This window comes from Hypanus sabinus, chromosome 3, assembly GCF_030144855.1.
Source record: "Hypanus sabinus isolate sHypSab1 chromosome 3, sHypSab1.hap1, whole genome shotgun sequence".
In the NCBI taxonomy this organism is placed as follows: domain Eukaryota; kingdom Metazoa; phylum Chordata; class Chondrichthyes; order Myliobatiformes; family Dasyatidae; genus Hypanus; species Hypanus sabinus.
Window position 1 is genome coordinate 116,136,194 of NC_082708.1, and position 247,099 is coordinate 116,383,292.

Here is a 247,099-nt window from a genome sequence, read left to right on the forward strand (position 1 = left end):
CCAGGCAGAGGCAACGAATGAGGGAATCCAGGCAGAGGCAGCGAGAGAGGTTCAGGCAGAGGCAGTGAGCGAGGGAATCCAGGCAGAGGTGGTGAGAGAGAGAATCCAGGCAGAGGCAACGAGAGAGGGAATCCAGGCAGAGGCAGTGAGAGAGGGATTCCAGGCAGAGGCAGCGAGAGAGGGAATCCATGCAGAGGCAGTGAGAGAGGTTCAGGTAGAGGCAGTGAGAGAGGTTTAGGCAGAGGCAGTGAGAGAGGGAATCCAGGCAGAGGCAACGAGAGAGGGGATCCAGGCAGAGGCTACGAGAGAGGGATTCCATGCAGAGGCAGCGAGAGAGGGAATCCAGGCAGAGGCAGTGAGAGAGGGAATCCAGGCAGAGGCAGTGAGAGAGGTTCAGGCAGAGGCAGTGAGAGAGGTTCAGGCAGAGGGAACCAGAGGGGGAATCCAGGCAGATGCAGTGAGTGATGTTCATGCAGAGGCAACGAGAGAGGGAATCCAGGCAGAGGCAATGAGAGAGCTTCCGGCAGAGGCAGCGAGAGAGCTTCAGGCAGAGGCAACGAGAGAGGGTCAGGCAGAGGCAACGAGAGAGGGAATCCAGGCAGAGACAGTCAGAGAGGGAATCCAGGCAGAGGCAGCGAGGGAGGGAATCCAGGCAGAGACAACGAGAGAGGGTATCCAGGCAAAGGCAATGAGAGAGGTTCAGGCAGAGGCAACGAGAGAGGAAATCCAGGCAGAGGCAGTGAGAGAGGTTCAGGCAGAGGCAACGAGAGAGGGAATCCAGGCACAGGCAATGAGAGAGGTTCAGGCAGAGGCAATGAGAGTGGGAATCCAGGCAGAGGCAGTGAGAGAGGTTCAGGCAGAGGCAACGAGAAAGGGAATCCAGGCAGAGGCAACGAGAGAAGGAATCCAGGCAGAGGCAGTGAGGGAGGTTCAGGCAGAGGCAGTGAGAGAACTTCAGGCAGAGGCAACGAGAGAGGGTCAGGCAGAGGCAACGAGAGAGGGAATCCAGGCAGAGACAGTCAGAGAGGGAATCCAGGCAGAGGCAGCGAGGGAGGGAATCCAGGCAGAAGCAATGAGAGAGGGTATCCAGGAAGACGCAACGAGAGTGGGAATCCAGGCAGAGGCAGCGAGAGAGGTTCAGGCACAGGCAGTGAGAGAGGGAATCCAGGCAGAGGCAGCGAGAGAGGAAATCCAGGCAGAGGCAATGAGAGAGGGAATCCAGGCAGAGGTAGTGAGAGAGGTTCATCCAGAGGCAGCGAGAGAGGGAATCCAGGCAGAGGCAATGAGAGAGGGAATCAAGGCAGAGGCAGTGATAGAGGTTCAGGCAGAGGCAGTGAGAGAGGGAATCCAGGCAGAGGCAATGAGAGAGGGAATCCAGGCAGAGGCATCGAGAGAGGGAATCCAGGCAGAGGCAGTGAGAGAGGTTCATGTAGAGGCAGTGAGAGAGGTTTAGGCAGAGGCAACGAGAGAGGGAATCCATGCAGAGGCAACGAGAGAGGGAATCAAGGCAGAGGCAGTGAGAGAGTTTCAGGCAGAGGCAACGAGAGAGGGAATCCAGGCAGAGGCAATGAGAGAGGGAATCCAGGCAGAGGCATCGAGAGAGGCAATCCAGGCAGAGGCAGTGAGAGAGGTTCATGTAGAGGCAGTGAGAGAGGTTTAGGCAGAGGCAACGAGAGAGGGAATCCATGCAGAGGCAACGAGAGAGAGAATCAAGGCAGAGGCAGTGAGAGAGTTTCAGGCAGAGGCAACGAGAGAGGGAATCCATGCAGAGGCAACGAGAGAGGGTATCCAGGCAGAAGCAGTGAGAGAGTTTCAGGCAGAGGCAGTGAGAGAGGGAAAACAGGCAGAGGCAGTGAGAGAGGGAATCCAGGCAGAGGCAACGAGAGAGGGAATCCAGGCAGAGGGAACGAGAGAGGTTCAGGCAGAGGCAACGAGAGAGGGAATCCATGCAGAGGCAACCAGAGGGGGAATCCAGGCAGAGGCAGTGAGAGAGGTTCAGGCAGAGGCAACCAGAGGGGGAATCCAGGCAGAGGCAGTGAGATAGGTTCAGGCAGAGGCAACGAGAGAGGGAATCCAGGCAGAGGCAATGAGAGAGCTTCCGGCAGAGGCAGCGAGAGAGCTTCAGGCAGAGGCAACGAGAGAGGGTCAGGCAGAGGCAACGAGAGACGGAATCCAGGCAGAGACAGTCAGAGAGGGAATCCAGGCAGAGGCAGCGAGGGAGGGAATCCAGGCAGAGACAACGAGAGAGGGTATCCAGGCAAAGTCAATGAGAGAGGTTCAGGCAGAGGCAACGAGAGAGGAAATCCAGGCAGAGGCAGTGAGAGAGGTTCAGGCAGAGGCAACGAGAGAGGGAATCCAGGCACAGGCAATGAGAGAGGTTCAGGCAGAGGCAATGAGAGTGGGAATCCAGGCAGAGGCAGTGAGAGAGGTTCAGGCAGAAGCAACGAGAAAGTGAATCCAGGCAGAGGCAACGAGAGAGGGAATCCAGGCAGAGGCAGTGAGGGAGGTTCAGGCAGAGGCAGTGAGAGAGCTTCAGGCAGAGGCAACGAGAGAGGGTCAGGCAGAGGCAACGAGAGAGGGAATCCAGGCAGAGACAGTCAGAGAGGGAATCCAGGCAGAGGCAGCGAGGGAGGGAATCCAGGCAGAGGCAATGAGAGAGAGAATCCAGGCAGAGGTAGTGAGAGAGGTTCATGCAGAGGCAGCGAGAGAGGGAATCCAGGCAGAGGCAGTGAGAGAGGGTATCCAGGAAGACGCAACGAGAGTGGGAATACAGGCAGAGGCAGCGAGAGAGGTTCAGGCACAGGCAGTGAGAGAGGGAATCCAGGCAGAGGCAACGAGAGAGGGGATCCAGGCAGAGGCTACGAGAGAGGGAATCCATGCAGAGGCAGCGAGAGAGGGAATCCAGGCAGAGGCAGTGAGAGAGGTTCAGGCAGAGGCAGTGAGAGAGGTTCAGGCAGAGGCAACCAGAGGGGGAATCCAGGCAGAGGCAGTGAGAGAGGTTCAGGCAGAGGCAACGAGAGAGGGAATCCAGGCAGAGGCAATGAGAGAGCTTCAGGCAGAGGCAGCGAGAGAGCTTCAGGCAGAGGCAACGAGAGAGGGTCAGGCAGAGGCAACGAGAGAGGGAATCCAGGCAGAGACAACGAGAGAGGGAATCCAGGCAAAGGCAATGAGAGAGATTCAGGCAGAGGCAGTCAGAGAGGGAATCCAGGCAGAGGCAATGAGAGAGGGAATCCAGGCAGAGGCAGCGAGAGAGGTTCAGGCACAGGCAGTGAGAGAGGGAATCCAGGCAGAGGCAGTGAGGGAGGTTAAGGCAGAGGCAACGAGACAGGGAATCCAGGCAGAGGCAGTGAGAGAGGTTCAGGCAGAGGCAACAAGAGAGGGAATCCAGGCAGAGACAGTGAGAGAAGGAATACAGGCAGAGGCAGTGAGAGAGGGATTCCAGGCAGATGCAACGAATGAGGGAATCCAGGCAGAGGCAGCGAGAGAGGTTCAGGCAGAGGCAGTGAGCGAGGGAATCCAGGCAGAGGTGGTGAGAGAGAGAATCCAGGCAGAGGCAACGAGAGAGGGAATCCAGGCAGAGGCAGTGAGAGAGGGATTCCAGGCAGAGGCAGCGAGAGAGGGAATCCATGCAGAGGCAGTGAGAGAGGTTCAGGTAGAGGCAGTGAGAGAGGTTTAGGCAGAGGCAGTGAGAGAGGGAATCCAGGCAGAGGCAACGAGAGAGGGGATCCAGGCAGAGGCTACGAGAGAGGGATTCCATGCAGAGGCAGCGAGAGAGGGAATCCAGGCAGAGGCAGTGAGAGAGGGAATCCAGGCAGAGGCAGTGAGAGAGGTTCAGGCAGAGGCAGTGAGAGAGGTTCAGGCAGAGGGAACCAGAGGGGGAATCCAGGCAGATGCAGTGAGTGATGTTCATGCAGAGGCAACGAGAGAGGGAATCCAGGCAGAGGCAATGAGAGAGCTTCCGGCAGAGGCAGCGAGAGAGCTTCAGGCAGAGGCAACGAGAGAGGGTCAGGCAGAGGCAACGAGAGAGGGAATCCAGGCAGAGACAGTCAGAGAGGGAATCCAGGCAGAGGCAGCGAGGGAGGGAATCCAGGCAGAGACAACGAGAGAGGGTATCCAGGCAAAGGCAATGAGAGAGGTTCAGGCAGAGGCAACGAGAGAGGAAATCCAGGCAGAGGCAGTGAGAGAGGTTCAGGCAGAGGCAACGAGAGAGGGAATCCAGGCACAGGCAATGAGAGAGGTTCAGGCAGAGGCAATGAGAGTGGGAATCCAGGCAGAGGCAGTGAGAGAGGTTCAGGCAGAGGCAACGAGAAAGGGAATCCAGGCAGAGGCAACGAGAGAAGGAATCCAGGCAGAGGCAGTGAGGGAGGTTCAGGCAGAGGCAGTGAGAGAACTTCAGGCAGAGGCAACGAGAGAGGGTCAGGCAGAGGCAACGAGAGAGGGAATCCAGGCAGAGACAGTCAGAGAGGGAATCCAGGCAGAGGCAGCGAGGGAGGGAATCCAGGCAGAGGCAATGAGAGAGGGTATCCAGGAAGACGCAACGAGAGTGGGAATCCAGTCAGAGGCAGCGAGAGAGGTTCAGGCACAGGCAGTGAGAGAGGGAATCCAGGCAGAGGCAGCGAGAGAGGAAATCCAGGCAGAGGCAATGAGAGAGGGAATCCAGGCAGAGGTAGTGAGAGAGGTTCATCCAGAGGCAGCGAGAGAGGGAATCCAGGCAGAGGCAATGAGAGAGGGAATCAAGGCAGAGGCAGTGATAGAGGTTCAGGCAGAGGCAGTGAGAGAGGGAATCCAGGCAGAGGCAATGAGAGAGGGAATCCAGGCAGAGGCATCGAGAGAGGGAATCCAGGCAGAGGCAGTGAGAGAGGTTCATGTAGAGGCAGTGAGAGAGGTTTAGGCAGAGGCAACGAGAGAGGGAATCCATGCAGAGGCAACGAGAGAGGGAATCAAGGCAGAGGCAGTGAGAGAGTTTCAGGCAGAGGCAACGAGAGAGGGAATCCAGGCAGAGGCAATGAGAGAGGGAATCCAGGCAGAGGCATCGAGAGAGGCAATCCAGGCAGAGGCAGTGAGAGAGGTTCATGTAGAGGCAGTGAGAGAGGTTTAGGCAGAGGCAACGAGAGAGGGAATCCATGCAGAGGCAACGAGAGAGAGAATCAAGGCAGAGGCAGTGAGAGAGTTTCAGGCAGAGGCAACGAGAGAGGGAATCCATGCAGAGGCAACGAGAGAGGGTATCCAGGCAGAAGCAGTGAGAGAGTTTCAGGCAGAGGCAGTGAGAGAGGGAAAACAGGCAGAGGCAGTGAGAGAGGGAATCCAGGCAGAGGCAACGAGAGAGGGAATCCAGGCAGAGGGAACGAGAGAGGTTCAGGCAGAGGCAACGAGAGAGGGAATCCATGCAGAGGCAACCAGAGGGGGAATCCAGGCAGAGGCAGTGAGAGAGGTTCAGGCAGAGGCAACCAGAGGGGGAATCCAGGCAGAGGCAGTGAGATAGGTTCAGGCAGAGGCAACGAGAGAGGGAATCCAGGCAAAGGCAATGAGAGAGGTTCAGGCAGAGGCAACGAGAGAGGGAATCCAGGCAAAGGCAACGAGAGAGGGTCAGGCAGAGGCAGCGAGGGAGGGAATCCAGGCAGAGGTAATGAGAGAGGGAATCCAGGCAGAGGCAGTGAGAGAGGTTCATGCAGAGGCAGCGAGAGAGGGAATCCAGGCAGTGAGAGAGGGTCAGGCAGAGGCAACAAGAGAGGGAATCCAGGCAGAGGCAGTGAGAGAGGGAATACAGGCAGAGGCAGTGAGAGAGGGAATCCAGGCAGAGGCAACGAATGAGGGAATCCAGGCAGAGGTAGTGAGAGAGGTTCATGCAGAGGCAGCGAGAGAGGGAATCCAGGCAGAGGCAGTGAGAGAGGGTATCCAGGAAGACGCAACGAGAGTGGGAATACAGGCAGAGGCAGCGAGAGAGGTTCAGGCACAGGCAGTGAGAGAGGGAATCCAGGCAGAGGCAACGAGAGAGGGGATCCAGGCAGAGGCTACGAGAGAGGGAATCCATGCAGAGGCAGCGAGAGAGGGAATCCAGGCAGAGGCAGTGAGAGAGGTTCAGGCAGAGGCAGTGAGAGAGGTTCAGGCAGAGGCAACCAGAGGGGGAATCCAGGCAGAGGCAGTGAGAGAGGTTCAGGCAGAGGCAACGAGAGAGGGAATCCAGGCAGAGGCAATGAGAGAGCTTCAGGCAGAGGCAGCGAGAGAGCTTCAGGCAGAGGCAACGAGAGAGGGTCAGGCAGAGGCAACGAGAGAGGGAATCCAGGCAGAGACAACGAGAGAGGGAATCCAGGCAAAGGCAATGAGAGAGATTCAGGCAGAGGCAGTCAGAGAGGGAATCCAGGCAGAGGCAATGAGAGAGGGAATCCAGGCAGAGGCAGCGAGAGAGGTTCAGGCACAGGCAGTGAGAGAGGGAATCCAGGCAGAGGCAGTGAGGGAGGTTAAGGCAGAGGCAACGAGACAGGGAATCCAGGCAGAGGCAGTGAGAGAGGTTCAGGCAGAGGCAACAAGAGAGGGAATCCAGGCAGAGACAGTGAGAGAAGGAATACAGGCAGAGGCAGTGAGAGAGGGATTCCAGGCAGATGCAACGAATGAGGGAATCCAGGCAGAGGCAGCGAGAGAGGTTCAGGCAGAGGCAGTGAGCGAGGGAATCCAGGCAGAGGTGGTGAGAGAGAGAATCCAGGCAGAGGCAACGAGAGAGGGAATCCAGGCAGAGGCAGTGAGAGAGGGATTCCAGGCAGAGGCAGCGAGAGAGGGAATCCATGCAGAGGCAGTGAGAGAGGTTCAGGTAGAGGCAGTGAGAGAGGTTTAGGCAGAGGCAGTGAGAGAGGGAATCCAGGCAGAGGCAACGAGAGAGGGGATCCAGGCAGAGGCTACGAGAGAGGGATTCCATGCAGAGGCAGCGAGAGAGGGAATCCAGGCAGAGGCAGTGAGAGAGGGAATCCAGGCAGAGGCAGTGAGAGAGGTTCAGGCAGAGGCAGTGAGAGAGGTTCAGGCAGAGGGAACCAGAGGGGGAATCCAGGCAGATGCAGTGAGTGATGTTCATGCAGAGGCAACGAGAGAGGGAATCCAGGCAGAGGCAATGAGAGAGCTTCCGGCAGAGGCAGCGAGAGAGCTTCAGGCAGAGGCAACGAGAGAGGGTCAGGCAGAGGCAACGAGAGAGGGAATCCAGGCAGAGACAGTCAGAGAGGGAATCCAGGCAGAGGCAGCGAGGGAGGGAATCCAGGCAGAGACAACGAGAGAGGGTATCCAGGCAAAGGCAATGAGAGAGGTTCAGGCAGAGGCAACGAGAGAGGAAATCCAGGCAGAGGCAGTGAGAGAGGTTCAGGCAGAGGCAACGAGAGAGGGAATCCAGGCACAGGCAATGAGAGAGGTTCAGGCAGAGGCAATGAGAGTGGGAATCCAGGCAGAGGCAGTGAGAGAGGTTCAGGCAGAGGCAACGAGAAAGGGAATCCAGGCAGAGGCAACGAGAGAAGGAATCCAGGCAGAGGCAGTGAGGGAGGTTCAGGCAGAGGCAGTGAGAGAACTTCAGGCAGAGGCAACGAGAGAGGGTCAGGCAGAGGCAACGAGAGAGGGAATCCAGGCAGAGACAGTCAGAGAGGGAATCCAGGCAGAGGCAGCGAGGGAGGGAATCCAGGCAGAGGCAATGAGAGAGGGTATCCAGGAAGACGCAACGAGAGTGGGAATCCAGTCAGAGGCAGCGAGAGAGGTTCAGGCACAGGCAGTGAGAGAGGGAATCCAGGCAGAGGCAGCGACAGAGGAAATCCAGGCAGAGGCAATGAGAGAGGGAATCCAGGCAGAGGTAGTGAGAGAGGTTCATCCAGAGGCAGCGAGAGAGGGAATCCAGGCAGAGGCAATGAGAGAGGGAATCAAGGCAGAGGCAGTGATAGAGGTTCAGGCAGAGGCAGTGAGAGAGGGAATCCAGGCAGAGGCAATGAGAGAGGGAATCCAGGCAGAGGCATCGAGAGAGGGAATCCAGGCAGAGGCAGTGAGAGAGGTTCATGTAGAGGCAGTGAGAGAGGTTTAGGCAGAGGCAACGAGAGAGGGAATCCATGCAGAGGCAACGAGAGAGGGAATCAAGGCAGAGGCAGTGAGAGAGTTTCAGGCAGAGGCAACGAGAGAGGGAATCCAGGCAGAGGCAATGAGAGAGGGAATCCAGGCAGAGGCATCGAGAGAGGCAATCCAGGCAGAGGCAGTGAGAGAGGTTCATGTAGAGGCAGTGAGAGAGGTTTAGGCAGAGGCAACGAGAGAGGGAATCCATGCAGAGGCAACGAGAGAGAGAATCAAGGCAGAGGCAGTGAGAGAGTTTCAGGCAGAGGCAACGAGAGAGGGAATCCATGCAGAGGCAACGAGAGAGGGTATCCAGGCAGAAGCAGTGAGAGAGTTTCAGGCAGAGGCAGTGAGAGAGGGAAAACAGGCAGAGGCAGTGAGAGAGGGAATCCAGTCAGAGGCAACGAGAGAGGGAATCCAGGCAGAGGGAACGAGAGAGGTTCAGGCAGAGGCAACGAGAGAGGGAATCCATGCAGAGGCAACCAGAGGGGGAATCCAGGCAGAGGCAGTGAGAGAGGTTCAGGCAGAGGCAACGAGAGAGGGAATCCAGGCAAAGGCAATGAGAGAGGTTCAGGCAGAGGCAACGAGAGAGGGAATCCAGGCAAAGGCAACGAGAGAGGGTCAGGCAGAGGCAGCGAGGGAGGGAATCCAGGCAGAGGTAATGAGAGAGGGAATCCAGGCAGAGGCAGTGAGAGAGGGTCAGGCAGAGGCAACAAGAGAGGGAATCCAGGCAGAGGCAGTGAGAGAGGGAATACAGGCAGAGGCAGTGAGAGAGGGAATCCAGGCAGAGGCAACGAATGAGGGAATCCATGCAGAGGCAGTGAGAGAGGGATTCCAGGAAGAGGCACACGCAGAGGCAGCGGGAGGTTCATGCAGAGGCACCGAGAGAGGGAATCCAGGCAGAGGCAGTGAGAGAGGGAATCCAGGAAGAGGCAACGAGAGTGGGAATCCAGGCCGAAGCAGCGAGAGAGGGAATCCAGGCGGAGGCAGCGAGAGAGGTTCAGGCAGAGGCAGTGTGAGAGGGAATCCAGGCCGCGGCAATGAAAGAGGGAATCCAGGCAGAGGCAGCGAGAGAGGGAATGCAGGCAGTGACAACGAGAGAGGGAATCCAGGCAGTGAGAGAGGTTCAGGCAGAGGCAACAAGAGAGGGAATCCAGGCAGAGGCAGTGAGAGAGGGAATACAGGCAGAGGCAGTGAGAGAGGGATTCCAGGCAGAGGCAACGAATGAGGGAATCCAGGCAGAGGCAGCGAGAGAGGTTCAGGCAGAGGCAGTGAGAGAGGGAATCCAGGCTGAGGCAATGAAAGAGGGAATCCAGGCAGAGGCAGTGAGAGAGGTTCAGGCAGAGGCAGTGAGCGAGGGAATCCAGGCAGAGGTGGTGAGAGAGAGAATCCAGGCAGAGGCAACGAGAGAGGGAATCCAGGCAGAGGCAGTGAGAGAGGGATTCCAGGCAGAGGCAGCGAGAGAGGGAATCCATGCAGAGGCAGTGAGAGAGGTTCAGGTAGAGGCAGTGAGAGAGGTTTAGACAGAGGCAACGAGAGAGGGAATCCAGGCAGAGGCAATGAGAGAGGGAATCCAGGCAGAGGCAATGAGAGAGGGAATCCAGGCAGAGGCAACGAGAGAGGGGATCCAGGCAGAGGCAACCAGAAGGGGAATCCAGGCAGAGGCAGTGAGAGAGGTTCAGGCAGAGGCAACGAGAGAGGGAATCCAGGCAGAGGCAATGAGAGTGCTTCAGGCAGAGGCAGCGAGAGAGCTTCAGGCAGAGGCAACGAGAGAGGGTCAGGCAGAGGCAACGAGAGAGGGAATCCAGGCCGAGACAACGAGAGAGGGAATCCAGGCAAAGGCAATGAGTGAGGTTCAGGCAGAGGCAGTCAGAGAGGGAATCCAGGCAGAGGCAATGAGAGAGGGAATCCAGGCAGAGGCAGCGAGAGAGGTTCAGGCACAGGCAGTGAGAGAGGTTCAGGCAGAGGCAACAAGAGAGGGAATCCAGGCAGAGGCAGTGAGAGAAGGAATACAGGCAGAGGCAGTGAGAGAGGGATTCCAGGCAGAGGCAGTGAGGGAGGTTAAGGCAGAGGCAACGAGACAGGGAATCCAGGCAGAGGCAGTGAGAGAGGTTCAGGCAGAGGCAGTGAGAGAGGTTCAGGCAGAGGCAACAAGAGAGGGAATCCAGGCAGAGGCAGTGAGAGAAGGAATACAGGCAGAGGCAGTGAGAAAGGGATTCCAGGCAGAGGCAACGAATGAGGGAATCCAGGCAGAGGCAGCGAGAGAGGTTCAGGCAGAGGCAGTGAGAGAGGGAATCCAGGCCGAGGCAATGAAAGAGGGAATCCAGGCAGAGGCAGTGAGAGAGGTTCAGGCAGAGGCAGTGAGCGAGGGAATCCAGGCAGAGGTGGTGAGAGAGAGAATCCAGGCAGAGGCAACGAGAGAGGGAATCCAGGCAGAGGCAGTGAGAGAGGGATTCCAGGCAGAGGCAGCGAGAGAGGGAATCCATGCAGAGGCAGTGAGAGAGGTTCAGGTAGAGGCAGTGAGAGAGGTTTAGGCAGAGGCAGTGAGAGAGGGAATCCAGGCAGAGGCAATGAGAGAGGGAATCCAGGCAGAGGCAACGAGAGAGGGGATCCAGGCAGAGGCTACGAGAGAGGGAATCCATGCAGAGGCAGCGAGAGAGGGAATCCAGGCAGAGGCAGTGAGAGAGGTTCAGGCAGAGGGAACCAGAGGGGGAATCCAGGCAGAGGCAGTGAGAGAGGTTCAGGCAGAGGCAACGAGAGAGGGAATCCAGGCAGAGGCAATGAGAGAGCTTCCGGCAGAGGCCGCGAGAGAGCTTCAGGCAGAGGCAACGAGAGAGGGTCAGGCAGAGGCAACGAGAGAGGGAATCCAGGCAGAGACAGTCAGAGAGGGAATCCAGGCAGAGGCAGCGAGGGAGGGAATCCAGGAAGAGACAACGAGAGAGGGAATCCAGGCAAAGGCAATGAGAGAGGTTCAGGCAGAGGCAATGAGAGAGGGAATCCAGGCAGAGGCAGCGAGAGAGGTTCATGCCGAGGCAGCGAGAGAGGGAATCCAGCAAGACGCAACGAGAGTGGGAATCCAGGCAGAGGCAGCGAGAGAGGTTCAGGCACAGGCAGTGAGAGAGGGAATCCAGGCAGAGGCAGTGAGGGAGGTTAAGGCAGAGGCAACGAGACAGGGAATCCAGGCAGAGGCAGTGAGAGAGGTTCAGGCAGAGGCAGTGAGAGAGGTTCAGGCAGAGGCAGTGAGAGAGTGGAATCCTGGCAGACGCAGTGAGAGAGGGAATCCAGGCAGAGGCAGTGAGAGAGGGAATCCAGGAAGACGCAACGAGAGAGGGTATCCAGGCAGAGGCAACTAGAGAGGGGATCCAGGCAGACGCTACAAGAGGGGATCCAGGCAGAGGCAGCGAGAGAGGGAATCCAGGCAGAGGCAATGAGAGAGGGAATCCAGGCAGAGGCATCGAGAGAGGGAATCCAGGCAGAGGCAGTGAGGGGTTCAGTTAGAGGCAGTGAGAGAGGGAAAATAGGCAGAGGCAGTGAGTGAGGGAATCCAATCAGAGGCAACAAATGAGGGAATCGAGGCAGAGGCAGCGAGAGAGGGAATCCAGGCAGAGGCAGCAAGAGAGGGAATCCAGGCAGTGACAACGAGAGAGGGAATCCAGGCAGTGAGAGAGGTTCAGGCAGAGGCAACAAGAGAGGGAATCCAGGCAGAGGCAGTGAGAGAGGGAATACAGGCAGAGGCAGTGTGAGAGGGAATCCAGGAAGAGGCAACGAGAGTGGGAATCCAGGCCGAGGCAACGAGAGTGGGAATCCAGGAAGAGGCAACGAGAGTGGGAATACAGGCAGAGGCAGTGAGAGAGGTTCAGGCAGAGGCAGTGAGAGAGGGAATCCAGGCCGAGGCAATGAAAGAGGGAATCCAGGCAGAGGCAGTGAGAGAGGTTCAGGCAGAGGCAGTGAGTGAGGGAATCCAGGCAGAGGTGGTGAGAGAGAGAATCCAGGCAGAGGCAACGAGGGAGGGAATCCAGGCAGAGGCAGTGAGAGAGGGATTCCAGGCAGAGGCAGCGAGAGAGGTTCAGGCACAGGCAGTGAGAGAGGGAATCCAGGCAGAGGCAGTGAGAGAGGTTCAGGCAGAGGCAACGAGAGAGGGTCAGGCAGAGGCAACGAGAGAGGGAATCCAGGCAGAGACAGTCAGAGAGGGAATCCAGGCAGAGGCAGCGAGGGAGGGAATCCAGGCAGAGGCAGTGAGAGAGGGAATCCAGGCAGAGGCAACGAATGAGGGAATCCATGCAGAGGCAGTGAGAGAGGGATTCCAGGAAGAGGCACACGCAGAGGCAGCGGGAGGTTCATGCAGAGGCACCGAGAGAGGGAATCCAGGCAGAGGCAGTGAGAGAGGGAATCCAGGAAGAGGCAACGAGAGTGGGAATCCAGGCCGAAGCAGCGAGAGAGGGAATCCAGGCAGAGGCAGTGAGAGAGGGAATCCAGGCAGAGGCAGCGAGAGAGGTTCAGGCACAGGCAGTGAGAGAGGGAATCCAGGCAGAGGCAGTGAGGGAGGTTAAGGCAGAGGCAACGAGACAGGGAATCCAGGCAGAGGCAGTGAGAGAGGTTCAGGCAGAGGCAGTGAGAGAGGTTCAGGCAGAGGGAACCAGAGGGGGAATCCAGGCAGATGCAGTGAGTGATGTTCATGCAGAGGCAACGAGAGAGGGAATCCAGGCAGAGGCAATGAGAGAGCTTCCGGCAGAGGCAGCGAGAGAGCTTCAGGCAGAGGCAACGAGAGAGGGTCAGGCAGAGGCAACGAGAGAGGGAATCCAGGCAGAGACAGTCAGAGAGGGAATCCAGGCAGAGGCAGCGAGGGAGGGAATCCAGGCAGAGACAACGAGAGAGGGTATCCAGGCAAAGGCAATGAGAGAGGTTCAGGCAGAGGCAACGAGAGAGGAAATCCAGGCAGAGGCAGTGAGAGAGGTTCAGGCAGAGGCAACGAGAGAGGGAATCCAGGCACAGGCAATGAGAGAGGTTCAGGCAGAGGCAATGAGAGTGGGAATCCAGGCAGAGGCAGTGAGAGAGGTTCAGGCAGAGGCAACGAGAAAGGGAATCCAGGCAGAGGCAACGAGAGAAGGAATCCAGGCAGAGGCAGTGAGGGAGGTTCAGGCAGAGGCAGTGAGAGAACTTCAGGCAGAGGCAACGAGAGAGGGTCAGGCAGAGGCAACGAGAGAGGGAATCCAGGCAGAGACAGTCAGAGAGGGAATCCAGGCAGAGGCAGCGAGGGAGGGAATCCAGGCAGAGGCAATGAGAGAGGGTATCCAGGAAGACGCAACGAGAGTGGGAATCCAGTCAGAGGCAGCGAGAGAGGTTCAGGCACAGGCAGTGAGAGAGGGAATCCAGGCAGAGGCAGCGAGAGAGGAAATCCAGGCAGAGGCAATGAGAGAGGGAATCCAGGCAGAGGTAGTGAGAGAGGTTCATCCAGAGGCAGCGAGAGAGGGAATCCAGGCAGAGGCAATGAGAGAGGGAATCAAGGCAGAGGCAGTGATAGAGGTTCAGGCAGAGGCAGTGAGAGAGGGAATCCAGGCAGAGGCAATGAGAGAGGGAATCCAGGCAGAGGCATCGAGAGAGGGAATCCAGGCAGAGGCAGTGAGAGAGGTTCATGTAGAGGCAGTGAGAGAGGTTTAGGCAGAGGCAACGAGAGAGGGAATCCATGCAGAGGCAACGAGAGAGGGAATCAAGGCAGAGGCAGTGAGAGAGTTTCAGGCAGAGGCAACGAGAGAGGGAATCCAGGCAGAGGCAATGAGAGAGGGAATCCAGGCAGAGGCATCGAGAGAGGCAATCCAGGCAGAGGCAGTGAGAGAGGTTCATGTAGAGGCAGTGAGAGAGGTTTAGGCAGAGGCAACGAGAGAGGGAATCCATGCAGAGGCAACGAGAGAGAGAATCAAGGCAGAGGCAGTGAGAGAGTTTCAGGCAGAGGCAACGAGAGAGGGAATCCATGCAGAGGCAACGAGAGAGGGTATCCAGGCAGAAGCAGTGAGAGAGTTTCAGGCAGAGGCAGTGAGAGAGGGAAAACAGGCAGAGGCAGTGAGAGAGGGAATCCAGGCAGAGGCAACGAGAGAGGGAATCCAGGCAGAGGGAACGAGAGAGGTTCAGGCAGAGGCAACGAGAGAGGGAATCCATGCAGAGGCAACCAGAGGGGGAATCCAGGCAGAGGCAGTGAGAGAGGTTCAGGCAGAGGCAACCAGAGGGGGAATCCAGGCAGAGGCAGTGAGATAGGTTCAGGCAGAGGCAACGAGAGAGGGAATCCAGGCAAAGGCAATGAGAGAGGTTCAGGCAGAGGCAACGAGAGAGGGAATCCAGGCAAAGGCAACGAGAGAGGGTCAGGCAGAGGCAGCGAGGGAGGGAATCCAGGCAGAGGTAATGAGAGAGGGAATCCAGGCAGAGGCAGTGAGAGAGGTTCATGCAGAGGCAGCGAGAGAGGGAATCCAGGCAGTGAGAGAGGGTCAGGCAGAGGCAACAAGAGAGGGAATCCAGGCAGAGGCAGTGAGAGAGGGAATACAGGCAGAGGCAGTGAGAGAGGGAATCCAGGCAGAGGCAACGAATGAGGGAATCCATGCAGAGGCAGTGAGAGAGGGATTCCAGGAAGAGGCACACGCAGAGGCAGCGGGATGTTCATGCAGAGGCACCGAGAGAGGGAATCCAGGCAGAGGCAGTGAGAGAGGGAATCCAGGAAGAGGCAACGAGAGTGGGAATCCAGGCCGAAGCAGCGAGAGAGGGAATCCAGGCGGAGGCAGCGAGAGAGGTTCAGGCAGAGGCAGTGTGAGAGGGAATCCAGGCCGCGGCAATGAAAGAGGGAATCCAGGCAGAGGCAGTGAGAGAGGGAATGCAGGCAGTGACAACGAGAGAGGGAATCCAGGCAGTGAGAGAGGTTCAGGCAGAGGCAACAAGAGAGGGAATCCAGGCAGAGGCAGTGAGAGAGGGAATACAGGCAGAGGCAGTGAGAGAGGGATTCCAGGCAGAGGCAACGAATGAGGGAATCCAGGCAGAGGCAGCGAGAGAGGTTCAGGCAGAGGCAGTGAGAGAGGGAATCCAGGCCGAGGCAATGAAAGAGGGAATCCAGGCAGAGGCAGTGAGAGAGGTTCAGGCAGAGGCAGTGAGCGAGGGAATCCAGGCAGAGGTGGTGAGAGAGAGAATCCAGGCAGAGGCAACGAGAGAGGGAATCCAGGCAGAGGCAGTGAGAGAGGGATTCCAGGCAGAGGCAGCGAGAGAGGGAATCCATGCAGAGGCAGTGAGAGAGGTTCAGGTAGAGGCAGTGAGAGAGGTTTAGACAGAGGCAACGAGAGAGGGAATCCAGGCAGAGGCAATGAGAGAGGGAATCCAGGCAGAGGCAATGAGAGAGGGAATCCAGGCAGAGGCAACGAGAGAGGGGATCCAGGCAGAGGCAACCAGAGGGGGAATCCAGGCAGAGGCAGTGAGAGAGGTTCAGGCAGAGGCAACGAGAGAGGGAATCCAGGCAGAGGCAATGAGAGTGCTTCAGGCAGAGGCAGCGAGAGAGCTTCAGGCAGAGGCAACGAGAGAGGGTCAGGCAGAGGCAACGAGAGAGGGAATCCAGGCGGAGACAACGAGAGAGGGAATCCAGGCAAAGGCAATGAGTGAGGTTCAGGCAGAGGCAGTCAGAGAGGGAATCCAGGCAGAGGCAATGAGAGAGGGAATCCAGGCAGAGGCAGCGAGAGAGGTTCAGGCACAGGCAGTGAGAGAGGTTCAGGCAGAGGCAACAAGAGAGGGAATCCAGGCAGAGGCAGTGAGAGAAGGAATACAGGCAGAGGCAGTGAGAGAGGGATTCCAGGCAGAGGCAGTGAGGGAGGTTAAGGCAGAGGCAACGAGACAGGGAATCCAGGCAGAGGCAGTGAGAGAGGTTCAGGCAGAGGCAGTGAGAGAGGTTCAGGCAGAGGCAACAAGAGAGGGAATCCAGGCAGAGGCAGTGAGAGAAGGAATACAGGCAGAGGCAGTGAGAAAGGGATTCCAGGCAGAGGCAACGAATGAGGGAATCCAGGCAGAGGCAGCGAGAGAGGTTCAGGCAGAGGCAGTGAGAGAGGGAATCCAGGCCGAGGCAATGAAAGAGGGAATCCAGGCAGAGGCAGTGAGAGAGGTTCAGGCAGAGGCAGTGAGCGAGGGAATCCAGGCAGAGGTGGTGAGAGAGAGAATCCAGGCAGAGGCAACGAGAGAGGGAATCCAGGCAGAGGCAGTGAGAGAGGGATTCCAGGCAGAGGCAGCGAGAGAGGGAATCCATGCAGAGGCAGTGAGAGAGGTTCAGGTAGAGGCAGTGAGAGAGGTTTAGGCAGAGGCAGTGAGAGAGGGAATCCAGGCAGAGGCAATGAGAGAGGGAATCCAGGCAGAGGCAACGAGAGAGGGGATCCAGGCAGAGGCTACGAGAGAGGGAATCCATGCAGAGGCAGCGAGAGAGGGAATCCAGGCAGAGGCAGTGAGAGAGGTTCAGGCAGAGGGAACCAGAGGGGGAATCCAGGCAGAGGCAGTGAGAGAGGTTCAGGCAGAGGCAACGAGAGAGGGAATCCAGGCAGAGGCAATGAGAGAGCTTCCGGCAGAGGCAGCGAGAGAGCTTCAGGCAGAGGCAACGAGAGAGGGTCAGGCAGAGGCAACGAGAGAGGGAATCCAGGCAGAGACAGTCAGAGAGGGAATCCAGGCAGAGGCAGCGAGGGAGGGAATCCAGGAAGAGACAACGAGAGAGGGAATCCAGGCAAAGGCAATGAGAGAGGTTCAGGCAGAGGCAATGAGAGAGGGAATCCAGGCAGAGGCAGCGAGAGAGGTTCATGCCGAGGCAGCGAGAGAGGGAATCCAGCAAGACGCAACGAGAGTGGGAATCCAGGCAGAGGCAGCGAGAGAGGTTCAGGCACAGGCAGTGAGAGAGGGAATCCAGGCAGAGGCAGTGAGGGAGGTTAAGGCAGAGGCAACGAGACAGGGAATCCAGGCAGAGGCAGTGAGAGAGGTTCAGGCAGAGGCAGTGAGAGAGGTTCAGGCAGAGGCAGTGAGAGAGTGGAATCCTGGCAGACGCAGTGAGAGAGGGAATCCAGGCAGAGGCAGTGAGAGAGGGAATCCAGGAAGACGCAACGAGAGAGGGTATCCAGGCAGAGGCAACTAGAGAGGGGATCCAGGCAGACGCTACAAGAGGGGATCCAGGCAGAGGCAGCGAGAGAGGGAATCCAGGCAGAGGCAATGAGAGAGGGAATCCAGGCAGAGGCATCGAGAGAGGGAATCCAGGCAGAGGCAGTGAGGGGTTCAGTTAGAGGCAGTGAGAGAGGGAAAATAGGCAGAGGCAGTGAGTGAGGGAATCCAATCAGAGGCAACAAATGAGGGAATCGAGGCAGAGGCAGCGAGAGAGGGAATCCAGGCAGAGGCAGCAAGAGAGGGAATCCAGGCAGTGACAACGAGAGAGGGAATCCAGGCAGTGAGAGAGGTTCAGGCAGAGGCAACAAGAGAGGGAATCCAGGCAGAGGCAGTGAGAGAGGGAATACAGGCAGAGGCAGTGTGAGAGGGAATCCAGGAAGAGGCAACGAGAGTGGGAATCCAGGCCGAGGCAACGAGAGTGGGAATCCAGGAAGAGGCAACGAGAGTGGGAATACAGGCAGAGGCAGTGAGAGAGGTTCAGGCAGAGGCAGTGAGAGAGGGAATCCAGGCCGAGGCAATGAAAGAGGGAATCCAGGCAGAGGCAGTGAGAGAGGTTCAGGCAGAGGCAGTGAGTGAGGGAATCCAGGCAGAGGTGGTGAGAGAGAGAATCCAGGCAGAGGCAACGAGGGAGGGAATCCAGGCAGAGGCAGTGAGAGAGGGATTCCAGGCAGAGGCAGCGAGAGAGGTTCAGGCACAGGCAGTGAGAGAGGGAATCCAGGCAGAGGCAGTGAGAGAGGGAATACAGGCAGAGGCAGTGAGAGAGGGATTCCAGGCAGAGGCAACGAATGAGGGAATCCAGGCAGAGGCAGCGAGAGAGGTTCAGGCAGAGGCAGTGAGAGAGGGAATCCAGGCAGAGGCAGTGAGAGAGGTTCAGGCAGAGGCAGTGAGTGAGGGAATCCAGGCAGAGGTGGTGAGAGAGAGAATCCAGGCAGAGGCAACGAGAGAGGGAATCCATGCAGAGGCAGTGAGAGAGGTTCAGGTAGAGGCAGTGAGAGAGGTTTAGGCAGAGGCAGCGAGACAGGAAATCAAGGCATAGGTAGTGAGAGAGGGGATCCAGGCAGAGGCAGTGAGAGAGGGAATCCAGGCAGAGGCAATGAGAGAGGGAATCAAGGCAGAGGCAGTGAGAGATGTTCAGGCCGAGGCATTGAGAGAGGGAATCCAGGCAGAGGCAATGAGAGAGGGAATCCAGGCAGAGGCATCGAGAGAGGGAATCCAGGCCGAGGCAGTGAGAGACGGAATACAGGCAGAGGCAGTGAGAGAGGGAATCCAGGCAGAGGCAACGAATGAGGGAATCCATGCAGAGGCAGTGAGAGAGGGATTCCAGGCAGAGGCAGCGAGAGAGGGAATCCATGCAGAGGCAGTCAGAGAGGGAATCCAGGCCGAGGCAGCGAGAGAGGGAATCCAGGCAGAGGCAGCGGGAGGTTCATGCAGAGGCACCGAGAGAGGGAATCCAGGCAGAGGCAGTCAGAGAGGGAATCCAGGCCGAGGCAGCGAGAGAGGGAATCCAGGCAGAGGCAGCGAGAGAGGTTCAGGCAGAGGCAGTGAGAGAGGGAATCCAGGCCGCGGCAATGAAAGAGGGAATCCAGGCAGAGGCAGCGAGAGAGGGAATCCAGGCAGTGACAACGAGAGAGGGAATCCAGGCAGTGAGAGAGGTTCAGGCAGAGGCAACAAGAGAGGGAATCCAGGCAGAGGCAGTGAGAGAGGGAATACAGGCAGAGGCAGTGAGAGAGGTTCAGGCAGAGGCAGTCAGAGAGGGAATCCAGGCCGATGCAATGAAAGAGGGAATCCAGGCAGAGGTAGTGAGAGAGGTTCAGGCAGAGGCAGTGAGAGAGGTTTAGGCAGAGGCAGTGAGAGAGGGACTCCAGGCAGAGGCAATGAGAGAGGGAATCCAGGCAGAGGCAACGAGAGAGGGAATCCAGGCAGAGGCAGTGAGAGAGGGATTCCAGGCAGAGGCAGCGAGAGAGGGAATCCATGCAGAGGCAGTGAGAGAGGTTCAGGTAGAGGCAGTGAGAGAGGTTTAGGCAGAGGCAGTGAGAGAGGGAATCCAGGCAGAGGCAATGAGAGAGGGAATCCAGGCAGAGGCAACGAGAGAGGGGATCCAGGCAGAGGCTACTAGAGAGGGAATCCATGCAGAGGCAGCGAGAGAGGGAATCCAGGCAGAGGCAGTGAGAGAGGTTCAGGCAGAGGCAGTGAGAGAGGTTCAGGCAGAGGCAACCAGAGGGGGAATCCAGGCAGAGGCAGTGAGAGAGGTTCAGGCAGCGGCAACGAGAGAGGGAATCCAGGCAGAGGCAATGAGAGAGCTTCAGGCAGAGGCAACGAGAGAGGGTCAGGCAGAGGCAACGAGAGAGGGAATCCAGGCAGAGACAATGAGAGAGGGAATCCAGGCAAAGGCAATGAGAGAGGTTCAGGCAGAGGCAGTCAGAGAGGGAATCCAGGCAGAGGCAATGAGAGAGGGAATCCAGGCAGAGGCAGCGAGAGAGGTTCAGGCACAGGCAGTGAGAGAGGGAATCCAGGCAGAGGCAGTGAGGGAGGTTAAGGCAGAGGCAACGAGACAGGGAATCCAGGCAGAGGCAGTGAGAGAGGTTCAGGCAGAGGCAGTGAGAGAGGTTCAGGCAGAGGCAGTGAGCGAGGGAATCCAGGCAGAGGTGGTGAGAGAGAGAATCCAGGCAGAGGCAACGAGAGAGGGAATCCAGGCAGAGGCAGTGAGAGAGGGATTCCAGGCAGAGGCAGCGAGAGAGGGAATCCATGCAGAGGCAGTGAGAGAGGTTCAGGTAGAGGCAGTGAGAGAGGTTTAGGCAGAGGCAACGAGAGAGGGAATCCAGGCAGAGGCAATGAGAGAGGGAATCCAGGCAGAGGCAATGAGAGAGGGAATCCAGGCAGAGGCAACGAGAGAGGGGATCCAGGCAGAGGCAACCAGAGGGGGAATCCAGGCAGAGGCAGTGAGAGAGGTTCAGGCAGAGGCAACGAGAGAGGGAATCCAGGCAGAGGCAATGAGAGTGCTTCAGGCAGAGGCAGCGAGAGAGCTTCAGGCAGAGGCAACGAGAGAGGGTCAGGCAGAGGCAACGAGAGAGGGAATCCAGGCCGAGACAACGAGAGAGGGAATCCAGGCAAAGGCAATGAGTGAGGTTCAGGCAGAGGCAGTCAGAGAGGGAATCCAGGCAGAGGCAATGAGAGAGGGAATCCAGGCAGAGGCAGCGAGAGAGGTTCAGGCACAGGCAGTGAGAGAGGTTCAGGCAGAGGCAACAAGAGAGGGAATCCAGGCAGAGGCAGTGAGAGAAGGAATACAGGCAGAGGCAGTGAGAGATGGATTCCAGGCAGAGGCAGTGAGGGAGGTCAGGCAGAGGCAACGAGAGAGGGAATCCAGGCCGAGACAACGAGAGAGGGAATCCAGGCAAAAGCAATGAGTGAGGTTCAGGTAGAGGCAGTGAGAGAGGTTTAGGCAGAGGCAACGAGAGAGGGAATCCAGGCAGAGGCAATGAGAGAGGGAATCCAGGCAGAGGCAATGAGAGAGGGAATCCAGGCAGAGGCAACGAGAGAGGGGATCCAGGCAGAGGCAACCAGAGGGGGAATCCAGGCAGAGGCAGTGAGAGAGGTTCAGGCAGAGGCAACGAGAGAGGGAATCCAGGCAGAGGCAATGAGAGTGCTTCAGGCAGAGGCAGCGAGAGAGCTTCAGGCAGAGGCAACGAGAGAGGGTCAGGCAGAGGCAACGAGAGAGGGAATCCAGGCCAAGACAACGAGAGAGGGAATCCAGGCAAAGGCAATGAGTGAGGTTCAGGCAGAGGCAGTCAGAGAGGGAATCCAGGCAGAGGCAATGAGAGAGGGAATCCAGGCAGAGGCAGCGAGAGAGGTTCAGGCACAGGCAGTGAGAGAGGTTCAGGCAGAGGCAACAAGAGAGGGAATCCAGGCAGAGGCAGTGAGAGAAGGAATACAGGCAGAGGCAGTGAGAGAGGGATTCCAGGCAGAGGCAGTGAGGGAGGTTAAGGCAGAGGCAACGAGACAGGGAATCCAGGCAGAGGCAGTGAGAGAGGTTCAGGCAGAGGCACTGAGAGAGGTTCAGGCAGAGGCAACAAGAGAGGGAATCCAGGCAGAGGCAGTGAGAGAAGGAATACAGGCAGAGGCAGTGAGAGAGGGATTCCAGGCAGACGCAACGAATGAGGGAATCCAGGCAGAGGCAGCGAGAGAGGTTCAGGCAGAGGCAGTGAGAGAGGGAATCCAGGCCGAGGCAATGAAAGAGGGAATCCAGGCAGAGGCAGTGAGAGAGGTTCAGGCAGAGGCAGTGAGCGAGGGAATCCAGGCAGAGGTGGTGAGAGAGAGAATCCAGGCAGAGGCAACGAGAGAGGGAATCCATGCAGAGGCAGTGAGAGAGGTTCAGGTAGAGGCAGTGAGAGAGGTTTAGACAGAGGCAACGAGAGAGGGAATCCAGGCAGAGGCAACGAGAGAGGGAATCCAGGCAGAGGCAGTGAGAGAGGGATTCCAGGCAGAGGCAGCGAGAGAGGGAATCCATGCAGAGGCAGTGAGAGAGGTTCAGGTAGAGGCAGTGAGAGAGGTTTAGGCAGAGGCAGTGAGAGAGGGAATCCAGGCAGAGGCAATGAGAGAGGGAATCCAGGCAGAGGCAACGAGAGAGGGGATCCAGGCAGAGGCTACGAGAGAGGGAATCCATGCAGAGGCAGAGAGAGAGGGAATCCAGGCAGAGGCAGTGAGAGAGGTTCAGGCAGAGGGATCCAGAGGGGGAATCCAGGCAGAGGCAGTGAGAGAGGTTCAGGCAGAGGCAACGAGAGAGGGAATCCAGGCAGAGGCAATGAGAGAGCTTCCGGCAGAGGCAGCGAGAGAGCTTCAGGCAGAGGCAACGAGAGAGGGTCAGGCAGAGGCAACGAGAGAGGGAATCCAGGCAGAGACAGTCAGAGAGGGAATCCAGGCAGAGGCAGCGAGGGAGGGAATCCAGGCAGAGACAACGAGAGAGGGAATCCAGGCAAAGGCAATGAGAGAGGTTCAGGCAGAGGCAATGAGAGAGGGAATCCAGGCAGAGGCAGCGAGAGAGGTTCATGCCGAGGCAGCGAGAGAGGGAATCCAGCAAGACGCAACGAGAGTGGGAATCCAGGCAGAGGCAGCGAGAGAGGTTCAGGCACAGGCAGTGAGAGAGGGAATCCAGGCAGAGGCAGTGAGGGAGGTTAAGGCAGAGGCAACGAGACAGGGAATCCAGGCAGAGGCAGTGAGAGAGGTTCAGGCAGAGGCAGTGAGAGAGTGGAATCCTGGCAGACGCAGTGAGAGAGGGAATCCAGGCAGAGGCAGTGAGAGAGGGAATCCAGGAAGACGCAACGAGAGAGGGTATCCAGGCAGAGGCAACTAGGGAGGGGATCCAGGCAGACGCTACAAGAGGGGATCCAGGCAGAGGCATCGAGAGAGGGAATCCAGGCAGAGGCAGTGAGGGGTTCAGTTAGAGGCAGTGAGAGAGGGAAAACAGGCAGAGGCAGTGAGTGAGGGAATCCAATCAGAGGCAACAAATGAGGGAATCGAGGCAGAGGCAGCGAGAGAGGGAATCCAGGCAGAGGCAGCAAGAGAGGGAATCCAGGCAGTGACAACGAGAGAGGGAATCCAGGCAGTGAGGGAGGTTCAGGCAGAGGCAACAAGAGAGGGAATCCAGGCAGAGGCAGTGAGAGAGGGAATACAGGCAGAGGCAGTGTGAGAGGGAATCCAGGAAGAGGCAACGAGAGTGGGAATCCAGGCCGAGGCAACGAGAGTGGGAATCCAGGAAGAGGCAACGAGAGTGGGAATACAGGCAGAGGCAGTGAGAGAGGTTCAGGCAGAGGCAGTGAGAGAGGGAATCCAGGCCGAGGCAATGAAAGAGGGAATCCAGGCAGAGGCAGTGAGAGAGGTTCAGGCAGAGGCAGTGAGTGAGGGAATCCAGGCAGAGGTGGTGAGAGAGAGAATCCAGGCAGAGGCAACGAGAGAGGGAATCCAGGCAGAGGCAGTGAGAGAGGGATTCCAGGCAGAGGTAGCGAGAGAGGTTCAGGCACAGGCAGTGAGAGAGGGAATCCAGGCAGAGGCAGTGAGAGAGGGAATACAGGCAGAGGCAGTGAGAGAGGGATTCCAGGCAGAGGCAACGAATGAGGGAATCCAGGCAGAGGCAGCGAGAGAGGTTCAGGCAGAGGCAGTGAGAGAGGGAATCCAGGCAGAGGCAGTGAGAGAGGTTCAGGCAGAGGCAGTGAGTGAGGGAATCCAGGCAGAGGTGGTGAGAGAGAGAATCCAGGCAGAGGCAACGAGAGAGGGAATCCATGCAGAGGCAGTGAGAGAGGTTCAGGTAGAGGCAGTGAGAGAGGTTTAGGCAGAGGCAGCGAGACAGGAAATCAAGGCATAGGCAGTGAGAGAGGGGATCCAGGCAGAGGCAGTGAGAGAGGGGATCCAAGCAGAGGCAGAGAGAGGGAATCCAGGCAGAGGCAATGAGAGAGGGAATCAAGGCAGAGGCAGTGAAAGAGGTTCAGGCAGAGGCATTGAGAGAGGGAATCCAGGCAGAGGCAATGAGAGAGGGAATCCAGGCAGAGGCATCGAGAGAGGGAATCCAGGCCGAGGCAGTGAGAGAGGGAATACAGGCAGAGGCAGTGAGAGAGGGAATCCAGGCAGAGGCAACGAATGAGGGAATCCATGCAGAGGCAGTGAGAGAGGGATTCCAGGAAGAGGCACACGCAGAGGCAGCGGGAGGTTCATGCAGAGGCACCGAGAGAGGGAATCCAGGCAGAGGCAGTGAGAGAGGGAATCCAGGAAGAGGCAACGAGAGTGGGAATCCAGGCCGAGGCAGCGAGAGAGGGAATCCAGGCAGAGGCAGCGAGAGAGGTTCAGGCAGAGGCAGTGAGAGAGGGAATCCAGGCCGCGGCAATGAAAGAGGGAATCCAGGCAGAGGCAGCGAGAGAGGGAATCCAGGCAGTGACAACGAGAGAGGGAATCCAGGCAGTGAGAGAGGTTCAGGCAGAGGCAACAAGAGAGGGAATCCAGGCAGAGGCAGTGAGAGAGGGAATACAGGCAGAGGCAGTGAGAGAGGTTCAGGCAGAGGCAGTCAAAGAGGGAATCCAGGCCGAGGCAATGAAAGAGGGAATCCAGGCAGAGGCAGTGAGAGAGGTTCAGGCAGAGGCAGTGAGCGAGGGAATCCAGGCAGAGGTGGTGAGAGAGAGAATCCAGGCAGAGGCAACGAGAGAGGGAATCCAGGCAGAGGCAGTGAGAGAGGGATTCCAGGCAGAGGCAGCGAGAAAGGGAATCCATGCAGAGGCAGTGAGAGAGGTTCAGGTAGAGGCAGTGAGAGAGGTTTAGGCAGAGGCAGTGAGAGAGGGAATCCAGGCAGAGGCAATGAGAGAGGGAATCCAGGCAGAGGCAACGAGAGAGGGGATCCAGGCAGAGGCTACTAGAGAGGGAATCCATGCAGAGGCAGCGAGAGAGGGAATCCAGGCAGAGGCAGTGAGAGAGGTTCAGGCAGAGGCAGTGAGAGAGGTTCAGGCAGAGGCAACCAGAGGGGGAATCCAGGCAGAGGCAGTGAGAGAGGTTCAGGCAGAGGCAACGAGAGAGGGAATCCAGGCAGAGGCAATGAGAGAGCTTCAGGCAGAGGCAACGAGAGAGGGTCAGGCAGAGGCAACGAGAGAGGGAATCCAGGCAGAGACAACGAGAGAGGGAATCCAGGCAAAGGCAATGAGAGAGGTTCAGGCAGAGGCAGTCAGAGAGGGAATCCAGGCAGAGGCAATGAGAGAGGGAATCCAGGCAGAGGCAGCGAGAGAGGTTCAGGCACAGGCAGTGAGAGAGGGAATCCAGGCAGAGGCAGTGAGGGAGGTTAAGGCAGAGGCAACGAGACAGGAAATCCAGGCAGAGGCAGTGAGAGAGGTTCAGGCAGAGGCAGTGAGAGAGGTTCAGGCAGAGGCAACTAGAGAGGGAATCCAGGCAGAGGCAGTGAGGGAGGTTAAGGCAGACGCTACGAGAGGGGATCCAGGCAGAGGCAGCGAGAGAGGGAATCCAGGCAGAGGCAGTGAGGGGTTCAGTTAGAGGCAGTGAGAGAGGGAAAACAGGCAGAGGCAGTGAGTGAGGGAATCCAATCAGAGGCAACAAATGAGGGAATCGAGGCAGAGGCAGCGAGAGAGGGAATCCAGACAGAGGCAGCGAGAGAGGGAATCCAGGCAGTGACAACGAGAGAGGGAATCCAGGCAGAGGCAGTGAGGGGTTCAGTTAGAGGCAGTGAGAGAGGGAAAACAGGCAGAGGCAGTGAGTGAGGGAATATAAATCAGAGGCAACAAATGAGGGAATCGAGGCAGAGGCAGCGAGAGAGGGAATCCAGGCAGAGGCAGCGAGAGAGGGAATCCAGGCAGTGACAACGAGAGTGGGAATCCAGGCAGTGAGAGAGGTTCAGGCAGAGGCAACAAGAGAGGGAATCCAGGCAGAGGCAACGAGAGAGGGAATCCAGGCAGAGGCAGTGAGGGAGGTTAAGGCAGAGGCAACGAGACAGGGAATCCAGGCAGAGGCAGCGAGGGAGGGAATCCAGGCAGAGACAACGAGAGAGGGAATCCAGGCAGAGGCAATGAGAGAGCTTCCGGCAGAGGCAGCGAGAGAGCTTCAGGCAGAGGCAACGAGAGAGGGTCAGGCAGAGGCAACGAGAGAGGGAATCCAGGCAGAGACAGTCAGAGAGGGAATCCAGGCAGAGGCAGCGAGGGAGGGAATCCAGGCAGAGACAACGATAGAGGGAATCCAGGCAAAGGCAATGAGAGAGGTTCAGGCAGAGGCAATGAGAGAGGGAATCCAGGCAGAGGCAGCGAGAGAGGTTCATGCAGAGGCAGCGAGAGAGGGAATCCAGCAAGACGCAACGAGAGTGGGAATCCAGGCAGAGGCAGCGAGAGAGGGAATCCAGGCAGAGGCAGTGAGAGAGGTTCAGGCAGAGGCAGTGAGAGAGGTTCAGGCAGAGGCAGTGAGAGAGGGAATCCAGGCCGAGGCAATGAAAGAGGGAATCCAGGCAGAGGCAGTGAGAGAGGTTCAGGCAGAGGCAGTGAGCGAGGGAATCCTGGCAGAGGCAGCGAGGGAGGTTAAGGCAGAGGCAACGAGACAGGGAATCCAGGCAGAGGCAGTGAGAGAGGTTCAGGCAGAGGCAGTGAGAGAGGTTCAGGCAGAGGCAACAAGAGAGGGAATACAGGCAGAGGCAGTGAGAGAGGGATTCCAGGCAGAGGCAACGAATGAGGGAATCCAGGCAGAGGCAGCGAGAGAGGTTCAGGCAGAGGCAGTGAGAGAGGGAATCCAGGCAGAGGTGGTGAGAGAGAGAATCCAGGCAGAGGCAACGAGAGAGGGAATCCAGGCCGAGGCAGTGAGAGAGGGATTCCAGGCAGAGGCAGCGAGAGAGGGAATCCATGCAGAGGCAGTGAGAGAGGTTCAGGTAGAGGCAGTGAGAGAGGTTTAGGCAGAGGCAGTGAGAGAGGGAATCCAGGCAGAGGCAATGAGAGAGGGAATCCAGGCAGAGGCAATGAGAGAGGGGATCCAGGCAGAGGCTACGAGAGAGGGAATCCATGTAGAGGCAGCGAGAGAGGGAATCCAGGCAGAGGCCGTGAGAGAGGTTCAGGCAGAGGGAACCAGAGGGGGAATCCAGGCAGAGGCAGTGAGAGAGGTTCAGGCAGAGGCAACAAGAGAGGGAATCCAGGCAGAGGCAATGAGAGAGCTTCCGGCAGAGGCAGCGAGAGAGCTTCAGGCAGAGGCAACGAGAGAGGGTCAGGCAGAGGCAACGAGAGAGGGAATCCAGGCAGAGACAGTCAGAGAGGGAATCCAGGCAGAGGCAGCGAGGGAGGGAATCCAGGCAGAGACAACGATAGAGGGAATCCAGGCAAAGGCAATGGGAGAGGTTCAGGCAGAGGCAATGAGAGAGGGAATCCAGGCAGAGGCAGCGAGAGAGGTTCAGGCACAGGCAGTGAGAGAGGGAATCCAGGCAGAGGCAGTGAGGGAGGTTAAGGCAGAGGCAACGAGACAGGGAATCCAGGCAGAGGCAGTGAGAGAGGTTCAGGCAGAGGCAGTAAGAGAGGTTCAGGCAGAGGCAACTAGAGAGGGAATCCAGGCAGAGGCAACGAGAGAGGGAATCCAGGCAGAGGCAGTGAGGGAGGTTAAGGCAGACGCTACGAGAGGGGATCCAGGCAGAGGCAGCGAGAGAGGGAATCCAGGCAGAGGCAGTGAGGGGTTCAGTTAGAGGCAGTGAGAGAGGGAATCCAGGCAGAGGCCGTGAGAGAGGTTCAGGCAGAGGGAACCAGAGGGGGAATCCAGGCAGAGGCAGTGAGAGAGGTTCAGGCAGAGGCAACAAGAGAGGGAATCCAGGCAGAGGCAATGAGAGAGCTTCCGGCAGAGGCAGCGAGAGAGCTTCAGGCAGAGGCAACGAGAGAGGGTCAGGCAGAGGCAACGAGAGAGGGAATCCAGGCAGAGACAGTCAGAGAGGGAATCCAGGCAGAGGCAGCGAGGGAGGGAATCCAGGCAGAGACAACGATAGAGGGAATCCAGGCAAAGGCAATGAGAGAGGTTCAGGCAGAGGCAATGAGAGAGGGAATCCAGGCAGAGGCAGCGAGAGAGGTTCAGGCACAGGCAGTGAGAGAGGGAATCCAGGCAGAGGCAGTGAGGGAGGTTAAGGCAGAGGCAACGAGACAGGGAATCCAGGCAGAGGCAGTGAGAGAGGTTCAGGCAGAGGCAGTGAGAGAGGTTCAGGCAGAGGCAACTAGAGAGGGAATCCAGGCAGAGGCAACGAGAGAGGGAATCCAGGCAGAGGCAGTGAGGGAGGTTAAGGCAGACGCTACGAGAGGGGATCCAGGCAGAGGCAGCGAGAGAGGGAATCCAGGCAGATGCAGTGAGGGGTTCAGTTAGAGGCAGTGAGAGAGGGAAAACAGGCAGAGGCAGTGAGTGAGGGAATCCAATCAGAGGCAACAAATGAGGGAATCGAGGCAGAGGCAGCGAGAGAGGGAATCCAGACAGAGGCAGCGAGAGAGGGAATCCAGGCAGTGACAACGAGAGAGGGAATCCAGGCAGAGGCATCGAGAGAGGGAATCCAGGCAGAGGCAGTGAGGGGTTCAGTTAGAGGCAGTGAGAGAGGGAAAACAGGCAGAGGCAGTGAGTGAGGGAATCCAATCAGAGGCAACAAATGAGGGAATCGAGGCAGAGGCAGCGAGAGAGGGAATCCAGGCAGAGGCAGCGAGAGAGGGAATCCAGGCAGTGACAACGAGAGAGGGAATCCAGGCAGTGAGAGAGGTTCAGGCAGAGGCAACAAGAGAGGGAATCCAGGCAGAGGCAACGAGAGAGGGAATCCAGGCAGAGGCAGTGAGGGAGGTTAAGGCAGAGGCAACGAGACAGGGAATCCAGGCAGAGACAGTGAGAGAGGTTCAGGCAGAGGCAGTGAGAGAGGGAATCCAGGCAGAGGCAGCGAGGGAGGGAATCCAGGCAGAGACAACGAGAGAGGGAATCCAGGCAGAGGCAATGAGAGAGCTTCCGGCAGAGGCAGCGAGAGAGCTTCAGGCAGAGGCAACGAGAGAGGGTCAGGCAGAGGCAACGAGAGAGGGAATCCAGGCAGAGACAGTCAGAGAGGGAATCCAGGCAGAGGCAGCGAGGGAGGGAATCCAGGCAGAGACAACGATAGAGGGAATCCAGCCAAAGGCAATGAGAGAGGTTCAGGCAGAGGCAATGAGAGAGGGAATCCAGGCAGAGGCAGCGAGAGAGGTTCATGCAGAGGCAGCGAGAGAGGGAATCCAGCAAGACGCAACGAGAGTGGGAATCCAGGCAGAGGCAGCGAGAGAGGGAATCCAGGCAGAGGCAGTGAGAGAGGTTCAGGCAGAGGCAGTGAGAGAGGTTCAGGCAGAGGCAGTGAGAGAGGGAATCCAGGCAGAGGCAGTGAGGGAGGTTAAGGCAGAGGCAACGAGACAGGGAATCCAGGCAGAGGCAGTGAGAGAGGTTCAGGCAGAGGCAGTGAGAGAGGTTCAGGCAGAGGCAGTGAGAGAGGGAATCCAGGCAGAGGCAGTGAGGGAGGTTAAGGCAGAGGCAACGAGACAGGGAATCCTGGCAGAGGCAGTGAGAGAGGTTCAGGCAGAGGCAGTGAGAGAGGTTCAGGCAGAGGCAGTGAGAGAGGTTCCGGCAGAGGCAGTGAGAGAGTGGAATCCTGGCAGACGCAGTGAGAGAGGGAATCCAGGCCGAGGCAGCGAGAGAGGGAATCCAGGCAGAGGCAGTGAGAGAGGGAATCCAGGGAGAGGCAGTGAGAGAGGGAATCCAGGCAGAGGCAACTAGAGAGGGGATCCAGGCAGACGCTACGAGAGGGGATCCAGGCAGAGGCAGCGAGAGAGGGAATCCAGGCAGAGGCAGTGAGGGGTTCAGTTAGAGGCAGTGAGAGAGGGAAAACAGGCAGAGGCAGTGAGTGAGGGAATCCAATCAGAGGCAACAAATGAGGGAATCGAGGCAGAGGCAGCGAGAGAGGGAATCCAGGCAGAGGCAGCGAGAGAGAGAATCCAGGCAGTGACAATGAGAGAGGGAATCCAGGCAGAGGCATCGAGAGAGGGAATCCAGGCAGAGGCAGTGAGGGGTTCAGTTAGAGGCAGTGAGAGAGGGAAAACAGGCAGAGGCAGTGAGTGAGGGAATCCAATCAAGGCAACAAATGAGGGAATCGAGGCAGAGGCAGCGAGAGAGGGAATCCAGGCAGTGACAACGACAGAGGGAATCCAGGCAGTGAGAGAGGTTCAGGCAGAGGCAACAAGAGAGGGAATCCAGGCAGAGGCAGTGAGGGAGGTTAAGGCAGATGCAACGAGACAGGGAATCCAGGCAGAGGCAGTGAGAGAGGTGCAGGCAGAGGCAGTGAGAGAGTGGAATCCTGGCAGACGCAGTGAGAGAGGGAATCCAGGCAGAGGCAGCGAGAGTGGGAATCCAGGCAGAGGCAGCGAGAGAGGTTCAGGCACAGGCAGTGAGAGAGGGAATCCAGGCAGAGGCAGTGAGAGAGGTTCAGGCAGAGGCAGTGAGAGAGGTTCAGGCAGAGGCAGTGAGGGAGGTTAAGGCAGAGGCAACGAGACAGGGAATCCAGGCAGAGGCAGTGAGAGAGGTTCAGGCAGAGGCAGTGAGAGAGGTTCAGGCAGAGGCAGTGAGAGAGTGGAATCCTGGCAGACGCAGTGAGAGAGGGAATCCAGGCAGAGGCAGCGAGAGAGGGAATCCAGGCAGAGGCATTGAGAGAGGGAATCCAGGGAGAGGCAGTGAGAGAGGGAATCCAGGAAGACGCAACGAGAGAGGGGATCCAGGCAGAGGCAACTAGAGAGGGGATCCAGGCAGACGCTACGAGAGGGGATCCAGGCAGAGGCAGCGAGAGAGGGAATCCAGGCAGAGGCAGTGAGGGGTTCAGTTAGAGGCAGTGAGAGAGGGAAAACAGGCAGAGGCAGTGAGTGAGGGAATCCAATCAGAGGCAACAAATGAGGGAATCGAGGCAGAGGCAGCGAGAGAGGGAATCCAGGCAGAGGCAGCGAGAGAGAGAATCCAGGCAGTGACAATGAGAGAGGGAATCCAGGCAGAGGCATCGAGAGAGGGAATCCAGGCAGAGGCAGTGAGGGGTTCAGTTAGAGGCAGTGAGAGAGGGAAAACAGGCAGAGGCAGTGAGTGAGGGAATCCAATCAGAGGCAACAAATGAGGGAATCGAGGCAGAGGCAGCGAGAGAGGGAATCCAGGCAGTGACAACGACAGAGGGAATCCAGGCAGTGAGAGAGGTTCAGGCAGAGGCAACAAGAGAGGGAATCCAGGCAGAGGCAGTGAGGGAGGTTAAGGCAGATGCAACGAGACAGGGAATCCAGGCAGAGGCAGTGAGAGAGGTTCAGGCAGAGGCAGTGAGAGAGTGGAATCCTGGCAGACGCAGTGAGAGAGGTTCAGGCACAGGCAGTGAGAGAGGGAATCCAGGCAGAGGCAGTGAGAGAGGTTCAGGCAGAGGCAGTGAGAGAGGTTCAGGCAGAGGCAGTGAGGGAGGTTAAGGCAGAGGCAACGAGACAGGGAATCCAGGCAGAGGCAGTGAGAGAGGTTCAGGCAGAGGCAGTGAGAGAGGTTCAGGCAGAGGCAGTGAGAGAGTGGAATCCTGGCAGACGCAGTGAGAGTGGGAATCCAGGCAGAGGCAGCGAGAGAGGGAATCCAGGCAGAGGCATTGAGAGAGGGAATCCAGGGAGAGGCAGTGAGAGAGGGAATCCAGGAAGACGCAACGAGAGAGGGGATCCAGGCAGAGGCAACTAGAGAGGGGATCCAGGCAGACGCTACGAGAGGGGATCCAGGCAGAGGCAGCGAGAGAGGGAATCCAGGCAGAGGCAATGAGAGAGGGAATCCAGGCAGAGGCATCGAGAGAGGGAATCCAGGCAGAGGCAGTGAGGGGTTCAGTTAGAGGCAGTGAGAGAGGGAAAACAGGCAGAGGCAGTGAGTGAGGGAATCCAATCAGAGGCAACAAATGAGGGAATCGAGGCAGAGGCAGCGAGAGAGGGAATCCAGGCAGAGGCAGCGAGAGAGGGAATCCAGGCAGTGACAACGAGAGAGGGAATACAGGCAGAGGCAGTGAGGGAGGTTAAGGCAGAGGCCACGAGACAGGGAATCCAGGCAAAGGCAATGAGAGAGGTTCAGGCAGAGGCAGTCAGAGAGGGAATCCAGGCAGAGGCAATGAGAGAGGGAATACAGGCAGAGGCAATGAGAGAGGGAATACAGGCAGAGGCAGCGAGAGAGGGAATCCAGGCCGCGGCAATGAAAGAGGGAATCCAGGCAGAGGCAGCGAGAGAGGGAATCCAGGCAGTGACAACGAGAGAGGGAATCCAGGCAGTGAGAGAGGTTCAGGCAGAGGCAACAAGAGAGGGAATCCAGGCAGAGGCAGTGAGAGAGGGAATACAGGCAGAGGCAGTGAGAGAGGGATTCCAGGCAGAGGCAACGAATGAGGGAATCCAGGCAGAGGCAGCGAGAGAGGTTCAGGCAGAGGCAGTGAGAGAGGGAATCCAGGCCGAGGCAATGAAAGAGGGAATCCAGGCAGAGGCAGTGAGAGAGGTTCAGGCAGAGGCAGTGAGAGAGGGAATCCAGGCAGAGGCATCGAGAGAGGGAATCCAGGCAGAGGCATCGAGAGAGGGAATCCAGGCAGAGGCATGAGAGAGGTTCAGGTAGAGGCAGTGAGAGAGGTTTAGGTAGAGGCAGTGAGAGAGGTTTAGGCTGAGGCAGCGAGACAGGAAATCAAGGCATAGGCAGTGAGAGAGGGGATCCAGGCAGAGGCAACGAGAGAGGGGATCCAGGCAGAGACAACGAGAGAGGGAATCCAGGCAAAGGCAATGAGAGAGGTTCAGGCAGAGGCAGTCAGAGAGGGAATCCAGGCAGAGGCAATGAGAGAGGGAATCCAGGCAGAGGCAGCGAGAGAGGTTCAGGCACAGGCAGTCAGAGAGGGAATCCAGGCAGAGGCAAAGAGAGAGGGAATCCAGGCAGAGGCAGTGAGAGAGGGAATCCAGGCAGAGGCAGTGAGGGAGGTTCAGGCAGAGGCCACGAGACAGGGAATCCAGGCAGAGGCAGTGAGAGAGGTTCAGGCAGAGGCAGTGAGAGAGGTTCAGGCAGAGGCAACAAGAGAGGGAATCCAGGCAGAGGCAGTGAGAGAAGGAATACAGGCCGAGGCAGTGAGAGAGTGATTCCAGGCAGAGGCAACGAATGAGGGAATCCAGGCAGAGGCAGCAAGAGAGGTTCAGGCAGAGGCAGTGAGAGAGTGGAATCCTGGCAGACGCAGTAAGAGAGGGAATCCAGGCAGAGGCAGCGAGAGTGGGAATCCAGGCAGAGGCAGCGAGAGAGGTTCAGGCACAGGCAGTGAGAGAGGGAATCCAGGCAGAGGCAGTCAGAGAGGTTCAGGCAGAGGCAGTGAGAGAGGTTCAGGCAGAGGCAGTGAGGGAGGTTAAGGCAGAGGCAACGAGACAGGGAATCCAGGCAGAGGCAGTGAGAGAGGTTCAGGCAGAGGCAGTGAGAGAGGTTCAGGCAGAGGCAGTGAGAGAGTGGAATCCTGGCAGACGCAGTGAGAGAGGGAATCCAGGCAGAGGCAGCGAGAGAGGGGATCCAGGCAGAGGCAACTAGAGAGGGGATCCAGGCAGACGCTACGAGAGGGGATCCAGGCAGAGGCAGCGAGAGAGGTTCAGGCAGAGGCAGTGAGAGAGGGAATCCAGGCCGAGGCAATGAAAGAGGGAATCCAGGCAGAGGCATCGAGAGAGGGAATCCAGGCAGAGGCATCGAGAGAGGGAATCCAGGCAGAGGCATGAGAGAGGTTCAGGTAGAGGCAGTGAGAGAGGTTTAGGTAGAGGCAGTGAGAGAGGTTTAGGCTGAGGCAGCGAGACAGGAAATCAAGGCATAGGCAGTGAGAGAGGGGATCCAGGCAGAGGCAACGAGAGAGGGGATCCAGGCAGAGACAACGAGAGAGGGAATCCAGGCAAAGGCAATGAGAGAGGTTCAGGCAGAGGCAGTCAGAGAGGGAATCCAGGCAGAGGCAATGAGAGAGGGAATCCAGGCAGAGGCAGCGAGAGAGGTTCAGGCACAGGCAGTCAGAGAGGGAATCCAGGCAGAGGCAAAGAGGGAGGGAATCCAGGCAGAGGCAGTGAGAGAGGGAATCCAGGCAGAGGCAGTGAGGGAGGTTAAGGCAGAGGCCACGAGACAGGGAATCCAGGCAGAGGCAGTGAGAGAGGTTCAGGCAGAGGCAGTGAGAGAGGTTCAGGCAGAGGCAACAAGAGAGGGAATCCAGGCAGAGGCAGTGAGAGAAGGAATACAGGCAGAGGCAGTGAGAGAGTGATTCCAGGCAGAGGCAACGAATGAGGGAATCCAGGCAGAGGCAGCAAGAGAGGTTCAGGCAGAGGCAGTGAGAGAGTGGAATCCTGGCAGACGCAGTGAGAGAGGGAATCCAGGCAGAGGCAGTGAGAGAGGTACAGGCAGAGGCAGTGAGAGAGGGAATCCAGGCAGACGCTACGAGAGGGAATCCAGGCAGTGACAACGAGAGAGGGAATACAGGCAGAGGCAGTGAGGGAGGTTAAGGCAGAGGCCACGAGACAGGGAATCCAGGCAAAGGCAATGAGAGAGGTTCAGGCAGAGGCAGTCAGAGAGGGAATCCAGGCAGAGGCAATGAGAGAGGGAATACTGGCAGAGGCAGTGAGAGAGGGAATCCAGGAAGAGGCAACGAGAGAGGGAATCCAGGCCGCGGCAATGAAAGAGGGAATCCAGGCAGAGGCAGCGAGAGAAGGAATCCAGGCAGTGACAACGAGAGAGGGAATCCAGGCAGTGAGAGAGGTTCAGGCAGAGGCAACAGGAGAGGGAATCCAGGCAGAGGCAGTGAGAGAGGGAATACAGGCAGAGGCAGTGAGAGAGGGAATCCAGGCAGAGGCAACGAGAGAGGGGATCCAGGCAGAGGCTACGAGAGAGGGAATCCATGCAGAGGCAGCGAGAGAGGGAATCCAGGCAGAGGCCGTGAGAGAGGTTCAGGCAGAGGGAACCAGAGGGGGAATCCAGGCAGAGGCAGTGAGAGAGGTTCAGGCAGAGGCAACGAGAGAGGGAATCCAGGCAGAGGCAATGAGAGAGCTTCCGGCAGAGGCAGCGAGAGAGCTTCAGGCAGAGGCAACGAGAGAGGGTCAGGCAGAGGCAACGAGAGAGGTAATCCAGGCAGAGACAGTCAGAGAGGGAATCCAGGCAGAGGCAGCGAGGGAGGGAATCCAGGCAGAGACAACGAGAGAGGGAATCCAGGCAAAGGCAATGAGAGAGGTTCAGGCAGAGGCAATGAGAGAGGGAATCCAGGCAGAGGCAGCGAGAGAGGTTCATGCAGAGGCAGCGAGAGAGGGAATCCAGCAAGACGCAACGAGAGTGGGAATCCAGGCAGAGGCAGCGAGAGAGGTTCAGGCACAGGCAGTGAGAGAGGGAATCCAGGCATAGGCAGTGAGGGAGGTTAAGGCAGAGGCAACGAGACAGGGAATCCAGGCAGAGGCAGTGAGAGAGGTTCAGGCAGAGGCAATGAGACAGGGAATCCAGGCAGAGGCAGTGAGAGAGGTTCAGGCAGAGGCAGTGAGAGAGGTTCTGGCAGAGGCAGTGAGAGAGTGGAATCCAGGCAGAGGCAGTGAGAGAGGGAATCCAGGAAGACGCAACGAGAGAGGGGATCCAGGCAGACGCTACGAGAGGGGATCCAGGCAGAGGCAGCGAGAGAGGGAATCCAGGCAGAGGCAATGAGAGAGGGAATCCAGGCAGAGGCATCGAGAGAGGGAATCCAGGCAGAGGCAGTGAGGGGTTCAGTTAGAGGCAGTGAGAGAGGGAAAACAGGCAGAGGCAGTGAGTGAGGGAATCCAATCAGAGGCAACAAATGAGGGAATCGAGGCAGAGGCAGCGAGAGAGGGAATCCAGGCAGAGGCAGCGAGAGAGGGAATCCAGGCAGTGACAACGAGAGAGGGAATCCAGGCAGTGAGAGAGGTTCAGGCAGAGGCAACAAGAGAGGGAATCCAGGCAGAGGCAGTGAGAGAGGGAATCCAGGAAGAGGCAACGAGAGTGGGAATCCAGGCCGAGGCAGCGAGAGAGGGAATCCAGGCCGCGGCAATGAAAGAGGGAATCCAGGCAGAGGCAGCGAGAGAGGGAATCCAGGCAGTGACAACGAGAGAGGGAATCCAGGCAGTGAGAGAGGTTCAGGCAGAGGCAACAAGAGAGGGAATCCAGGCAGAGGCAGTGAGAGAGGGAATACAGGCAGAGGCAGTGAGAGAGGGATTCCAGGCAGAGGCAACGAATGAGGGAATCCAGGCAGAGGCAGCGAGAGAGGTTCAGGCAGAGGCAGTGAGAGAGGGAATCCAGGCCGAGGCAATGAAAGAGGGAATCCAGGCAGAGGCAGTGAGAGAGGGAATCCAGGCCGAGGCAATGAAAGAGGGAATCCAGGCAGAGGCTGTGAGAGAGGTTCAGGCAGAGGCAGTGAGCGAGGGAATCCAGGCAGAGGTGGTGAGAGAGAGAATCCAGGCAGAGGCAACGAGAGAGGGAATCCAGGCAGAGGCAGTGAGAGAGGGATTCCAGGCAGAGGCAGCGAATGAGGGAATCCATGCAGAGGCAGTGAGAGAGGTTCAGGTAGAGGCAGTGAGAGAGGTTTAGGCAGAGGCAGTGAGAGAGGGAATCCAGGCAGAGGCAATGAGAGAGGGAATCCAGGCAGAGGCAACGAGAGAGGGAATCCAGGCAGAGGCAGCGAGACAGGAAATCAAGGCATAGGCAGTGAGAGAGGGGATCCAGGCAGAGGCAATGAGAGAGGGAATCAAGGCAGAGGCAGTGAGAGAGGTTCAGGCAGAGGCATTGAGAGAGGGAATCCAGGCAGAGGCAATGAGAGAGGGAATCCAGGCAGAGTCATCGAGAGAGGTTCAGGCAGAGGCAACGAGAAAGGGAATCCCGCAGAGGCAACGAGAAAGGGAATCCAGGCAGAGGCAGTGAGAGAGGTTCAAGCAGAGGCAAAGAGAGAGGGAATCCAGGCAGAGGCAGTGAGAGAGGGAATCCAGGCACAGGCAGTGAGAGAGGTTCAGGCAGAGGCAATGAGAGAGGGAATCCAGGCAGAGGCAGTGAGAGAGGTTCAGGCAGAGGCAACGAGAGAGGGAATCCAGGCAGAGGCAGTGAGAGAGGGATTCCAGGCACAGGCAGTGAGAGAGGTTCAGGCAGAGGCAATGAGAGAGGGAATCCAGGCGGAGGCAGTGAGAGAGTGGAATCCTGGCAGACGCAGTGAGAGAGGGAATCCAGGCCGAGGCAGCAAGAGTGGGAATCCAGGCAGAGGCAGCGAGAGAAGTTCAGGCAGAGGCAGTGAGAGAGGGAATCCAGGCAGAGGCAGTGAGAGAGGTTCAGGCAGAGGCAATGAGAGAGGGAATCCAGGTAGAGGCAGTGAGAGAGGTTCAGGCAGAGGCAATGAGAGAGGGAATCCAGGTAGAGGCAGTGAGAGAGGTTCAAGCAGAGGCAATGAGAGAGGGAATCCTGGCAGACGCAGTGAGAGAGGGAATCCAGACAGAGGCAATGAGAGAGGTTCAGGCAGAGGAAGTGAGAGAGGGAATCCAGGCAGAGGCAGTGAGAGAGGTTCAGGCAGAGGCAATGAGAGAGGGAATCCAGGCAGAGGCAGCGAGAGAGGTTCATGCAGAGGCAGCGAGAGAGGGAATCCAGCAAGACGCAACGAGAGTGGGAATCCAGGCAGAGGCAGCGAGAGAGGTTCAGGCACAGGCAGTGAGAGAGGGAATCCAGGCATAGGCAGTGAGGGAGGTTAAGGCAGAGGCAACGAGACAGGGAATCCAGGCAGAGGCATGAGAGAGGTTCAGGCAGAGGCAATGAGACAGGGAATCCAGGCAGAGGCAGTGAGAGAGGTTCAGGCAGAGGCAGTGAGAGAGGTTCCGGCAGAGGCAGTGAGAGAGTGGAATCCAGGCAGAGGCAGTGAGAGAGGGAATCCAGGAAGACGCAACGAGAGAGGGGATCCAGGCAGACGCTACGAGAGGGGATCCAGGCAGAGGCAGCGAGAGAGGGAATCCAGGCAGAGGCAATGAGAGAGGGAATCCAGGCAGAGGCATCGAGAGAGGGAATCCAGGCAGAGGCAGTGAGGGGTTCAGTTAGAGGCAGTGAGAGAGGGAAAACAGGCAGAGGCAGTGAGTGAGGGAATCCAATCAGAGGCAACAAATGAGGGAATCGAGGCAGAGGCAGCGAGAGAGGGAATCCAGGCAGAGGCAGCGAGAGAGGGAATCCAGGCAGTGACAACTAGAGAGGGAATCCAGGCAGTGAGAGAGGTTCAGGCAGAGGCAACAAGAGAGGGAATCCAGGCAGAGGCAGTGAGAGAGGGAATCCAGGAAGAGGCAACGAGAGTGGGAATCCAGGCCGAGGCAGCGAGAGAGGGAATCCAGGCCGCGGCAATGAAAGAGGGAATCCAGGCAGAGGCAGCGAGAGAGGGAATCCAGGCAGTGACAACGAGAGAGGGAATCCAGGCAGTGAGAGAGGTTCAGGCAGAGGCAACAAGAGAGGGAATCCAGGCAGAGGCAGTGAGAGAGGGAATACAGGCAGAGGCAGTGAGAGAGGGATTCCAGGCACAGGCAACGAATGAGGGAATCCAGGCAGAGGCAGCGAGAGAGGTTCAGGCAGAGGCAGTGAGAGAGGGAATCCAGGCCGAGGCAATGAAAGAGGGAATCCAGGCAGAGGCAGTGAGAGAGGGAATCCAGGCCGAGGCAATGAAAGAGGGAATCCAGGCAGAGGCTGTGAGAGAGGTTCAGGCAGAGGCAGTGAGCGAGGGAATCCAGGCAGAGGCAGTGAGAGAAGGAATACAGGCAGAGGCAACGAATGAGGGAATCCAGGCAGAGGCAGTGAGAGAGGGATTCCAGGCAGAGGCAACGAATGAGGGAATCCAGGCAGAGGCAGTGAGAGAGGTTCAGGCAGAGGCAGTGAGCGAGGGAATCCAGGCAGAGGTGGTGAGAGAGAGAATCCAGGCAGAGGCAACGAGAGAGGGAATCCAGGCAGAGGCAGTGAGAGAGGGATTCCAGGCAGAGGCAGCGAGAGAGGGAATCCATGCAGAGGCAGTGAGAGAGGTTCAGGTAGAGGCAGTGAGAGAGGTTTAGACAGAGGCAGTGAGAGAGGGAATCCAGAAGAGGCAATGAGAGAGGGAATCCAGGCAGAGGCAACGAGAGAGGGGATCCAGGCAGAGGCTACGAGAGAGGGAATCCATGCAGAGGCAGCGAGAGAGGGAATCCAGGCAGAGGCCGTGAGAGAGGTTCAGGCAGAGGGAACCAGAGGGGGAATCCAGGCAGAGGCAGTGAGAGAGGTTCAGGCAGAGGCAACGAGAGAGGGAATCCAGGCAGAGGCAATGAGAGAGGGAATCCAGGCAGAGGCAACGAGAGAGGGTCAGGCAGAGGCAACGAGAGAGGGAATCCAGGCAGAGACAGTCAGAGAGGGAATCCAGGCAGAGGCAGCGAGGGAGGGAATCCATGCAGAGGCAGTGAGAGAGGTTCAGGCAGAGGCAGTGAGAGAGGGAATCCAGGCTGGGCCAATGAAAGAGGGAATCCAGGCAGAGGCAGTGAGAGAGGTTCAGGCAGAGGCAGTGAGCGAGGGAATCCAGGCAGAGGTGGTGAGAGAGAGAATCCAGGCAGAGGCAACGAGAGAGGGAATCCAGGCAGAGGCAGTGAGAGAGGGATTCCAGGCAGAGGCAGCGAGAGAGGGAATCCATGCAGAGGCAGTGAGAGAGGTTCAGGTAGAGGCAGTGAGAGAGGTTTAGGCAGAGGCAGTGAGAGAGGGAATCCAGGCAGAGGCAATGAGAGAGGGAATCCAGGCAGAGGCAACGAGAGAGGAGATCCAGGCAGAGGCTACGAGAGAGGGAATCCATGCAGAGGCAGCGAGAGAGGGAATCCAGGCAGAGGCAGTGAGAGAGGTTCAGGCAGAGGCAGTGAGAGAGGTTCAGGCAGAGGCAACCAGAGGGGGAATCCAGGCAGAGGCAGTGAGAGAGGTTCAGGCAGAGGCAACGAGAGAGGGAATCCAGGCAGAGGCAATGAGAGAGCTTCAGGCAGAGGCAGCGAGAGAGCTTCAGGCAGAGGCAACGAGAGAGGGTCAGGCAGAGGCAACGAGAGAGGGAATCCAGGCAGAGACAACGAGAGAGGGAATCCAGGCAAAGGCAGTGAGAGAGGTTCAGGCAGAGGCAGTCAGAGAGGGAATCCAGGCAGAGGCAGCGAGAGCGGTTCAGGCACAGGCAGTGAGAGAGGGAATCCAGGCAGAGGCCGTGAGGGAGGTTAAGGCAGAGGCAACGAGACAGGGAATCCAGGCAGAGGCAGTGAGAGAGGTTCAGGCAGAGGCAGTGAGAGAGGTTCAGGCAGAGGCAACAATAGAGGGAATCCAGGCAGAGGCAGTGAGAGAGGGAATACAGGCAGAGGCAGTGAGAGAGGGATTCCAGGCAGAGGCAACGAATGAGGGAATCCAGGCAGAGGCAGCGAGAGAGGTTCAGGCAGAGGCAGTGAGAGAGGGAATCCAGGCCGAGGCAATGTAAGAGGGAATCCAGGCAGAGGCAGTGAGAGAGGTTCAGGCAGAGGCAGTGAGCGAGGGAATCCAGGCAGAGGTGGTGAGAGAGAGAATCCAGGCAGAGGCAACGAGAGAGGGAATCCAGGCAGAGGCAGTGAGAGAGGGATTCCAGGCAGAGGCAGAGAGAGAGGGAATCCATGCAGAGGCAGTGAGAGAGGTTCAGGTAGAGGCAGTGAGAGAGGTTTAGGCAGAGGCAGTGAGAGAGGGAATCCAGGCAGAGGCAATGAGAGAGGGAATCCAGGCAGAGGCAACGAGAGAGGGGATCCAGGCAGAGGCTACGAGAGAGGGAATCCATGCAGAGGCAGCGAGAGAGGGAATCCAGGCAGAGGCCGTGAGAGAGGTTCAGGCAGAGGGAACCAGAGGGGGAATCCAGGCAGAGGCAGTGAGAGAGGTTCAGGCAGAGGCAACGAGAGAGGGAATCCAGGCAGAGGCAATGAGAGAGCTTCCGGCAGAGGCAGCGAGAGAGCTTCAGGCAGAGGCAACGAGAGAGGGTCAGGCAGAGGCAACGAGAGAGGGAATCCAGGCAGAGACAGTCAGAGAGGGAATCCAGGCAGAGGCAGCGAGGGAGGGAATCCAGGCAGAGACAACGAGAGAGGGAATCCAGGCAAAGGCAATGAGAGAGGTTCAGGCAGAGGCAATGAGAGAGGGAATCCAGGCAGAGGCAGCGAGAGAGGTTCATGCAGAGGCAGCGAGAGAGGGAATCCAGCAAGACGCAACGAGAGTGGGAATCCAGGCAGAGGCAGCGAGAGAGGTTCAGGCACAGGCAGTGAGAGAGGGAATCCAGGCATAGGCAGTGAGGGAGGTTAAGGCAGAGGCAACGAGACAGGGAATCCAGGCAGAGGCAGTGAGAGAGGTTCAGGCAGAGGCAATGAGACAGGGAATCCAGGCAGAGGCAGTGAGAGAGGTTCAGGCAGAGGCAGTGAGAGAGGTTCCGGCAGAGGCAGTGAGAGAGTGGAATCCAGGCAGAGGCAGTGAGAGAGGGAATCCAGGAAGACGCAACGAGAGAGGGGATCCAGGCAGACGCTACGAGAGGGGATCCAGGCAGAGGCAGCGAGAGAGGGAATCCAGGCAGAGGCAATGAGAGAGGGAATCCAGGCAGAGGCATCGAGAGAGGGAATCCAGGCAGAGGCAGTGAGGGGTTCAGTTAGAGGCAGTGAGAGAGGGAAAACAGGCAGAGGCAGTGAGTGAGGGAATCCAATCAGAGGCAACAAATGAGGGAATCGAGGCAGAGGCAGCGAGAGAGGGAATCCAGGCAGAGGCAGCGAGAGAGGGAATCCAGGCAGTGACAACGAGAGAGGGAATCCAGGCAGTGAGAGAGGTTCAGGCAGAGGCAACAAGAGAGGGAATCCAGGCAGAGGCAGTGAGAGAGGGAATCCAGGAAGAGGCAACGAGAGTGGGAATCCAGGCCGAGGCAGCGAGAGAGGGAATCCAGGCCGCGGCAATGAAAGAGGGAATCCAGGCAGAGGCAGCGAGAGAGGGAATCCAGGCAGTGACAACGAGAGAGGGAATCCAGGCAGTGAGAGAGGTTCAGGCAGAGGCAACAAGAGAGGGAATCCAGGCAGAGGCAGTGAGAGAGGGAATACAGGCAGAGGCAGTGAGAGAGGGATTCCAGGCAGAGGCAACGAATGAGGGAATCCAGGCAGAGGCAGCGAGAGAGGTTCAGGCAGAGGCAGTGAGAGAGGGAATCCAGGCCGAGGCAATGAAAGAGGGAATCCAGGCAGAGGCAGTGAGAGAGGGAATCCAGGCCGAGGCAATGAAAGAGGGAATCCAGGCAGAGGCTGTGAGAGAGGTTCAGGCAGAGGCAGTGAGCGAGGGAATCCAGGCAGAGGTGGTGAGAGAGAGAATCCAGGCAGAGGCAACGAGAGAGGGAATCCAGGCAGAGGCAGTGAGAGAGGGATTCCAGGCAGAGGCAGCGAATGAGGGAATCCATGCAGAGGCAGTGAGAGAGGTTCAGGTAGAGGCAGTGAGAGAGGTTTAGGCAGAGGCAGTGAGAGAGGGAATCCAGGCAGAGGCAATGAGAGAGGGAATCCAGGCAGAGGCAACGAGAGAGGGAATCCAGGCAGAGGCAGCGAGACAGGAAATCAAGGCATAGGCAGTGAGAGAGGGGATCCAGTCAGAGGCAATGAGAGAGGGAATCAAGGCAGAGGCAGTGAGAGAGGTTCAGGCAGAGGCATTGAGAGAGGGAATCCAGGCAGAGGCAATGAGAGAGGGAATCCAGGCAGAGTCATCGAGAGAGGTTCAGGCAGAGGCAACGAGAAAGGGAATCCCGCAGAGGCAACGAGAAAGGGAATCCAGGCAGAGGCAGTGAGAGAGGTTCAAGCAGAGGCAAAGAGAGAGGGAATCCAGGCACAGGCAGTGAGAGAGGTTCAGGCAGAGGCAATGAGAGAGGGAATCCAGGCAGAGGCAGTGAGAGAGGTTCAGGCAGAGGCAACGAGAGAGGGAATCCAGGCAGAGGCAGTGAGAGAGGGATTCCAGGCACAGGCAGTGAGAGAGGTTCAGGCAGAGGCAATGAGAGAGGGAATCCAGGCGGAGGCAGTGAGAGAGTGGAATCCTGGCAGACGCAGTGAGAGAGGGAATCCAGGCCGAGGCAGCAAGAGTGGGAATCCAGGCAGAGGCAGCGAGAGAAGTTCAGGCAGAGGCAGTGAGAGAGGGAATCCAGGCAGAGGCAGTGAGAGAGGTTCAGGCAGAGGCAATGAGAGAGGGAATCCAGGTAGAGGCAGTGAGAGAGGTTCAGGCAGAGGCAATGAGAGAGGGAATCCAGGTAGAGGCAGTGAGAGAGGTTCAAGCAGAGGCAATGAGAGAGGGAATCCTGGCAGACGCAGTGAGAGAGGGAATCCAGACAGAGGCAATGAGAGAGGTTCAGGCAGAGGAAGTGAGAGAGGGAATCCAGGCAGAGGCAGTGAGAGAGGTTCAGGCAGAGGCAATGAGAGAGGGAATCCAGGCAGAGGCAGCGAGAGAGGTTCATGCAGAGGCAGCGAGAGAGGGAATCCAGCAAGACGCAACGAGAGTGGGAATCCAGGCAGAGGCAGCGAGAGAGGTTCAGGCACAGGCAGTGAGAGAGGGAATCCAGGCATAGGCAGTGAGGGAGGTTAAGGCAGAGGCAACGAGACAGGGAATCCAGGCAGAGGCATGAGAGAGGTTCAGGCAGAGGCAATGAGACAGGGAATCCAGGCAGAGGCAGTGAGAGAGGTTCAGGCAGAGGCAGTGAGAGAGGTTCCGGCAGAGGCAGTGAGAGAGTGGAATCCAGGCAGAGGCAGTGAGAGAGGGAATCCAGGAAGACGCAACGAGAGAGGGGATCCAGGCAGACGCTACGAGAGGGGATCCAGGCAGAGGCAGCGAGAGAGGGAATCCAGGCAGAGGCAATGAGAGAGGGAATCCAGGCAGAGGCATCGAGAGAGGGAATCCAGGCAGAGGCAGTGAGGGGTTCAGTTAGAGGCAGTGAGAGAGGGAAAACAGGCAGAGGCAGTGAGTGAGGGAATCCAATCAGAGGCAACAAATGAGGGAATCGAGGCAGAGGCAGCGAGAGAGGGAATCCAGGCAGAGGCAGCGAGAGAGGGAATCCAGGCAGTGACAACGAGAGAGGGAATCCAGGCAGTGAGAGAGGTTCAGGCAGAGGCAACAAGAGAGGGAATCCAGGCAGAGGCAGTGAGAGAGGGAATCCAGGAAGAGGCAACGAGAGTGGGAATCCAGGCCGAGGCAGCGAGAGAGGGAATCCAGGCCGCGGCAATGAAAGAGGGAATCCAGGCAGAGGCAGCGAGAGAGGGAATCCAGGCAGTGACAACGAGAGAGGGAATCCAGGCAGTGAGAGAGGTTCAGGCAGAGGCAACAAGAGAGGGAATCCAGGCAGAGGCAGTGAGAGAGGGAATACAGGCAGAGGCAGTGAGAGAGGGATTCCAGGCAGAGGCAACGAATGAGGGAATCCAGGCAGAGGCAGCGAGAGAGGTTCAGGCAGAGGCAGTGAGAGAGGGAATCCAGGCCGAGGCAATGAAAGAGGGAATCCAGGCAGAGGCAGTGAGAGAGGGAATCCAGGCCGAGGCAATGAAAGAGGGAATCCAGGCAGAGGCTGTGAGAGAGGTTCAGGCAGAGGCAGTGAGCGAGGGAATCCAGGCAGAGGTGGTGAGAGAGAGAATCCAGGCAGAGGCAACGAGAGAGGGAATCCAGGCAGAGGCAGTGAGAGAGGGATTCCAGGCAGAGGCAGCGAATGAGGGAATCCATGCAGAGGCAGTGAGAGAGGTTCAGGTAGAGGCAGTGAGAGAGGTTTAGGCAGAGGCAGTGAGAGAGGGAATCCAGGCAGAGGCAATGAGAGAGGGAATCCAGGCAGAGGCAACGAGAGAGGGAATCCAGGCAGAGGCAGCGAGACAGGAAATCAAGGCATAGGCAGTGAGAGAGGGGATCCAGGCAGAGGCAATGAGAGAGGGAATCAAGGCAGAGGCAGTGAGAGAGGTTCAGGCAGAGGCATTGAGAGAGGGAATCCAGGCAGAGGCAATGAGAGAGGGAATCCAGGCAGAGTCATCGAGAGAGGTTCAGGCAGAGGCAACGAGAAAGGGAATCCCGCAGAGGCAACGAGAAAGGGAATCCAGGCAGAGGCAGTGAGAGAGGTTCAAGCAGAGGCAAAGAGAGAGGGAATCCAGGCAGAGGCAGTGAGAGAGGGAATCCAGGCACAGGCAGTGAGAGAGGTTCAGGCAGAGGCAGTGAGAGAGGTTCAGGCAGAGGCAACGAGAGAGGGAATCCAGGCAGAGGCAGTGAGAGAGGGATTCCAGGCACAGGCAGTGAGAGAGGTTCAGGCAGAGGCAATGAGAGAGGGAATCCAGGCGGAGGCAGTGAGAGAGTGGAATCCTGGCAGACGCAGTGAGAGAGGGAATCCAGGCCGAGGCAGCAAGAGAGGGACTCCAGGCAGAGGCAGCGAGAGAAGTTCAGGCAGAGGCAGTGAGAGAGGGAATCCAGGCAGAGGCAGTGAGAGAGGTTCAGGCAGAGGCAATGAGAGAGGGAATCCAGGTAGAGGCAGTGAGAGAGGTTCAGGCAGAGGCAATGAGAGAGGGAATCCAGGTAGAGGCAGTGAGAGAGGTTCAAGCAGAGGCAATGAGAGAGGGAATCCTGGCAGACGCAGTGAGAGAGGGAATCCAGACAGAGGCAATGAGAGAGGTTCAGGCAGAGGAAGTGAGAGAGGGAATCCAGGCAGAGGCAGTGAGAGAGGTTCAGGCAGAGGCAATGAGAGAGGGAATCCAGGCAGAGGCATCGAGAGAGGTTCAGGCAGAGGCAGCGAGAGAGGGAATCCAGGCAGAGGCATTCAGAGAGGGAACTCACGCAGAGGCAGCGAGAGAGGGAATCCAGGCAGAGGCAGTGAGGGAGGGAATCCAGGAAGAGGCAACGAGAGAGGGAATCCAGGCCGAGGCAGCAAGAGAGGGAATCCAGGCAGAGGCAGCGAGAGAAGTTCAGGCAGAGGCAGTGAGAGAGGGAATCCAGGCAGAGGCAGTGAGAGAGGTTCAGTCAGAGGCAGTGAGAGAGGTTCACGCAGAGGCAACGAGAGAGGGAATCCAGGCAGAGGCAGTGAGAGAGGTTCACGCAGAGGCAGTGCGAGATTGAAAACAGGCAGAGGCAGTGAATGAGGGAATCCAGGCAAATGCAGTGAGAGAGGTTCAGGCAGAGGCAGTGAGAGAGGTTCAGGCAGAGGCAGTGAGTGAGGGAATCCAGGTAGAGGCAGTGAGACAGGTTTAGGCAGAGGCAACGAGAGAGGGAATCCAGGCAGAGGCAACGAGAGAGGGAATCCAGGCAGAGGCAGCGATAGAGGGAATCCAGGCAGAGGCAGTGAGACAGGTTTAGGCAGAGGCAACGAGAGAGGGAATCCAGGCAGAGGGAATGAGAGAGGGAATCAAGGCAGAGGCAGTGAGAGAGGTTCAGGCAGAGGCATTGAGAGAGGGAATCCAGGCAGAGGCAATGAGAGAGGGAATCCAGGCAGAGGCATCGAGAGAGGGAATCCAGGCAGAGGCAGTGACAGAGGGAATCCAGGCAGAGGCAACGAGAGAGGAATCCAGGCAGAGGCAGTGAGAGAGGGATTCCAGGCACAGGCAGTGAGAGAGGTTCAGGCAGAGGCAATGAGAGAGGGAATCCAGGCAGAGGCAGTGAGAGAGGGAATCCAGGCAGAGTCATCGAGAGAGGTTCAGGCAGAGGCAACGAGAAAGGGAATCCCGCAGAAGCAACGAGAAAGGGAATCCAGGCAGAGGCAGTGAGAGAGGTTCAAGCAGAGGCAAAGAGAGGGAATCCAGGCAGAGGCAGTGAGAGAGGGAATCCAGGCACAGGCAGTGAGAGAGGTTCAGGCAGAGGCAATGAGAGAGGGAATCCAGGCAGAGGCAGTGAGAGAGGTTCAGGCAGAGGCAACGAGAGAGGGAATCCAGGCAGAGGCAGTGAGAGAGGGATTCCAGGCACAGGCAGTGAGAGAGGTTCAGGCAGAGGCAATGAGAGAGGGAATCCAGGCGGAGGCAGTGAGAGAGTGGAATCCTGGCAGACGCAGTGAGAGAGGGAATCCAGGCCGAGGCAGCAAGAGAGGGAATCCAGGCAGAGGCAGCGAGAGAAGTTCAGGCAGAGGCAGTGAGAGAGGGAATCCAGGCAGAGGCAGTGAGAGAGGTTCAGGCAGAGGCAATGAGAGTGGGAATCCAGGTAGAGGCAGTGAGAGAGGTTCAAGCAGAGGCAATGAGAGAGGGAATCCTGGCAGACGTAGTGAGAGAGGGAATCCAGACAGAGGCAATGAGAGAGGTTCAGGCAGAGGAAGTGAGAGAGGGAATCCAGGCAGAGGCAGTGAGAGAGGTTCAGGCAGAGGCAATGAGAGAGGGAATCCAGGCAGAGGCATCGAGAGAGGTTCAGGCAGAGGCAGCGAGAGAGGGAATCCAGGCAGAGGCATTCAGAGAGGGAACTCACGTAGAGGCAGCGAGAGAGGGAATCCAGGCAGAGGCAGTGAGGGAGGGAATCCAGGAAGAGGCAACGAGAGAGGGAATCCAGGCAGAGGCAGTGAGAGAGGTTCAGTCAGAGGCAGTGAGAGAGGTTCACGCAGAGGCAACGAGAGAGGGAATCCAGGCAGAGGCAGTGAGAGAGGTTCACGCAGAGGCAGTGCGAGATTGAAAACAGGCAGAGGCAGTGAGTGAGGGAATCCAGGCAAAGGCAGTGAGAGAGGTTCAGGCAGAGGCAGTGAGAGAGGTTCAGGCAGAGGCAGTGAGTGAGGGAATCCAGGTAGAGGCAGTGAGACAGGTTTAGGCAGAGGCAACGAGAGAGGGAATCCAGGCAGAGGCAACGAGAGAGGGAATCCAGGCAGAGGCAGCGATAGAGGGAATCCAGGCAGAGGCAGTGAGACAGGTTTAGGCAGAGGCAACGAGAGAGGGAATCCAGGCAGAGGCAACGAGAGAGGGGCTCCAGGCAGAGGCACTGAGAGAGGGAATCCAGGGAGAGGCAGCGAGAGAGGGAATCCTGGCAGAGGCAGCGAGAGAGGGAATCCATGCAGAGGCAGTGAGAGAGGTTCAGTTAGAGGTAGTGAGAGTGGTTTAGGCAGAGGCAACGAGAGAGGGAATCCAGGCAGAGGCAATGAGAGAGGGAATCCAGGCAGAGGCAGCGAGAGAGGGAATCCATGCAGAGGCAGTGAGAGAGGTTCAGGTAGAGGTAGTGAGAGTGGTTTAGGCAGAGGCAGTGAGAGAGGGAATCCAGGCAGAGGCAACGAGAGAGGGAATCCAGGCAGAGGCAGCGAGACAGGGAATCAAGGCAGAGGCAGTGAGAGAGGTTCAGGCAGAGGCAGTGAGAGAGGGAATCCAGGCAGAGGCAACGAGAGAGGGAATCCAGGCAGAGGCAGCGAGACAGGGAATCAAGCCAGAGGCAGTGAGAGAGGTTCAGGCAGAGGCTGTGAGAGAGGGAATCCAGGCAGAGGCAATGTGAGAGGGAATCCAGGCAGATGCAGCGAGAGAGGTTCAGGCAGAGGCAACGAGAGACGGAATCCTGGCAGAGGCAATGTGAGAGGGAATCCAGGCAGATGCAGCGAGAGAGGGTGTCCAGGCAGAGGCAACGAGAGAGGGAATCCAGGCATGAGGCAATGAGAGAGGTTCAGGCAGAGGCAGTGAGAGAGGGAATCCAGGCAGAGGCAGTGAGAGAGGTTCAGGCAGAGGCAATGAGAGAGGGAATCCAGGCAGAGGCATCGAGAGAGGTTCAGGCAGAGGTAGCGAGAGAAGGAATCATGGCAGAGGCAATGAGAGAGGGAATCCAGGCAGAGGCAGTCAGAGAGGGAATTCACGCAGAGGCAGCGAGAGAGGGAATCCAGGCAGAGGCAGTGAGAGAGGGAATCCAGGAAGAGGCAACGAGAGAGGGAATCCAGGCCGAGGCAGCAAGAGAGGGAATCCAGGCAGAGGCAGCGAGAGAAGTTCAGGCAGAGGCAGTGAGAGAGGGAATCCAGGCAGAGGCAGTGAGAGAGGTTCAGTCAGAGGCAGTGAGAGAGGGAATCCAGGCAGAGGCATCGAGAGAGTGAATCCAGGGAGAGGCAGTGAGAGAGGTTCACGCAGAGGCAGTACGAGATTGAAAACAGGCAGAGGCAGTGAGTGAGGGAATCCAGGCAGAGGCAGTGAGAGAGGTTCAGGCAGAGGCAGTGAGAGAGGTTCAGGCAGAGGCAGTGAGAGAGGTTCAGGCAGAAGCAACGAGAGAGGGAATCCAGGCAGAGGCAACGAGAGAGGTTCAGGCAGAGGCAACGAGAGAGGGAATCCATGCAGAGGCAACCAGAGGGGGAATCCAGGCAGAGGCAGTGAGAGAGGTTCAGGCAGAGGCAGTGAGAGAGGTTCAGGCAGAGGCAGTGAGAGAGGTTCAGGCAGAAGCAACGAGAGAGGGAATCCAGGCAGAGGCAACGAGAGAGGGAATCCAGGCAGAGGCAGTGAGAGAGGGAATCCAGGCAGAGGCAGTGAGAGAGGTTCAGGCAGAGGCAGTGAGAGAGGTTCAGGCAGAGGCAGTGAGAGAGGTTCAGGCAGAAGCAACGAGAGAGGGAATCCAGGCAGAGGCAACGAGAGAGGGAATCCAGGCAGAGGCAGTGAGAGAGGGAAACCAGGCAGAGGCAGTGAGAGAGGGAATCCAGGCAGACGCTACGAGAGGGGATCCAGGCAGAGGCAGCGAGAGAGGGAATCCAGGCAGAGGCAATGAGAGAGATTATCCAGGCAGAGGATTCGAGAGAGGATATCCAGGCAGAGGCAGTGAGAGAGTTTCAGGCAGAGGCAGTGAGAGAGGGAAAACAGGCTGAGGCAGTGAGAGAGGGAATCCAGGCAGAGGCAGTGAGAGAGGTTCAGGCAGAGGCAACGAGAGAGTTTCAGGCAGAGGCAACGTGAGAGGGAATCCGGCAGAGACAGTGAGAGAAGGGATCCAGGCAGAGGCAGCGAGAGAGGGAATCCAGGCAGAGGCAATGAGAGAGGGAATCCAGGCAGTGACAACGAGAGAGGCAATCCAGGCAGTGAGAGAGATTCAGGCAGAGGCAACAAGAGAGGGAATCCAGGCAGAGTCAACGAGAGAGGTTGAGGCAGAGGCAACGAGAGAGGGATTCCAGGCAGAGGCAATGAGAGAGGGAATCCAGGCAGAGGCAATGATAGATGTTCAGGCAGAGGCAATGAGAGAGGGAATCCAGGTAGAGGCAGTGAGAGAGGTTCAGGCAGAGGCAATGAGAGAGGGAATCCAGATAGCGGCAGTGAGAGAGGTTCAAGCAGAGGCAATGAGAGAGGGAATCCAGGCAGAGGCAGTGAGAGAGGGAATCCAGGCAGAGGCAGTGAGAGAGGTTCAGGCAGAGGCAATGAGAGAGGGAATCCAGGCAGAGGCATCGAGAGAGGTTCAGGCAGAGGCAGCCAGAGAGGGAATCATGGCAGAGGCAATGAGAGAGGGAATCCAGGCAGAGGCAGTCAGAGAGGGAATTCACGCAGAGGCAGCGAGAGAGGGAATCCAGGCAGAGGCAGCAAGAGAGGGAATCCAGGCAGAGGCAGCGAGAGAAGTTCAGGCAGTGGCAGTGAGAGAGGGAATCCAGGCAGAGGCAGTGAGAGAGGTTCAGTCAGAGGCAGTGAGAGAGGGAATCCAGGCAAAGGCAGTGAGAGCGGTTCAGGCAGAGGCAGTGAGAGAGGTTCAGGCAGAGGCAACGAGGGAGGTTCAGGCAGAGGCAGTGAGTGAGGGAATCCAGGTAGAGGCAGTGAGACAGGTTTAGGCAGAGGCAACGAGAGAGGGAATCCAGGCAGAGGCAACGAGAGAGGGAATCCAGGCAGAGGCAGCGATAGAGGGAATCCAGGCAGAGGCAGCGAGAGAGGTTCAGGCAGAGGCAACGAGAGAGGGGCTCCAGGCAGAGGCACTGAGAGAGGGAATCCAGGCAGAGGCAGCGAGAGAGGGAATCCAGGCAGAGGCAGCGAGAGAGGGAATCCAGGCAGTGACAACGAGAGAGGCAATCCAGGCAGTGAGAGAGATTCGGGCAGAGGCAACGAGAGAGGGAATCCATGCAGAGGCAACGAGAGAGGTTCAGGTAGAGGTAGTGAGAGTGGTTTAGGCAGAGGCAGTGAGAGAGGGAATTCAGGCAGAGGCAATGAGAGAGGGAATCCAGGCAGAGGCAGCGAAAGAGGTTCAGGTAGAGGTAGTGAGACAGGTTTAGGCAGAGGCAACGAGAGAGGGAATCCAGGCAGAGGCAACGAGAGAGGGGCTCCAGGCAGAGGCACTGAGAGAGGGAATCCAGGCAGAGGCAGCGAGAGAGGGAATCCTGGCAGAGGCAGCGAGAGAGGGAATCCATGCAGAGGCAGTGAGAGAGGTTCAGTTAGAGGTAGTGAGAGTGGTTTAGGCAGAGGCAACGAGAGAGGGAATCCAGGCAGAGGCAATGAGAGAGGGAATCCAGGCAGAGGCAGCGAGAGAGGGAATCCATGCAGAGGCAGTGAGAGAGGTTCAGGTAGAGGTAGTGAGAGTGGTTTAGGCAGAGGCAGTGAGAGAGGGAATCCAGGCAGAGGCAACGAGAGAGGGAATCCAGGCAGAGGCAGCGAGACAGGGAATCAAGGCAGAGGCAGTGAGAGAGGTTCAGGCAGAGGCAGTGAGAGAGGGAATCCAGGCAGAGGCAACGAGAGAGGGAATCCAGGCAGAGGCAGCGAGACAGGGAATCAAGCCAGAGGCAGTGAGAGAGGTTCAGGCAGAGGCTGTGAGAGAGGGAATCCAGGCAGAGGCAATGTGAGAGGGAATCCAGGCAGATGCAGCGAGAGAGGTTCAGGCAGAGGCAACGAGAGACGGAATCCTGGCAGAGGCAATGTGAGAGGGAATCCAGGCAGATGCAGCGAGAGAGGGTGTCCAGGCAGAGGCAACGAGAGAGGGAATCCAGGCAGAGGCAATGAGAGAGGTTCAGGCAGAGGCAGTGAGAGAGGGAATCCAGGCAGAGGCAGTGAGAGAGGTTCAGGCAAAGGCAATGAGAGAGGGAATCCAGGCAGAGGCAGCGAGAGAAGTTCAGGCAGAGGCAGCGAGAGAGGGAATCCTGGCAGAGGCAGCGAGAGAGGGAATCCATGCAGAGGCAGTGAGAGAGGTTCAGTTAGAGGTAGTGAGAGTGGTTTAGGCAGAGGCAACGAGAGAGGGAATCCAGGCAGAGGCAATGAGAGAGGGAATCCAGGCAGAGGCAGCGAGAGAGGGAATCCATGCAGAGGCAGTGAGAGAGGTTCAGGTAGAGGTAGTGAGAGTGGTTTAGGCAGAGGCAGTGAGAGAGGGAATCCAGGCAGAGGCAACGAGAGAGGGAATCCAGGCAGAGGCAGCGAGACAGGGAATCAAGGCAGAGGCAGTGAGAGAGGTTCAGGCAGAGGCAGTGAGAGAGGGAATCCAGGCAGAGGCAACGAGAGAGGGAATCCAGGCAGAGGCAGCGAGACAGGGAATCAAGCCAGAGGCAGTGAGAGAGGTTCAGGCAGAGGCTGTGAGAGAGGGAATCCAGGCAGAGGCAATGTGAGAGGGAATCCAGGCAGATGCAGCGAGAGAGGTTCAGGCAGAGGCAACGAGAGACGGAATCCTGGCAGAGGCAATGTGAGAGGGAATCCAGGCAGATGCAGCGAGAGAGGGTGTCCAGGCAGAGGCAACGAGAGAGGGAATCCAGGCATGAGGCAATGAGAGAGGTTCAGGCAGAGGCAGTGAGAGAGGGAATCCAGGCAGAGGCAGTGAGAGAGGTTCAGGCAGAGGCAATGAGAGAGGGAATCCAGGCAGAGGCATCGAGAGAGGTTCAGGCAGAGGTAGCGAGAGAAGGAATCATGGCAGAGGCAATGAGAGAGGGAATCCAGGCAGAGGCAGTCAGAGAGGGAATTCACGCAGAGGCAGCGAGAGAGGGAATCCAGGCAGAGGCAGTGAGAGAGGGAATCCAGGAAGAGGCAACGAGAGAGGGAATCCAGGCCGAGGCAGCAAGAGAGGGAATCCAGGCAGAGGCAGCGAGAGAAGTTCAGGCAGAGGCAGTGAGAGAGGGAATCCAGGCAGAGGCAGTGAGAGAGGTTCAGTCAGAGGCAGTGAGAGAGGGAATCCAGGCAGAGGCATCGAGAGAGTGAATCCAGGGAGAGGCAGTGAGAGAGGTTCACGCAGAGGCAGTACGAGATTGAAAACAGGCAGAGGCAGTGAGTGAGGGAATCCAGGCAGAGGCAGTGAGAGAGGTTCAGGCAGAGGCAGTGAGAGAGGTTCAGGCAGAGGCAGTGAGAGAGGTTCAGGCAGAAGCAACGAGAGAGGGAATCCAGGCAGAGGCAACGAGAGAGGTTCAGGCAGAGGCAACGAGAGAGGGAATCCATGCAGAGGCAACCAGAGGGGGAATCCAGGCAGAGGCAGTGAGAGAGGTTCAGGCAGAGGCAGTGAGAGAGGTTCAGGCAGAGGCAGTGAGAGAGGTTCAGGCAGAAGCAACGAGAGAGGGAATCCAGGCAGAGGCAACGAGAGAGGGAATCCAGGCAGAGGCAGTGAGAGAGGGAATCCAGGCAGAGGCAGTGAGAGAGGTTCAGGCAGAGGCAGTGAGAGAGGTTCAGGCAGAGGCAGTGAGAGAGGTTCAGGCAGAAGCAACGAGAGAGGGAATCCAGGCAGAGGCAACGAGAGAGGGAATCCAGGCAGAGGCAGTGAGAGAGGGAAACCAGGCAGAGGCAGTGAGAGAGGGAATCCAGGCAGACGCTACGAGAGGGGATCCAGGCAGAGGCAGCGAGAGAGGGAATCCAGGCAGAGGCAATGAGAGAGATTATCCAGGCAGAGGATTCGAGAGAGGATATCCAGGCAGAGGCAGTGAGAGAGTTTCAGGCAGAGGCAGTGAGAGAGGGAAAACAGGCTGAGGCAGTGAGAGAGGGAATCCAGGCAGAGGCAGTGAGAGAGGTTCAGGCAGAGGCAACGAGAGAGTTTCAGGCAGAGGCAACGTGAGAGGGAATCCGGCAGAGACAGTGAGAGAAGGGATCCAGGCAGAGGCAGCGAGAGAGGGAATCCAGGCAGAGGCAATGAGAGAGGGAATCCAGGCAGTGACAACGAGAGAGGCAATCCAGGCAGTGAGAGAGATTCAGGCAGAGGCAACAAGAGAGGGAATCCAGGCAGAGTCAACGAGAGAGGTTGAGGCAGAGGCAACGAGAGAGGGATTCCAGGCAGAGGCAATGAGAGAGGGAATCCAGGCAGAGGCAATGATAGATGTTCAGGCAGAGGCAATGAGAGAGGGAATCCAGGTAGAGGCAGTGAGAGAGGTTCAGGCAGAGGCAATGAGAGAGGGAATCCAGATAGCGGCAGTGAGAGAGGTTCAAGCAGAGGCAATGAGAGAGGGAATCCAGGCAGAGGCAGTGAGAGAGGGAATCCAGGCAGAGGCAGTGAGAGAGGTTCAGGCAGAGGCAATGAGAGAGGGAATCCAGGCAGAGGCATCGAGAGAGGTTCAGGCAGAGGCAGCCAGAGAGGGAATCATGGCAGAGGCAATGAGAGAGGGAATCCAGGCAGAGGCAGTCAGAGAGGGAATTCACGCAGAGGCAGCGAGAGAGGGAATCCAGGCAGAGGCAGCAAGAGAGGGAATCCAGGCAGAGGCAGCGAGAGAAGTTCAGGCAGTGGCAGTGAGAGAGGGAATCCAGGCAGAGGCAGTGAGAGAGGTTCAGTCAGAGGCAGTGAGAGAGGGAATCCAGGCAAAGGCAGTGAGAGCGGTTCAGGCAGAGGCAGTGAGAGAGGTTCAGGCAGAGGCAACGAGGGAGGTTCAGGCAGAGGCAGTGAGTGAGGGAATCCAGGTAGAGGCAGTGAGACAGGTTTAGGCAGAGGCAACGAGAGAGGGAATCCAGGCAGAGGCAACGAGAGAGGGAATCCAGGCAGAGGCAGCGATAGAGGGAATCCAGGCAGAGGCAGCGAGAGAGGTTCAGGCAGAGGCAACGAGAGAGGGGCTCCAGGCAGAGGCACTGAGAGAGGGAATCCAGGCAGAGGCAGCGAGAGAGGGAATCCAGGCAGAGGCAGCGAGAGAGGGAATCCAGGCAGTGACAACGAGAGAGGCAATCCAGGCAGTGAGAGAGATTCGGGCAGAGGCAACGAGAGAGGGAATCCATGCAGAGGCAACGAGAGAGGTTCAGGTAGAGGTAGTGAGAGTGGTTTAGGCAGAGGCAGTGAGAGAGGGAATTCAGGCAGAGGCAATGAGAGAGGGAATCCAGGCAGAGGCAGCGAAAGAGGTTCAGGTAGAGGTAGTGAGACAGGTTTAGGCAGAGGCAACGAGAGAGGGAATCCAGGCAGAGGCAACGAGAGAGGGGCTCCAGGCAGAGGCACTGAGAGAGGGAATCCAGGCAGAGGCAGCGAGAGAGGGAATCCTGGCAGAGGCAGCGAGAGAGGGAATCCATGCAGAGGCAGTGAGAGAGGTTCAGTTAGAGGTAGTGAGAGTGGTTTAGGCAGAGGCAACGAGAGAGGGAATCCAGGCAGAGGCAATGAGAGAGGGAATCCAGGCAGAGGCAGCGAGAGAGGGAATCCATGCAGAGGCAGTGAGAGAGGTTCAGGTAGAGGTAGTGAGAGTGGTTTAGGCAGAGGCAGTGAGAGAGGGAATCCAGGCAGAGGCAACGAGAGAGGGAATCCAGGCAGAGGCAGCGAGACAGGGAATCAAGGCAGAGGCAGTGAGAGAGGTTCAGGCAGAGGCAGTGAGAGAGGGAATCCAGGCAGAGGCAACGAGAGAGGGAATCCAGGCAGAGGCAGCGAGACAGGGAATCAAGCCAGAGGCAGTGAGAGAGGTTCAGGCAGAGGCTGTGAGAGAGGGAATCCAGGCAGAGGCAATGTGAGAGGGAATCCAGGCAGATGCAGCGAGAGAGGTTCAGGCAGAGGCAACGAGAGACGGAATCCTGGCAGAGGCAATGTGAGAGGGAATCCAGGCAGATGCAGCGAGAGAGGGTGTCCAGGCAGAGGCAACGAGAGAGGGAATCCAGGCAGAGGCAATGAGAGAGGTTCAGGCAGAGGCAGTGAGAGAGGGAATCCAGGCAGAGGCAGTGAGAGAGGTTCAGGCAAAGGCAATGAGAGAGGGAATCCAGGCAGAGGCATCGAGAGAGGTTCAGGCAGAGGTAGCGAGAGAAGGAATCATGGCAGAGGCAATGAGAGAGGGAATCCAGGCAGAGGCAGTCAGAGAGGGAATTCACGCAGAGGCAGCGAGAGAGGGAATCCAGGCAGAGGCAGTGAGAGAGGGAATCCAGGAAGAGGCAACGAGAGAGGGAATCCAGGCCGAGGCAGCAAGAGAGGGAATCCAGGCAGAGGCAGCGAGAGAAGTTCAGGCAGAGGCAGTGAGAGAGGGAATCCAGGCAGAGGCAGTGAGAGAGGTTCAGTCAGAGGCAGTGAGAGAGGGAATCCAGGCAGAGGCATCGAGAGAGTGAATCCAGGGAGAGGCAGTGAGAGAGGTTCACGCAGAGGCAGTACGAGATTGAAAACAGGCAGAGGCAGTGAGTGAGGGAATCCAGGCAGAGGCAGTGAGAGAGGTTCAGGCAGAGGCAGTGAGAGAGGTTCAGGCAGAGGCAGTGAGAGAGGTTCAGGCAGAAGCAACGAGAGAGGGAATCCAGGCAGAGGCAACGAGAGAGGTTCAGGCAGAGGCAACGAGAGAGGGAATCCATGCAGAGGCAACCAGAGGGGGAATCCAGGCAGAGGCAGTGAGAGAGGTTCAGGCAGAGGCAGTGAGAGAGGTTCAGGCAGAGGCAGTGAGAGAGGTTCAGGCAGAAGCAACGAGAGAGGGAATCCAGGCAGAGGCAACGAGAGAGGGAATCCAGGCAGAGGCAGTGAGAGAGGGAAACCAGGCAGAGGCAGTGAGAGAGGTTCAGGCAGAGGCAGCGAGAGAGGTTCAGGCAGAGGCAACGAGAGAGGGAATCCAGGCAGAGGCAGTCAGAGAGTTTCAGGCCGAGGCAGTGAGAGAGGGAATCCAGGCAGAGTCAACGAGAGAGGTTCAGGCACAGGCAGTGAGACAGGGGATCCAGGCAGAGGCAACGAGAGAGGGGATCCAGGCAGAGGCAACGAGAGAGGGGATCCAGGCAGACGCTACGAGAGGGGATCCAGGCAGAGGCAGCGAGAGAGGGAATCCAGGCAGAGGCAATGAGAGAGATTATCCAGGCAGAGGATTCGAGAGAGGATATCCAGGCAGAGGCAGTGAGAGAGTTTCAGGCAGAGGCAGTGAGAGAGGGAAAACAGGCTGAGGCAGTGAGAGAGGGAATCCAGGCAGAGGCAGTGAGAGAGGTTCAGGCAGAGGCAACGAGAGAGTTTCAGGCAGAGGCAACGTGAGAGGGAATCCGGCAGAGACAGTGAGAGAAGGGATCCAGGCAGAGGCAGCGAGAGAGGGAATCCAGGCAGAGGCAATGAGAGAGGGAATCCAGGCAGTGACAACGAGAGAGGCAATCCAGGCAGTGAGAGAGATTCAGGCAGAGGCAATGAGAGAGGGAATCCAGGCAGAGGCAGTCAGAGAGGGAATTCACGCAGAGGCAGCGAGAGAGGGAATCCAGGCAGAGGCAGCAAGAGAGGGAATCCAGGCAGAGGCAGCGAGAGAAGTTCAGGCAGTGGCAGTGAGAGAGGGAATCCAGGCAGAGGCAGTGAGAGAGGTTCAGTCAGAGGCAGTGAGAGAGGGAATCCAGGCAAAGGCAGTGAGAGCGGTTCAGGCAGAGGCAGTGAGAGAGGTTCAGGCAGAGGCAACGAGGGAGGTTCAGGCAGAGGCAGTGAGTGAGGGAATCCAGGTAGAGGCAGTGAGACAGGTTTAGGCAGAGGCAACGAGAGAGGGAATCCAGGCAGAGGCAACGAGAGAGGGAATCCAGGCAGAGGCAGCGATAGAGGGAATCCAGGCAGAGGCAGCGAGAGAGGTTCAGGCAGAGGCAACGAGAGAGGGGCTCCAGGCAGAGGCACTGAGAGAGGGAATCCAGGCAGAGGCAGCGAGAGAGGGAATCCAGGCAGAGGCAGCGAGAGAGGGAATCCAGGCAGTGACAACGAGAGAGGCAATCCAGGCAGTGAGAGAGATTCGGGCAGAGGCAACGAGAGAGGGAATCCATGCAGAGGCAACGAGAGAGGTTCAGGTAGAGGTAGTGAGAGTGGTTTAGGCAGAGGCAGTGAGAGAGGGAATTCAGGCAGAGGCAATGAGAGAGGGAATCCAGGCAGAGGCAGCGAAAGAGGTTCAGGTAGAGGTAGTGAGACAGGTTTAGGCAGAGGCAACGAGAGAGGGAATCCAGGCAGAGGCAACGAGAGAGGGGCTCCAGGCAGAGGCACTGAGAGAGGGAATCCAGGCAGAGGCAGCGAGAGAGGGAATCCTGGCAGAGGCAGCGAGAGAGGGAATCCATGCAGAGGCAGTGAGAGAGGTTCAGTTAGAGGTAGTGAGAGTGGTTTAGGCAGAGGCAACGAGAGAGGGAATCCAGGCAGAGGCAATGAGAGAGGGAATCCAGGCAGAGGCAGCGAGAGAGGGAATCCATGCAGAGGCAGTGAGAGAGGTTCAGGTAGAGGTAGTGAGAGTGGTTTAGGCAGAGGCAGTGAGAGAGGGAATCCAGGCAGAGGCAACGAGAGAGGGAATCCAGGCAGAGGCAGCGAGACAGGGAATCAAGGCAGAGGCAGTGAGAGAGGTTCAGGCAGAGGCAGTGAGAGAGGGAATCCAGGCAGAGGCAACGAGAGAGGGAATCCAGGCAGAGGCAGCGAGACAGGGAATCAAGCCAGAGGCAGTGAGAGAGGTTCAGGCAGAGGCTGTGAGAGAGGGAATCCAGGCAGAGGCAATGTGAGAGGGAATCCAGGCAGATGCAGCGAGAGAGGTTCAGGCAGAGGCAACGAGAGACGGAATCCTGGCAGAGGCAATGTGAGAGGGAATCCAGGCAGATGCAGCGAGAGAGGGTGTCCAGGCAGAGGCAACGAGAGAGGGAATCCAGGCAGAGGCAATGAGAGAGGTTCAGGCAGAGGCAGTGAGAGAGGGAATCCAGGCAGAGGCAGTGAGAGAGGTTCAGGCAAAGGCAATGAGAGAGGGAATCCAGGCAGAGGCATCGAGAGAGGTTCAGGCAGAGGTAGCGAGAGAAGGAATCATGGCAGAGGCAATGAGAGAGGGAATCCAGGCAGAGGCAGTCAGAGAGGGAATTCACGCAGAGGCAGCGAGAGAGGGAATCCAGGCAGAGGCAGTGAGAGAGGGAATCCAGGAAGAGGCAACGAGAGAGGGAATCCAGGCCGAGGCAGCAAGAGAGGGAATCCAGGCAGAGGCAGCGAGAGAAGTTCAGGCAGAGGCAGTGAGAGAGGGAATCCAGGCAGAGGCAGTGAGAGAGGTTCAGTCAGAGGCAGTGAGAGAGGGAATCCAGGCAGAGGCATCGAGAGAGTGAATCCAGGGAGAGGCAGTGAGAGAGGTTCACGCAGAGGCAGTACGAGATTGAAAACAGGCAGAGGCAGTGAGTGAGGGAATCCAGGCAGAGGCAGTGAGAGAGGTTCAGGCAGAGGCAGTGAGAGAGGTTCAGGCAGAGGCAGTGAGAGAGGTTCAGGCAGAAGCAACGAGAGAGGGAATCCAGGCAGAGGCAACGAGAGAGGTTCAGGCAGAGGCAACGAGAGAGGGAATCCATGCAGAGGCAACCAGAGGGGGAATCCAGGCAGAGGCAGTGAGAGAGGTTCAGGCAGAGGCAGTGAGAGAGGTTCAGGCAGAGGCAGTGAGAGAGGTTCAGGCAGAAGCAACGAGAGAGGGAATCCAGGCAGAGGCAACGAGAGAGGGAATCCAGGCAGAGGCAGTGAGAGAGGGAAACCAGGCAGAGGCAGTGAGAGAGGTTCAGGCAGAGGCAGCAAGAGAGGTTCAGGCAGAGGCAACGAGAGAGGGAATCCAGGCAGAGGCAGTCAGAGAGTTTCAGGCCGAGGCAGTGAGAGAGGGAATCCAGGCAGAGTCAACGAGAGAGGTTCAGGCACAGGCAGTGAGACAGGGGATCCAGGCAGAGGCAACGAGAGAGGGGATCCAGGCAGAGGCAACGAGAGAGGGGATCCAGGCAGACGCTACGAGAGGGGATCCAGGCAGAGGCAGCGAGAGAGGGAATCCAGGCAGAGGCAGTGAGAGAGTTTCAGGCAGAGGCAGTGAGAGAGGGAAAACAGGCTGAGGCAGTGAGAGAGGGAATCCAGGCAGAGGCAGTGAGAGAGGTTCAGGCAGAGGCAACGAGAGAGTTTCAGGCAGAGGCAACGTGAGAGGGAATCCGGCAGAGACAGTGAGAGAAGGGATCCAGGCAGAGGCAGCGAGAGAGGGAATCCAGGCAGAGGCAATGAGAGAGGGAATCCAGGCAGTGACAACGAGAGAGGCAATCCAGGCAGTGAGAGAGATTCAGGCAGAGGCAACAAGAGAGGGAATCCAGGCAGAGTCAACGAGAGAGGTTGAGGCAGAGGCAACGAGAGAGGGATTCCAGGCAGAGGCAATGATAGATGTTCAGGCAGAGGCAATGAGAGAGGGAATCCAGGTAGAGGCAGTGAGAGAGGTTCAGGCAGAGGCAATGAGAGAGGGAATCCAGATAGCGGCAGTGAGAGAGGTTCAAGCAGAGGCAATGAGAGAGGGAATCCAGGCAGAGGCAGTGAGAGAGGGAATCCAGACAGAGGCAATGAGAGAGGTTCAGGCAGAGGAAGTGAGAGAGGGAATCCAGGCAGAGGCAGTGAGAGAGGTTCAGGCAGAGGCAATGAGAGAGGGAATCCAGGCAGAGGCATCGAGAGAGGTTCAGGCAGAGGCAGCCAGAGAGGGAATCATGGCAGAGGCAATGAGAGAGGGAATCCAGGCAGAGGCAGTCAGAGAGGGAATTCACGCAGAGGCAGCGAGAGAGGGAATCCAGGCAGAGGCAGCAAGAGAGGGAATCCAGGCAGAGGCAGCGAGAGAAGTTCAGGCAGTGGCAGTGAGAGAGGGAATCCAGGCAGAGGCAGTGAGAGAGGTTCAGTCAGAGGCAGTGAGAGAGGGAATCCAGGCAAAGGCAGTGAGAGCGGTTCAGGCAGAGGCAGTGAGAGAGGTTCAGGCAGAGGCAACCAGGGAGGTTCAGGCAGAGGCAGTGAGTGAGGGAATCCAGGTAGAGGCAGTGAGACAGGTTTAGGCAGAGGCAACGAGAGAGGGAATCCAGGCAGAGGCAACGAGAGAGGGAATCCAGGCAGAGGCAGCGATAGAGGGAATCCAGGCAGAGGCAGCGAGAGAGGTTCAGGCAGAGGCAACGAGAGAGGGGCTCCAGGCAGAGGCACTGAGAGAGGGAATCCAGGCAGAGGCAGCGAGAGAGGGAATCCAGGCAGAGGCAGCGAGAGAGGGAATCCAGGCAGTGACAACGAGAGAGGCAATCCAGGCAGTGAGAGAGATTCGGGCAGAGGCAACGAGAGAGGGAATCCATGCAGAGGCAACGAGAGAGGTTCAGGTAGAGGTAGTGAGAGTGGTTTAGGCAGAGGCAGTGAGAGAGGGAATTCAGGCAGAGGCAATGAGAGAGGGAATCCAGGCAGAGGCAGCGAAAGAGGTTCAGGTAGAGGTAGTGAGAGTGGTTTAGGCAGAGGCAGTGAGAGAGGGAATCCAGGCAGAGGCAGCGAGAGAGGTTCAGGTAGAGGTAGTGAGACAGGTTTAGGCAGAGGCAACGAGAGAGGGAATCCAGGCAGAGGCAACGAGAGAGGGGCTCCAGGCAGAGGCACTGAGAGAGGGAATCCAGGCAGAGGCAGCGAGAGAGGGAATCCTGGCAGAGGCAGCGAGAGAGGGAATCCATGCAGAGGCAGTGAGAGAGGTTCAGTTAGAGGTAGTGAGAGTGGTTTAGGCAGAGGCAACGAGAGAGGGAATCCAGGCAGAGGCAATGAGAGAGGGAATCCAGGCAGAGGCAGCGAGAGAGGGAATCCATGCAGAGGCAGTGAGAGAGGTTCAGGTAGAGGTAGTGAGAGTGGTTTAGGCAGAGGCAGTGAGAGAGGGAATCCAGGCAGAGGCAACGAGAGAGGGAATCCAGGCAGAGGCAGCGAGACAGGGAATCAAGGCAGAGGCAGTGAGAGAGGTTCAGGCAGAGGCAGTGAGAGAGGGAATCCAGGCAGAGGCAACGAGAGAGGGAATCCAGGCAGAGGCAGCGAGACAGGGAATCAAGCCAGAGGCAGTGAGAGAGGTTCAGGCAGAGGCTGTGAGAGAGGGAATCCAGGCAGAGGCAATGTGAGAGGGAATCCAGGCAGATGCAGCGAGAGAGGTTCAGGCAGAGGCAACGAGAGACGGAATCCTGGCAGAGGCAATGTGAGAGGGAATCCAGGCAGATGCAGCGAGAGAGGGTGTCCAGGCAGAGGCAACGAGAGAGGGAATCCAGGCAGAGGCAATGAGAGAGGTTCAGGCAGAGGCAGTGAGAGAGGGAATCCAGGCAGAGGCAGTGAGAGAGGTTCAGGCAAAGGCAATGAGAGAGGGAATCCAGGCAGAGGCATCGAGAGAGGTTCAGGCAGAGGTAGCGAGAGAAGGAATCATGGCAGAGGCAATGAGAGAGGGAATCCAGGCAGAGGCAGTCAGAGAGGGAATTCACGCAGAGGCAGCGAGAGAGGGAATCCAGGCAGAGGCAGTGAGAGAGGGAATCCAGGAAGAGGCAACGAGAGAGGGAATCCAGGCCGAGGCAGCAAGAGAGGGAATCCAGGCAGAGGCAGCGAGAGAAGTTCAGGCAGAGGCAGTGAGAGAGGGAATCCAGGCAGAGGCAGTGAGAGAGGTTCAGTCAGAGGCAGTGAGAGAGGGAATCCAGGCAGAGGCATCGAGAGAGTGAATCCAGGGAGAGGCAGTGAGAGAGGTTCACGCAGAGGCAGTACGAGATTGAAAACAGGCAGAGGCAGTGAGTGAGGGAATCCAGGCAGAGGCAGTGAGAGAGGTTCAGGCAGAGGCAGTGAGAGAGGTTCAGGCAGAGGCAGTGAGAGAGGTTCAGGCAGAAGCAACGAGAGAGGGAATCCAGGCAGAGGCAACGAGAGAGGTTCAGGCAGAGGCAACGAGAGAGGGAATCCATGCAGAGGCAACCAGAGGGGGAATCCAGGCAGAGGCAGTGAGAGAGGTTCAGGCAGAGGCAGTGAGAGAGGTTCAGGCAGAGGCAGTGAGAGAGGTTCAGGCAGAAGCAACGAGAGAGGGAATCCAGGCAGAGGCAACGAGAGAGGGAATCCAGGCAGAGGCAGTGAGAGAGGGAAACCAGGCAGAGGCAGTGAGAGAGGTTCAGGCAGAGGCAGCGAGAGAGGTTCAGGCAGAGGCAACGAGAGAGGGAATCCAGGCAGAGGCAGTCAGAGAGTTTCAGGCCGAGGCAGTGAGAGAGGGAATCCAGGCAGAGTCAACGAGAGAGGTTCAGGCACAGGCAGTGAGACAGGGGATCCAGGCAGAGGCAACGAGAGAGGGGATCCAGGCAGAGGCAACGAGAGAGGGGATCCAGGCAGACGCTACGAGAGGGGATCCAGGCAGAGGCAGCGAGAGAGGGAATCCAGGCAGAGGCAATGAGAGAGATTATCCAGGCAGAGGATTCGAGAGAGGATATCCAGGCAGAGGCAGTGAGAGAGTTTCAGGCAGAGGCAGTGAGAGAGGGAAAACAGGCTGAGGCAGTGAGAGAGGGAATCCAGGCAGAGGCAGTGAGAGAGGTTCAGGCAGAGGCAACGAGAGAGTTTCAGGCAGAGGCAACGTGAGAGGGAATCCGGCAGAGACAGTGAGAGAAGGGATCCAGGCAGAGGCAGCGAGAGAGGGAATCCAGGCAGAGGCAATGAGAGAGGGAATCCAGGCAGTGACAACGAGAGAGGCAATCCAGGCAGTGAGAGAGATTCAGGCAGAGGCAATGAGAGAGGGAATCCAGGCAGAGGCAGTCAGAGAGGGAATTCACGCAGAGGCAGCGAGAGAGGGAATCCAGGCAGAGGCAGCAAGAGAGGGAATCCAGGCAGAGGCAGCGAGAGAAGTTCAGGCAGTGGCAGTGAGAGAGGGAATCCAGGCAGAGGCAGTGAGAGAGGTTCAGTCAGAGGCAGTGAGAGAGGGAATCCAGGCAAAGGCAGTGAGAGCGGTTCAGGCAGAGGCAGTGAGAGAGGTTCAGGCAGAGGCAACGAGGGAGGTTCAGGCAGAGGCAGTGAGTGAGGGAATCCAGGTAGAGGCAGTGAGACAGGTTTAGGCAGAGGCAACGAGAGAGGGAATCCAGGCAGAGGCAACGAGAGAGGGAATCCAGGCAGAGGCAGCGATAGAGGGAATCCAGGCAGAGGCAGCGAGAGAGGTTCAGGCAGAGGCAACGAGAGAGGGGCTCCAGGCAGAGGCACTGAGAGAGGGAATCCAGGCAGAGGCAGCGAGAGAGGGAATCCAGGCAGAGGCAGCGAGAGAGGGAATCCAGGCAGTGACAACGAGAGAGGCAATCCAGGCAGTGAGAGAGATTCGGGCAGAGGCAACGAGAGAGGGAATCCATGCAGAGGCAACGAGAGAGGTTCAGGTAGAGGTAGTGAGAGTGGTTTAGGCAGAGGCAGTGAGAGAGGGAATTCAGGCAGAGGCAATGAGAGAGGGAATCCAGGCAGAGGCAGCGAAAGAGGTTCAGGTAGAGGTAGTGAGACAGGTTTAGGCAGAGGCAACGAGAGAGGGAATCCAGGCAGAGGCAACGAGAGAGGGGCTCCAGGCAGAGGCACTGAGAGAGGGAATCCAGGCAGAGGCAGCGAGAGAGGGAATCCTGGCAGAGGCAGCGAGAGAGGGAATCCATGCAGAGGCAGTGAGAGAGGTTCAGTTAGAGGTAGTGAGAGTGGTTTAGGCAGAGGCAACGAGAGAGGGAATCCAGGCAGAGGCAATGAGAGAGGGAATCCAGGCAGAGGCAGCGAGAGAGGGAATCCATGCAGAGGCAGTGAGAGAGGTTCAGGTAGAGGTAGTGAGAGTGGTTTAGGCAGAGGCAGTGAGAGAGGGAATCCAGGCAGAGGCAACGAGAGAGGGAATCCAGGCAGAGGCAGCGAGACAGGGAATCAAGGCAGAGGCAGTGAGAGAGGTTCAGGCAGAGGCAGTGAGAGAGGGAATCCAGGCAGAGGCAACGAGAGAGGGAATCCAGGCAGAGGCAGCGAGACAGGGAATCAAGCCAGAGGCAGTGAGAGAGGTTCAGGCAGAGGCTGTGAGAGAGGGAATCCAGGCAGAGGCAATGTGAGAGGGAATCCAGGCAGATGCAGCGAGAGAGGTTCAGGCAGAGGCAACGAGAGACGGAATCCTGGCAGAGGCAATGTGAGAGGGAATCCAGGCAGATGCAGCGAGAGAGGGTGTCCAGGCAGAGGCAACGAGAGAGGGAATCCAGGCAGAGGCAATGAGAGAGGTTCAGGCAGAGGCAGTGAGAGAGGGAATCCAGGCAGAGGCAGTGAGAGAGGTTCAGGCAAAGGCAATGAGAGAGGGAATCCAGGCAGAGGCATCGAGAGAGGTTCAGGCAGAGGTAGCGAGAGAAGGAATCATGGCAGAGGCAATGAGAGAGGGAATCCAGGCAGAGGCAGTCAGAGAGGGAATTCACGCAGAGGCAGCGAGAGAGGGAATCCAGGCAGAGGCAGTGAGAGAGGGAATCCAGGAAGAGGCAACGAGAGAGGGAATCCAGGCCGAGGCAGCAAGAGAGGGAATCCAGGCAGAGGCAGCGAGAGAAGTTCAGGCAGAGGCAGTGAGAGAGGGAATCCAGGCAGAGGCAGTGAGAGAGGTTCAGTCAGAGGCAGTGAGAGAGGGAATCCAGGCAGAGGCATCGAGAGAGTGAATCCAGGGAGAGGCAGTGAGAGAGGTTCACGCAGAGGCAGTACGAGATTGAAAACAGGCAGAGGCAGTGAGTGAGGGAATCCAGGCAGAGGCAGTGAGAGAGGTTCAGGCAGAGGCAGTGAGAGAGGTTCAGGCAGAGGCAGTGAGAGAGGTTCAGGCAGAAGCAACGAGAGAGGGAATCCAGGCAGAGGCAACGAGAGAGGTTCAGGCAGAGGCAACGAGAGAGGGAATCCATGCAGAGGCAACCAGAGGGGGAATCCAGGCAGAGGCAGTGAGAGAGGTTCAGGCAGAGGCAGTGAGAGAGGTTCAGGCAGAGGCAGTGAGAGAGGTTCAGGCAGAAGCAACGAGAGAGGGAATCCAGGCAGAGGCAACGAGAGAGGGAATCCAGGCAGAGGCAGTGAGAGAGGGAAACCAGGCAGAGGCAGTGAGAGAGGTTCAGGCAGAGGCAGCAAGAGAGGTTCAGGCAGAGGCAACGAGAGAGGGAATCCAGGCAGAGGCAGTCAGAGAGTTTCAGGCCGAGGCAGTGAGAGAGGGAATCCAGGCAGAGTCAACGAGAGAGGTTCAGGCACAGGCAGTGAGACAGGGGATCCAGGCAGAGGCAACGAGAGAGGGGATCCAGGCAGAGGCAACGAGAGAGGGGATCCAGGCAGACGCTACGAGAGGGGATCCAGGCAGAGGCAGCGAGAGAGGGAATCCAGGCAGAGGCAGTGAGAGAGTTTCAGGCAGAGGCAGTGAGAGAGGGAAAACAGGCTGAGGCAGTGAGAGAGGGAATCCAGGCAGAGGCAGTGAGAGAGGTTCAGGCAGAGGCAACGAGAGAGTTTCAGGCAGAGGCAACGTGAGAGGGAATCCGGCAGAGACAGTGAGAGAAGGGATCCAGGCAGAGGCAGCGAGAGAGGGAATCCAGGCAGAGGCAATGAGAGAGGGAATCCAGGCAGTGACAACGAGAGAGGCAATCCAGGCAGTGAGAGAGATTCAGGCAGAGGCAACAAGAGAGGGAATCCAGGCAGAGTCAACGAGAGAGGTTGAGGCAGAGGCAACGAGAGAGGGATTCCAGGCAGAGGCAATGATAGATGTTCAGGCAGAGGCAATGAGAGAGGGAATCCAGGTAGAGGCAGTGAGAGAGGTTCAGGCAGAGGCAATGAGAGAGGGAATCCAGATAGCGGCAGTGAGAGAGGTTCAAGCAGAGGCAATGAGAGAGGGAATCCAGGCAGAGGCAGTGAGAGAGGGAATCCAGACAGAGGCAATGAGAGAGGTTCAGGCAGAGGAAGTGAGAGAGGGAATCCAGGCAGAGGCAGTGAGAGAGGTTCAGGCAGAGGCAATGAGAGAGGGAATCCAGGCAGAGGCATCGAGAGAGGTTCAGGCAGAGGCAGCCAGAGAGGGAATCATGGCAGAGGCAATGAGAGAGGGAATCCAGGCAGAGGCAGTCAGAGAGGGAATTCACGCAGAGGCAGCGAGAGAGGGAATCCAGGCAGAGGCAGCAAGAGAGGGAATCCAGGCAGAGGCAGCGAGAGAAGTTCAGGCAGTGGCAGTGAGAGAGGGAATCCAGGCAGAGGCAGTGAGAGAGGTTCAGTCAGAGGCAGTGAGAGAGGGAATCCAGGCAAAGGCAGTGAGAGCGGTTCAGGCAGAGGCAGTGAGAGAGGTTCAGGCAGAGGCAACCAGGGAGGTTCAGGCAGAGGCAGTGAGTGAGGGAATCCAGGTAGAGGCAGTGAGACAGGTTTAGGCAGAGGCAACGAGAGAGGGAATCCAGGCAGAGGCAACGAGAGAGGGAATCCAGGCAGAGGCAGCGATAGAGGGAATCCAGGCAGAGGCAGCGAGAGAGGTTCAGGCAGAGGCAACGAGAGAGGGGCTCCAGGCAGAGGCACTGAGAGAGGGAATCCAGGCAGAGGCAGCGAGAGAGGGAATCCAGGCAGAGGCAGCGAGAGAGGGAATCCAGGCAGTGACAACGAGAGAGGCAATCCAGGCAGTGAGAGAGATTCGGGCAGAGGCAACGAGAGAGGGAATCCATGCAGAGGCAACGAGAGAGGTTCAGGTAGAGGTAGTGAGAGTGGTTTAGGCAGAGGCAGTGAGAGAGGGAATTCAGGCAGAGGCAATGAGAGAGGGAATCCAGGCAGAGGCAGCGAAAGAGGTTCAGGTAGAGGTAGTGAGAGTGGTTTAGGCAGAGGCAGTGAGAGAGGGAATCCAGGCAGAGGCAGCGAGACAGGGAATCAAGGCAGAGGCAGTGAGACAGGGAATCAAGGCAGAAGCAGTGAGAGAGGTTCAGGCAGAGGCTGTGAGAGAGGGAATCCAGGCAGAGGCAATGTGAGAGGGAATCCAGGCAGATGCAGCGAGAGAGGTTCAGGCAGAGGCAACGAGAGACGGAATCCTGGCAGAGGCAATGTGAGAGGGAATCCAGGCAGATGCAGCGAGAGAGGGTATCCAGGCAGAGGCAACGAGACAGGGAATCCAGGCAGAGGCAATGAGAGAGGTTCAGTCAGAGGCAGTGAGAGAGGGAATCCAGGCAGAGGCAGTGAGAGAGGTTCAGGCAGAGGCAATGAGAGAGGGAATCCAGGCAGAGGCAGTGAGAGAGGTTCAGGCAGAGGCAGCGAGAGAGGTTCAGGCAGAGGCAGCGAGAGAAGGAATCATGGCAGAGGCAATGAGAGAGGGAATCCAGGCAGAGGCAGTCAGAGAGGGAATTCACGCAGAGGCAGCGAGAGAGGGAATCCAGGCAGAGGCAGTGAGAGAGGGAATCCAGGAAGAGGCAACGAGAGAGGGAATCCAGGCTGAGGCAGCAAGAGAGGGAATCCAGGCAGAGGCAGCGAGAGAAGTTCAGGCAGAGGCAGTGAGAGAGGGAATCCAGGCAGAGGCAGTGAGAGAGGTTCAGTCAGAGGCAGTGAGAGAGGGAATCCAGGCAGAGGCATCGAGAGAGTGAATCCAGGGAGAGGCAGTGAGAGAGGTTCAGGCAGAGGCAGTGAGAGAGGTTCAGGCAGAGGCAATGAGAGAGATTCAGGCAGAGGCAGTGAGAGAGGGAATCCAGGCAGAGGCAGTGAGAGAGGTTCAGTCAGAGGCAGTGAGAGAGGGAATTCAGGCAGAGGCATCGAGAGAGGGAATCCAGGCAGAGGCAGTGAGAGAGGGAATCCAGGCAGAGGCAGTGAGAGAGGTTCAGGCAGAGGCAGTGAGAGAGGTTCAGGCAGAGGCAATGAGAGAGATTCAGGCAGAGGCAGTGAGAGAGGGAATCCAGGCAGAGGCAGTGAGAGAGGTTCAGTCAGAGGCAGTGAGAGAGGGAATTCAGGCAGAGGCATCGAGAGAGGGAATCCAGGCAGAGGCAGTGAGAGATGTTCACGCTGAGGCAGTGCGAGATTGAAAACAGGCAGAGGCAGTGAGTGAGGGAATCCAGGCAGAGGCAGTGAGAGAGGTTCAGGCAGAAGCAACGAGAGAGGGAATCCAGGCAGAGGCAACGAGAGAGGGATTCCAGGCAGAGGCAGTGAGAGACGGAATCCAGGCAGAGGCAGTGAGAGAGGTTCAGGCAGAGGCAGTGAGTGAGGGAATCCAGGTAGAGGCAGTGAGACAGGTTTAGGCAGAGGCAACGAGAGAGGGAATCCAGGCAGAGGCAACGAGAGAGGGAATCCAGGCAGAGGCAGCGATAGAGGGAATCCAGGCAGAGGCAATGAGAGAGGGAATCCAGGCAGAGGCAACAAGAGAGGGAATCCAGGCAGTGACAACGAGAGAGGGAATCCAGGCAGAGGCAGTGAGAGAGGTTCAGGCAGAGGCAGCGAGAGAGGTTCAGGCAGAGGCAACGAGAGAGGGAATCCAGGTATAAGCAATGAGAGAGGTTCAGGCAGACGCAGTGAGAGAGGGTATCCAGGCAGAGGCAACGAGAGAGGGAATCCTGGCAGAGGCAGCAAGAGAAGTTCAGGCAGAGGCATCGAGAGAGGGAATCCAGGCAGAGGCAGTGAGAGAGGTTCAGGCAGAGGCAGTGAGAGAGTTTCAGGCCGAGGCAGTGAGAGAGGGAATCCAGGCAGAGTCAACGAGAGAGGTTTAGGCAGAGGCAACGAGAGAGGGAATCCAGGGAGAGGCAGTGAGAGAGGTTCAGGCAGAGGCAACGAGCGAGGGAATCCAGGGAGAGGCAGTGAGAGAGGTTCAGGCAGAGGCAACGAGAGAGGGAATCCAGGCAGAGGCAATGAGAGAGGTTCAGGCACAGGCAGTGAGACAGGGGATCCAGGCAGAGGCAACGAGAGAGGGGATCCAGGCAGAGGCAACGAGAGAGGGGATCCAGGCAGACGCTACGAGAGGGGATCCAGGCAGAGGCAGCGAGAGAGGGAATCCAGGCAGAGGATTCGAGAGAGGGTATCCAGGCAGAGGCAGTGAGAGAGTTTCAGGCAGAGGCAGTGAGAGAGGGAAAACAGGCAGAGGCAGTGAGAGAGGTTCAGGCAGAGGCAACGAGAGAGTTTCAGGCAGAGGCAACGTGAGAGGGAATTCGGCAGAGACAGTGAGAGAGGGAATCCAGGCAGAGGCAGCGAGGGAGAGAATCCAGGCAGACGCTACGAGAGAAGGGATCCAGGCAGAGGCAGCGAGAGAGGGAATCCAGGCAGAGGCAATGAGAGAGGGAATCCAGGCAGTGACAACGAGAGAGGCAATCCAGGCAGTGAGAGAGGTTCAGGCAGAGGCAACAAGAGAGGGAATCCAGGCAGAGTCAACGAGAGAGGTTGAGGCAGAGGCAACGAGAGAGGGATTCCAGGCAGAGGCAATGAGAGAGGGAATCCAGGCAGAGGCAGTGAGTGAGGGAATCCAGGCAGAGGCAGTGAGAGAGGTTCAGGCAGAGGCAACGAGAGAGGTTCAGGCAGAGGCAGTGAGTGAGGGAATCCAGGTAGAGGCAGTGAGACAGGTTTAGGCAGAGGCAACGAGAGAGGGAATCCAGGCAGAGGCAACGAGAGAGGGAATCCAGGCAGAGGCAGCGATAGAGGGAATCCAGGCAGAGGCAATGAGAGAGGGAATCCAGGCAGAGGCAACAAGAGAGGGAATCCAGGCAGTGACAACGAGAGAGGGAATCCAGGCAGAGGCAGTGAGAGAGGTTCAGTCAGAGGCAGTGAGAGAGGGAATCCAGGCAGAGGCTGCGAGAGAAGTTCAGGCAGAGGCAGTGAGAGAGGGAAAACAGGCAGAGGCATTGAGAGAGGGAATCCAGGCAGAGGCAGTGAGAGAGTTGCAGGCAGAGGCAGTAAGAGAGGGAAAACAGGCAGAGGCATTGAGAGAGGGAATCCAGGCAGAGGCAACGAGAGAGGGAATCCTGGCAGAGGCAACGAGAGAGGTTCAGGCAGAGGCAACGAGAGAGGGAATCCATGCAGAGGCAACCAGAGGGGGAATCCAGGCAGAGGCAGTGAGAGAGGTTCAGGCAGTGGCAACGAGAGAGGGAATCCAGGCAAAGGCAGTGAGAGAGGTTCAGGCAGAGGCAACGAGAGAGGGAATCCAGGCACAGCAATGAGAGAGGTTCAGGCAGAGGCATCGAGAGAGGGAATCCAGGCAGAGGCTGCGAGAGAAGTTCAGGCAGAGGCAGTGAGAGAGGTTCAGGCAGAGGCAGTGAGAGAGGGAATCCAGGCAGAGGCAGTGAGAGAGGTTCAGTCAGAGGCAGTGAGAGAGGGAATCCAGGCAGAGGCATCGAGAGAGTGAATCCAGGGAGAGGCAGTGAGAGAGGTTCACGCAGAGGCAGTACGAGATTGAAAACAGGCAGAGGCAGTGAGTGAGGGAATCCAGGCAGAGGCAGTGAGAGAGGTTCAGGCAGAGGCAGTGAGAGAGGTTCAGGCAGAGGCAATGAGAGAGGTTCAGGCAGAGGCAGTGAGAGAGGGAATCCAGGCAGAGGCAGTGAGAGAGGTTCAGTCAGAGGCAGTGAGAGAGGGAATTCAGGCAGAGGCAGTGAGAGAGGGAATCCAGGCAGAGGCAGTGAGAGAGGTTCAGTCAGAGGCAGTGAGAGAGGGAATCCAGGCAGAGGCATCGAGAGAGTGAATCCAGGGAGAGGCAGTGAGAGAGGTTCACGCAGAGGCAGTGCGAGATTGAAAACAGGCAGAGGCAGTGAGTGAGGGAATCCAGGCAGAGGCAGTGAGAGAGGGAATCCAGGCAGAGGCAACGAGAGAGGGAATCCAGGCAGAGGCAACGAGAGAGGGAATCCAGGCAGAGGCAGTGAGAGAGGGAATCCAGGCAGAGGCAGTGAGAGAGGTTCAGGCAGAGGCAGTGAGTGAGGGAATCCAGGTAGAGGCAGTGAGACAGGTTTAGGCAGAGGCAACGAGAGAGGGAATCCAGGCAGAGGCAACGAGAGAGGGAATCCAGGCAGAGGCAGCGATAGAGGGAATCCAGGCAGAGGCAATGAGAGAGGGAATCCAGGCAGTGACAACGAGAGAGGGAATCCAGGCAGAGGCAGTGAGAGAGGTTCAGGCAGAGGCAGCGAGAGAGGTTCAGGCAGAGGCAACGAGAGAGGGAATCCAGGTATAAGCAATGAGAGAGGTTCAGGCAGACGCAGTGAGAGAGGGTATCCAGGCAGAGGCAACGAGCGAGGGAATCCTGGCAGAGGCAGCAAGAGAAGTTCAGGCAGAGGCATCGAGAGAGGGAATCCAGGCAGAGGCAGTGAGAGAGGTTCAGGCAGAGGCAGTGAGAGAGTTTCAGGCCGAGGCAGTGAGAGAGGGAATCCAGGCAGAGTCAACGAGAGAGGTTTAGGCAGAGGCAACGAGAGAGGGAATCCAGGGAGAGGCAGTGAGAGAGTTTCAGGCAGAGGCAACGAGCGAGGGAATCCAGGGAGAGGCAGTGAGAGAGGTTCAGGCAGAGGCAACGAGAGAGGGAATCCAGGCAGAGGCAATGAGAGAGGTTCAGGCACAAACAGTGAGACAGGGGATCCAGGCAGAGGCAACGAGAGAGGGGATCCAGGCAGAGGCAACGAGAGAGGGGATCCAGGCAGACGCTACGAGAGGGGATCCAGGCAGAGGCAGCGAGAGAGGGAATCCAGGCAGAGGATTCGAGAGAGGGTATCCAGGCAGAGGCAGTGAGAGAGTTTCAGGCAGAGGCAGTGAGAGAGGGAAAACAGGCAGAGGCAGTGAGAGAGGTTCAGGCAGAGGCAACGAGAGAGTTTCAGGCAGAGGCAACGTGAGAGGGAATCCGGCAGAGACAGTGAGAGAGGGAATCCAGGCAGAGGCAGCGAGGGAGAGAATCCAGGCAGACGCTACGAGAGAAGGGATCCAGGCAGAGGCAGCGAGAGAGGGAATCCAGGCAGAGGCAATGAGAGAGGGAATCCAGGCAGTGACAACGAGAGAGGCAATCCAGGCAGTGAGAGAGGTTCAGGCAGAGGCAACAAGAGAGGGAATCCAGGCAGAGTCAACGAGAGAGGTTGAGGCAGAGGCAACGAGAGAGGGATTCCAGGCAGAGGCAATGAGAGAGGGAATCCAGGCAGAGGCAGTGAGTGAGGGAATCCAGGCAGAGGCAGTGAGAGAGGTTCAGGCAGAGGCAACGAGAGAGGTTCAGGCAGAGGCAGTGAGTGAGGGAATCCAGGTAGAGGCAGTGAGACAGGTTTAGGCAGAGGCAACGAGAGAGGGAATCCAGGCAGAGGCAACGAGAGAGGGAATCCAGGCAGAGGCAGCGATAGAGGGAATCCAGGCAGAGGCAATGAGAGAGGGAATCCGGGCAGAGGCAACAAGAGAGGGAATCCAGGCTGTGACAACGAGAGAGGGAATCCAGGCAGAGGCAGTGAGAGAGTTGCAGGCATAGGCAGTGAGAGAGGGAAAACAGGCAGAGGCATTGAGAGAGGGAATCCAGGCAGAGGCAGTGAGAGAGGTTCAGGCAGTGGCAACGAGAGAGGGAATCCAGGCAGAGGCAGTGAGAGAGGTTCAGGCAGAGGCAACGAGAGAGGGAATCCAGGCACAGCAATGAGAGAGGTTCAGGCAGACGCAGTGAGAGAGGGTATCCAGGCAGAGGCATCGAGAGAGGGAATCCAGGCAGAGGCTGCGAGAGAAGTTCAGGCAGAGGCAGTGAGAGAGGTTCAGGCAGAGGCAGTGAGAGAGGGAATCCAGGCAGAGGCACTGAGAGAGGGAATCCAGGGAGAGGCAGTGAGAGAGGTTCAGGCAGAAGCAACGAGAGAGGGAATCCAGGCAGAGGCAATGAGAGAGGGAATCCAGGCAGAGGCAGTGAGAGAGGTTCAGGCAGAGGCAACGAGAGAGGTTCAGGCAGAGGCAACGAGAGAGGGAATCCAGGTATAAGCAATGAGAGAGGTTCAGGCAGACGCAGTGAGAGAGGGTATCCAGGCAGAGGCAACGAGAGAGGGAATCCTGGCAGAGGCAGTGAGAGAAGTTCAGGCAGAGGCAAAGAGCGAGGGAATCCAGGCAGAGGCAGTGAGAGAGTTTCAGACCGAGGCAGTGAGAGAGGGAATCCAGGCAGAGTCAACGAGAGAGGTTTAGGCAGAGGCAACGAGAGAGGGAATCCAGGGAGAGGCAGTGAGAGAGGTTCAGGCAGAGGCAACGAGCGAGGGAATCCAGGGAGAGGCAGTGAGAGAGGTTCAGGCAGAGGCAGTGAGAGAGGGAAAACAGGCTGAGGCAGTGAGAGAGGGAATCCAGGCAGAGGCAGTGAGAGAGGTTCAGGCAGAGGCAACGAGAGAGGGGATCCAGGCAGAGGCAGTGAGAGAGTTTCAGGCAGAGGCAGTGAGAGAGGGAAAACAGGCTGAGGCAGTGAGAGAGGGAATCCAGGCAGAGGCAGTGAGAGAGGTTCAGGCAGAGGCAACGAGAGAGTTTCAGGCAGAGGCAACGTGAGAGGGAATCCGGCAGAGACAGTGAGGGAGGGAATCCAGGCAGAGGCAGCGAGGGAGTGAATCCAGGCAGACGCTACGAGAGAAGGGATCCAGGCAGAGGCAGCGAGAGAGGGAATCCAGGCAGAGGCAATGAGAGAGGGAATCCAGGCAGTGACAACGAGAGAGGCAATCCAGGCAGTGAGAGAGGTTCAGGCAGAGGCAACAAGAGAGGGAATCCAGGCAGAGTCAACGAGAGAGGTTGAGGCAGAGGCAACGAGAGAGGGATTCCAGGCAGAGGCAATGAGAGAGGGAATCCAGGCAGAGGCAATGATAGATGTTCAGGCAGAGGCAACGAGAGAGGGAATCCAGGCAGTGACAACGAGAGAGGGAATCCAGGCAGAGGCAGTGAGAGAGGTTCAGTCAGAGGCAGTGAGAGAGGGAATCCAGGCAGAGGCTGCGAGAGAAGTTCAGGCAGAGGCAGTGAGAGAGGGAAAACAGGCAGAGGCATTGAGAGAAGGAATCCAGGCAGAGGCAGTGAGAGAGTTGCAGGCAGAGGCAGTGAGAGAGGGAAAACAGGCAGAGGCATTGAGAGAGGGAATCCAGGCAGAGGCAACGAGAGAGGGAATCCTGGCAGAGGCAACGAGAGAGGTTCAGGCAGAGGCAACGAGAGAGGGAATCCATGCAGAGGCAACCAGAGGGGGAATCCAGGCAGAGGCAGTGAGAGAGGTTCAGGCAGTGGCAACGAGAGAGGGAATCCAGGCAGAGGCAGTGAGAGAGGTTCAGGCAGAGGCAACGAGAGAGGGAATCCAGGCACAGCAATGAGAGAGGTTCAGGCAGAGGCATCGAGAGAGGGAATCCAGGCAGAGGCTGCGAGAGAAGTTCAGGCAGAGGCAGTGAGAGAGGTTCAGGCAGAGGCAGTGAGAGAGGGAATCCAGGCAGAGGCAGTGAGAGAGGTTCAGTCAGAGGCAGTGAGAGAGGGAATCCAGGCAGAGGCATCGAGAGAGTGAATCCAGGGAGAGGCAGTGAGAGAGGTTCACGCAGAGGCAGTACGAGATTGAAAACAAGCAGAGGCAGTGAGTGAGGGAATCCAGGCAGAGGCAGTGAGAGAGGTTCAGGCAGAGGCAGTGAGAGAGGTTCAGGCAGAGGCAATGAGAGAGGTTCAGGCAGAGGCAGTGAGAGAGGGAATCCAGGCAGAGGCAGTGAGAGAGGTTCAGTCAGAGGCAGTGAGAGAGGGAATTCAGGCAGAGGCATCGAGAGAGGGAATCCAGGCAGAGGCAGTGAGAGATGTTCACGCAGAGGCAGTGCGAGATTGAAAACAGGCAGAGGCAGTGAGTGAGGGAATCCAGGCAGAGGCAGTGAGAGAGGGAATCCAGGCAGAGGCAACGAGAGAGGGAATCCAGGCAGAGGCAACGAGAGAGGGAATCCAGGCAGAGGTAGTGAGAGAGGGAATCCAGGCAGAGGCAGTGAGAGAGGTTCAGGCAGAGGCAGTGAGTGAGGGAATCCAGGTAGAGGCAGTGAGACAGGTTTAGGCAGAGGCAACGAGAGAGGGAATCCAGGCAGAGGCAACGAGAGAGGGAATCCAGGCAGAGGCAGCGATAGAGGGAATCCAGGCAGAGGCAATGAGAGAGGGAATCCAGGCAGTGACAACGAGAGAGGGAATCCAGGCAGAGGCAGTGAGAGAGGTTCAGGCAGAGGCAGCGAGAGAGGTTCAGGCAGAGGCAACGAGAGAGGGAATCCAGGTATAAGCAATGAGAGAGGTTCAGGCAGACGCAGTGAGAGAGGGTATCCAGGCAGAGGCAACGAGAGAGGGAATCCTGGCAGAGGCAGCAAGAGAAGTTCAGGCAGAGGCATCGAGAGAGCGAATCCAGGCAGAGGCAGTGAGAGAGGTTCAGGCAGAGGCAGTGAGAGAGTTTCAGGCCGAGGCAGTGAGAGAGGGAATCCAGGCAGAGTCAACGAGAGAGGTTTAGGCAGAGGCAACGAGAGAGGGAATCCAGGGAGAGGCAGTGAGAGAGGTTCAGGCAGAGGCAACGAGCGAGGGAATCCAGGGAGAGGCAGTGAGAGAGGTTCAGGCAGAGGCAACGAGAGAGGGAATCCAGGCAGAGGCAATGAGAGAGGTTCAGGCACAGGCAGTGAGACAGGGGATCCAGGCAGAGGCAACGAGAGAGGGGATCCAGGCAGAGGCAACGAGAGAGGGGATCCAGGCAGACGCTACGAGAGGGGATCCAGGCAGAGGCAGCGAGAGAGGGAATCCAGGCAGAGGATTCGAGAGAGGGTATCCAGGCAGAGGCAGTGAGAGAGTTTCAGGCAGAGGCAGTGAGAGAGGGAAAACAGGCAGAGGCAGTGAGAGAGGTTCAGGCAGAGGCAACGAGAGAGTTTCAGGCAGAGGCAACGTGAGAGGGAATCCGGCAGAGACAGTGAGAGAGGGAATCCAGGCAGAGGCAGCGAGGGAGAGAATCCAGGCAGACGCTACGAGAGAAGGGATCCAGCAGAGGCAGCGAGAGAGGGAATCCAGGCAGAGGCAATGAGAGAGGGAATCCAGGCAGTGACAACGAGAGAGGCAATCCAGGCAGTGAGAGAGGTTCAGGCAGAGGCAACAAGAGAGGGAATCCAGGCAGAGTCAACGAGAGAGGTTGAGGCAGAGGCAACGAGAGAGGGATTCCAGGCAGAGGCAATGAGAGAGGGAATCCAGGCAGAGGCAGTGAGTGAGGGAATCCAGGCAGAGGCAGTGAGAGAGGTTCAGGCAGAGGCAACGAGAGAGGTTTAGGCAGAGGCAACGAGAGAGGGAATCCAGGCAGAGGCAACGAGAGAGGGAATCCAGGCAGAGGCAGCGATAGAGGGAATCCAGGCAGAGACAATGAGAGAGGGAATCCAGGCAGAGGCAACAAGAGAGGGAATCCAGGCAGTGACAACGAGAGAGGGAATCCAGGCAGAGGCAGTGAGAGAGTTGCAGGCAGAGGCAGTGAGAGAGGGAAAACAGGCAGAGGCATTGAGAGAGGGAATCCAGGCAGAGGCAGTGAGAGAGGTTCAGGCAGTGGCAACGAGAGAGGGAATCCAGGCAGAGGCAGTGAGAGAGGTTCAGGCAGAGGCAACGAGAGAGGGAATCCAGGCACAGCAATGAGAGAGGTTCAGGCAGACGCAGTGAGAGAGGGTATCCAGGCAGAGGCATCGAGAGAGGGAATCCAGGCAGAGGCTGCGAGAGAAGTTCAGGCAGAGGCAGTGAGAGAGGTTCAGGCAGAGGCAGTGAGAGAGGGAATCCAGGCAGAGGCACTGAGAGAGGGAATCCAGGGAGAGGCAGTGAGAGAGGTTCAGGCAGAAGCAACGAGAGAGGGAATCCAGGCAGAGGCAATGAGAGAGGGAATCCAGGCAGAGGCAGTGAGAGAGGTTCAGGCAGAGGCAACGAGAGAGGTTCAGGCAGAGGCAACGAGAGAGGGAATCCAGGTATAAGCAATGAGAGAGGTTCAGGCAGACGCAGTGAGAGAGGGTATCCAGGCAGAGGCAACGAGAGAGGGAATCCTGGCAGAGGCAGTGAGAGAAGTTCAGGCAGAGGCAAAGAGCGAGGGAATCCAGGCAGAGGCAGTGAGAGAGTTTCAGGCCGAGGCAATGAGAGAGGGAATCCAGGCAGAGTCAACGAGAGAGGTTTAGGCAGAGGCAACGAGAGACGGAATCCAGGGAGAGGCAGTGAGAGAGGTTCAGGCAGAGGCAACGAGCGAGGGAATCCAGGGAGAGGCAGTGAGAGAGGTTCAGGCAGAGGCAACGAGAGAGGGAATCCAGGCAGAGGCAATGAGAGAGGTTCAGGCACAGGCAGTGAGACAGGGGATCCAGGCAGAGGCAACGAGAGAGGGGATCCAGGCAGAGGCAACGAGAGAGGGGATCCAGGCAGAGGCAGTGAGAGAGTTTCAGGCAGAGGCAGTGAGAGAGGGAAAACAGGCTGAGGCAGTGAGAGAGGGAATCCAGGCAGAGGCAGTGAGAGAGGTTCAGGCAGAGGCAACGAGAGAGTTTCAGGCAGAGGCAACGTGAGAGGGAATCCGGCAGAGACAGTGAGGGAGGGAATCCAGGCAGAGGCAGCGAGGGAGAGAATCCAGGCAGACGCTACGAGAGAAGGGATCCAGGCAGAGGCAGCGAGAGAGGGAATCCAGGCAGAGGCAATGAGAGAGGGAATCCAGGCAGTGACAACGAGAGAGGCAATCCAGGCAGTGAGAGAGGTTCAGGCAGAGGCAACAAGAGAGGGAATCCAGGCAGAGTCAACGAGAGAGGTTGAGGCAGAGGCAACGAGAGAGGGATTCCAGGCAGAGGCAATGAGAGAGGGAATCCAGGCAGAGGCAATGATAGATGTTCAGGCAGAGGCAACGAGAGAGGGAATCCAGGCAGTGACAACGAGAGAGGGAATCCAGGCAGAGGCAGTGAGAGAGATTCAGGCAGAGGCAACAAGAGAGGGAATCCAGGCAGAGTCAACGAGAGAGGTTGAGGCAGAGACAACAAGAGAGTTTCAGGCAGAGGCAACGTGAGAGGGAATCCAGGCAGAGGCAATGAGAGGTTCAGTTATAGGCAGTGAGAGAGTGAAAACAGGCAGAGGCAGTGAGTGAGGGAATCCAGGCAGAGGCAGTGAGAGAGGTTCAGGCAGAGGCAACGAGAGAGGTTCAGGCAGAGGCAGTGAGTGAGGGAATCCAGGTAGAGGCAGTGAGACAGGTTTAGGCAGAGGCAACGAGAGAGGGAATCCAGGCAGAGGCAACGAGAGAGGGAATCCAGGCAGAGGCAGCGATAGAGGGAATCCAGGCAGAGGCAATGAGAGAGGGAATCCAGGCAGAGGCAACAAGAGTGGGAATCCAGGCAGTGACAACGAGAGAGGGAATCCAGGCAGAGGCATCGAGAGAGGGAATCCAGGCAGAGGCAGTGAGAGAGTTTCAGGCCGAGGCAGTGAGAGAGGGAATCCAGGCAGAGTCAACGAGAGAGGGAATCCAGGCAGAGTCAACGAGAGAGGTTTAGGCAGAGGCAACGAGAAAGGGAATCCAGGCAGAGGCAGTGAGAGAGGTTCAGGCAGAGGCAACGAGAGAGGGAATCCAGGCAGAGGCAATGAGAGAGGGGATCCAGGCAGAGGCAACGAGAGAGGGGATCCAGGCAGACGCTACGAGAGGGGATCCAGGCAGAGGATTCGAGAGAGGGTATCCAGGCAGAGGCAGTGAGAGAGTTTCAGGCAGAGGCAGTGAGAGAGGGAAAACAGGCTGAGGCAGTGAGAGAAGGAATCCAGGCAGAGGCAGTGAGAGAGGTTCAGGCAGAGGCAACGAGAGAGTTTCAGGCAGAGGCAACGTGAGAGGGAATCCGGCAGAGACAGTGAGAGAAGGGATCCAGGCAGAGGCAGCGAGGGAGAGAATCCAGGCAGACGCTACGAGAGAAGGGATCCAGGCAGAGGCAGCGAGAGAGGGAATCCAGGCAGAGGCAATGAGAGAGGGAATCCAGGCAGTGACAACGAGAGAGGGAATCCAGGCAGAGGCAGTTAGAGAGGTTCAGTCAGAGGCAGTGCGAGATTGAAAACAGGCAGAGGCAGTGAGAGAGGGAATCCAGGCAGTGGCAGTGAGAGAGGTTCAGGCAGAAGCAACGAGAGAGCGAATCCAGGCAGAGGCAACGAGAGAGGGAATCCAGGCAGAGGCAGTGAGAGAGGTTCAGGCAGAGGCAGTGAGAGAGGTTCAGGCAGAGGCAGCGAGAGAGGTTCAGTCAGAGGCAATGAGAGAGGGAATCCAGGCAGAGGCAACGAGAGAGGGAATCCAGGCAGAGGCAGTGAGAGAGGTTCAGGCAGAGGCAGTGAGAGAGGTTCAGGCAGAGGCAGCGAGAGAGGTTCAGGCAGAAGCAACGCGAGAGGGAATCCAGGCAGAGGCAACGAGAGAGGGAATCCTGGCAGAGGCAACGAGAGAGGGAATCCAGGCACAGGCAGCGAGAGAAGTTCAGGCAGAGGCATCGAGAGAGGGAATCCAGGCAGAGGCAACGAGAGAGGGAATCCTGGCAGAGGCAACGAGAGCGGGAATCCAGGCAGAGGCAGCGAGAGAAGTTCAGGCAGAGGCATCGAGAGAGGGAATCCAGGCAGAGGCAGTGAGAGAGTTTCAGGCCGAGGCAGTGAGAGAGGGAATCCAGGCAGAGTCAACGAGAGAGGTTTAGGCAGAGGCAACGAGAAAGGGAATCCAGGCAGAGGCAATGAGAGAGTTTCAGGCAGAGGCAACGAGAGAGGGAATCCAGGCAGAGGCAATGAGAGAGGGGATCCAGGCAGACGCTACGAGAGGGGATCCAGGCAGAGGCAGTGAGAGAGGGAAAACAGGCAGAGGCAGTGAGAGAGGGAATCCAGGCAGAGGCAGTGAGAGAGGGAATCCAGGCAGAGGCAGCGAGAGAGTTTCAGGCAGAGGCAATGAGAGAGGGAATCCAGGCAGAGGCAGCGAGGGAGAGAATCCAGGCAGAGGCAGTGAGAGAGGGAATCCAGGCAGTGACAACGAGAGAGGGAATCCAGGCAGAGGCAGTGAGAGAGGGAATCCAGGCAGTGACAACGAGAGAGGGAATCCAGGCAGTGAGAGAGGTTCAGGCAGAGGCAACAAGAAAGGGAATCCAGGCAGAGGCAATGAGAGAGGTTGAGGCAGAGGCAACGAGAGAGGGATTCCAGGCAGAGGCAATGAGAGAGGGAATCCAGGCAGAGGCAATGATAGATGTTCAGGCAGAGGCAACGAGAGAGGGAATCCAGGCAGTGACAACGAGAGAGGGAATCCAGGCAGAGTCAACGAGAGAGGTTGAGGCAGAGACAACGAGAGAGTTTCAGGCAGAGGCAACGTGAGAGGGAATCCAGGCAGAGGCAATGAGAGGTTCAGTTAGAGGCAGTGAGAGAGTGAAAACAGGCAGAGGCAGTGAGTGAGGGAATCCAGGCAGAGGCAGTGAGAGAGGTTCAGGCAGAGGCAACGAGAGAGGTTCAGGCAGAGGCAGTGAGTGAGGGAATCCAGGTAGAGGCAGTGAGACAGGTTTAGGCAGAGGCAACGAGAGAGGGAATCCAGGCAGAGGCAGCGATAGAGGGAATCCAGGCAGAGGCAATGAGAGAGGGAATCCAGGCAGTGACAACGAGAGAGGGAATCCAGGCAGAGGCAGTGAGAGAGTTGCAGGCAGAGGCAGTGAGAGAGGGAAAACAGGCAGAGGCATTGAGAGAGGGAATCCAGGCAGAGGCAGTGAGAGAGGTTCAGGCAGTGGCAACGAGAGAGGGAATCCAGGCAGAGGCAGTGAGAGAGGTTCAGGCAGAGGCAACGAGAGAGGGAATCCAGGCACAGCAATGAGAGAGGTTCAGGCAGACGCAGTGTGAGAGGGTATCCAGGCAGAGGCATCGAGAGAGGGAATCCAGGCAGAGGCTGCGAGAGAAGTTCAGGCAGAGGCAGTGAGAGAGGTTCAGGCAGAGGCAGTGAGAGAGGGAATCCAGGCAGAGGCACTGAGAGAGGGAATCCAGGGAGAGGCAGTGAGAGAGGTTCAGGCAGAAGCAACGAGAGAGGGAATCCAGGCAGAGGCAATGAGAGAGGGAATCCAGGCAGAGGCAGTGAGAGAGGTTCAGGCAGAGGCAACGAGAGAGGTTCAGGCAGAGGCAACGAGAGAGGGAATCCAGGTATAAGCAATGAGAGAGGTTCAGGCAGACGCAGTGAGGGAGGGTATCCAGGCAGAGGCAACGAGAGAGGGAATCCTGGCAGAGGCAGTGAGAGAAGTTCAGGCAGAGGCAAAGAGCGAGGGAATCCAGGCAGAGGCAGTGAGAGAGTTTCAGGCCGAGGCAATGAGAGAGGGAATCCAGGCAGAGTCAACGAGAGAGGTTTAGGCAGAGGCAACGAGAGACGGAATCCAGGGAGAGGCAGTGAGAGAGGTTCAGGCAGAGGCAACGAGCGAGGGAATCCAGGGAGAGGCAGTGAGAGAGGTTCAGGCAGAGGCAACGAGCGAGGGAATCCAGGGAGAGGCAGTGAGAGAGGTTCAGGCAGAGGCACCGAGAGAGGGAATCCAATGCAGAGGCAACGAGAGAGGGGATCCAGGCAGAGGCAACGAGAGAGGGGATCCAGGCAGAGGCAGTGAGAGAGTTTCAGGCAGAGGCAGTGAGAGAGGGAAAACAGGCTGAGGCAGTGAGAGAGGGAATCCAGGCAGAGGCAGTGAGAGAGGTTCAGGCAGAGGCAACGAGAGAGTTTCAGGCAGAGGCAACGTGAGAGGGAATCCGGCAGAGACAGTGAGGGAGGGAATCCAGGCAGAGGCAGCGAGGGAGAGAATCCAGGCAGACGCTACGAGAGAAGGGATCCAGGCAGAGGCAGCGAGAGAGGGAATCCAGGCAGAGGCAATGAGAGAGGGAATCCAGGCAGTGACAACGAGAGAGGCAATCCAGGCAGTGAGAGAGGTTCAGGCAGAGGCAACAAGAGAGGGAATCCAGGCAGTGACAACGAGAGAGGGAATCCAGGCAGAGGCAGTGAGAGAGATTCAGGCAGAGGCAACAAGAGAGGGAATCCAGGCAGAGTCAACGAGAGAGGTTGAGGCAGAGACAACAAGAGAGTTTCAGGCAGAGGCAACGTGAGAGGGAATCCAGGCAGAGGCAATGAGAGGTTCAGTTAGAGGCAGTGAGAGAGTGAAAACAGGCAGAGGCAGTGAGTGAGGGAATCCAGGCAGAGGCAGTGAGAGAGGTTCAGGCAGAGGCAACGAGAGAGGTTCAGGCAGAGGCAGTGAGTGAGGGAATCCAGGTAGAGGCAGTGAGACAGGTTTAGGCAGAGGCAACGAGAGAGGGAATCCAGGCAGAGGCAACGAGAGAGGGAATCCAGGCAGAGGCAGCGATAGAGGGAATCCAGGCAGAGGCAATGAGAGAGGGAATCCAGGCAGAGGCAACAAGAGAGGGAATCCAGGCAGTGACAACGAGAGAGGGAATCCAGGCAGAGGCATCGAGAGAGGGAATCCAGGCAGAGGCAGTGAGAGAGTTTCAGGCCGAGGCAGTGAGAGAGGGAATCCAGGCAGAGTCAACGAGAGAGGGAATCCAGGCAGAGTCAACGAGAGAGGTTTAGGCAGAGGCAACGAGAAAGGGAATCCAGGCAGAGGCAGTGAGAGAGGTTCAGGCAGAGGCAACGAGAGAGGGAATCCAGGCAGAGGCAATGAGAGAGGGGATCCAGGCAGAGGCAACGAGAGAGGGGATCCAGGCAGACGCTACGAGAGGGGATCCAGGCAGAGGATTCGAGAGAGGGTATCCAGGCAGAGGCAGTGAGAGAGTTTCAGGCAGAGGCAGTGAGAGAGGGAAAACAGGCTGAGGCAGTGAGAGAAGGAATCCAGGCAGAGGCAGTGAGAGAGGTTCAGGCAGAGGCAACGAGAGAGTTTCAGGCAGAGGCAACGTGAGAGGGAATCCGGCAGAGACAGTGAGAGAAGGGATCCAGGCAGAGGCAGCGAGGGAGAGAATCCAGGCAGACGCTACGAGAGAAGGGATCCAGGCAGAGGCAGCGAGAGAGGGAATCCAGGCAGAGGCAATGAGAGAGGGAATCCAGGCAGTGACAACGAGAGAGGGAATCCAGGCAGAGGCAGTGAGAGAGGTTCAGTCAGAGGCAGTGCGAGATTGAAAACAGGCAGAGGCAGTGAGAGAGGGAATCCAGGCAGTGGCAGTGAGAGAGGTTCAGGCAGAAGCAACGAGAGAGGGAATCCAGGCAGAGGCAACGAGAGAGGGAATCCAGGCAGAGGCAGTGAGAGAGGTTCAGGCAGAGGCAATGAGAGAGGGAATCCAGGCAGAGGCAACGAGAGAGGGAATCCAGGCAGAGGCAGTGAGAGAGGTTCAGGCAGAGGCAGTGAGAGAGGTTCAGGCAGAGGCAGCGAGAGAGGTTCAGGCAGAAGCAACGCGAGAGGGAATCCAGGCAGAGGCAACGAGAGAGGGAATCCTGGCAGAGGCAACGAGAGAGGGAATCCAGGCACAGGCAGCGAGAGAAGTTCAGGCAGAGGCATCGAGAGAGGGAATCCAGGCAGAGGCAACGAGAGAGGGAATCCTGGCAGAGGCAACGAGAGAGGGAATCCAGGCAGAGGCAGCGAGAGAAGTTCAGGCAGAGGCATCGAGAGAGGGAATCCAGGCAGAGGCAGTGAGAGAGGGAATCCAGGCAGAGTCAACGAGAGAGGTTTAGGCAGAGGCAACGAGAAAGGGAATCCAGGCAGAGGCAATGAGAGAGTTTCAGGCAGAGGCAACGAGAGAGGGAATCCAGGCAGAGGCAATGAGAGAGGGGATCCAGGCAGACGCTACGAGAGGGGATCCAGGCAGAGGCAGTGAGAGAGGGAAAACAGGCAGAGGCAGTGAGAGAGGGAATCCAGGCAGAGGCAGTGAGAGAGGGAATCCAGGCAGAGGCAGCGAGAGAGTTTCAGGCAGAGGCAATGAGAGAGGGAATCCAGGCAGAGGCAGCGAGGGAGAGAATCCAGGCAGAGGCAGTGAGAGAGGGAATCCAGGCAGTGACAACGAGAGAGGGAATCCAGGCAGAGGCAGTGAGAGAGGGAATCCAGGCAGTGACAACGAGAGAGGGAATCCAGGCAGTGAGAGAGGTTCAGGCAGAGGCAACAAGAAAGGGAATCCAGGCAGAGGCAATGAGAGAGGTTGAGGCAGAGGCAACGAGAGAGGGATTCCAGGCAGAGGCAATGAGAGAGGGAATCCAGGCAGAGGCAATGATAGATGTTCAGGCAGAGGCAACGAGAGAGGGAATCCAGGCAGTGACAACGAGAGAGGGAATCCAGGCAGAGTCAACGAGAGAGGTTGAGGCAGAGACAACGAGAGAGTTTCAGGCAGAGGCAACGTGAGAAGGAATCCAGGCAGAGGCAATGAGAGGTTCAGTTAGAGGCAGTGAGAGAGTGAAAACAGGCAGAGGCAGTGAGTGAGGGAATCCAGGCAGAGGCAGTGAGAGAGGTTCAGGCAGAGGCAACGAGAGAGGTTCAGGCAGAGGCAGTGAGTGAGGGAATCCAGGTAGAGGCAGTGAGACAGGTTTAGGCAGAGGCAACGAGAGAGGGAATCCAGGCAGAGGCAACGAGAGAGGGAATCCAGGCAGAGGCAGCGATAGAGGGAATCCAGGCAGAGGCAATGAGAGAGGGAATCCAGGCAGAGGCAACAAGAGAGGGAATCCAGGCAGTGACAACGAGAGAGGGAATCCAGGCAGAGGCAGTGAGAGAGGTTCAGTCAGAGGCAGTGAGAGAGGGAATTCAGGCAGAGGCATCGAGAGAGGGAATCCAGGCAGAGGCTGCGAGAGAAGTTCAGGCAGAGGCAGTGAGAGAGGGAATCCAGGCAGAGGCACTGAGAGAGGTTCAGTCAGAGGCAATGAGAGAGGGAATCCAGGCAGAGGCATCGAGAGAGGGAATCCAGGGAGAGGCAGTGAGAGAGGTTCAGGCAGAGGCAGTGAGAGAGGGAATCCAGGCAGAGGCAGCGAGAGAGGTTCAGGCAGAGGCAATGAGAGAGGGAATCCAGGCAGAGGCAGTGAGAGAGGTTCAAGCAGAGGCAATGAGAGAGGGAATCCAGGCAGAGGCAGTGAGAGAGGTTCAGGCAGAGGCAATGAGAGAGGGAATCCAGGCAGAGGCTGCGAGAGAAGTTCAGGCAGAGGCAGTGAGAGAGGGAATCCAGGCAGAGGCACTGAGAGAGGTTCAGGCAGAGGCAATGAGAGAGGGAATCCAGGCAGAGGCATCGAGAGAGGTTCAGGCAGAGGCAGCGAGAGAGGGAATCATGGCAGAGGCAATGAGAGAGGGAATCCAGGCAGAGGCAGTCAGAGAGCGAATTCACGCAGAGGCAGCGAGAGAGGGAATCCAGGCAGAGGCAGTGAGAGAGGGAATCCAGGAAGAGGCAACGAGAGAGGGAATCCAGGCCGAGGCAGCAAGAGAGGGAATCCAGGCAGAGGCAGTGAGAGAGGGAATCCAGGCCGAGGCAGCAAGAGAGGGAATCCAGGCAGAGGCAGCGAGAGAAGTTCAGGCAGAGGCAGCGAGAGAGGCAATCCAGGCCGAGGCAGCAAGAGTGGGAATCCAGGAAGAGGCAACGAGAGAGGGAATCCAGGCCGAGGCAGCAAGAGAGGGAATCCAGGCAGAGGCAGTGAGAGAGGGAATCCAGGCAGAGGCAGTGAGAGAGGGAATCCAGGGAGAGGCAACGAGACAGGGAATCAAGGCAGAGGCAGTGAGAGAGGTTCAGGCAGAGGCAGTGAGAGAGTTTCAGGCAGAGGCAGTGAGAGAGGGAAAACAGGCAGAGGCAGTGAGAGAGGGAATCCAGGCAGATGCAACGATAGAGGGAATCCAGGCAGAGGCAGTGAGAGAGGTTCAGGCAGAGGCAACGAGAGAGGGAATCCAGCCAGAGACAGTGAGAGAGGGAATCCAGGCAGAGGCAGCGAGGGAGAGAATCCAGGCAGACGCTACGAGAGAGGGGATCCAGGCATAGGCAGAGAGAGAGGGAATCCAGGCACAGGCAATGAGAGAGGGAATCCAGGCAGAGGCATCGAGAGAGGGAATCCAGGCAGAGGCAGTGAGAGAGGGGATCCAGGCAGAAGGCAACGAGAGAGGGAATCCAGGTATAGGCAATGAGAGAGGTTCAGGCAGAGGCAGTGAGAGAGGGTATCCAGGCAGAGGCAACGAGAGAGGGAATCATGGCAGAGGCAGCGAGAGAAGTTCAGGCAGAGGCATCGAGAGAGGGAATCCAGGCAGAGGCAATGAGAGAGGTTCAGCCAGAGGCAACTAGAGAGGAAATCCAGGCAGAGGCAGTGAGAGAGTTTCAGGCCGAGGCAGTGAGAGAGGGAATCCAGGCAGAGGCAGTGAGAGAGGGAATCCAGGCAGAGGCAGTGAGAGAGGTTCAGGCAGAGGCAACGAGCGAGGGAATCCAGGGAGAGGCAGTGAGAGAGGTTCAGGCAGAGGCAACGAGAGAGGGAATCCAGGCAGAGGCAATGAGAGAGGTTCAGGCAGAGGCAGTGAGAGAGGGGATCCAGGCAGAGGCAACGAGAGAGGGGATCCAGGCAGACGCTACGAGAGGGGATCCAGGCAGAGGCAGCGAGAGAGGGAATCCAGGCAGAGGCAATGAGAGAGGGAATCCAGGCAGAGGATTTGAGAGAGGGTATCCAGGCAGAGGCAGTGAGAGAGTTTCAGGCAGAGGCAGTGAGAGAGGGAAAACAGGCAGAGGCAGTGAGAGAGGGAATCCAGGCAGAGGCAGTGAGAGAGGTTCAGGCAGAGGCAACGAGAGAGTTTCAGGCAGAGGCAACGTGAGAGGGAATCCAGGCAGAGACAGTGAGAGAGGGAATCCAGGCAGAGGCAGCGAGGGAGAGAATGCAGGCAGACGCTACGAGAGAAGGGATCCAGGCAGAGGCAGCGAGAGAGGGAATCCAGGCAGAGGCAACAAGAGAGGGAATCCAGGCAGTGACAACGAGCGAGGGAATCCAGGCAGTGAGAGAGGTTCAGGCAGAGGCAACAAGAGAGGGAATCCAGGCAGAGGCAATGAGAGAGGGAATCCAGGCAGAGGCAATGATAGATGTTCAGGCAGAGGCAACGAGAGAGGGAATCCAGGCAGAGGCAGTGAGAGAGGTTCAGGCAGAGGCAACGAGAGAGGTTCAGGCAGAGGCAGCGAGTGAGGGCATCCAGGCAGAGGCAGCGAGAGAGGGAATCCAGGCAGAGGCAATGATAGATTTTCAGGCAGAGGCATCGAGAGAGGGAATCCAGGCAGAGGCAGTGAGACAGGTTTAGGCAGAGGCAACGAGAGATGGAATCCAGTCAGAGGCAACGAGAGAGGGAATCCAGGCAGAGGCAGCGAGAGAGGGAATCCAGGCAGAGGCAGCGAGAGAGGTTCAGGCAGAGGCAACGAGAGAGGGAATCCAGGCAGGCCCGACGAGAGAGGGAATCCAGGCAGAGGCAGTGAGAGAGGTTCAGGCAGAGTCAATGAGAGAGGGAATCCAGGCGGAGGCAACGAGAGAGGGAATCCAGGCAGAGGCAGTGAGAGAGGTTCAGGCAGAGGCAACGAGAGAGGTTCAGGCAGAGGCAGTGAGTGAGGGAATCCAGGTAGAGGCAGTGAGACAGGTTTAGGCAGAGGCAACGAGAGAGGGAATCCAGGCAGAGGCAGCGATAGAGGGAATCCAGGCAGAGGCAGCGAGAGAGGTTCAGGCAGAGGCAACGAGAGAGGAAATCCAGGCAGAGGCAATGAGAGAGGGAATCCAGGCAGAGGCAGCGAGCGAGGGAATCCAGGCAGAGGCAATGAGAGAGGGAATCCAGGCAGATGCAGCGAGAGAGGGAATCCATGCAGAGGCAGTGAGAGAGGTTCAGGTAGAGGCAGTGAGAGAGGGAATCCAGGCAGAGGCAACGAGAGAGGGAATCCAGGCAGAGGCAGCGAGACAGGGAATCAAGGCAGAGGCAGTGAGAGAGGTTCAGGCAGAGGCTGTGAGAGAGGGAATCCAGGCAGAGGCAGTGAGAGAGGGAATCCAGGCAGAGGCAGTGATAGATTTTCAGGCAGAGGCAACGAGAGAGGGAATCCAGGCAGAGGCAGTGAGACAGGTTTAGGCAGAGGCAACGAGAGATGGAATCCAGGCAGAGGCAACGAGAGAGGAAATCCAGGCAGAGGCAATGAGAGAGGGAATCCAGGCAGAGGCAGTGAGAGAGGGAATCCAGGCAGAGGCAAAGAGAGAGGGAATCCAGGCAGAGGCAGCGAGAGAGGGAATCAAGGCAGAGGCAGTGAGAGAGGTTCAGGCAGAGGCAGTGAGAGAGGGAATCCAGGCAGAGGCAACGAGAGAGGGAATCCAGGCAGAGGCAGCGAGACAGGGAATCAAGGCAGAGGCAGTGAGAGAGGTTCAGGCAGAGGCTGTGAGAGAGGGAATCCAGGCAGTGGCAGTGAGAGAGGGAATCCAGGCAGAGGCAGTGAGAGAGGTTCAGGCAGAGTCAATGAGAGAGGGAATCCAGGCGGAGGCAACGAGAGAGGGAATCCAGGCAGAGGCAGTGAGAGAGGTTCAGGCAGAGGCAATGATAGATTTTCAGGCAGAGGCAACGAGAGAGGGAATCCAGGCAGAGGCAGTGAGACAGGTTTAGGCAGAGGCAACGAGAGATGGAATCCAGTCAGAGGCAACGAGAGAGGGAATCCAGGCAGAGGCAGCGAGAGAGGGAATCCAGGCAGAGGCAGCGAGAGAGGTTCAGGCAGAGGCAACGAGAGAGGGAATCCAGGCAGGCCCGACGAGAGAGGGAATCCAGGCAGAGGCAGTGAGAGAGGTTCAGGCAGAGTCAATGAGAGAGGGAATCCAGGCGGAGGCAACGAGAGAGGGAATCCAGGCAGAGGCAGTGAGAGAGGTTCAGGCAGAGGCAACGAGAGAGGTTCAGGCAGAGGCAGTGAGTGAGGGAATCCAGGTAGAGGCAGTGAGACAGGTTTAGGCAGAGGCAACGAGAGAGGGAATCCAGGCAGAGGCAGCGATAGAGGGAATCCAGGCAGAGGCAGCGAGAGAGGTTCAGGCAGAGGCAACGAGAGAGGAAATCCAGGCAGAGGCAATGAGAGAGGGAATCCAGGCAGAGGCAGCGAGCGAGGGAATCCAGGCAGAGGCAATGAGAGAGGGAATCCAGGCAGAGGCAGCGAGAGAGGGAATCCATGCAGAGGCAGTGAGAGAGGTTCAGGTAGAGGTAGTGAGAGAGGTTTAGGCAGAGGCAGTGAGAGAGGGAATCCAGGCAGAGGCAAAGAGAGAGGGAATCCAGGCAGAGGCAGCGAGACAGGGAATCAAGGCAGAGGCAGTGAGAGAGGTTCAGGCAGAGGCAGTGAGAGAGGGAATCCAGGCAGAGGCAACGAGAGAGGGAATCCAGGCAGAGGCAGCGAGACAGGGAATCAAGGCAGAGGCAGTGAGTGAGGTTCAGGCAGAGGCTGTGAGAGAGGGAATCCAGGCAGAGGCAGTGAGAGAGGGAATCCAGGCAGAGGCAGTGAGAGAGGTTCAGGCAGAGTCAATGAGAGAGGGAATCCAGGCGGAGGCAACGAGAGAGGGAATCCAGGCAGAGGCAGTGAGAGAGGTTCAGGCAGAGGCAACGAGAGAGGTTCAGGCAGAGGCAGTGAGTGAGGGAATCCAGGTAGAGGCAGTGAGACAGGTTTAGGCAGAGGCAACGAGAGAGGGAATCCAGGCAGAGGCAGCGATAGAGGGAATCCAGGCAGAGGCAGCGAGAGAGGTTCAGGCAGAGGCAACGAGAGAGGAAATCCAGGCAGAGGCAATGAGAGAGGGAATCCAGGCAGAGGCAGCGAGCGAGGGAATCCAGGCAGAGGCAATGAGAGAGGGAATCCAGGCAGAGGCAGCGAGAGAGGGAATCCATGCAGAGGCAGTGAGAGAGGTTCAGGTAGAGATAGTGAGAGAGGTTTAGGCAGAGGCAGTGAGAGAGGGAATCCAGGCAGAGGCAAAGAGAGAGGGAATCCAGGCAGAGGCAGCGAGACAGGGAATCAAGGCAGAGGCAGTGAGAGAGGTTCAGGCAGAGGCAGTGAGAGAGGGAATCCAGGCAGAGGCAACGAGAGAGGGAATCCAGGCAGAGGCAGCGAGACAGGGAATCAAGGCAGAGGCAGTGAGAGAGGTTCAGGCAGAGGCAGCGAGCGAGGGAATCCAGGCAGAGGCAATGAGAGAGGGAATCCAGGCAGAGGCAGCGAGAGAGGGAATCCATGCAGAGGCAGTGAGAGAGGTTCAGGTAGAGGCAGTGAGAGAGGGAATCCAGGCAGAGGCAACGAGAGAGGGAATCCAGGCAGAGGCAGCGAGACAGGGAATCAAGGCAGAGGCAGTGAGAGAGGTTCAGGCAGAGGCTGTGAGAGAGGGAATCCAGGCAGAGGCAGTGAGAGAGGGAATCCAGGCAGAGGCAGTGATAGATTTTCAGGCAGAGGCAACGAGAGAGGGAATCCAGGCAGAGGCAGTGAGACAGGTTTAGGCAGAGGCAACGAGAGATGGAATCCAGGCAGAGGCAACGAGAGAGGAAATCCAGGCAGAGGCAATGAGAGAGGGAATCCAGGCAGAGCCAGTGAGAGAGGGAATCCAGGCAGAGGCAAAGAGAGAGGGAATCCAGGCAGAGGCAGCGAGACAGGGAATCAAGGCAGAGGCAGTGAGAGAGGTTCAGGCAGAGGCAGTGAGAGAGGGAATCCAGGCAGAGGCAACGAGAGAGGGAATCCAGGCAGAGGCAGCGATACAGGGAATCAAGGCAGAGGCAGTGAGAGAGGTTCAGGCAGAGGCTGTGAGAGAGGGAATCCAGGCAGAGGCAGTGAGAGAGGGAATCCAGGCAGAGGCAGTGAGAGAGGTTCAGGCAGAGTCAATGAGAGAGGGAATCCAGGCGGAGGCAACGAGAGAGGGAATCCAGGCAGAGGCAGTGAGAGAGGTTCAGGCAGAGGCAATGATAGATTTTCAGGCAGAGGCAACGAGAGAGGGAATCCTGGCAGAGGCAGTGAGACAGGTTTAGGCAGAGGCAACGAGAGATGGAATCCAGTCAGAGGCAACGAGAGAGGGAATCCAGGCAGAGGCAGCGAGAGAGGGAATCCAGGCAGAGGCAGCGAGAGAGGTTCAGGCAGAGGCAACGAGAGAGGGAATCCAGGCAGGCCCGACGAGAGAGGGAATCCAGGCAGAGGCAGTGAGAGAGGTTCAGGCAGAGTCAATGAGAGAGGGAATCCAGGCGGAGGCAACGAGAGAGGGAATCCAGGCAGAGGCAGTGAGAGAGGTTCAGGCAGAGGCAACGAGAGAGGTTCAGGCAGAGGCAGTGAGTGAGGGAATCCAGGTAGAGGCAGTGAGACAGGTTTAGGCAGAGGCAACGAGAGAGGGAATCCAGGCAGAGGCAGCGAGAGAGGTTCAGGCAGAGGCAACGAGAGAGGAAATCCAGGCAGAGGCAATGAGAGAGGGAATCCAGGCAGAGGCAGCGAGCGAGGGAATCCAGGCAGAGGCAATGAGAGAGGGAATCCAGGCAGAGGCAGCGAGAGAGGGAATCCATGCAGAGGCAGTGAGAGAGGTTCAGGTAGAGGTAGTGAGAGAGGTTTAGGCAGAGGCAGTGAGAGAGGGAATCCAGGCAGAGGCAAAGAGAGAGGGAATCCAGGCAGAGGCAGCGAGACAGGGAATCAAGGCAGAGGCAGTGAGAGAGGTTCAGGCAGAGGCAGTGAGAGAGGGAATCCAGGCAGAGGCAACGAGAGAGGGAATCCAGGCAGAGGCAGCGAGACAGGGAATCAAGGCAGAGGCAGTGAGAGAGGTTCAGGCAGAGGCTGTGAGAGAGGGAATCCAGGCAGAGGCAGTGAGAGAGGGAATCCAGGCAGAGGCAGTGAGAGAGGTTCAGGCAGAGTCAATGAGAGAGGGAATCCAGGCGGAGGCAACGAGAGAGGGAATCCAGGCAGAGGCAGTGAGAGAGGTTCAGGCAGAGGCAACGAGAGAGGTTCAGGCAGAGGCAGTGAGTGAGGGAATCCAGGTAGAGGCAGTGAGACAGGTTTAGGCAGAGGCAACGAGAGAGGGAATCCAGGCAGAGGCAGCGATAGAGGGAATCCAGGCAGAGGCAGCGAGAGAGGTTCAGGCAGAGGCAACGAGAGAGGAAATCCAGGCAGAGGCAATGAGAGAGGGAATCCAGGCAGAGGCAGCGAGCGAGGGAATCCAGGCAGAGGCAATGAGAGAGGGAATCCAGGCAGAGGCAGCGAGAGAGGGAATCCATGCAGAGGCAGTGAGAGAGGTTCAGGTAGAGATAGTGAGAGAGGTTTAGGCAGAGGCAGTGAGAGAGGGAATCCAGGCAGAGGCAAAGAGAGAGGGAATCCAGGCAGAGGCAGCGAGACAGGGAATCAAGGCAGAGGCAGTGAGAGAGGTTCAGGCAGAGGCAGTGAGAGAGGGAATCCAGGCAGAGGCAACGAGAGAGGGAATCCAGGCAGAGGCAGCGAGACAGGGAATCAAGGCAGAGGCAGTGAGAGAGGTTCAGGCAGAGGCTGTGAGAGAGGGAATCCAGGCAGAGGCAGTGAGAGAGGGAATCCAGGCAGAGGCATCGAGAGAGGGTATCCAGGCAGAGGCAGTGAGAGAGTTTCAGGCAGAGGCAGTGAGAGAGGGAAAACAGGCAGAGGCAGTGAGAGAGGGAATACAGGCAGAGGCAACGATAGAGGGAATCCAGACAGAGGCAGTGAGAGAGGTTCAGGCAGAGGCAACGAGAGAGGGAATCCAGGCAGAGGCAACGATAGAGGGAATCCAGGCAGAGGCAGTAAGAGAGGTTCATGCAGAGGCAATGAGAGAGGGAATCCAGGCAGAGGCAACGAGAGAGGGAATCCAGGCAGAGGCATTGAGAGAGTTTCAGGCAGAGGCAATGAGAGAGGGAATCCGGGCAGAGGCAACGTGAGTGGGAATCCAGGCAGAGGCAGTGAGAGAGGTTCAGGCAGAGGCAACGAGAGACGGAATCCAGGCAGAGGCAATGTGAGAGGGAATCCAGGCAGATGCAGCGAGAGAGGTTCAGGCAGAGGCAACGAGAGACGGAATCCAGGCAGAGGCAACGAGAGAGGGAATCCAGGCAGATGCAGCGAGAGGAGTTCAGGCAGAGGCAGTGAGAGAGGGAATCCAGGCAGAGGCAGTAAGAGAGGTTCAGGCAGAGGCAATGAGAGAGGGAATCCAGGCAGAGGCAACGAGAGAGGGAATCCAGGCAGAGGCATTGAGAGTGGTTCAGGCAGAGGCAGTGAGCGAGGGAATCTAGGCAGAGGCAGTGAGAGAGGGAATCCTGGCAGAGGCAGTGAGAGAGTTTCAGGCAGAGGCAATGAGAGAGGGAATCCGGGCAGAGGCAACGTGAGAGGGAATCCAGGCAGAGGCAGTGAGAGAGGTTCAGGCAGAGGCAACGAGAGACGGAATCCAGGCAGAGGCAATGTGAGAGGGAATCCAGGCAGATGCAGCGAGAGAGGGTATCCAGGCAGAGGCAACGAGAGAGGGAGTCCAGGCAGAGGCAATGAGAGAGGTTCAGGCAGAAGCGGTAGAGGAAAAGCTCAGGCTGAATCAAAGAAAGGAAGTTCAGGAAGAGCAGTGAGAAACACATTCAGGCAAATTCATGCAAAATGTATATGGGATTATCAGCATCGTTCTTGAAATACAAATAGGCTGACTGTAGTTGTCACCTTTACATTCTCATTTCAAAACAAGTTTCAGCTAATGAGGTTTGCAGTGATCCCATTGGCCACAGAAACCTGGGGCCTTGTACCTATCCAGTGACTCTGAAAGAACTAGTGGCTTAAAGTTATTGTGCTAGACAAAAGCATTAGATACTGTGTTAGATGCTCCAATCATGAAAATGATTTGGTGTCCCGTTCTGATCTTTTTGATGACAGTCAATTTCTCACTTATCACAGGCATGCTGCCCAGAATCAGAATCAGAATCAGGTTTAATATCACTGGCTTATTAATATCATGAAATTTGTTGTTTTATGGCAACAGTACTTTGCAACACATATTGGTTTAAAAATCCTAAATTGTAATAAGAATTATATATTAAAAACAAAAATGAGGTGTAAGAAGAGAGCAAAAAAGAAAAATATATAGTGAGATAGTGTACAGGGGTTCATTGTCCATTCAGAAATCTGATGGCTGAGGGGAAGAAGCTTTTTCTGAAATGCTGAGTGTGTATGTTCAAGCTCCTGTCCCTCCTCCTTGATGGTAGCAGTGAGAAGAGGGCATGTCCTAGGATACAGGGTCCTTAATGAAGGATGCTGCCTTTTTGAGGCATCGCCATTTGAAGATGTCCTCGATGCTGGGGAGGCAAGTGCCCACAATGGTGCTGGGTGAGGTTGCAGTTTTCTGCAGCTTTTTTCTGTGTTTCCCGTACAGTGGTCCCTCCATACCAGACGTCAATGCAACCAGTTAGAATGCTCTTCATGATAGAATGCTCTGCAGAAATTTGTGAGAGTCTTTGGTGACATATCAAGTCTCGTCAAACTCCTAATGAAATATAGCCATTGTTGTGCCTTCTTTGTAATTGCATCAATTGGGCCCAGGATAGGTCTACAATGATGTTGACACCCAGGAACTTGAAACTGCTTAGCCTTTCTACTGCTGATACCTTAATGAAAGCTGGTATATGTTTCCCTCGACTTCCCCTTCCCGAAGTACACAATCAATTCCTTGGTTTTACTGACGTTGAGTTCAAAGTTGTTGTGACAACTCTCAACTAGCTGATCCACCTGGCTCACGTACACATCCTCGACACCATCTGAAATTCCAACAATAGTTGTGTCATCAGTGAGCTAATAGATGACATTTGAGCTGTGCATAGCCACTAAGTCATAGGTTTTTAGAGAGTAGAGCAGTGGGCTAAGCAAACGTCCCTGAAATGCATCAGTTTTGATTGTCAGCGAGGAGGAGATGTTATTTACGATCCACACTGAGGAAGTCAAATATCCAGTTGCAGAGGGAGATTCAGAGGTCCAGGTTTTGGAGCTTGGTGATTACTACTGAAGTAAGACAATGTTGAATGCTGAACTGTAATCAATAAACAGTAGCCTGATATAGGTATTATTATTGTCCAGGTAATCAGAGGCCGAGTGGAGAGCCAGTGAGGCTGCCTCCACTGTAGGCCTGTTGTAGTGTTAGGCAAATTTCAGTGGCTTCTGGCTTAGGCAGTAGGTGATTCTGGTCATGACCAACTACTAAAACTTCAATCTCTCTAACTTCAGTAGGAATTGTTTTTGTTTTGCTCTTCTGTAGGTTGTAACTGGATTTCTTGTATAGGTCTGAATCACCTCCCTTGAATACCACAGATCTCACCTTCCGCAGAGTACAACTCTCATAGCTCATCCATGGCTTTTGGTTTGGGTACGTTCGGCATGTTCTCGAAGGCACACACTCATCCACACAGGTCTTGAAGAAGTCGTTGACAGCTATGTTTATTCATTCATATTCAAAGAACGATCCCTGAAATTTGATGAGTCCACTGACTTGGAGCAGCCCTGTAAGCGCTCCAGTGCCTCCCTTGGCCACTGTGGTGCTGTGCTCTTTGGTGTCTGAATGTACACCGGAAGCAGGAGTACAGCTAGGTGATCAGACTTCCCAAAGTGAGGATGTGAGATGGCATGGTAAGCGTCCTTGATGGTAGTGTAACAGTGGTCCAGTGTGTTGGCTCCTCTGGTTCCACAGACGATATGCTGGTTGTAGTTGTTCGGAGACTTCTTCAAGCTGGCCTGGCTACACAGTTTCATGCCTGCTGATTACGTTGCTCAGCTCCTCCAGCGCCTGCCAAGCAGTGGCCTGAGGTCGAATGTACTCCGCTATTAGGATGATGGCAAAAATCTCTATTGGTTGATTAAATGGATGACACTAGACTGCTAGATGATCCAGGCCAGGTGAGCAGGATTGAGACAAAACTGCCACATCTATGCACCATAATGAGTCAATCTTGAAGCATATTCCTCCTCCCCTACCTTTAGAAGACTCAACTGTCCTGTCTTTGAGGTGGATGGTGAAGCCATCGGGATGCAACACTGCATCTGAAATTGCAGGTTTGAGCCACGTTTCAGTGAAACAAAGTACATAGCAGTCCTTGAAATCCCTCTGATACTGGAATCTTGCTCTGTCTTCAATTTTATTTTCCAGAGACAGTATGTTTGCCAGCAGGATAGTTGGAAGTGGGGAATCTAAGGCCCTTACATTTCAGTCATACCTGTAAACCAGCCTGTTTTCCTCATTTTCTTTATCTTAAAGGGGAACTACAGTCGTGACCTGAGTCTGCCATCCAGGTTCTGCCAACTTTGAGGTGCGATAAATTCTTTAAAAGGTATTAAAACAACGTTGCTTAGTGAAGCATCCTTGACCGTGACTGGATTTCAGCTGTAGTAGTCCTAAATGGGAATATTTGATGATTCCTATCGGAGCTGCAGGCAAAGAGTTGCCACTTATTGGTGCCATCTTCAGTAACCAATATCTCCTTCACACACAGTAAATGCCTTTGATATTGCTTTCTTCCATTCCAGTCTTTCCCTAGTTCCTCTATCCCTTTTTATCCATACCTTACCCACTTCTTTCAGCATCATTAGTTGTTCAATGCTGGCTACCCTCAACCTACTCAACTGGGATTTGACAGCAGCTGGCTGCATGGTTGTAGCTGGGATCAGGCGTGTTGCTGGATGTGTGGTTTGAGATGTGCTGACTTAGTTTCTCCAGCTACTCTGTTGTGCTGGGAGAATGATTGCAGGGTACATTTCTGTTTACTGCGTTATTAATGGAAACTAGGAGGTCTTTAGGGTCACAGCAAATTCCTATTACTTTTCATTTCTGGCTCAGAAATTGACATCTGTAGATTAAGGAAAGTCAGGTACCCATATTGGCCTATTTCCAACAAAACTAATGAGAATATCTTAGAACAAGTGAGTATTGCCAACCCTTATCACAGGCTATGGGAAATTCAGTTAGAACCAGAGACAGAGAGAGAGAGAGAATTCATTGTAAACTTAAGAATTCATTAAAAGGAATATATCTAGAGTTTAGGAAGGCAGACATTTGTCTAGGATCTGATTAGGAGGGAATTCAAATACAACTCAGAAATCAGAGGATTATTCTAGACAATGGGAGGTGAGAGGAATTCATTCAAGAAGGGTGAAAGATCAGACAGAACCAAGGGGAGAGGAAACAATTATGTGCCCAAAGAGGAACTAAAGGCAGAAAATAAGACATTGGCAAATTCGAGAAGAAAATATTTGCATAAAATAGGATCAGTAATTTTAGAATCCACACCGCCACAAGATTAATGTATAATAACCAGCAAAATGAATCATTTATTGCTTAATTTGGAGCGAAGTTTCTTTTACCATACTTTTGTGGAAAAATTCTGTTGAAGTTGCTTGTGTGCTTTTACAGTTCATCATAAATTTCTGCTTCAGTTATTCAATTATTGGTGGTGTATTGCTGTGCGATACATAAGCTAATTTGTTCGAGACCTTTGGGTATAATGATGGACTTAGAATTTGCTATTTTTCTACCACAAATGTGATGTAACTTCAGTTTGGGGTGCTAACTGACAGATTGTCTTTTTATGATCATAGAGGAGTTTCTTAAACTACCTAGGGTGCAGAAAGTATTCCACAGAGTATGATCACTGCTGAGTATAAAACAGGATTTTGGTGAAAAAGAGCTTTTGGGGCAGTGAGGGAAGTACTATGCCATTGGTGTCTCTGCTTAGTGAGCTAATCCACTAAATGAACGGCATTGCAGGGCACATCAGACCTGTGGAATGCACAACAACAGGTGCAGAACATGCAGTCAGTTGGACGAGGTCAAGCTCCAGGTTTCGGAGCTTGGGTGACAACTGATCTCACTGCAGTCCATCGGCAAGGCTGAGTGTCCTGTGGACAGCACATTTCTGACGGTGATCAGAACTACAACTGTAGAGAATGCAGGCAGAGAGAGATTTGGTGACTGCCTGGGGGTTGGGGAGGGGGGGAGGTATTTCAGGAAACCTCTGAGGGCATTCTACTCTCTAACCAGATTTAGTTGTGTTGACTGATGGGGAAGAGAATACCCTGGATTAACGCAGTCAGGGTCAGTGTCATAGCAGCTAATGTGGCGCAGCTATACAGCGATGAAGGAGAAAAGTCAGGAAAATAGTAGTCAGGAGATCAAACTGTGGACATGATTTCAGGATGGCTTGCAGCCTCCTTGGCATCAGCCCCCAGACACCACTGACTAGTTTCAGAATATTCTGGAAAGGTAATATTCTGAACAGTCAGAAGTTGCGGTTTAAAAGAATTAGGCAACAACCTAGGGGAATCTCTCAATTGCTCGCAGTGCCAAGCAGTCAAATGTGTAGAAGGAGGAGGGTAGAGGTCGGACAGAGAGTGTATCAGGCGGATAGCTCAGTGAGTGTTTTGTGAATGTCTTCAGAAAAGACAATGTTGGTGTTGCAGTTGAGGTGAAGGAGTGTATAATATTGGATGAGGTAGGCATAGTAAAAGAGGAAGTGTTAAGCCATTTGACAGCTTTGAAACTGATAAGTCACTTGGCTTGGATAAATTATATCTCAGCTGTTAAAAGAAGTGAAGGAAAAGGTTGTGGAGGCTCTGACCACAGATTTTCAATTCACCCTGGTTGCAGGGTTGGTGCCAGAAGGTTGGAAAACTGCTAATATTGTGCTGTTCTTTAAAAAGAGAGAAGGGGCAAACTAATTAAGTTCAAATTCAGTGGTGGATAATGCTTTTGAAAAGGTTCCACATGACAGGATAAAACAGTAAGGTAAATGCCTATGAGATCCATGGGAAGGTGACAGAATTGATTATAAATTAGCTCAGTGTCAGGGATTGGAGAAGAACAAAAATTTTTTTTATAACTGGAAGTCGTCCCGTAAAGCTTACCCTCTCATTTTTTTTTGTCTGATGTACATTAATAATTTGAAACTAAATATAGCCAGCAGTATAAAAAAGTTTGCAGAAGTACAAAAGTTAGACACATAGTTGACAGTGAAGAACACAATATATCAGAGCAGAATTAGGCCTTGCAGCCCGTTGAATCTGCTCTGCTATTCATCATGAGTGATTTATCCCTCTCAACCCCACTCTCCTGCCTTCTCCTCCTTTGACACCCTGATTAATCAAGACTTATCAACCTCTGTGGCCGCCACAGCCGCATGTGGCAATGAATTCCACAGTTTCATTGCCTTCTGGTTAATGAAATTCCTCCTTATCTCTGTCCCGAATGGACATCGCTCTATCCTGAGGGTGTGCGCCCTTGTCCTAGATTATCCCACTATAGGAAACATCCTCTCCACATCTGTTCTATCTAGGCCTTTCAATATTCGATAGGTTTCAATGAAATCCCTCCTCATTCTTCTAAACTCCAGTGAGTACATCCTCAGAGCTGTCAAACGCTCCTCCTACATTAACCCTTTCATTCCCAGAATCATTCTAGTGAATCGCTTCTGCACCTTCTCCAATGCCAGCACATCTTTTCTTAAATAAGGGGTCAAAATCTGCTCACAATACTCCAAGTATGTTCTGACCAATGCCTTATAAGGCAATAGAATCTTGCTTTTATATTCCAGTCCTCTCAAAATGAATGCTAACACTGCATTTGCCTTCCTTACCACCGACTCAACCTGCAAGTTTAACATTTATGTTAAGTTTAACCTGCATGAGGAATGCCAAGCCCTTGCTCCTCAAATTTTTGAATTTCTCCCCATTTAGAAAATAGTCTACACCTTTATTCCTCCTACCAAAGTGCATGACAACACACTTCCCCACACAATGTTCCACCTGCCACTTCTTTGCCCGTTCTCCCAATCTGTCTAGGTCCTTCTGTAGATACCCTGCTTCTGCAACACTACCTGCCCTTCAACCTTTCTTCGTTAGCCACAAAGCTATTAATTCTATTTTCCAAATCATTGACATATATCGTAAAAACAATCAGTCCCAACATAAACCCCTATGGAACACCTGCAGCCAACCAGAAAAGGCTCCCTTTATTCCTATTCTTTACCCCTTGCCAATCGGCCACTATTTAATCCATGCTATTTAATCTCCTGTAATACCATGGGCTCGTAGCTTATTAAACAGTTTCATGTGTGGCTTGTCAAAGGCCTCCTGGAAATCCAAGTACACAAAATCAACCGTTTCTCCTTTATCTAACCTGCTTGTAATTTCTTCAAAGAATTTGAACAGATTTGTCAGGCAAAAGTTTTCCTTGAGAAAACCATGCTGCCTGCCCCCTATTTTATCATGTGCCTCCAAGTACTGTGAAACCACATCCTTAACAATCAACTCCAACATCTTCCCAACCACTAACTGACTAACTGGCCTATGATTTCTTTTCTTCTGCCTCTCTCCTTTCTTGAAGAGAGGATTGATGTTTGCAATCTTCCAGTTTTCCGGAACCATTCCAGAATCTAGTGACTCTTGAAAGATCATTGCTAATGCCTTCACTACTTCTTCAGCCACCGCTTTCAGAACCCTGGGGTGTATACCATCTGATCCTGGTAACTTATCTACCTTCAGAACTATCAGTTTCCCAAGAACCTTCTTTCTAGTTATGGCAACTTCAAACACTTCATGACCCTGACACCTGGAACTTCTACCATACTGCCAGAGTCTTCCACAGTGAACACTGATGCAAAATCAGTCCTGACGAAGGGTCTCAGCCCGAAACATCGACTGTACTTCTTCCTATAGAGATGCTGCCTGGCCTGCTGTGTTCCACCAGCATTTTGTGTGTGTTGTTTGAATTTTCAGCATCTGCAGATTTCCTTGTGTTTACAAAATACTTATTAAGTTTGTACACCATTTCTAGCTCTCAAGCATTGTTTTCTAGCGGTCCGATATCTACTCTCGCCTCTCTTTTACACTTAGTGTCTAAAGAAATTTTTCATCTTTTCTCTGCAGTGGTTTTTTCTATTTACCTTCTGTTAGTTTTAAAAGCTTCTCTATCCTCTTAACTTCCCACTAACTTTTTCTCTATTATAAACCCTCTGTTGTTTTTATGCTTTCTTTGACTTCTCTCGTCAGTTACGTTTATGGCACCCTTTGTTTAGAATACTCCTTCATCTTTGGGATATATCTCCTGCGACTTCTGAATTCCTCCCAGAAAATCCTGCCATTACTATTCTGCTTTCATCCTTGCTAGTGCCTCTTTCCAATCGAACTTGGCCAGCTCCTCTCTCATGTCGCTGTAATTCTCTTTTCAGATTCAAATTCAGATTCAGTTTATTGTCATTTAGAAACCACAAATGCAATACAGTTAAAAAATGAGTCAACGTTCCTCCAGAATGATATCACAAAAGCATATGACAAAACAGATTACACCAGAAAATCCACGTAATGTTTGGCAATCCACTGTAATACTGATGCATGTGATTTTATCTTTTCCCTCTGAAACAGCAGGGTGAATTCCATCATATTATGATCACTGTCTGCTGAGCGTTCTTTTACCTTAAGCTCCCTAATCAAATCTGATTTATTATACCACACCCAATCCAGAATTGCATTTTCATTAGTAGGTTCAACCACAAACAGCTCAAAAAAGCTATCTTGTAGACGTTCTACAAATTCCCTTTTTTTTCTTGCGATCCAACACCAACCTGATTTTCTTAATTACCTGCATATTGAAATCCCCCATGACTATCATAACGTTGCCTTTTTATCATGCCTTTTCTATCTCTCATTCTAATTTGAATTTCATACCCTGGCTGCTGTTCGGAGGCCTGTATATAAGTCCCACTGGAGTCTTTTTACCCTTGCAGTTTCTTAACTCCACTCAAGGGTTCTACATCTTCTGATCCTATGTCACCCCTTTCTAAGGATTTGATTTCATTTTTTTACCAAAAGAACTACACCATCCCCTCTGCCTTGCCTTTTGATACAGTGTATATCCTTGGATGTTAAGCTCCTAATTATGATTTTCTTTCAGCCATGACTCAGTGATACCCAAAACGACAAGCCTACCAATTTAACTGTGCTACAAGATCATCTACCTTATTCTGTATACTGCTTGCATTCAATAATAACCCCTTAATTCCTGTATTCAAAACCCTTTTCGATGCCGTCCCCAGGTTACAATTCAACTCATCCCATTGACTGCAATTTTCCCAATCATCTGCCTGCCCTTCTGATGCACCATCAATAACTCACACTGAGACGTAAGGCGAGATATCGGCTTTTATTGACTGGAAGAAGGAACCAGGAGTGAGTGTCTATCATACAATGTCTTGGAGACTGAGGCCGAGCGTCAGGCCTCAGATCTCCTTTATACAGGGGCCTGTGGGAGGAGCCACAGGAGCAGTCAGCAGGGGCGTGTCCCGACAGGCACATAGTTCACCACACCTTCCTCACAGTATCGCTACACACTGCAAGTACTTGTATACCAACAGCCTCATCCTTGCCCTATCACTCCAGTTTCCATCCCCCGCCAAGTCAGTTTAAACCTTCCAAATAGCTCTAGCAAAACTGACTGCAAGGATATTGGTCCCCCTCAGGTTCAGATCAACCCATCCTTTTTGTACAGGTCATACCTTCCCCAACTGAGATACCAATGATCCATAAATCTGAAACCCTGTCCCCTGCAGCAGCTCCTAGACCACATAGTTAGCTGTCAAATCATCCTGTTCTTACCATCACTAACGATTACTACCCTGGAGGTCCTGCTCTCTACCTAATTCCCTATATTCACTCTTCAGGACCTCCTCCCTTTTCCTATCTATGTTGTCGGCACCAATATGTACCATGACTTCCGGCTGCTCACCTTTCACCTTTAGAATGCTGTGGAGCTAATCTGGGACATCCCTGACCTGATCTGGCATGTGGGAGGCAACAATACATCCGGGTGTCTCTTTCACGTCCACAGTATCTGCTTTCTGCTCCTTTAACTGTAGAATCCCCTATCATTGCTTCACTCCTTTTTTCCCTTCTGAGCTACAGAACCAGACTCAATGCCACAGACCCGGTTGCTGCAGCTTCCCACTGGTAGGACTTACCCCCTCCCCCCGGCAACAGTATACAAAGTAGTATACTTATTATTGAGGTAATAAAGAAGGTCCAGTCCATTGGGCAGAAGAATAGCAAATAAAGTTTAATTCAGTAAAGTGTATTAGGAAAGGTGCGACAAGCAGGGGAATCGACAGATAATGGAGAAAAAAAAAACAGAGGACATGGGTTAAGGGGGGAAAAGTTTAAAGGGAACATTGGGGGTGGCTTCTTCACACAGAGAGTGGTGGGAGCGTGGAATGAGCTGCCAGATGAAGTGGTAAATGTGGACAAGTACATGGATGAGAGGTGTATGGAGGGATATGGCCCAGGTGCAGGTCAGTGGGACTAGACAGAAAAATGGTTTGGCACAGCCAAGAAGGGCCAAAAGGCCTTTTTCTGTGCTTTAATGTTCTATGTTTCTATAATGGCAGGATACTGAGTGGTGTAGAGGAATAAGGGGACTGCAGAACATATGTCCTTAGGACAGGTCAGCAAAGTGGTTCATAGGATGTATGAGATGCTTTAATAAAAATACAGAAAATGCTGGAAAACTCAGGGTAGATGGCATTCTGAGGAGGGAGTAATTACATTTCATTAGAATGTTATTAAGGATGTTTTCCTTTATTGAGACAAAGACTATAAGAGCAGGGAAGTTAATGCTGTATACAGTATTAGTTTGGCTACAGCTTGCCTTACATATAGTTTAGGTCACCACATTACAGGAAAGATATAATTGCACTGGAGAGGGTGCGGGGTGATTTATAAGAACTTTGCTGAGATTGAAAAACTACAGTTATAAGGAAAGATAGAAAACAAAGTGTTATTTTCCTTGTAACTCTAGGAGGCTGTACAGAACTTTGAGAGACCTAGACAAGGCAGTCAAAAACTAAAGATGAAGACTTAAGGTTACTTGTAAAAGCATTAGAGTGGAGATAAGGGAAATCTTTTTCACCCAGATACTGGCAGGGATCTGAAACTTACTTCCTCAAAGGGTAGTAGAGACAGAAACCTTCATTCGATTTACAAGGTACCTGGATATGTACTTGAAGAGGCAGGTTCTGCAAGGTACTGAGCTAATTCCACAGTCTGTGCTTAAGCTGGGTAGCTTTAATCAGTCAGTGCACAATCTCCTCATATTCAGTTTTTCATTAGTCAGATTGTCTCTTAACCTCGCATCCACCAGTAACTCCACATTCTCCAATAATCAAGGACTGATTTTAATGAATTGGTTGAAAGTCGAATAGACCATATAAGCCACAGATTTTTAACCAAATTATGTTGAGCAGTGTTGAAAGTGTAAGTTCCTCACACCTCTGATGATTATTCCCTATCAATATAATTGTCACCAAGAATTCAAGTATGAACTTACTGGTCAGAAATTAGCATGGCCAATGTCCCAAAATGCAATATTTAAAATAGATCTTGATGGTTTTAGCAAATTAGCCATCTTAGTTCCACAAGATAATCTTCTACACTCCTGAAATGCATTTTGCAGCAAGACAAATCAGCACATTGATCATCTACAAAATGAAATGGTAAAATACACAGCCGAATTCAATACTGTTGTGGGCAACAAAATATCTTATATTAACTTGCCTTTCTATTCTTATTCCAAATTTAAAGTGTTTTTGTAATTAAAATGGTGTAGAAGATTTCTTTAACATCTATCTAGCTCTTTCATCCTTAACCACTCAGGTTATTTGGCTTATGTTTAATGTTACATTTGAAGAAAACACTGAAAAAAATCATTTAATATTAATTGTATTAAAATATTTATAAAGTGAAATCAATAAATTGATTTTGTAAATAATGTTTATAACATTATTCATTGTATAGTTAGAATATCGCACAAAATAGAAATATGTTAACGATATTCATGCCAAAATAATTTGAGACTTACTAACTTCTGAACGTGTGATGACGCTAGGCCGCTCTTTGCAGCCAAAGATTAATTCAGAGGAGCCTGATGTATTTGGTTTCACCTCCAGAAACCATAATAGCCATAATTTCACTATAAACTATATTATAATAAGTCTTATTAGTGTTAACAAGCAATGAATAATAGATAATTTTTGTGACTGAGATGTCAAGGGTTGCAACTTACTGGGAGATCTTACAGCCTTTAAGAAAATAGAACTTTCCATCCAAATAGTTTGGATTCAGTCCAAAACTGAATATATATGTGTAATCTTTGAATTTTAAACACCATAATGCATTAATGATAAAATAAGCCCCGTTGTTGAATTGGAAAAATTTGCTGAGTACTTCATTTACTTTTCTTTTTGTAATATTGGCAATGTGACTGAAATAGCCAATTTTCTTTTGATAAAGTAAATCAAATTATGATCAGAAATAATGAAATATTTTACTCTTTCTTTAGAAAATATAAAAAAAATTGCTACTGCCTTGATGAAGTGGTCAGCGGACTTGTGCAGCCAACGGGAGTAGTGCATTGTGGAGATGGATCACAGAGGCTCTTCATTTTGGAAAAGGAAGGTTTTGTAAAGATTTACACTCCTGATGGCGAATTACTGAAGGAACCATTCCTTGACATTCACAAACAGGTTCAGAGTGGAATAAAGGTTGGTATTTTCTCCTAATATTAATATTCATCCATGCTGATCTGTTTATTAGTAGAAATTTGCAAAGGTAAAATGTGTTTCCTATTTGGGGGAAAAATATACCATACTGATGTGATTTGAGTTTCTGAATGGTAAATAGTCTGTTTAACAACTTAGTATACCATCTCCAGTTTAAGCCAAACTTGATTACAATTCTTTGCATGTTTGATTCTGAGTTGCTTCAAAACAAAAACCAGAATGCTTATTGAGTTTATTGAGCGGATGTCTGACCACAAAACTAAGTATGTCAAAATGCAGTTTCACTAACTCTGGTGGAATTGACTTTCAAAGGCAGTACCCAACACACTTATGCTGTCATGTAATATTTTCAGGAATGTCAGCCAAGGATGAGCTTCTTGGCAATTTCTTCTACTGGTACAGTGAATAAGCAAATGGAATTCTTTGTTTTATATTCTAGGGCTGGAACACGGAAAACAGTCTGATGAATAATCCCTATTGGCAGTTTCCCAAATAAATTTCAAATTAGGATTATTATAACTAATGCATCCTATGGCAAAATAACAAACTGATATATATTAACAGCCTCACAAGTGAATAAAAGCTGTATATTTTGTGTATCATATTGTGATTTAGGTGGTTAGCTTAAACAGTTTTAGTACTTTATAATCTCTGAGATTATAAATTTTCTCTTCCCTTTCTGTCTATTCAAATCACACTGCCACTAAAGTCATACAACAAACAAAACAACGTAACATATTTTATTGTATGACTTAAAATTATCTTCTAATAACAGCTTTGTAGAGATAAGAAGAGACTCATTATGTGGAAAAAGCTTAAAATGGGAGCAAAATCCATATCTTTGTAAATTTCGCTTGGTGTTCGTTAGATCTTTGCTGCTCCAGAACATGGAAGCTGATTTCCTGGTAGGATAAGACAAATGCAGAATTTATCTTTTTATCTACTGTGAGACCGAGAACCACTGAGAAGAGGCTAGATACTTCAATAAGAAATGCATAGAGAGAGATAAATGCACTTTTTCTTATCAAGTATCCATCAGCTATTTACAACGGGATATTGATGGATTCCAGAAGCAAATTTTGTGGTTGTCATAGGTATTGGAATGCTTACTTGGTTGAAATAAAAGAGACAGGAATATATATATGTATTTAAAAACCTGAAATCAATTCAAGATGCTAGAAGAGTAAGACTTTGGTGCTAAACCAAAGAACCCATGGGATTCAAGACTTGTCCAGTGCTGAGGTAGATGATTAGAGTTGAGGCTTGCAATTGGGTTGTGCATTTGCCTCCTGCCTCAGGGCTGGGAAAGAAAACGTCTGGCCATTGCCTTGACTCCAGCTGCTATTGAGTGACCTCTGCTGGAAAGCTTGTGTGGATGTTGGATAAAGATAAGATGCAAAGAACGTCAGGCTTAGTCCACTGATATTGATGCCAATGCTGACAAGTGAAACACAGCTACTGCACAAATCTAAATTAAATCACAAAAAACTTATGCAGGACAATAAAACCTTACAGTGCGGTGGGAAGCCATTTGACAGTTCATTTCAACTAACTTCATTTGCTTTCTCCTTATAGTTTACACCTTCATTTATATATTCATAATTTCTCTGAGAAGCACCAAGTAATTCATAACTTCTCCATTTCATACCACTAATAGATCTATGATTAGAAGAAAAGGAAACAATCTTTTCAAAGGAATTTATCCTAGTCTTTGTACTGAAACAGAAGGAGGCTTTTTGGTCTGTTGAGAATGTACTAGCCAAAACTACGAAAAGTAAGGGTCCTGGTTGTCAGCCTGGTAAAACCTTATAGCAATAGTCACAAAACTCTGATTTGCTATTTCTTTTGTTTTCTCCCACTAAATCAGTATTTCACACATAATTTCCCCACTTCCATAGAATTTTACATTCTTTTCAATGGTGCTGAAGTTGAGAGCTTCACATTCTTAGGAGTGAGAATCACCAATAGTCCATCCTGGTCCATCCATATAAACGCCATAGCCAAGAAAGCTCACCAATACCTCTACTTCCTCAAGAAGCGAACGAAATTTGGCATGTCCCTGCTGACCCTTTGCTTTTTAATTGAAGTACCAGATAAAACATCCTACTGAATAGAACAAGGTTTGGTTTGGCAACTGCTGGTCTCCTGAGTGCTAGAGAGTTGTGGACACAGCTCAGCACATAATGGAAAGTAGCCTCCCCTCCATGGACACTTCTTTCCACCTCAGTAAAGCAGCAAACCTAATCAAAGATCATACCCACCCCTGACATTTTCTGTTTTCCCTCTCCTATCGGACAGAAGATATAAAGACATGAAAGTATATACCACAGGTTCAGGGACAGCTTCTACTTTGCTGTTACAAGATTATTGATTGAAAAGATGGATTCCTGACAGCACAATCAAGCTCATTATGATCTTGCACATTATTGTCTACCCACACTTCTTATAGAAGGAAAATATTTTTATTCAAAAAACAAATACAAAGTACTATGGTTGCTATAAACCTTAGGTAAACATGCAAAATGTTTAAAACTGAGAGTAGGCCAGGATAAATTTTCCTTGTATTGATTTATGTGATGTGAGTGTTACTGATTGTTACTGTCCATCGCTTGAGAAGGTGCTTTTTGGATTACAATAATTCCTACCAGGAAATAACCTCCACGTGGTGTCGTGGTTTAGAATTTTGGCTTATGATAAAGGCAGAATGATCTATTTACAAATAATAATAGTGTGAGACTTGTAGAGGAAACTGCAGGTTACTGTTATGATGTGCTCGCCTACCTGGTTCTGGCGGTAGAGGTGTCTGGTGTGTGATGTTCCATCAAGATCCTGGCAAGCTGCAGAAGTACACTTTGTAGATGGTCTATATTGTAGCCATGGTTGGAGATGCATGTATCATGGTCGTTTCTTTTGTCTTACATATGATGATAAGGCTTTGAGTGATCAGCAGATTGGTCATCCACCACAGAGTGAATGATTAAGGGAAGTGCATGTATTCCAGCAAGATCTGATCCATTCATTGGGATTGATCATTGCCTCTTACTGTGTGCTATGAAGGTTACCTGCCACTGACACCTCGTCTGAAAACATGCGCTGCAGCATTATCTAACGATGAAGAAATGTTGTCCAATCAGTTGTGAATGCACCACCTTTTGACCTTATCTTGAAGGAAGCTACATGAACAAAGGGGAACTAAAGATGAATGAGCATGGTTAAAGACCCAAGGATTGTCTCCAGCCACACCTATGGAGGAGAAAATGATAGCACCCTAGACTTTAGGAAATGGACCAGAAAGCAACATATCTGAATATTCCAATAAAACTATGATTTTCTAATTTAAGTTCTCTATCCAGCAGAGGACATTAATCTTCACATCCTGCACAGGTGAAGCCTGACACAGAATCCACAACTCCATAGATTTCTACAGAGAAGAATTTATTATTTCCCTGCATTCCTTTTTTAAATTATTTTGGTATTACTTTAATAGATTTAGTTATTTGTTGGTGTTTTCACCTTTTTTTATTAACTAATTATTTACTTCACGTTTGATTTTAAATGGTTCAGATTGCAAAGCTTTTAGAGGCATTTCAGGGTCGGGCTTCTTAGGCAGCTGGCTTGTTGCTGGAACCAAGCTGCTGAAGTCTTCCATTGGGCTCTCCATATTCGGGTAAGGTGAGTGTGGACATGAGATAAGATGATAACTAAGAATTGATTCAGTTGGGTCATTTTTGCCATTAGTTACAGCAACTAAGGAGATAATTAAGTATCACCTTGTGCACTTCATTTCTTTATATAGTCAATCAGTATTCACAAATTAAAGCCATGGGGTCAGCATGGGAACAGGCCCTTTGGCCCAACAGGTCCCTGCCAGCCACAGCATCCTACCTGCTAGTGCCAGATGCCTGCAATCTGCCCATAACCCTCCAAGCCGTTCCCCTCCATGTACATAACCAGATGCTTCAATGTTGCAATTTTAACCGTCTTGACCACTTCCTCTGGCAGCTCAACCCAGGTGTTCACCATGTTCTGAATAATGTTACCTCTCATGGCTCTTTTAAAGCTTTCTACTCTTATCTTGTGTCTTGGACTCTCCAACCTTGGGAAAAGACTATGACTGTACACTTTTTATATATCCCTTGTGATTTTATTGACTTCTTTAGGATCACCTGTCATTCAACTGCATGCGAAGGAATAAAGATCCAACATGTCCAACCTCTCCCATGCAGTAAATTTATGATTTCCCTGAGAATGTGTGTACATTAGAAATCATCCCTAATACATATATAAAATTGGAAAGGTACTTAATGCAAAAAAGCAGTGAGAATTAATTCTAATTTGGATCTTTTTATTGAATGTCATCTCCCATATTTTGTAATGATGTGTGCAATATTGTCATGTGCATACATATATGTACCTATATATCAGATATGTACATATTGAATACATATTTGAATTTTGTATTGCAGTACATTTTTAGAATAGTGAAGATGTATTATTTTCTAGCATAATTGATCAATAGTTTAAAAACCAGAATTGTGTAGATTACACAATTGTTGTTCCTCTCCGTGCTTTTTGTCTCATCGGGTGGCAACCTTGCTGTTTCCTTAGCATTTGTCTGTGCCTTATCATGTTGAGTCGCTCGCTCAACACTCAACCCAACATGGATGCAGAGCATGCAAGGAGCCGGCTGGATTCAAACCCAGGATCACTTTCCTCGAAGCCACTACACCACCGACTGGCCTAGAGACCGTTGAAATGCATTGAGGGATGATTAAACTTAGTTGAATCTGTGGCTCAAAAGTCAGAGACACAGAGGAAAGAATTAGAAAAGTAATGATTATAGCTTCAAAAATATAGTCTCTATTCAAGAAAATCATTTAAAGCAGAGTTACTAGAATTATTTACATTATTTTAAACCAGAATTTAATTTGGAAACTGATGCACCATCAATAACTCTTGGAGACGGGAAGCAAAAGATAGGCTTTTATTAGCTGCAAACGTGACCACGACATCTTGGAGACTGAGGGAGGAGCAGTGCCTCCAATCGCCTTTATACAGGGGTCTGTGGGAGGAGCCACAGGAGCAGTCAGCAGAGGGGCGTGACCAGATAGGTATACACATAGTTTACCACAGACACCAACCAGTACAAAATTGCCTGCTTGATTGGTGCCATTTCTACTGTATTAAAACATTCATTTTCTCCACCAGGTTAATTTGGGAATATAACACAGGAACTTTATTGCTGCTAGGCCTTAATCCTGGACTCCCCTCCAGAAGGCCAGGAGCAATTCAAGAGAGTGGTTTACCATCACATTCCCAGGAGCAATTAGAAATAGAGAACAAACAATAGCCCTACCAGTGAGTCCATATCCCGAAAGGAAATAAATGAGAAGAACATGCAGGCAACTTCCACAATAGTTGTGATTTAGTTTTACTTGGAGATACAACGTGGAATAGGCCCTTCCAGCCCTTGGAGTCACAACACCCAGAAACCTCCAACATCCCCAGTTTAACCATAACCTAATCATAGGACAATTTACAATAACCAATTCACCTACTTGGTACTTGTTTGGACTATGGAGGAAACGAGAGGAGCCAGAGAAAACCCACACATCCCATGGTGAGGATTGTCAGAGAGTCCTTAAAGAGGACGCTGGGATTGAACTGTGGCATGTGGCCAAGTGGTTAAGGCATTGGACTAGCGATCTGAAGGTCGTGAGTTCAAGCCCCAGCCAAGGCGATGTGTTAAAAGCCAAGGCGTTTAACCGCACATTGCTCCAGTCTACCCAACTGAAAATGTGCACCGGGGGTTAACCTTGCGATAGACTGGCGTCCTAACCGGTGGAGGTGGGGGAATCTCGTACTGTCAGTCGCTTCATGCCACGGAAACCGGCATAAGCACCAGCCTGATGAGCATATAAGGCTTAGGACAGACTTACACTGGGATTGAACTCTGAAACCCAGAATAGCGTTGTGCTAACAGCTACAATACCTTGTAACCCAAGCTTTCATTTAATGAAAGATTGGATTATGTGGAAACTGTTGTCTTGTAACTTCAAAATATTAAACTAATCCAATGGGAGTCCAGGATTGCAGATCCAACTTCATGTTTTACTTTAAGCAAGGCGCACACGTATCCTGTGGTAGAGTGATGTCTTATGCGGTTTGAATATTTATAAGTATAACCCGTAATGAATTATTTAATGCTTAATCTATGTTGAGATTCATCCAAGGCTGCACTGGGACACATCACCAGTGATGTAACCTGTAGTCATCGGCTCTTTCGGGTTTTTCAGCATTAGATACTCTCTCCCAGGTCAGGGGTTGATCGGGCCCTGGCTTGTGTCCCAGCAGCACTGGTCTACAGGTCACACCCCTTCTGGAGGCTCGGTCAGCAGCCTCTGTGACTGTCCTGATGGCTCTTTTCTTTGCTGCCCCCGTAATGTCACAAGCAACCAGTGTAATGTAGTGTATATGGATTTCAGCAAGGCATCTGATAAGGTGCCCCATGGAAGGCTTATTGAGAAAGTAAGGAGGCATGGGATCCAAGGGGACATTGCTTTGTGGATCCAGAATTGGCTTGCCCACAGAAGGCAAAGACTGTTTGTAGACGGGTCATATTCTGCATGGAGGTTGTTCTGGAATCTGTTCTGGGACCCTTACTCTTTGTGATTTTTATAAATGACCTGGATGAGGAAATGGAGGGATAGGTTAGTAAATTTGCTGATGACACAAAGGTTAGGGGTGTTGTGGATAGTGTGGAGGGCTGTCAGAGGTTACAGTGGGACATTGATAGGATGCAGAACTGGGCTGAGAAGTGGCAGATGGAGTTCAACCCAGATAAGTGTGAAGTGGTTCATTTTGGTAGGTCAAATAAGATGGCAGAATATAGTATTAATGGTAAGATTCTTGGCAGTGTGGAGGATCAGAGGGATCTTGGGTCCGAGTCCATAGGACACTCAAAGCTGCTGCGCAGGTTGACTCTGTGGTTAAGAAGGCATATGGTGCATTGGCATCATCAACCTTGGGATTGAGTTTAAGAGTCAAGAGGTAATGTTGCAGCTATATAGGACCCTGGTCAGACCCCACTTAGAGTACTGTGCTCAGTTCTGGTCGCCTCACTACAGGAAGGACATGGAAACTATAGAAAGGGTGCAGAAGAGATTTACAAGGATGTTGCCTGGATTGGGGAGCATGCCTTATGAGAATAGGTTGAGTGAAGTCGGCCTTTTCTCCTTGGAACGACAGAGGATGAGAGGTGACCTGATAGAGGTGTATAAGATGATGAGAGGCCTTGATCGTGTGGATGGTCAGAGGCTTTTTCCCAAGGTTGAAATGGCTAAAATGAGAGGACACAGTCTTAAGGTGCTTGGAAGTAGGTACAGAGGAGATGTCAGGGGTACGCTTTTTACGCGGAGAATGGTGAGTGCATGGAATGGGCTGGCGATGGTGTTGGAGGCGGATACAATAGGTTCTTATAAGAGGCTGCTGGATAGGTGCATGGAGCTTAGAAAACTAGAGGGCTTTAGGTAACCCAAGGTGATTTTTAAAGTAAGTACATGTTCGGAACAGGCTTTGTGGGCTGTAGGTTTTTCTGTGTTTCAGCAAAGCCTCTACACTCCACCTGTACCTGTGGCACCCTAGCTTTCAATTAATGGAAGTTTGGATAATAAGGGATCTGTTAAGTGTTGTATCTTCAAAACTTTCAACTAATTCAAACTTAGACATGGGAATCTGGGAATGTGGGGCTAACTTTGTGTTTTACCTTAAGCAAGACATGCATGTATCATGTGGTAGTGTGATGACGTGTGCATTTCCACATACATGCATTACATAGAATCCATAATGAATTACTTAAACAAACAAGAATGCTTAATCAACCAATACATATAAAAGATTACTCAAATATTATTGAAATATTAAAGACACAACACTCTTCCTTGCTTAGGTATTAACAACTCAGTAGAGAATGCATCTCAACTATATACACAGTGGATTACATAATGCAAATACTATATACAGAAATTCACAGCATAGTACATTTTTCAAATTGTCATTATCACTCCTGAAGGTTTAATCACTGGAGGATTTTTTACTCTTGTGAGATAACCTCTTTCCTGACAAGGGGGATCTCTCTGCTTGGCAGGTGAGTCTTATGGCTGTGAAACAATCTCAGGTTCTGAGCCTTCTCCATGGTGGTTGTAGGAGTTGACTCTGTGACCACAGGAAGTGGTTCTGACAGCAGTAGCCAACCTTCTTCTTTTTCTTCTTCTAGTTTGTACATCCTGATCTTGGGAAGGTGCATTTAGTTCACTGGAGTATTCTCTTATTTATCCTTCTATTGCTCCGTTTATGATCTCTCCTTTTGGTTTCCTCATCCACAACATCATCTCATGAAACCCTTGTTTTCGTGTCTCCATTGACACTTTTCTTTTCGGCCTTCTGTTCACCCAACAGTGCTTTGGCCTTTGCATCTATGTTTATAAGTAGCATTTTGGTTTCCACTTGAACTTCAAGAAATAACCTTAATGCATGTAGAGTAGATTCTGGATCTTTATACTCACAAAAGCCGAATACTTGCAACTTTCCTGAAACTCCTTGAACTTTCTTCCAGCTTAAAACCAAGCCATAGTTTGTAATTAACTGCCTGATTAACATATCAGAAGCTTTCCAAGATAGTATTGCCTACAAAAACTGTTAAAGTCGGACCACTGCTTTCATCATTTAACGATTCCTCTGAGCAGCATGATCCTTCTTTGGTCCAATATGGTTTCCAACCAGAGGCACAGAAGTTGGCACCAACATCTGTTTGCCCTCTGTTGGACAACGTTTCATGGTGTTCAGCACAGTTGCGGCATCGTCCAGTACCTTTCTTCATTCGCTATCGGTTGACTTTATTGCTGGGAAAGTGGCAAGCAGATAGTGGATGAATCTCCAATCAAGTTGTAGTTGTCTCAGCCTTTCATGTCATCACAATGCTGGTCCTCCAGTTCTTAGCACGTACAAGCTGAATGTGGCTTGTTGGTTTTGTATTTCACTGTCACGAATATCAATCCCAGAGGAGTTATCTTCTCTCCAGTATAAGTTCTTAGCCGGATGTCTGCAGGTTTTGGTAGATTCACTATTGCTATAGCTACTTGGCCCAAGACCCTGGGATTTAGATCATTGGGTCCTTAAGTTTTATGAGTTTTCAAGCTCACTGTCTTCTGTTGTACTATATTTTTTACTAGTATCTATATTCTTCATTTCCCCCTTCTCGCCAGATCTATGATTCTTAATATTTTTTTGCATATCTGAAGAGTTGTATCTGCAGGGCTATGCATCAAATATTGAAAGATGCAGTTAGGCTGTTAACTCTTTCTGTATCTAGCACGGACTGAATGGCCGATAAGTCAACCGGCACATCTAAGTGTAGAATCCTGATCTGTCAGTTGGGTGGGAATGTCATAGGGCTGCTCAGAATGCAGAATGACTCTGTTTTGTTAGTGGTCTTCTGGGTCTGAATGATTGGGTTTGGACAGACGGGATTGATGGGCAGAGATAAAATCTACAAGTATCATGATTTTTAAAAGTTATGATGCTTATATTTTAGAAACTCACTTGATAGCCATGGCCTGCAGCATTTCTTTCGAGGACCATAAGCATTAAGCTGCATATGAACTTGATTTTCCTAAGTGATGTTGACTCGGATGTTTCAAGCATAATGATCTTGCTGTGAAGGTCTCAAATTGAACTAGGGCGCAAAATATTCTTACAAATCAAGAACCTATCAACCTTCGTTTGGCCTCCACAACCATCTGCGGCAATGAATTCCAAAGACTCACTGTCCTCTAGCTAAATAAGTTCCTCATCTCCGTCAGCAGATGTTGGAGGTGCAGTCCTGATCAAGGGTCTTTACCTGAAACATTAACTGTTAATTTCCATCCATGGGTGTGGCATGAGTTCCTCCAGCGTTTAGTGTGTGTGCTCAAACAGAACTAGTTTTCCTGTTCACAAATTTGAATCTGTTTCAGATCCAGTATTATGTGTTGATTTCTCCCCGGTCTTCATGAAAAGGGCCCTCATGCAGCCGATGTTACGTTTGCACTTTCTGCTTGCCACGTTGGAAGTAATGCCCAAAAAATGGCATATACTGCCGAGTCTAGGCCTTTATCTCATTTTATTGCCAATTTGCTTGATAGTTTTAAGTATCACAAAAGCATACCCTTTGCTGGTGAAACAGCAAGCAACCTGCTGGAGGAGCTCAGCAGTTCAAGCAGCACCTGTGAGAGGAAAGGAATTGACAAGGTTTTGGGTTGAAACCCTACATCAGGAGTCCTGAAACATCGACAGTTCATTTCCTCCCAAAGATGTTTCTTGGCCCACTGAAATCTCTTGCAGATTGTTTGTTGCTGCAGATTCCAGAACCTGCAGTTACCTCTGTCTCCCTTTTCTAATGGGCTTGTGTGGTAATTGCTTTCATTAGAGTGCACTGCAAAAAGTTTGGACAGGACTTACATAATTATGGAAATCAAGAGCAGACAGATCAGAAATCTGACTGAACCATTAGCAGCTGCTGTTCCCAGCAAAGGGGTTTTGACTTGCTTTTATAGGGTGGAGACATGAAATGCATGCTCACAGAACTCACAAGCCCAGACTAGAGTCAAGGCACTTTCCCCCAAGGCCTGATTTTGGGAAAAAATTACCACCCATGCTTAACTGCTGCTGCTCCTGTCTTTGGAATGTGACATGGGAAAGATATGATGTAATGAGGGTTCGGCCAGTCACACTGTTCACACCTAATTAAATATTAATGGACAATATCTGTTAGGTTTTGTAACTCCATAATAAAATTGAAAGAAAAGCACAGGAGCCGGGATAAATTGGTCTACTTAGTTCACCTTAATGAGGCATACTCATATAACATGGTAGCATAATGACGTATGCCATTCACATACTTTTACATATAACTCCTAATGAATTATGTAAATAGACAAAGAATGCTTAATCAAACAATATATTTACAATATTAGTCAAATATTAATGAAATATTAAATACACAACACTCCTTCTTGCTTAGGTATAAACTCCAACTCAATATAGAATGTATCTCAACTTATATACATATATACTCTATATATACATATACTATATTACATATATAGTAACTACTACATATACATAACTACTACATATACATCCACAGCTTGTAAATTTTAAATTGTCCCACTCAGGCCTAGACATGTAATCGCTGTGGAAGATTTCATACTCTCGTGCGTTAACATCTTTCCTGAAAGGGTGTGGGGGAGGGGGGTGTCACTCTGTTCGGCAGGAGAGACTTGCATGGTACAACAATTCTCAATCCCTGCATAAGGCAACCTTTGTCAAGGGCAAGTTCATCCTGACACAGGTAAAAATGGGGGAACTGGGGTTTCTGCTGCACATTCCAGCCATTTTAAGTTGCCATATAGACCTGAGAGCGTGCGGTGTCTTTCCTGGTTTCTCTTTCTGGTTTCTGCTGTAATAGGGAGACTTTCGATTTGCATTAGAGAAAGTACATCCAGTGGAGTGTTCTCTTCTGCAGATTTTTCAGGTATTTCCTTTTCCAAGGGTAAACAGGATAATCCATCAGCATTTCCATGAGTAATTGTCCTCGTGAATTTGATTTTGTAATTGTGTTCTCCAAGAACAAAGCCCATCTCTATATTCATGCTGCTGCTGTTGAGGGAACACCCTTCTGTGGATTAAAAATGAACATTGGTGGTTGGTGATCAGTAAAGAGGGTAAACTATCTCCCATACAAGTACAGATTGAAACATTTTACACCCCAAACCAGACTCAAGACCTCTCTGTCAATCTGCGCACAACTTTTCACTGCAGCGATAAAGGAGTGTGATGCAAAGGCTTTGGGGTGTTCACATCCATCATTCATAACATGTGACATGATTGCACCTATGACATAAGACAAGACTCACAGCTTCACCAGACCATGTGGATCAGAATGTGTGAGTAGTGTCTGATGTCATCATTTCCTTCGCCTTTTCGAAAGCCACCTCACACTGTCCATTTCCATTTTTTCCTGATCTGTAGCAGCGAGTTCAAGGGGTTGCTGGGTTTGGCAGGAACCTTTTACAGTAATTGACAAATCCTAAAAAGGACTGTGACACATCCTTTGGCCTTGGGGCATCCACCTCTGCTTGAATTCTCTCAGTAATCCTTGTGCATCAGCAGTGCGACCACAGTAAGTGATGCTTGGTTTAAAGAATTAACACTTGTTGCACTGTGGTCTGAGCCCATAATCTTCTAATTTTTTAAAGCACAGTCTTGAGGTTTTGGATTTGCTCCTTGTCATCCTCACTGGTAACAATGATGTCATCAATGAGCGCCTGGGCAGCCTTGCAGCACTTGATCCATAGCTTTGGCCAGAGTGCAGGTTCCAGAAATTAAGCCTTTTGTGAGTGTTCATGGTGAGAAACACTTCGGTCTGTTTTCCATCTCCATCTGTAGGTAGGCCTCAGCTAAGTCCACTTTGCAGAAGTGTTTTCCTCCAGAAAGTTTTGCAAAGATATCCTGTATCCTGGGCAGAGGGTATGGATCTGCTTTCAATACTGGGTTGATGGGTGATCCAAAACCACCACAAATCATGACAGACCCATTCTTCTAGGCTACTGGGACCACTGGCATTGCCCATGGGTACCAGTTAACCTTGCAAAGAATTCCTTCAGTCTCCCTGCAATCTAGCTCACTGGCTGCTTTATCACAGATGGTATAAGGAACAGACAGGCTTTGTAAAACGTGTGTGGCATTTCCATTTAACCCTATTTTACCCTTGATACATTTGAATTTTTCAAGGCAAGCTATGCATTTCCACCAGCAAAACTGGCACTCCCTTCTCGTCAGCTATTCCCTTTGCTTTGAAACACAGCTCAGTTTGTTCAGTATGCATGATTCGGTTACCTCTTGTGCAACTGAACGTGTCTATCTTTCTGATGTAGCCATCCAGTTTTGCTATTTTTAAGAAATTGTTATTATTATCATCTGGTACTCACTATTTATGAATTCATAAATTTTATCAGTGTTCTGCCTTTTTTTTTAACTGGACCATCTCTCTCCCCTTCAGAAGAAAACACATTCTGCACCTTCTTAAAAAACTGGAATGTCTTGTCTCTCCGTCAAGGAAAAACATGCTGTGCTTTGTTTTTAACTCGTACGTCTCATTATACTTCATCAGTTAGGTGGTCAGCTCGGGTTCATTCTAAAAGTTACTTGTCAATACTATTATGTTTTCCAACTCCAAAAACTAATTGAAGGAAAAATATGGGAGCCAGGATAAACAGTTTACTTACTTTCACTTTAGTAAGGCGCACAGGTATGAAGTGATGGCGTAACGACATGTGGCATTCATGTGCAGTGCTTTTACGGATAACCCTTAATGAGCTATGTAAACAACAAAGAATGCTTCATCAGACAATAAATCTGCAATGTTACTCCTCTCCTCCATGATCTCCATCAGAACAGTTTCACCACAAGGCTGAGTGCTGCTCCCAATACTTAATCTGCTGCTTCTGTCTGTACACTTATGTCCCTTTCTCCTAACGGTTAGCTTACGTTCTCCATTTTGAACATGGAAAATTGTGCATTTCCCCATTGCCTTTCATCTCCAATTAAAGAGACTGAGACTTCAGCCATCAGGTATTCTCATTTGTTGCGACTACCTTAAAATCTGCATTTCATCTCTTGTCGTCCCCTGATCTTTTCAAAGATCTCAAACCATTTGTTATGGAAGCAGTTTTCAAACAATCACTTAATCAGGAAGGGAGTATGTGGAATCTGATATTTAGAGGCAGAATTATTAGGCAATGAATTCTTCTGATTGTTGAAATCAATCAAATCATGATATTAAAAAAATGACTCACAACTTTCTCTGGGAGCAGCACATGCTTGATACCAAAAATTATCGCCTACAAAGAAAATGCTGTCATTGTAGCCCTGACCAAGTCAAGTATTTCATTGGACACAATTTTTTGGGGATAAACTGACATGCATAAATAGTTTTGGGGAAAAATTAACATGCATGAGCAACGGTATGCAGTACTTATGCAAATTTATGTCAGATTATATATATCTTATAGATTGCTTTCCACTCAGAAAACAATTTGCATTGAACCCTTCTTTTGAAAGTTAAACTTAAACATCAAATGTGAAGTTTAAAATTACTTTCTCATTTTCCTTACAATGTAGAAGGAAGCCATTTGACTCATCAATTCCATGTTGATTCTTACTTCAGTCCATTTCCCCAACTATTACTCAGCAAGCCATTTCACATCTCCCTGATTCTGCCAATAGTCCTCTTGAGCCATCCACCATGGTCAGCTAACCTTGGGATGTGGGTGGAAAGTAACAAATCTTGGCGAGGATGTATAAGCTCCAAGATCAGTAGTGAGCTGTGAGGCAGCAGTGCTAACTGCTGTGCTACTGCTCCAGTCAGTATTTTTTGTTAATTAGTGGCTTTAAAATATTTTGATGAAATTTTTGTGGTAAATTTAATTCCCGTATTAAATTAGTATAAAACATAAATGTAGAATTTCAGGAAGGATATAGATTTGTCGTCCCCACCCCAAGCACATAAAATGTACACAATTCTATTGGGTTTAATTAAGGCTGAATTGCAGGCAATTTTATGTTTAGAGTTCGCCTCAGTTGGGAACTGGATTCAGATATGTTACTTAAAGACATAACTGACACATTTCAGAAAGAGACATATTCCTTTGGTGTAATTTTAAGCTCCATTCTCAGAGGTGAATGAGCCAATTGATATAGGAGCACAGCTCTATCCTTGTATGGACTTTTTACTGTTTCTGTATCAATTTCCAATGTATTTTGGGATCAGAATCTGCCTCTTTATATACTCTAGCACCTGAGTAAAAGCTTTTCTACAGATGACCTGCTGCAAGAGCCTCAAATTCTAATATTGAACTGGCAGCTTATTCAAGCACTGCCATTCTGGAAAACATCATTATCAGGATATTACTTCTTGCGGCGGCCCGCACACGCGGGACTCGAACCGCTGTCGGGAGCCACAGGCAGACATACGGCAGCACATTTGGAACTACCCACTCGGGGCGGACCTTCCGGGACAATCTGATGTCACGTCCTCTCCGCAGATCGCAGGGGCCCATGGGAGGGAAGGTTTAAGCGTGTGATTTTGAATCAGTAAAGGCATTCTGAGTTCAGCTGTCTCTGCCTCCGTGTGTTTCTTTAGTAGCGCATTACGTGCGATTACATTGGTGACCCTGACATTCCAGACAGCATCTGGAGCTGGCGACTCAGTGACCAGCCATGAGTTCGAGCCACTCGCACAGCGCAGTCTCTCTGAAGCTCCTGACTTTCTGGGCCACTCAGCCCCACGGTTGGTTCAAGCAGGCTGAGGACCAGTTCAATAACAGAAACATTACAGCTGACGCCACGCAGTACTACTACATGGTCAGCACGCTCGACCAGGAGACAGCTGGATGAATCATCGACTTCCTATGCCAGCCACCAACGGAGGACAGGTACACTCAGCTTAAGGCGCTCCTGATTCCGTACCTTTGGACTCTCCCGTCACGAGCAGGCCGCGCGACTCCTACACATGGACGGCCTGGGCGACCGCACGCCATCCGAGCTCATGAATGATATGCTGGCACTCATGGACGGCCATAAGCCGTGCCTTCTATTCCAACAGTTGTTCCTCGAGCAAATGCCAGAGGACATTCACCTCCTCCTCACGGGTGAGGATTTCAGCGACGTGCACGGGGTCGTGGCTAAAGCAGACGTCCCTTGGCAGAGCAAGCAACGTGGAGCAGCCTCCATGGGCCTAACCTCGATCACGTGCCCCGAAGCCCAGGCCCCGCAACCAAAGCCATCAAGACCCATGGGGGGGAAAGACGAAAGTTTGGAACAACGGTGTTTCTATCACTGTGCGCTGCTGCCATCCACCATGTGCTTTTCCAGGAAACGCCGGGGCCAGCTGTCGCTAACGGCTACGACGGCTGGCCACTGAGACTGCCTCCTGTACCTCTGGGACCGACACTCCGGGCGGCGCTTCCTGGTAGACACCGGGGCCGAAGTCAGCATACTCCCCCCACCCCCCCCCAACATGGACACTTGTAACACGGTCCCAGGCCCCAAACTCACCGCCGCAAATGGCACCAGTATTCGGACATATGGCCTATGAACTATTGCACTGCATTTTGGGTCCAGCCACTACTAGGGGCAAATTTCCTATGAGCCAACTACCTCCTGGTCGACTTGAAAGGCCAGCGTTTGGTCCATACAGAGACGTTCCAGACTTTCCAACTCAGAGAAGCCAAGCTACCGGCCCTCCACCTGGATTCCGTGACCCTCTCGGGTAATGAATTCGCCAGGGTGTTGGCGGAATTCCCCTCCATAGTCACCCTGCAGTTCTCCACGGCCGACCCCGAGCACGGCGTGCGGCACCACATCCCCACGCAAGGACCGCCGCTGCACGCCTGAGCTCGCAGGCTCCCACCCGACAAGCTCCACCTCGCCAAGGAGGAGTTCCGTAAGATGGAAGAACTGGGGATCGTACGCCGCTCAGACAGCCCGTGGGCAACCCCACTGCACATGGTGCCCAAGTCCGCAGGAGGATGGAGGCCCTGCGGAGACTACAGAAGGCTCAACGACGCCACAACCGCCGACAGATACCCGATACCCCACATCCAGGACTTCACGGCAAACCTGCACGGAGCGACCATCTTCTCGAAAATCGACCTGGTCAGGGGATACCATCAGATCCCAGTGCACCCCGACGACGTGCCCAAGACAGCCCTCATCACCCCGTTCGGCTTGTTCGAATTCCTGAGGATGCCTTTTGGTCTCAAGAATGCAGCCCGAACTTCCCAAAGGCTCATGGACTCAGTGGGACGCGGCCTGGATTTCGTTTTCATCTACTTGTACGATATCCTGGTGGCCAGCAGTTCGCACCAAGAGCACGCGGCACATTTGCGCCAGCTCTGCCAACACTTGAGCGACCACGGACTGAAAATCAATCTGGTAAAGTGCCAGTTCGGGCCAACGGAGATCGACTTCTTGGGCCACAGAGTCAACCGGCACGGCGCAGTTCCCCTACCGGACAAGGTCCAGGCCATCCGCCAGTTCCCCAAGCCCAGCACGGTCAAGGGCCTGCAGGAGTTCGTAGGGATGGTCAACTTTTATCATTGGTTCATGCCGGCGGCCCGCATCATGAGACCCTTGTTCCGCCTGATGACCGGCAAGGCCAAAGAAGCGGCATGGGACGCAGAGTCCACGAAGGCATTCGAGCAGGCCAAGGAGGCACTGGTGAAGGCGGCCCTCCTAGTGCACCCGGGAGTCGATGTACCCACGGCACTCACAGTCGACGCTTCCGACACGGCAGTCGGCGGAGTCCTGGAGCAGCTCGTCGAGGACCAGTGGTGACCACTCGATTTCTTCAGCCGGCACTTACAGCCACCAGAGGTGAGGTACAGTGCCTTCGACAGAGAGTTGCTAGCGCTCTACCTGGTTGTCCGGCATTTCCGGTACTTCCTCGAGGGAAGGGAGTTCACCGTGTATACGGACACAAGCCCCTCACCTTCTCACTGGCCAAGGCATCAGACCCATGGTCAGCTCGGCAGCAGAGGCACCTGTCCTTTATTTCAGAATTCACCATGGACGTCCCCCACATCACAGGGAAGAACAACGTCATCACCGACACACTGTCTCGTCCCTGCCTCCACTCAGTAGGCATATCATCCTCAGAAAAAGACTACGCAGCACTGGTGGAAGCACAACGGTCGGACACTGAGATCCCGGCTTACCGCACCGTCGTTTCGGGGATCCAGTTGGAGGACGTCTCCATCGGCCCGGCAGCGGATCGACTCCTGTGTGACGTGTCTACCGGCAAACCCCGACCCGTGGTTCCAGCGGCATGGAGGTGCCGGGTGTTTGACACGCTGCACAACCTGGCCCACCCGTCCATCCGGGCACCCATCAGGCTGGTAGCGGACAGATTCATCTGGCACGGTTTGTGCAAACAGGTCAGAAACTGGGCCAGGACCTGCATACACTGCCAGACCGCCAAAGTCCAGTGGCACATGAAGGCTCCCCTCCAGCAGTTCCAGCCGCCACGAAGGAGGTTCCAACACATCCGCGTGGACATCGTCGGCCCCCTGCCAGTCTCCCGGGGCACCAGGTATATCTTTACCATGGTAGACAGGTTCACCAGATGGCCGGAAGCCACACCGCTCGCAGACACGTCCACTGAGTCCTGCACCAGGACGCTCATTGTAAACCGGATCGCCGGGTTCGGCCTCCCAACGGACATCACCTCCGACAGAGGGGCATAGTTCACGTCTGGTTTGTGGACAGCACTGGCGCAGCTCCTGGGGACCCAGCTGCATCACGTCACAGCGTACCATCCCCAATCCAACGGTTTGGCAGAGCGATTCCGCCAGCATCTCAAGTCGGCCCTGATGGCGCGCCTCAGGGGCCCCAACTGGACAGACAAGCTTCCCTGGGTCCTACTGGGCATCCACACAGCCCCCAAGGAGGACCTGGACACCTCCTCGGCAGAATTGGTCTACGGCGCCCCCCCTGATGGTCCCGGGCGAGTTCGTACCTGAGGCCCGAGGTTCGGAAGAAACTCCAGCAGCGATGCTAACGAGGCTGTGGGACAAGATTGGGACCCTGGCACCGGTCCCGACTTCCAGGCATGGACTCACACGATCCTTCACCCCTAAAGACCTCCGAGACTGTGAGTATGTTTTTATTCGCAGGGGCATGCACAGAGCACCTCTACAGTGGCCATACAAGGGACCCGTCAAGGTGATCCGGCACAACAAATCCGCGTGTGTCGTGGAGGTGGGTGGCCAGGAAGAGACTTTTACAGTGGACCGCCTCAAACCGGCGCACTTGGACATTGAGCAGCCAGTGAGGGTACCCGCACCGCGCCGGCGAGGCCGGTCACCCAGGCAAACCGCACAGACTGGGGGCTCCACTCCCCCGATGGACGGCGGCCCACACATGCAGGACTCTAACCGCTATCGGGAGCCGCAGGCAGACATGTGGTACAGCGTTTGGAACTACCTGCTCGGGGCGGACCTTCTGGGGACAGTCTGATGTCACGTCCGCCCCGCAGGTCACAGGGGCCCATGGGAGGGGAGATTTAAGCGCGCGATTTTGAATCATTAAAGGCATTCTGAGTTCAGCTCTCTCTGCCTCCGTGTGTTTCTTTAGTAGCGCATTGCGCACGACTACATGCTATTAATTTACAATCAAAATCAAAGTATTGAACAGTAGACTATAAATGGGCAAGATTTCAGTGATCATTCAGAGCCCTTTTACAGAGTCAGTTTAAAAAGAACATTACATTTCCATGTATACCTGCACTTTTCCAGCTTATTGAGGGGGGGGGGGGGGGGGGGTGGTGGTCAGTCTTAATTCCACCAGGCAGGTAAGGCAATTAAGGTGAAGCAAAACACGGAATAATTCCAGGCCTATCCTAATCTGGCTCACTGCAGCTTTAAATTGCTGTCGTTATGTACACGTACACAAAATCAGAAGGACTTTTCTTAAATGCGCAGTTGATGGCTGTAGTATATTCAGCTGTACAGCTGTTATTTTCTATCAAACCTGAGAGCTGCGTGAGATAGGTCTAGTATTGTACTCACAGTCTGAATCAGCCTGTATCAGAAATTAGGCCCAGCTTTTTAATTTACTTTTTATATTTCCAGGTAAATTAACAGATGTAGAACTGTTCCTGTCATCCCGACCCTAGCTTTCTGCTGTCACCTATCAGACAAGATTAAAATTAGTTTTATTTATCACACGTACATTGAAACATTAAAGCATACATTGAAATGTGTTAGTTTTTACAAATATGTTACATGTTACTAAAGTTCATAAACAGGTGATTATACAAACAAACACAAGTGTAAAGAAGGCTAAACTACAAGGAAAAACTCAACAAAAACAACAATCTGGTCCAAAATCCAAAAAAAAATCATTTCTTTTTACAACTGAACAGAATTCCAACTGAATCTTTTATGTTTTGGGGCAAGAGATTGAAAGGCAACATACGAGTGAGATTTATCATTAAAATTAAGTCTCCTTGCTGTTTAAGACCAAGTACAACCTATCTAGGAGTTAAAATGGATCCCAATTTCTAATTCTTGAAATAAGATCATACAGGATGTTTTTAAGTTAATTATTTTCATTGTGCTGTTTTCTTTCACTATGTTATATCATGTTTCAGCACTGTTTGCTGCTTTCGCAATAACTTGCAGTCTGCTTCGCTGGGGAGGTCTCAGAGTGATCTCTTCATCTTTAGTAAGAATGTTTGTGGTTGAAACAATCGTGGTAGCATTTACAAGTAGCTCCAAATTCTGTGTGAAAAGCAATGTTTTTGCAAGAGATTTGTTTTGATACATAACGTAGATTGAAACTGTACTATATCTTATATCAGTGAAGGAAGAGCCCAATGCTAATCCTAAAAACTTTGCATCAACAAAATGTTATCTTATCACTCGGTTATGGACGATTAACCTCGGTTCCAGGAGTCAGAGGACTTTGTTTTATCATGTTATATGCACATGCTAAGATGTTAATGTACCATGTTTCCCTCAATTGTGTCCCAAGGTACCAATTAGCCAAACTTGTTCCAAAATAATGCTCAGTTTATAAATTATGTTCAGTGTGGGTGTTCCAAGACATTCCAAACCACACTTCCTCAGTGGTGAATTGGCGGTTTCCAGTTTTCTGAAAGTTAGCTTTAAGTAAAATAAATTTTAGAGTTTGGTATTCCAAAGCATGCATTGTGATTGAAAGTGACTCAGAAAATATATCCACCAAGTATTGTACTTTGAATATAATGTATTAAGAATTTTTAAGCTGTACCATGTAATAAGAGATGGAAATAGCTATCTCTCAGGTCAAAAGCCACTGATCTGAGCCAGTTTGTCAAGTCATCTTCAAGGAGCAGTGCTTCAGGAAAGCGGTGTCCATTATTAAGGACCCCCATCACCCAGGACATGCCCTCTTCTCATTGTTGCCATCAGCAAGAAAAGTATAGAAGCCTGAAGGCACACTCTCAGCAATTCAGGAACAGCTTCTAACAAATTTCACGGCACTTCCTACTTCTTTCCAATTCCAACAATGCCATCTCCAAGCTCATTTAAGGCAATGACATCTCTGTTGTAGATTCCTTTCAAATTTCCATAAAAATAGTTCTTCAGCTAGGACCTTTAAAAGTTGTCAGACTAACCAGTTGGGTCTTATGGCTGTTTGGCATCCACTGTCATGCCTGAGGCTCTGTGGGGAGCAGAGGAATGGCTATACATGCCACCCGGGCTATTGGTGCACCATTGATAAATGCTGAAAATTAAAAGTCCTAGCACACATCTCTTAAGAATACATGAAACTACATTTGAGTAAGGTGCCACAAAAGTGATGAATGTTGGAAGTATGGACTCAGCATTGGGAATAAGGATAGAGAACTGGCTATTTAACAGAAAATTGTGACAGGGTAAATGGGTAATTTTCAGGTGGCAAGTTGTAACAAGTGGAGTGCTACAGAAACCAATGTTGGTTCTCTACTTCACACAACTTATACTAATAATTTATGTGAAAGGACCCAGTATATTATAGCCAAATTTGTTTATATTGCAAAAATAGGAACAAAAGCAAAGAGTGGTTTGCAAAGAAGCATGAATAGGATGAGGAAATGAAGAAAAATATAGTAAATTGAGTGTACTGAGGAGAAATATGAGGTAGCACACTTTAGTAGGGAAAAACAAAGAGGCAGACCATTGTTTAATTGAAGAGAGTGTATGGACTGCTGCTAGATGAATGGATTTCCGTGACCTTGTAGATGAAATAGCAAACTAGTACATTAATACAATAAGAAATGAGGAAGGCCAATGAAATATTAGCCTTTCTTGCAAACAGGATAAAGTACAGAAGGAGTAATGCCACGCTGTTACTGAGTAGGATGTTGGTGAGATTACATCTATAGCATTAGATTAAGTTTCATTTATTTAAGATTTGCAAAGGAGGTAATCCAGAGAAGTGTCACTAGCATGTTTTTGAGTTTTCTAATGAGGAACAGACAAGTTGTTTCGGGGTTCTTTCTTTACGTATGTATTCCTTTCATTATTGGAATGTTGAAGAATGAGAGATGATCTTTTCCAGTCATTTAGGATTCTCAGGGTATATGCTGCAAGGATGTTTTCCTTGTGGAAGAATCTATAACTTGGGAATAGTTTAAAAGTAACGGGCTGAATGCTTCAGAGACGTGGAAGAATTTCTTCTTGAAGTTTTCAATCTGAGTAACTCTATGCCCCTGAGAACTGTGCAGGGTGAATCATTAACCATATTCAAGGTGTTTCAGAAGCCCTGCTTTATGTGGAGCTGATGCCAGAAGTCACATCAACCAGATCATGTTAAATGGCGAGCATACTCGAGAGACTATTCTGGATCCTATTGATTATGTTCTTTCCGATCTCTGATTACTCCTTCAGGATTATTTTCTTTATTCAAATATTTTAATAGTTTCTAAGAACTTCTGTGTTATATTTAACTCATTTTAAAGCTTTTTATTTATTCACTTAAATTATAATAGATTTTAAATATCTCATATGGTCAGAAATATTTTAAGATCTACTGGAGTTGGTGACAAGGTTGACAGGAGACAAAGCTTTGACCGGTGTCAGAAGCTGTCATGGTGCTTTTGGTATGGGACCTCTGCACTCTGCCAGCTGCAGCCTAGTCACCGTGTGGTCATGTTAAGTAATGCAGTATACAGAAGGCCAGTGAGGTAGGCTCATGAGAAGACTGAAGATGGGAGACCCATTCCAGCAGGATCCAGCTCTTTATGTTTAATCCTCTTTAAATATCTTCTCAACATTGAGAGGTTGCTCATGGCTAGAACTGAAGAGAGTGTCTGCCTCAGGAAGGACTTGAACCCACTGTAGTTTGCCTATTGCCGTAATAGGTTTACAGCAGGCGTGATCCCAGTGGCTCTCCACGCAGCCTTGGATCACCTGGACAATGCAAATACCCATGTCAGGATGCTGTAGCTCAGCATTTAACACCATCATTCTGACAGAACTGATCGAAAAGCTCTGTGCTTCCCTTTGTAACTGGATTCTCAACTTCCTAACCGGAAGGCCACAATCTGTGCGGATTGGAAATAACATCTCCACCTCACTGACAGTTAACACTGGCGCTCCACAGGAATGTGTGCTTAGCCCACTGCTCTACTCTCTCTATCCCCATGACTGTGTGGCTAGGCATAGTTCAAACAACATCAATAAATTTGCTGATGATACAACCATTGTTGGTAGCATTTCAGAAGGTGACAAAAGGGCTTACAGGAGTGAGATATACCAGCGAGTTCAATGATGTGGCAGCAACTACCTCACACTCAACATCAGCAAGACCAAAGAGCTGACTGTAAACTTCAGGAAGGGTGAGATGAGGGAACACAAACCAGTCCTCATAGATGGATCAGAAATGGAGAGAGTGAGCAATTTCAAGTTCTTTGGTGCAAAATCTCCAAGGAACTAACCTGGACACAACATATTGATGCAGCTACAAAGGCGGCAAGACAGTGGCTATATTTCATTAAGGGTTTGAGATTTGGTTTGTAGACTAAAACACTCAAAAACTTCTACAAATGTACTGTGGAGAACATTCTGATTGGCTGCATCACCATCTGGTATGGGGGCGGGGGGGCTACTGCACAAGCTCGAAATAAGTTGCAAAAACATGTGAAATTAATCAGTTCCATCATGGGTACCAGTCTACGTAGTATCCAAGACACGTTCAAGGAGCAAAGCCTTAGGAAGACAGCATCGATCATTAAGGATCCCCATCACCCAGGGCATGCCCTCTTCACCCTGTTATCATCAGAAAGGAGATTCAGAAGCCTGAAGGCACACACTCAGTGATTCAGAAACAGCTTCTTCCCCTCCACCATCTGATTGCTAAATGGACAATGAACCCATAAACACTACCTCACTACTTTTTTATTTCTGGTTATTTTGCACACAAGTTAAAATAAGTAGTGAAAAAAAAAAAAAATATATATATATATATATATATTTAATGTAACTCACTTTTTGTTCTCTATATTAATCATGTATTTCATTATACTGCTGCCATAAAGTCAACAAATTTCATGACATATGCTGGTGATATTAAATCCGATTCTTTTGATTCTGCCAATTGTAATAATATAACTAAATATATTTTAGACAATTCCATTGGTTTGCTTCTGCATTTTGAATAAACATCACCTTAGACCTCCTTTACTTTTCATTTGAGTGCTGAAGCCAACTTAACAGAAATTGAGGCAATTAACAAATGAAATCAAATCCCTGGAGTCCTGCCTTATACATTCATGAACAGTGGAGAACTATTACATAGCTAACTTGAGGGGGAGGATCCAAGAACATCGCTATTTTCAGTAATGGCAGAGGCATTCAGGTGATTGTTGAAATCTTAGATGGAGCACTTGTATTATCTTCATGCTGCAAGAGACAAGAAAATGTTTCATCTTTGCCTCTTGAGCATCCACCATCTCAGAAGGTAAACTTCAGCTATCTAGAAACAGTGGAGAACATTCTACACAGCAAAGATGAAAGAATCAGACAATGTTTTGTGCTAAGAACTTGTGTTCCAGATCTAGTTACGATACAGGTTGAACAAGAGGTGAGGTCTTGCAGAATGAGTATAGAGATTGAGGTAAGAAGTTAAAATACAGGGCCTCAAGGATCCTTATTCCCTGGTGTGCAGAAGAAAGAGGAGTGACCTCATCGAAGTTTATAAATTTATGAGTGGTATGGATAAGGTGGACAGTCATTGTCTTTTCGCCAAGGTTGGACAGTCTAAAACTAGAGAACACACATGCAAGGTAAGAGGGGAAAGATTTTGAATAGTCCATAGAATCATAGAACCATAGAATATTACAGCACAGAAACAGGCCTTCTGGCCCTTCTTGGCTGTGCCAAACCATTTTTCTGCCTAGTCCCACTGACCTGCATCTGGCCCGTATCCCTCCATACACCTCTCATCCATGTACCTGTCCAAGCTTTTCTTAAATGTTAAAAGTGAGCACGCATTTATCACTTCATCTGGCAGCTCATTCCACACTCACACCACTCTCTGTGTGAAGAAGTCCTCCCTAATGTTCCCTTTAAACTTTTCCCCCTTCACCCTTAACCCATGTCCTCTGTTTTTTTTTTCCCCTAGCCTCAGTGGAAAAAGCCTGCTTGCATTCACTCTATCTATACCCATCTTAATTTTATATACCTCAATCAAATCTCCCCTCATTCTTCTACGCTCCAGGGGATAAAGTCCTAACCTATTCAACCTTTCTCGGTAACTCAGTTTCTCAAGTCCCGGCAACATCCTTGTAAACCTTCTTTGCATTCTTTCAATCTTATTAATATCCTTCCTGTAATTTGTTGATCAAAACTGAACACAATACTCCAAATTCGGTCTCACCAATGCCTTATACAACCTCACCATTACATTCCAACTCTTATACTCAATACTTTGATTTATAAAGGCCAATGTACCAAAAGCTGTCTTTACTACCCAATCTACCTGTGATGCCACTTCTGGGGAATTTTGTATCTGTATTCCTAGCTCCCTCTGTTCCACAGAGAGTCCTGAGAAATGACTTCTTTACACAGAGGGAAGTGAGGACCTGGAATGAGCTGCCAGAGGAAATGGTGGGGGTGAGTACAGTTGCAACATTTAAGAGGCATTTGGAGAGATATACAAGGGAGAAAGGTTGAAGGATTAGAGACTGAACATGGGCAACTGGGCTTTGCTGTGGTCAGCACAGGCCAGTTGGTCTGAAGGGCTCGTTTCAGTGCTCTGCTACCCTTTGACTTTAGGACTGGTTGTGTCTCTGGATAAGCTGTCCCAGTACACAGACAAAATTGACACCCACCCCACAATGGGGAAAATTCTCCGGTTACCTCCTGTCTACAAAGAGCGGAATAAATCCGCAGCAGCTTATTGTCATCTATCATTCTACTCCATCTGTTGTCATCAAGGAATGGAATGTGTTATCAAAAGTGCTATCAAGCAACACTCACTCATTCACCAATAGTCTGCCCTTTTATTTTAGACCAAATTCCAAGAATGTCTTCACGTATTTTCATGGAGTGAAATATTCAGACAAGGTAGTTCTTGTACTTCAAAATATTAAAAGAGTTATGCTTGCAATTAATGAACATTGGCAAAGATAATAAATGGCTGTTGCATTTACAATTGGAACTGATTGATGACAAGTGTGATATCCTAAAAACCACACTAAAGCAATGAATTAAGGTTGGCAGTGTTTCTGGCCAGTAATGTTTATTGTGTTGCTTCAATTAATCGAACATCAAAAAATACAAGTTTGAAAAATTTGACTTATTTTCAAAAATCTGTAAGAGCAATGAACTAATAATACAGGAGTATAAAACAGTTTTCAGCATGTTAAAAGCAGATCAGGCCAGGGCAGGTTTTGAACACAAAATTGTTGCAGTGCCCAAGGCATTGTGTATGATAGAATAGGCCTTGTATGTTTAATGTACATGAAGATAATATCAGATCAAGTTGAAAAATTCAGGTAATTTGCAGAGTGATCACAGTGGGAAGAAAATTGGAGCGAGGGGAGGTTGGCACCATCAATCTGAGAGGATTACGTTGGGTCATCAGGGAACTGGGTAGCCTTTGGCAGATGAACAATCAGCTGATGTAGAATGTGAGGGTCAGGATTGGCATCTACTGGTGGAACATTCTTCAGTCAATCCCATTTAATTTATGCTGAAGCAGTCATTGTGAAAGCCTGTTTCTGTAAAAGAACATCTGTGCTTTCCACGGGCAAAAGACAAACGACACAATTTAGAGGCGGACATATCCAAGTGTGTACTTTACCCTGTTGAATGCCACTGCTTATATCATGGAGCCTTATTACTAAACCACATGTAGAGGAGACTGTGAAGTGTTTGTTGAACTACTGGAAAGATGCAGCAAGAAGCATGCATAAATGAGCTAGAAGTAAGGGGGACTAAAGTTTGAAGAAACCCAGCACATATTGTGTATGCTCCATCGTTGCCTCTTGACACAGAGGTGGCCTGAGCCAAGTCTCTAATGCTGGTATATCTTCTTCGATGAAGAAAGGGAGGAATTCAGCCTTTTCCTGTTGCTGTCTGCTGATTCGTCTACCCAAGACCACTTTCTGCAAGTAAGTGGAGATTCCACATGTTGCAAACAGTTTGAGTGATGAGTAGTCAGATCTTATTTACAGCATGTCTCATCTGGGGAACTGAGAACTGGTACAGTAGTGGTGTAAGTTTTTTTATGAATGAAGAGTGAAATATGGTGTAATAATTGGAGAGTGAAAGGAGACACAAGGTTTGAGTTGGCTAAAGTAGACATCAACTTTGTTCGAATTTGTATCCATTTGTTGAAGCTGCATTCATTTCATTATTCTTTTCAATGGGAGCAGAAATATTGACTCGTGCACTTCTTATTTTTCAGCTAAATTTTCCTGTTATCCAACTTATTCCTGTTATTCCCACTTAATAGATTACAGTGGCTGTTTACTGATATCACCTTCCCACCCCTGAAATGGTTGCAGCCAATAAGCAAGCTGGTCGGAAGCTAATGCATGAGAATGAATGCAGAGCACTTTTTACACGTGATCCAATGCTGAATGACAGTGAAATTCTGTTAAACTGCTCTTGCCCCATTGAATTGGTGTCTGCAATCATCACTTCAAATCTGTTGTGTCCCCTTCTCCTTGCTTCCGTGACATATCCGTTCCAGTCCTGATGTAGAATCTCAGCCCAAATCCAACTGCTTAATCCCTTCTGTAGATGCAGCCTGGCCTGCTGAGGTCTTCCAGCACTTTGTGTGTGTGTGTTGCTCAGTGAGCTTCTGATTGTGTTTAAGGCAGAATGCACCATGTGGGAATTCACGCCAGTCCAAAAGCTTCCTATTAATCAAGATGACACATTCTCTCATAAATAAAAAAAATTGCTCAGCCATTCAGCTGATTGAATCCTGGTTGCTTTTTTTGCCAAGGAGTCCAGTCAATGTCAGTCCATTGCTACTTCACTATGAATTATTTCCTTTAACTGCCTTTTGCATTCCCTGATTCCATCACTGTGATCCTAGCCACACTATGAATAAAAAAATTCTTCATGTCCCCTATATTTGCTAATTATTTTAAATGAGTGTTCCATGGTTCTTGAAAACAGTTTTCTCTGTTTGCCATATCGAAACTCATCGTCATCCTGCATACCTTTATCAAGTGCCCGAGGATAACCACAGGGGTTTCAGTCTAACCTTGTAGCTAAAATTCTTCATCTGTTTCTTCCCACGCTCTGTAGCTATTTCACTTCCTTCCTTATGCTCTGCTTTCAAGCTGACAATGCTTTATAAAGGTTGAACATATTCTACCTGTTTTTATATTCTGTTTCACTGTTTATAAAGCCCAGAATCACAGGTACTCTGACCACAATCTCAGAGTGTTTTGCCACTGTCAGAGATTTGTGCTCATGTATACCCAGGTCGGTAGGACTCTGCACATACTTTACACTTCTGGCATTTCTTGTTTTTTAAATGTACCACTTCACACTTCTCAGTACTGTGTTATATCAGTGCTGACCCCTACTCAAAAGCCCCAAGACCTTGGCTGCAATACGTCCTTGTGCAATTGAATCCTCGATTTCCTCACTTGCAGACCTCAGTCAGTTTGGATTGGCACCACAAGGCTGTGTGCTTATCCCCCTGCTCTACTTGCTTCACACTTATGACTGTAAGTGCAGCTCCAATGCCATATTCAAGCTTGCTGACGACACCACTGTTGTAGGCTGAATCAGCATATAAGTGGGAGATTGAACTTTGAGCCACTCAGACACATTTTCAAAGTAAATTTTATAATCAAAGTACACATATGTCACTGTTGTACAACCCAGAGATTTAGTTTCCTGTGGGCACACTCAGCAAATCTATAGAATAGTAACTATAACACGATCAATGAAAGATCAACCAGAGTGCTGAAGACAACGAACTGTGCAAATGCAGATATAAATAGATAACAATAAATAATGAGGACATGAGATAATAAGATAAATAGTCCTTACTGTGAGATTATTGGTTGTGGGAACATCTCAGTGGATGGGCAAGTGAGTGACATTATCCCCTATAGGTTGAGGGGTAGTAACCCTGAACCTTTGAACGTTTGAGCACATCTACTGGATTCGCTGTCACAGGAAAGCAGTAACCATCATCAGGGACCCCCAACACCCTGGACATGCTCTCTTCTCGCTGCTGCCATCAGGTTTAGGAACAGTTTACACAAAGTACACTGCAGATGCTGTGGTCAAATAACAAGTACAAACAAGCTGGATGAATTCAGCAGGTCGAGCAGCATCTGTTGACTGCTCGTTTCAACGGATGCTGCCCGACCTGCTGAATTCATCCAGCTTGTTTGTACGTGTCAGGAACAGTTTCTACCCTGCAACCATCAGGCTCTTGAACCAAAGGCGATAACTTTACTTGACTTCTTTTACCCCCATCATTGAAATTTTCCCACAACTAATAGACTCACTTTCAAGAATTCTTCATCTCATGTTCTTGATATTTATTGCTTGTTTTATTATTATTGTTATTAATTTATATTTATTGCTTATTTATTTATTATTATTATTTCATTCTTTTTTATTTGCACAGTTGGTTGTCTTCTGCTCTCTGTTTAAATGTCCCAGTTGGGTGATTGTTCATTGATTCAGTTTTGGTTATTATTCTATAGATTTATTGTTTGATCACAAGAAAATTCATCTCAGGGTTGTATATGGTGACATAAATGTACTTTGATAATAAATTTACTTTGATGATCATCACTGTTTACCTTCCTTCAGTCTGAAAATTCCTATTGGGTAATATTTTTAAAGTGTCATAATTATTTAGAGTTTTGTTTTGATCCACTCGAGTTCTGCATTTAGTACCTTTGGGTAACTCTGTTGGTCCTGGTAGGGTCCAGCATAAATTCACCAGAATGATACCAAGATTAAAAGAACTAAGTCATGAGATTACATGGATTTAAGCAGATATTTTAGTCAAAGTTTGGAAGTTGACCTAATCGTAGCTTTAAAGATGATTAAATTAGTGACTTTTTTCTGAAATACGCATTATTTATAAAATGATTATATAAATTATGAGTTATTTGGGTAAATAGAGAGGAAGTATTTGCTTGCTGGCTAAGACATGTAAACAATAATGATAGGAAGTACATCTTTACATAAAGGAAATTTTGTTTCATATTACTCATGAGCAGTGTTATTTTACTACACTGAATAAATAAATGCAAATTGTTAAAGTTGTCCTAATGAGGAAATCATTTGGCTTCCTTTATAAACAGTGGTTGCTAAGTTATCTGTTTATAAATTAATGTAATTGGGCTGTAGATTGTAAATGTGATAGGTCAAAATATTTCACAACAGATTTCTAAGGGTGCAGATAAAAATCAAATGTAGCACTTGCTGGATCTCAATATTTAGTAATATGTGCATAATACTTGCATTTTCATCATGAAGGATCAAGGTTCAACTTTATTTCCAGTGTATAATTACATGTATTAGGAATTTGCTGACAATGCAGAGCATGTTTTGGGGGAATATGTCGTGGTATATAGGTTTCTGTTTCTGTTTAATAGGCAAAGGAATAAATGCTCATTAGCATTCAATGTGTCTTGTTCCAGCCTTAGGGTAACCCTTCCCAACATCATCTTAAAATGTAAATCGATAAATTTTGCAATACTCTTTGAAAAAGAACAACTTTAAGGTAGTTCAAACATTAAGAACATCTAAAACACTCAGCAAATCAAGCAGCATCTATGGAATGGGAAAGAGAAACAGTGATAATATTTCAAATCCATGATTCTTCATCAAAACTGGGAAAGAAAGGAAAACAAGTTTATTGGCTATCAACTTGGACCCAGAAGCAGGCCCCATTGTAATGCACAGTTATGAAATGATCCTGTAACTTTACTGTTATTGTGTTGATTGACCTCACACAACCTGGTTTTTGGGATGCAAGGGCTAGACTGGACCATTCCATCCCAGACATGCTCCCACTGGCATCTAAGAGTGGTTCATCAGTAGAAGCAGCTCCAACTGGCCAGCAGGTGGTAATACATTGTAAATTCATTCCATTTTTTCTCTCTCCCAATCCTAATGAAGGGTCTTCTAATCTGAAGTGGTCGCCTGAAAATGCTGTCTCCATTTCTCTTTCTACAGATGGTTTCTGATCTTCTGTGTGTTACAGGAGTTTTCACTTCCTTTGGTTCCAATCTGCATCATTTGCAGTTTCTTATTGATATGCAAATTTTTACATGCAGTGTAAGCACACCACAATTTCAGCAACTCAATTTAGGCTGAGTTTAATGGCTAGCAAGGATTTTGAATTATTTTAGACATCCATAAATGTGACTGAAATGTGATCATGTTACAAATGACACATAACTGTGCTAATGATGTTCAATGCCTGAAACACCGGGTAAACTCAATGTGAGCCTTGAGTGTGGGCGGGGGGGGGGGGGGGGGGAGTTGTGCTCTGGGTTCATCACTTTAAAGAACCATTGCAAAATTTGTGATTAATACATTCTTTTCAGTCAAGATCTTTTCTTATATTAAATAATTCTTACCAGGAAATCTAAAGGAGCATAGAAAATGATAATGACATATTGTTTTAAAAACAATTAACAAACATTATCAAAATGTAACAGAGGAGGTATAAACTTGTTATCTCGGGAAAGATTGGACAGAGAACCAGAGAAAGACCAAGACGAAAGTCCAGACATGGGACCGTGGGTGTAAGAGTGAATTGGGACAAAGTGGTAAAAATTCTAATTAAGTCTAATTATAATCAAACTTTTTGGGTGCATCACAAAGCAAACAAAAACAGTTTTTTAATTAAAAAGAAATAACTTTGGTTTCTATGAACTTGAATTTAAACCATTTCTATTTCAATGGCAAGTCATTAAAATATTGCTAAGCTCTGTTTTACACTGGGTGAGAGTTTATTCAGTAAATTATATTACCTGCTCCCGCAGTACTATGGTCAATTAGAACTATCCAATAATAAATCTTACTTTATGTTTCCCTCACCATTTAATTAGTCAAGAGTTGTTTACTGTGGAGAATGGGAAATAATAGAAGATTGAGCAGAGCTGCATATTTTTAAAGCTGACTCATAAAAATACAAATGCATTGGTCTTTCAGCATGATAATTACTGATTTGGAGCCACATAATAAGTCACCTTAAACTATAAGGAAATAATGCAGCACTATAACTTCTGTTGGGGAAATTATTCTGCCATCAGCTTGGACCTGGCGGAAAGCTACATTGCAGTGGACAACTTCAGGATGATCCTGGGATTTCACTGTCACTGGACCAAATTGCCTTCGACTTTTCCACACACCCACACATATTTTTACTACACGCAGTGGGCTGACAGTTAGCTGGCAAGGCAGAATCAATAAAAGGCCCACCGATGAGATTTTTAAAATTTTAACATTTCATTGTTTTTTTGTCACTCTAGATTTCATTTAAGGAGATATTTAGTAACTAACTAAATACAGTAGTTTTACACAATTAAATACGAGTATAATTTTAAATTACAGGCAATTTTAATGTGCAAATATTGGAACTCTAATATTTGTGTTACTATGGTATTATTCTTCACGGTAAGTGTCTACAATTCAGGCATCTATTTCTTGCTGTGCTACTCCTCCCATGGCAATACACTGTACCAACGTGTCTGTTATGCATTTCACCCTCCGTTACTCATTTCCATTAATACAGTGTTTTCTAAGAACATCTTCCTTACATAAATCAAGCATATGGAAACACTATTTTAATATTTGTTATCATTTGTTAAAGAAAATGAATGAGGCTGGCTTTTGTGTGTCAATTCTTCCTAGCAGAAATCTCAGGATTTTAAAAAAATGCTCATTTTGGGATCTGGTCATCACTAGCATGACCAGCATTTATTGATTTTTGAGAAGCTGACGGTAAGCTGCCTTCTTGAACCGTTGAGAGTAATTTGATGAAGCACCTCCACTCCCCAGTTAGGTGAGGAGTTCTAGGTTTTAAACTCAGAAGGACCACAATATATTTCTAAATCAAGATGGTGCTTAACTTGAGCACTACCAGTGGTGTTATTCACACCCACCTACCCCCCTTGTCATTAGTTGTAGAGGTGTGAGTTTAGGACATGTTGTGGGAATTGTCTATGTGGGTAATTACAGTACATATTGCAAGTGGTATACTCTGCAGCCAGGGGGTGGGGGGACTGTATGTTTAGGGTGGTTGATGGGTGCCAGTCAAGCAGCTTGCTTTGTCATCGATGGTGATGAACGTCTTAACAGATGTTGCTGTTGCACAAATCCAGGCAAGTAAGGAGTCCTCCATCATGTTCTAGATTTCTGTTTTGTAGGTGGCGGAGTGACTGTGGAGGTGATAACTGTAGGGCATGCAGCCCCTGATGTGTCCTTACAGGCGGTGTTTTGTTGGGCTGATCCAAATGAGTTACCAGTAAGTGAAGGTTTTGATAGTGCAAAATTGTGTTCCTATAAAATCTAGAGGTCCAAGTATATGAAACACATAAATTTAGCAACGAAGGGGTGCAGCAGTAAAGCATGCAAGTGTAACAATTCATTCAGAAGGCTAATGAAATGTTGATCCTTTTTGCAAGTGGAAAGGAGCAAAAAGGAAGGAGGTGTTGATACAGCTTCACAGGACACCAGAGTGAACACATGTAAAAGAGAGTTGATGTCAATATTTGAGAAATGATGTGCTTGCATTTCTCACAGCACAATAGATGCTCAAGAGGTTGATTCCTAGGATGATAAGGTTGACATGCACTCAGCTCAATTAACCTACTCATTAATGCAAATATCTAAGCCAATAATCTGGCAGCAACTCAATGCAGACCTGGTCAAGCGGTTATGTTGTTGTTCAGAACAAACATCAGAATGGGGAAGAAATGTGATCTAAGTGACTGACTGTGGAATGGTTGTTGGTGCCAGATGGGGGAGTTTGAGTATCTCAGAAACCGCCGATCTCCTGGGATTTTCACGGCAGTCTCTAGAGTTCTCAGAGAATGGTGTGAAAATCAAAATACACTCAATAAGCGGCAGTTCAATGTGCAAAAACACTTTTCTAATGAGAGAGAAAGGCCAGATTGGTCAGTAACCCAAATAAACACACCTTACAACAGTGGTGTGCAGAAGAGCATCTCTGAAACCACAACACATTGAACCTTGAAATGGATGGGCTACAGCAGCAGAAGATCATAAACATACACTCAGTGGCCACTTTATTAGGTAAAGGAGGTTAGTCGAGCACTGAGAGGATGTTTCCTCCAGGGTGTATCTAGAAGTAGTTTCAGATATAACGAGTGCCCCACTGCAGAAGGGGCTGAAAATAAAGTTCTTCTCACAGAAGGCTTTACAATTTTTACAATTCCCTACCTCAGACAGCAAGAGGACTGGAGTCCTTGAATGTGTGCAAGACAGTATAGATAGAAAAAGGTGGTGTTGAAGTCAAGATCAGATCTGCCATAATCTTCTTGAATGGAAGTCTAGATTTGAGGGGCCAATTGGCCAACTTCTCCTTTTACTCAATCATTATTTTGAATTCTGTGATATTATAATCACTTTTATTTCAAGGCCACTTAACTACCAGATTATTAATTAAATCTTACATATTACACAATTATAGATCTAAAACAATTGGTTACCACGTTTCTGCCTCACTATACTGACCTAGAAAATCATTTTTTATACAGATTAATGAATGTGTCCTCCACACACTGGGTGGCATAGTAACGTAGTGGTTAGCACAAAGCTTTACAGCACCAGTGACCTGGGTTCAATTCCCACCACTGCCTGTACATTCTCCTTGCAACTGCATGGGTTTCCTCCAGGTTCCGTTTTTCACTCCCACATTCCAAAGATGGACCAGTTGGTAACTTACTTGGTCATTGTAAATTGTCCCGTGATTAGGCCAGGATTAGGCATTTGGTGGGCGGCACAGCTTGAAGGGACAGAGGGGCCTATTCCACACTGTATCTCAGTAAATACATAGTGATTACACTAATGCATCATTCTCAACTATACTGCGGTGTGCTCAACCATTTTAGTGCATATAATCCAGGGTAAATATAAACATGCAGTGAGTCGAGAGTATATTATGACCTTGCCACTCAGCCAAAGAGAGCACAGTACGTTATCTGACGGCCAGTGAAAACACAGACATAATTGTTGCTCAGCCAATGAAAAAAGAGTAACACATTTAGTTGTGTTTAACAGTAGTTTCCATATACTGAGGTACGTGAATACTGTGAAGGAATTCCTGATAACAGTATCTGACTCAAAGTATCTGGACAAAGGTCAGGAAGTGTCAGTTTCAAAAATGAGAATCTCTATGATCGTGAAGTTACAAAAATTGAAGTAACTGCATTTGTTGAGAAACAATACTGAAACAATTGAGAGTTGAAAATACACTGAGCACAGCCATTTTCATGGAAGGCATCACAAAGATTGAGAAAGTATGGGGACTGTTTCTGAGAGTGACCCAAAATGAAGCAAAGCTCATTAGTAAAGTGAATGGTATTTGTTGACTGCTCTGTTACATTTATTAGTTCATTTGTGTGTATTGCATTCATTTCATTATATGTTAAGTGTTCAGTAAATAGCACTAAAGAATGATATGTTTGTCCGAAATGAACCCCTATTTACCATGCATTGGTAGAAAAATAATGCTTTCAGTAATGCATCTCCAGATATATAACAGTACAAATATTCTTTTTAGAGCATGTTCTTTTTTATTATTATTTATTTATTGAGATACAGTGCAGAACAGGCCCTTCTCAGCCAGCATCCCTGATCAAACCCTAGCCTCGCTGGGACTCCTAGTGCTGCAAGTCATATGTTGATGATAATTGGACAGATTTATCTTCTTCAATCAAGCCTAATTAAAGTTCTCGGTAATGATTTGAAAGGCATTGGGCTAAGTTGTTTCTTGATTGCTAATTGCGGCACCAAATACATTGCTTAAGATCTGCCTTTGGTGGTATATAAACTACTTTCAGGATCGTGGAGGAAAACACTCTCAGTAAATATAATGAATGGCACTTAATCTTTAGATTCTGTAGGTTGGGAAAACAAGAATGTGACAAGATCGCCACATCCAAGCACCACAAAGAGTTTATCTTGAAACACAGACCTCCATGTCTTGCCTTCGTTGTATCAGCAATTCAGTTCATCTGGTGGATTGAGAAGCCCTTGGGCGTGATCAACAGATCTAGCATGTCTCAAGTGAGCCATGTCTCCGTGAAAGGGGAACATAACAATCACTCATTTATCTCCAATACAGCTATCTTACGCTTAGGTCCTCCATCTTGTTTTTCAGTGACTGTACATTTGCTAAAAAGATGGTAGGTAAAGGAAGTTTCACACCCTAAAGCTTTAGTCTGGCTTGAAGTCCTCCCCCTCTTCCAATGTCAACTGACCCTCACTCTCTTAAGGATGCCGTACCTGTATTCATGAGAGTCAAGTCTGCCAAGTCCTTCAGAGGATCTAAAATCACTAGTTTGTTCAGACAGTTCAAAAATATCTTTCTTGAAGGGAAATTACAGGCAATATGGTTCAGAAGAAGTTTATCAAGAAGTTTTGTGAGCTGCCCACAAAATGTCACCGTGTCCTGCCTGTGCCATGATCATCCTGTTGAATGTCAAGGAATCTGTTGTTAAAGCTGGCCATTGCCTTGTGCTTATGTGGAGCAAATGTTATTTGCCATGTACTTGCCTGAATATTGAATTGTGTAATGGATTACAATAGCAAACATCCCTAATTTTGACTTCCTGCTGGAGAGAAGATCCTTAATGAAGCAGTGGTTGGGTCTAGAATAAATTCCTGAGAAACGCTTACAAACTCTGAGGACTATTTACCACTATTTTTTACTTACTGGAGTGATTAATCTCTCTAAGTCACAACAATATTCCCTTGTGCTGTATGTACTAGTGGAGCTTGTTTGCCTTGATTCCTTTGACTTCCAATATTACTAGAACATCAATAGCAAATGTAAACACTGCAGCCTTGATGAAAGTATATTTTTCTCTCATTTACTTCTGGAACTGAGCTAGTTAACCTATGTTAAGTCCAAGGCTGGCCAAACTGAGTATCAGTGCATAGATTGAAAAGATAAACAAAAGCTGGAAGTGTGAAACAAAAACCGAATATACTGAAAATGCTTGTGTAATCTTGAAGAGAAACAAAGTTGGTCTGATGAATAGTCGGTGGTCTGGGACTTTAATTCTATTGCTTCCTCCAACAAAGTTTTCGGACTTGTGTTTCCAGCATTTTACATTTTTTATATCAGCCAGCAAAATATTGGTGAATAAGAGGCATTTAACAACATTGCAAACAACACCATACATCGCATTGCTAATGACTAAAAGTAGACTGATCAAGGCAGTAATTTTTGATTGGATTGGATTTGCCCTGCTGATTGTGCACTCGATGTAGCTGGCCAATTACTCTCTTTATCAGTGTTGTAGCTACTGTCCAGATAAAGGCATGGTTAGATCTGAAGTTGAAGTCCTCTGGGATGTTGTTGACGCCCAGTGTTCTTGCTATGTTCCCTGCTCTGTGTTTTTACCAGGAGTGAATTGAATTGGATAGCAACTGGCTTTTGTGATAGTGGATCTTCCAGAAGAGGCTGAGATGGGTTATCTACACAGCTTGCAAAGCTGAAGATGATTTAGACCTTTCAAACCTGCCCTTGCACTGAACTGGAAAACTTGGATATTCAAGGATGCCCTGCTTCATAGTGCCATGAGCCCTTGTCATAATCGTCACTATACAAATATTTGCATGAAAACAGAAGCAGTGATTGACATCAGAGCATTTTCTCCATGACCTCCTAAGCAAGCAGCCAATGACCAGCCTTTTATACTACTTAGGTCTCCATCCTGGGAACATTTCATTACAATATTTTAACTAAAAGAATACTAAAGCTATATTAATATTTTAAATGTTTTCAAAATTTGCTTTATCCATATCACCTATCATTTTTTGCGCTTTACGAAAGGAGTTTTGATCGGACAGCTGTTTTTCTTTAAAAGTTTGCATATTTGTATTTCAGTTCATTCACAATTTGCCATCTGTTTCATAAATATAGTCCCATCTATGGCTTTTGGCATTTTTAATTCATCTTTTAGATATACTCCATCTGGGCAAAAATTCATTTTGGGTTTTTTTTATCCTTGCAAGGAAAATAGTACAGCAAGTGAGTGCCATGCTAGCACTGCATTTACTAAAAGGTGGTTTCACACTTGCTTGGATAGCTACATTAACAGTTATTTCTACCAACAAAATATTGTTCTGGTTACATTTCTAATGAGTCTTTGGCGGTGTTGAAACTATGAGCATCAGCTTACTCCACTCTTTGTGCACTCAAGTCAATTTCATCACACTGTATTTACAATTGATGCTTCTTGCAATGGCCAGTAATCTGCACATAGTTCATAAAAATAGCTTCAGATAATAATATTTAGAGATCATAGACTGTCTCAAATGATTCTCTTCTATAACTTACAGTTAATATTGCATAATTTGAAGAAAAACAATTCACGGAATATATAAAAACTTTAAAGTAATAATTAATATAATAATATTCAAAGTATTTACCATGCTTACATAGTTTCACTGTCCAATACACTGCCGCTAGTGGAAAACAGCAATTAATTACTGTCGACTAAGGAGAAGCAGACCACCAGAGATGTGACAATTGATGTAGCTGCCTCCAGGGTAAAGAAAAGTTCATATACTAGCCAATCTATTTAATTGTTTTTGGAGTACAAGGAGTTCACAGCTCACATTGTGGTATTAGATGCTTTAAGAATATCAACAGCAGGAAAAAGTGCTGCTAGTGTTGGACTCATTTGTTTCCCTTAGAGTATAAGCAAGTTAATAGCTGAACAAAGAATTCTTCCAGGCATTTAGACTTGTCTTCATGGAGATCCAGAGATTACACACACAAATCACTTCATAATAGTGTAAGATGTTTTTATGCACAATGAGTCCTGAAGTCAATTGTGAGAAATGTCTGGTTCTAACTTGGAGAGTTATTTAAAGGGGCATATTTTATAGTGTCTTTGTTTGTTGTTCAGTGAATTAAAGAAAAGAATTTATAAGGAAATTTTCCACACCAGCAAAGATTCTCTGCATTGGGTTCCAGATGACACAAAACAGAGAATATATTTAATGTTACAATGCTTTCTTTATTTTCTTTAACCACAGGGTGGAGATGAAAGAGGATTGTTAAGCCTTGCATTCCATCCTAAATACAAGAAAAATGGAAAGCTCTATGTGTCCTATACCACCAACCAAGAGCGATGGGCAATTGGACCACACGACCACATTCTTAGAGTAGTCGAATACACTGTATCCAGGTAGTACATTTACTTATGCTCCAAGATATAATTCAAGTAGCAATTACTGAACATCTTCAAACTGAATATCGTAGGCTTTCAAATGCTGTAAAGATCTTGTTATTAAAATCGTTATCAATAATTTATTTTCAATTATTTTCTGTTGTTTGCATTAATAGTTTTGAAGACAAACTCTTGAGAAAGTGGAAGTAACAATTAGTAAGCTATATGACTGACATCAGCAGCTAAAATGCCCAGAGTAACTTGCCACTGGAGCTCAGTAAACATTCAGATTAATTTTCCCTGCTATAATCATTAGTTTTCTAATTTAAAATGAAAAAATCTGTTCTCAAAATGATTTGGGGGGAAAGTAGAGCAATTTCAAAGTCAAAATTAAAAACTTTAATTTTCAGAAAGGAACTTTTAATAGTTTATAACTAACAGACTATATGTTCTCATTGTTTGTGGCACAAGTCATTCTTTAAACAGTGCTAAAGAATTTATGTTCGCTACCTAAGAAATTCATTACTTATCTTCGTTTTAATAATTATCCAGATGAAAATTGTTTCTGTTATAAGACAGATAATGATCATTGCTGAGTTGTTTTGCATTAGTTCAGATATTTCAACAGGTCCACGTAATAGGTGCAGAGTGCGATAGTACTTCCTTTGTGTGTATAGAGGTCGCACTGAGATGTTGCTGGTTTAAATATCACTGGGCATTCCTGGGACAAACTAGTGTTTGGCATGCAGTACTGAATTGGGCACCTGTTAAATAAGTTCCTTACTTTCATCCTTTGGGTCCAGTATTGGCCGAACTACTATTCTACTCATACCCTCGTGCTCTCCTAATGTCCTCCCAATGTCCTCGGTCTCCCTATCAGCTGACCTATAACCCTGTAAGGCACCCAAGAAACCCTTCTACCTATTTATTGCCTCCCACTTTCTCCCTCCTTCTTCCCCCATTCTGCCATTTTCCTCATTTTCAGATATTAGTTCAGTGCTTCTCATCTCTTCTGCTGACTTAAGGAACAAGTTGCACAATCATCATCCATCACCCTCCCTCTCTCATCCCCAGCTAAAGGCGCAAGGCCCCCACTGCCAATGAATCTCCCCTGCCCCGTCACGCCACAAAGCTTTTATTGCTGTGCTGCAATTGCACAGGACTTCAGTGAGTCCAGCCCTGTGTTACTGCATACAGCTTTGGCCCATTCATAAAGGAAGGGCATTTTTGTCTTGGAGACTCCAGCAGTGTATTCACTAGATTCAATGCCATGAGTCTAGTTCTGTGAAGAGAGATGGGAAAGAACAGCCTATGCTGACTGGACTTTAAATTCCTTGGGTATCACTCTCTCACCCTGTCTAATCTTGTGTCCCAAATTTCAGACTGTCCACCCTGTACCTGGGAGGGGTTTACCGTCAGTCCCAGGTTTTTGATAACCTGTAGAGTCCTCAAAACCACCGGGATGTGCTTGTTCTGTCCCGGAGATGGAATTAGAATACCATCCACATATTGCAGAATACTGCTACTGGGATCTGCCGAGGGGACACGGGTGATTATTCTAGCCAAACATAAATGGAAAATGGCAGAGCTGTTATGGAAACACAGAGGCTGCCTTGTCCAAATATACTGCTGTCCCTGGACATTAAAACCTAATTTATCCCAACTACCAGGATGTATTGGAGTTGACCAAAACCATTCTCGATATCTAAGACGGTAGAAGTATCCTGCTCTGGCCTCATGCCATTCAAAATGATAGATGGGTTGACCCCATAGGATGTTCCGGAGAGGCCTATTTGTTCAGAGAGGTATAATCAATGGTTAGCAGTTAGTTCCTGTCTGGCTTAGGTAGATTGGGGAATCCCTATGAGAAATGGTTGGCCAGGTGTGATGGACCTTCAGTGCAAATGTTTGTCACCTCAACAAGGCCACTGCCTTGTTCGCAAATGGTCCACATCCAGGGATATGTTTTTGTAATAATACCCCAAACCACCGCCACTGCCCATCGGGCCTTTAAGGACGCGACTTGTGACATACAGTATATATCTCATCCCCTTATTCCGACAAGGACGAGCTTTCATTACCCAAATAGTTTCCTTGCACCTGTCTTTGTTACCAATCCCAGATGTTACAGTAGACCTACCCCCAAGGTGGTGCCTTTGTGGTTGTCGCAAGCCCAGATTTGTAGGTAGTACTCGTGTCCTCAATCTGTATCAGTACAGGTTCATTTAATAGAGCAAGTGTGGATCCTTCTACCCCCGAGCACTGTTGTTTTACTTGGGTAAATCAAGATTTGTCATCAATATGGAGGCCGGAGTGTCTGCCAGCATAGTGCACTGGTTCCTTAACAGTGTATTCACAAACATTCTGGGGTCCCCACCCTTGTCACCGAGAGCATTGTCACCGGTCATTTCCTCAGGATTCGTTTTTAACTCCTCTGCAGAGATCTGGAAAACAGGTCCCACTACGCTACCACTCAAAGCAAAGTGGTGATCCTCAGCATGCCCGTGGTCCTTGTCCTGCTACCCCACCACCTTTTGACCAACACTTGCCCTGCTTGGGCCATCTCCCATAGCAACCTGGCCCTATTCCATGTCCTTGCAGTTCCAGGCCATATGCCCTCTTCCGCACTGAAACTTTCAACATCTCCTAGTTTGCCCTGTCGTACACCTGCCACTATGGCTGCACATTCTTTTGTTTTTCCCTTGTCATTGCCCAGTTAAATATTTGATTAAACATGTGCCCAACAGGTAGCACCATTTTTATTATCTGGGTCAGATGTGGCCCCATGCCATCTTTCAGAAGCTGTAGGAACTCGGCATCATACTGTTTAGGCCCATAATCCTTGACTATCTCTTCCTGCTCCTGCTAAGTTAATCCTGGTACAATTCGCCTGTCCTTTACCCATCACATCCTTAACTGCCTCAGTAACTTCCTCCAGTCTGTCCTCTGGGGATCTGCTTCTCCCTTTAAGCCAATCTTTATTTCAAATATGGTCAGGCAATGTGGACCTGACCTCCCTGGGTATTTTTGCCTTTAAAAGGATGCGTATATCATCAAGAGTCATATGGTAAGCTTCCCTTCATTCTTCAACCATTTGCTAAAAAATCGCATTATCATCATCACGTTTGATAGCAGGTAATCCATTTCTGTTTCTCAATTGCTGTAAAAATGTTAACAGTGGGCTCTGTAGCATGATTTCCTGTGGTCTTCCAGAAGACCTAGAGGGGTACTAGTTCTGAGGCATCCACTTCTACCTCATTATAGGGTACAGGTTGTGAATCTTTATTATGAGTCCCATACTCACCAACAGCATCAGCTGAATAATCCCAATCTGAGGCATGTATGGACTTACACTACCATTTGCCCCAAAATCGAGAGGTTCTGAGCTTGTTTGCCGGTCCCTTTTCTGTGGTGATTCTGCAATCAGGCTGTTACTATTACTATGGCCTTTTTATATTTGCCCTTCCCTTGTCCTTTCCACCAAGCAACTTGTTCAGGGATTGTTCCATCCAGATTGTAACCCCCCTTACAACACACACAAAATGCTGGTGGATCGCAGCTGGCCAGGCAGCATCTGTAGGAAGAAGTACAGTCTCGGGCCGAGACCGTTCGTCAGGACTCGATGAAGGGTTTCGGCCTGAAACGTTGACAGTGCTTCTCTCTATAGATGCTGCCTGGCCAGCTGCGTTCCACCAGCATTTTGTGTGTGTTGCTTGAATCTCCAGCATCTGCAGATTTCCTCGTGTTTATGTAACTCTTCTTAACCATCTTTTGTATCAACCTATAGTTACGGTGCACTGCCACCTGTATGAGGGATCCTTCCGATTCCCACTCTGCTTCACCGGTTTCGTCTGGGTTTCTTTTCTCCACCATGACCACACCTTACAATTCCAGATCCCTGAGCCGATGTCTCAAATCACGTTGGTTAGTCAATTAATTTCCCAGATCAAATGCAACCTGTGACAATCCAGACCCCACGCACTAGTTACCCAGACACCCCGACCCCCCCATACTCCCACACCAAACTCCTCACGCTCCAAGGTTTCTTTCTACCACAACTTACAGTGGCGGTGGACCCAAACCTAACAGGGCGGTTTCTCAAACACACGCCCAACCAGGAGCCTCATAGTCAGCTGCACGCCAGTGGAGTGGCAGTTTGATAGGAGAGCTCTTCGGTGCATCAGAAGTCACGCAAGTCACTCTACCATTGAAAATTATCTTACTGCATTTTTCAAAAGAACACAACTTACTTGTTGCCATAATTATAACTTATCACACAGAAAAAATGCAAATCAAGTGGATACAAGAACAGCAAAGGTATTGATTGAAGTCGCAGAGTTGCACAGAAAGCATTTGGGTGGACAACTAATGTTTGGGCCTGATGGCTTCCTGTACATCTTCCTTGGAGATGGAATGATTACTCTTGATGATATGGAAGAGATGGATGGATTAAGGTAAGCAAAAAAAAACTCACAAATTGCAAAATGCATTTTATTATCTTTTGACTTATCAAAATTAATTAATTAATTTACCTGTTTTTGTGGAAAGCCATTGATTCTTTTGGGTACAAGTCTTTTGTTATGTAAACCTATTTTTCACTATGTAAGTATCTACCAACGGGGATACGTTATACTATAATGCTCAAATTTCATTTCGTCTAGTCTTCGACTTATAAAAAATTAGCTTCACGAAACATTTTCCAAGAAAGGATTGTTTCTGTAAATTAAGGAATGGCAGTGTTGTGAAAGCACATTGATGAGGGATTTAATGTCCAGTGTTCAGGAAAATAAAAGAGCAGTGTCTTTTGACAATGTCAAAAGACACAATAAAGCTTTAAAATCACTTTTCATGTGCTCTCCTATGCACTATTTTTTATTTGTTCAGTGCAGAAAATAAAAAATAATGCAGTAGTGGACAACAGTAAATAAAATAGGATGGTGTTTCAATTCAATGGCTTTTTTCGGATGTTGTGACAAGTAGGAATAATTGCAAAAGCTAAACCCTCAATCTTTCAATTCATGTTAGCTATCAAAGTAATAACGGGATACGAGAATATTACAAATATCATATTGCTGTTCAAAGCAAAGGTAAACCTGCCAGTGTGACTAGCTTCAGTGGCAAGGAAACGTTCAGAGGCATTGACCTGGGATTGTCTCAACTGGCACTCGGAAAACACAAACGATTCTGCAGATGCTGGAAAGCTGGAACAACACACACACAAAATGCTAGAGGAACTCAGCTTGTCAGGCAGCGTCAATGGAGGAAAATGAACAGTAGATTCTTGAAAAAGTACAGGATAATAATATTAAGCCTGTATAAGTATGTTGAAGCTATTTTGTAGTCAACCGACGAGATTAATTTTTCTGATGGTTTAATAAGGAGGGTAGTGTGCTTAGTGTATCTATAAATGGATTTTCAACTGTCATTTAATGAAGTTTTTAAAATAGGCATGTTGTCAAAATTGAAGCTGTAGAACTTAAATAGGTAGCACAGTTTTACATTATGGACAAGAGTCTAATTCTTACCTAGGGAAATAAAATACAATTCTTTAAATAAATTTGGAATAAAGGAACTATTCTCAGTAATAGTCCCTAAGTGGTCACCAATACTGAGAATAGTTCTTTTTTATTCCAGGTTTATCTTAAAAACACACTTTAAAAAATACTTAAAACCCACTCAAAGTTGTTTAAGGGAGGAAACCCACTAGTTTCTACCCAGGATGAGCCTGCTTACAACTCCAACACACAGCAAAATGCTCAACTGTTAACTACTCATTGGAAACGCCCTAGCAAGACATGGAGTTTAAAGGGCAATTGGAGATGGGCTTTGAAGGCCGGCTTGCCAATGAAGTTTATACCCCATAAATTATTAAAACAAAATGAGGAGAAATAGGTGCCAAAGATGAGTGCATCCCCCAACATTTAAGCAATGATATTTGGCAACCTGAGGTACAGGTTTAAGATAAGAAGAAAATGAAACTTGAGAGTATAGTTTTTTGTGATTTGAGTTGTAATGGAGCAGAATGGAACAATGGTAGATGCAGGTAAGTGACGAAGAAAGAGGAGAGGAATGGGACTAAAATAACTTCTTCATTGAGCCGAAGAAAAGCACGATGAGCCTGAGTCTGTGGCATTCTTTAATTTTAACACACAAGTTAATTCCTATCAAATGATCAATTTCATTTAGCTAGCTACCTCCTGCCTTGCCTCCTAACTTTAATGTGAGGAGAAATTACATCAAAAGGATAACCCCCGAGACCTTATACAACCAGAAGACAGAGAGGATGGGATTGCTACTGGTAATCATTCAGTTGTTAAGTAGCAGTTAGCTGAAGTTGCCTAAATTCAAATAGACCACCAGCTGAAAATTAAATCTGGTCAGAGAAATGAAGTCTAGTGCATTATCACAGATGTTGAACTAAGGGCCTGACCTGCATAATTTGACTGTTGTGTCTATTTCAAAACTAAATAATTTTAAAAAAACATGGGATAATCTTGAGAATGTGGTAAGACATGATGTAAATGTATCCCCCACTGAGAGTGCGAAACATTTCCAGCTAGTTCAAGAAGCTTAGAAGAGTTTATTGTTTCTTCACATCACCGTTGTTATTGTTATCATCATGAAGGAACCCATCACCTAGGACATGCCCTCTTCATTGCTACCATCAAAGAAGACATACAAGAGCCTGAAGATACACACTCAATGTTTCAGGAGCTGCTTCTTCCCCTACACCATCATATTTCTGAGTGGGCAATGAATTCATAAACACTACTTCTATTTTTCTCTCTTTTAACACTACTTATTTTGTTATATGTATTGGTTGGGAAGCAAAGTTGCAGCTGTACAGAATTTTGGTGAGGCCACAGTTGGATTATTGCATCCTGCTCGCATCACTGCATCACAGGAAGGATATGGAGACTTTGGAGATGGTCAAGAGGTCGACCAGGATGCCTGCATTTGCTATCAAAGAGAACTTGGACAAAACAGCATTGTTTTCTCTGGAGAGGCAGAAGCTAATCGGTTCACTTGATAGAAGTATGCAAAATTACAAATGGCATGAATAGGGTAAGTTGACACTGTTTGCCAGGATTAGAAGCATCCTGGGAAAGAGCCTAACTACCTACTCTATTATGTCCTGCCACAACCAGCTGTGGAGGCCAAGTCAGTGGGTATATTTGAAGCGGAGGTTGATTATTAAGGGCATCAATCATTACAGGAGAAAGGCAGGGGAAATAAATCAGCCATGATCTGTGGCAGAGCAGACTCGATGGGCCAAATGGCCCAGTCTGCTCCTGTGTCTTATGGTCTTATGGAAATGTCTAATACAGGATGGCGTAGCCTTAAGATAAGAGGAGAGATTTGCAAGGCAGGTTTTTTTTTACATAGTTGCTTGGAATGCACGGCCAGGAAACGTGATGGAAACAGATACAAAAGCAACATGTAAGAAACATTTAGGCAGGCATGTAAACAGGGATATAGACTATGTGCAAACAGATAAGATTAGTTTAAATTGGCATCATCATCGGCAGCTGTTTCCATGCTGTTATCCAACAACCTTATTGTGAAGGAATGCCATTCAGAATAACCTTTTATCCAAAGCAACACACACAGATTGTTGGAGGAACTCAGCAGGCCAGGCAGCATCTATGGAGAACAGTAAACAGTCGACGTTTCGGGCCTGTGGTGAACTATGTGCCTGTGTGGACACGCCCCCTGCTGACTGCTCCTGTGGCTCCTCCCACAGGCCCCTGTATAAAGGCGATCTGAGGCCTGACGCTCGGCTCAGTCTCCAGGACTTAGTATGATGGACACTCACTCCTGGTTCCTTCTTCCAGTCAATAAAAGCCAATATCTCGCCTTACGTCTCAGTGTGAGTTATTGATGGTGCATCAATTTTATTGACTGGAAGTTTTAAAACATGGAAACCGTTTTGCGTCCGGACCGGTTGGATTTGGACCCTCAAGACCCTGACGCAGCTCTCGCTTTTGAACACTGGCTTGCATGCTTCCAATCGTACTTGGAGGAGGTTCGTGCAACTGACCCCGCCGTTATGCACAGAATTCTACTCTCGAGGGTCACCCCCAAAGTTTACTTCATTATCCGGGACCTGCCGACCTACGATGGGGCACTGGACGCCCTCAAAAGACAGTACCCGCGGCCGGTGAACACCGTCTACGCAAGACATCGTTTAGCTACCCGGCAACAGCGGCCTGGCGAATCGTGCGCTGAGTTTCTCCGAGCACTACAGACACTCGTCCGAGCTTGCGACTGCAAGACGCTCACGGCAGAACAGCATGCGGAGCTGCTGGTGCGAGACGCCTTTGTGACGGGATTGAGGTCAGTGTACATGCGCCAGCGACTGCTGGAAAATGCCGACCTTACCTTAAGCTCAGCGATGGAGACGGCCAATGCTCTGGAAGCTGCGCTGCACTACGCCGACGCTGTCCAGTCGCGCGATTCCCCACCGGTTCCGTGGACACCTCAGACCCCGCCACCGCCGGCTCCCGGGAGCGAATTCGCCAACGCCGCTGCCAGTCGCGATTCCACGAGCTCACCTAACCCGACCACAGCGGCAGCCCGTCGGAAGCCTGTGCTTTGTTCTTTCTGTGGCCATAAAAAACACCCTCGACAACGCTGTCCAGCGCGAGAAGCGACCTGCTCCAGCTGCGGAAAGCAGGGCCATTTCGCCAAGGTCTGTAAGTCTCAACCTCGAGCGGAGTGCAGCGCTGCAGGTGAAACGTGGGGGCCGCCATCTTGCATGCCCGGATGTGGGCGGCCATCTTTGTCGGCGTCAGCACGCCCCGCCCCCAGCCCTCCGATGCTTACCGGGCACCAAGACGGCGATTCAACTTTGGCCACTGTAACTCTCGACCAAAGCGCCCCACACCAGCTTGCAAGGTCCATGATGGACATCCGGGTGGAGGGGCACAGGACTAGATGCCTGTTTGACACGGGCAGCACTGGGAGTTTTATTCACCCGGACACAGTGCAACGCTGCGGACTTGCAACGCGGCTGGTAAGTCGGAGGTTCCATTTGGCTTCTGGGTCGCATTCCGCAGACATCCGGGCGGGTTGTGTAGCGACTTTGGTGGTGCAAGGCACAGAATATCGGAACTTTGCGCTACTGGTCATGCCTAATCTGTGCGCACCTGTGCTATTGGGGCTGGACTTCCAGAGCCATCTCGAAAGTGTGACTATGGTGTATGACGGGCCCCTCCCACCACTCACTGTCCGGAATCCTCAGTTCTGTGGGACTTCATCACTACTGACCACACACACACACGGGCACACACATCCCATCCAGAACCATGCCAACAGCTGTGCTACCGACACCACTTGCAGTCTCTCCACCCTCAAGGTCCCTCCCCCACCGCTGTTCGCCAACCTGACCCCTGACTGTAAGCCTGTGGCAACTAAAAGCAGGCGGTACAGCGCGGGGGACAGGGCCTTCATTCAGTCGGAGGTGCAGCGGCTGCTCAGGGAGGGGATCATTGAGCCAAGCTCAAGCCCTTGGAGGGCCCAGGTGGTTGTTGTTCGGACTAGGCAGAAAAATAGGATGGTGGTGGACTATAGTCAAACCATCAATAGGTTCACGCAGCTTGACGCGTACCCCCTACCCCGCATCGCGGATATGATCAACCAGATAGCTCAGTACAAGGTGTACACGACAATAGATCTGAAATCCGCTTATCACCAGCTCCCCATCTGCCCAGAGGACTGCCCCTACACCGCCTTCGAGGCGGGCGGCAGGCTCTATCACTTCTTGCGCGTCCCTTTGGGTGTCACGAATGGTGTCTCGGTCTTCCAGAGGGAAATGGACCGGATGGTGGACCAGTACCAACTGCAGGCCACATTTCCCTATCTGGATAACATCACCATCTGTGGTCACGACAGGCCAGATCACAACGCCAACTTCCAACGATTTCTCCAAGTGGCCGCAGCTCTGAACCTTACTTATAACAGGGACAAGTGTGTGTTTGGAACCATCCGCCTTGCTATACTTGGGTATGTCGTGGAAAACGGGGTTATTGGCCCTGATCCTGACCGTATGCGCCCCCTGTTAGAACTCCCTCTTCCCACCACTCTCAAGGCCCTCAGACGATGCCTGGGTTTTTTTTTCCTATTACGCCCAATGGGTCCCCCATTATGCAGACAAGGCACGCCCCCTGGTCAAGTCTACCTCGTTTCCCCTCTCTGCTGAGGCCTGCGCGGCCTTCAGCCGCATTAAAGGGGACATTGCCAAAGCTACGATGCATGCGGTGGACGAGACCGCTCCCTTCCAAGTGGAGTGTGACGCCTCCGATTTTGCTCTGGCTGCTACCCTCAATCAGGAAGGCAGACCAGTAGCATTCTTTTCTCGCGCCCTCCAAGGCTCCGAAATTCGGCACTCCGCGGTGGAGAAAGAAGCCCAGGCCATAGTGGAGGCTGTTAGGCACTGGAGGCACTATCTCGCTGGCAAAAGGTTCACCTTGCTGACCGACCAGCGCTCGGTTGCGTTCCTGTTCAGCAACCAACAGCGGGGCAAAATCAAAAATGATAAGATTTTGCGGTGGAGAATAGAACTCTCCACCTACAACTATGATATCCTGTACCGGCCTGGAAGGCTCAATGAGCCCCCTGATGCCCTATCCCGGGGAACATGTGCCAGCACACAGCTTGACCAGCTGTACGCCCTTCATGCACAACTTTGCCATCCGGGAGTCACCCGATTTTACCATTTTGTGAAAGCTCGGAACCTGCCATACTCCCTGGAGGACATCAGGACGATGACCAGGGACTGCCAAATTTGCGCTGAGTGCAAACCGCACTTATACCGTCCTGACACGGCACAACTTGTCAAGGCCACCCGACCCTTTTGAACGACTGAGTGTTGATTTTAAGGGCCCCCTTCCCTCCACTGACCGCAATGTCTATTTTCTCAGTGTTATCGACGAGCACTCACGGTTCCCCTTTGCCATCCCCTGCCCCGACACCACTGCCACGTCCGTCATAAAAGCCCTGCGCCAGCTCTTCACTCTGTTCGGGTATCCCTGCTATATCCACAGCGATAGAGGGTCCTCCTTTATGAGTGACGAGCTGCGCCAGTACCTGCTAGCTAGGGGCATTGCTACCAGTCGGACCACGAGTTATAATCCCCAGGGTAATGGCCAGGTGGAGCGGGAGAATGCCACAGTGTGGAAGGCCACACTTTTAGCCCTTAAGTCAAAAGGGTTGCCAGTCTCTCGATGGCAGGAGGTCCTCCCTGAGGCACTGCACACTATCCGCTCTCTGTTATGTACGTACACCAATGCCTCCCCTCACGAACGCCTATTCTCTTTTCCCAGGAAGTCTGTCACTGGGACCACCCTACCAGTTTGGCTGACATCCCCGGGGCCAGTGCTGCTCCGGAAACATGTGAGGAGCAATAAATACTCCCCGCTGGTAGAGAGGGTTCACCTTCTACATGCGAACCCCCAGTATGCTTACGTGGTCTTACCTGATGGGCGGGAGGACACGGTCTCCATCCGCGACCTGGCACCCGCAGGTGCAGCAGACCACTACCCTGAAGGCTCTCCGGTAACTGTGAACCCTGCACCAGAGGTGACACCGTACTCACCAGGCCCTACACAGACTCCTCACGACACTTGTATACCGGGCATTTCGTACGCATTTATACCAGGCGCCTCGCACATGCGTGAGGGATCACCGGCGCCTAGTGGGCAGGAACAAGCGCAGCCTCCATCCCCTGTGCAATCACCAATGTCGCCGGCATCCATGCGATCACAGCCGGTGCTACGTAGATCGCAGCGTCAGATTCGACCGCCTGATAGACTTGACTTGTAAGAAACTTCGCCACATGGGGACTCTTTTAAACAAAGGGGGGGGTGAATGTGGTGAACTGCCTGTGTGGACACGCCCCTTGCTGACTGCTCCTGTGGCTCCTCCCACAGGCCCCTGTATAAAGGCGATCTGAGGCCTTATGCTCAGCTCAGTCTCCAGGACTTAGTATGATGGACATTCACTCCTGGTTCCTTCTTCCAGTCAATAAAAGCCGATATCTCGCCTTACGTCTCAGTGTGAGTTATTGATGGTGCATCAGAGCCGAGACCCTTCTTCAGGACAGGAAAAGAAGGGAGGGAGAAGTTGCCACATGTGCATTTTCGCATTGCTATTTTCTAAGTGAAGAAGTACAGTAATCAAAGTGAAAGGTCTCAGATTCAGTTCTGTGGGCTTGGCAAGTTAACTGAATATATGATGTTTTTAAATTTGAGAAATTCTGAATACTATTTGTTCCTTGACAGAATAATTTTCTTTTCTAATATTTTTCTGCAATCCTTTCAGTGATTTTACAGGGTCTGTGCTTCGAATCAATGTGGATACAGATTCCTGCAGTGCACCTTATTCCATTCCCAGAAGCAATCCTTACTTTAATAGCAGCAATCAACCACCAGAAATATTTGCACATGGGCTTCATAATCCAGGCAGGTGAGTGTGTTTAAAGATCCTACAAATAAACTCAATTACTGTCGTTGAAATGCATAAACCAGTTTGCAATGAACCTGTTGCATGGTCAAATACAATGCAAAGGAACCAGATTCAACTTGTATCCAAAAAAAATGTTTCAGTACTTTACCCAGTTCCTAACCATTTACTGTGTAAAGACTATCTTCTCTATCGTGTCATTTTGGTTCTTTTATCAATCACCTATAGTCCCGTCGTCTCTGTCAATTGCAACAGTTTCTCTGTATCTACTCTATCTCAATCTACCATCATTTTAAAATTTTCCATCTGCTCCCCCTCATGACCGTCTCTATTGCAGAACAACTCTATCTGGCCTAAGTTAGTAACATAAGTTACTAACCTCTGGAATAATTTTGCTGGGTCACTTCAGACCTTCTGCAAAGCCTTTTCTAGTGTAAGTTCCTTGCTGTTCTTCTCTATCCCTCTACTTATAAAGCCCAGGATTCTGTATGTTTCTTTAATATGGACTGTGGACTCTCAATTCATTTTCATGGTGTGTTTCAGTTTCTGGTCACTCCTTATTTTTGCTGCTGGTTTGGATGAATTTGAGTCGGGGCAATCTGCAGATGATGAGCACTTTGCTGAACTAAAATATGCCTTTTGATTCTGTGTTTGCACTCATTTCTTATTGCCGTTGAGCAATTTTTGTTTTTTTTTTGCGCAGGGAGGGTGGGAGGAGGAGAGTCAATGTTTTGTTTCTTTGAAAGGCTTCCACGGTTCTTCTTTGTTTCATGGCTGTCTGCGGGGAAGACAACTCTCAAGAGTTGTAGAAATCATGCATACTTTGATAATAAATGTACTTTGAAGTATATTCTCAATCTACTCTGCCCCTTTTAATGAACTGTGTTTATATATACCGGATCTCTCACACATTTAGAATTTTGGAATATACATAGCATTCTCTCTTCTCATTCTACATACCAAAATGTAAATCTGTGCATTTCTTAGGATCACATTTCATCTTCCCCGTACTTGCCCATCCCATCAGCCTGTCTATGTCGCCATTGAATCTACTACTACCCTCCTCATATTTCAGAATACCATCAAATATTCTGTTATCTGTAAATATGGAAATATTGCACTGTGCACCCGTCCAACTTATTAGTTTGCTTTTAGAGTAAACCACAGTCATGGTACTATGTCCCAGGAACTCCTCTGTACGCTTCAGTGAACCTGAGAAACAATATTTTACTACTACAGGTAGTCCCCAAGTTACAAACGTCCGACTTACAGACAACTCGTGCTTATGAACTGAGGAAGGAGAATGCCGTCCACCATTTTAAGTCAAATCACAACGCCATCCGCCATTTTAAGTCGTTGCCGTTGACACTGTGTTGAGTGTTTAACTTTGTATTTGGCTTAAATTTTTCTTAGTAAGATTCACCCTGACCCCACCCCCCCATTCCAGTCGGCTGGTGGCGCAGTGAGATCAGTGCCAGGCTCGAGAATGGAAGTTCCCGAGTTCAATCCAGTGACAGACAGCTCCCGTGCCGGGTTGATGTCGATCCAGTGACTCCCGTACCATCCGTGCCGGGTTGATGTCGAGCTCGCAACTCGACCTTGTAAAAAAAAACACTGCCACCTCCAGTTTAAATTCCCACACAGAATATTGTGGAGGATAAAATACCCAAACCCAACACAGCCCCCACTTGTCCCATTTAGCCTATCTCAGTGTGGTAGACCTTAGGACCCAGCGGAGCTCGGGACCCGCTGCCCGCAGTGTTTCTGTTCCATTGACGGGAAGTGATCGCGATTGAAAATGAGGTGGAAATAATAAAGCGTTTGGAAAGAGATGAAACACATCGGTCATTGGAAAGGCGTTAGGCTACAGTTGGTCAACGATCAGAACAATTTTAAAGGATAACAGATAAATTGAGAATAATGGAGCATGTGAAAGGCCCTGCCCCGATGAAAGCTACAATTATTACTAAGCAACGCAGTGGTTTAATTATTGGAATACATACGTTTCTTAAGTGCTTTATATGCATAGAAAGGTAAAATATATACTATATACTAAGACAAACGTTTGACTAACCGACACCAAATAATACCGGATGTTGTTGTTCCGACTTACATACAAATCCGACTTAAAGACGGACTCGGGAATGGAGCTCGTACGTAACCTGGGGACTGCCTGTAGTTTATATCTTGTTACTTAGCCAGCTTTCTTCCTTAGCTACAGCATGATTTTCCATCTCGTTGAGAAGACTCACACGTGTCAGCTCATCAAATGCATTTTGGAAAGTGTGTACACACAGTAACTGCATTTCCTACATATATGTTCCCTGTTACTTCACCAAAAAAGCTATGAAGTCGCCTTTCCATTCAAAATCCATCCAGGCTTTTTCTAATTAATTTAATAGTACAACTGACTGCTAATTGCTTTCCTGATTACTATTCTCCCCGCCACCATAGTTAAACTCACTGGAATACAATTACAGCTTTTTTTTTTATCAGAGGTGTAAAATCTACAAATTTCTGGTCATCAGTGCCACCTGGAATTTCTAGATGTTTGGAAGATTATGCCCTGGGTCTCTGCAACCTCCTTCCTTCCCTCAGTTTTCCAGGCAGTGGATCCACTTTAAATGGAGCCAGCCTTTCTGGTACCTCCTCTTTATCCAACTAAATCCTCTGCTGAGATTCCAGCAGGGTTCCTCCCTTGGTGAAGAGTGGTGGTAAGGTCTCATTTAGTACCTCAGCCATAATCACCCTACTAGCATAATCTATTTTTGGTTTCATTGGTCAAGCCTCCATTCTTACAAGCCCTTTCGCGTGTATCTATAGATCCAGAATATATCTGCATTTGATTTCTTTTTACATTTACTCAGTCTTTTCTCATGCTCTTGGTTTTCCTCTTTTATTGCTGTTTGATTTGCTTCATTTATATTTAAGATAGATGTCTGTATGGCCCACTGCTTCTCTAAGACTGTGTTAATTACAAATCGAGGCCAAACAGTAGATAGAATCTTAGCAGCATTAAGAAACAGAGACAGTAATCAATAGCAAAACTTTTGTTTGCCTTCCTACTGAGATGCCTTCAAGATGATGGCAAAACCACAGTACAAGCTCTACCTGTACTGCATGGGCTAAAACAGGCAACATAAATTCTAACTATTCATCTCAGCCTGGTGTTTACATGTGGAATGCCCAGCTTTTCTGGCCACTGCAAGAAAATTGTAAGAGCATGAAATCATCTTTGAAACTAACAGCAGTCCTACATCAGCACTCTGGTGCTGGGAGGTGTTTTTTTGCTGTGACCCCAGCCCATTAGTGGTTGCCTTCCTGGCTGTGAACAAAATGCTGCCTCCTCTGGGACATCAGCGTCTGGTTCCATTTAGGCCTGAAGGTTGAAGTTCGAAGGAAGGGAGGGACAGTGAGAGAGAGAACTAAATTTTGCTTTTTAATTGCCAAAATCATTGACAGTTTAAGAGATGGAACCAATATTATGAACACTTACGAAAGGCACGCACTCCCTATAGCTTTTCTGTGAACGTTAGTTGACTGTAGGAGGCTAGTAAGTGTGTTGCACTGTGGTCAGTTCTGGGATAGTCCTTTTTATAGTCTTGCTGCAAGGCTTAAAATTTATTTGGTCGTATAGCCTCATATTACAGACTTTTCCAAATAAACTGAGTATGATTTTGAGCCATGAAGAAAGTTAATGTAAGTTACAGTCTTAACATAAGCTTCTATCCCCAGTGATCAAATAATGCATTTGCCCTTTAATTCAGTACTCCTATAAGTTAGCGCTCACTGTATTGTAGTGGTATTGCTCAATTCATTTGGCATGATAACTAGAATGACTTCTGTATGTAAAATGTAAAATGTGGACCGTCTGGAAAGTTACTGAAGGACAACATATTGATGCACTATGCTTGGAATCTATCTCCATCTCCATCCATGCTAAGCATATAACTGGGCATAGTAGTGCTTTTCTCCATGTGTTTAACATATTGAGAACACATTTAAATTGAACCATGCAGCATGCAGTATATGGTTGATGTCGCTCTTGTGGTTTTCTAATGTGAGTGAACAGTTTGAGTGGAGCAGCCTTCAAGTGCAGAAACAGGCCTCGCCCATAGAGTAATAACTGCTGGAAATGTTTAGCAACTCGGGCACCATCTAAGGAAAAAGAAACAGGGAAATGTTTCAAGTCAAACACCCAGCATCAGAAGTCCCAAAATATAAGTGTCTGCTCCTATGTCACAAAGAGCCGGGTTAGCCGTGGTAAAGTAAGGGGCAGGATTAATGGTGCCTCCTTTTATGGGAGCGAGTTTCTCTTCTTTAATCCAGGAGCCCGAACCCTTCCATCAGGAGCACATACATGACAGTCCCCTTCACACTCCTCTTCATTCCTTTTGGCCTGAAGGAGAGCAGTTGCAAAGGCTGCTGATAACTGAGATATAACACCCAATTCACTGTTTTTGTGTTGCTTTTTTTTTTGCAAATTTTGTGCGATTTTGATCGAGATGGACTGGCCTCTGCGGCCCACAGCTAACACGTTCCTCCGCACAATTTACTCATCTCTGCACCGAACTGTGGCTGTGGCCTGCAATTATCACCGTGTGAACTCACTTCAGTTCTGAATACTATTGGTTTATTTTTATTGTTTGCTTAGCTTTCTTTTTCTCTGTACATTGGGTGTCTAATGGTTTTCTTTTGTTTTAATGGGTTCTATTAGGTTTCTTTGTTTTGTAGCTGCCTTTAAGGATGTATAAAGTATACATACTTTGATAATAAGTGTACTTTGACTTTGAGGATGCAGCATCGGGTTAGTCTGAACTGAGCTGGACTGAATATGCCTGGACTCTTGATAACGGTGTCTCTTGGGGTTTTATATTCTCTGTTTTGCACGCATTTTTTTCCTGTTTATGCAATTTGTTCTTTTTTTGCATGTTGGGTATTTGATATTTTTCTTTGAATGGGTTTCATGGTTTTCTTCATTTCATGGCTGGCTGAGGGCAAGCCGATTCTCAGGGTTGTCCACTGTGTACATACTTTGATAATAAATGTACTTTGGATCTTTGGATCTAACTCATACTATGCTTAGAATTGTAATATATTACACATTCTGTGACTCAGACCATTTAGATACCCTAAAGAGTTGAACAAAATTATTTTTACTCATTAGGTAATTTCTGGACCATCAAGTTTGGTTAATACAAAATAGTCTGTGGTGAGACAAGTAACATCAAGATAATTCAAAAAGCATCGTGAAATATAATGGAGAATCATTAATCTGAAGTGTTACCTTTGCTTCTGTCTCTGCAAGTGTTAATTGACGTTGAATTTTCCCAATATTTTCCATTTTCTTTCTACTGCATACAGTTTATCTTTTTGGCTTTTAGAAGTCCAAGCAGCCTGCAGGATAATGTTTATACAGTTGAAAGCACCTGTAAGTGAGAAGTGTGATGGTGGAAAGTCCTGGAGAATTAGAATTGGAGGATTGTGAAAATCTCCGAGGATTGTAGGACCAGAGAAGGTTGAAGTAAGAATGGATGTGATTGTAAGGGATCCAGATTAAGATACTAATTAAATTTACTATCTGGAAAAAAAAGTACAGACATGAAAAGCAGCTTCAACATCAAAAACCAATTTTCCATCCTTGTCTTTTACAAAAAATAGTAGGAAGGTGTCTTGTTTTTTATTTTATATTATAGTTTTTCAAGATATTAGTTGCTGGTTGGTGTTCAAATGGATGAATCCTTGCCTCAACAGTTCACTTAACTCAGTAGGTTTAATGACTGACTTCTTTTTTCAAAACTTGAATTTGTTTCAGATTGTTCGTTCCATGTTTTGAAACATTCTAATCTTTATAAGCATTCTGAATTTTCACAACAAACTGAACTGCTTTTAGGTAAAGTAGTGTAGATGTACATACATATTTGAAAAGCTTATACTATTTTAACCCATTCCTTTCTACTCTTGGCACTGCGGCAACCTGTAATTACAGTTTCAATGGGCCCAGAGTAGTTAGTGATTTTTGTAACTTTCCCTGAAATACTTGATCTCCTACACTTCCAAAAATCTTAATATTAGCTTGCCTCTTTAGATTCTTAGAAACAGTATTCTTTGGCACAGTGCTATAATCCTTTGGTATACTGGAACACATCTCCACTTGCTGTAATCATTATTAATTTTTCCATCACTTTTTCATGCCTCTGCCAGGAGACCTCGGTCTCTCCCAGATTCTGATTATGTGGCCATTGAGAGAACCAGCAGACCACGTGACCAGCCTTCACACACACACACACACACACACACACACACACTGTTGATGGATCACTTAGAGAACTGGTGTGTATTTAAAATGTCAGTAATATAGGAAATATATTATTTGATTAATCACTCTTTGTGGTTTATATAATTCATTACTGTACATGAATGGCATACATCATTACACCAGTAAAGTAAAAGACAACTGCATGCAGGTTTATCCTGACCCCATATTTTTTCTTTGATTAGTTTTGTGTTTTGGAGTTAAAAAACATTACAGGAACACATCCAAACCTGTAACTTCAAGGAACAGTAAGCAATGTCCTTCTCATTGCCCTTTGAAAGTTGTTAGAAATTATTTTTCAAGTGCAGCAAAGATGCCAAAAATCTTGGAAGAAAATGTTTGTTGTCCATTTAATCTGCAGATTAAATTCTGAAAGAGAGAAATGATATTCCTTGTTTAACATTGAATTGAATAATAAGCTTCTCACATGTTACACATCTCAAATATATTTAATTGGCTGTGAGGCAATTCAGAACATCCTGAATCATGAAAGAGATGAAGCAAAAACAGGTGCATCCTGGATAAGCAGCGTAACTCAGGGAACAGTTTAAATATAAAATAATACCTGAACTGTAGAAGAAATTACCTGAAACCACACATTGTTTGGCTGTGATGACCACTCTTGATATCCTGAGGTGCATTTCAGTGGACGCGACCACTGTTCCAAAGGCCTTCTGGGCACAGACAAACCTGATTCCCAATGTTTTAAAGATCCATTTGCAGCAGTTTTGGGTAGTGGTAAAGAATTTTCGTGATTTTATATTGTTACATATAAATCCAGACAGCATAAATATGGGAGTATTCCCTCCTCATGACCATCAGAGTGTCAGTTAGATTTTCACAGTCTGTACAATTGTGGCTAAGTTTACTGAGATTAGCTTTTTTTTTTACAGATTTTAAAAATTGAATTCTGATTCTTGAGCTGCCATGTTGTGATTTGTACTTATTTCTTCTTATTTTAACCCATTAATCCAGCCCCTTACTTTACCATGCCCGAAATGAACATCAGTGAATGAAGTTGTTCTATTGTATTATGAATGGAGACAGAAGGGTTATAAGCTTCAAATCCTATTCCAATGTAATCTGAGAACAAGTGTGGGGAGCTATTCACTAACACAGGGATAGGTAGATTCTACTGGAATGGTGAGCCCATTAGCTCAGAGCCATGGTGTAATTCCCAGTGGGATCAACAGAAGACCAAGCAAAGAATAAATCTTTTTTATCGGAACAACATATGGATCACCACAAACTCAGTAGATATTAGAATCAGAATCAGGTTCAATATCACTGGCATATGTTGTGAAATTTGTTGTCTTTGTGGCAGCAGTACAATACAATACATAATAATAGGGGCAATAAAATTGAAATGCAGTAAGTATACATATGTTGAAGAGTTAAATAAGTAATGCAATAAGTAGTGAATGTGATTTTTTTTTTATCCCTGACGTTCAAGGAATTAGAAGTGTCTTGCTTTTAAATGTTGGGGTGTTTTGTATTTATTAACGTGAATGGGAGTTTGGTGAAAGCCAACCTACCTTTTATTATTTCATACTGAGAGAAATTTAATTTCCCCAATCTTCTCAGCACAAGCTATGTCAACAGATTTTGGTGTAATGTTAGGAAAGGAGATGTATCAAAGATGTACATTTATTATTGAACTGTGTATACTATATACAACCTTGAGATTCGGCTCCTAGCAGGCAGCCACAGAATAACGTAACACAGTAGAACCCATTAAACAAATCCACGCAACAAAGACAGTCAGACACCTAACGTGTGAAAAAAAGAACAAAATTGTGCAAATAATAAAGAAATAAACAGATAACAGACAGAGCATTAACCGCAGAGTCTCCGGTAGTGAGATCACAGCCACGGAGCCAGTTCAGTGTTGAGGTGAGTGAAGTCAGCCCAGGAGTCCGATGGCTGCAGGCCACAGCCACAGAGACAGTTCAGTGTTGAGGTGAGTGAAGTCAGCCCAGGAGTCCGATGGCTGCAGGCCACAGCCACAGAGACAGTTCAGTGTTGAGGTGAGTGAAGTCAGCCCAGGAGTCCGATGGCTGCAGGCCACAGCCACAGAGACAGTTCAGTGCTGTAGCGAATCCACCTGGTTGCCAGTGCAAAGTGTACCGTGTATTATCGTGACATCACCTAAGTGAATTACACTTAATGATCCCTATTTCCTAAAGGCAAATCTTTTCTAACAAAGTCCCTGGAAATTAGCAACAAATGCCAAATTAAAAGAGAAAAAGGCGAATAGCCATGAGCAAACACAAGGAAATCTGCAGATGCTGGAAATTCAAAACAACACACATAAAATGCTGGTGGAACGCAGCAGGCCAGGCAGCATCTAGAGGGAGAAGCACTGTCAACGTTTCGAGCCGAGACCCTTCGTCAGGACGCCATAGCCATGAAATGTTGAATTGCTAAATATATCGTTCACACTAGTTTCTTGATCTTTGTTACTGACTGGGAATACGGTAACATATTCTACAATACCGTGGATGCCACAGTGGCATAGCGGTCAGTGTAACACTGTTACAGCACCAGCGACCCAGGTTCAATTCCGCCACTCTCTGTAAGGAGATTTAACATTCTCCCCCTGACACTGTGAGTTTCTGCCGGGTCCTCCCACATCCCAAAGGCGTACCGGTTAGTCGGTTAATTGGTCACATGGTTGTAATTGAGCCAGAAGGGCCAATTACCATGCTGGACTTCTAAATATATAAAAGCAGGCATAAGTACTAATGCTAAGCTAAATCAAGTATATTTCAAATCATTACTTTCCCCTCAGAAGTATTCCTGAATCCTGTATTGGTTTTACATAGGTGCGCAGTGGATCAACATCTCAGGGACTCCAATGGCAATCTGACCATACTTTGTTCGGAATCAAATACTTGGAATAAATCATCAGGAAGAATAATCAAGATAACAAGAGGAAAAGATTATGGTAATTATTAATCTCAAAACGTGATTGCTGCTTTAAACAGCTGCTCGTAAATACGATATGTATGACCTGAAATTACTTAAGAATTAGTCATTTATAAATGTAAGAATATTAAATGTTATCAATTGATATTGTAATTAAAATTACAGACAATTCATTCAAGTATGATTCTCCCTTCCCCCCCCCCCCAACACACACACCCAGAACGTTACATGGTTAATGCCAGGAAAGCAAATATATTTCTGATTTCTATTGTCTCTTTCTTCCAGAAACAGAGCCTCCAGCGGTTGAATTTAAGTCTTCCAGTCACAGTCCTTTAGTGGGGGGCTTTATATACAGAGGATGCCAGTCTAGAAGACTTTTTGGAAATTACATTTTTGGAGACCGGAATGGGTATGTGTGAAGAATTTGCATGAAGTCACCCACTCAGTAATCTGATATGCACTTGCTACTGTAAGCAAATAAAATGCATTTCATTCATGTTTATGGAGAATTCTCTAAAGTTCAAAGAAGAATGTATTGAACAGAGTTTCTGAATTATATGAGGTTTAAAGTTATTACATTATGAGAATGGATGTCTCTGACTAGGCTTGTACTGTCTTGTGTACATATGATAGGGAATGATCTGATTGAAGTGTCTTAGATTATTAAAGATAGAACAAAATCTCATATCCCAGCGAGCTGATATAGAAATTAACACATCAGTTGATGAGCAATGATTTGATGGCTTGAGGAGCGGTACTGTGGTATTCCCTGTAATAGCCTAGGTTTTATTATTGCCATAACTTTGACGTAGTATAAATAGTTATAAAGTTGAAGAATGTCTTACATTGAAGGGGCTAATCAGGCATCCACTCAAGCATTTCTGTTAATGCACTGATGATGTCTCCTCACATGGTGATGAAAATTTTGCAAGTAACTTGCCAAGATTGGAGAACAACTCAACCCATCCATGTCTCTTTTGTTATCTTGCATTTCAATTCTGCCTATGTCTAAAAGTACTTTATCAAACGCCTTCTGCAAGTCTCTATGAAAATCAATTGCACTACCTTAATCGGCTCTTTCCATTACTTGCATTTTAGAGAGAGATTAACAATGAAACCGAGTTTGTTTTGACAAGTCCATGCTGGCTTCCATTCAGTACTGCTTATTTTTCCAGTGAAGATTAGCATTTTAAATTATTATCTCTGGAAGTTTCCTGTTATGGATGTTTTTCTCTCCAGTGTGTGATTGGCAGACTCATTCCTCTCTTTTTCAGCAAATAGTTTGGGGATTTCTAGTATCAAAGTAGGATCACTCTTATTATATCATGTGTATCAGATGATGTTTGTGAATTAAATAATTCTTTTCACAGATTTGCCTTAGCTATCAAATATCTGTTTAATTTTCCTATACTGTGATATAGGCAAGATCCTTTTCTTTCTCAGGTTACCTAATGATGCTGTTACAAGAACACTGATTCTGCTGGTGCAGAATACTGTATTATATGGAGTCATTTAGTTGTAAAACATGGAAACAGGCCCTTTGGCTTACAAAACCATATTGACGATCAAGAACCCATTTACAGTAATCCACACATTCTCATTAATTCACTCAAATTCTACCACTCAATTACACAAGGAGCAATTTGCAGTGGCCCATTAACCTATCAGCCTGCATGTCTTTGAGACGTGAGAGGAAAGGAAGTTGACTCCTGGGATACGTTGTTTGCTATATAAGGAGATACTAAACTGAATGTGCCTAGCGATTAGAAGCATGAGATGTGGTAAACTGGTAAATAAATTGGTTTATTATTATGTCACATGAACTAAGGTACAGCAAAAATCTTGTAGACAGTTCATACAGATTAGTTCATTGTAACAGTACATTGAGGTAAAATAGAAGGTAAAACAGCAACAGTGCACAAAATAAAGTGTTCAAGTTGCAAAGAAAATGCAGTGTAGGTAGACTATAGATGCAAAGTCATGAAGAGTTAGATTGCGAGGTCGAGAGTCTATCTCATTTTACTGAGGAACAGTTCAGTAGTTCTTCACAACAAGATAGAAGGTAAAGCCAAGAGCCAGTTCCCAGACAGAGTGTTAAACTTCTGAACAGCAATTGTTCCTTGCATCTACTTGATTACAATAACTAATAGGGTCCATCTCCTTGTTCACTTTCTGACTATCAACAAAGTATAAACAAAAATGGGTAGCTATTAATGTGTTTAAATTGTTAAATCTGTTGAAATGATAAATGTTTGATACAATCTAAATCTTCTCACTTGGTCTGATAACTGTTGCTTTCTGTGCAATTCAAATTCCTTAGTTCTCTTCTCTATTAAAAACACTGTAATCTATATTTTAATATTAACTAAATATCCTAGAGTTAAGTTCTCATTCCTGCATATCTATTTTTATGTTCTGTTTCCCCTGATGGACATGAATCACTTTTAATGTTAACTTGAGCAGGTTAAGTACATGTATGCAGTTTATGTTATGAACTTCCTCAAATACATTCACCAAGATTACGCTGAGCTGCAGTCTCTGCTGAGATCATGGCCCAGACGTAATTGATTTTAGGGTTTTTTAGGTTTATAAGGATGGTTTTGGGGATAGAGTTAGGGATCAGGGTAAGATGTAGGGACAGGGATGTGGGGGAGTGAGAGGACAGGCTGATGCTTAACTCTCCGCGTTTGAAGGTCAGCAGTCGGATGTTGGCGGACCAGCAAGGAGTGGCGGCCAGTGACCTCCTAGGTGCACAAATTGCGAGATCAGAGTTCAAAACCTAATGTTCGCTGTCCCATCATCGGAGGATGCGGGTATTGAGGCCTGGAGTTCTGGTCCCCACCCAGGGTTCCCTTTCATCGTCACTGGCGAGTACCGGGCGGACACTGAAGATCGAGGCCCAGAGGTAGATTGGCAATCCGGATTGAAGCCCAAAGGTCGATTGGAAGTGCAGACGTTGAGGCCTGAGGGCCCGACTCCTGAGTCAGCAAGTCCTCTGGGGAAACCGAAGGCCACATGCCTGCAATTCCACAGCTGGGGGCCAAAGAAGACCTGGAGTTGGAGGAGTGTGCACGTGCATGGGAGGGTGAGAGTGAGAAACAGGGCTTGTTGCCTGGTATGTTCTGATTTGTGTTCTCCCCAGCATGGAGGTTATGCTGTGTTGGCGCCAGAATGTGTGACAAGACTTGCAGGCTGCCTCCAGCACACCCTTGGGTGTGTTGACTGTTAACTCACGCTTTGATGAACATGAGGTAAATCTGAATGTGAGGTTGAAGTTTCAAGACTGATAGAAAGTTTTGTGCAAAGCCAAACATACTTCAGGAGGTAGTGGCTAAAATTCCTCACAGTGAAATGTGCATCATATCCTTCTATTACCAGAAGTAGAAGTGCTACTAAAAATTACCCATAACTGCCTGGTTCTCAACTTGAGGGGTAATTTTGTCTCGGAGTTGAATTCACATAAGTGCTAATTATAATGTCTGTAGAAGCAATTTGCGTAGTCTGTCCATTTGTGCTGGGTGACAAACAATACAGCCAGCAGCCCTTTCAAAGGATCACAACAGGTTTACATTTTGTTTAGAGGTGGAGCTAAATGTCCACCCAAAGGACTGTCTCCTTCTCCTGTCTTCTATTTCTCTCCTGCCAAAAAGTGACTGTACTTAAAACAAAGACCTGCAATCTCCAATGAATGCAGTTGGGTGTCAGATTCTCCACCAGGGCTAAACTAGTACAATGTGTGTGATCCATTATTTCCAATGTTAATAAATTCACTTATACAAAAAACTGGCAGATTTAGCCTTCCCAAATCTGCCACTGTTTTGATTTAATTAAGTGCACAGAAACTGTGAACTTATTTCCTTTTAAATGCCATTTGGATCTCAGGTTTTTGCTTCTATGTGAATGAGGAGGTAACTTTTTAGAAGCATTTTTTTTAAATTTCAAATGTGCCTGTTAGTTTTTGTAGCATGACATTGGTGTTGGTATCCACCAACCTCAATATTACTCCTGAAACAGCAATTTAAAATAATTACATCTAGAATATAAGTTAAAGAAATGAAAACACTAATGCAGAGATTATAGTTACTTTACCAAAGTAAAAGTTCTATAGTATCACACCAAAGAATCACTCATTGAAATATAACACAACATGCAGAATGATTTGTACATTTTATCACTTCAGGAATCGGGAACATCCCATCCTACATTGTTGATGTTTTTCATTCCTGGTTAGAACAAACCTAATATTTCTCTCCAACCACTATTATAATTTTTACTTGCGTACTGTTCCCTTCTCTGAAAATTAAAAGCCATTCCTCAGTGGAGATTGAGAGCTAAGGGTTAACCTCAGGATAAGTCAGCCATTTTGGATGGAGATGAGGGGAATTTTCTTCACTCAGGATTGTAAATCCTCAGAGTTTTCTTCTGCAGAGGGCCAATGATGCTCAGTTATTGTTTTTAGAGCAAAGATCAATAGACTTGGATTCATACGGAATTAAGGAAACTAGTAAAAGTGGATTTTTAATCAAGGATCAGTGTGTGGTCTGTTCCTGCTCCTGTTTAGGCTCTCATTTCATAAAATGTGCATTTCTTGAATATGTTAAAATTAACAATGCCTGCAAGCAGGGTAAAATATGTCATCCCACAGGTTTATTGTCTTACCACACGCAGTGCGGTCTTTCATGAAAAGTTTTGAGGAAAGTTGGTTGTTATAGAGTTACAGTTCCAGTCCAAGTACAGAGTCTATGTTAATATCCACTGTTGGTTGACTTAGTAGTTCAGATTAAGCTTGAATAGAAAGATGAAGCAGCAAAAGGTGAGAACTTCCAGCCTAGAAAGCATTGGAAGAGAAATGCAGGAGATGTGGAGGAGCAGCATGAGCTAAATTTTCATCTTCATTCTGAAATAGGTAATCAGGCAAAGCTGATGACACACTAACAATAGAACCCTAGCTGAGATCATTGAGATGGAGATCAACATGTGTGATGTTATCACTCCTCCACGTTGCATCATGGAGAATGAAGACAAAGCTTGGCACTTTAATGCACAGGAGGTTCACAAGCAACAGTATTAAATTTATGAGGAGACACTGAGTAGGCTGGGAGAGCAAGGAGAGTAGAAATCATGAGAGACCTAGACAAGAATGACAGAAAGGACCTATTTTCTGTGGCCAAGATGTGAAACAAGCAGATATAATATCCCATTACAAAGTGTAGTGGTGAATCGCTAAGGAAACCTCCACCTAAGGAGCAGCGGGAATCTGAAACCCGCTCCCTGAAAGGGTGAATGTCTTCATCACATTGAACAGGTACACAAATGACAAAATGCTGGAGGAATTCAGCAAGTTAGGAAGCATCAATGCAGAGGATTAAACAGCCGATGTTTCTAGCTGAAGCCTTTCGTATTCAGTTGTTTGTATGAACCTGGATGAAATATTAACTTCAAATGATACAAATTCTATATCAGTTGATTGAACCCAACATTGGTTGTAAGGCAGTTGTCAAGGGACCATTTTTCTGCCTGAATAATTGAGATAATCCAAATTGAAATCCCATGTTAAAGTTTGAGAATTTTATGGTTTAAATAAATTTAATACATGATAGTATTGAGGTCATGTTATTGGACTGGTATTTTGGACAATTCATGTGCCGAAACAAATGATCTGGCACATGAATTGAAATTTCACCGCCACAGCTGGGGAATTTAAATTCAGATAATTTTTTTTAATAGGTTTAATTAAAAGCTCAGTATCAGTAATAATGATCATGAAGTTATCAGGTTATTGTAAAGACCCGATTGGCAGTTTAGAGGAGGGAGATTGAAAATCTGGTTGAGTGGTGTCACAGCAACAACCTCTCACTCAGTGTCCACAAAATCAAGGAGATGATTATTGACCTCAGGAGGAGGAAACCAGAGGTCCATGAGCAAGTCTGTATCAGAGATCAGAGGTGGAGAGGGTCAGCAACTTTAAATTCCTTGGTGCTATCATTTTGGAGGACCTGTCCTGGTTCCAGAATATAAGTGCAACTATGAAGAAAACACAGCAGCGCCTCTACTCCCGTAGGAGTTTGTGAAGATTTGACATGACATCTAAAACTTGGACAAACTTCTATAGATGTGTGGTGAGAGTATATTGACTGGCTGCATCACAGCCTGGTGTGGAAGCACCAATGCCGTTGAACAGAAAATCGTACAAAAAGTAGTGGATGCAGCTCAGTCCATCACGGGTAAAGCTCTCCCCACCACTGAGCACACCTACACGAAGCATTGTCACAGGAAAGCAGAGTTCATTGTCACCCATCACCCAGGTCAAGCTCTCTATTCATTGCTGCCATCAGGAAGAAGGTACAGGAACCTCAAGACTCACACCACCAGGATCAGAATCAAGTTTAATATCACCAGAATATGTCGTGAAATTTGTTGCTCCTGCGGCAGCAGAACAATGCAATACATAATAGAAAAAAATTGTGGATTACAGTATGTATTATAATAGTTAAATAAATAGTGCAAAAATAGAAATAAAAAGGTTGTGAGCTGATGTTCATAGGTTCAATTTCCATTCAGAAATTGGATGGCAGGAACAGTTATTACCCCTCAAAGGGGATAACTTCACTTGTTTTCATTTGCCCCATCACTGAAATGTTTCCACAATCTATGGACTCACTTTCAAGGACTCTTCATCTCATGTTCTTGATATTTATTGTTTATTTATTTAATATTACTATTTCTTTCTTTTTGAATTTGCATGGTTATCATCTTTTGCACATTGGGTGAACGCCCAAGTAGGTGCATATTTTATTGATTCTGTTATGGATTCATTGAGTGTGCCTGCAAGAAAATGAATCTCAGAGTTGCATATGGTGACATTTATGAACTTCGATGATACTTCGAACTGTGGTTCAGCAATTCACTGCATGCCATCTATCTGGTTTTAAGTGATTCCATAAGATATAGGAATAGAATTAGGCCATCCAGCCCATCGTGTCTGTTCCACCATTCCATCATGGCTGATTTATTAGCCGCCTCAATTCCCTTCTTCTGCCTTCTCCCTGTAATTTTAATGCCCAGATTAATCAAGAATCCATCAACCTCAATGACATAGCCTGCACAGCCGTCTGTGGCAATGAATTCCATATATTCACCACCCTCTGACTAAAGAAAGTTTTCAAGGTTTCCTCCTCTCTGTTCTAAATGGACGTTTCTCTGTTCAAAGGCTGTGGATTTGGACACCATTTCCACTCTATCACGGTCTTTCAATATTCAATAGCTTTCAAGGAAATTCCCTCTCATTCTTCTAAACTCCAGCGAGTACAGGCCCAGAGCCATCAAACACTTCTCATATGTTAACCCTTTCATTCCTGGGATCATTCACGTGAACCTCTTCTGGACCCTCTCCAATCCCAGCACATCTTTTCTTAGATAAGGGGTCTAAAATTGCTCACGATACTGTACTCCAAATGCAGTCTGACCAATGTCTTATAAAGCCTCAGTATTACATCCTTTCTTCTGAATTCTAGTCCTCTGGAAATTAATGCTAATATTGCATTTGCCTTCCTTACAACCGACTGAATGTGTAAGTTTACACTTGGGGAATTTTGCACCAAGACTCCCAAGTCCCCTCGTGCCTCTGATTTTTGAATTTTCTCCCCATTTAGAAAGTAGTCCACACACTTATTGCTTCTGCCAAAGAGCATGACCATACATTTCCCCACACTATATTCCATCTGGCACTTCTTTACCCATTCTCCCAATCTGTCTAAGCCCTTCTGTAGACACCTTTTCTCAACACTACCTGGTTCCTCCACCTATATTCATATTGTTATGAATCCCGTAACTGGGTCACTTACCAGCAAAGATAGAGAGGTCCGTTGAAGTCTGATGTCACTATTTTCAAATGTTTTATTCGTAAAGGGACACAAAAGTAGGGTTAATACATACATTCAGAGAGTGCACATTGTCAACATTCAATCTAAAGCGTGGGTATAGTAATCATCATCATTAAGAAGTGAGCTCTGCTGGTCTCTAGGGGTTAATAGATTGTCCGTTGGAAATATAAAAGTCACTCTGAAAGTCTGCGGGCCTCAGCCCTTTGAAAATCACTACGTTTTGCGTGGGGCAACCGAGAGAGGGATTGGGGGGAGAAGAGAAAGAACTTGCCGAGTCTTGATGAATCTTCCGTGAAATCGGGGAAGCGTTGGTTTCCTCTCCCCAGTGTTAGTTAAAAGCGGTTTCCTGTGATTCCAGCCACAAATTCCAATCCCGGAATCTAACGCACGTGGCTTCCTTCAGTATGGCATCCCGCTGCTGCGGGATCACTCTCTCGTGTCTTCTGGATGCGTCTGAGGGGCTGTCCCCCTGAGACTCTCCTTTATACTTCCTCACGGAGTCGCAGGTGTCAATCAGGTTGGGATGATGCAATCTCTCTCTCAACCAGCTCACCTTGCCCGAGGGCTTTTCACGTGGTCTCCATTAGACAATAGTTGCTGGCATCTTATTCTGTATCCCTGGTGGGACGTGCAACTTTTCACGTTTCTCTCTCTCTCACTTCCTGGGTCTACTGACACCCCCCCCCCCCCCTTAACGGGTGCTCTTGCGATTCTCACAAAGGAGGGGGCTGGGATCATAACATCTCCCCTCTTAAAAAGACGTTTTACCAGCGGTTAAAACGGAGTGGTACACAGTCTTACAGGAGGTTTGAATCTAACACAATACACAAGTTTTTCTTTTCACAAAATACTACCGTTATACATTCAAGTCAGTATCTAAATAGTTAACGATTACAGTGTCCCTTTCTTTCATATCTTAACATTGCGAACCGTACATCAGACTTCAATTCAATAACCACCTATTTAATTTTTTTTCTAAGCAACAGAACTAAGGAGGTGTGACCTTAGCTTAGGTGCGTTTACAAAAGTTTACGCGAATACTAATCGTTTCAGTCGTTTAACTTAACCGGCAGGTCTCCAAAGGGCTGTCTTTATTATTCACGGGCTTTGGCGCAAACCCATTCAACCTGCCTGGCTGTCTAACAATGGCATCTCCATTAACCGTCGCCTCTTTTTGTTTGGCGAACCCCCCCGTGAGGAACTTGAGTAGTTTTGCATGGTGAACTCCCGCCCGCCCCGCTCATTGGGGTTACTTTAGCAACACCATGCCCCAGACTTAGACCATTTCCATCCAACTCTTTGATTTTACCCAGGTGGCTGGCCCTTTTATCAGTCCCCTTCAGGCTATTAGTGTTTGATTCGAACTCTTCGCTCAAGTAGCATGTCGAAGGCAGCCTTTTCACGCCCCATCCTGGCATAACAATAGAGTGGGGGGCCCCGCTATTCCCCGGCTCACTCTGTGAGCGATCTGCCAGGTTTAAGGTTTCTTCCTTCGATTTGGAAACTACAGACTTTTCGTTTCCTTCGCTAACAATCCTCATCCCCCCATTCTTAAATTCTGCGTTAACTTTGAACCCACCTTCGAGTACAAACACCGGGGAACTCACACTTTCCCCGGTTACCAAGGTTAATCCTTTTCTCACTGAACCAAGTCTATCTGACCCACAAAGACGGTCACTGTCCTGTTCCACTGAATCAGATACCTCAGACTTCTTCTGAGCTCCGTTACCAGGTTCAGCACCTCGTGCATCCCCATCTCGGACACACTCAAACGGGACATTGGCCTCTTCCAGGCTTTCAACACCCGTACCTTTTCCACATTCTAACTTCCCCTGATCCTCCCAGTTACTCTCTGGGCAGCTCCCACCCGGGGAAGGCGCAACCCTGCAAGCTGAAACAACCTCCTCGGCCCTTTCAGCAGACTCCTTCGAGGCAAGGGTATCCTTTCCATCTAGGACTGCCCTCCTCTCATTATCGGGAACACCTTTAGAACTCTCAAGTTCTTCAAACAACTCTGCCAAACCAGACAGATCATCCATGTCCAACTCTGGACCTTTTAACAGCTTTATCTGTTTCTCATCCTTATTTCCTACCTTTAGGACCTTTCTCTTCGCTAAAGGCAGATCTATCTCCTCTCCCTTACCCCCTTTCACTTTACTACTCTTCGTCTTACCACCCTCTAAACCCTCGTGGCACAGGGCCGGCAAAGACGTCTCGGCCAAATCAAAACTGGCCAGATTTAAACTGCTCTCGTTCACAGCTCTCTCTCTCGACAGGCTGCGAGTGACCGCGCCGTCGAGATGGTCCTTGGGCGCTAGGGACGGGGCCACCGTACTCGCTGGTCGCCAGGTCGGCAGCATGGCTGACCAAACCTTACCCCCTGCTAAGTCATTTCCCAGCAGGATGTCCACGTCAGCTCTCGGGAATTCTGAGGGCACCCCTATTTCAACTGATCCATACACCAGCTCACAATCCAGAATGACCTTATATAAGGACACCATTTCTATCCGTTTATTTATTCCTTCCACCTTTACCATGCCCATTTCCCGACCAAATTCTAGTACCTTACGGCTAACCAGAGACAGTTCAGCGCCCGTATCCCTCCAGATTCGTACGGGAACTGGTGTGTCTCCCTCCGTCACAGACACGGTTCCGTGTGACAGACAACTCCCAGAGCCCTCTCGTACTTTGTCTACCCTCGGCTCTCTGGTCGATTTGCTGATTACCACGGCACACCTGATCGGGACTGTGGTTTTCCCTCTTCCTATCTCCTTCCTCGGAGCAAAGCATCGAGATGCAATGTGCCCCTCCTTTCCACAATTAAAACAGGTCAAACCCGGAAACCTCTGGCCATCTTGCCTTTCCCCCTCAACCTTACCGCTAGCTCCCGGTGGAACCTCTGCCTCACTCGTCGGACTTTCTCTATCGTTCCCACGGTCTCTCTGGGGACCTTTATTCGAGGGAGTCTTTGTCTTGTGGGTTAGGGCATATTCGTCCGCCAGCCTGGCAAATTCTGAAATGGACATCCGGCTTCTCATTCAAATACACCCGGATCTCCTCCGGAACACAACTTATGAATTCCTCAATCAAAAATAACTCCCTGAGACGCCCATAATCCTCGCCCACTCTTTCCGCGGTGCACCAATGGTCCAAGAGCACCCCCTTCTCATGGGCTAGCTCGGTATACGTTTGATTCCACCCTTTCCTTAAATTTCTAAACCTTTGTCTATAGGCCTCAGGTACCAATTCGTAAGTCTGGAGAATTACTTTTTTTACCTCATCATAATTCTCCGCTACTCCCTCCTCCAGGGACAAGGCCGCATATGCTCGTTGGGCCTTCCCCTTTAACACACTTTGCAACAACGCCACCCACTGCTCTTTTGGCCACTTCTGATTTACTGCCACCTTTTCAAAAAGCAAGAAATAGCTATCGACATCTGTCTCCTCGAACGGGGGCACCAATCTCAACTCCCTACTAACATTAAACTGCTCTGCTTGGTCTAACCCTTGATCTCTTCGTTCGTTCTTCATCTTCTCAATTTCCCGGTCATGTTGCCTCTGTTTCTCTTTCTCGGCCCGTTCCTTCTCTTTCTCGGCCCGTTCCCTCTCTTTCTCTGCCCGTTCCTTCTCTTTCTCGGCCCGTTCCCTCTCTTTCTCTTCTGCTTCTAGCCTCTTTAGGTTAATTTCATGCTGCTTTTGCCTTTCCCTCTCTCTCTCTCTCTTGCCTTTCCCTCTCTCTCTCTCTCTTGCCTTTCCCTCTCTCTCTCTCTCTCTCTCTCTCTCTCTCAGCCGCTTCCAGCCCTTTTAACTTAATTTCATATTCCAACTTCAATTTCTCCACCTCTAACTGAACCGTCCCACTTGATGGTACCTCTTCAGGGATATCTCCCAATACCTCAGCTTCAAACACCTTCTTCCCAATGTAATACTGGGTTATGGCCCTTCGTACCTCCCGCTTTTTCATGGACGACCTCACTTCTGTGAGGTTCAACCCCTTCGCCAAATTTAACAAGTCTGATTTGGTGGCCGCCTCTAGCCGGGTTTTCCATAAATTCCCCCACGTTCATCTTTGCTGGTTTCCCGTCTGGCAACCCGCGTAACCAGATTCAAGTTTTAGATTTACAAGCCCGATTCACTGGCCTCCGAATTTGGTGTCAAATCCCGAGACGAGAACCCCAACTGTTATGAATCCCATAACTGGAGAACTTATCAGCAAAGATAGAGAGGTCCGTTGAAGTCTGATGTCACTATTTTCAAATGTTTTATTCGTAAAGGGACACAAAAGTAGGGTTAATACATACATTCAGAGAGTGCACATTGTCAACATTCAATCTAAAGCGCGGGTATAGTAATCATCATCATTAAGAAGTGAGCTCTGCTGGTCTCTAGGGGTTAATAGATTGTCCGTTGGAAATATAAAAGTCACTCTGAAAGTCTGCGGGTCTCAGCCCTTTGAAAATCGCTGCGTTTTGCGTGGGGCGACCGAGAGAGAGAGATTGGGGGGAGAAGAGAAAGAACTTGCTGAGTCTTGATGAATCTTCCGTGAAATCGGGGGAGCGTTGGTTTCCTCTCCCCGATGTTAGTTAAAAGCGGTTTTCCGTGATTCCAGCCACAGATTCCAATCCCGGAATCTAACGCACGTGGCTTCCTTCAGAATGGCATCCCGCTGCTGCGGGATCACTCTCTCGTGTCTTCTGGATGCGTCTGAGGGGCTGTCCCCCTGAGACTCTCCTTTATACTTCCTCACGGGGTCGCAGGTGTCAATCAGGTTGGGATGATGCAATCTCTCTCTCAACCAGCCCACCTTGCCCGAGGGCTTTTCACGTGGTCTCCATGAGACAATAGTTGCTGGCATCTTATTCTGTATCCCTGGTGGGACGTGCAATTTTTCACGTTTCTCTCTCTCTCACTTCCTGGGTCTATTGACCCCCCCCCCCCTTAACGGGTGCTCTTGCGATTCTCACAAAGGAGGGGGCTGGGATCATAACAATATCGTCTGCAATCTTGGCAACAAGGCCATCAATTCCTTCATCCAAATCCACTCCAACTTGAATAATGTTTTATGGAACAGGTAGACAACAAGCCAATAATTTCAAGCATCGCCAAGGACTGTCTTAACATCCAAAGTATTTACTTTGTCACTGTGGAAAAGTTGATGAACGCTGGTAACTCTTTTTATCCTATCCTGTCAAGCAGTGGTTCCTTAGGTAATCTCAAAAGCACCTGGCATTGTTGCTGCTTTTCTCAATGTAGTGATATTTATTTCTTCCTTGGTGTTGAGCTACTTACTGTCAGCTTAGCTATTTCTATGAGATAATAACTCCTTTTCAACCAGCTCGATTTTGTTTTACACTTTGCAAGCTGGATTACCACTTAGAGTGATTTTTTCCCCTTCATTAAAAACAGCCACAATGAATTTGGAGGTTTTGTCCTTGTATCCTTGAAAGTTAAATTTGTTCTAAGAATCACAGAATAAGGAAATTTTGATTACTACCACAAGTTCTCAATTTCTAATCATAATAAATGTAATAATAACTATTTAATGCTGTGAATGTGGAAGTCCTTTTGACAATACAGTTGCTGTGGCAAAATTAATTTTAATGCCAAGTAAACTGTCGACTGCTGCTATTTGAGCAGGTCAGCTTTGAGAAGCTTCCTTTTCCCCATATATTCAACCACAGCATTTTACTCCAATGATGTTAACAGATATGCTGTAAGATGCTGCTATAGATATTCATTTAATCACAGCATTATTCATGATGGGGTGAGTTGGTGCTGCTGTCATTTTGTGTTTCTTGTAAATAGCTCTTTTTTTAGGTGTTTCTGTGCATTTCTGGCAAGGCCAGTATTTACTGCCCTTCCATAATTACTCTTGAGAAGCAAGAGTGCCCTTCCTGGTGATGGTTCTCGCAGAGCTGCTGAAAGGAGTTGGACATACCTTTGGTGATGGGTATTTCCAAGTCCAGGAGCCTGCAAGTAAGCGGTGGTGTCCCCAGGTGCTTAATGCTGTTGTCCACCCACGGACTTCACTGTTAGAAGGACTTGTGGATCCTTCCCTACACTGGGAGCTGTCTTTCTCATCTTACCAACACAGTTCATTTCTTCATTCCACGTCTTATTCTGTTTTCAGATCTGAAGCCACAGTCCCAGCAAGGCCCAGATTGGCCATTTTTGATGACAACATTCATTCTTTTACTGATGAGTGAGATTAGATTGAATGAACAAAACTTTCTCGGATTGGATTTGTCCGAAGGCCTGTGCAATTTTACACATTGTCAGAGTTGTAAGTGTACTGTAAAGATTAGGCCTTCGGTGTTAAATGTGTGATGTTGTATACATTCATATATTTTCCAATACAGTGGTTACCCTTTACTTAATGTTGTGTGAGGTGAATTGAATTGATTTCTGTGGACTGTGAAAGAAAGCTGAGTTAGATCAAATGTTCAATAATCCTGGTTAAGCATAGTTGCAATCGCTTCAGCCTCGACTTCGCCCCCAACTTCCGGGTCTCAGTTTTTGAGGATGGTAGTGTTCTTGGAGTCTTCTCTCCCCACCCCCACCCTATTAGCTTCCTTCTGCTGTTCACAACTAAACATGGCAGGATTATGATGTGTTAGCCTTGTCTACTGATGGTGGGATCACTTAGTTCTGTGTATTGCAGGCTTTTTTTTGTAAATCCCCCATCCAGGATATATTCTGTGTACTTGCTGCTTTCTGGTATTTCTGAAGAACATTGATTCAGCAGCAGGGGCAGAGCATTAACTCATAATCTGGAGGAGGGTTTTTTTTCCCCCATGTTCCGCCAGATGCCATGTCAGTGGGAGTGGGGTCTGAAGTTGGTGTTGAGGCTTCTAAAGACCAGTCATTCCTATCTATATATTACTCTGTTGTCCCTGCTGTTGGGAAAATACGTACCTAAGAATTGTGACGGAGGAGTCAACACCATTGTGAGATATAATTGTGAGCATGGTTATGTCAGACTATTGCCTGATTAGTCTCTGGAACAATTCTCTCGATTTAGACACTAGTTCCCAGATGTTTGAGAAGTGGTCTTTATGAGATTGATGTTACCTTCTCTCATGGCTGATAAGATTTATGTCTGGAGTATTACATACAGTTCTGGTTGCCCCACTATAGGAAGGGTGTTGAGGTGTTAGAGAGGGTGCAAAAGAGGTTTGCCAGGATGCTGCCTGGTTAAAAGGGCATTTGCTATCACAAGAGGCTGGACAAATTTGGGTTCTTTCCCCTGTAGTGGTGGAAGCTGAGGGGAGATCTGATAGAACTTTATAAGATTATGAGAAACATAGATAGAATGGACAGACAGTACTTTTTTGCCTGGGTTGAAACACCTAGTACCAGACAGCACGCATTGAAGGTGAGAGGGGGTAGATTCAAATGGAATGTGAGGGGTAAGTTTTTTACTCAGAGAGCAGTAGGTGCCTGGATTGCGCTGTATGTTTTAGTGGTAGAGGCATGCTTGTAAGAGGCTTTTAAGAGATGAATATGGAGGGATATGGACGTCATGCCAGTAAGAGGGATTAGTTTATGGTTTGTTTTATTTACTCTTTAGCTGGTTCAGCACAACATTGTGGGACAAAGGGTCGGTTCCTGTGTGGTACTGTTCTATCGTCTACTAAAACGGACACAAGGAAGAGGGTGTTCCTTACCAGTAGTGGTGTCCACATTCTCTATTACAGTTTCAGTGCCATTAGCTTTTGTCTGTCCTGTGATGGAAGATTACAAAGGGGGTAGATCGATGGTATTGCTAATATTATAGCCCAAGCAGGGACAGTGTTTGTGCAACAGGTCCAGGGCCGTACAAATTCCCACTGCTTAAACCTGGCACCTGAATGTTGTTTTGTTTTCCTTTTCCTGTTTGGCACCTTGTCAAATTACAGTAGCCAAGAGAGTAAACGTGCAGAAGGAGCACAGCAGGAAACTTTGCAGAATTGAGCCCTGAGCAACTGAACACTGGGGTGAGGCGGGGGGAGGGGGAGGGAAGGGGCAGTGGGTAGGGTTTATTCCTGCTCTACCAAGCTCATAAGAGATGCTATAAACAGGTGTTTACCTTGTGAAGCAGATTTTGCAATATACTTATCAAAATCTCGAAATCTAATTTCACTCCTCTCAGAAAAGCAATATTGCAGGAATGAATTCTAAATTTTAAATCAAGCTCCCAGTTGCTCAGTGGGAACAAACTAAGCTACATCAATGAATTGTTATACCATCTTATTTTGGGACACTCAGTTCTGTGATCTTTTCTGCCAAGAAATCTAGCACATCCAGTGTATGCTGTAAATTGGTTTGATTTATTATCGTCAGATGTACCAAGATACAGTGAAAAGCTTTTCCTTTGAATGCCATCCAGACAGAATTACATCAAGGTAGTAAAAAGAAATATGGAATGCAGAATCTGTCCTTCCAGGTGAGGCAACACTTCACCTGCAAATCTGCTGGTGTCATCTGTTATGCCGGTGTTTCCTACGCGGCCTCCTCTACGTTGGTGAGACCTGTTGTAAATTCATCAAGCACCTCCACTCCATCCACCAAAACCTTAACCTCCGGGTGGGTAAACATATTAATTTGAATTCCCATTCCTGTTCCAACATGTTGGACATCTTGTGCCAAAATGAGACCACCCTCAGTGTGGAGGAGCTACACCTCACATTTTATCTGGGTAGCCTCCAACCCGATGGCAGGAATATCAATTCCCCCTTCCGGTAAAAATATTTTTCCCATCCCCTCCCCTCTTTCTCTATTCCCCACTCTGCCTCTTACCTTGCCTCACCTGCACATCATCTCCACCTGGGTCCCCTCCTCCTTCCCTTTCTCCTATGATCCACTCTCCTTTCCTGTCAGAATCCTTTCTCCAGCCCTTGACCTTTCCCACCCACGTGGATCATCTATCACTTTCTAGCTATCCTCCTTCCCCTCCCCTCACCTTTTTATTCCAGCATCTTCCCCCTTCCTGTCCAGTCCTGAAGAAAAGCCTTGGTCCGAAAAGTTGACCGGTTAGTAATTTCCACAGATGACTCCTGACCTACTAAGTTTCTCCAGCATTTTGTGTGTATTGCTTTGGATTTCCAGCATCTGCAGAATTTCTCATGTTTACACGGAATATAGTGTTGCCATTATAGGGAATGTGCAGTGCAGGTAGACATATTGCCCATCATTGAGTCCATATTGTTAGACAATATAATAGACAAGCCAGGAGTATGTAGCATGTTAGGTACATAATATTATTATATTATCAATATGTTGAATGTTTTAATGCACTTGCTTTATTACTGGCAGTCTACAACTCATTAATTTTTTGGTTGCAGAATAGCTACAAAGAACAAGAGAAACTGTGCTCCTGGTTGGAAACTACCTTTGAGCAATGACTTGGGAGAGGGCAATTTGCAGCTGGGGACCCAAGGCCAAGATTCAGAAGCTTAAAGATGAGCTTATCTTTTACTGTAGTGTTGAAAGTTCAGCTGTAGTTAATGAATAGCATCTTGGCATATGTATTCTTACTGTCAAGTGATCCAGAGCTGAATGTGGTGCGAGGGAGATGGCGTCCTCCAAAGACTCACATATAATATCTCTATTAGATATTGTAGCACTTGCAATATCGTTGGGTTCTCATATCGGTATTTGGCAGCCCAAGACCAGTTGTCCCTGACAAGAGCAGGAGGAAAATGCCCTCAATGATATTACTGCAGTTTCATTCTCTGTCCTATTAAGTTAGTCCTATGGACTCTCTAAATGGCATTACAATTTTACTTCCAATTAATACCAAACTACTTATAGGTTTTGGCAAAGACTTGTACTTACCTTCAGCTAAACTCAGTTTGAGCAAAAGTATTTAATCGAGCAAAGGAAAAGCTTTAATAAAACCAAGTATCATGTAAATTACAGTATTCAGATGTTGTGCACATCAAACGCACCTCTTTACTTTCTCCTTAACTTGTGTATATTCTGTTTGAATTGCAGAGGCCAAGTATAATTTTACTGCCAGAGTATCTTCCTGAGTGGTTGCCCACACTTTGCAAAATCCATCCAATGTCCATTTCATTGAAATGAGTTGAATGAAATATGGGCAAATTCTTCAGGGCTGTACTCCACTGGATTTTGACCAAGTGGAGAAAGTGAAAATTATCCAAGTGGTTGAATTCTCCATCTAGAACAGCAACCTGCTTGGTAACATTTAGTGAGTGTAGTTGTACTTGGTTCAGATGTAGAATATTTCTCTGAACCCACTGGATGAACTCATGTTTGCTTTATGTTCTGTTGTACATCTTTGGGTTATTTAGGTGGAAATGTAAAGCTTTTTGCTTTCACAACTAATCAGTTTTCCAAGCATTCGTTCTTCAAGTTGTAGCAGTTATTCAAAGGATTTGGGCGTCTTTGTTTATACTTACAGCTTTGTGCCAATATAATAGTGGTATTGATCTTATAACTACATAACGGTGCCAATATAAACATGAAGGAACTATAAAACAGCTCTGAATGTGTTCAAAAAAACTTACCACCCAAGAGCTGGCTTTTGAATGGCTTCAACCCAGCACTCTGTAGGTGAGAACACCTACGGAACTGAAATTGGCGTAAACGTTTTTACGATATTTAGCAGCTCGTGCAACCATGTTCTGATGCCATTGGCAGTTAAACAAAAAAATGATTGTAATGGTCTTTAATAGTTGAAGTGCACCAGCGATATTTAGGATACAATTAAATACATCTGAATCAAATTCTTGTGTTTATTCTTGCAATTAAAGATATATTTTTGCAATGTATTTTATAACTACTATAGGATTTCATGATTTAAGTTTCAAAGGGAAGATATTTCAGATGTGCATCAGTGTTTAGAAGCAAGTAAAATATAAACACAGCTGAATGAGGTGGTGGGCAAATTAATACCCAATTGCAGAGTTGAATTAGCGCAATGTTGTAATGTAAGCAGACTCATGAGGATTCTTATTTGTGTTCTATGCTGTCGTTGACGTGAGTCTTTGGGATTGAATTCAGACTCCCTTCTATCTTATTACTGTAATCGTTTATATTTTTCTCACACCAGTGATTGAGTTTAATGCCTAACTTGTATCAAGTAAAGTGAGTTAACATTGTGCAAATTTCCTTGTTCCAAACAGTAAAAGTCTAAAGATACCTGAGAACATTTTACAGGCTCATTTCAAAAATCTATGTGAGATCAAGAGGAGCTGTACATCAAAATATTTCCAAAGTTTATCTATAATGATACACCTTTGTTTTCACTTATAATTTCAGGCAATTGATGAGCCTTCAACAAAACCCCTTGAACAAACAGTGGCAAGAACGAACTTTGTGTCTTGGCAGTAGCACCACATGCAAAAATTCTCTTATTGGCCAGATCTCAGGAACGGTTTTGGGATTTGGAGAAGATGAGTTAGGTAATGAATCAACTTAATATTCGCAATAAAAAAACTAATGCCTGTTCTCGTGAATGCTGATAGGGGATTATTTGTTCTCGCTTACTGAAAACAAATCTGAACAAATTAACAAAATTTTGGATTACAAATAAGACGTTTTTCCTTGTTGCACGTAGTTGCACCTTAAATGAAAAAGGTCTCCATACCACCATATCCAAAATATATGATTTATATGTTTGGCAATAGCCAAACAGAGAAAAAGTGTTGGAAGCAGCAAGAGAGTTTGGTAATTAGTCATGTATTAAATGTATCTGTTAAACTATTGCTTAATTAGGTTATTTACTTCCTAATATGAAACATTAGGTGTTCTATGTACAATACTGTGCAAAAGTCTTAGCATCTTAGATTTTTTGTATAAATCTTGCTTTAGTTGTTTGTTTTTGCCTTCTGCATTAGTTTGTCAGTAAGAGAGAACAATTTTAGGTTTCCAAATATTTAGTTTCCAAAAAATAAACATTGCAGAGAAATGCTTGTATTTTGCTGAAGAAAATAACATGCTAAGTAATAGACCACTTTTCAAATAAAAACCTGATTACTTTGTAGGTACATAGCCCAGTGCATGATTAAACAAAGATCACAAATGGATTAATGATATCATGAGTTGAATGAACTAAACTGATTAACTGAAACAGAATCAGAATCAAAGTGGGCAAACACCAAACTTAAAAGATGAGGGTGTGGCAGATGTGACAGTTTAACCTTCAAATCATTAATTCTTACACCACGGCAAGAGTGAGCATAACAAGACACACGGTGGTCATCCTGCATCAGCAAGGTCTCTCCAACAGAAATTTTGCAGTAGACGGGAGATCCAATATGTACTCTTCTGAAGAAGCACAAATAAACAGGCATGGTTGAGGACCAGAAACACAATGGTCGGCCATGGAAACTGAGTGCAGCACACAAGAGATACATCAAACTGACATCACTCCTAAACCAGAGTAAGTCCAGCACTGCTATCAGCTCAGAACTCACAGAATCCACAGGAACCCAGTACACCCCTCTACAGTCTGCAGACGTCTTGTCAGAAGTGGTCTTCGTGGAAGAGTTGCTGCCAAAATGCCACTCCTCTGAAGTGGAAACGAAGACTCTCATATGCACAAGGACTAGGGTGTTTGAACAATGGCACCAAGTGCTCAAGCAGGAGGGAATTTGGCCCTAGAAGAACTGGAGAGTGCTACATGGATGAGCATCTGCAGCCAACAGTGAAGCATGATTGAGGTTCCCTGCAAGTATGAGGCTGCATTTCCACAAATGGTGATCTCGTCAGAATTAATGGAATCCTCGATGCTGAAAAGTAGAAGCACTCTCTCATACACCATGCAGTACCATCAGGGAAGTGTCTGATCAGTCCTAACAAACACAGCCAAGGTCATAAAGAACTACCTTCAGTGAAAAGAGTTCTGCAACAGATGCGATGGCCTCCACAGAGTCCTGATCCCAAAATCGAGGCTGCCTGGGATTACCTGGAGAGTCAGAAGCGAGTGAGACAGCTAAAGTTTGCTGAAGAACTCTGAGATGCTTGGAACAACCTACCAGCCAATTGTCTTATAAAACTACACAACAGCGTACCCAACAGAATTGATGGATATTTAAAGGCAAAGGGTGGTCACATCAAATATTGATTTGATTTAGTTTTTTTTCTGGTTTACTGCTCTTTATAGTAATCTTATTTATATTTGGAAACTTTTCATTTTATTATTTTTGAAAGCATCTTCACTTTACATATTTTGTTTTGCATATGCCCAAGACTTTTGCACAGTACGGTATGCGCTGCTATTTTACTTCATAATTGGAAAGGGCATGGATGTTTGTTCAAACTATTAAACATGAGCCCTATCCAGCTTGTATGTAGAGACTACAAATCCAATTTCATTAATACAAAATCAATTCATTCCATAAAGTGGTTGCTTTCGGACAGGTGAAACTTCCACTCTGGCCAAAGTGTGCCAGAACTCCCACCCATGAGGGTGACATGAACATTCTGATGACATGCTGTTGGTACTTTGCAAGTAAATTTTTCTGGATTGTGATTATCGTAGTTTTCAAGCTTAATCAGTTTGCAGATAGTTTATGAAAGTACGATGAGATCATATTGCAATATTTCAATTCTGGAATAAGATCAAGAATTAATGGGCCATGTTAGTGCTTGGCAGGTTTATGTAAGTTTTATGAGGTGGTGAATCATCACATATGTATCTGCTGAAAATAATTGGCCACTGTATTTTGATTCCCAGATTAGTCCAATTGAAGCAGCTGTGAATGTGCTCTTCAGTGTGGTGACCTCACTGAATAATTATGGCCATTTCAGCTTCTATTTCTAAAAAATAGGATCCATGTATTTTCAGAATATTTTTCACATTAACCTATGTATTCAAACAGCAGATTTTCAGACTGGTGAAAATCATATTTATTCATCGAGGGTTGCTGTGTCAGAACAGGACTTTTGCTTTCTCCTTTCCAAAACCTTCTACAAATTTCTGATTATATTTAATTTGCCCCACTCCCCTGATATTGGTGAATATGTTATGCATAAATCTATAAAAACAAATTGAACCCAATTAAAGCAGATAATATTTTGATTTAATTTGCTTGATCTGGAACCACTTAAAATTGTTTGTGTACATGTTAATTTAATAATAACTGTTTTGACATCATAGTTCACAGGAAACTAAGTTAGTCTTTAAGTGATTAGAACTACTTCTCGTTTGAAATAGTTTCAAATTGATGCAGGTAACATTTTAATAATAACAGATTACACATAACAAATTATTAAGTAGTTTCCTAATTTGTTGTTTACAGGTGAGGTCTATATTTTGGCAAGCAGTAAGAGTGTAACACAAGTACACAGTGGAAAACTCTACAAACTAATGGACCCAAAGAGGTAAAGCTTGTGTGAAACATAAGCACTTAGAAATTGTACATTCTAGAAATCACGAATAAGCCTCACAAACCTTGCTTGGACATAATTTCAATGCAAGGAAATCAAACGTAAGTTCAGCTAGATGCCATAACAAGTTCTCCTATAGTGGCTGTTCTCACTGGAAACTGGAACTTTAATTAATGGGCCTAATCAGCTTACTTTTCACTGATGGTGGCAGCATGGATTTTTACGGAGCAATGACCTCTTTCCAGTAATCAGGAATCGTGGCACCTGAGATGGATACCCAGGGGGAATTCATCAGAATGGTTGGGACTCCACCCACCCTCAAAAAAGCAGAATTCCTTTTGGCAGTTTTGGAGAAGTACAATTAAGAGCTAAAGATTCCATACTTGTCTTTAGTGGCTCAACAGGGACTTAACTTTAACTGATGATGCAACTGGCTTTAATCCTCTTCTTATTCCCTGAATCTCTCCAGCATATGCAAGCACTTAAACTCTTTGTATGGTGACTTTGTCACTTCTGCATGCTTAGTGCATGCACAAAGGACCCTGAAATAAATTCGCTTTGTATTTTTGCTGAAGTGCCAATCACAATTCATGATCAATCTTGTACTTCAAATCCTTTACACAGCATATAAAGAAAACGTGCTTCGTGGTAACATTTCCAGTACTCAGCCTATGTGCCACATGGTATTAATCTATTCCATTGTATCTGTTTCCCAGCTCATACAAAGAATGAGCAAAAAACAATGCTGACAGCACCGTCGAACTCTTCAGTTATTGAGGGAAAGAGATCATCTCGCATCTGTGTTTTGTTATCCACATTAGACATAGGTAAAACAGATGTTTTGGCTCCCAGAATAATGTGGCAAAACCTCAGAAATGCAAAACAAGGCTTTGATTTGAAACATTTTAAACATGTTTAACATCTTTTATACCTTGTGTTTTAACTGTTTAATTTGAGGACCTTCAGGGAAAATTAATATCCTTATTAAACAGCATTAATGTCTATTCTATGCATTATTCCATTATAATTAATCGTGCTTGCCTCATGTCATTTTCACTGGCAACTCGTGTGTCCATAAAGCTATGAAGAAGCACTCAGTTCAAGTGTGACTTCATCGACTTGCACTTTCTTGGAAAGTGCCAGGAAGATACAAAACTTATTTTAGCCATTCATACCTGTTTGCATCATCACATTCAGACTGGGCAGTCTCAGGAAGCCCTTCATTCCATGTTAGTATTTTGAACATCTCAGCCCTCTTTTGCTGAGTTTAATTTCAGAACTTTTAGGTTGTTTTATCTCCCTTGACACCTTCTGTGTTTGTAGATATATTAATGGGGATTGTCTGTGTCTGGAATTTTCATAATTTCAGCATAGGAATAAAGTTTCCTTAATTTAAGACTGGAATCTATATTCTGGCAAATAAAGGAGTAAATTGGAATAAGTTATTGAATGCCTAATCGCATATTTAATGTAAGTCTCATGTTAAGTCGAGCTGCATGTAGAAAATGCAACACTTACAGCCATTTCCAACATCTGCAGAATCTCTTGTGTTTATGAATCACAGCTGATTGAAGTATTACCTGTAAATTAGAACAACATGAAGATTGATTTTTGCCCAGAGAGAATCTGATGGCAATTATTTTTGCTGTGAGAATTCACAGTATTCTGCCTACAACATGTGTTTGTGCAAGAATGTATTGTATTATTTCAGTACTGATTGCTGTTAGAAATTATCTCATGTTAGTCTAGAGTTCTACAATTAGAGTCCATAGAACACTAAAGCACAAAAATTGGCCATTCTTGCCATCCAGTCCATGCTAAATCACTAATCTGCCTATTCCCATTTACCTACACCTGGACCATAGCCCTCCATACCCCTCCTATCTATGTGCCTATCCAAATTTCTCTTAAATGCTGAAGTTGAAACCACATCCACCACTTGAGCTACCAGCTCGTTCCAAACTTTCACTAGCCTCTGAGTGAAGAAGTTTCCCCCCACCCGTAATCCACGACTTCTAGTTCTAGTCTCACCCAACCTTAATAGAAAAAGCCTATTTATGTTTAACCTATCTATACACCTCATAATTGTATATACCTCCCCTCTTACTCCTATGCTCTGGAGAATTTTGTCATAACCTATTCAATCTTTCCCTATAACTCAGGTGCTCAAGTCCTGGTAAAATCCTTGTAAATTCTCTCTGCACTCTTATCAATATTATTAATGTAGGTATTAACATATCTCCTATAGGTATGTGACCAGAATTGCACACAATACACCAAATCAGGCTCACCAACATCCTATACATAACATCCCAACTCCTGTACTCAATGCGTTGATTTATGAAGGCCAAATTTGCTGAAAACTCTCTGTATAACTCTATCTACCTGTGATGCCACTTTCAAGGAATGATGGCTCTGTATCCCCAGCTCCCTCTGTTCCACCGCTCACTGTGTAAGACCTAATCTGGGCGGTCCTCCCAAAGGGTAACACCTCACATTTGACTACAGTAATTTCCATTGCCGTTTTCCAGCACATTTTTTTCTTGCTGGTCCAAATCCCACACAAGCTTTGACAGCCTACCTTGTTGTCCACTATGCCCTCAATCTTCGTGATGTCTGCAAATGGCTGATCTGGTTTGCCAGATTACCATCCATATCTTTGATATAGATGACAAACAACAGCAGAACTAGCACCGATCTCTATGGCACACCACTAGTCACAGGCCTCCAGTCAGATAGGCAATCATTTACTACCACTCTGGCTGCTGCGATGAGGCTAATGTCTAATCCAATTTACTACCTCATCCTGAATGCCAAGCGTCTGAACCTTTTTGAGCAACCTTCCAAGCATGACTTGTCAATGCTAAAGTCCATGTAGACAGCATCAACCTTCCTGGTAACTTCCTCAGAAAAACTCTATAAGATTGGTTAGACATGACCTACCACACACAAAGCCATACTGACTATCCTTAATCAGTCCCTGTATATCTAAATATTAATATATCTGGTCCCTTAGAATACCTTCCAACAGCTTGCCCAGTACTGATGTCGGGCTCACTGGTCTATCATTTCCTGGTTTAAAGCATTTCTTAAACCAATGGAACAACATCAGCTAATGCTTGGAAAAGTTTGGCTCTCAGCCAATCAGCTTTGTCTATCTGGATTGATATGGAGATTAGGACGTCACTTATGGTACTGACCGTCAGACAGAGACAATTGTTACTTTATCGAGATAAGTTGTTGCATCAAAGATTCTTCGTTGTTTAAATTCTTTCAATTTATTAAATACCTCTGAAGTACAGATACAGTAGATGTTTGATTTAATAGCAACATTTCAACATGTACCTAATTTGGTAGGCCAAATATGATGGCAAAATATAGTATTAATGGTAAGACTCTTGGCAGTGTGGAGGATCAGAGGGATCTTGGGGGTCCGGGTCCATAGGACACTCAAAGCTGCTGCGCAAGTTGACTCTGGTTAAGAAGGCATACGGTGCGTTGGCCTTTATCAATCGTGGAATTGAGTTTAAGTGTGAGAGGTAATGTTGCAGCTATATAGGACCCTGGTCAGACCCCACTTGGAGTACTGTGCTCAGCTCTGGTTGCCTCACTACAGGAAGGATGTGGAAACTATAGAAAGAATGCAGAAGAGATTTACAAGGATATTGCTGGGATTAGGGAGCATGCTTTATGAGAATAAGTTGAGTGAACTCAGCCTTTTCTTCTTGGAGCGATGGAGGATGTGAGGTGACCTGATAGAGGTGTAAGAGATGATGAAAGGCATTGATTGTGTGGATAGTCAGAGGCTTTTTCCCAGGGCTGAAATGGTTGCCACAAGAGGACACAGGTTTAAGGTGCTAGGAAGCAGGTACAGAGGAGATGTCAGGGATAAGTTTTTTACGCAGTGAGCGGTGAGTGTGTGGAATGGGCTGCCGCCAATTCTGGGCAAGATAAATTAATGTCCCAGCATTTATTAAATCTCTACTTTTGACATTGTAAGGGAGATGAGGAGCAATTTCTTTAGTCAGAGCATGTTGAGTCTGTGGAATTTGAATCCACAGATGGCTGTGGACGCCAGGTCATTGCGTGTATTTAATGCAGAAGGTTCTTGATTAGTCAAGGCATCGAAGGCTGCGGGGAGAAAGCGGAAGAATAGGGGTGAGGGGAAAGTGGATTAGCCATGATGAAATGACAGAGCAGACTCGATAAGACTCCTTTGTCTTGTGATCTTATGGACATCACTGAACTTCCAGCATCACTGCTCTTATATGAGCAGTTCCGATATCTGAGACTGGTAAAAGGTGTACTAGTAGATTATTTAAAAATGGATATCATATATCATGATATTAAAATTGATCATTGTAAGAATATAAACAGGATGTGATTTTGTCAAAGTGAGGTTGGCTTTCGTTGCAAAGACATGAAAGCTGAGCTGTGCCCCTCTGTACCATCTGCAGACTGCAGGACTGAGAAACCTCATCCTCCCTCCTTGTGCTTCCATATTTCAGCATGAATATGAAAGCAATTAAGCATTCATCTTCACAGAGTGCCCTCTGGTTTGTCATCACAAGGCGATGATTAGCAATAGTTGACCTTCTTTTCAGGGTCACTAGTGTTACCCTTTATCCCTTCAGCTGAAGCCTTTTCATTTATTATGAGGAACAGAATCTACCAGCTCATCTCTGCATTAATCTGGATTAACTTTTCATACTGTCCAACCTTTCACTGGCCTAAAACATCAGGATAAATGGTAAATGTCACAATCAAGGATACAGACATTAAAATACAATAATATTTTTTGTCATTGACTTCATAAGTGAAAGCAAAATAATGTATCAGCAAAATTCATAACCTTTTTAATCATTATGGTATTTCAAAATGAAAAAAATTGGCTTAGATATTGAAGAACACTATTACAGCTACAAACACAGTAACACAATGTATTTATGGCCATTAAAGTTGTGAATATGTGTGTAATATTTGTTAATTATTACGGTATCACTGTGATCCAAAAGGCATTGCATGTTGGGATTAGGCCTGGGTGAAGAGGTTAATGGTTGAGTTGGTTTCAGTGAGGGGATGGGCATCTCAGACAATAGAATGTAGGACAGTCTTAAGCAGGGGTCACCAACCTTGTTTGCACCGCGGACCAGTTTAATATTGGCAATATTCTTGCGGACCAGCTGACGGGGTGGGGGGGTGGGTGTTAATCACAACTGGAATACACTGATACTTGAAGGGGGTTCCTTATGTCCAGTCTATTCCGCAATTTAGTTTTTGTGGCTCTCAGCACTTGCATCTGTCCCGCTTGCTCACGTTTTTTTTCGCTCAAAAATCTCAATGGGTTTGTCTTTAAGTGCAGGGTGCTTGGACTCAAGGTACCGAAGCAGTTTTGAGGGCTTCATTGCCTCATTAGACAGCCTCCAGACCCGAACTCCAGCTTCACACCCGTCCACCGCCAGATGCCTTGGCCAGGTGCTGCTGGTCGTGGGTGGGCTGAGAGGACAAGGTCAGGTCCGGAGGTCCCCGTACCAGACGCCTTGGCCAGGTGCTGCTGGTCGTGGATGGGCTGAGAGGACAAGGTAAGGGCCGGAGGTCCCCGTACTGGGGCCGCGGTGGTCGCAGTCCAGGGAACGAGGAGGAGTGCGACAGGGCACGCTCCTGCCCTCATTGTGGGTCAATAGGATCTATCGGTCAACAAAAGTCTGGCTCGAGGGATGACTTTCAGTAGATCGCAGCGAGGTAGCTGCTGCGCTACTTACAAAACCCCGATCCGAATTAGGTTGTCTGCGAATATTTTGCACCAGGTTCCCCACAAACATTCGGTATGCTAAACAGGTTCAGAGGCGGTGCCCATCTGTCCGCGCTCCAGGCCAGTATCAACAGCACTTCCCGCCAGCCACACGAGGCCAACCAGTGATCCCTGGCATAAGGGTATCACTGTGTTTAGGCAACTGATGACCTCGCATGTGTAATGTCCACACATACTTTCAAGTTCAACAGTGGGCGTGACAGTGAATGAGGAAAGGTACAACTGACTCATATCGTTTCCTCGCGGTCCAGTAGCACATGCTTTGCAGCCTGGTTGTTGGGGACCACTGGTCTTAAGGAGATGGGAGTGGCCTCACGGTTCATGATTGGAGGAGATTGGGAGGCCAGAAGGATGATAATGATTAGGAGTTGATGACTGAGAGTTGGGGATGTGACCAGGGTTTGGGGGTATCGATGACTAGGAACTGAGGTACATTAAGGAGCTGGACATTCACATTTGAGGACAGGGGTTAGTGTCAGGAGTCAGAGAGGTATTGGTGGTTGGGAATGATCAGAGTTAGGTAAAGATGTGTTTGTGTGTCAAGGCATAGTTGGGCATTGGGGAGGTCTGTTCTGTGCAAGGTTAGGTTGGGATGCAAAGGTAAGTCGGGGGACTTACCTTGCGTGATATTTTGTCACTTAACAATGTTAGCTGCAGTTGTTCTTAGGAAAATACAGCTTAAAGGAATAATGCGTATCTTAGAACCTTCCTTAGTTAGTCCCCTGCAGTGATTGGTGTGGCCATCCGCTATGATAGTGCATCCCAAGGCATCTGGAAGTTACAGCTTGATCAAGCTGGAAGCTTCATCAGCTCCTTTCCTGGAAGGGCCACTTAGCACCTGCTGTGAGCCGCAGTGCAAAGCTGTTGACTGAGATAGCTGGTTGCTGTGTTAATACAACGCTGACATCCTGAAGAAGGACAATAACTTCATGCTCTCCAATTCTAGTGGAATCCTCAGGAGATCAAGGATCTCCAGCCAGCTCCATTGCAGGCACAACCCTCCTCCCTGTCAAGGACATCTTCATGAGGCAGTGCCTCAGAAAGACAGCATTCATCACTAAGAACCCACAGGCCCTCATCTCATTGCTACCGTCAGGGAGGAAGTGGAGAAGCCTGAAGACCCACATTCAGTAATCGAGAAACTTTCTTCCTCTCCACTAGTCGATTCCTGAACAGTCCATGAACCTACAAACACTACCTTGATATTCCTTTTTTTTGCACTATAGTTTGGTAACATAATAATTTTGTGTTATTACATTGTACTGCTGCCAGTTCAGTCAGGTAATCTAAGTCAATGATAATGAATCTGAGTCCAGATTCTTTCCTTAGACCAGCAGGCTTAGAAATGCTGTGATCCATCACCTCATCCTCCACATCTGTGTTACTGTTACTAATTTTGTCACTGAAAACAACTCTGCTGCTCAGGGATTCTGTGTTATCTCAGAGTTAGCTCATTGTATCAGCAGAAGTCAATTTGGTAAGTAATAGGGAAATGATGAGGGGGTGTAACATACACCAGAGACTGAGGGCTGACTGCAAAATGTCAAACTTCTGCTATACCCTGTATACTTGACATGGGCCCTGGATTGTCCATTGCCCGTGTTTCAACCTGGTGAGGCTTTGAGCCCAAGTAAACCCTCTTTCTGCCCGATTCACTGGCCGATAATTTATGTTTGATCCTGAAAGATATAGGAGGAATTTCTAGTAGTCTATCGAAAGCAATCCCACCTTTTATTCACCTAGTTGGCTCCATGTGTGGCAAGAGGCTATCATCCTAAGGGGTCTGAGCACAGCAGCTGAATATTTAGGATAAAACTGAAGAGTCAGAACTCTTGCCTAGCCATGTCTTTTGAGGCCTCAGTACATCTTCTGCTCCAAACACTGCACCAGCATTCAGAAATTCCCCTTTTGAGGAGCAACCAGCTCTTGGCATTTCATATATTTCATTTCAAAAGGTGATGACTCAAAAAGGTGGCCTCCATTCTTGAGGACCCCCATTACCCAGGTGTGACCTTTTCTCATTACTACTTGCGAGCAGGAGGCACACAAGCTGGAAGACACACATTCAACATTTCAGGAACTGCTTCTTCCCCTCTGCCATCACATTTCCCCTCATTCACCACAATGAACCCATGAACACTAGCTCAGTACTTTTCCCTCTCTTTTTGCACCTTTTTTTAATATATACTGCTTACTGTAATTAATAGTTATTATTTTTGTGTATTTCAATGTACTACAGCTGTAAAATGACAGATTTCATGACATACAATGTCAGTGATATTAAACCTGATTTTGATTCTGGCTGCACAGGGATTTAATACCTATTTTCTGGCACCTTATTTCACTGGGTTACAATTGGTAAAGTGAGAGGCATGTTATGTTCCTCTCTCTCTCTCTCTCTCTCTCTCGCTCTCTCTCTCTCTCTCTCTCTCTCTCGCTCGCTCTCTCGCTCTCTCTCTCTCTCTCTCTCTCTCTCGCTCGCTCTCTCGCTCTCTCTCTCTCTCTCTCTCTCTCTCGCTCGCTCTCTCGCTCGCTCTCTCGCTCTCTCGCTCGCTCTCTCGCTCTCTCTCTCTCGCTTTGCTCCCATTTATGGCAGCCTTATCACTGTTGTGACGTTATGGACCTGCAAGTGCTGAAGCACAGTGTTCGTATCTGGGGTAAGAACAGGCAGGTACATGGGAGATGTATGAAGAAGCATCAGCTTCGAAGCTAGTTGATTACTCTTCCTTCCCTTGATACATGCAGTCTAACTCTCCACGGCACCCTTGGGTAGAGCTCCAGAGATTCACTGTTCTGTATTTTCTATGAGATCAGAGGTTTCTTCCTGTCTGAGTCTGGAATGGTCTTCATGTTGTATTGTGATTGCTGGCTGCGTGATGTTTCTCCATAATGTTCCAAAACTGCTTTCAGCATTTTCCATTTGTATTACACATAGGTGGTTTCTGTTCAGCATTTCATCCAAAGGGGGAAAACTCCCATACTGCAGCATTTCTTGTCTCCCTCGTCTATATTTATTCCTTGAGCCCGCCCACTTTCTGGAGCCTGTATCCTTCTTCCACAAACTAGACATTGTACCACACCTGTAACTTCCCCTGGCTCCTCCACCAACAGCCCCTGCCTCTGCAGTTAAATAGTCACCAGCATCTTGTTTAAGACACTCTTGTTTCTCGTATTTTGTTTTAGTGCAAGGTACCAGATACGAAATCCAAGATCACCTGCTTGCTTTGGGTTAATTAGATCCTGGATTGCTCCGGGATTGATAATTTATCCATGCTATTCACGCTCCCGGGGCCAGAAGCTGTAGTTGTGTGAGATACAGTCACAACTGCAGCCTTCTGAAATCAGGAAATATTTATCTATTCAATAACTTGTGGAGTAGCTCCAAAAGCAGTGGTTTCTGTTAGAAACGCATAGCCTGCTAGCTGCAGGAAAAGCAAGGGAAAGAAATTATTAAAAACACAAAATGCTGGCAGAACTCAGCAGGCCAGACAGCATCTAGGGGAGGAGGTAGTGACAACGTTTCGGGCCGAAACTCACTCCTGATGAAGGGTTTTGGCCCGAAATGTCGTCACTACCTCCGCCCATAGATGCTGTCTGGCCTGCTGAGTTCTGCCAGCATTTTGTGCTTTTATTTATTTCCAGCATCTACAGATTCACTCATGTTGCTTTTGGAAAGAAATTATGCTTTGTCTAGGACACTAGAATCATTATAATAGGTATCTTATAAATGAATGAGCAGGCAGTGTATAACAATAATTACCATGTTACTGCATCTATTTACGACATTACCAGTTGTGGCCCTTTTTATATTAAAAATAGTTTTAGTGTCTCTTGTCCCTGAATCATTACAATGACCTTTTCTTTAAATATTATTCTTTTACTCTTGATTCCTGAAGGTAGGCATCGATGATGTAACACTCGGATTTCATGCTATTTAATCCCAGTTTAATTCACCCAACACCATACTTTTTGTCCTGAGTGTAGTTCAATTCCCCAGCTACAGGAAATAAAATGTAACATTATAAACACCTTCAGCTGTTTCTCAGAATCCACTCAAGAGGCAAATATCATAAAAGTAGTTTTAGTGTGAAGCTGAATGAGCTCCTTGAGAAGTTGAAAAATGCGAGCCCAATTTGTGTGATTTACATTCCCTCAGGGCACAGGTGCTAACATCGGCTAAAATCATCAGTGGAGACATTTGTAATGAGCTAGAAGATCCAGCTCTTCCTTCAGGGTACCTTTTTGTCAATTTTTGCAAATTCAATGAAATATTTTGTGGTTTGTGCATTTTTTAAATTCACTAAATGACTTCAAGTCTGTCAAAATACATTTGGAAAAATTTGATAGAAAGACTGCACAAAGCAGTAGAAGCAAATACAGCCAAAATCAGCAGTGCAGGTTCCAGCCAGTTCGTGGATTTTGTGAGCATTTTTCTTAATAAGGATTTTAATGATATGGATTTTGCTTTGTAAGTTTTTTTTAATTATTTGTAGCAGTGAGGTATAGAAATAAAAGGAATATACTCAGATTTACTCTTTTTTTAATGTTTTTTTTCAATGTAAAGCTTAAAAGCTGTTTCTCGATCAGTTTACATCATTCTGGAGTTCAACCATAAGTTTCGGAGTTACAGTATGTTACCTGAGTGTCCTGATGCACGTTCTATGGTCGGGGTGCAAGTGATGATGTAGTGGAGTTCTGTACGTGAATTCACACCAAGTTGGCCTGAGGCACCTGTCATTGGACACTCGTAGAACAAATAGAACTCATTACCACAGTACCAGGTTCAGACATGTGCCACGTATATTAATTACTTTCTTTAACAATGGACACCACTGACAATGCTGGCACTTAAGGATGCAATGTTGAGGCTTTATAAAGCACTGGTGAGGCCTCACTTAGAGTATTGTGAGCAGTTTTGGGCCCCTTATCTCAGAAAGGATGTGTTGAAACTGGAGAGAGTTCAAAGGAGGTTCATGTATGTGATTCCAGGATTGAATGGCTTGTCATATGAAGAGCATTGGATGGCTCTGGGCCTTTATTCACTAGAATTCAGAAGAACGAGGGGCGACACAGTTGAAACCTGTCAAATGGTGAAAGGCCTTGATAGAGTGGATGTGAAGAGGATGTTTCCTATGATGGGAGAATCTAAGACCAGAGGACACAGCCTCAGAATAGAGGAGTGTCCTTTTAGAACAGAGATGAGGAGGAAATTCTTTAACTCGAGAGTGGTGAATCTGTGGAATTCTTCGCCAGAGGCAGCTGTGGAGGCCAAGTCATTATGTATATTTAAGGCAGAGTGGGATAGATTCTTGATTGGTCAGGTCTTGATTGGTTCTTTCATGCCAAAGGATATGGAGAGAAGGCAGGAGACTAGGACTGAGAGGAAACTTGGATCCGCCATGACAAAATGGCAGAGCAGACTCAATGGGCCGTGGCCTAATTCTGCTACTATATCTAATAATTTTATGATCTTATTGTCCACCTCTAACTGAGAAGTCAGTTAACAGTTGCAAGGGCCAGGAACTCTGTTCATAACAGATAAAGATGACAAATTCCTCTTCTGAATGCCATACCCCTATCGATACTGCCTATTTCAATTGTTATTATTTCCCAAACACCAACTTGCAATGTTGCTACCATCAAATCTGATTGGGCTAACATTTGCTGATGCAAATCTACCCCTGCCAGCTGCAACCGAACCCAGACACAGAATGGAACTCTGTGCACTTTGGGGAGCAGAAATTAGCAGCACCCAGACAGTTATGCTCAGGCCTTTAGCCTTAAATGAAGTTGTCAGTGGAAACCCAACACTGAAATTCTCATTGATAACCAGTTGTATAAATCATTCGAATGATGTATCAAATTGCACTAGAACCGTGACTGAGAGAAGGAAATAATAAAGGAACATACACTGATTAAGTGATTAAGCAAAACTTTGAAAGGAAACAACCTAACATAAAACATTGATAAAGGGCAAATTCAAGGTACTGATCTAATTGAAGAGGGAAAACAACTCAGGATACTGACGGCCTGCTCCTGTCCCAGAGATGTTGTACTCTTTTGTTTCTGTGCTGCTAGTTTACTTCTAATGAATCTGCCTTGTAGCTTACCACAAGTGCTTTTAACGCCTGGTTTACTACCTGAATCTCATTCCTCTGCTCTTCCTCTTCTTACTTTGCTCAGCCTCAGGGATTTCTTCGTTGCCAACTTTCGAGCTTATTCCGCAATGTTAGCCTCAAACTTGGGTTGCACCCACTATCTATCACATATTTTGGATTTGTATTTTCACACAAATTCAAATCCTGATTTCTTTGGTACTTTTTGGAAATACCAATCACTACCAAAGAATTCTTTACAGATAGTGAGAAATCAAAAGCTGAGAGCCTTATTATTATAAAAGTAAATATTGGTCAATATGATAATGATAGCAAGAAACTATACTAACCAGTCACATAGATTTAAAAATTAGTTGCTGGAAATCTAAAATAAAAATAAAGCAAACTAGAGCTTTTGAGTGAAACATAGAACTATAGAAACATAGAAATCTACAGCACATTACAGGCCCTTCAGCCCTCAATGTAACCTACTCTAAAAGCTGCCTAGAATAATGAACTATAGCTTCTTTTCTTTGCAGAATGAAGGAGGATGAGAGGCAACTTGATAGGGATTTCATTTTCATTTTTCAATCTTTTTTATAGATTTCCAAATAAAGAATATACAAATCAGAAGAGGAGTTTAACAAGTAGATAATATAAAAGACATATAAACAGCAATAGTAAAAACAAAAAGTATATAATATCAAAATCAAGTAAGTAAAATATCATGCTGTTATATATACAATGGTTAAAAAAAAACTACAACTCCTTATAACAATCAAAAAAATTGGAAATTTTATTGATAAGGAAAAAGAACCCCACTAACTAAACTGAAACAAAAAACAAAAAAAAAGAGAAAGGGAAAAAAAGGAAAGAAAAAGAAAGATTGGGCAGTCCAATTGAGGATAAAATTAGAAAAAATAGAGAGAAAATAACACATCCTTCCAGTCATCTCCAAACCTTCATAGGTAAGAATTTTCCCCAAAGAGAATAAAGAAAAATAAATAAATAAAATAAATTAAATCAGGTGAAAATATTGAATAAAGGGTCGCTAGTCTTGTTCAAAATTAAAGGATGTATCAAATGTCTGGCTTCTAATTTTCTCCAAGCTTAGACATGATATAATGGAGGAGAGCCAATAGAAAACAGTAGGTGGGTTAGATTCTTTCCAGTGTAGCAAAATAGCTCTCCTAGCCAGTAAAGTTGAAAAAACTATCACATGTTGGGCGGAAGCAGCCACTTTGCTTGCTTCCTCTGGAATAATCCCAAAAATTGCTGTAGGTGGATTAGGTTGAACATCCATATCTATAACTTTAGATAATATTCCAAACACATCCCTCCAAAAGTTATTTAAACCTACACATGACCAAAACATATGAGTTAGAGTAGCCATTTCTGTGTTACATCTGTCACAAATAGGGCTTATATTCGGAAAAATATGCGCCAATTTATCTTTGGACATATGGGCCCTATGTATGATCTTAAACTGAATTAAGATATGGCGTGCGCAGATAGATGAATTATTGACTAAATAATAAATTTTACTCCATTGGTTATCTGAAAGTGAATGTTGAAGTTCTACTTCCCAGGTACGTTGAACCCTATCATTAGGCGACATGGGAGCATTCATTAACTGTTTATAAATGATATCTATTAATCATTTTTGAAAAGGTTTAAACTGAAAAATAACTTAAGCCAAATTTGAAGAGCAGGCCAAGGGGTATTTCGGTAAAAAATCACGTAAAAAATTCCTAACCTGTAAATATCTGGAAAAATGTGTATTAGAGATATCATATTTATCCATTAACTGTGAAAAAGACATTAAACAGTCTTGTAAAAGCAAAACTAAAAAAGTTTTTATTCCCTTAATTTTCCATGTTAAAAAAGCTTTATCCAAAGTTGATGGTTTAAAAAAGAAATTAGAATAAATATTACTAGAAAGGTAAAAATCATTTAATTCATAATATCTACAAAATTGAAACCAAATTTTTAAAGTATGTTTAACAATAGGGTTAAGAGCTTGTCTACCTATTCTGGAGAACAAAAATGGAAGAGGAGCTCCTAATAAAGAAGCTAACGAAAACCCCGTTACTGAATTTTCCTCCAACTGTAACCATGAAGGGCGATCTTGGTCATCTATATCATAAATCCAAAAAGTAATATAACAAATATTAATTGCCCAATAATAAAATCTAAAGTTTGGTAAAGCCAGTCCTCCATCTTTTATTGATTTTTGCAATGAAAGTTTATTCACTCTAGAGTTTTTATTATTCCAAACTTAAGATAAAATCAAAGAATCTATTTTATCAAAATGCTGGTGGAACACAGCAGGCCAGGCAGCATCTATAGGATAACTATAAGCCTACAGACTCTCCATCTCTGGAGACGGCCTATCTACTGATATCTACTATAATCCTACAGACTCCTATAGATACTGCCTGGCCTGCTGTGTTCCACCAGCATTTTGTGTGTGTTGTTGTTTGTATTTCCAGCATCTGCAGATCTCCTCATGTTTGTATTTTATCAAAAAATGTTTTTGGAACAAAAGAGGGAACTGCTTGAAATATATATAAAAATTTCAGTAGAATAACCATTTTTATAGCATTTATTCGACCTATCAATGACATCGACATAGGTGACCATTTAGAAAGTGCCTGTTAAGTATATTCAACTAAAGGGAAGAAATTATACCTATGTAGGTCTTTAAAATTTTATGTAATTTTGATACCAAGGTAAGTAAAATGGTTTTTGGCAATATTAAAAGGTATTTGATCATAATAATCAGAATAATTATTAATAGGGAATAATTCACTTTTATGTATATTAAGTTTATATTCAGAAAAAGTACCAAATTCTATGTTATAGATAACATAGAAGGAATAGATTTCCTAGCGTCTGAAATGTAAACTAATAAATCATCCACGTATAACATAACTTTATGTAATTTATCCCCTCCCTTAATACCCTGCACAGAATTAAAATCCCTAAGAGCAATAGCAAGTGGCTCTAAAGCCAAATTAAATAATAAAGGACTAAGGGGACAACCCTGACGGGTACCGCTATATAATCTAAAATAAGGAAACTTTTGATTATTAGTTAAAACTGCAGCTACAGGGGCGTGATAAATCAATTTAATTCAGGAAATAAATCCTAGACCAAAATTGAACCTCTTCAAAACCTGAAATAGATAAGGCCACTCCACCCTATCAAAGGCTTTCTCTGCATCCAAAGATACAATACATTTCAATTCTTTGGCTGAGGGGGAATAAATTATATTTAATAATCTTTGAATATTAAAATGTTATTACCTATTTTTAATAAATCCTGTTTGATCATTTGAGATAACATTAGGCAAGATAGTCTCAAGCCTATTTGCTAGAATCTTAGAGAGAATTTTAAAATCTACATTCAGTAAAGAAATAGGTCTATAGGATACACATTCCAGTGGGTCTTTTCCTTTTTTTGGAATCAATGGAATTAGTGCTTCATAAAAAGTTTTAGGAAGGTTCCCAAAGGATGTAGAGTCAGTAAACATTTGATGAAGATGTGGTGTAAGCATTTCATGAAAAGTCTTGTAAAATTCTACCGTATAACCATCAGGTCCCGGAGCTTTACCTAATTGCATAGAGGATATAGCCTTTTATATCCTCTTGTTTAATAGGTGCATCTAACATATCAGGATCTTGAATCAAAATTTGGGATATGTTTAAATTTTGCAAAGATTTATTCATAGTCATAGTACTATCAGAGAATTCAGATTTATAAAGATTAGAATAAAAGTCCATAAATATCTTATTAATTTCTTAAGGATCTAAAGGTTCTGTTCTATCTGGTCGGCGAATTTGGCATCATTGCACTTTCAGATCACACGCCTTTAAAGTTAACCCTTAAGCTTTCGGATAGATTTTTGAAAATCTCACAGTGGAGATTGAACCCCGTATTGTTACAGGATCCAGCTTTTGTTAATTTTATTAAGAAGCAAGTTTCCATATTTTTTGAATTTAATACAACTGAAGGAATGTCAAATCTGGTTATATGGGACACCTTGAAATCTTTTCTTAGGGGACAGATAATCTCATATTCAGCAGCCTTGAGAAAGAAAACTAAAGCGGAATTGTCAGTGCTTATTAATAAAATTAAACAGATAGATAAAGCCTATTCAGTTAAACCTACTGAAACCTATATAAAGAAAGGGTCGAACTTCAATCACAGTATGATTTACTTCTGACCTTTCCCATTGAACAGCAAATTTTTAAATCTAAAAGTTTATTTTATATACATGGGGAAAAATCTGCTAAACTTTTAGTGGGTCAGTTAAAGGCTGGGATGGTCAGAAGACACATTTTAAAAATTTGCCGACCAGATAGGGATTTATAAGATTATAAGTAGTATAGATAGAGTGGACAGGCAGTGCCATTTTCCCAGGGTGGCAGGGTGTAATACCAGAGGGCATCCTTTTAAGGAGAGCAAAGAAGAGTTTAGGGGAGATGTCCGAGGTCACTTTTTTACATATAGTGGCAAGAGTGCATGGAATGCATTTACCACTGGGTGTGTGTAGATGCAGATACGTTAGGGACACAAGACACTCTTAGATAGGCATATGGATGAAAGAAGAGATTAGCTTTATTTGTCACGTGTACATTGAAACTTACAGTGAAATGCATCTTTTTGTGTCAATGAGCCAAGGATTTGCTGGGGGAAGCCAGCACGAGCCACTACGTTTCCAGTGCCAACATAGCCTGTCCACAGCTCACTAACCCTGACCCGTACGCAGGGGGAAACTGGAGCACATGGAGGAAATCCTCACAATCATGGGGAGAACGTTCAAACTTCTTACAGGCAGCAGTGGGAATTGATCCAGAGTTATGGGCTGTGTAGGAGGGAAGGGTTAAATTCATCATGGGATTGGTTAGAAGGGCCTGTATATTGTCTTCAGCCTGAAACATTAAAATGCTGTGTTTCCAGCATTTTGCCTGTTAACCATGAATGAAAATCAAAACAAAGCTATTGTAACAGAATGCACTTTAATGCATGTTACAACATTGTTAGCGTGGAATGTGGGGGTTTTCTCCGGGGCTCCAGTTTCCCCCCACAGTTCAAAGACATACCAAGTAGGTTAATTGACCATTGTAAATTGTCCCATCATTGGGTTTGTTAGGGCTTGCTGGAGCAGTGCGACTTGAAGGGCTGGGGGTGGGGTCTACCCCGCACAGAATGGCTAAATAAATAAATATAAACCTGTGTTTTGCAAGCAATCATAGGGCAGTATTCTTCATATGGTTGTTGAACTTTTTGCAGAAAGGGTATTCAACTCACTAAATAATCACAAAGTGTTCCCTGACATTCACACTAATTTAGTTACTCAACAGTTTGAATAACTATCAATCTCAGTAGGTAAGTTTAATCTCTGTTTATTCTTACATTGTGCTGCAGGGAAGGGGGAAGTGGTTCGAGGAACCTAGCACTGAACACTGGCTTGGTTTCCTCACTGTATTGTGGAGCTGAAATAAAATTTGCTAAACTTACCTTCCCTGTTCAGTAACCTCTGCTAGAAGGTTCTAGTGTGTAGTTTTGGGAAGGACAAGATTAGATTGGGCTATAGGGCAGTGAAAAAGTTTCTGAAGGGCCAATGACTCACTCCCTGGACTCGCATGTGAAATATCTACCTCTATAAGATATCATAATGATATCTGTGTAAAAGAAGTTATATGTGGTAGTCTTCAGCTGAAGATTGAAAAAATTGGGAGGAACTGATGAAGGGTTTCAGTCCAAAACATTGATTCTTTATTCTTTTCCATAAAAGCTGCCTGACTTCAGTGGTTGGCAAGATCTTCAGTCTGTTGTAAAGGATGAGGCGTAGGAATATTCAGAAGCACATAATAATAAAGGCTAAAGTTTCTTTAAATTTCTTGCCTGAAAAATCTGTTGGAATTCTTTGAGGGAGGACAAGCAGCATAGACAAAGGAGAGTCAGTGGATGCTGATTATTTGGATTTTCAGAAAGCCTTTGACAAGATGCCACACGTGAGGACTGGTGAAGGGTCTTGGCTTGAAATGTTGACTCTTTATTCCTTTCCTAAGATACTGCCCAACTTGCTGAATCTCCCAGCATTTTGTGTGTGTTGGGTGGAGGGACAAGTAGTGTTGAGGAAGCAAGGAGTCTGCAGAGGGACTTAAGTAGGTTGGTAGGATGGGCAAAGAACTGGCAGATGGAAAACAGCAAGGGAAGTGTACGGTCATGCTATTTGGTAGAAAGAATAAAGATGTAGACTATTTTCTAAATGGGTAGATTGAGGTGCAAGGGGACTATGGAGCCCTAGTGCAGGATTCCCTCAAGGTTAACTTGCAGGTTGAATCAGTAGTAAGGAAGATAAATGTAATGTTAGCATTCATTTCAAGAGGACTACAATAGAAAATCAAGGATGGAGTGCTGAAGCTTTATAAGGCATTGGTCAGAACACACCTGGAGTATTGTGAGCAGCTTTGGGCCCCATATCTAAGGGAGAATATGCTGGCGTTGGAGAGGGTCCAGAGATAGTTTATGAGAATGATCCTGGGGTTGAAAGGATTAATGTATGGAGAGTTTTTGATAGCTTTGAGCCTGTACTTGCTGGAGTTTAGAAGAATGAGGCGGGATCTCATTGAGGTATTGATATTGAAAGTCTGGACAGGATATGAAGAAGATGATTCCAGTCGTGCAAGAGTCCAGTTCTGGAGGGCATAGCCTCAGGATAAAAGGATAACCCTTTCAAAGAGATGAGGAGGAATTTCTTTAGCCAAAGGGTGCTGTATCTGTGGAATTCAATGCCACTGATGGCTGCGGAGGCCAAGTCATTGGGTACGTTTAAAGCAGAGATTGATAGGTTCTTGATTAGAAAAGATTACTGGGAGAGGGCAGATGAATGGTGTTGAAAGGGTTAATAAACCAGCCATGATGGAGCAGACTCAATGGACCAAATGGCCTATGACCTATTTCTGCACCTATGTCTTGTGATCTTATGATCTCATGAAACTGGAATTCATTGCCACCAATGGCTGTGGAAGCCAAGTCAATGAGTATATTGAAAGAAGAGTTTGATAGGCTCTTTGTGTCAAAGGTTATGGGGAAAAGACAGGGGAATAAATCAGCCATGATTGAATTGTGGACAGACTCGATGGGCTAAATGGCCTAATTCTGCTCCTATTTCTTACAGTTATATTCATAACAAGTGAGGCATGGTGATTCATTTTTCACATAGGAAATACTGTATGTGACTTCATCTTAATGAAATGTCTCTTGTTCAATTAGCATCTGTAATGTCTTACGTTATCTTGCATTGGATAGTAGGTCATGATGATGGAAAGGTCTCAGTGCTTAGTCTGTGTCACCTCTGTCTTTGTGGTTGGGAGAAGTGGCGTGAAAAACCCAGCAATGACCAGCAGACACTCTGCTGTGATTGTAGCCAATATTCAAAGGGAATCTGAATAATTGCCATTTAAAAAGAGTGGATCTGCAGCAAATTGACGCTGCACAGTTGACCCATACCACTTGTCTACAGGGCCACAGGGGAGCAGGTTCCTTACTGTATCTAAAGGGCATACTATGCAAATGCAAGTTACTTCGAAATAATCGAGATAGCATCTGTCTAAAATGCCAAAGAATGGAATTTGCTTGAACCTACAAGTTAATATATTAGAAATGGTATAAAGACAGAATTACGCCCTAGGAAGTTTGCATGGTTCCTCTTCTCATTGGACAGTCGTAAGTAATTGACACCATTCTGTCAATTATCATTGTAATGCAGATTTTGCATATTTCCAAATAAAAAGTGCAGCTCCTGGAAAACCATAAGTAATGTTTAATGAAGAGATCTTAAATCCTCAGCATCAATGGGGTTACAAGTGCACACAATTTCAAACAGAATTCCAAACTTATTTAAATAATCACCTGCTGTATCGGAAGCTCTTAAAGCAAAACTCCTCAAAGAAAACCACCACTTTAATGAATGCTTCATTTTACCATTTTATTTATTTCTCCTGTGAAGATCTTCATTTATCATCTAAGTCTCATGTGGTTTTTTCAGCTTCATCATAGGAGGATCGCCAGACATGCTGTAAGCTGGACATTAATTGACTCATTGCCATGCAATTAGAAGGCACCAGGGACAGGGAATATCATGCATGTAGAGTTGAATGATTCTATTTTCACATTATGTGCATGTGGGAGTGACGTTGTTTAATTGACATTGCACATCAGATCAGTCACATGTGCTGTGCCATTGAAAATCCAGGCCAGACTCTTCTGTTTTGAATCCTTAAATTCTACAGCGATACAGCAAATGACTACTCCTACAAATTCAAGATTTGTGTTCTGTTGGACATTATTAATTTAATTTCCCAGATTTCTAGAGTATAAGAGCACGATAAGTGAAATGGCCAAATATGCACTGGTAAACTAAAGACTTTTTTCTGTGGGCATACTTCTGAAAGCAGGAGACCTGTTGCTCTTGTGTTAATAGTTTCAAATCGGCACTCTTACAATCAAGAAAACTTGAGTAGAGAGAGAACAGAAGCAATTACCTGCACCCCATGTCAAGAATCTTTAATGCCAACCTGAGGGCTTAATATATGATCCAAAAATTGGTATCGCTCTCAGTACTGAAGTATGAGGCGGGATTATGTATGCAGGTGTTAGGACTGAACTCTGAACACATTCCATTGCAATTAGTGGCAAGACTATACCATTTGCATTTGCTTGTCTCATTAAGACAAGTTAACGTATGGTTCTGAATGTTTATTATCAAACATCAGAACCTCTGCTTTTCTTAACTAGTCTCATTAGCAAATGTGTTTGAAAGCTGGAAACTCCTGTTGTTTTATCCAAGATCCTGGCTATTTAAAACTCATGGGTTTATTGCTCCATTACACAGATAATTTGCATCGTTAAATAATATCAGTCACAGTAAATAGTACAACACGGTAGCGTAGTTAGCAAAACACTTTCACATCACTGCCTGTAAGGAGTTTGCACGTTCTCCCCATGACCATATGGGTTTCTTCTGGGTGCTCCAGTTTCCTCCACAGTCCGAAGACCTACCGTTTGGTAGGTTAGTTGGTCATTATAAATTGTCCCGTGATTAAATCGGGGATTACTGGGCAGTGCAACTCGAAGGGCCGGAAAGGTCTTTTCGCGCTTTATAATACAATAAATAAAGCAAATCCAACTATCAGCCCCATTATCTTGCAATGTTTGCAGCATAATGCTTCTTCAATTTACAGAAATATCTCATAACAACAATATTATTAAACACCTAATTGCAAATAATTGGAACTTTTATAATGAGGAAATTGGATAAACTATTTTAACTCTGTTCACACTATGTCAGCTGTGTTTCAGTGGCCATCCTCTTGCCTCTGCTGTGGAAGCGAATACGTTCAGATTCCACTCTGAGATCTGAACATTTAATCCTGTCTCATACTTCAGTACTGAGAGAGATACCATTTTTGGGCACTGTGTTAAGCCCTCAGTTTGGCATTAAAGATTCCATAGCATCAATTGAACAATTAATCTCAGAGGAAATATCTTCAATATCTCATTGCCATTTTGGGGATCTTGCTTTGTGAAAAGTTAGCTGTAATATTTTTCACAACTGACATTACACTTCAATGCATTATGCAATGATTTGAAACACCCCAAAGACAAGAATTTATTTATATAAAATAAATTAGTTTTCTCCTTTTCCATATACCTAGAGAGGCATTTATTGGAAGATACTAGAGAATACAATTAAAACTCTAAAGGGGTACAAAAAGTTTTACATGTTTCCACTCAGCATGCTATAAATTAATATTTTATTGTATGTATGTGTACAAAAGGAGGAACCATACCAAAATAATTAGAAAAAAATTTTAAAAGCTGCAGATGCTGGAAATCCAAAACAAAAAATTACTATCATAGAATATCATAGAAATTTACAGCACATTACAGGCCCTTCAGCCCACAACGTTGTGTGGACCATGTAACCTACCCTAGAAACTGCCTAGAATTAACCTACCGCACAGCCCTCTATTTTGGTAAGCTCCATGTACCTATCAAACAGTCCCTTAAAAGACCCTAACGGATCCAACGATAGAAATACACACCAAGTCATTCTGCATCTGTCAGTGACCCTTCATCAGAGTATAACACAAAATAATTAGAGTTTTTTGCAAGATTCTGGAAAAATCTCAATCAAGTATGACCAAGTGATACAGACCCTCTTAATTCTTGGATTTATATAGAAACAAACAGCAAATGTTTCCCAATAAATTATGTTGTGATCTGCATCCTGACTCTCACCTTCATCTTAGCACTAACTGTTGGTCTAGTTCAACAGCACCTCAGTTTTTTTTTGAGTTTCACATGCAGGTTTTCAAGTGTCTCCATGATCTTGCCCCTGCACAGCTCTATAACCTGTTCTGTAAACAGCTCTAACTTATCCTGCACTCACAGTTTGGTTCCCCCTTCTGGCAACATGCTTAAGCTTTGCAATTCCCTCCTGAAACCACTCGGCCTCTGTACCTCTTGCCTCCCACATCGCACTCCTTACAACCACCTCTGTCCAACCTTTTGCTCACCCGAGCCCTCTTGTTGAATTTTATTTGCTGCTACACCCATGAAGCACTTTGGGACTCTGCTACATTAAAGATGCATTATACTGTAAATACATATTTCCATCAAGGTATAGTAATCAAGAAATTAGTGGTGTATTGATACAATGAAATTGTGAATCACATTGAAATCAGGGTTGCAACCAGCTAGACCTTATAGCTTCCCGCTAGCATTGCTACTCAGTCAGATAACAAACAAACCTTTACAAATTAGATAAAGTGATTTGGTTTCTTGGACTGTGTGAATAGTTTTGTACATACAGTATTGTATCTGATTTCAAGAGACTGGCTTGTCTGACCTTGATTTTGTGCTCATTTTGCCCAGGCTAGCAGGGTGGTCTGCGAAGACTGCCATGGGATCTCACATCGCACAGTACTGATCCTTGTAATAGGTTACAGTGGCAATGAGATGAGCATAACGCGCTGCACGGGCTGAATCCAAGGCAACTTACTCAGCTCCTCTTCCCCTTTGTCGATTACTAGTTGGAGTGATCACATTTATTTCCATCTTATAGTTATTAATTAAGTATATCTTCTATTGCCAGTAATATTTTAAAATATATTATGCTTTGTATAGCATTTGGCTGTTCTATTTCCTCGTGAATTAATGTAATTCTTTGTAAAGAATGACGTACTAAAATTAGCACTGTGTTATGTTGAACTTAGCCAGTGAGCATAACATTGCCACAGATTGCTTATCTCAATTACCCAGCCACACGCAGAAACCATTCCCTTAAGAGCTTTAATAATAATTTGTGTGCATTTCAACTTTCCAAACACTTAAACTAACTTTAGAGAATGGTAGTAAATTCTTGCCCTCTCCTGTGATAGATGTTACATTGATAAATTCCCACAGTGACTGTTGACCCAGCTGTTTGGTCAAGTGCTCGTACAGCAGGTGTTGTTTTCATGGCCACCCTGATAGTAATACAAACTGTTTAGTAGTTGTGCTGACCTCTGAGCTATTACCATCAATGCAAGGCAGAGTAGGTATCATTTTTCCAAAGTGACATAGCTGTTAAAGGCTGTGGGCTAGGAGATGCCAGGACAGTATTAATCTCCTGCAAGTTTCAAGCACAGTGTTCTGACACCAGAAATCATGCATTCATGCATTACTATTTTAATTTCCTTTTGGTACAGAAATCCAACAGAGAAAAATATCTCTGGTTATTTTTACAAAGGAAAAAACTTTTTCCACTGCCTTGCTTAAAAACGATGAATGTTAGTGTAATTCTTCAAATTACGTGCAAAGATTTTTCTCTGCTGATTTTGGGCACTGATTCAATATTTTCTCTGTAAATAATTAATGATTGATACAGCTCCCACAGTTATACAAATGGACGGCAAAGTTGGTGGGGTGCGCAAACTGGGTGGCACAGTGGGTTAATTATTAACCTTTCAACTTTATGTTTATATCGAGCCTCCAGTGATTGGATGAACATCATCTGCGAATTAAGCTAACAGAGTAAATTCTTCACCGGTGGACTTGAAGAACAAAGATTCATTAATTGGAAATATATTTCCGATTTCTGGGTCTGCTCTAGTCAAGTACAGGAATATTGATCATTCCATAAAAACCAGGCAACTTGCTATCAGGAATGTGCAATCAACAATATGGAATTGTACAATGCTACAACCTAGGGCTTAAAGCAGAAGTTAGGATAATAAAGAGAAGTAAAAAAATTAGTGGGTAGGGGGCAAAACAATTAACAAGAACTAGAGAACTACTTTGGAAGTCAGGTAAACAGCACCTATTAACCGGTACAACCAAGACATAGAAAGCAAGCACAAGGAAATCTGCAGACGCTGGAAATTCAAGCAGCACACACAAAACGCTGGTAGAACACAGCAGGCCAGGCAGCATCTATAGGGAGAAACACTGTCGACGTTAGTCCTGATGAAGGGTCTCGGCCCAAAACGTCGACAGTGCTTCTCCCTATAGATGCTGCCTGGCCTGCTATGTTCCACCAGTATTTTGTGTGTGTTGCTTGTTAATCCCTCTCTTTAGATGCTGCCTGGCCTGCTGTGGTCCACCAACATTTTGTGTGTATTGCAAAACATAGAAACACTTGTTTGTTTTTAGTTTAAAACTTCAAAGAAACAACTATGAAAGAAGATTAAAAAACATTTTTAAAGCATTGAGAGACTTAAATGAGCTATTCATTAGATATATTTAAAATATTTTTGAAGAATTAAAAAAAAATTGACAAGGATTTCAGCTGTATTATTCACAGGGTTTTGAGATTTATCAATCTCACCCTGAGCAAAATAAGACAATGGCTATTTGTGGGTTATTTCATGAAACCTTTTTTTCCACTTGGGACAGCCTTTTGACCTGACAGTTTCCATATTGGACCAGACTTGGTAACACTATTCAAAATGCATTTCTCTTTACCCACCTTTCACAATTCTACCTCCTGTTTTAGTAATAAAGCCCAAACCTCAGTAATCCAAATCCTTCAAATGTTGGCCGCAACCTTCAATCTGCTCATTGTCTGCCACAGACTTTATTGCAGTGGAACTGGTTTCTTCTCCCCAAGTCTTGACTAGGCTTCAGACAACAGTATGGGTCTCATCTTTATTTTCCCTCACTATGCAATCTACATTCAGTGTAGGTCTGACTGATAGGCCATCTGTACTGGGTCTCCTGTCAGTTCCTAGGAGGAATGTTCATAGTGGGGGCTCACAACCAAAACAGACGTTGGTGCCCTGAGGCAGTACGTATCGCGCATAGCATAATGTACATAAAGGTAATTTTACATTCAGATGCCTAACTCTCACAGATTTTCCCTTCCATTCAAAACAAGAGATGAAAACAACTCAAGTATCTTCTTATCTTCGCAGGATTCTTCAAATCCAGAAATTAAGCAGAGCACATTTAGCCCAAAATCACTACTCCATTAGAAATTCAACATCAGGTGCCACCTTTGTTTAATAATTTAATAAGCAATAAATTACCTTTGTTTGCCCATGCATGGAAAAACTGCAGTTCTGGTTATTATTTGATTAATGTCAATAGTATTACGGTATCAACATTTCCCTGCAAAAAATGAGCCAGTATTTTCAATTCACCTGCTGACACAGACAATTAACATCCAGTGCAATAGCCACTGCTCTACATACTGTCCTTAAACATCCAGAGAAGAAAGATGCTTATATGAGAATGCAGTACTTGGACTACATTTCAGCATTCATAATTCCCTCCAGGCTTGACAAGAAGCTCAGATAGTTTGGCCTTGACCCTGTCTTGTGAAGCTGGATCCTGGACTTCCTGTCAGGTGCTAGCAGGTTGTAAGAGTGGGCTCCCTCACCTCCAACCCTCTGACTCTCAATACAGGAGCCCCTCAGGGCTGTGTACTGAGTCCCCTCCTTTACCTCCTGTGTACCCATGACTGTATCACCACCCACAGCTCCAATCTGCTAATTAAGTTTACCGATGAGACTACATTGATTGGCCTTATCTCAACCAATAACAAGGTGGCCTACAGAGTAGAAGTCATCTCTCTGACACAGTGGTGTCAAGAAAGTAACCTTCTCCTCAATATCGCGAAAACAAAGGAGCTGGTTGTGGATTACAGGAGGAATGGAGACAGGCTAACCTCTATTGATATCAATGGATCTGGGATTGAAAGGGTAAACAGCTTTAAGTTCTTGGCATCCACATCACCGAGGACCTCACGTGGTCTGTACGTATCAGCTGTGTGGTGAAAAAGACATAACAGCACCTCTTTCACCTCAGACGGTTGAGGAATTTTTTATGGGCCCCCAAATCCTAACAACCTTCTACAGGGGCACAATTGAGAGCATCCTGACTGGCTGCATCACTGCCTGGTATGGGAACTGTACCTCCCTTAATCGCAGGACTCTGCAGAGAGTGGTGTGGACAGCCCAGTGCATCTGTAGTTGTAACTTCCCATGATTCCGGACATTTACAAAGATAGGTGTGTATAAAGGGCCTATAGGATTATTGGGGACCCGAGTCACCCCAACCACAAACTGTTCCAGCTGCTACCATCCAGGAAACGGTACCACAGGACCAACAGGCTCCAGGACAGCTTCTTCCACCGGGCCACCAGACTAATTAACTCACATTGATTTGAAAATACTCTATATTACATTGACTGTTTATTATAAATTACTATGATTGCACATTGCACATTTAGACAGAAGCGTAACACAAAGATTTTTACTCCTCATGTATATGAAGGACGTAAGGAAGTCAATTCAATTCAACTCAATAGGTCCTTGTCCCACTTCCACTGCAGCACCTACCCTCATGTGTCCCACATGTGAGCGAGCTTTCAGGGCCCGGATTGGCCTCACCAGTCACCTCTGGACCCACAGTCACAAACCCTCCACCTGACAGAAGTCGTGGTCGTCCAACTCCGAAGGACGAACAACAACAATATTAGAAATAGTGAGAAGTAGCAATGAAAAACATAATGAATTGTTTTAAAGCAAAAATTTTTTTAAATATCTTGCTTTCATTGTTGTGTAAAATAGAAGCAACCAGTTTTAATATCAATATAAAATCAGAACATATTGATTTTAACTGAGATGGCACAACGGGCTTCCATTACAATTGCTTGAAATAGATTCTGAAGTTCCATTAATGGTCTGCACTAACCTTTGTACATAACTTTTATGCCTGCAGTCTATAGATATTTAAGATACAGAAGAAACATGATATTTATTAACAGAGTAGCTTCTAAAGTAAAATGTAGAATTTCACATTAATTATTTTACGACGAAATGATGGCTGATAGGATTGGGAAAACTCAAGATTTCTATGAACACATCTGCTTAATTTTTTAACAAGAACTCTCTGGCGGACCCTGAAAAGTTCTTTTCAGCAAATATGAAGTTCTTAAGTTAGAAATTATGTAAATGTGTGTTTTCATTTGATAGACGGGCATGTAACATTTTCATACAAATAACCTTTTATATATAAAAATATATGCTATCTATAAGCTGTCAAATATATAAATCAATATTTTTCAATTGTATTACAGAAAAAGTTCAAAATATTTAGTAAGTCAAGAAACATCTATGGAAATAGAAACTATTGTTTAGAAATCAGAGCTGCTGCTGTACATTTCTCATGTGCAGATAACACATAAAAGCAATTTTACCTGGGTTAGACTGCATTAGCGATTATTTTGGGTAAAAGTTGTCTGGGTGGTGGGGGAGAGGAGGAATTCCACACGTGATTCTGCTTCTCTGAATGACTTTTTGCTCGATTTTGTCTGTGCACCTAATGAAACTGAGCTGTACATTGGACGTGTTCTGCTGTGCTGACATAAATTGGATGTTTAGGTGCAATGTACAATATATGTTGAACACTCACAGATCGACAGTGATGCAGTTCTACTTGCTGTTCCCAAATTCATCAGAGCTGTGCACTGTAATCGCACACCTCGCAGTAACATGGGGCCATTTGTGGTACAGGGCTCAATTGAAGAAGAGCATCGCATGTGGGAGTCAGATCTTCCTGTGTGTTTTTCACCCTTTTCATGGGAGCCTTTTATGCAGCAGTGCCATGGCTGCTGGGGATGGAGAACCTTTTTAGGTTTGATGATCTCCACATTGTTCGACAAGCATTTCATGCAACTCCCCAACAAGAACCATAGGTTCCTTTAACTCATGATCCTGAAACCTTACATGCAAGGCATTTGTTTCTATCTCCACATATGCTGCCTAAACTTTGACTGAGGTTGGTGCACCTGAAGCAACTCCCAGGTTAGACTAATATTTTAGTCATGCAAATTCATTGAGAAAATGTGAGATCCACAGATCTCCACTCCTCTTCAAATTAAAACTAGCATTTTCACCTACTTATTCAAATGAAAAATACTATCTACAGCCCTTTTCAACTTACTTGATAAATATTGAAAACCAAAGGCTCAATCTTTGGTTACCAAGTGCACTCAAGTGCTTCATCACTGGCTATTTACTTCAGGTTTTCAACCCCAAAACTTAGGAAGATCCATTGAGATCATATTTCACATCATCAACTTCTTCTGCCCTATCGCCATTGCATTCCCTCCATAAATCCATGATTCTGATAAGCTGTTAATCTAAAGTTTTATGAGATAGCCTTCCAGTTCCCACTCTATATAAACATCAGCTTATCCAAAAAGCTCTTCCATATCTTATCCTACAAAATAAACCCAGTTATTCATGTTCCATGACTTTGGAAGCTTCCATTTTACCTTTTCCAATGACGTAAAATCCCTTGTTATTTTATAAATAGCCTCAGCACCACTTCAAGCCCGAAACCCCCGCCAAACATTCTATCCTTCTATGTTTGACCACTGACAGAATGCCTCTTCCTTTGTTAGTCCCTTGTTAATGAGACTGGGTCTTGGTAGAGCATTAATGAGTTTTCAGTAGGTTTTCTCTGAAGGCAAGAAACTAAATTGGGTAGAAGTGCAAAGGGAGCTAAGGATATTAGTGCTGAATTTCCTAAAGTACAAATCTATATTATAAAATGCTGGAGCATGCAACAACACTAATTTTTTATAAACACCAGAAAATCTGCAGGTACTGGAAATCCAAAGCAACGTACACAAAATGCTGGAGGAACTCAGTAGGTCAGGCAGCATCTTTTGGCACTTAGTACATAGTCACCTTCTCAGGCTAAAACCATCCTTCAGGATTGAGAAGGAACTAGGAAAATGCCAGAATTAAAAGGTGGGAAAGACCCAGGGCTGGAGAGGATGGGGATAAGTTAAAGGTCAGAATGGGGAATGGAGGAAGGAGGGAGGGGTGGCCAGATTCCTGTTGGCCAAACTTTTGAATTCCCATCCCAACATGTCAGTTGAAGGTCTTTTGTGCCAAGGTGAGGCTCCCCTCAGAGAGGAAGAGCCACACCTTATATTCCATCTTGGTACTCTCCAACCTGATGGCATGACTATTAATTTCTCCTTACTGTGTCCAAATTCTTCCTCCCCCACTTCATCTATTCACCACTCTTCATCTCAGCTGCTTATTAATTCCCCTGCGTCCACTCCTCCTCCTCTTCTGTGGTCCACTCTCCTCTCCTGTCAGATTCCCTCCCCTCCAGCCCACAACCTTTCCCACCCACATGGCTTCATCTAGTGGAAGTACAGTTGACGTTTTGGGCCGAGACCATACTCCCTATAGATGCTGCCTGGCCTGCTGCATTCCACCAGCATTTTGTGTGTGTTGCTTGAATTTCCAGCATCTGCAGATTTCCTCATGTTTGGCTTCATTTAGCCTCTTTTCCCTCCTCCCACCTTTTTATTCTGGCGTTTTTCCCCCTTCCTTCTCAGTTCCGAAGAAGGGTCTCAGCCGAAAACTTCGACTGTTTACTGTTTTCCATGGATGCTACCTGGCCTGCTGATTCTATCCAGCATTTTGCGTGTGTTGCTATGTTGTTTATCACAGATTGGAATGCAAAGGCAGGCCAACAATTTTAAGCTAATATGGAACTGTGGTTGGACCACACAAAGCATTGCAAGGAGTTCTAATCTCTATGCACTGGAGAAAATGCAACCAATATTGTAAGAACTAAAAGTCAGGTTGAAGCTATTTTTGAAAAGGAAAATCAAAAGAGACCTGAAAAAAAATTTAAAACTAAAATGTTTAAATGTTTGCTGGCATGAATATAAAGAAACTGTTTTCACTTTTTGAAAAGGAAAAGGAACAGAAATATAAAATGCTCACTAACTCATCAAATGGATAATTTAGAAACAGGGAGTGTGCAACAGTTTCATTTTAACCACCTTTGGAGGGTAGAAATGTCTAATACCAGAGAGCATTGAGGTTGAGAGGAGGTAGGTTCAAAGAGGATATGAGGGGTAAATTTTTCACTCAGAGAGTGGTGGATGCCTGGAATGCACTGCCTGGTTTGGTGGTAGAGACAAATATATCAGAGGCTTTTAAGAGACGTTTCGGCAGCCACATGAATATGAGGAAGATGGAGGATATGGACATTGTGTAGATAGGAGGAATTCGTTTATGGGGGGGGTTGATTTACATTTTATCTGGTTCAGCACAACATTGTGGGCCGAAGGACCTGTTCCTGTGATGTACTGTTCTATGTTCTATGTGAATTTCAACACAGGTTCATGACACACTTGTTAATTATTGCGGAGGTGGGGTGCATTGCTCCTGTCTGCCACTTTGTTCTGTGGTTCATCTGCCACCCACCCCTCAACTCCCATCCTATATAGCAGAAACTTTAGAATGATGGGAATATGAAACTTAATTGTCCAGCTTGTCCGATATACTCTGTCAACCAACTAAAGATAAGTCAATATTTAAACATTAAAATAAATCAAAACTCTCCCACGTGAGTATATTGTTCAGTAGCTCCAAAGCTTGGGCTTGCCGAATGATTAAATTTATTTGTGTTAATGTAACGATTATTACAAGGCACTGCTATGGCCATTTAAACTAAAACTTCTACTTGTAGATAGGTGTCAATCTTTGTTTTTGATATTGGTAGATAGGAAAGCACAAATCAAAAAGAAAGACATTTTCTTGCATAGGGACAAAAAGTAACTTGGTTTTGCAAAACTTACAATAGAAGTTATTTTCTGGAACTTTAAAATTATGACAGTGTCAGAATCAGGTTTATTATCACTGACATATTTTATGAAATTTGTTGTTTTGTGGCAGCAGTAAAATGCAGTACATAAAATGCTATAACCTAAAATAAGAAATATAAAAAATAATTAAGTATTGCAAAAAGAGAGCAAAATAATGAGGTAGTGTTCAGTGGTTGATGGATCATTCAGAAATCTGATCATGAAAGGGAAAAAGCTGTTCTAAAGTATTGAGTGAGCATCTTCAGGCACCAGTACCTCCTCTCTGATGGCAGTAATGAGAAAAGGGCATGTCTTGTATGATGGAGATCCTTAATAATGGATGCTGCCTTTTTAATGCATCACTGTTGAAGATGACCGTGACAATGCCCATGATGGGGCTGGCTGAGTTTACAAACCTCTACAGCTTTTTTTGATTCTGTGTGCTGATGCAACCAGTTAGAATGCTCATTCTCATGCCACTTGTTAAGAATGTTTTGAAAATGCACGTTCTGCACATTGATGTAAACTACATACCTATAAAATCCTGTATAATTCCTTGTATTCATCCCAACCAGATTTCCCTCTTTGTCCAATTTAAGGGCCTACTGTACCTCCTAGCATTATCAATGCTTAAAAGGTCAATGCCAGTCCACTTACATCAGGAGTCCAGCAGTTTATTTCAGCTTCCATTTTGAGAACATAATCATTTTTGCACTGCGATATATTTGTGCATTATGAATTTCCATTGTACAATACCTGTGTTCTCTTACTGCTGCATAATGCCATCACATTTCATCATCAGTTTATTATGTAAAGTCTACTTCCTTCTGTCTGACACTTGAATTTATATTGTAAAACCAGTGTATAAAGTTATGCCAGAGAAGTGATAAATGCATTTGAAATAAAACAAATAATCTTCTTTTAGAACAGCAGACCAAAATAATATTCCAGATTTTGCACGGAAACCTGATTTATTTATATATATATATTTTTTTTTTACCAAAACCGTACAAAATTGCCCACCACCTACAGAGGGAAAACCATTCAAATTGCTTGTGTCAGATAAACTTAGCAGAGGTAGTTCTGTTGTATTGGTTCCAAAGGAGATTATTGCAAGGATCTAAAATTGTGAATAAACAATGTTAGTTATTTTTAATTGTTTGACTTTTTTTGCTTTAAACATTTTAATTATGTTCAACATTTTAATGATTTAAGTAATATTTAATAGGTTGTCAGTCCAGGGGATACGCCTTAGCTGGTTGTTGTAAATTTCTTCCAGCTGTTTTGTGGTGGGACTAATTCTGGCCCCTCACAGATTGCCATTTAGACCATGGATAACCACTTATCTGTAAGGACTGGGTCAACTTCTTTTCTCAAGTTGTGGTGCTGCGTGGCCAAGTGGCTAAGGCATTGGTCTAGTGATCAGAAAGTCACTAATTTGAGCCTCAGCTGAGGCAGCGTGTTGTGTCCTTGAGTAAGGCACTTAACCACACATTGCTTTGCGATGACACTGGCACCAAGCTGTATCAGCCCTTGCCCTTCCCTTGGACAACATCGGTGGCGTGGAGCAGGGAGACTTGCAGCATGGGCAACTGCCGGTCTCCCATACAACCCTGCCCAGGAAACTTCCAAGGCGCAAATCCATGGTCTCTCGAGACTAACGGATGCCTAAAAATAAGATTGGGGAAACACACAAGATGAGGGGAATAGAACATAGAAACAAGGAATCTACAGCACATTACAGGCCCTTTGGCCCACAATGTTGGCCCATCGTGTAACCTACTCTAGAAACTGCCTAGAATTACCCTACCACATAGCCCTCTATTTTGCTAAGCTCCATGTACCTATCAAAGAGTCTCTTAAAAGACCCTATTGTATCCGCCTCTACCACTGTTGCCAGCAGTGCATACCATACATTCAACCAATCTGTGTGAAAAACTTACCCCTGACATCCCCTCTGTACCTACTTTCATGCCCCCTCATGTTAGCCATTTTAGCCCTGGGAAAAAGCATCCGACTATCCACATGATCAATGCCTTTCATCATCATCATCATGTTTCATAAGTGAACTGTGAGCCCTGATGGTTCAACAAAGCCTGCAAATTCTGAACCATTCTCATATAGGCACTGTGTGGTCTCTTGTAAAAGACTGCATTAAAAGATGGTGATTGAACTGGTTCTGATAATAACACTGTGGAGACACAGGCACAATCCTGACCTGCGCACGTTTGATCACGTAAATACCCACCAGGGACTCTGTCTTCCTCCTATATCCCAACGTCATGTGGGTCGGTGGGTCAGTTAGCCACTGTAAGTATTCCCCCCACTTCTGTAGGTGTGTGTTAGGATCTAGAGGTGAGTTGATGAGAATATGGGGGTCAAAAAATTGGATTTTTAGGTGGTTGGCATGGACTTGGTGGGCCAAAGGGCCTCTTTCCATCTGTATCTCTCTATCGCCCTCTGACTCTACAACCCAGCAGAGATTTTACATGACCCACTTCTCAACCAAATAACATAGAACTTGTTATTTCTTTATCTCAAAATAGACCTTTGGTTCCAGAAGAATGTAAGCGATCAGTGTTGCCTCCACAACCCTTGGCGTCGGAGTGCTCGCATCTGTGTAGAAATGGACACTGCACACCAACAGGAGTATGCTGCTGTAATCCAGGCTGGGAAGGAAAGTTCTGCAGAGAGGGTAGGTAGCTTTTGTCTTATTTGTTAGAAAACCATTTGTAATTATAAAACAAATACGTTGTGTGACATTGACCAATATTATAAAGCAATATTTATTGTTGAGTAGTCAAGAATTAAATGCCTTCTATGAAAATAACACTTTTTTTTTAGATCTTCTTTGGAAATTCTGAGAACTTAACTATGAAAGAAGGCTGCATCTGTGGCCATTAATTTCAAAGGTATACAATAATAATTGAAGGCTACTGCTAACAACCATGCCATGGAGAGAAATGATTCTTTCAGATTCAGATTATTGTCATTTATAAACCACAAATACAATGCAGTTAAAAAACAAGACAACGTCCTCCGGAATGATACCACGATAAAGCACAAAACAGACCACACAAGAAGAACCACATAACGTTTGGCAATCCCCAATCCAGAGTCCAGAGAGGCTGCTGCATATCGATATCGCGCTACCGTCATAGCGCGTTCCCCAGAAAGGAACTACAAACCCATTGGACAAAACTAAAGCTACAAGACCTACACAAAACCACATAGTTACATATAGTTATATTTAACATATAGTTTCAACAGTGCAGACAATACCATAATTGATAAAAGACTAACTGACAAAGACCACATAATTATAACACATAGTTTCAACAGTGCGAAGCAATACCGTAATCTGATAAAGAGCAGTCCATGGTACGGTTTAAAAGAGAGTCTCAAAGTCCTGACAGCCCATCACCTCACGCAGATGGTAGAAGGAAGAAAAACTTCCTGCCATGAACCTCCAGCGCCGCAGATTGCTGATACAGCACTCTGGGATCTCCAACCACAGCCAACTCCGAGTCTGTCCGAAAACTTCGAGCCTCCAACCAGCCCTCCGACACCGAGCACCATCTCTGCCGAGTGCTTCGACCCCGGCACCGGCCACCAAGCAACAGGCAAAGCCGAGGATTCGGGGCCTTCCTCCCGGAGATTTTTCCGATCACACAGTAACAGCGGCAGCGAAACAGGCATTTCAAGAGTTTCACCAGATGTTCCTCCGCGCTTCACACGTCCATCTCCATCAAATCAGGATTGTACACAGCATCCTACTTGACAGATTACAGATATTCATTCCAAAGTGGCCGCTGCGTGCTGCATCGAGCCGTCAACTTGTTGCCTTAAGAAGTGAAATGATAGTGTTGGATCAATATTGAAACCATATAGAAATGTTAGGAAGTGGTGTCATCTATGTTTTCTCCCCAGGGGTATGAAACATAAAATGAGTATGCAATTCAGTTTTGTTCTAGACCCCTAGTCACTTTTGCTTTCTTTGCTGAAGTATTAAATATCCCTGCGTTTCCTGTTCACATCCCTCCCTGCACATGGTCATCTGGGTTAGTGGAAGTAGCCCTGTTTTCCCACATCTGCAGATGAGCACACCATAGCTTTCAGCTCTCCTGTCATAATTCACTCTTCTGCACACAAAGCTGGAGAAACTCAGCAGGTCAGGCAGCGTCTATGGAAAAGAGTGCAGTTGACATTTCAGGCTAAGACCCTTCATCAGGACTTAAGTGATAGTGCAGAAATTGCAGGGGCTCTAGCAGAGAGATTTGAAACATCCTTAGCCAGGGGTGAGGTGAGGGAGAACTGGAGGATAGCTAATGTTGTTACAAGAAACGCTCTGAGAGTCCTGATGCAGGGTCTCAGCCTGAAGCATTGACTGTACTCTTTTCCAGAGATGCTGCCTGGCCTGCTGAGTCCCTCCAGCATTTGTGTTTTGCTTGGATTTCCAGCATCTGCAGAGTTTCTCTTGTTTATAATTTAATCTTTGATTACTTTCAATTAAACTAAATTAATTATACTAATCACTCAAGTTTCTGTCAACTCTGCCCCAAACAATTAAAGGAAATTTTCTTTAACTCATAAACTGTAGAATAAATGGAAAAACTCACCTCCTACAACTTATTCACAGTTGCTTCTGCTCCATAATACAGGAGGTGACATGCGATGTCTGCCACTTCTCTCTAAGGTAGGGTAACTCCCTTGCAGGCTTCGGCCCTGTCCTGCTCATGCCAACTGTAGGCTTCAGTGTTACCACCCTCTGACTTTATCTCCTCACCCACCTCCTACTCCCTCACAAGTTCCCTGCCACTTCTTGTACTGAATGGCAGCGAAGATACAGTGGACTACACGGTCTTCTTATTCTCCCATTTTTTATAATCTGACAGTTTTAGAATAGCGAACAAGTTTCCTTGGACAGGAAATCAAATAAAAATCTAATTATAGCTGCAGTGTATTTTATATAAGAATTATAAACAGTTCTGCATTAGGTCGTAAATCTCATGTTACATCTGTATTCCACTTCTTCTGGGAAAAGGATTAAGAGAACAATTCTCTCAATCAGTTATATTATTGAAACCTCAAAACAAAATTTCTGCCTAAACTGTTAGCATCAGCAATGTAGCTAAATGTGATTTTTCACATTAATGTTTCTGCCATTTGTTTCCAAGGATCTTGAGATAATTTGAGTTATTTGGCATTTGGCAACAGCCAATATAAAGAAGTTAGATTTAAGTAGAGTGGTCATTGTGGGAGTGGGCCAGGGCTAGAATGGCGAGCTGAGACTTTGGCTCGAGAAGCTTCAGCAAGAAGAGGCAGAGGCTAAGGTAAGTTTCTGGAAAGATTCTTTCTTTCTCATTGCACAGACAGAACAATGGAAATGACAGTGCATTGCTAAAGGAAGGCTTGTGGTTGCTCTGGCGGACAGCTGAAGGAGAATTTCGTGGGCTTCTATAGATACACAGAGCAAAATGAGAACAAAGGACAAAATTGGTCCATTTGAGGATCAGTGTAGTCATCAATGCATGGAGTTAAAGAGTTTGGGGAGAGATCTTAAATGGAGTTTATGCATCTTTATTACCTTGGGAAATGGACACAGAGTTTATAGAACTGAAGCAAAACAGGAGTGAGATCAAGGAATAAAGAGGAGGTTCTTGCTGTCCTTAGACAAATTAGGATGGATAAGTACCCAGGGCTTGATATGGTGTCACCCCAAACCTTTGTGGGAGGCAGGGGCAGAAATTGCAGGGGCCTGAGCAGAGATTTAGGTCATCCTTAGCCATGGGTGAGGAGAGGGAGAACTGGAGGATACCTTATGTTGCTACATTGTTCAAGAAACACTCTAAGAATAAGATAGGAGACTATAGGCCAATGAGCTTGCCATCGCTAATGGGAGAATTATTGGAAGGTATTCTAAGGAACTGGATCTACAAGTGTCTGGATAACCAAGGCTTGATTAGGAATAGTCAACATGGCCTTGTGAGTGGTAGATCATGTCTGATGAATTCTGATGTTTTTGTTTGAGGAGGTTACCAGGAGAGTTAATGAAAAAAAGGCAGTGGATGTTGCCTACACAGGCTTCACAAGGCCTTTAAGGAAAATCTCGCATGGGAGGCTGGTCCAGAAGGTTCAATGAAGATTAAATAGTCAGTCTGATTCAACATTGACTTAGCGGGAGGAGCTAGAGAGTAGTAGTAAATGGTTGCCTTTCTGACTGGTGGCCTGTGACTGCATAGTGGTGTGCCACAGGGATTAATGTTGGCCTACTGTTGTTAATAATATGATTGATAATGTGATAAACTGGATCGGCAGATTTGTGAATGAGGGCCAGTGAGAAAGGCTATCAAAGTTTGCAGTGGTGAGACCTGGACCAGCTGGAAAAATGAACTCAAAAATGGCAGGTGGAATTTAATGCAGACAAGTGAGGTGTTGCACTTTGGGAGGACAAGCCAGGGTCGGATTTACAGAATGGATTTGGGAATCCATTATAGAAGAAAGGATTTGGGAGTATACTGTAGATCCATAATCAGGGTACCATGGTAGCACAGCAGTAGGCGCAATGCTATTACAGATTGGGACATCAGAGTTCAGTTCTAGTGCTGTCTGTAAGAAGTCTGTATGCCCTCCCGGTGAAACACGTGGGTTTTCTCCAGTTGCCTCCCATATTCCAAAGTGTCACAAGTGCGGAGCACAGGTGAGCCCAAATGCAGAACACAAACACATTTTGTAACATTAACAAAATAGGGTTTATTAATAATTATAAGGAAAGCCAGAAAACAAGGATAGTTCAGAGGGAAATCAAGGAGTAGGTGTGGCTGGACTAGGACCTCAGGACCCGGACATGGACTGGGACTTGGAACTCAGGACTCGGAACCTGGGCTTGAAAGCTCGGAACATTGGAACCCAGAGCCCGGACTCTTCCTTGGACACAGGACACAGAGCCGGGACTCTTCTTCGATACAGGACACAGAGCCCAGACTCTTCCTGGACACCGGACACAGAGCCGGGACTCTTCCTTGGATACAGGACATAGAGCCGGGACTCTTCTTGGATACAGGACACAGAGCCGGGACTCTTCCTTGGATACAGGACACAGAGCTGGGACTCTTCCTGGACACAGGACACAGAGCCGGGACTCTTCCTTGGATACAGGACATAGAGCCGGGACTCTTCTTGGATACAGGACACAGAGCCGGGACTCTTCCTGGACACAGGACACAGAGCTGGGACTCTTCCTGGACACAGGACACAGAGCCGGGACTCTTCTTGGACACAGGACACAGAGCCGGGACTCTTCCTGGACACAGGACACGAAGAGACAGTTCCTCACTCAGGGTAGAGGCAAACAGCCAGACCTACCCTGCGGAGGAGAGGACACGGGGATACAAAACCACAGAACAATAGACAGTTCTTTATCTTGACCTGAAATAGCTCCAAGTAGCGGCAAGCCCTTAACGTGGCCAAGGAACTACAGACAGCGGCACTCTGGTGGGTTAACTCCGGTGAGGTAGCCTAACGGCTCGTTCCAGTGAGGTAACTTAACGGGCTGGCTCTGGTGAGGAGAGGCGACCTACTGGCACTGGCTTCGGGGAGAAGCTTGACTTGCTCACCCTTGCTTCGGTGATGTAAGGTGGCGTCTGGTGATGCTCTAGCCCCTAGTAGCCGTAAGCCTGACACTGTGTATTGCTGGTTCAGCTGAGAATAAAGAGCCTTTAATTACAGAGCCCAAGAAACATGGGGAAACAGTGAATTAAAGGGAAACAAGGAGTCAATGGTCCCAATCGTGACACAAAGGAAGTTTAAAGGGAACTAGGGAATAACTGATCAGAACCATGATACAAAGGTGTACTGCTGAAGTTAGTTGGCCATTGTAAATTGTCCAGTGATTAGGTTAGAGCTAAATCAGGTTGTCGGAGGTTGCTGGGCGATGTGGTTCAAAGTGCTGGAAAGGTCTACTCCATGCTAGTTAGCTAAATAAATAGATAGAAAGAATGATTCGTTGAAAGTGGCATCACAGAAAGATAGGGTTATAAAGAGGGCTTTTGGCATATTGGCCTTCATTAATCAGTGTATTGTGTATAAGCATAGGGATGTTGTGCTGAAGTTGGTGAGGCCAATTTGGAGTATATTGTTTAGTTAGGTCACCTACCTGTAGGATAGATATCAATAAGATTGAAAGAGTGGAGAGAAAGTTTATAGTGATGTTGCCACCAGTTGCGAACTTGAACTACAGGGAAAATTGAATAGATTAGGACTTTATTCCCAGGAGCATAGGAGAATAATGGGAACATTTGATAGAGGTATTCAGAATTATGAGGGATACAGATAGGGTAAATGCAAGCAGGCTTTTTCCACTGAGGTTGGGTGAGACTAGACTAGAGGTCATAGATAACGATATATGTCATTGATTTGGATGAAGGAATTGATGGTCTTCTGGTTTGCTACAAAAGGTGATGAAGGGGCACATGGTGTTGAGGAAGCAGGCAGTCTGCAGAAGCATTTAGACAGATTAGGAGTGGGCAAAGAAGGTGACAGATGGCATATAGTGTAAGAAGTGAATGGTCGTGCATTTTGCTAGAAGGAATAATAGCATAGACTATTTTCTAAATGGGAGAAAACTCAGATATTAGAGGTTCAAAGGGACTTGGAAGTCCTCGTGCAGGATTCACTGAAGTTTAACTTGCAGGTTGAGTCAGTGTTAAAGAAAGTGAATGCAATGTTAATTCATTTCAAGAGGACCAGAGTATAAAATTAAGGATGTAATATTGAGGCTTTATTAGACATTGGTGTGTCCATACCTGGAGTATTGTGAGCAGTTTTGGGCCCCTTATCTAAGAAAAGATGTACTGGCATTGAAGACAGTCCAGAGGAAGTTCACATGAATTATCCTGGGAATGAAAGGGTTAATGCGTGAAGTGCATTTGATGGCTCTGGGCCTGTAATCGCTGAAGTTTAGAAGAATGGGAGGGGGGCTCTCGTTGAAACCTATCAAATATCGAAAGACCTGGATAGAGTGGATGAGGAGAGGATGTTTGCTATGGTGGGGGATTCTAGGACCAGAGGGCACAGCCTCAGGATAGAAAGGCATCCCTTTGGAACAGAGATGAAGAGGAATTTCTTAAGCCAGAGGGTGGAAAATATGGAATTTGTTGCCAGAGATAGTGGAGGGCAAGCCTTTGGGTACATTTAAAGCAAAGTTTGATTAATTGTTAATTAGTAAGGGTATCAAAGGTTGCAGAGAAAAAGCATTAGAATGGGGTTGAGAGGGATAATAATAAATTAGCCATAAAGGGATGAAGTGCAGACGTAATTTGCTGATTGCCCTAACTCTGCTTCTGTGTCTTTTCGGAATCTGAGGGAAACTTCTTCAGTCAGAAGGTGGTGCAAATGTGGAACGAGCTGCCAGCAGAAGTAGTGGACGTGGATTTGATTGAAACTTTTAAGAGAATTTAGGATAAGTACTTGCATGGGAGAGGTATGGAAGACTATGGTCCAGGTGCAGAATCAGAGTTTTCCGGTGCACTAGATGGGCGGAAGGGCCTGTTTCTGTGCTGTGGTGCTTTATGACTCTCTTTGACCTGTGAAGTCATGATCACTTCACGCTTGTCATTATCAACCTGAATTTTGTGTTTAAGGAATGGTAGTGAGGTTTCAGATTGTTGGGTACTACCCGCTTATGGGTGCCACGGTTTTGAATTGCTCTAAATGGGCATTTGATCTAACAAGGTGGCCCCTTCCCCCATCCCTTGACCAATAGCCCATTAGTGGCTCCCAATATAACTTGCACACTCCAAAGGCACTCTGGTACCAGATTCAACAATGATCCTGATAAAGCTTTTGACATCCTCTGTAGCAATACTTCTAAACATTTTTTGTGCTGGGAACTGGCTACGTTTCTAAATTGATATGCATTTTTGCGTATTTTTACTCTAGATTTATACACGAAAGCTTACAATTAAATAAAAATGCAAACTCTGAAGTCAAATGAAGCTAATAATTTGAAGCTCACCCTGTTTAGAATATCTGCTGGAATTGAATATTTTGAAAGAACATTTGGCTGGTGTGAAGTTCAGAGGCAAAGCAGGAAGTCAGATGCATTGCATCAAACTTCCAACACGTCCCATATATTCACGCTGCAGTGCACAGATATACAAGCCCAGAGCCTGCTGAGAGCCACACTGTCGTCTGATATCCATGGGCTCTTTTGTATTGCTGTTCACTGAGGCAAGAAACAAGGATTGAGCTGCAAGAAAACACCTTCATCGCAACTCAACACACAATGAGTTCTTAAAGGTCTGTTTAGTCAGTTGTCTGTGTTGGACAGACCACACCAAAATAAATTACCCAAGCTCTGTCACGCGAGGAGATTTTTAAGCTGACCAAGTTTATATGATCAAAACTTCAATGAAGTGGTGCAACATTACCATTGACGACTGGGAACCTGTGGCTCATGGTCACTCAAAGAAAATAACGGTTATTCAGGTCAGCATTGAGAAACCTGAATCAATGCATTGGGAGCACGTAGGAGCCCTGCATAATTATCAGAAGTACGCCATCTCATGAACCATCCATGAACTACCCACCCATGCCATCAGCCTCCTCCTGAACCATCTGTGGAGGAATCTGCAGTTCCCATATTTTCCTTATCAGCCACCTCAACATCTACGAACCTGGACCAGGAGTAAGTCATCCTTGATCCTGACAGACTGCCTAATGAGAAGTATGGGATCACTGATCTTCAGGGTGATCAGGCATTTCCATTTCATTTATCCAATTAGCAAATTTAATGCTGAAAGTTGTTCTTTCCCTGGATTTTTCTTTAAATTAAATTGAGTAAAGTAGGCTTTGTGCAAAATCACCTAACTGCTGCCACTTCCAGAATTAATGGTGACGTGGCATGGTGCATTTGCAAGACATTTTACAGAGCATACCTCACACATTTCACAAGCTCTATCATGTGGATTTATGTACGGTGTTCTGTTAGCTTAAAAATCATCACCGCTGTCTGAATTAGAATGGAAGCAGAAGAAATAATCTTTCAAAAATATAAATTGGGAAGAAAATTTACAAGAACATCAGTTTAATTTGTAGAATTCATCTTCTTTGAAGCTGAAATTCCCCCCAAATTTATTTTATATCAAAATCCTTCTAGAACTTGACCTAGGGTTAACTGATGTGCAATACTTCGACTGTAATATTCATGTAAGTGAGGAATTAGCTTTAACGTTCTTCACATTTTGCTAATTATCTTACTGGTAATTTCTTTACAGCAAAATAAATGAAGAAAAATTTGATTCTAGTTTGCTTCCATGACAATTTGCTTTGTCTCTTTCATTAGTGGATCTTGCTGTATAAAGAAAAATATGCCATCTTGTGCTGAAAGAATATTTATAAAAATAGTAGGACCCTCTGCAAAATTTCTGTTGGTTTTTCTGCCTAATGGAATATAAAGGATGTTTTATGTTTGAAATATAAAGTAATTATAAAATATATTTAGGTGCTGAAATAGCAGCGTGTTTGGAATTGTGAATTTGAAAGTCCTATAAGCATTCCATTGCAGAATGGTGAGAACACACACTGTCATTTTAAGAAGTCATCATTGCACTCCAAGGATAGAATTCTCTTAATCTTCCTTTTTTATGCCCTCACAACTCACCTTCTCAACCTCCACAGCTAGTGGGCAAGTGCTTTGTTTCCTGATAGTTGTCAGTGGGAGCTGACTGACCACCTGCAGGTGTACAATAGCAACCGGTCAGTTAGGAATTTCCTGTCCAGATATTCACCATAGTCAGCAGCACTGAGCACACAACAGTGTAAACACATTTCCTTCTGCTCCCCTATTGAAACTGAAGTTTAGTTGCATTGGCTTAAATTTAGTGTGACTACAAAAACAATTTAGATTGCAGTACTACTGCTCGATAGTGGCTTTGGTGCTGTAAACTGAGATGAATTGCTCCCGAAACTAAATAGTGCCTGACTTGAGAATGACGTCAATCCCACGACATGATGTTCATTGGAGTTCAGTAACACTGAACGTTGTTCCTGATTCCCAAGTTTGACCAGATAATAAAAGATAGTATCTATTTCCAACAGATACAGAAAAAAATTGACATTTCAACATTAAGCTAAACTTGTCTTTAAATGGAACATTGTATTTTTGTTTTTATCTGCATATTTTAAACTTTCAGTTAATGGAATGTGCTTGATGAATTAACAATTTCTCATTTCTTTAACAGCAAAGTGCGACCCCATTTGTCTGCATGGTGGCGTGTGTGTGAGACCAAATAAGTGCCTGTGCAAGGAGAGCTACACTGGACCTCAGTGCGAACAAGTAGATCGAAACATTGACAGAATGGCAAGGGCAGGTATTATCCAACCACCAGAATTATATATATGCCTTTAAGTAATAACTTGTACTAATTTGCTTTAGTAGTTAATTAGATTTAAGTTCTAGTTTTAAAAAGTGACCTCCTTCAGGCACTAAGCAAAAACAACTTCTTCTTGTTTTACAGCGGTTGGCACCCAGCTGAATGGTGCATTACCACCACCTTCTGCTCCAGAGTGTGGATCAGACGATAGACTTACGTTCTAAATCCCTTCACCCATTCCCACACATGCACATACCCTAATCTACACTTTATCCTTCCTTCTTTGGCCATCCTAGTACCCTTTCCTGCTTATCCATCATATCCTATAAAAAACCCCTGTATCCCTTAAGAAAGCTAAAAGTACCCTGACCTGTGCCCTCTCACCCATGCCCAGTAATCCTTTTAACATGAATTCCTGCACCACCAATTCCCTTAGACTAATTCTCATAATCTCTCTCTGTATCCCATACCTCCTGCAACTCAGAATTACATGTTCTACTGACTCCTCTTCCTAACATTCCTCACACAGTCCTGTCTGATGTTTCCCTATCATTTTCAATGTTTGGTTTAGTGCACAGTGCCCTAGCCTTAACCTAGTCCACACAGTTTCTTCAAAAGCAAAAACTTTTATTTAGTTTGAATGTATGGTCTGTAAAAGGAAAATTGTACTAATTTAGCTTATTGGTGCAAATGCCACAATTATCTCAGTGTTCGTAAGAACATCAGCTTGGATTTTTCATCCAGTTTGCTTTCTTGGCAAAATCATTTGTAGAACCTAATACAGATTTGTAAGGGTTCCCCAATAGTATCCAATAAAGCAATAAATCTGATTGTAGTGTATAAGAATGTACAAGGGTGATCTATTAACTCTGGTTAAACCAAGTGTGCTCTGGGAAAAGGCAGATTCTGCTGAGCATCGTTCTAAAAATGCCAGGGTACACGTGTAGTCAGAGGTGGGGCATTCTGCAGCAAGTGACTTACCATTGCCTTTCCACCACCTACAGGTTACAATTGAAGAGTGTGATGAAATATTCTTCACTTGCCTGAATGAGCGTGGATCTAGTAGCTGGCAATAAGTCCAACACACTCCAGGATAGATTAGCCCGTTTGATCAGCATCCCCATCCACCCCACCTCCCTAAATGTTCATCCCTTCCGTAACACCAGCTGCACTGTGCAGCAAGTTTAAAATGATCGCCTGATACGTCTCCAGTGCTCGCTCCCCAACAGCACTGTGAGGGTAAAGAGTCCACTCACACCACCACAGGCAATTAGGGATGGCCGATGGATGATGGACGTGCCAACAATTCTTTGATCCTGAAACATTAATAATTTTTTTTTAAAACCTTGAAAGAAAGATCGGCATTCCATTTGCCTTTTTATAACTCTCCATCAGGTTTAATATCATCGGCATATGTCGCGAAATTTGTTATCTTTGCGGCAGCAGTACAATGCAATACATGATAAAACTGAATTACAGTGAATATGTATGTTTGTACTACAGTACTTTAATTCAGAGCTAAATTAAATAAGTAGTGCAAAAATAGAAATAAAAACAGTAGAGAGGGATTCATGGTTCAACGTCCATTCGGAAATCAGGTGACAGGGGTCTTCCTGAATCGGTGAGTGTACCTGGATTCCGAAATTTCTTTCCTGTTTCCCAGGGATCTAAAAATCTGAAATATAGCTAGAAATGGCTATCAAATCAGGCAGCATTTATGGAGGGATAAACAACACATAACCTTTCATGCCTTTCATCAGAACTGCTACACATTTTCACTGTGGCACATTCAAAATAAGTGCAATGATAGTTTACCTCAGTAAATAGTGTTTGAAGTTTATCGCATTATTTGGTTTTCTAAAGCATGTTATTTGGCCTTTGATTCAGTATTATTTTGCATTGTTTTCTTGCACAGCAGTTTGCCAGCAGCCCAGGAGAAGTGGGAAATGTAACACCCCTACATGGCTTTGGTTCTTTAATGTGGACACCAGACAGTGTGAACAGTTTCTCTATAGTGGTTGTCAAGGAAGCAAAAACAGATTCAATTCTCAAGAAGAGTGTGAGAAAACCTGCTTACCAAGAAACCACCAAGGCACAGAACTGATACAAGGGATGAATAAATAAACTCTTGACCAGGCATCTTTTAGTTTCTTCCATAATGAGAGAAAAAACAAATACATTTCATATTTTTGATGTATATTTTACATAGGACTAAAAGATTTTAAGATTCAAAGATGGGAAAACAGGTTAATTCAGGTTTTTATTATCTAACCTTAAATTTATTTTAAAATGATGTGTAATATCTGAAGTGAAGTACTAGAAATTGTGATATCTGAAAAAAAAACGGTCAAATTGTATAAGCTCATTACAGGTCTGCCATTCACCAGATTCTAATTGGTGTGCGTAGATTTAAAACAAAGACATTTAAATGTATAATTTCTTTTTAAATTTTAATATATTGTTTATGTAAATGCATGCTTAATGTCCTCAAGAATACAGTATTATACTGTGACCATTGAGCTGATAAATTGTATTTTTAAACATTACCTGTTACATGCTGAATTGCATTTGTTATTATACTATATGTAAGCAGCAGATATGCTAAAGTATATTTTTATTACAGTAGCTAAAAAAGTAATTGACCACTGATAGTTCTATTAAACTTCTAAGGCTCTCTTTGTGGGCCTCTATCAATATGATCATTAAGCTATAACCTGGTGGTGGATAGGCAAGGGTGGGAGATATTGATCAGTAGCAAATTAGTGAAGAAACCATTGGTGTTTGTGAAGGACTGTTGTCACCAGGTTTTTAAATGCTCGGGGCTGGGAGCTCATAATGCAGTTGGAAAGATAAATACCAATTGGGTGCACCCTCTTATCACACTGAACATGATATGACATTAACACCCAAAATTCAATCTCCTGAAAAAGGTGTAAAACTATGTTTTGCGCACAGAATATTGCACTAAAACAAGATATCTGTGATGTTATTGGAAGCCAAATGCAGTATTCAAAGCCCCCTTGCCATTGCAGAGCAGGTCATTGGTAAATGAGCTCTTGTTTAAAGATCCCTCCACACAGTAACCATAGAAACCACTGCTGCTGAGGTGAGACAAAATGCAGGGGGGCAGGCACTAACCAGTGAGTCTGGCCATCCTTCAGTTGATGGCCTAACTTGATCAAGACCCATTCCACCGTGAGATGGTAAACTGGTTCATTCTTGTCACATGTAATGAGGTGCAGTGAAAAGCTCGCGTTGCGTACTGTTCATGCAGATCAACTCATTGCACGGTGCTTTGAGGTAGCACGAGATGATGACAGAATGTTGTACAGAGAAAGTGCAGTGCAGGTAGACGGTTAGGTGCAAGATCATAATGATGTAGAATGTGAGGTCAAGGGTCCATCTTATCATTCAATAGTCTTATAACCGTGCGATAGAAGCTGTCTTTGAGCTTAGTGTTACATACTTCCAGGTTTTTGTATTCTTTGTCTGTTAGGAGAGGGGAGAAGAGAGAATCTCCAGGGTGGCTGGAGCCTTTGATTGTGCTGGCTGCTTTATAGAGGCAGCAAGCAGTATAGGCAGAGACCCTGGAGGGGGGAGGGAGGCTGCTTTTTGTAACGTGCTGAGCTGTGTCCACAACTCTGCAATCATGGCAGAGCAGGTGCCACACCAAGTTGTTATGCATTCAGATATGAAACTTCCTATGGTGCAGTGTTAAAATTGATGAGGGTCAAAGGGCACATGCCAAATTTCTTTCACCTCCTGAGGAAACGGAGGCACTGGGGACCATTCTTGGCCATGGTGTCGGCGTGGTTGGACCGGGACTGGCCATTTGTGATGTTCACTCCTAGGAACCTGAAACTTGCAACCCTCATTGTTGAAGTAGGCGGGAATGAGCAACGCCTCCCTTTCTGAAGTCAATGACCAGCTCTTTTGTTTTGCTGACGTTGAGGGAAAGGTTGTTGTCCTGATGCAATGTCACTGGATCCTCTTATTTCCTTCCTGTTACACAACTCATCATTATTTGAGACGTAGTCCACTAGGCTGGTATCATATGTAAGCGGGCAGATGGAGTTGGGGCAGAATCTATCCATGCAGTTGTGAGTGTATAGGGAGTAGAGTAGGGGGCTGACATGCAGTCTCGTGGGGCACCAGCGTTGATCGTGGTGGACGTGTGGCTGTCTATCCTTGTTGATTGTGATCTGTTGGTGAGGAAGTCAAGGATCCAGTTGTGAAAAGAGATGCTGACACCCAGGTTTAGGTACAGGGTGGGGTAGATGACTGCAGCGTGTGGCTCATAACTGATTTGAAGGAAGAGCCTATGGTCAGTGAAGGGAAGCTGAAAGAATGATTCTTCATAACGCTGTTCATTGGAAACTATGGCTGGCACTTATCATATGAAGATTCCTCCGTTGTTTTCCCAGTTCCAATTTGCTTAGTGTGCTACTGGTGGTTCTGTGAGTGGCCAGGGAAGGTGTTCGGTAGTACTGAAAAGCTTCGGTGTACATTAGCAGTGGAGGAAATGTGGATGCATTACCTCTGCTGTCATTAAATACAGGATTGATGCCTGACAGTTGTCAATCACACTGTGGTGAACTGTGCATGGAAGTTCCCAGAGTAAATTCCCAAAGGATGAAATTTTATCCAGAAATTAACACTGAAGCAAATCTATCCGAGTAACGTGTTCTGTGTGATTTGTGCATTAAAAAAGAGCCAATAGATCTAACTTCTGGACAATTTTTTTTTCTTTCAATCCTTATCCATTTATAACACAGTAAAACCCTGCCACAGGTTGGTCTTCATAGACAAATATCCTGCTATAGAACACTTATGTTTCCCTTGTATCAATTTTATTTATCAGATACACTTTACTAGACACGGCCATGCAGGATTCTATCCGAATACATCAATGTTTCAGACTTTACCTTGTATATTCAGCACTTAAATACAACAATTTATCTGTGAACATGAGATAAATTGAGTTAATACCTGGTTTGGTGAGGCAATTCCTGCAAATAGTTATGCAAAGAATTATTAAATGTTTAGTTTTAAAATCGCTTCTTTATATCACCACTTAATAATCATGAGATTTTATTTTCCCAGTAAATTCATAAGTGGAAATAACTGAGATAAGACAGAAGAAGCTATATAGATTTAGTATGGAATTCAAGTAAGCTTTTTTTAATAAATAATTGGTAATAAGACTAAATGACATAATTTGAAGTGAAGAGAGTGACCTGGAATTTAACGCACTGCAAGGCACTTACAGCGGCTCAAAAATTTGGTTCAAAATCAAACAAAACAATTGCCCCAGACAGAATTGTTATACTTGCATGACATGCCCACAGCTCCAATGAGTCAGATCCCTTATATCCATCCTTTATTAGCAATTAGTAAACATACCACTTAGCATATTTAAGAGTTGTCTCAGCGTTCAGCAAAGATATAACCCCCACCAGCCCCAAGCTACAAACTGACACAGAAAAAGCGCGGATGCGAAACTTATTCCCTTCAGCTTTACTACACCCTCACTAATGTGACTAGTTACCATAATAAGCACACAGCATGGACTACACAGCTCATACTGCACGGTTTATGTTTGCAACTAACACAGAAAACAAAAGATGAAAAAGGGAAAGGTTTAATGTAATGTGGAATAATGTTGTTTACTGCTGGTCACTGAGACTCCATATATTAATCAAATACAGTATTGTATAAAGGAAATTATAGATACAGTATTGTATAACTTCACAATCAGACTAAATCTAGAAAAGTTTGTATTTAATATTTTAAGTAACAATTGAAAGTAAATAAATTAAGTTATCATTATTATCATTGATTTTTGAAATAAAAGCAGAATCTATCAGTGCTAACCTTTTTCTAAAATAGCTATTGAGGTATTGTTTATATGGAATAATAAAGCTCGTGTATTTTTTCTTCACCCCTATGAACTCATCAATGCAAACTATGACAAAGATACTACTTTTAAACAAAAGACAAAGTTACAGTGATTTCAGCAGCATTGTGGGGATGGTTTAGGTGTTTCAAGTAGGGGAAGAATGTAATTGCAACAAATACAAAGGATTTATTGAATGTTGCTATTGATTGGACTCGGTGTTGTACAAATTGTTAATCATAAGTACAAATGAACTTCGAAACACATGGAGTGAAAAACAGACTACCTGGTGGACTACTGCAACAGGAAAACTGCAATGGGTTTAAATTACATTCCTGATGGGTTGAATGGGTGACCTTAGCTAAGATGTTCCAGCTTGTTTCAGTATTCTCCTAATTGTAACATTTGGACTCCACATTAGCACACCTACTGGGAAGCAGGGTCAAGCTTCCCTGTGACTTCACTCTTGAGCAGTTAATCAGCCTACCTGCAGCTCAGTGTCAAAAGTGTAACAAGAAGGAAAGACAAACAGAAACTCAGGAAGAAGTTGGCCAGACAAGCATTATGTGTGGAAGCCAGGCAAGGTTTCAGGTCAGGGTAAGTGGTGAATGTATAGTTTTCAAAGCAGAGTTGGGGAAAGAACTGGAATGTAGGACAAAAGATTATATAAAGATTGATGAAGATAGATCAAATGATGAGAAGCATGTTTACTGACGACTGTTCTGGCATGTTAATGAAATGGGGCAAAAAAAAAGACAAACTTGATAATGTGAAACAATGAGAGAGAGGTTGACATGAAGGAGGGAAATTAAGTTGCTCATCCCAGAATATATTAAAGTGCCTAGAAGGACAATAAGATGTGTTCTTCTAGTTTAAATTGTTAATCTAGCTTAGATTGGGCTTCGCAATGGGGGTGGGTAAGACCACAGGTTAAAATAGAGTGTGACTTTGAATTAACGTGGCAACTAGCAGGAAGATCAGCACCACCCCTGTGGATTGAATGCAGATGTTCTGCAAAATGATCGCCCAATCTGCACTTGGTTTCTCCGATGTGGAGGAGGCCAAAATGTGAACTTTGAATGCAGTAAATCACGAACACAAATCTGGAAATCCAAAATAGTGCACTAACACACAATACTGGAGGAACTCAGCAGGCCAGACAACATCTAAAAGAGGTACAAGGTGGCAGGTGATAGGTGAAAGCAGGACAGAGTGAAGTGAAGAGCTGGGAAGTTGATTGGTGAAAGAGGAAAAGGGCTGGAGAAGGGGTATCTAATAGGAGAGGACAGAAGACCATGGAAGGAAGGGAAGGAGGAGCGCCAGAGGGAGGTGATAGGCAGGTAAGAAGGGAAATTGAGAGGAAAACAAGAAGAATCCAGGAGTGAAGTTGAGAATGTTCTGCACGTAAATGGAAATAGACTTTATTTTCATTTGCCATGTTTTATTCAGATGTATATACACACGATGGAATGTGTTGAAGTATGTTGAAGACTCACAAAACCTCTTGGTTCAAGGTTAGTTGTTAATTTTAACTAACTTTAATTTTAACTAATTTTAATTGGAACTCCCTGGTATAAAACTTGAAAGAATATGTGATAAAATGAGTATTTGGAACAGAGAGACATCATAATGGTGAAACAAGATCAAGGAATTAAGAAGTCCACTCTGTTGTACATATACTTTCCTACACACTGTGCAATTCAAAACATCAATGGAGAAGTTGATGTGGTTATTTACAGAAGAGCAAACAAGCCTAACAATTAGGCAAAAGTTTATATACATTATTTCAAAATGTGCTTCTTACTGTCAAGGCTCATGTTATTCTTTATCCCTGAAAGTACTTGTGAAGTTGACTTGATCACCTTCTTAAAGTCATTTCAGTGAAAATGCTCCCACAGTACTGAAGAATAGGGAAGATTAAGACACCAGGGCAATGAAAAAGGGCAATATTTTCCAGGCCAGAATGGTTTGCAACTTGGAGGGGCAGAGTAGATGGTGGTAACTCTGTGCACCAGATCCCTTTGCCTACCTTGGCGCTAGAAGGTTACAGTGCAGAGAGTAATCACAGTGTATTCTGTAGACAGCTCACTCTACAGTTAAGTACATCAGTGATAAGGGATGTTTAGGGTGAAGGAGGGTCCCAGTCAAGTGGGCTGCTTTGCTCTGGTTTAACATTGTTGGAACTCGATTCATACAACAAGCAGAGCGTATTCAATTGCATATCTGACGTATTTTGAAAAGGTATTGGGATGTCAGACAGTGAATCCATTCCTTCACTGACAACTCACCCACTCTCCGAGTCATACCTTCTTATGTGGTGGATTCAGTTGAGTTTCAGGTGCTCTCTTGGGGATTAATGGTGAAGGTCTCGGCAGTGGTAATGCCTTTGAATGTGAAGAGAAGATGTTTATACCCTCGCTTTTCAGAAATAGTCATTGGCTGTCTCTTACGTGGAGCAAGTGTTTTTGTAGCCACTTATCATTCCATGCCTAAAAATTGTCCATGTCCTGCTGAAGGTGAATATTGTCTATGTCATGCTGTAAGTTGAATATTGTCTATAAGGTGAATATAGGCTACAATATTTGCTGAGAAATTGGAAATTGAATTGAACTTTGTTTAATCATTGGTCACCCTCCCATGCCTAAGCTAATGATGGAATCATTCAGCTGAAGGTGTTTGGGTTGAGGACATTGCCATGAGTGACTCGTGTGACAATGTACTGAGACAGATGTAACTGACTTCCAACAAGTACAATCGCTTTCCTGAATTCAATCACAGCAGTGTTTTCCCCTTGGAGCCCATTGATTTAAGTTTTCCCAGAGCCCCTTGATTCCACTTTCTGATACTTTGATGCCCAGGGGTGTTATCTGACCTCTTGTCCGGAATTTGGTCCATGTCTGACCATATCTACATGGGGTTTTTTTGCACGTTGTCAGGAAGTTTAAACCGTAAGAACAGCTTGACTGTTACTGTGATGCAAAGTATTGCAGATGTCTAGTGCTCTAGCCATTGCTGCACCAATGCTGTCATTGTGTTTCCTGAGTTGACTCTGATCGTAGGGATCTTAAGAGGAAGCCAAGATGATTCACCCACTTGACACTTCCAACGAAACATGATACCGAACATTGTAGATATGCTTTGCACTCGTGCTGGGTTCTGCAAGTGTTGGGGACGATGTTCCTGGAGCTTCTCTCTGTTAACTCTCCATCAACGTTCATGATGTGCAGTGTCACAATGCAGAGATCTGAACTGATTCATTGCTTGCAAGACAGCTTAGCTCCCTCGCTGCACGCTGGTTTTGTTATTTAGCACATGGGGTCCTGCCTTAGCATCTCAGTTGTAGGTACACATATTGATGCTGCCGGCTTGTTGTTCTGTCTCGCCCGCCCCCCACTTCAACGAACCAGGGTTCTTCCCGTAGTCTTAATGTGGCGTTCGGGATATGCAAGGCCATGAGGTTAGAGATTTGGGCTGTGAATAAATCTGTAGCTTCTTATAGTCCACAGTTCCTCCTGATGCCCAGTTTGGAGCTCCTAGAACTGTCCTGAGTCTGTCCCACTTAGCACAATTTTAGTTGCACGCAAAACGATGGAAGACTTCCATGACATGATGGCAAGCCTACATTTCCACAAAGATTGTCAAGTAGTAATGCCACCTCAGACAAAGTAACTGAACTATATAAATACGTAAGGACGTTTGCAGATTTATCCCTCAAATAGATGCATTCCTACCTGCCACAGAGTTGGTCAGACAGTTATGTCTCACGCTGTTAACAAGCTGCTCTTAGCAATGATGTCCACTAACTAGCCTACTTTCTGTGTCCTTGGTAGTTTCAGGGCTTCTTCCAAGTAAGGGCACCAGTTCATCAGCTGAGAAATAGCAACAGGTGGAACTATAGAATAAGCACCCTAGAGCATGTTTGGCTAGGTACTATCGGTCTTCATAAGGCCTTCAGCCAATGCTGAGAATTCCCACATACCGAACACCACTGCCAGTGGCGAACGTGTCTGTGGTGAGGAACTTTGTATGAAGGAAAATCTGATACAGGAGTCCGGCATGTTGGATGCTGGAAACAATTCTACAGCCTGTTGCCTGACTAGTCCACAGAACAGCTTTCACAATTTTGACACTGGTCCTCCAAACTTTTGCAGGAGGGCTTTGCAAGTTGAGGTTTCTGAGAGAGAATTAATAATGTCCGATTTATGTCAATGCCAGGTTGCCTGCCCCATTTTGTTCTTTTTTTCTCTACTTCAACACAGTAATTCAATTACAAGTGAAGGGCTTGCTAGAGGGCAATTAAGAGTCACTCACAGGGCAGTGCTGTCAAAATCAAAAACAACTTGGTAATTGCTACAGAGAACCAAATAATTACTTATGCCAAGTACTGTAGATGCCACTGAGTTATCCAGAGGCCAGATCCCTGCTGCAGATATTGATGTCTTTGATTTTGAGACTGGATATTTTTGTGTTAGCCCCATGGTTTAAAAACCTTTTGGCATTCTCTTCCTCAGTTCACACATGGGTGATACTGTACTGTAGGATCTTTGTATAATCAATCCAAATTTGTTTCTGTAGAACGCTATCTCGTTCTCTTTGTTTCCGTAAATGACAGGGTATTTTCACAGGTAATTAATATTGACGCTGGTTATCCAATAGAGCTGTAAACGACAAAGCAACAGAAGAGGTGGCTGTTACTCCTGCAATGAACGGTGACTCACCGTGAATGAGTAAGTCATGTTAATTTGCCACTTCACACAGTGAGAGTTCTGCAGGGGATGTACTTAATACAGAGGATCAGTCAGAGAGATTATGTCTGTCCATTTCCTTCAATTAACCCTGCAACTTTGTGTGAGAGGAAAGGAGAGACTTTTTTCTGTGAGGTGGAGAGCAGACTGGCTTGGAAATCAGATCCGGAGAGATGTTTTGGTGAAATTACTGATATACAAACGTTTTGGATCATGTTAATTGTTTTCTGGACTGTTGTTCAGTGATCTGTTACTCAGACAAAACAATGCGATTCAAATTTACTTTATACAAATTCTACAGAACAGTAGTTCTCAACCCGTTATCATACTGTATCTGCTGTCTGAAAGTAGTGTGATACATATCAATATTTTAAAATGATTCTCATTTCTGCGTCAAAAAATGTCTAGCAGGCATATTTTAAATTAGTAAAATAAAATTAGTTTTCGACATGAATCTGGGTTGGCGTTTTAGAGGGAGAACCAACAACTCCCTTGGTTCAGAGTACTAATTCCTAGTTCATCGGTCTCTCCCTCCTTGCCTCTCACCACCTTCCTTCCCAGTCTAGTTCTTGTTCTTTACCACACCTTCCTGTGTTGCTCACACCCAGCCTCCCCATCTATCTTGTTGCAGAAGTGCCAGCAGTCCCTTATTTGGTACAGGTTGACATTTTTCCATCTAGACAACAGAGTTTGTGAGGCACAGTCAATAATCCACAGGCCAAACTCTACAGCTTGAAAGGAACAGTGACGCATTGTGATGCCTAGACTGCATATTTGTGCTCGAACAGGAAGTAGAGAAAATTGCTGATATTGTATTATCTCCACTTCTAGTTGTTGGCATTTCATGCTACATCGGCATCGGAAGTGTGGCAACCAGCAAGCTGCCCCAGGTTGACACAAAATGATGCGTCTGACTGTATGTTTCAATGTTCTGATGTACACGTGAGAAACAAAGTTAATCTTTCTTTCTCAATCATATCACCTAAAGGACTAATGAATCAGGCATCCAACAGCCAGTACTTTCAGCCCATGAACACCCACTAACACTCTGTGTCTATTAACTAACACAGGCAGAACCCTCAAAACAACTTGGACAACAGTACGGCTCCAACACTCAAAACCCCTGCCAACTACTGAGTCCTCGATTTCAGGTAACAACCCAGATCCCTACCTTTAAATGCTCTCTAGTCATCTTGGCCAGGGAATGAGAATTGTCCGGATGTTAGAGACTTTCTTGGATGTCAGGAATCTGAAGCAAAGTGTCATCGAGTATGTCATTGTTCTCAATTTCTTTCAAGCTTAGACATCATGAGACCTTGTGCAAGGCATTCAAGTGTAATTTCTCTCGAAGAGGAAAATTGCTTCCAGGACAGTAGGGAGCAGAACGTAACTAGCACTTCTCTAACACAAGCACTGTGCTGATGGGTGCAATGCAGGGTTTTCTGAGTAACATCTTCCACTTACACTTCTGCCAATTCACTGGCTCTAACTTGCTGAGTACCTGTGATGTTATTGTGTCTGACTCTTGCATTTCATCACTGATAAAAAAATGTTTTTGTTCACTACGGATGTAACAAGGATAAAGCTACCAATACGACACGTTAATTGAAGGCAGTTACCACTCAATCATCAACAACAGCCAATGCAACAATATATCAGGAGTCACTCCACATGGTATGCACAGTTCTTTAAGATACACTCTTTGAGGTACCTGTTTCCTCTTATAAAGAAACAAAGGCACACAGACCACTAGCTACCTATGTTTAAAGTACATCAATAGTAAAATTAATAACAGCTTATCTACAGAAGCACAGTTCAAATAATCATTTATTTACCTCTGATGAAGGGTCTTGACTCAGAACATCAATTCTTTATGCCTCTCCACAGATGCTGCCTGACCTGAAGAGTTCCTTTGTACCTCCCTCTGCAAATGGATCCTTGGCTTCCTAACCGGAAGTCCAGAATCTGTGCGGATTGGTGATAACATCAACTCTTCGCTGACGATCAACACTGGTGCATCTCAGGGGTGTGTGCTTAGCCCACTGCTCTACACTCTATATACACATGACTGTGTGGGTAGGCATAGCTCAAATACCATCTATAAATTTGCTGACGATACAACCATTGTTGGTAGAATCTCAGGTGGTGATGAGAGGGCGTACAGGAGTGAGATATGCCAGCTAGTGGAGTGGTACCACAGCAACAACATGGCACTCAACGTCAGTAAGACGAAAGAGCTGATTGTGGACTTCAGGAAGGGTAAGAAGATGAAGGAACACATACCAATCTTCATAGGAGCAGAAGTGGAGAGAGTGAGCAGTTTCAAGTTCCTGGGCATCAAGATCTTTGAGGATCTAATCTGGTTCCAACATATTGATGTAGTCATAAAGAAGGCAGGACAGCAACTATATCTTATTAGGAGTTTGAAGGGATTTGGCACGTCAACAAATACACTCAAAAACTTCTATAGCTGTACCATGGAGAGCATTCTGACAAGCTGCATCACTGATATGGAGGGGCTACTGCACAGGACTGAAAGAAGCTGCAGAGGGTTGTAAATCTATTCAGCTCCATCTTGGGCAGTAGCCTACAAAGTACTCAGGACACCTTTAGGGAGCGGTGTCTCAGAAAGGCAGCATCCATTATTAAGGACCTCCAGTACCCAGGTCATGCCCTTTTCTCACTGTTACCATCAGGTAGGAGGTACAGAAGCCTGAAGGCACACACTCAGCGATTTGGGAACAGCTTCTTCCCTTCTGCCACCTGATTCCTAAACGGACATTGAATCTTTGGACACTACCTCACTTTTTTTTAAAATATAATATTTCTGTTCTTGCATGGTTTTTAAGCTATTGAATATACATAATTGATTTACTCACTTATTTATTATTTTTTAAAATTTTATTTATTATTATTTTTTTTTCTTTGCTAGACTGCATATTGTATCGAACTGCTGCTGCTAAGTTAACAAATTTCACGTCACATGCCAGTGATAATAAACCTGTTTCTGATTCCAGCATTTTGTCTGTGTGACTCTGGATTTGCAGCACCTACAGCATCACTGGTGTTTACTTACCTCTGCATTTCTTTCCATCCTCTACACCATCCTGCAGTACCATCTCTGTAAAATCCACACCAAACAGAAAATTCTAATAAATCACTTCCAGGTCAATATTTTATGTATTAATCTTACAGTCTATACAATATTTGTCATCTTAACTATACTTAGCAATATTGTAGGGACTCCTTAATTTCATTAGGCAGAATTCACCCAGACTAAGGGTTAAGTTCGCCCTGTATGTTACGTGTTACATTGTTCATTATTGGGACAGGGATTTTTCTTATTTATATATATATATATATATATATATATGACATCACCATTTGTTGGGGGTTTCAATACAGTGCAATTAGAAGTAAATACACTTGTGTAGATTATTGTCGACACTCCTACACTGGTGACCCCAACGCTCTGCTGGATGAGTGCAGGGTGATTTTGCTTGTTTTACAATCATGACTGCGGACACCATCGCTCTCGAGGTCCCTGAGTTCTGGCAGGAACATGCTATCGTTTGGTTCACTCAGG

The 247,099-nt window shown here is 47.5% G+C and overlaps 1 protein-coding gene across 1 annotated transcript; it reads left to right on the forward strand.

Moving 5' to 3' along the window:
• Positions 1 to 105,761: 105,761 nt before the first annotated feature.
• Positions 105,762 to 238,813, forward strand: LOC132391589 (hedgehog-interacting protein-like). Its single transcript, XM_059964977.1, has 11 exons — positions 105,762 to 105,959; positions 145,349 to 145,500; positions 149,763 to 149,936; positions 157,804 to 157,947; positions 167,086 to 167,207; positions 167,474 to 167,597; positions 186,337 to 186,479; positions 189,321 to 189,402; positions 223,045 to 223,193; positions 232,741 to 232,865; positions 234,788 to 238,813. The coding sequence occupies exons 3-11, from the start codon at positions 149,851 to 149,853 to the stop codon at positions 234,974 to 234,976; spliced, it is 1,164 nt and encodes a 387-aa protein (XP_059820960.1). The 5' UTR covers positions 105,762 to 105,959; positions 145,349 to 145,500; positions 149,763 to 149,850; the 3' UTR covers positions 234,977 to 238,813.
• Positions 238,814 to 247,099: the final 8,286 nt, after the last annotated feature.

What these genes read in the sequence shown, in the direction of transcription:
- LOC132391589 (XM_059964977.1), top strand. Translation starts at nt 149,851, where the DNA reads ATGTTTGGGCCTGATGGCTTCCTGTACATCTTCCTTGGAGATGGAATG. An exon ending in AACAAGAGGAAAAGATTATG is followed by an intron (nt 167,208 to 167,473) that starts GTAATTATTAAT and finishes TCTTTCTTCCAG; the next exon opens with AAACAGAGCCTCCAGCGGTT. An exon ending in ATTTGGAGAAGATGAGTTAG is followed by an intron (nt 186,480 to 189,320) that starts GTAATGAATCAA and finishes TGTTGTTTACAG; the next exon opens with GTGAGGTCTATATTTTGGCA.